This window comes from Elaeis guineensis, chromosome 12, assembly GCF_000442705.2.
Source record: "Elaeis guineensis isolate ETL-2024a chromosome 12, EG11, whole genome shotgun sequence".
Classification (NCBI taxonomy): Eukaryota; Viridiplantae; Streptophyta; class Magnoliopsida; order Arecales; family Arecaceae; genus Elaeis; species Elaeis guineensis.
In genome coordinates, this window is record NC_026004.2 from 7,303,749 (window position 1) to 7,558,860 (window position 255,112).

At 39.5% G+C, this 255,112-nt stretch overlaps 16 protein-coding genes, 3 long non-coding RNA genes and 1 other non-coding gene across 43 annotated transcripts; 13 read left to right on the forward strand and 7 right to left on the reverse strand.

The window, feature by feature from the left end:
• The first annotated feature begins 8,217 nt into the window (after positions 1-8,217).
• Positions 8,218-9,968, forward strand: LOC105055500 (CBS domain-containing protein CBSX5). The gene is made up of 2 exons (XM_010937342.4): positions 8,218-8,653; positions 8,959-9,968. Exons 1-2 carry the CDS (start codon positions 8,325-8,327, stop codon positions 9,809-9,811), a joined length of 1,182 nt encoding a protein of 393 aa, XP_010935644.1. The 5' UTR covers positions 8,218-8,324; the 3' UTR covers positions 9,812-9,968.
• An 11,831-nt stretch (positions 9,969-21,799) lies between these two features.
• LOC105055498 (splicing factor U2af large subunit B) lies at positions 21,800-38,264 on the forward strand. 5 transcript variants are annotated; one of them, XM_010937341.4, is made up of 18 exons: positions 21,800-22,043; positions 23,745-24,010; positions 24,645-24,716; positions 26,596-26,663; positions 27,280-27,350; positions 27,448-27,492; positions 27,575-27,634; positions 29,752-29,812; positions 32,558-32,670; positions 33,197-33,312; positions 33,567-33,665; positions 33,940-34,015; positions 34,104-34,192; positions 34,315-34,381; positions 34,466-34,567; positions 35,028-35,109; positions 35,284-35,351; positions 37,902-38,264. In XM_010937341.4, the coding sequence occupies exons 1-18, from the start codon at positions 21,915-21,917 to the stop codon at positions 38,049-38,051; spliced, it is 1,734 nt and encodes a 577-aa protein (XP_010935643.1). In that variant the 5' UTR covers positions 21,800-21,914; the 3' UTR covers positions 38,052-38,264. The 5 variants fall into 5 exon arrangements, with proteins under 5 accessions (XP_010935643.1, XP_019709734.1, XP_073102842.1 ...); XM_019854175.3 differs by lacking the exons at positions 21,800-22,043; positions 23,745-24,010; positions 24,645-24,716; positions 26,596-26,663 and adding an exon at positions 26,943-27,082; XM_073246741.1 differs by lacking the exons at positions 21,800-22,043; positions 23,745-24,010; positions 24,645-24,716; positions 26,596-26,663 and adding an exon at positions 27,003-27,064.
• A 1,511-nt stretch (positions 38,265-39,775) lies between these two features.
• On the reverse strand, positions 39,776-41,152 carry LOC140852883 (uncharacterized). Its single transcript, XR_012135859.1, has 2 exons — positions 40,802-41,152; positions 39,776-40,142 (listed from the first exon to the last, which is right to left on the reverse strand). It is a non-coding gene; the product is annotated as an uncharacterized lncRNA (long non-coding RNA).
• A 487-nt stretch (positions 41,153-41,639) lies between these two features.
• On the forward strand, positions 41,640-43,466 carry LOC105055497 (stem-specific protein TSJT1). Its single transcript, XM_010937340.4, has 4 exons — positions 41,640-41,932; positions 42,054-42,294; positions 42,425-42,545; positions 43,010-43,466. Exons 1-4 carry the CDS (start codon positions 41,727-41,729, stop codon positions 43,204-43,206), a joined length of 765 nt encoding a protein of 254 aa, XP_010935642.1. The 5' UTR covers positions 41,640-41,726; the 3' UTR covers positions 43,207-43,466.
• A 2,646-nt stretch (positions 43,467-46,112) lies between these two features.
• Positions 46,113-60,342, forward strand: LOC105055496 (microtubule-associated protein RP/EB family member 1C). The gene is made up of 6 exons (XM_010937339.4): positions 46,113-46,482; positions 46,623-46,778; positions 47,323-47,429; positions 59,353-59,572; positions 59,645-59,764; positions 59,987-60,342. The coding sequence occupies exons 1-6, from the start codon at positions 46,375-46,377 to the stop codon at positions 60,104-60,106; spliced, it is 831 nt and encodes a 276-aa protein (XP_010935641.1). The 5' UTR covers positions 46,113-46,374; the 3' UTR covers positions 60,107-60,342.
• A 2,488-nt stretch (positions 60,343-62,830) lies between these two features.
• Positions 62,831-75,433, forward strand: LOC105055495 (putative serine/threonine-protein kinase). 4 transcript variants are annotated; one of them, XM_010937335.4, is made up of 7 exons: positions 62,831-63,249; positions 66,166-66,311; positions 69,214-69,329; positions 71,385-71,595; positions 71,695-71,932; positions 73,220-73,370; positions 74,801-75,433. In XM_010937335.4, exons 2-7 carry the CDS (start codon positions 66,227-66,229, stop codon positions 75,146-75,148), a joined length of 1,149 nt encoding a protein of 382 aa, XP_010935637.1. In that variant the 5' UTR covers positions 62,831-63,249; positions 66,166-66,226; the 3' UTR covers positions 75,149-75,433. The 4 variants fall into 4 exon arrangements, with proteins under 4 accessions (XP_010935637.1, XP_010935639.1, XP_029123524.1 ...); XM_010937337.4 differs by having other exon boundaries at positions 62,835-63,249; positions 66,233-66,311; XM_029267691.2 differs by lacking the exon at positions 62,831-63,249 and adding an exon at positions 63,322-63,341.
• A 147-nt stretch (positions 75,434-75,580) lies between these two features.
• Positions 75,581-81,578, reverse strand: LOC105055494 (clathrin light chain 2). Its single transcript, XM_010937334.4, has 3 exons — positions 81,030-81,578; positions 76,365-76,518; positions 75,581-76,263 (listed from the first exon to the last, which is right to left on the reverse strand). Exons 1-3 carry the CDS (start codon positions 81,512-81,514, stop codon positions 75,862-75,864), a joined length of 1,041 nt encoding a protein of 346 aa, XP_010935636.1. The 5' UTR covers positions 81,515-81,578; the 3' UTR covers positions 75,581-75,861.
• A 4,541-nt stretch (positions 81,579-86,119) lies between these two features.
• Positions 86,120-89,772, reverse strand: LOC105055493 (protein ABCI7, chloroplastic). Its single transcript, XM_010937332.4, has 3 exons — positions 88,857-89,772; positions 87,405-87,664; positions 86,120-86,603 (listed from the first exon to the last, which is right to left on the reverse strand). The coding sequence occupies exons 1-3, from the start codon at positions 89,739-89,741 to the stop codon at positions 86,300-86,302; spliced, it is 1,449 nt and encodes a 482-aa protein (XP_010935634.1). The 5' UTR covers positions 89,742-89,772; the 3' UTR covers positions 86,120-86,299.
• Positions 89,773-108,603: 18,831 nt separating this feature from the next.
• On the forward strand, positions 108,604-110,410 carry LOC105055492 (uncharacterized). Of its 2 annotated transcripts, XM_010937331.4 has the most exons (2): positions 108,604-109,108; positions 109,268-110,410. In XM_010937331.4, the coding sequence occupies exons 1-2, from the start codon at positions 108,825-108,827 to the stop codon at positions 110,067-110,069; spliced, it is 1,086 nt and encodes a 361-aa protein (XP_010935633.1). In that variant the 5' UTR covers positions 108,604-108,824; the 3' UTR covers positions 110,070-110,410. The 2 variants fall into 2 exon arrangements, with proteins under 2 accessions (XP_010935633.1, XP_010935632.1); XM_010937330.4 differs by having other exon boundaries at positions 108,605-110,409.
• A 3,269-nt stretch (positions 110,411-113,679) lies between these two features.
• LOC105055491 (probable prolyl 4-hydroxylase 3) lies at positions 113,680-119,799 on the forward strand. Its single transcript, XM_010937329.4, has 8 exons — positions 113,680-114,098; positions 114,254-114,341; positions 115,091-115,188; positions 115,277-115,374; positions 116,843-116,972; positions 117,163-117,350; positions 117,581-117,669; positions 119,380-119,799. The coding sequence occupies exons 1-7, from the start codon at positions 113,881-113,883 to the stop codon at positions 117,652-117,654; spliced, it is 894 nt and encodes a 297-aa protein (XP_010935631.1). The 5' UTR covers positions 113,680-113,880; the 3' UTR covers positions 117,655-117,669; positions 119,380-119,799.
• A 2,538-nt stretch (positions 119,800-122,337) lies between these two features.
• Positions 122,338-126,223, reverse strand: LOC105055490 (probable polyol transporter 4). The gene is made up of 2 exons (XM_010937328.4): positions 125,811-126,223; positions 122,338-124,150 (listed from the first exon to the last, which is right to left on the reverse strand). The coding sequence occupies exons 1-2, from the start codon at positions 126,037-126,039 to the stop codon at positions 122,775-122,777; spliced, it is 1,605 nt and encodes a 534-aa protein (XP_010935630.1). The 5' UTR covers positions 126,040-126,223; the 3' UTR covers positions 122,338-122,774.
• A 3,811-nt stretch (positions 126,224-130,034) lies between these two features.
• On the forward strand, positions 130,035-146,936 carry LOC105055489 (sucrose transport protein SUT4). Of its 5 annotated transcripts, none has more exons than XM_073246341.1 (14): positions 130,035-130,694; positions 134,117-134,182; positions 137,295-137,393; positions 137,480-137,544; positions 137,621-137,705; positions 137,873-137,906; positions 138,022-138,121; positions 140,268-140,343; positions 142,771-143,121; positions 143,291-143,434; positions 143,963-144,196; positions 144,277-144,340; positions 144,428-144,471; positions 145,271-146,422. In XM_073246341.1, the coding sequence occupies exons 1-14, from the start codon at positions 130,410-130,412 to the stop codon at positions 145,277-145,279; spliced, it is 1,656 nt and encodes a 551-aa protein (XP_073102442.1). In that variant the 5' UTR covers positions 130,035-130,409; the 3' UTR covers positions 145,280-146,422. The 5 variants fall into 5 exon arrangements, with proteins under 5 accessions (XP_073102442.1, XP_010935628.1, XP_010935627.1 ...); XM_010937325.4 differs by lacking the exon at positions 145,271-146,422 and adding an exon at positions 146,438-146,936 and having other exon boundaries at positions 130,041-130,694; XM_010937327.4 differs by lacking the exon at positions 145,271-146,422 and adding an exon at positions 146,438-146,936 and having other exon boundaries at positions 130,588-130,694; positions 137,505-137,544.
• A 2,163-nt stretch (positions 146,937-149,099) lies between these two features.
• LOC105055488 (uncharacterized) lies at positions 149,100-159,772 on the forward strand. Its single transcript, XM_010937323.4, has 18 exons — positions 149,100-149,398; positions 149,723-149,845; positions 149,933-150,061; positions 150,135-150,197; positions 151,517-151,624; positions 152,198-152,275; positions 152,548-152,640; positions 153,379-153,465; positions 157,689-157,790; positions 157,873-157,992; positions 158,098-158,160; positions 158,396-158,529; positions 158,610-158,691; positions 158,791-158,849; positions 158,960-158,999; positions 159,172-159,263; positions 159,346-159,415; positions 159,517-159,772. Exons 1-18 carry the CDS (start codon positions 149,138-149,140, stop codon positions 159,586-159,588), a joined length of 1,776 nt encoding a protein of 591 aa, XP_010935625.1. The 5' UTR covers positions 149,100-149,137; the 3' UTR covers positions 159,589-159,772.
• A 1,220-nt stretch (positions 159,773-160,992) lies between these two features.
• LOC105055487 (uncharacterized) lies at positions 160,993-179,419 on the reverse strand. Of its 9 annotated transcripts, none has more exons than XR_012135737.1 (6): positions 179,063-179,415; positions 178,903-178,953; positions 164,756-165,870; positions 164,493-164,650; positions 161,550-162,558; positions 160,993-161,400 (listed from the first exon to the last, which is right to left on the reverse strand). It is a non-coding gene; the product is annotated as an uncharacterized lncRNA (long non-coding RNA). The 9 variants fall into 9 exon arrangements; XR_012135738.1 differs by having other exon boundaries at positions 164,493-164,631; positions 179,063-179,414; XR_012135736.1 differs by lacking the exon at positions 164,493-164,650 and adding an exon at positions 166,231-166,347 and having other exon boundaries at positions 179,063-179,408.
• Positions 179,420-182,630: 3,211 nt separating this feature from the next.
• LOC105055484 (uncharacterized) lies at positions 182,631-184,154 on the forward strand. The gene is made up of 2 exons (XM_010937322.4): positions 182,631-183,248; positions 183,325-184,154. Exons 1-2 carry the CDS (start codon positions 183,189-183,191, stop codon positions 184,051-184,053), a joined length of 789 nt encoding a protein of 262 aa, XP_010935624.1. The 5' UTR covers positions 182,631-183,188; the 3' UTR covers positions 184,054-184,154.
• A 286-nt stretch (positions 184,155-184,440) lies between these two features.
• LOC140852794 (uncharacterized) lies at positions 184,441-186,298 on the forward strand. The gene is made up of 2 exons (XR_012135741.1): positions 184,441-184,784; positions 185,408-186,298. It is a non-coding gene; the product is annotated as an uncharacterized lncRNA (long non-coding RNA).
• On the reverse strand, positions 185,297-195,256 carry LOC105055483 (uncharacterized). Its single transcript, XM_010937321.4, has 7 exons — positions 193,544-195,256; positions 190,348-190,438; positions 190,076-190,233; positions 189,894-189,945; positions 189,551-189,633; positions 189,302-189,395; positions 185,297-186,223 (listed from the first exon to the last, which is right to left on the reverse strand). The coding sequence occupies exons 1-7, from the start codon at positions 195,059-195,061 to the stop codon at positions 185,646-185,648; spliced, it is 2,574 nt and encodes an 857-aa protein (XP_010935623.1). The 5' UTR covers positions 195,062-195,256; the 3' UTR covers positions 185,297-185,645.
• Positions 195,257-210,367: 15,111 nt separating this feature from the next.
• Positions 210,368-212,708, reverse strand: LOC105055482 (uncharacterized). Of its 3 annotated transcripts, none has more exons than XM_010937319.4 (4): positions 212,554-212,708; positions 212,301-212,440; positions 211,991-212,196; positions 210,368-210,925 (listed from the first exon to the last, which is right to left on the reverse strand). In XM_010937319.4, the coding sequence occupies exons 2-4, from the start codon at positions 212,388-212,390 to the stop codon at positions 210,664-210,666; spliced, it is 558 nt and encodes a 185-aa protein (XP_010935621.1). In that variant the 5' UTR covers positions 212,391-212,440; positions 212,554-212,708; the 3' UTR covers positions 210,368-210,663. The 3 variants fall into 3 exon arrangements, with proteins under 3 accessions (XP_010935621.1, XP_010935622.1, XP_029123521.1); XM_010937320.4 differs by having other exon boundaries at positions 212,301-212,426; positions 212,554-212,700; XM_029267688.2 differs by having other exon boundaries at positions 212,301-212,656.
• A 4,079-nt stretch (positions 212,709-216,787) lies between these two features.
• On the forward strand, positions 216,788-238,043 carry LOC105055481 (uncharacterized). 2 transcript variants are annotated; one of them, XM_010937317.4, is made up of 12 exons: positions 216,788-216,972; positions 217,757-217,833; positions 219,871-220,026; positions 220,179-220,391; positions 221,200-221,277; positions 221,744-222,066; positions 222,186-222,296; positions 222,624-223,114; positions 223,984-224,152; positions 236,716-236,955; positions 237,034-237,168; positions 237,340-238,043. In XM_010937317.4, exons 1-12 carry the CDS (start codon positions 216,965-216,967, stop codon positions 237,469-237,471), a joined length of 2,133 nt encoding a protein of 710 aa, XP_010935619.1. In that variant the 5' UTR covers positions 216,788-216,964; the 3' UTR covers positions 237,472-238,043. The 2 variants fall into 2 exon arrangements, with proteins under 2 accessions (XP_010935619.1, XP_019709511.1); XM_019853952.3 differs by lacking the exons at positions 219,871-220,026; positions 220,179-220,391.
• On the forward strand, positions 231,988-232,093 carry LOC140853037 (small nucleolar RNA R71). The gene has a single exon (XR_012136115.1). It is a non-coding gene; the product is annotated as a small nucleolar RNA R71 (small nucleolar RNA).
• Positions 238,044-255,112: the final 17,069 nt, after the last annotated feature.

The window sequence follows — 255,112 nt, forward strand, 5'->3', positions numbered from 1 at the left end:
TTATTAAATCAGTCATGTCATGACACTTGAAAGGAGTATAGTTGGTCGCCTGTCATTCACGTATAACACTATATACATGGATAGTTTACAACGGGGGCAGTGTTTGAATATCTAAATTTTATTTTTAAAATAAAAATATAAATTTAAAAAAAATAATTATTTATTTTTATTATTTTAAACTTTTATTTGATTGAAAATTTCATATTATATTTTTATTTTAATATAATTAATACAATGTTATTTCAATTGGTGTTCAATATGATATAAAATTATCGATTTTATGGTTTACTATGAAATTGGTATTCTAGAATTAGGGAGGATTGATCGAAATTACTTAATGTGATGTAAAAGAAAAGGAATCGTTAGTCCCACATTGGTTGGAGTCAAAAAAAATTTAATTAATACAGAAAAAAATTATCTTTCTCACGTGAGGTATTTTTTAAGAGACAAAACTGTGAGGCCCAAAACAGCCGATACAGCTCTCAAATTATGATCTGTAGGTCAAAATGGACAATACCTTATATATCGAGCTATAAACTCTGGACTGTAATATTGCTAAATCAGGATGATTCATCATCATTTTTTCATTTATTTGAGAGAATAAGATGAAATAAATTTTTATTTTATCCAAAATTATCCAACCAAATATTAATGGAAAAAATTATTTAGACAAGAATGGTTATTTGTCCAGGAAAACTGCCTCGGTAACTATACAAGCAAAATTACCGGTGCAAGAAGCCATCTAAAAAATGGTAGCTATTATTGGAAAATAACTAACAAACTATATTATAAGTGGGAAAAAAAGTGTCATTCAAGGTCTCTCCCACTTTCGGTAGGACAAATAACGCCGTACCTAGCCATGAAGCTCGACTATCACAGTAATATATATAAAGATTAGGATTAAGCCTCTAGCGCGGATTATATACCTACTCTACATAATTTTTTGATATTATTTGGTTACATTTGGTGCATCATCAAATAATTTTAAAAAATAATATAAATTATTTTTAAAATAAATTATCATTATTAAATTATTAATTATATTAATTATTATATTTGATATATATAGATAACGTTGCAGTAAAATTACTGAAAATTTTTATTAACATATTTAGTATGATAATCATATTATTGATAATATGAAATTAAAATTTTAAAATATTTCTAATAATTTTATCTTGATGCTTTTCTTTTTTCTGGTGAGAAATAATAGGAGTAGTATAGGTGTGATGGTAGCATGGAGAAGTGGCAGGCTGAAGCGTATGGAGAACCGCGAGAAATGAGGGGGTGAGGAGAGAACGGGCGCATGTGGAGCTATGAAGGTGCTGGGGATGGACATGGAAGAGCCATGAGGGGGTGGTAGGAGATAAAAACAGAGGAGCCGCAGGCAAACAAAAGAAGATGGAGGAGTCATGAGCTGGGGTAGCATGTAGAGGGAGGTGGGAGAGTTGGATAATGGATTTTATATGATTTTTTTGAGAAATAATATTGTCCAAAATTTTTATTGCAACATTATCAAAGAAGTGATAATCTGGATGGCCATCTCTTTCCAGAGCTATCAGATTGTCTCCGATGAAGTAATCTGGATGATCCAAACAATCTGAATTACTATTCAAAAAGCATATCAAATGCAGCAATCTATATTATCATATTAAATTATCAGTAATCTGGATAGATTGCTAGCTACCAAATATAATCTTAAATATTTGATTTGGTATCTCAATTATTTTTTATTATAATTATTTTGTATTTTTTTTATAATAATTATGAATATAATGATAATTGTGTTTATGATCTGGATGATGACTATTGTTATTTGAGTTGTGGTTCCTCTTATTGGACCAATTATCGTGGTATGTGAATAATAACTATGTACAAGTTGTGAAAATTGATGGAAAAACTATCTCAATGTATCTCCCATGCTGTAAATCTATCTCCAAATTTGCACAATAAATTACAAGTCCTCTTCAAGGCATAGAAACGGAACTTCCTTCTGATCAATCATGGTATGGTCGGCATCTACCAGGTTGAGTTTTTTTTCAGTATGAATATAATTCCTATGCACGTATTATTTTTGGTACAATCTAAGCAGATATTGTTAAATTCTTCTTTCCATTTGCAGAATCACTATAATAAAAATAATCTTTGACAATAAATTACTTGTGATATTTTTTGTTATATATCACTAAATTTTTTTATCATATTTTGATAAAAATATCACTATCTTTCAATAATTTTTTTATTAACGATATTTTATTATAAATACTACTATAAATTTTTATTTATGCATATAACTTGAAGTACAAACTATTATTATGACATTTAACTAATATATATATCGATAAATAATATTATAATTTATAAATTTTTAAAAAATTATGTTAAATTTTAAATTATTAATTTTTATATAGAACTTGATTTGATAATATCGATCTTATAAAATATGTTATTATATGTATATATTCTTAGTATTACTTTAATGATATGAATAAATATTAATAAGTTAAATAAATTATTTTTATATTTTAATAATATAAATTGTAGCTCGGTGGTTAAGAGTATTGACATTATAATTTTAAGGATACTTATATATATCATTAAAATAAAAGTTTTTATCAATATTTTTTTTAAAAAATATCGATAATTAATTATCGATATCATCTTAAGATGATTTAAGAGAAAATATTATTAAAATATTAATAAAAATATTTATAATATTTTTTATGATCTTGAATGATGCCTAAAAATATTATTAATGTGCATTTTTATTGTAATGAATATACATCCATTCCATGCTAGGTGCTGCAGAGAGCGATGCAACGTGGATGATACTGATCCATACGACATGTAGCATACGTTATTGACTTGTCCGCGCAACAGGCTTTGTCACGAAGCGATGGGTACGAACGGTGTTCGCTTGGCGGTAGAATGTTCCCTCGTTCTAGATAGTTTATAGCAATTGGCGGCTGGTAGTCAGAAGCTTATCATGCCAACTGGAGTTCTATATGTATTTTGATTAATCTAATATTGAAACCTAGTAGCTTGGTTAAATATTGATAATTATTTTCCATAGGATTACTTTTGCTCGCCCCTAAATTTGACTTTTAAACATACTACAAAGACATAGAAAAAAAGAAAATAGGCATGCACGATGTGGACAATCTTTTAATTCAATCAACAGATTAATCTGGGAGCAATTATAATTACATGATTCTGACAGCTTATGTTGTAGGCCTACGCACTTTACCCTGAATTAAACTAATTCTTAGCTGACAGTTATCTAGACTCGTGAATAATTTCTTAAATAATTATAGGCATATAGATACACACACTCCTGGATCATATTATATTTACAAATAAAGGTACATAAGCATTGAAATAGACACTCATCATTTATCTGATTAATATTTATCAGTATCTCTTTATCGACTAATAGGCATGCACGATGTAGACAATTTGATGAATTGAGTCAATTTAGATTAGACTGATGAAATAAAATAAGTCGAAATTTTACCGACTATGTTTGACATACGGTTAATATTTGACTGACGACTTTCTCGATATTTTATGGACTATCTTAATCTCAAAATATTAGAGATCGAGCGACAGTTATTCGGTACAGATATTAATTATTCACGATTGTGGGACGTAATAATCGTCTATAAATAATCCGTTACTCGATTTTAATAATAATTAATGAGATAATCGTTTAGTAAATGTCATGATCTCTACGTTCCGAATTCTACGAACGGAAGTTACATAGTAACAATACTCTCTATTTTATATAAAATAATAAATAAAAAAATTAAATAAATTTTTAATAATAAATTTTTAATTTTTATATTTTAATTTTTTAAATATTTTTTTTTGACTAATTTAAATATCAAAAGACCTCTCGTTAGATGACTTTCGATAAGTGAATTATATCTTGCAAGTTTTCTGCCATCAAATAGTCAGGTACAATACTTTGGCTCGCAGCCGATCAATTTGTCAGAGATCAGCGGCAACAGTACATAATATAGATTACCTACAAGGATTGTATTTGAGGAGAGTATGGCCTTTGAGGATGGTTATGGTCGTGGATTTAAATGAAGTGCGATAAAGCCTTACAATGTACTGCAATCACGGGATGGAAAATAAGAATCTTTATGCCATGGTTGAGATTATCAACACGAATTCAAACATGATCAGGGGAGTGTTTACTTTTCACGCACTAAAGAAAGATAAAGCGCAATAACTGACTTTAATCATTAACTTTTTGATATTTATTCATTTATAAACAACTTTAGTGCTAATGAACTCTCATTCTATGGACTTGTCTTTGTCATAACTTTATCTTGTTTATTTCTACAAATGGAATTATATTATTCTCGAAGTAGTCTCACCTCCATTAACTACAACCACATCATCGATTGAACCAATAAATTTGAATTCTTTTTTCTTCTTTTGAAAAAGAAAAAACTCTCCCCCTCTCTCTCAGAGTAGTCGATGGTAGCATATCTTTTTAATAGTGCTAGACATAATTCCTCATCTACGTTACTGACTCTAACGACCTCTCTTTAAATGCACGTACGTCTCCCTTTTCACTATATATATCTTCTTGAATGAGATTTTGCTCCGTAAAGAGAAAAAAATAACATTAGGAATGTAAATGGATCGCATTAGATTAAATTATTTTTAAATTTAACTTCAATTTGAAATATTTTAGATTTGAAAATTTTGTTGCAAAATCAAACCGAATACTCTACTAGTCCAATCTAATCCAGTCCAAAAAATTTAGATTAGATTAGACTGGATTTATGGACTTTTATATACACTAGACTACAATTTGGATCATAATTCAAAAGCAAGTTATATGAATTTGATTGGAATCAGAATCCTACGATTGTTGAAGTTTATAGAATCTTACGATTCTACAATCCGATCCTACGATTCGATCCTGATTTCTGAGAATCTTTCATCGATCCTAAGCAAGATTCCGATCTTGATAACATTGTATGTTAGTACTACTACTAATAATTTCATATTACACTACCTTTTCTATATCAAGAATATTATTAGTAGTATGTTTATTTACTGTTTAAAATAATCTAGCTGAATGATAATGATATATGTTTGTTATGCATTATATATGTTCCTTTCTTCTATCCCTTCCTATTAATCAATAACTATTTGTGGCTACTAGCTTGACACCAAAGAAGAATTCGATTCAATAGTTTTTGTTACTTTTATTATTAAATTTTTATTTAATTTTTATTTTTTTATTATTCTTAATTATTACTATATTGTTAAATTAAATACATCATTATTTATTAATTTTTTTTATAAACATTAGTGTTACATTTTATATTATATTTAGTTTATAGTATATTTATTCTATTGTATATTTGAAAAAAAATTATTATATATTGATATATGATACCTTTTCTATGTTCATATCATATTAATACAACTAAATTATATATATTATTATATTAAACTATATTATATATATTAAATTATATTGTATATATTATTATATAAGTATTATATTATAATATTAAATTATTATATATACATATATATATATTAAATTATATATATTATTATATTAGTATTATTTTATAATATTAATTTATTATATATATACATATATGTATATATAAAATCTAAAAGTTCAAACTAGAAGAATGGATTAGATTTGGTTTGGACTAATAGTTTGAACTTTGGATTGGATTTGAGTTTTGTAATATTAAATTCAATCCAAGTCTAAAATTCAAAATTTTTAAAAATTGACTCCAAATCTAAAATTAAAGTTCAAAAATCCGATCCAATCCTCTAGTTCGGTTTTGATCGATTTGGATTTTGAATTTTTTTCAATCCACTTACACCCCTAAATAACACAAGTGCACAGGCAAAGTTGAGAAAAAACCAAGTTACATAAATAATTAGAAAACTTTTATTAGCTTACGGTTCAAATTCAATCATGTTTTTCCTATATGTATGTGTGTGTATAATATGTATACATTTATATATGCACATATATATATGTATGTATGTATACATATATTATCTAACATTGGCAATGAGTTAGTGACCTAAGTCTTAGCAAATGAAGTCTAACATGTGTATTGTCATATAGATGGACATCATCTCTCAACATGCTTATATGTCTATATTTCTTTTAATTTGATAAATACACTCTTAAGACAATGGAAAAAATATAGTTTGAACCCTTCAAATTTTCGTGAGAAATACTTAATTAGTACCGATGCTTTAAAAATTTTTAACTAGACCCTAGAAGTTAATTTATCATGTTTTTGGTCCTGTCGTCCAATCTCTGTTACGCAATAGTAAGCATCATATATTAACTAATAGATACTATTCTTCTCAAAATATCCCTCCTCTGATACATAAAAGATTCTTTAATTAACTCCCCCACTCCTTTACCCGATTGTCACCAACCACCGAAGGTTGAAATGGAGGATCCTTGAGTCAATTGTCTTCAACCCCTGTAGCTCCATCATCAACTGCAGTACAATGTTGCATGCTTCTTTTCCTTCAGCAATGTTATCTTGGCATGACAATCCATTTGGGCAAAATACGGCTTCATCACTGGTGATGTATCAGAACTCAGTCCTCGTTGAGTGTAGGCAGCTTTCGTTCGTTTAATTCTTCTTTAGCATTGTGTAGACCTTCGTAGATTTGAGATAGGGCTGCGACCGATGGCACTGGGCTCAATCGAGTTTAGGCCTAAGGCAATCAAGAACCGACAATACTATAGGTGATTAGGGGCAGGCTGAAATGAAGGAGGCTAAAGGAGAATGTGGGGAGTGGGAAGGGGCCCTTGGATTGTCTTACGGATGCAGAGCTCTCCTCCATTGTCTTTTTACTGTTTGAGGTAGAGAGCATGTGTAACAACTTATGACTTCATCTAAAAAGATTAATTGGAAGATATTATTTAAGTTTTTTGATCATGTATAAATTTTTTGGTCTTGTATGAACATCTGAGGTCTTCTTAACAAATAACCGATGTGAGACTAAATCAACTATCTACAAGTTCTCACAATACGTATAATAAAATCACCAACTCTACCATCATTGTTGGTAGCATAGGCAATAATTTAATATGAGAAAAGGGAACCTAAAGAAGAAAATAACAATAATATAGAGGAGTGTCAAAGGTATAAAGAGGGATTGGAGTACTTGATGTTGACTCAGAGAGAGTAGCATATCCATGTTTAATCTCCTCATCATCCCCACTTTTACTCCCCCCACTCCTCGAATTGAAGAACTAAGGATCGAGGGAATAAATTGAAGCTCCAGAACTCAAACTCAAACCCTAATTGGTTTTTGCTCAAATTTGAGAAAACCAATGTATAAAAGATATCACTCTCCGTTGATTCTTTAACTCTTCAAATGTATCATCAATCCGATAGGTTCTCCCCAACCACCTAGTCTGAAGGATGATGTTGGATAGTGTATGGAGCATGGCATCTCTTTTTTGTACTTCACAAGCAAGATGAAGGCCTAATCACAAAAGATGATTGTAATGCACTCAATATGCTCCTTGGTGGATAAGTTTTCTTCATCCTTTTCAATCTCTAAAGATAATTGGTACTTCAGTAGAGAATTGATGGAACTCATAAAAAATATGATGAAGAGGAGGAAGAGGATCTAAAGAGTAGATGGGAAAGATGATGAATAAAAAAAAAAGAAAAAGGAGGAACCATGAGTGAGTAAGAAAGCAATGCGGAGAATAAAAGGTATCACTGAAGATGGTGAGGATATGCTGAAATTTTTTTTTTTTATTAATTTTTTTTATAAATTTTTATAGGATGGCAAAGTATTTAAGTTCTTTATGTATATCCATTAATGACATCAAAGGGCCAATATTGGACTGTGCATATGGCAAATTAGTTTCCCAATCGAGAGTTTGAATGTGGGGCAAAGTATAATCTCTCAGCTCAAAGTCCACCTGGCAATAAATCGTTAGACGTGTTAGGTCTTTGTTTTTCCTGCCTAACCTGCTGATATTTGTTGGATTTCCGAAAACAGAGATGGTGGTTTTCCAGCTCGAACGTTTCCCTTCCCAACCCTCGCCCGCCGAGTTACCTCCTATTCCCCTTCCACGTCTCCTTTCTCCACTCACACTTCACCGGCTGGCGGTAGCCTCGTACCCCTCCCACTGGCCACTCCCGGTTAACCCCCCGCTAATTCTATAAATGCCTCCTCTTTCCCTCTTCCCCAGAGAATAAAAAAAAGGCCCCCTTCTTCTCGTGTCCTTCGGCCAGCTTCTTCTAGGGTTCCGGCGAGTTTTTGTTCTAGGGTTTGGTCGCGAGTGCATGGCAGTGAGCCTGCTGCAGTTTCATGAGGTGTCGGACCTCTGCATCGGGAAGCCGGCGGTGAAATCTCTGCCGCCGTCCGCCACAATCAGAGAGGCCCTCCTCGCCCTCAAGAGAGGCGAAGAGAGTTTTGTCAGCGTGTGGGTCGCTGACCGGGCGTCGCCGGAGAAGAAGGCGTGCGCCGGCAAGGTCTGCATGGTGGATGTCCTCTGCTACCTCTGCTCCGAGGAGAACATCTCCTCCCCCGCAGCCGCCCTCGGCGCCCCTGTCTCTGCCCTCCTCCCCACCAAGGACTCCTCCCTCGTCCGCCGCGTCGAGCCGCATTCCAGGTAAAATATGAACCAATCCGCCACCCGATGTCTCCCTTTCCGATCTTTTCTGCGTTCTTGATCTCCCCGATCTTGGTTTCTTTGGTGTCTTTCTTCCCTAAAGTTTCCTCTTTTTTTGAAAAAAAAAAAGGTTCCTTTCGGGCAAGTTTATTTCTTTTTTTTTTTTGATAGCTCTGGATGGTTTGGTTTTCCCTCTCTTTTCGAAATTGTCAGACTTTTGGACCAGTTTCTGGTTCGATTTAGTTGATTTCTTCACATGCTGTTGTTTTGGTTGTTTAATTCGATCTTTTTTTTGGGATCGGCAGCGTATTGGAAGCCCTAGACGTGGTCTTAGACGGAGCGCAGAACCTGGTGGTCCCCATCCGCTCCGGCGCCGGACGGAAGAAGCTCCCCGGCGGCGGCGGAGTGGCGGACTTCTGCTGGCTGACGCAGGAGGACTTCGTCCGCTTCTTCCTCAACTCGATCGCCCTCTTCTCCCCAGTGCCGGCACTCTCCGTCTCAGATCTCGACATCGTCCGCCCTGCCGCACTCGCCATCCGCCCCCACGACCCCGCCCTCACTGCGCTTCCCGTCATCCGCCGCGCCCTCGCCGACCAGACCTCCGTCGCCGTCGTCACCGACGACGGCAAGCTCATAGGCGAGATCTCCCCCTCCACACTTGCCCACTGCGACGAAGGCGCTGCCGCCGCGCTCGCCGCCCTCTCTGCCGTTGACCTCATGTCCTGGATCGACTGGTCCGGCGCCCCGCCGGAGTCCGCCGTCCGGGCCGTCAAGGCCCAGCTGAGGGAGAAGGGCATGGCGGGGATGATCGAGCTCCTCGAGGCCGACCTCTCGCCGCCCTTCTCATCCTCCTCCTCCTCCTCCACCTCTTCGTCCTCGTCATCCTCCGACGAGGAGTCCAGCCTGGCGGCGGAGCGGCGGCCGCGGAGGCTTCGGTCGGCGGGGAGCTACTCGGCGAGGATGGGTCGGCGGTCGGAGGAGGCGATCGTGTGCCACCCGGGGAGCTCGCTGATGGCGGTCATGATCCAGGCGCTGGCCCACCGTGTCAGCTACGTCTGGGTGGTCGACGACGACTACGGCCTCGTTGGCATCGTCGCGCTACCGGACATACTCAGTGTCTTTTGGGAACTGTTGCAACAGCCTTTTGAGAGAGAGTAGCTGGTCGTGGAGAGAGAGAGAGAGGAGAGGAGCGTCTTGTACCGCGTTTGTGTACACTTGTGAATATTCCACCTGACTCGTCCGTGTCTTTTATTTTCTCCTTCACGTGGAGGGAACGAGGAGCCAAAAAAGCAGCATCATATGTTTTGTCTGTCAAGTCCTTGTTGTTAATGTTGTTGCCATGGATATATGGTTGCTAAAATGTTCGAAGCTACGTGTTGTGATGTTGGGGGGTCGGTTGTGTGAGAGTGGGTGTGTGTTGGCACTTGGCAGAGCGACGGATATTTGTTCGACTTGGATGGATGGCTAAGATGAGTAAAGATGGGTTGACACAGCTGGTGTCACTACCAAAGCTGCTCTGGCCAGCCTGGGGGAAAGGAGTGGAGAGATCTGTCCGTGTGCCTCGGAAGGAGTCGTCTTTGAGGTTGGAACAGTACGTTGGCAAGAATGCCCGGGCGTTTGAGATATCTGATCATCGGAACTGAAGAACCGGAAGACATACAGGTGGGTTCGAGCGGCTTGGGAAATGCTGTTCGAGAGGCAGAGTGGCAGGGGTGAATGCAGACTGGGCATTTACAGCTCCCTTGCCTCTTTATAGGATGGTAACTTGCTTAGATTTTTCTTCCACGTGCCAACTTTAAACGTGTGGCAGTTGTATATAAGATGAAATTCTCAGAACTTCCGAGCTTTGTGAAACCAGCTCGGCCCTCTTGACATTTTGATCTCAAAATTGCCTGACAAGCTGCCATGTTAGATTTCAGTTCCGCCTTCGCTTAACCATAGTTCATATTGTTCTAGCTCTCTGGGAAAAAGCTTTCAGAACGGACGTGGTCAAGACTGCTGGTAGCTGCAGCATGTCTTACGATTGGTGAGTACAAACTAATAGCTTTCATCATTTATGATGTGTCCGGCGCCACAATTAGTGGAGGCCATTGAATCGCTGGACCGGCAGATCCAACCGTGGCCCAGCTTTCATTCTTTCACATTGTATTGAGATGAGTTGGAGCATCAGAATTGTAGGTATCCAAAGCTAGCGAACTACGAGACCATGTGCACTCGAGTTGGGCAAATCTTTCTGAATGCAAGCAACTGAGAATTACTGAAAAGCCTTCTCTGTTTAGATTACTCTAGCAGAATCTCCTGTTAATGTCTATTGAGACATCAGCTAACCAGGAGATGTCAGTATTCCTTCAAGCACCTCTCTTTCGCTGAAAACAATTACAGTTTTTATGTCACGCTAGAAGTGCTTATCTAGGAATTGACTTGAAATAATTAATGGACTCGCTTTAGTTTATCCTGGTTAAATTCTCGCAGGAAAATTCATTCATCTCTAGAAATTTTGTGGATTCATAAGCCAACTCCCAGAGCATTTATATAATCATGTCAGCATGGAGAGCAAGGTTCAATCAAGATCAGACTGGATTTGCCACTCAATTGCTAGACCAAGTGTGGAAAATCGATGTTTCACTATCTGCATGCTAAAAGCCTAAATCAATGCAATTTTCTTTATTAAGCATACGATTGTTGTGGATGCTTTGGCTTGTTTGAATGCAATAATGTGCATTACCTTGTGTCTCAGCTAATTTGATCGCGATGTTGCTTGATGGAACATGGCTATCTCCTAGTATAATTGAAAGAATTCATTTGGTCCTCTCCTGTAATTTAAATAAATGGTACAAATATTGCCTCTGATCTATCTATGTTATTATTTCTTTTTTAATTAATGGTAGTAAAGATTAGAGAAACATTATGTTCATGCATCATGTGGATACTACGTTGTGCACATAATATACAGCTAAAGACCGGCATGCACAATGCATCCACTCCCACCCCAAAGTACCTTAAGGTTGGGATCTCATTTGTCCACATAACCACCATAACGAAACCCATATTGTTTGGGATCTTATCAACATGTAATTTCTTTGAAATTTTTATATTTGTGATTTATCAATACACTCACTTCAGGTTTATCTTTCCTAAACTTTTCTTATTCCTAAACTTTTCTTAGGAAAGAACAATTACATTAAAGCTAGTGCATCGAACCAATGTTCTATTTTTGGACAATTATCACTGACAAGGCCTTGAGCTATGATGGCTAGTGTCACAGGACTGATTTTCGTCCAGAATTTTTGCAAGAATACAAGCCTTGTGCGGTACTAGATCCACGTCTAGTTCAGCCTCTCAGTACTCTCCTCCCACAAGGGACATGATATCAAGGCACATAAGGAAAATATCACAGATTTCCTTTATTTCAATTCCCACAATACACTGGATAACAGAGACCCGCCCACAGTCTCTCCAAATATCCCAACGTACCCACTCCTGCCTCCACTAGTCAGCAAGCAGGGTATACATAGGCGGTGGACAACTTCTCCCAACCACTGGGAACCAACTCAGAACCGTTCCCATTTATTTGGAAGGCAACTGCTCCAAGGAGTTGGGAGCCAACTTCTATCAACTCCCCCAAACTGCTGTTGGACAGCAACTGACCAAGGCAACCAAAGGCAACTGTCGGGCCAACTCAGAATTTCGTCCAACTGCATGCCAAGGCCCGGGCTGCATGCGCCCAATGCCAGGCTCGGGTGCCACCCTGCGCACCCTTGCGAATTCATGCGCGCACGCGTCCGGCCGTGCGTGCCCATGCGCGGGCTGATGCCACGCGCTCTGCTGTGCCGTTGGCTTGCGCGTCCTGCTGCCGCGCGCGCCTTGTGCCGCACGCCTCCGGCACCATGCGCATCCCTCTACGCATCCTGCTGCCGCGCACGCCCTGTGTTGCGCGCGTCCTGTGCCGCACGCCTCCGGCACCATGCGCATCCCTCTGCGCATCCTGCTGTCGCGCGCGTCCTGTGCTGCGCGCGCCCTGTGCCGCACGCCTCCGGCACTGTGCGCATCCCCTTGCGCATCCACCTGCCGCGTGCGCCCAGTACTTGCCGCGCACACCCTGCTGAGCGGCGCGCTTGAACATGGCGCCAGTGCGCTGCCCATGCGCACCCCAGCGCGCGCCCGTCCATGGTGCCGCGCGCTGCTGCATCTTGGCACCTGTCCGCTAGTGCCAATACTCGGCCTGGCCATACGGGCACCAGGCCATGCCTTATCCTTGCAGAGCTCCGCCAAGCCTCTGCGCACTTGGGATTGGCACGATAAAGGCATCAACCCGTGCCATCCCAGAAAGTCGGCTAATGGGACCGTGACAAACCTCCGCCACCCGAAGATCCCGACGTCTTCGGAGGGAGGTGTGACAAGTAAGTTTAGATCGCCTCTCCAAACTGCCACAAAGAAGTCTCCTTCTCCCAACTAGCCTCGCTCTCTGGTTCCCCTTTCCATTGGACCAAATATTCGGTCCTTCTGTTCTTCTTGCTGTGTCCCAAGGTCCGATGGTCAAGAACTTTCTCCACCTCCTTATCAAATTGTTGTCTTATTGTCGGTGGGGCTCGTTGCATCTGAATCTTTGAAGGATCTTCATCCTCATGAAAGGGTCTTAAATAACTCACATGAAAGGTTGGATGTACCTTTAGCCTTTCCGGCAGATGTAATCGATAGGCGACATTTTCCACCTTCTTCACCACTTCAAAGGGCCCATCATACCTTGGAATAAGACCTCGATGTACCTTCTTACTGTTGATCTTTTTTCAGATTTGAGGAGTCAGTTTCAGCAGAACTTTATCCCCCACATTAAATTCCAAAGGCCTGCGCCCTTTATCTGCATATTTCTTCATCCTCCTCGCTGCCTTATGGAGACTGTCCTGTGCCTCCTCCAACATTTCCTGCTGATTGCGAGCAAATCGATAGGCTGCCGGGCAGATTCCCCCAGATTTTTGCAAAGCAATTTCTTGAGGGGTAAGAGGTTGGCGTCCCGTCGCCAACTCAAAAGGACTGAATCCTGTTGCAGAAGATCGATGAAGATTATAGCAAAATTGAGCAGTGTCTAACAGCTTCAACCAATTCCTTTGGCTGGCTGTCACATAGTGTCTGAGATACTCCTCCAACAATGCATTCACCCTCTCCGTCTGACCATCAGTTTGAGGATGATTTGCTGTGGAGAACTTGAGTTTAGAACCCATCAATTGAAAGAGATAGGTCCAAAACCTTCCCGTGAACCGAGCATCTCTATCACTGATGATATCTGAAGGCAACCCGAAATGTTTCACCACATTCCGATAGAATAAGTCCGTAGCAGTCTCCGCTGGACATGCTTCCGGGACTGGGATAAACACAGCATATTTGGAGAAGCGATCAACAACCACCATGATAGAAATCATACCTTCCATTTTCGGGAAGCCACTGATGAAATCCATGGATACTAAAACCCATGGCCTTTCTGCAATCGGCAAAGGTTGTAGGAGACCCGCCTCCTTGCGCCTCTCCACTTTGTCTTGTTGGCACACCAAGCAAGACCAGACATAAGCCTCAATGTCCTCTTCCATCTTCGTCCATACAAATGTACGGGACAAGAGAGCCATCATGCGCTCCCTTCCCGGGTATCCTGCCCATTGGGAATCATGGGACTCCTTCATGAGTTGTCTTCTCAAGCCTCCGCCATCAGGGACATATAGTCTATTGCTTTTGCCCACCAATAGACCATCTTCAACCCAATATCTTCGGGTCACACCATCCCGAACCTGTTGAAGCAGCTTTTGGTAGCCTTTATCCGACTGCGCCATCACCCGAATCCTATCGGTGAAGTCTGCTTCCACAGAAGAAATGGCAGCAGCCATTTCCACAATGCCTTTCCTACTCAAGGCATCAGCAACCTGGTTATGCCTCCCAGGTTTATGCTCCCATTCCATGTCATATTCAGCCAAGAATTCCTGCCACCGAGCGTGTCTAGGAGACAGCTTTTTCTGCGTCAAGAAAAATGTGTTAGCCACATTATCTGTTTTCACCACAAACCTGGTACCCAACAGGTAGACCCGCCATGTCCTCAAGCAATGCACCACAGCCAGCATCTCCTTCTCATGGGCAGAATATCGCTGTTCTGCCTCCTTGAGTTTCCAACTTTCAAAGGCAACTGGATGTCCCTCTTGCACCAGCACACCTCCAACAGCTTTATCGGAGGCATCGGTATGCACTTCGAAAGGCTTCACAAAATCGGGCAACTTCAGCACTGGTTCCGACGAAACAGCCACCTTCAATTCCTCAAAGGCCTCTTGGCACCTTTCGGTCCAAACCTATGGTTGATCCTTCCTCAACAACTCTGTCAATGGGGTAGCCTTCTTTGAATATCCAGCCACAAATTTGCGATAATAGTTTGCCAAACCAAGAAAACTTCTCAACTCGGCAACTTTGGTAGGTGCTGCCCAATCCAGAATGGCCTGCACCTTCTTTCGATCCATTTTCACCGTGTCATTGCCCACTACATGTCCAAGGAAATGGATTTCTCTGCAGCAGAATTCACACTTTTCCTTCTTGACATATAGCTTGTGTTCCCTTAGTCGATTGAACACCAGCTTTAAGTGCTTTTGATGTTCTTCCAAAGAACCACTATATATGACTATATCATCCAGATAAATAACCACAAACTGATCGATATAATCATAAAAAACATCATTCATTAAGTTGCAAAAAGTTGCAGGTACATTTGTCAAACCAAATGGAATGACAAGGAACTCATAGGATCCATACCTCGTAACCATAGTGGTTTTAGGTTCATCCCCCTCGGCAATCCTCACTTGCCAATATCCCAATCGTAGATCCAACTTAGTGAAGTATGCAGCCTTGGATAAACGATCGAATAAATCTGATATCAGGGGCACTGGGTACTTATTCTTAATGGTGACTTTGTTCAGGCCTCTGTAGTCCACACAGAGCCTAAGAGAACCATCTTTCTTTTCCTGGAACAACACAGGGGTACCGAAAGGAGCTTTAGATGGTTGTACCTTTTTCGCATCCAGCAGTTCGCCCAACTGCTTCTTCAATTCAGCCAACTCCTTAGGCGACATTCTGTAGGGAGCTTTGGCAGGAGGTCTTGTGCCGGGCACAAGATCTATCTTGTGGTCCACAGCACGTCGAGGCGGCAACCCTTTTGGCAATTCCGAAGGCATCACATCATCGAATTCCTGTAGGAGTCCAGCCACCTTTTTTGGCACCATTGCTGTCTCATCAGGGCCCACATCAACGAGAGCAGCAAGGTAAGTTACTTGGCCCCGCTTCCATCTGAAGCGAAAATTTAGTGCAGGGGCAAAATGATAATTTTAAAATTTTTTCAAAATTACTATTTTACAGTGAAATTATTAATTAATCTCATTAATTAATACTAATTAACCCTACACTAAGATCTAAATATGATACAACAGCATGCATTTAAATTTGAAATTCAAATTTGAATCAGTAAATGTTTTACAGTACTGTGTTCAGAACACATCACCTTTTGCGGATAGTCGATCACTGCAATCTGATCACCGTCGGGGGGCTCTGATCGTCACGTCACAGCCACACAAATATCTAATCTCTGCGGATCATCCACACGAAGCTTCCGTCTGATCAACTCCTCACGAATGCTAGTTCGTGATTTCACTCTTTTGATGGCAGATGTTGATCGAACTCCTTCGATCGATGTGTGCTGACTTCTCGGATGCTCCAGATCGTCTGCACAGTTGCTTGAGAGGCTGATGGATCTCTCTCTGAAATTTAGTGGACTCGCGACACTCGTGGCACACCAATCTCACTTCCCGAACCCTAGGTAGAAACCCTAGGGTACACACCAAAAACCCTGCGCCCAATTTTCTCTCTTTTCTTTCTTTTTCTCTCGGAAGGTTTTGGACCTTCACCTTATGCAGAAGCCTTCCTCACGCCTCAAAGTTTCTCTCCTAAAATTTTTTCGCACGTCCCACCTTTCTCCTCTTTTTAAAACAACGTCGAACGTGTCTTATCCGCGTGAGAGGATAAAGACAAGAGGTTACACATTTGATTTCAAATCAAATTTGAATTCAAACGAAAACCAACTTATCCCTATCCTTTTGGGCGTGAGAAGAGAAGGGGCGTGGCTCTTTGTGCGTAGACAATATTTCACGAGAAACCTTTTCTCGTGTAAGTAATGTGGCGCACAAAATGGATAAGGATGAAAGGGCAAGTGATAAGTTATCCATTCAAATTCAAACATGCTTTGAATTTGAATGGCTAACTAATTATTTTATCCATCCATATGGCACACAAATGAGGGCGTGGGGAAGGGTTTTGCGTGAGAAAAATTTCACGAGAAGTTTCTTCTCGTGAATTCAAATGGGTGCAAGGAAGTTGGGTGTCGCAGGGAATTTAAAACAAGGTGGTTTGATTCAAATTGAGCCAACCTAGTTTAAAATAGGTTAAGCACAATTAGACCAGATTAAACCCAACATAATTAGGCTTAATTAGGCTCAATAAAATCCTAATCAAATCAGGAATTAACTAAACCTAACCCCTGATCAAATCAGGGACTAAACCACCTTAGCGATTGGTCAACATTTAACCTAATCGGGTCAATCCAAACTGAATCCAATTCAATTGGACTTGATCCAAAAATAATTACTCAATCAAATTGAGTTAATTAGTGATTAAATCACTAATTAAATCTCTCATAAATATTGAGTCCAAATCCGATGGGCAATCAGGCATCAGAGACCATCGATATGAAATCCTGATCAAAAAGTTCAAATTTCAAATTCAAAATTTGAAATTCAAAATTTTGACTCCGGTACCCAAAATATGTGGAACTCATGATTAGAGAATCCTAATTCTCAATCATAGAGTCCCAGATAGATAAGACTCATAATCAGCCATCAGATCAGAAAGGAAGCTCTAATGTGTGTGACCCCGCAGGTTCGAACCTAAACCGGTAGCACAGGAACCAATTCCTGTACTAATCGAAGTGACCATCTAGCAATGGTACCCGACGACCGGATAGGTCAAATAATCGCAATCGCAACATTCAGAACCTACGTGAATATGGTTACCGTATAATTCATCCCTTTTGACCCCTGTGTTTAGGACGACTCAGGGTTAAACTGTCAACCCTGATGATATCATCCGAATCGTGCTCAACTCAATTAGTCCTGTGACTCCTCACTAGGACTACCCTGGCCAAGGTTTTGCTAAATTGAAACACGACTGTACACAGCTCCTAAACTGGAGTGGTCAATCCCATCTTGACACACGCACCGACAAGTCAAGTACTTGACTACACCCAGCAACCTTCCGTCACTGAATTAGAAATTCAGGTAGTCCAGTGCCTAAGTGCAGTGAGTTGCTTGCAAGTCACCGTGGCGGTCTCAGGTCGGAGGGACATTTATACTCATATCCCATCGGAGCAAATCTTGACAGCAGAAATAGCTCCGGAGTTGGTCACGTTCAGTGTAGATGTACCATTATATCTCACCTGTATGCCATACCAGTGTCTCCACACTCTTTGGTTATGAGGACAACCAACCCATATGGCACACAACGATCTATGCTCGATAAACGTTGTCGTCCTTGGTAACAACGTATCATTTGGTCGCGAACATGTTTAAGGACTAAGCGACAAATCCTCCTTTGTCGAGTCTAAATAGTCCTAAAGACTTCACCACAACACAAGAGTTCATTAGAAGATGAAATATTTGTGATGAAAAAATATCAAAATAACTTTTATTTATTTATAATTCATGTACTAATACAAAAAGGAGCACAACCGTCAACAGGCTGACGATTGGCTTTGGGACACTATTCCCAACACCATCCAAGGGCCAATTGCATGGCGGAGACCATCTCCACCTTTGGTTCGCGAACACCAGCATCCGAAAGCATGCTGCACCCTGTAACAAAACAAGGTCTCTTCTCATCATGGATCATCAGTCCATTCAAGTGTGGCAATATCGCCACTTTGGCAGCGACAAAAAAGTCATTGCCAAGGATCAAGTTGTAGTCGTCCAGCGGAACCACCATCAGGTTCATGCGACCATTCCATCCGCCAATGGTCACTTGGACGTCAAAGGCCATGCCCCTCACGGCCTGGGCTTGGGAATTGACTGCCTTGATACGGCTCGAGTGTTTCGCCATACTCAAGCCTAGAGTGGGTACTATCCTTTCAGCCACAAAACTGTGCGTGGCACCACTGTCCACCATGGCTGAAAGCTGATGTCCATTGACTTCCATGCGCACGAACATCAGTTTGGGGCGTTCCTTGGCTCTCTCTGCTTGCATTGCACCAAGCAATTGCAGTGGTGCAACTTGGTGTGTAGCCTCTGAATCAGAATCATCACAGGCATCTTTAGCGATAATGGCACTTATCTTGCTCTTGTTGGGACAATTGCGAGCAAGATGAGGACCATTGCAGATGAAGCAACCGGGATGAGGATTGGCTTGATCCCTCCTTTGGTGGGAACCTTCCACCTTAGCCTTTCCTTTATCAGCAGCATCCTTGGTCCGCTTCTCGCCAACATCCTTTGGCCTCTTCCTGTGGTTCTTCTCAGCAAACTTAGGTTTGTTCGTGACAAACCCATTGCTGGGCTTACTGATTCGCAAATCCACCAAGGCATCAGCAGCAGCCAATGCGGCGGGCAAGTCATTGATGCCTTGCCGTCGCAACTCCAATTGCGCCCACGGTTGAAGGCCAGACAGGAAATTGAATAGCCTGTCTGCCTCGGACATATCCCTTATGTCCAACATAAGAGAGCTGTACTCCTTCACATACTCTCTTACTGATCCGGTCTGCCTCAACTTCTTTAGAGAGTCCCTTGCAACCCATGCCGTATTGCAAGGGAGGAATTACTCCTTCAATTCCTGTTTCAGCACCTCCCAAGTGTCAATCTGTGGCCTGACAATATCTTCCGTTCTGGTTCGCCACCAGAGTTTGGCATCCCCCACCAAGTACATACTGGTGATGGAGACTTTCTCCTCTTCAGGAGCATGCGCAGCCTTAAAGTATTGCTCCATGTCCCACAAGAAATTCTCTAGATCTTTGGCACTCCGCATGCCATTGAAAGGCTTTGGATCAGGGACCTTCATCTTGACGGTCGCATCCCCCCGCGAAGGGTTTTGCAGCACCGTCTTGAGGAGTCGGACATCAAATTTCATCTTCTCCAATTGTTGCTGCGCCATTGCCAAGGCTTCCTACAGCGGAACCAACGTGGCCAGCGAGTTCTCCACTTGCGACCACAAAGGTTCAGCGGCTTCACTTTGGGGCACACCGAGCATCGCTTCCAACCGGGACAATCTCTCACGGATAGCTTCTATGTTACCACCCGTTCGCATGAGCGCCACCCCCACGCTCAAGGTTTTGGCTCACAGATGGCCAAAAATCCCTTCACTCGAGCAAACCTGCTCTGATACCAACTGTCACAGGGCTGATTCTCGCCCAGAATTTTTGCAAGAATGCAAGCCTTGTGCGGCACTAGATCCACGTCTAGTTCAGCCTCTCAGTACTCTCCTCCCACAAGGAACATGATATCAAGGCACATAAGGGAAATATCACAGATTTTCTTTATTTCAATTCCCACAATACACTGGATAACAGAGACCCGCCCACAGTCTCTCCAAATATCCCAACGTACCCACTCCTGCCTCCACTAGTCAGCAAGCAGGGTATACATAGGCGGTGGACAACTTCCTCCAACCGCTGGGAACCAACTCAGAACCGTTCCCATTTATTTGGAAGGCAACTACTCCGAGGAGTTGGGAGCCAACTTCTGTCAACTCCCCCAAACTGCTATTGGACAGCAACTGACCAAGGCAACCGAAGGCAACTGTCGGGCCAACTCAGAATTCCGTCCAACTGCATGCCAAGGCCCGGGCTGCATGCGCCCAATGCCAGGCTCGGGTGCCACCCTGCGCACCCTTGCGAATTCATGCGCACACGCGTCCAGCCGTGCGCGCCCATGCGCGGGCTGATGCCATGCGCTCTGCTGTGCCGTTGGCTTGCGCGTCCTGCTGCCGCGCGCGCCTTGTGCCGCACGCCTCCGGCACCATGCGCATCCCTCTGCGCATCCTGCTGCCGCGCGCGCCCTGTGCTGCGCGCGCCCTGTGCCGCACGCCTCCGGCACCATACGCATCCCTCTGCGCATCCTGCTGTCGCGCGTGCCCTGTGCTGCGCGCGCCCTGTGCCGCACGTCTCCGGCACTGTGCGCATCCCCTTGCGCATCCACCTGCCGCGTGCGCCCAGTACTTGCCACGCACACCCTGCTGCGCGGCGCGCTTGAACATGGCGCTAGTGCGCTGCCCATGCGCACCCCAGCGCGCGCCCATCCATGGTGCCACGCGCTGCTGCATCTTGGCACCTATCCGCTAGTGCCAATACTCGGTCTGGCCATACGGGCACCTGGCCATGCCTTATCCTTGCAGAGCTCCGCCAAGCCTCTGCGCACTTGGGATTGGCACAATAAAGGCATCAACCCGTGCCATCCCAGAAAGTCGGCTAATGGGACCGTGACAGCTAGCATATCCTTTTTATTTTATATATTAAAACTAGTACATTAATTATCCATTTATCTTGCCCATCATTTTGTATCTTCATACATTAGGGAGCATTCAAAGATGAATTTTTGTATTATTTTTTATAATTTTTTTTGACAAAAATATAATATTTTATTATTTTTTATTTATTTTGTTTATATATATTTTTTTTATATTCTATTAATCATATACTATTAAATTTTAGTAATTATTATTTTAATTTCAATATATAATTTTTAAAATTATAATTAAATAATTAAATCATCTTTTATTTCTTTCTTTAAATTTATTTTTTAATTAATTATTTATATAATATTAATTAATTATTTAAATTAAATTATAAATTAATTAGTTATTTATATATTTAATTTATAAAATTATATATATTAAATTAAATAAATGAATAATTTGGTAGAGACACGTTTTCATAATCTGATGTGTCTCTAATATTATATAGATAGACGTAAATATAGATAGATTATCATTATTATTATTATTATCATGGATGCACTCTATCACTCTAGATTTGTGCGGACAGCACGTATTAGCCAATAAAAAAAATAAAAAATAAAAAATAAAACGAATCAGCCTCCGTCCGTTCCATTTTGCTCCGATTTGGTAATCAACCCCCCGACTTTCGTCAACGGAAAGACAGGCTCGCAGGAACGAGCGTAGGGTTAGGTTTTTGGGGAGAGGCGAAGAGATGTCGGGCTCCGGCAGCCGCCGGGAAGGCAACGGCGAGGGCTCCAGCATTCGCAGCCGCTCTTCTCGTAGCAAAAGGGAAGGAGGACGAGGCGATCACCGCGTCGAGGAGAGAGACTCTCATCGTCAGGTCGATCCCTCCTCCTCTCTCTCTTTCTCTCTCTTCCTTCCATTGGAAAATGTTTTCTTTGATCTGATGCTTCTTTAACCCTGAGATCGATGACGCGTAATCTTTAAACAAATTATCAATTGATATGGATATATTGAAGTTAATTGATCGCAAGAACATCAAGAAAGGGACAGATATGGATGTATTTTTGGGTCAAGATGAGTTATATAAGGCTTGTTAGGAACATAAACAACGTGGATGCATATAGTTTTATTGGTTTCTTTGTTAAGGTTTTTAGAATCATTCGTGGAATCTCGGAAGTTCTTGGCTGTTTGGTTCAGAAAACCTGGACCGTTTTAGGTTTTTACCCCTTTGTTATTGTGGTCATGCACCTCCTTGAACCTAATTTGCTGCCTTATGTATAATTTTGCGGTTTTAGTGTCTTTTCCATGCATCATCACACGCTTTCCTAATCATGTTTTCTTGGTGCAGAAAACCACTAAATTATTTTTTTCATTAAAAAAGAATCAAAAGTCAGTTCATTCCATATAAACCCCCAAGAAATCTTAACATTAGCCCTAATTTTGACAGAATTAAGGTTGTGTCTTTTTGCTTTTCTTTCACTTTAGCATCACAGACTGAACATGAAGAATAAATCAGCAGATATGAGCCCCTAGATGCATCGATTGGATTATCATGTTTTGTTGCTTGACCTGGATGGTTGTGTAATAAAAATAAACTTAAACTACTTAATATCCCATATTTTACATTATCATATTCAGTGACGCAAGTTTGCTCCACTTTGAATAGCTAATAATACTATACCTGGTGCGCTGTTATATGTTCAGGTGGGTATAAATTTATATATGAATATGATAGAGATATCATCATACTTCCGTTTTTTTTTTTTGGCTACCAAAATATCACTTCATGTTGTAGTCCAGGTTCAGCTTGACCAAACTGTGACATATAAAGGTTTGGCATGAGATAGACCCAAACCCACCTTTTATTATTATTATTATTTTGGGAATGACTGAATGAGTTTAGTGTTATGTTTGGAATTGATGGAAATTGTATGATATAAACTAGTATCTTAAACTAATTTTTCTAGACCCATGCACGTTGCAACTGGCATGAACAGTGAATTGAGATTTTGGACCCCAAATTGACCTAGAAATCTGGGTTTCATGCCCATGTTGGTTCCAATTAGGCAGGGCTTAGGTTGGGCACAGGTTCACTTGATTGTGGTGCACCCCTCAACTTGCTCTAAAGTCATCATTTCGCAATGGTAGAATTAGAAAAAGGAAACACCAAACAAATGTCTAATAGCTGCTTCTTCTTCTTTTCTTCTTTCTTTCTTTCGTTTTTTTCAGGGGAAAAAACCAAGAAGACACTTGTTCAAGATCCTAGTGGATATTTCAATTTCTTTCATAAGCAAAAACTTTGATCAGCTATGGAAATGTACACTTGGACATAATTGATGCCTTCAAGATTTGGTTGTCTAACATGTGTTGCTTACCCTATCATGGACATCTTTTTTCAGTCCAAAGATATCAGATATGTAACAACTATTAGGTCAAGCTAATACTATCGTACAAGTAGATATTTTATGCAAAGAATGCGTTCAATTTAAACAGCCCTATGCACATATTGTATTGACTTCATGTATGAATTTTGGTTATTTGAGTTTCTCACTGGAAAATGAATGACTACTGGTTTCAGCACAATTCTCGTGATTTTATGCAAGGGAAGATAAGGATGAGGGTGAGAGATCGAGATAGACAAAGAGATCGGTATCATGATGATGGAAGAGATCAGGATGGAGACCAGGAAAGGGATCAATATAGGGAAAGAGAACGAGATCATGGCAGGGAAAGAAATCAGGATTATTATCTCCGAGACCATCACAGAAATAGGAACACAAAGGATGACAGGGGAAAGGACAGACCAGATGAATCTGATCGCCATTGCAATCATGATAATGACTGGTAAACTTGAATAAAGTTAGTGGAAGTATGATGCATGACACAATTTTACTAGCTAGTTATCATCCAATATTTAGAATCATGCTGCTCTACTTTTGCTATTTCATTTTTCAATTTCATGCATTCAGTTGTCACACTTAGTTCTTTTATCTTCATCATGCTCATAAAATTTGCTAATATGAACCATATGATGGGACATGTAAATTTGCAACACTCACTTATTTTAATGCATGTCAAGATAAACACTACATTTTCATTTTTTTTTTCAAATTTTAAGAAAATTGGCTTTTCTATTTGTTTTGTTATTGGTTACCACCAAATTGGCCAAAGCATTCCTTTCCTCTGTCTGGATATTAACACCTTTTGAAGTATGTTACAGTTCACTGGATGCTTTCCTCTTGTTTTCATCGTGCTCGTATTAAACTACTACTAATAGAAAAATTGTAATATATGCTGAAATTTTAAGGCAAATCTTTCTTCTGCACTCCAGAGAAGTGAAATATGTCAAAGAACAAAATGAAACAAAGTTTTCCTATATACATGCTTTAGTGAAAGCATTCATGATTACATCGTTGTTGCTTCACAGTATTGTATGACCATACTGCTTTTTTATTTTTATTTTTTTTTTCTGTTTAAGGCACCGAGAATATGACCAAGATGGGAGTAGGAGAAATAGACATGTATCACGCTCTCGTTCTCCGTCTAAAAGGTACATGGAATTTTCTTTATTTTTTATATGTTTTAAGTCTTGCATGTTTATTCAGAATGACATTCTTGGCCTGTACTGTGTGACAACACGTAAATCTTGGAATTTGACTCCAAACTTGTTTATCAAAAGTCTAACCATCCAATCTTCTATAATGTGCATGGTGTAGGACTTAATTTTGTCAGATTTCCAACTTATTTATCAACAATCAAAACGTCGTATTATTTCAAAGGATGTAATGTCAGGAATAATAAAGGATGTATTGTCAGGAATAATTTAGCACATCAGCATATACCTGGTAAAAGAATGCTTGCTTGTGGATGTTCCAGGTTCTTCTCCCCATGATGGAAATTTTGGAAACTAGTTGTGCTGATTTGCCTTGTCTAAGTGGCTCATGCGGCATGGTGATCCAAGGAGGTCTATGCACCTGTTGTGTAGTCCGTTAAATTAAAGGCTATGCATTGTAAACTACTTTAAACGTAGTGGTTAAGAATCGGAGGAGGATACAATGAGCTAGAATCAGTTAAGATGGTTTGAAAATATGAAGCATGTGTAAGATATAAGTCCAGTGTGCTGGGGTTCTGGAGCATGTTTTGAAGTGTTAAAAAATGAGGTGACATGAAGTTGGTGTAAATGAGGGTGTAAATGATAGCAATGAGAAATGGTGCAAAGAAATCTTCATTTCCTTTTTATAGAGCCAATTATAATTTGATTCTTATGGCTGATCTACTTTGTTGGATTTTTTTTTTTAAAATTTGTTTTTTCTTCCCTCTTTGAGCTTTAACCTCCTCTAACCATCCTGCGTACTGAGATGTCAAAAATAACTTGGTTAGGTTTATTAGATGCTAACTGGTGATTCATAATATATTTTATGAATGCCTTGAGACCGTCGGTTAGCTTGAGAAACTGTATTTTAAGACTTTACAGTGGATATGGGCATGGTACGCTGCATCAATACTGTGTGGAAGCTTCCCTTCCATATTCCATCCTCTGTGTTCATTTCTCCTGTGGTATGTACAGTCAAGTTACATATACATGGTATTTTGTATACAAAGTTTGACCAGAAAATCTTTACATCTATTGACCTGTGTGCACTTTCAAACAATATTACATACCAAGGCTCTAGTTTGTTGAATATTCATAGTGATGCATTTGTTTTACTATACGCTATGTAGTCTTGCTGGGTTGTGCATTGGCACTATATTTTATGCTAATATATGGGTGGGGTTCATGGTCTCCTGCTTTTTTTGGTCAATTGAAAGCAACAGTAAACTAGACTTAATTCAATATTGTGATGAGCTATTTTAGCACAGTAATTACTTGTTTTCAGTTTAAACATCTTCCTATGAAACGTTTTATCAAAATTCATGTGTTATTTGAAATGTGGGATGCTTTGGAGGCACTTCTAGTTCATAGCTCTTGCTTATGAACTATAGCTTGTTGTTAGGGATATCATTGTTTCCCACCCACTGATATTTTACATGACATGCTGAGTTCAAATGATCACTGTTCTTTCAAATTTTATTAAGTAACTGGGAGCTAGTAATTTTATTGGCATATTACATGTGGTGTTGAACGCCATTTGTTCTGTTTTCCTTTTTCTGTTGGAAAATTTTTGCATCTACCTCTTTTTGTTTCCTTTCTAAATCTTCTAGATATCTTTAAAATTCATCTTGACATTGGAAATGTTATATTGCATATTAGATTTTATCGAGTCCATTGTTAAGGATTGCTTGAGGCTCATCTTGCATGGTGCCTTAAGATTGGATTCCTAATTAACATGTTGAAGCTCATTGGTGAGGTTATACAAAGTGACATGTGTGCATCAAATAAAGAGGCATATGTCATTATGTTGTTTCTTACAGTATCATTTCTTGTGCAGCAAGCGTGTAAGTGGTTTTGACATGGCTCCTCCTGGCGCCCCTCCGCTGCCTGTTGCTGCTGGTGCAGGTTAGGATGTACTCTTTGTTGTTACTTCTAGTTTTCTTTACCTCCACAAGAGTAGTGTTAATGTGTTATTTTATCATATGTACTATCTCAAAATGTTTGCTTACACATCTGTAAACCAGTATGCTTTTCCCATTTTGTCTCTTATCAAATATTTTATTTACTTGATGGTTTCATATGGAAACTGAGGATCATTGTTGTGTTGTTGGCTGTTGTGTGTGGTTTTCTGTTTGTGATTGTGTTTTCGATTGGTTAAGAAGGCAATGTTGGGCTTCATGTGCCATGGTGCTACCCAATGGTGTGGCCAGTGTAGATATTATGTTCAACAAGGAACCAATGCACTGTTTTGCTGGATCATGTTCGCCTTCAGCCGGAAACTATTGCCTTTTGGTAGACTTACAGATGTATCTTCAGCAACAACAGTAATGGATTTGTTTCTTATTTATATTTTGCTGCTGTTTATGCAAGTCATATCAAGCAGGAAGGCACAACATCCTCTACCCTCCACCTTAAAACAAGAATTCAATAGTTTCACCGGTGTTGCTCACGTCCTCATAGCAACACATCATGGCTGTTGCTTGCTTTCATATTTACTGTTTCTTGTCTGTTCCTTGTACAGGGCAGCTGCCTGGCATTCCTCAACCTCTGACAGGAATACTCCCAACCATGTTTCCTCTTCCAACCCCACAGGTACTTTAGAAAATTTCTCTGCAGTTTGCAGATGCATTTTGTTAATCTATAATTTTGTTATGCTTGACTTACCCGACCATCCTGTATTCTCTCTCAGCTAGGATCAATGTCAGTGATGCCAGCTCCAGCAATGACTCAACAGGTATGTCTCGATGCATTTGTTTTGGTTGACTTCTTTATATGGCATGCACGAATAGTAAAATTTTCTTTCCTCCATCAATCAGGCGACAAGGCATGCACGCCGTGTGTATGTTGGAGGCCTTCCTCCCATGGCAAATGAACAGGTGTATTCTGGTTACAGTTATTTTGCATGTTTACTCATCTTCTGTCCTAATCTTGTGCAAAATGTCATGCACCTTCATTTTTTATCCATGGAGCAGAAGTTGTTGTTAGTTAGTGCATTGGAAATATTTCTATAAAAAATAATTGCTTGAAAATATTATTGGCGAAAATGGCAAGAAGAGTATCTTGTGTGTCTTGGACCACATATTTAGACATTACTCACGTCTCTGATCCAGTAAATGAGATTACATTATGTTTTTTGCTGAACTGGATGATTGGGTTTAGCATCTGCTAGTTTTACTTGTATCTTCTTTTTACTCCTGGAATTATAGATGAATTTCTGCAAAATATAAAACATAAGCCTTGAATCTATGGAACTTTCTTAATTATTGAGCAGTATCATGATTAATTTTATAGAGTTATCTTAATCATATCCTGTATCTTGAGTAATCATACATTGTGTGTTGGAAGGCAAATACACCTATCTCTGCTAATTCCATCGTAGACTTATTTGTTACTTCATGATATCTATCCATTTGTGCATCGATAAAATCCTAATTACATACATCGAAACAATGTAGATATAGTTATGCAAATTCCGTATTTCTACTATAGATAACCCTTTTTTTTTTGGTGCTATGGTAACTTGTTATTCAACATATGCACCATTCTGTTGGCACTTCATGTGCAAACCTCTTCATTGAAGCCTGTCTAAACGAACTTTTTCATACTTCTTGGACAAACCATCAGATCAGGAATGGGACCTTTTAAGATGTCCTTGAATGGAAATAGATAGAATTAATTTTTCCCCCTAACTTCTGTATGTAGGGCTGCTAATAGACTAGCCCATGCACCTGATTTTTAATAATCTTTTGAACTCAGCCAAATAAGCTTGGGTTGTCCCATCATACTAGCAGCCCCTCTAGGAACCCTAACTTCTTTTCTGTACTCTGCTTTTTCTTGATGAGCCCTGGACTTTGCTACTAAATATTTGAACCATGACAAGTTCTTATCTACTCTATGAGAATTGCATCTGTGGTTTTAGTTTCCTTCTTGTTTAGAAGTTGATATAGTTCATATGTGGATATCTAAAACATATTTGATTTTCTGCCTTTAATTGCTTTCTAGGTACCTCATCAACGCATACAATAATTGCTTTCTGGTTCCCCTTGCATCTGTTTAGTTAATAACATTTCCAGCCGTGGAATTTAAATATATCTATACATGTATTATTATTATTTATATGCATAAAAACCCTTTAGAAAGCAAATTTCAGCCTCTTTTTTTTTTTTAATTAATAAATTTTTTTAAACAGAGTTCAAAGAAGGTTTTATCAAAGGAGTAGAGTATAAGCAAGCCAATTTTCCTTGCATGTGGTTGCCAGTATCTATAAAATGTTTTTTCCCCATTAGAACCTTAAGGGAGCATATAAAATTATTTATCAAGTTCTTTATTTATTTATTCATTTACTTTATAACTTGAGGCATTTCAGTTAAAAGTTCCTCATGATTTTGCCCTGAATGCTCTGGCATATCATTATCTGTCAAGCTGCACTCATTTGTTACTTTTTTTTTTTTTTTTTTCAAGTCCAAATAGGAGCCGGTCTGAGTTGAAATCTCCATAACTGAAAACCTGAATGCTAGTCGTCTACCCCTTTTTGATCCATTCCAATCTGTTTCAGCATGTGCAAAGTTGAGTTTATTGACAGCAAGCAATTTACTGATGAACCATGCACTTCTAGGAACATCTTTTCTCAGCTATGCTACTTTCCTCTTTCTTCTTTGAGGGCATTCTTTTCTTTCCAATAGAGCCAAACGATCTTGTCCGGAACTGTATCCTCTGATTCCTTCCCTTCTTGAAGAAAATGATACCAAGTTGTGACTTGTAAGTTCTCTATGCTTATCAAAGTGGGTGTAGTTCAACATTTAAATTGAAGTCAGCAGACGAATGGAATGGGCAACAGTATGCTCCAGAGTTTCATAATCAAATCTTTTTGCTTTATTATCTATTGTAAACTATGTTTGCAAATAAGTGATAAGGGGCATGATATAAACATTTTCTATTACCTATGATATCAATGCAAGTGCTAACTCTGTATTTCTCGGCCTTCTGAAAACAGACCATTGCTACATTTTTTAGCCATGTCATGACTGCCATAGGAGGAAATGCTGCTGGTCCAGGTGAATTTTTAAGTTCTTTTTTTCCTTTTTTGATTTCATCATAATCTTCTCTAGTGAATAAGTGAGGTAGCTTCTTTTTAGTTGTCTGTAGGCACATTTGCTTTTCTGGCTTTGGCTATTGTAAATGCAATGGGCAGTACATGTGAGTGTAACAAGAAAAGAAGCTAAAAAGGTAGCATTATTTGGTATAAGCTTTGCACAAAGAATATGTAAAAAGAGATAAGAAAAATTCATGTGCAACAAGTGTATCAATGGAGGAGAACAAAGAAAACATGGAATAAAAGTTGTGAAATGCATTGAAAGAGCAAAGTCTTGTGGCATTTACTTGCTTTTGAGTTTGCTGGTGTTTTCGCATGTAATCACACTCTCAGTAAACATAGCCAAAAATCCTTTTTGGTTCATTGGTCACCGGTGCTTTATCCAAAAAGCTCTTGACTTATTTAAGTTATTCCTCACAATATATTTTGGTAGGATCAAGGCTAAACCCTAACACAATGAGCCTCCATGTAGCTTATTTTACCGCTCCACTTTAGTTTTGGTATGTGTTCCTCCTTAAATAATTTCTATTAAATTTCAATCTTAGGTTCAAATTCCATCTTCCTTTGGTTGCAAGAACCATTTTAATTAAAGATTGATTACAAAATCTGTCTTTTCTCCTATTTAGCAACCAAATCTACATATCTTTCTGTCAACCCATAAAATATATTAGGTTGCGTTTGGTGCATTGTCAGGCAATCTTGGAAGGTAATGTGGATTGTCTTCAGGATAGATTGCCACCATTAAATTGCCAGTAATATTGATTACTGTGTTTGGTATATATAGGTAATGTTGCAGTAAAATTACTGAAAATCTTGATTGACATGTTTGGTATGACAATCAGATTACCGGTAATATAAAATCAAATTTTCAAAATACTCCTTATAATTTTGTTCAGGTGCTCTTTTTTTCTCTAAAGAGAAGTGGTGGGAGTGATGTAGGTGTGGTGGTAGTGTGACGTGGCGGGCCAGGGGGTGTGGGGAACCGCGGGCACTGAGGGGGTGGGGAGGGGTTGAGCGCGTGTAGAGCCATGGGGGTGGTAGGGACAGGCATGGAAGAGCCACGAGGGGTGGTGGGGGACAAGGGCGGAGGAGCCGCAGGCAGGTAAAGGGAGATGGAGGAGCCACGGGCCCAGGGCGCACATGGAGTGGGGTGGGGGGGAGGGTTAGGCAATGGGTTTTATGTGATTTTTTTGAGGAATAGTTTTATCCAAAATTTTTATTGTAACATTGTCAAAGAAGTGATAATCTGGATAGCCACCTTTCTCTAAGGTAATCCAGATTGCCTCATGGGAGGCAATCTAGATTACCACCCAAAAAGCATACCAAACGTAGTAATTTAGATTACCACATTAAATTACCAGCAATCTGGATAGATTGCCAGCTACCAAACACAACCTTATAATTTTTTTTTTCTTGTAGGTTGTATTTGTGATTCGATTGTTGCCAGGCAGAACCAAGAATATGAGTGGCATGGGCTTGAGCATGAGTGTGATAAGTAGGGCTACAACCTGAGTGGGTTGGGCCACAACCTGAGTGGGTTGGGCCATTTGAGGGCTAACCTAACCTAACCCAACCTCTATATCTCCCAACCCTAAGGTCGCTTACCCGACTCAATTGGCCCGAGGTTAGGATTTATCTAACCCAACCCAATCCATTCTCATCTCAAGCTAAATTCGGGTTAGCGTCAGGTTGGGTCTTGTTGACCCATGTTTGTTGGGTTATATTGGGTTGAATGGAAATTCTAAGATAAGGAAAAATTTTGGTATTTTTTCGTTAGATGTGTATTTGTTGGATTGAGACCTCAACCATCAATCCATTTTTATGGTGTCCTTAATTTTATAACTTAGAATGACTAAAGACATAATTGTCTGAAACATCCGTGGTTTCTAATCTTTGAAAAGTTCTTGCGGACCTATAAGCACATGTCACACCCATACATTTTTCTAAGTTTTGTTTGTGTGCACTTTAGGGTAAACAGAAGGGTCTAGGGGTAACATTAGCTTGTGATTTGTAGTATTAGATTGGGACAAGGGCCTCAGTCTCTGAGAGACAATCTTTTAAAGTTGGCATAACAGTTTTGTTCTTGGTGAAAATCCTGTTTCACTATATGGGGAGTGTGAGGATGCTCTTGGCTTGGGGACAGTATGAGTCTATGAGGCAAGAATAACGTCCTTAGCCTTGGTCATGAAGAATGAGAAAAATCATATGTAATAGTGTGAAGTGGGAAGATTGCTGCTCCATTGCTCTGTGAATGTGTGTTTTCATTGCTCTATGGTGGTATCTAATTCTATGAATATTTAGACAGACTCAATTTTAGTAGTGGCCATGTACACAAGGTGGATGGGAGATTGAGCCAGTTGAGTGGAGGCTGGCTGAAACAAAAATTAGTGGGGTCCATAGGAGGTTCCTCTATCCAACCCCCTTTCCCCACCCACCCCCCCTCTTTCGGTTGTGGCAGATTCTTTTTCTTTCTTTTTTTCTTTCTGTGGGGGGTGGGGTGGGGGGCATTGCATAGTGTGCTGAAGTTTTGTATTTACTTCCAAATGGATCCGGCCTAAGTATTTCTCCTTATCTTTATCTAACTGTTTTGAAGGTGCGTAATCTCTAATTAGTTTTGATTTTTTTTCAAACTCCATGCCTTTGCTTTCTTTGTTATTTTTTTTTTAAATAAAAAGGAAGATAAATTTACTGTTTCTTGGTTACTTAGGTGATGCTGTTGTCAATGTGTACATAAACCATGAAAAGAAATTTGCTTTTGTTGAGATGCGATCAGTTGAAGAAGCAAGTAATGCAATGGCATTAGATGGTATCATATTTGAGGTATCACCTATCTTCTTGCCAATGTTGTCCTTTCTCCTAGAATGGGCAGTATATTGGTATACTCATTTTCCCTCCTATTTGACTTGGTGTGCTAGCTGGTCCTGCACATAATTTGGGCTTATAATCAGGTTAAAGATAATCATCTGCTCCAAAGTACATCTCTAGCAGATATATGAAAAATTATCATGCTGTACTTTAGTGTCTAATATGTCATATACTGGTTTAAGTGTCATTTGGAATGGAAACCAGTCATTGTCATGTTGCCTAAAGATCACATCCTTGGTACAAGTTAACTTTTCTCATGTAACCGTTGCCTACCGACCCCTGTTTTTCCCCTCTTCTTTTTAGTTACTAATCCATTCTGAACTTGCAGAAAGTGAGCAACCCAGAGGAGGTGGTTTTCTTTTTTTTCTTTTTTTTTTTTGGGGGGGGGGGGGTGTGAATATATTTTGGTAGATCTTTACTAATTTCAACTGTAACACATTGGTTCATATCTCATATGTGATGCTTCTTGAAAACTTGATAGGGAGTTTCAGTGAGAGTTCGAAGACCTACAGACTATAATCCTTCATTGGCTGCAGCACTTGGACCTAGCCACCCGCATCCTCATCTTAACCTAGCTGCAGTCGGTCTCACTCCTGGGTATGTGAGCATAACTTAAAAGTTGACATTTTATGTTCAATGTTTCACCATCATGAGTTTTAGAAAAGTTGCATGTTATTGATTTGATGGTTATGGTATTATAACTATGGTTTCAGTGTCATAAATAGGGTCACTTGTATATTTCTTTGTTCTCAGGTACTGGACATATCATGTGATTACATAATCAAATAAATAATTTTACTGTTTCCAAGCAAATTACCTGATATTAAGCTTATTATGTCTTTTGTTGACAGCACAATTGGTGGAGCTGAGGGACCTGACCGTATCTTTGTAGGTGGCCTCCCCTACTACTTCACGGATGCACAAATAAAGGAGCTACTAGAGTCCTTTGGGTATGCATATTCAACACAAACATTTACTTTGACCTATTCATTTTTGTATTTGCTCTTTATTGAATTTTTTAAAATGTATCTGGATTTAGTTGAAAGCAAACTTTCTTTCTTGTGTTCTTTTGATTATGTTGTACATGAACTTTATAATTTTTGGAGAAAAGCGTTCTTCGATAATTCTCAAAAATACCTGAGAGTGCAGTTCGATTTTGTCATAATACTGTTTCATCTTTATCCAGTATAATAATTACTATTGGTGAATAATTATTGTTACCAGACCTCTGCGTGGATTTGATGTTGTTAAAGATAAGGACACGGGAAACTCAAAAGGTTATGGTTTTTGTGCCTATCAGGTATAATGTATCTAAATGACTGATGATGGTTGTCTTCTCCCTGTCATTATCCAGCTTGATTGTTTCCTGAGCCTACTTGGTGTTTCAGGATCCATCAGTCACGGATGTGGCTTGTGCTGCACTTAATGGTCTGAAAATGGGTGACAAGACACTAACCGTACGCCGTGCTTCTGCCAGGTTTGCATTCTATGCTTAATGAGTAGTGGTGCATTTTCAATTTGCTTTTGTCTCCTTTTTTTAATGTATTTAGAGACTGATATCTTCCAAATGTTGACGAATCATGCAATTTGCATGTATAGTACTGGGCAAATTAAACCAGAGCAGGAGTTGATCTTACAGCAAGCACAACAACATATAGCTATGCAGGTAATATGAATTACCAAATGTCAAATATATCCATTACTCTCTTTTCTTATGTTTCATCTACTAATTAACAATTGCTGGATGTAGAAAATGGCTCTACAGGCTGGAAATGCCCTGCCTTTTCCTGGAGTTGGGTTGGCACTTGCTGCTCCTGCAGCATTTCCAACTAAAATTCTATGCTTGACTGAGGTATCCTCAACCCATGCAGCATTCTACTGATATTGTCAATCCTGTTCAGTTTGAGAAATATAGAGACAGCTAGTAATGTAGTGTACATGGCATATCGAGTCATTTTCAAATTATTATTCTTATTTTTGGGTTGGACATGATTTAGATGCACATTTTATCTCAATTTATAGAAGGATTATAAGTGAGATAAATAAAGTGATGTTACAATGAGCAGAAAGCAGTTTCATCAGTCTGTCATTATTAAGGAATTACATGGATGTTATCACCTGCAACTCATTAATGCATAAATGTCCAGATTGATTTTAATGAACTTAACAAGTACATGTATGTGATATAAACATTCCAATTTTTGTAATCTTGATTCTGTTGTCTGCAGCATATTGCTTGAACTGTTGTTAATAAATATTTAGAGAATTTGTCGCTATGCATTTTATATCTTCATTAAAATTGGTGTTTTAAGGTGGTGTCCATCGATGAGCTGAGGGATGATGAGGAATATTCAGAAATATTACAGGATATGAGAGAAGAAAGTGGAAAATTTGGTAAGCACATGTTGAGCTATATGCATATAAATACTCTATTACTGTTGAAATCAAAGTGTAATTTTCACTTGGTTTGCTGACATGGATATGTAAAAGTTCTGGGACTAATTCTAGTGCCTGAAACATGTCATTTTTTTAATGGACTCTTTTTTGTTTCTTTGTTGAAATTTTCAGGTTCGTTGGTAAATGTGATCATACCACGCCCAATTCCAAATGGGGAATTGATTCCCGGAGTTGGAAAGGTAAGCTTGATTTCTCCCACTGTCTTATTTAATGTGCAGTGGTACCTTGACATTCATTTGGTGCTCAACTTTCCCCTCTCTAAATGTGCCGTCGTCTTTTCCATATCCTGAGCTCTCAAGTTGTGGTCAGAGCAACTTACAATGTTCTAAACATAACCAGGAAACTTTTTGTCCTTTTAATTTTAGGTATTAAGTTGATACACATGATATCTATACATGGAGGTTATATATAATTGCATTAACATTAGACACATAAGCACAACAGCTTAACAGTATTTTTGATTAGTGATACCAATTGCTGCTTGATTCACCTGTCTTGTGCGGTGGTCAGTGGATTGGTACAATACCACCATTTTTTGGGGTGTGGGGGCAGTTTTTTTTTGGGCCGGGGGGTGGTCAGGGTGGAGGTGCACGGGGAAGGGTTGGTGGTGGTGTCAGGTGGGTCCAGGTGTGGTTTTGCCATCAGAGCAGTGAATGGGGTGATGAGCTTCAGCATTTTTCAATTCTTTTTGAAGCTTGTTAGATGCAAAGACAGTTTATGCTAACAGATGCAATTGGGATGCCATAGATTTGCAAAAATTTGAATGGGGCATTAGTGCTAGGATGGATTTGTGTGGTGCAAGTTATATAGAAGTGTCTAGTTCTCACCCTTGTTCTTTATTGGAAGGCTTAGATGGTCTGGTCTTCATTGACCCTTTTTATTTGAACTGATCATAATTCTTGCCCCAGTCAGTTTGGCCTCTTGGAGCTGTTAAAACTTCTAAGACATCAGACAGCAATCTCCGTCAAAGCCAAATGATGATAAGAATGTCCTTTGTAAAACATCTAAAACAATAGTGAGAATATTCATTTTTAAGAGAATCGAGTCCCAGCCACGGGAGCTGGCTGTTTAGCTCTGCTCCTGCTGCATGTAGTGTTAACCTTGTTAACGAGGAATTAATGGCTATTTGGTATTGAGTTTGTTGGAGGTTGTATAGTCTCTTGGAACCTTAGAAGTTTTGGGGTGGCCCTCTGATAGTTTAAATGCCATTAGAAGCATGGGTTTGGACTTACGAGTTATCATATATCTACTTCATGTCAACGGCCCAGGATGGTATACTTGGATTTTGTGTTTCATTTGAAGTTGAAATGGTAGTTGGAACATGTTTTATTATATCAGTTAAACTGGTTCATGATAGTGTAGTCCATGTTGTACTTAGATCCTGTTCACTTTTTCCATTGACAGACCAAAAGATTGAGCTGATGCCAATCATCAGAGTCATACTGATTTTCATCATTTATATGACCAGTGGTCTTCACTTTTTGAATTTCAAAAGGAAAGATGAGGCTCTTTTGTTTTACAATGATACATTACCTCGTAGCAGCAAACTTCCTAGCTCCAGCGGCATCAACCCTCATGATGCTGAACTGGTTATCTGTGTCTGTGTTTCTTTGCTCTAAATTTTATATATTTCTTGGAATTATTCATTTCTTTTTCTAATCAAAGCAGAACAAAATAAGTCATCATTAAATTTTGTTCCCTTCCCCTTCACCTTCACTGAAGATCCAAATGCTATTTGTGCAGATGCAACAAATTTGTTTTTTGTAATATGTGGATGATTCCACCTTATCGCCATCTGAAATCCAAACTGTTAGGACATGACAACCTTTTTTCAGAAGCTTTAGTTTTTCAATTTATTAATCTTTTTTTATTTAGTGTTTCTTGTATTTAGAATTTCTAAAACTATGGTACTCCATTACTCTCTAGTGTCTCATGTGTTTATAATGTCAACTAGGTATTATGATAAATTATAAATTAAGCTTGGAGTTATTGAGGCAATCAAGGCCCGGTGCAATAGTAAGGTTCCTAAACCAGAGGTTACCGATTCGATTATAAATTAAGCTTGGAGTTATTGAGGCAATCAAGGCCCGGTGCAATAGTAAGGTTCCTGAACGAGAGGTTACCGATTCAAAACATGGAAACAATCTTTTCACATACAAGGATAAGGCTATGTACATCTAACCCTTCCCAAATCCTGCAATTGCGGGAGTCTCATGCACTAAGCAGCCCACTTCTTGCTATGTTTAAAATACAATTTTGCATTCACTAGTAATGCTGTGGACGATGAGTTTATAGAAAATCCATGTAGGAATTTAGATTTTATTTATTACATAGTATTATCAAAAGCATGATGATTCTCGTATATTCAATTTTGGCTCTCTGTTCTTAGTATCAGATTCTCCAATTGAGAAAATTTGTTCGGTTTGCTGTTTCAGTACTGGATCCGGTACTGATATCATTCTATTATAATGTCAATATATGGTACGATACGGTATGAGATTGCGTACCAATTTGGTACTAGTATGGTATGGTACAGTACAGGCCGATTGGTGCAACAAACCTTGCTTTCTAACCTAGAATTTTAATTTGAGATCAGAATATTCAGCTGTTAACAGAATATGTTATATAAATTTTTCTTATGAAGGGGCATCGTGCATCTTTCTGTTTACAAGGATACCTTATATTTATTCTACATGACTGATAAGGGTACATGATTATTACATATTCAGGTGTTTTTGGAGTACACAGATGTCACAGGCTCAACTAGGGCAAAGGCTGCTCTCCATGGAAGAAAATTTGCAGGGAACATTGTCACTGCTGCATATTACCCTGAGGACAAATTTAGTATGGGAGACTATGGGGCAGAAGCAATGGTTTGAGCAGGATCCTATACGCATTGCTATCACGTTTCCCAGTATACAGGTAGCCATATTTTCTTGAGCTCTAGATGTCAGGCTTTGATTTGCATCAGGATGTAGAGGGTGGCCTGATCTTTTGTATACGAATCTTGTTGAGTAGGGATGCTGTTGGTACATGACTTTAGTCATGCTTGATGATTTTATATCGATCTATCAGTTACTCATTGAACTGGATGACAAGATCTATCTACACTAATAAACTGTGAGATGAGCATCTCGTAAAGGGACCTTGATCCCAACTGTTGAGGTATATGGTCTGGTTCATTGAATACCGATATCATACAAACATTGTATATTTTTGCTGCAACAATCTGGACGATGCTGAAGACTATTGTGATTAAAAATGCTCATTATTATACAGGATCTCTAAGCATGCTTCTAGCTTATTGATGTTGGAGTGAAGGTCTATCAATTTGACTTGGTTTTAATTTTCTTGACAAACTAGTTATGACCTTGATCAACTCCTAAAGGACATCCTTGGTTTGCAAGAATCGCCCCGATTGTTTGGTTTGGGGTGGGGAGGAATCAGAATGCCGGACTCCCCCAAAATCTAATCCTGGCTCTTCCTCCAATATTCTGATTTTGCTCCGCTGATTCTGATTTCTCGATTCTGGTTAGCATTAGGAATATTGGGCATTTGGATTCTCATGGCAATTGATTTGATCTCAAACCTAATACATCTCGAATTCACGACCTCGCAAGTGTTTGAATGAGATGGCTGGTTTTGGAATGTGTTTGCCGCAGATGGTGCGGTACTTTTGGCTGTGATATGACTTCGATCCCAGGTGTAACCTCCAGAGGCATGAAATGTGTTTAAGTTGAACATTCAATATGATTCAAGCTTCATTGTGCCACATTCAGGTGTTGGAAGTATCACTGGGGATCCAGAAGTGCTTGCCTCTGTGAATAGCACTCATTCGTCTTGTGCCTCTTGGTAAGGTTGTAATATGCGTCGGGACTTTTTTTTTAGTTTTTACAGGAATGCTAGTTAGGTCAGGATGATCCTATCTTTCGATTATCTCTACAATATTAGAATTCAATGGAATGCTAGTTAGGTCAGGATGATCCTATCTTTCGATTATCTCTACAATATTAGAATTCAATCTTTGGTCATTTAAAGTAATCTCTCTTTGGTTGTAAGCTCAGAAAATATGTTGTATGCTCTTTTACATGTGGTTGATTCTGGCAAAGTAGCTATTCTTGGTGTATAATATTGTGGTCAGGTACCGAGTACCTGATAGAGTGGATACATGATAGAAAAGGGAGAGGATCAATAAATTACCAAGTGATTTATACCTTCCATTTACGTCAAAAAAGAAGAAAAAGGAAAGGATTCGCCATCCTCTTCTAGTCTCAATATTAATCGATATTTTAGCATACGATATTAATTGTGCACACCCTATCCCTACATCGAGAAGCAACCATGATATAACTGTGCTCCCGAAAGGTCAGTTTTAGATTTCTTTTTACCCTCTTCTCTTCTAACATGACCGGACCCTCGAATTTCCTCAAGCCGTTGCCGAAGATCTAGTGGGTGTAACGATTCGGGCAAGGTAGGCTTTGGCCCTCCCCCACTTCCCCTTAGGGTAAAAAAGGAAAAAAATCATGCAAAAGCCAGTTTTGCTCTTATGATTATGGAGGAAATCATTACGTACTCAGCACTCGTGCGAGTGCTTTCGAAGATGCACTCATCGTTCTTACCAAAAAAAAAAAAAAAATGATGCACTCATCGTGAGGTACTATTACTAATAGGTGTTCTTCATGTCGAGGCTTGTTTTGGATAAGAAATGATGAGGAGAGTGACCAGCCCGAACAGATTAAATTAGTCCAACAAATAGAAAATGACTTTTCTCTCATTTCTTTCTTTATTTTGTTTTTGGTGGGATTTTCCTCTATCCGTGTTTCTTTCCCCCATTTCACTTTTCTCATTCACCTTCATCCCAAATATTCACTCTAATCTCCGGGTCTCGCTGCGTCCTACCATCATCGCTGGTTTCCATCAAAAACTGTATCTTCAGCGTCCACACCGTCACATGGTAATGGAGATGTCACCTGATAATTGTAAAAGATACATCGGTTTCAGAAAGTTTTGGAGCCTCTTTATCAAGCATCGAGATATCTGAATAGACTGGTGGTGGTCTTAAAAATTTTGATCGAGATGCAATCGATTTGCTAAAAACATATGTACACGATTAAGTAGGAAAAATGAGATGGATGAAATTAATTCATCAAGACAGACTATGTATCGGACTTGAATTAGATCTACAGGAACCCATGCCATGCCCTTGAAAGAAGTTTAGATATTTTTGGCCCAATTAGGTTGGAGGAGGAGAATGTGTGTTTTGAATCTCCCGATTTATTCTGTTTGTCTATGATTTGGGGAATATAAATATATCATTTGATTAGAATTTATGACTTCTGTTTCCCATTTTATTCGTTTGTAGGGGCATCCCCTACAAACGAATAAAATGGCCACCACAAGGGTCAGCTATGAACAGTAGCGAGAGATGGACCCGACTCTGGATTGGGGAAGCTGCGTGCCAAGGTTTGCCAAATTAGATATCCTTCAAACGAGAAAAGACGATGTTCGTACTTCTAGTCATCCATTGTCGATGCATTTTGATGGACTTAGAAATCAGAAAGTTTTTATTTCATAGGGTTGTAATGGAGAATGGAAAATTTTTATTCCATATATTATAGGGTTATTCTACCTCTTCCGTCGTGCATACAGTCACAGCGAGTGCGTAGGGTTAGGCACCTGGCGCCTCTGAGATCCACGCTGATTTACTAACCGTGTGAATCCCAGTGTTCTCTTTGTTACTCTAATGAACTGGTGCATCTTGCTGCTGTCGTGGCAACTGGCAAAAATATTAGGAACCGGTCCACACAAAAAAAAGCTAGAAATCGAAGGAGGAGAAGGCGCCTCAGCCATTTATCGTAGTTATCCTCGGAACAAGATGAAGATGACAACAACGAGAAGGGATGGACCAGAGCGGACGTCGCCAACGAACGACGCCACCCGCGCGCCCACCACCCCCGAGGCATGCTGACGTGTATAAGACAAAGCAGCCTATCCATCCTTACAGTGGGACCCACGTAGATGGCGAGTTTGATCTCTTGGTTTTACGGCCTTTCCACATACGGCCCGTCAGATATCTGACGTGGCACCTCGCACACAGAAATACCTGCTCCTTTGAAAAACCTGCGGGCTGGGACGTGATCTCCGTCGTCGGATGACGTGTCAACGTCGCGCTCCCCTCGTTACCATTCGGGGAAAACACAGGACACGGCGCCATTTACACGCACCACCGGTGAGAATAATTTAATCGGCCGATGTCAGTTGACATTAAATGACGACCAACCAGGTGAACGGTAACGATACCATGTAGTGATCAGATCTCGATAGTCGGAGTCACTGCCAGTTTGGCCGGATCCTTATCGTTCACGTCCATATCCATTCTCCTTTCCCAATTATTTTATCCATATTAACAAATATGAAAAATTTGCGGTGCTGTAGCATGAGACAACTATATATACACCATCCCGTCCCCGTCTAAAGCTTCATTCCAATCCATTTCCCCTTTCTTCCACATACGTTTCGTCTCCTCAACTTCGAAACGAGAGAGAGAAAAAGAGATGTTGGCCATATATCACAAGTCGTTGGCTCACCCGCCTCAGGAGCTCAACAGCCCGGGCGGCGGCCGGCGTGCCCCCAAGAACCCAGAGCAGATTCTCCAGGAGTTCCACTCCCTCCACCCCGACAACTCCTTCTCCGCCACCTTCAGCGTCGGCGCCGCCCTCGCCTGCGTCCCCTCCCACTCCCACTACTCCCCCAAGCAAAGGCACGACTTTGATCCAGTCCCATAAACTCTTAACTACATATCGAGCTAGCGTCACAATCATAGGATTCCCTAATCTAATCTTAGGACTCAAATCTATCTATCTCCTTTGGGATCCATGCAGGTTGTTCTGTAGCCTTGATGACATACACTGTATGTTCTTTGGGGGCCTCGACAACTTGTGCTCTTTGATCAGGCAGTATGGACTGAGCAAGAACACGAACGAGGCGCTGCTGGTGATCGAGGCCTACCGGACGCTGCGCGACCGCGGGCCCTACCCGGCCGACCAGGTCCTCAAGGACCTTGGTGGCTCCTTCGCCTTCGTGCTCTATGATAACAAGGCCGGCACCGTCTTCGCGGCTCTGGTACGAGTTTATAATATATTTATTCCTTGGCTTATATATTCCAGTTTTTCTTATCTTCGTGCTTGGTTGGTACTTGGTTCGTTGATGAGAAGTTGTTATTCTTGTTGTTTGGAATTGGTTCCGCGTGCAGAGCGCCGATGGGAAGATACCGCTGTACTGGGGCATAGCGTCGGATGGATCGGTCGTGATTTGCGATGATGTGGGGGTAATAAAAGGGGGTTGCGGCAAATCATACGCTCCTTTCCCTACTGGTATGTTCTCTTAATCTTTTCTTAAGCTTTTGCATGTGTTTGTCCTCCAATTAATTAATTTAAGGTGGTTTTTATATGCAAGTATGGTTCAATATAGAGCCTACGCAGGGAAGGAAGAAGAAATTAAAGCCAAACCAACCTTGAATCGTTACCATATACATCGAATATGTTATTACTAGATAGAGATTTATGCTCTGTCTGTTTGCAGCATAGTTTTGTTTGATTAATTTGAATGGGAGGAATAAGTTTGCGTCCAAAACAGAGGAATAAAGCTGAGTACGTAAGTCTGAATAGTTTTATTCGGATTGAAGAGGGTAAAGTATTTACAATGTACTCTCAAAAGAATTTAACAAACTGGGTTGCACAAATTGGTAATGTGGCTTAGATTTTATTATTTTATTATTTTTTGGTGATCAAAGGCAATTCTATGAGAGTTTCCTTGAATTTGCTCGTATTGCATACAGGGTGCATGTTCCATAGCGAGGGAGGTCTGAAGAGCTTCGAGTATCCGATGAACAAGCTGAGGCCAATGCCGAGGGTGGACAGCGAGGGGGTGATGTGCGGTGCCAACTTCAAGGTCGACATCTACTCCAGGATTAACAGCATGCCGCGAGTCGGCAGCTCCACCAACTGGACCTTCTGGGATGAATCAGTTCTATAGCTCCCTGCTCTTTCTTGGCCACATCCTAGTCTCCCTCTCTATCATGTGCTTTGCTTTCAGTCTCATCTCCTCGTCTTCTTCTTCGTTCAAATGGGTTTCGAGTTGCTTTAGGCGATGTACCATGCTGGTGGTGGGCTGTTGCCCATGAATGAATAAAGGTGTTTAGATGTCTCACTGTATACGTAGCGTCCATCTTTGTACATAAACGTACTGAAAGGCCTCGTTGTCTAACTGTATACGTAGTGTCCGCTTATTCTTGATGTGATTGATGGCTTTGCGTGTTAATGTGGCTACGCTTGATCGACGGCATTAACGCATGTGGGCACGTATGCCTCATAAAATTCCGGGTTTTTGTGCTTTGCGGTGATTCATGAAAAGCTTTTTTTTTTTTGGATACATAATTCGTGAAAGATTTTATTATCCAATTTATTTTTAGTGGTCCGTAAAGAACCAGGTTGCTAAGGATATAGAAAGTATTTTGCATTATTTTTCAAATAAAAAGATAAAGATACGAAGATCCGCGTGGATATATGTTTATTTTTACATTACCAATTTATTGAACAAATTTTAAATATTTATATAAAATTAAAAAATTTAAATAATACGTTTAGATTGGTTTTTGTAGATGAGGTCCTAAATTATTATATTTTTTTTTATAGGAGAAACTGGTGCAATTAATTTGACCAAAAAGTTGGCATATGATACTGAAGAAGAAAGGAAAACTTTAGTTGGGCAAATCTTTTTGGACTGAACTGGATGAGGATAACTAAGAGGTTGTTTCCTATCTATCTTAGAGCTTAGAAGCCCAGTATCGACCAAACAAAAGCTCCATCTCTCTAGAAAGCAGCATGACATATATGTGGGCTCTTCTTTCTGATTCATTATTCACGTCTTATTCTCTTCTGTTGTTCTTCAAAAGACATTTGTTCTGTTCTTCCTTTGTGTGCGGATTAGTACTTTTCAAACCTTCACATCGTGTTTTGGCAACAAAAGCTGCTATCAATGTTCCCCACAAGCACTTGATGCTGGTGGGCTGGCGTTCGAAGAGTTCTGCTACATCACACCAAATATGGTTACCCACACCATCCTAATCCAGCATGCCAAGGATAGGTGAGGTCTGTAGGAATTGCTGGCTCTTTTGGGGGATAAATTTCCTATTTTCCTTCTACACACACACATATATATATATAGAACAGAGATCTTGGGTTGACTTCGTTCTTCGTGCATAGATTCCTGTCGATGATATTTCTAATAAATAACAAAAAATTCATTCGATTTATGAGTGATGCTTCTTTTCATAAATAACAATTAGAAATGGTCATTCAACAATACGTACTGAAGGATTTTTTTGTTAATTTTAATTCCTTTGCAAGTGAGTATATTTTTGGACTACAAGTGAAGTGATGATCCATGGCAAACATTAGATATCAGAAAGAAAGAAGTTGAAGTGGACTTGGATCTGAATCAAACTTGAGCCAATGCCACTTGTCCACGGATTGATACAGATGCTGACCCTGGATCCATGTTCTAACACAATAGGGCTGGATTGGGTCAAATAGAAATAGCACTGATGGATCTTTAGAAAAATATCTCAAAATTTGACCTCTAGCCCACTAAACTTGGGACACGAACCTTATTTAACAAAGATTTATCCAACTTGCCTAAATCATAAACTTGGAATAATTTAGATTACAGATGAATCAATCTAAAAGAAATGCCCTCGACTCTCCACAGCTATGTACGTCAAGTCTGGTACGAAAAGGGCATGGATTTGATAAAGTTGATAGCTATACGGAGGCCAGCACCTGCTATCGTTTTTACTATAACCTGTCACTAATTTTCCTTTTTTGTTGCTTTTGTATTCACAGACTGAATTGTTACTGGATGAAAAGTTTCGTTCTTGTCCATATGGATTGCAGAGTTGTTGCCTCATTGTTATTATATTACAAATGATCATATAACTGTTTCGATAGCAGGTAACAAATATGATAACAATGCTAGAACTGTCCCAAAAGTGTGTTAAGTGCAAACATGTCTATTATGTAGTTTGCTAAGTATTCACCATCAGGTTCGTACAGAGACAATTCTTGGATGCATTCTAGGATATTGTAATCGGTTCTTTTGAACAATATTACCTGATATTTGAACAATAATTTTGATACATTTACCATAATAATGCAAGAAAGTTAAAAATTGAAATGCTAGTTCCACGAATGCATAAATAGAATGACAAAATGTCATCCTGAGACTGTGTTGCTTTGCAACAGAATGTTGTTTCTTTCTGGCCAATGCTATCCATGCAATGGTTGGCACTCAAGTGGAAAGTGATTGTTGTGGACAGGCCGTAGGAGGACTCTTTTAATAGTCCCACATCGGATAACTCTAGTGTGTACATGTGCTTAAGTGGGATACGAGTATGCATTCTCTCACGAGGTGCCTTTTGCCTTCCGGACGAAAGATAAAATCGTGACTTCGGATGCACGTGGATGCACGTGCGCCATGATGGCGACGTCTCTGACGAGAGCGGACAATACTTCGTGAGATCCGAAGTGGAGCCTCCGACGATCCTTAACACGTGCCCACAATAGGGATCATGAATCACGTGTGCTCCCATGCACACTTAGGACATGGATAGATTGCACTACTGCCATACGTGTGATGCACCGTGGGGAATTCACGCTTCACAAAATGCCATTTTTTATGGTCAGAATAAATATATTCAAAAACAGCTATTAATTTTGATAATTAAAATTATCAGAAGATGGATGGCCATCAAACAGTATGCATGATGCATGACATGGCACACGTTCGTGGGTTGTCTTATTAGATGGCCGCATGGCACTGAAATCATACTATAAACGTGTGAGGAGCCGTTGGACAATTACACGTTTAGAAACCACGACCGTTATTCAAAACAACGGTGCAAACTCCAAAAAAAAAGTTTTGAAAGAAAACTTGCAGCGATGGCGACAACGCCGTTCCTTGCCCAACGCACTCACCCGTTTTCAAACCGAAGCCAACTAATTATATAATCCCGCCTTCTCCCTCCTCTCCATCCCTTCACAGCAATGCGAAGAAAAGCTCCATTTATAAATTAGAATACCTTTAAGGCCCTTTCGATCTCCCTCTCGTACCCATCGACCAAAGAGAAAGGAGGAGGAGGAGGAAATGGCGGCGAACATCGGAATGATGGACTCAGCCTACTTCGTCGGCCGGAATGAAATTGTCTTGTGGATCAATTCCACCCTCCAACTCAATCTCGCTAAAGTCGAAGAGGTTTTTGGATTGAATTCTTTCTTTTTCTTCTTCTTCTTTTTCTTCCCCTTTATTTATTATATGTTGATTTTGGTTGTCATCTTCTTGTGATAAAATTGTTCTGATTTTCTGTTACTGGTTGTTGGATTGATGGATTAAAGGCGGCACTGGGGGCGGTGCAATGCCAACTGATGGATGCCGTGCACCCGGGGATCGTGCCGATGCACAAGGTGAACTTTGATGCCAGGAACGAGTATGAGATGATCCAGAACTACAAGGTCCTTCAGGACGTCTTCAACAAGCTTAACATCACCAAGGTCTCTCCACTTCTCCTTTATGATTTTTATTTTCTTTATTTCAATTCAGTCATGGTGTTTATGTTTAAACATTAAACTGGGAATTGGATGGATAAAATAAGGATGGTTATTGATGTGCATTATGATTTGGTATGAATGTTTACATTGGCTCCATTGAATGAGAATTTCTTCTAGAGTTTTGCTTCTTGGATCCTGCATGCATAGCGCTCATTGGGTTGGTTTTGTTTCATGTAGATGTAGTTCATTTACTTCTAGTATTTTTTTTTATACTTGTGAAATGTGAACCTACAAAAACTAGGGCTATTTTCCCTGTTTGTGGACCATTACATGCATGCAGAGTTCTTATAGCCAATCAAAACATAGCATTTTATTTTAATTATGGGAACACCCTGTCCCACAATATTGTAATGCATGAAGACTTATTTCACTTAATTTGATTGTTAAGGTCTGCAAAAAATAAAGGAGAGGGGGTTATAGAGTGTCAAAAGTTTGAATTCTCAGTGACAGCAGTGCTCATTTCTTTTTAAATCGTTCCTATTTCTAGCATATTGAAGTGAACAAGCTTGTGAAAGGACGGCCACTTGATAATTTGGAATTCATGCAGTGGATGAAGCGATATTGTGATTCTATTAATGGTGGCATCATCAACAAGTAATTCCTGCCCTGTTCTCTGTTTTTCTTCAGTCTATTCATTTCCATGTCTATTAATGTCCATCCTTGGTGGGTTACAAGATGTGCTTGTGCATAAAGCTGCTAAAATGTTAATAATTTATTTTTTTCGACCTATTATAACGACCAAATGTTTAGTTTTTCTAATGAAAATTTTAGAACATCCTCTCCAATATTTCATACAGAAAATGCCACAATAAAATTTGAATCTTTGTCGACCAAATTGCTGCTGGAGATTGCTTGCTGAAAACTATAAACTTTTACTTCCAAGCTATTTTCTGTTGAAAACTAATGTTTGCAGGAAGCATATGTTGGCCAACTTGTAAGAGACAGGGAGTTAAAAACGATTGACATTTTTTATCTTCATTTCCCACATTGAAAAAGCCATGTCACGTGGACACAATTCTTTTTTTTGGAATTTTGGGGTGCCAAGCTTTCTCAGACGCTTGAGATGTTGGGCATGTCTCTGCATGGCACCACAACAAATGGTATTCCATTTGTATTGTCTTGATTATTTTAGCTGGAAATTTCCATAATTTGGCAGCACATTTTGATATGTCAGGTCAAAGAACATCTCATCCAGAGCCGGTCCCGAAATTTTTTAGACCCGAGGTCAAATAAAAAAAATGAGACATTCTATTAAAATTTAACATACTTTAAACATTAATTATCACTGAAAAATTAATTTATGTACAGTAATTTTCTATAGATATATTCATTAAGCAGTATGTAAAATTTATCATTAACTTATTTAATTATTTTTTTTGTTATAATATTATAGAAAATTATTTTTGCATCCCATTGGAACATCAATACAGGACTTGGGGCCTGAGACGGTCGTCCAGTTCGACCTGCTCCAGGGCCGGCCGTGATCTCATTATAATGGATAATACTTAAGTTCTCAGATTTGATGGCTGTTTCTTCTTTTTCTTTAATGTTATTGTAAAATAGGTTTGTAATTTTTTCGATAGGATTGTAATTTGGTCAAGTCAATCTAATCATTGGCATATCTTCACAAGTGTTGGGGGATACCCACCGACCGACCGTCTGTCGGAGGGCCCGACCGTCTCGCAGCCCGACCGACCGACTATCGGAGGGCCCGACCTGGCAGCCCGGCCGACTAACCGACGACCCGACGGACGGCTCTGCCTGGCCGATCATAAGTCGGGCGACAGGCCGACGGACGCCATCAGCGGCTAACTGCGGCCATTCCACGGTCCATTCCCGACCGACTAAACCCAGAGGTCCGTTAGCCGACCCACATGAAGCTCGCCGACCGACGGAGGAGTCCGACGCCACTCTGCTGGCCACCGACCCTGGGTCGGCCGACTCCACCAACCGCCGTACGGCCGCCAGACGTTGTCAGCTCTGACACGGACATGCGGCACGGTCACCTAGGGGCGTTGTCCCGCCGAGAACCGGGTCAACCCTGGTGATTAGACGGCTACACGGCGACGTGACATTTTCACGGCGGCTCTGACAGCCTACAGTGAGTTGACGGTTCCTCACTTGTCCGCGCCATTAATGATGGCGCCATACCGTGCTCCACTATATATACCGGGGAAGGCAACAGTGCAAGGGATCGATCCGCCCGTCTCTCCCACATACGCAGGCTCCCCCCTCTCTCTCTCTCTCTCTCTCCCTCTCAGAGCTCTCTGTCTGCATTTCACTGTTGCCCAGTCACCTCTCTGACTTGACCGTCGGAGGGTCCCCACCGGGGCCGCCTCCGGTCAGTGCGGACTTCCTTTTGCAGGTGCACGCTTCCCGGCGATCGGGCGACGAGGCGATTGGCCGCAACAGATTGGCGCGCCAGGTAGGGGACAGCATGACAAAGACAAGAGCTCAACGATCGAGAATCACTGGGTCGGCAAGGCGTTCTTCCCGCCGGGAAGAAGCCTCCCCGCCCCCACCGGCGGCGGAGCTTAGCTCTCCGCACCCCGCAGTAACCACGGAGGCCCAGATTGCGGCCATCGTGCGGCAGATGACCGTGCTGACCGACGCAGTCAAAAGCCTCCAGCAACAACCGGCGGCCCGACCTATGCCTTCCAGGAGCAGCCGCCGACGGTCGCGCCGACCCCTGCCGCCTCCAGGCGAGCACTCCCAACAGCGCTCCCACGGGGAGGAGGAGGGTCGACCTCGGTGCGACGACCGACGGTCCCAGCGGCCCTCTCCTTCCCCGTTGGAACGGACGAGGAAGGAAAAGCGGCCGCGCACACCGTCGGCCTCTCCTTCAGAGTCTTCCGGAGGCTCCACTCCTGGGGTCTCCCAGCATCGACGAGCGGACGACTACGAGCGACGGTTCGAGGAGATCGACCGCCGACTCGCCCAATTGCAGATGGACGGCCAGAAGTCTTCGAATGACGTCGACTTCCAGACCGCCCAACCTCTCTCCCGACTGGTCCTCGACGAGCCGATTCCCAGTCGGTTCAAGATGCCGCACGTAGAGCCCTACGACGGCTCCACCGACCCGGTCGACCACCTCGAGAGCTATAAAGCTCTCATGACAATTCAAGGGGCAACCGACGCTCTTTTTTGCATCGGTTTCCCCGCCACACTTCGCAAGGCTGCCAGGGCTTGGTACTCCGGTCTTCGATCGAGCAGTATCCATTCCTTCGCGCAGCTCGAGCACTCGTTCGTGGCCCATTTCAGCACCAGCCGAAAGCCGCCGCAAACGTCGGATAGCCTTTTCTCCCTCAAGCAGGGGGAAAACGAGACGCTCCGACACTTCGTGGCGCGATTCAACGCTGCCACGCTCGAGGTCCGGGACCTCAACGAAGACATGGCGGTTTCAGCCATGAAGAGGGGCCTGAGGTCGTCCCGATTTACCTATTCTCTGGACAAGACCCTCCCCCGAACATACGCCGAGCTATTGGAGCGCGCATACAAGTATATGCGCGCGGACGAAGGAGCGTCCGACCGACGCTTGGTCGAGCCCAGGGGTCCGAAGGAGAAACGAAGAAAAGGTCGGGAGCCCGCCGAACCAAGCCGGCCCCCGACCGGTAGTCGGGTTTCTCCACTCCGACAGATCCAAAAATCACCCCGCCGACAGACTCCAAGGTCGGTGCGTCCCAGGTATGACTCCTACACTCCTCTCTCCGCTCCCCGTGCGCAGATCTTGATGGAGATCGAGGGGAAGGAATACCTGCGACGGCCTCCGCCTCTGAAGGCAAAGGGCCTCGACCATCGGAAGTACTGCCGGTTCCATCGGAGCCACGGCCACGACACCGAGCGATGCATCCAGTTGAAGGACGAGATCGAAAATCTCATCCGCCGAGGGTATCTCGGCAAGTTTCGAAAGGGTCCGCCGACCCGACCGACTGCCGATCGATGCCCCCAGCCGACTGAAGAGGCACCGACTAACCAGCCGACGGCCGGAGTCATCAACATGATTTCCAAGCGGCTGGGATCGGGGACGTCTACAGGGGGGGAGCCGACCAAAAAGCCACGACCGAACGACGTAATTACCTTCGCGGAAGACGACGTTCGGGGCATCCAGACTCCCCACGACGATGCTGTTGTTGTGTCGGCGACAATAGCCAATTACGATGTAAAACGAATTTTTGTTGATAATGGAAGTTCGACAAATGTTTTGTTTTACTCGACCTTCTCCCGAATGCGACTACCGACGGATCGACTTAGTGGGGTCTCCACGCCCTTGATCGGCTTTGCCGGAGACACCGTCACGACAGAAGGAGAAATCACCCTGCCCGTGACGGTCGGTACCGAACCACGGCAAAGCACGGTCTCCCTCATCTTCGCGGTCGTCCAAGTCCCTTCGGCCTACAATGCCATACTCGGGCGACCCGGACTGAACGCTCTCAGGGCGATCGTCTCGACGTACCATCTCCTTGTTCGATTCCCGACCAGAAACGGAGTCGGGGAGATGCGCGGAGATCAACAGCTCGCCCGACGATGCTTTCAAATCTCCGCCCAAAGCAACGAGACAAAGGATCCCCTGACAATCGACAAACTGGATCAACGGGAGGAGGAAGAGCGGGGTTCGCCGGCCGAGCAGCTCGAGGCGATCCCGATAGGAGAAAATCCCGACAGAAAAGTTTGGGTCGGGTCTCAATTGCCCGACGCCGAACGCCACCGACTGGCGGAGCTCCTGACGGCCAACGCCGACATATTCGCATGGTCGGCAGCTGACATGTCGGGCATCCCTCCGGAAACAATGACTCACCGACTCAACATCGATCCGACGATGAAACCGGTGAGGCAGAAGAAAAGGTCCTTCGCCCCAGAAAGGCAGAAGGCCATCGACGAGGAAGTGGACAAGCTGCTCGAAGCGGGCTTCATTCGCGAATCCACGTATCCCGATTGGCTCGCCAATGTCGTCATGGTCAAGAAAGCCAACGGGAAGTGGAGGATCTGTATCGACTACACCGACCTCAACCGAGCATGCCCGAAGGATAGCTTTCCACTCCCAAAGATCGACCAGCTGGTGGATGCGACGTCCGGATTTCGACTGCTCAGCTTCATGGACGCCTTCGCCGGGTACAATCAGATCCGGATGGCGCCTGAAGACGAGGAGCACACCGCGTTCGTGACCCCCAAGGGCCTCTACTGCTACAGGGTGATGCCCTTCGGATTGAAGAACGCCGGTGCCACCTACCAGCGACTCGTCAATAAGGTCTTCAAAGACCAGATCGGCCGCAACATGGAAGTGTATGTGGACGACATGCTGGTGAAGAGCACGCAGATCCCGGACCATGTTCAGGATCTCGAGGAGACCTTCCGCACCCTTCGACGACACCGAATGAAGCTCAATCCGACCAAATGCGCCTTCGGGGTAACCTCGGGGAAGTTCCTCGGATTCCTCGTTTCTCGGAGAGGGATCGAGGCCAACCCTGAGAAGATAGAGGCGATCCTCGCCATGCGTCATCCAAACACCAAGAAGGAGGTCCAACAACTGAACGGGAGAATCGTCGCTCTTAGCCGATTCATTTCCCGATCAGCTGAAAGGTGCCTCCCGTTCTTCAAAACCTTGCGCCAGACGAATGGTTTTTCTTGGTCGGATGAGTGCGAACAGGCCTTTGAAGACCTGAAGAGGTACTTGGCTTCCCCGCCGCTGCTCGTAAAGCCGCAGATCGGGGAGACCTTGTATCTCTACTTGGCTACATCTTCTGAGGCGATCAGTTCGGTGCTCGTTCGGGAAAACGAATGCCGAACCCATCAGCCCATCTACTACATCAGCAAAGTGCTCCACGGCGCCGAAGCCAGATACTCGGAGACGGAAAAGATGGTCTTCGCCCTGACCGTCTCCGCGCAACGGCTCCGCCCATACTTCCAGGCCCACGCCATCGTGGTACTCACCAACCAGCCCCTGAGGGCCGTACTGCGCCGACCCGACACATCCGGACGACTCGCTAAGTGGGCAATGAAGCTCAGCGAGTTCGACATTCAGTACCGACCGAGGCCTGCCTTGAAGGCTCAGGTCTTGGCCGACTTCATCGCCGAATGCCCAACGACCGACAAAAGGTCGGGAGCGGAAGGCCCGGGACGAGATTCGGTCTCTGAGCGGGACCCGATCTCCACCTGGGTACTTCACATCGACGGAGCCTCCAACGCTCAGGGAAGCGGGGCCGGGCTCCTGCTCACGAACTCGGACGGGGTAGTCACCGAATACGCCCTCCGGTTCGACTTCAAGGCCTCCAACAATCAAGCCGAATACGAGGCACTCCTCGCGGGCTTGAGGATGGCGAAGGAATTGGGCGTCGACAGCCTCCGGGCATTCTCCGACTCTCAGCTGATCGTGGGGCAGGTCAAGGGCGACTTCGAGGCGCGAGATCCGACCATGATCCAGTATCTTCAGAAGGTAAAGGATCTCGTGGCCCGCCTCGGGTATTTCGAGATCTCCCACATCCCCAGGACGGAGAACGCTCGTGCCGATGCTCTCTCCAGATTGGCAACGTCGGCCTATGATTCTTTGGGTCGGACGTTTGTCGAAAACCTCCAACAGCCGAGCATTGATCGGGTCGAAGAAGTGCAGCAGCTAACGTCCGAACCAAGTTGGATGGACCCGATCGTCCGGTACTTGTCCGACGGGACCAGTCCCAAAGATCCCGCGGAGGCCAAGCGACTCCGATGGTCGGCGTCACAATATGTGATCATGGACGGCCGACTCTACAAGAGGTCGTTCTCCCTCCCTCTGCTCAGGTGTTTGGGACCGACCGACGCCGACTACGCTCTCCGAGAGGTTCACGAAGGAATTTGTGGGAATCACTTGGGGGGCAAGTCCTTAGCGTTCAAGGTCTTGCGACGGGGCTACTACTGGCCGACCATGCGAAAGGATGCGGCAGAGTTGGTCCGAAGGTGCGAGCCATGCCAGAAGTATGCCAATATTCAGCGCCAACCGGCCAGCCAAATCGCTCCCCTTGTCGCTCCGTGGCCCTTCGCTCAGTGGGGAGTCGATATTCTCGGCCCCTTCCCACCGGCGTCGGGCCAAAGGAAGTTCATCGTTGTCGCCATCGACTACTTCACGAAGTGGGTCGAGGCTGAGCCCTTGGCGCAGATCACCGAGCGGAAGATGGAGGACTTCGTCCAAAAGTCCATCATCTTCAGGTTCGGATTGCCGCACACCATCATCACCGACAACGGGCGGCAATTCGACAACCAAGACTTCAAGGACTTCTGCGCCAGGTTCCACATCCGTCATCGACTAACTTCAGTCGGGCACCCACAGTCCAATGGCGAGGTCGAGGTGACGAACCGAACCTTGCTCCATGGACTCAAGACCCGACTGAACGAAGCCAAAGGTCTCTGGGTCGACGAGCTGGGCTCCGTCCTATGGGCTTACCGAACGACCCCCCGTATCCCGACCGGGGAGTCGCCATTCAGTTTGGCCTACGGGACAGAAGCTATGATCCCGCTCGAGATTGGCCTGCCATCTTCAAGGGTCGAGCAGTACCGCGAGCCGGACAACTCCGAAAGCCGGAGGGCCGACCTAGACCTCCTCCCCGAACTGCGAGATGAAGCTCAAATCCGAATGGCCTCATACCGACAGAGGGTCGCCCGGTACTACAACGCCAAGGTCAGACCAAAGCTCTTTAAACCTGGCGACCTAGTCTTGAGGAAGGCGGAGGTGTCGAAGCCCTTGGATCAAGGGAAGATGGCTCCCAACTGGGAAGGACCCTACAAGGTTGCTGACACCTTCGGGCCGAGAGCCTATCGACTGGAAACCCTTGAGGGAAAAACCATTCCCCGGACTTGGAACGCCGACAACTTGAAGCTGTATTACCAGTGAATTCTGTAATTCAATCATCGGAATACAAGTTCAGTTTGAAAAATCGGAGTTCTAACTCTTCGACTACTGATCGGCGCTCAGCCCCGACGCATCGACGCGGACCTGGAACCGACGACACATCGGCCCCTTACTCGGACCGATGCATCTACGATGACGGGAGTTTGTACTCCTTCTACGGTCGAATTTTCGGGCAGAATCCATCGGCCGACTGATCGATCGGGCCCCGACCGAAGAAAGGCTAAAAGCCCACGCGGCTGTTGCCGTGACATTCCGACCGGGCTACGGCCGGTCGAGGGATATTCGGCTTACCACCGTCTATCACATGACACGACCTGCGGCCGGCTGAACGACACTCGGTTCGCCACCGTCTGTCGAAGGACATGAGAACCCGACGCAAGTGCTTGGGGATCCGACACTGCGCCGGTCGATGTTCGAGTGAACGCATCTACGGAAGTCCGACTACCGAACCTTACCAGGTTCGATCGGATCCCGACTTAACAGATGCGCCCGAATAGCGACTACAATTATTGAAAACCGACCTAAAGTCGGGACACAAGCTACTTCGGAGCTGTGCAAGCCGGTTGAGTCCTACCGACTTACCCGAGTTGGCGACTTCTCTAAGTTGGCGACTAGGGTTCGACATTACAGCGATAAGAAACATTACAAACAAGAAGCAAAAGAGAATACAATTTCATTCATTGATCAAAAGAAATTACAAAGTCGGGCCGAAGCCGATTACATGTGTTTTCAAAAAGAAACAAAAGGAAGACAGTCGGCTGGACCGATCATTCGTCCTGGATAATCTCTTCGACCGACGGAGGATCGGGAAGAATCGGCGTCTCGACCATAAGCGGCGCTGGGTCGGCGGCGGAAGGATGTCCTTCAGTCGGCAAGGGACCTCCGGTCGGCTCCTGCTCCGGGACGGCTTCCTCCGTTGGGATGATGTCTCCCGACTGATGGTCGGCCTCCTCTTCGGTTCCGTCCTCTTCGGCGAGTAGCGGCGCGACTCGGCTGACGTCCACCTCCGGGTACAAGGCATGGACGGCATCCCGACCATCTTCGAACCCGACCCGGTAGGAGGCGAAGCCCGATTCGAGCATCTCCTCCTTGAACCGGTCGGAGGCCCGGAAGTCCTCAACCGCACGATCGGCCGACTCCCTCGCCGACCGTGCCTCGTCCTCAACGTGGGCCAGCTCCTCCTTCGCCAACTCCGCCTCGGCCCTGGCAATTTCGGCGTCGATTTGGGCGATGGACAAGTCCTCTTCGGTTTCCGCGAGCTTCCCCAGGCTGACCCGAAGTTGCTCGCGTTCCCCTTGGAGTTCGGAGGTGGCACTGTCCCGTTCGCGTCGAAGACGACGCCCGACCCGGCCTTTGTGCTTGGCCTCCTTCTTGGCCGACTTCAGTTCGGCCATAAGCCGGGAGACCTCGTCCGTCAACTTGGCCTCCCGGTCGACCGACTCCTGTAGCTGGTCGACTAGCATCGTTCTTTCGGCCTCGGCCGCCGCCGACCTTTCCTTGAAGGCTGCCCGAACGTCGCCGAACCTTCGGTATCCGGCCTCCAACTCGGACATGGTGAAGATCAGCTGCCGACGGAAAAAAGCTCTGTCAGAATTATGTGGCAAGCAAAAATTTTTAAGGGAAAAGGGGACGCGAAGCTTACCTCCACCATCGACGGGTAGAACCGCGACAGCATCTCGGTCACCTGCCGAGATCGCAACGACTGAACGTCGGTAGGGAGGAGGATCCCCTGGCACAACCTCCTCGCAAGGTTGTGATCGGCCAAGGCCGATGCACCCTCGGGGTAGTATGCGCTTTGGGGCATTGATCTCTCCTCCTCCGAGGGCTCCATCGGGGCTTTCCCCCGATCAGCTGCCCCGACCGACGGGGCTGGCAGCGATGGGACGCTGGAGTTCGACCCGGCGCCCCCCGTTGCGCCAGCGGACGCCTCCGGACGATGTTCGGCTTCCCGAACGACATCCGGCTCCACCCGCGGCGGCGAAACCGCCGACACTCCTTCGGCCACTTCCTCGGTCGGCCTCTCCTCGGCTCGGACGGTCGGAGCCGCGAGGGCTATAATCGGCTCCGACCTCTCGGTCGCCGACGCTTCCACGGTTGGCGGGACTGGGGCTGGTCTCTTGGAAGGGCGCGAAGGGCCTGCCCCCGACGCTGGCCTCTTCCTCGCGGCGGCAAACTGACGAATTTCGGCGTCGGTCGGCCTCATCCTCGGCGGTGTCCCTGCAAAACCGACCACTGTTAAAGGCCGGACCGGAACTACCCTAAAGCCGAACAAAAAAAAAAAGCTGAGGAATCGGGCGATACCTATTCGGGGGACCAGACTCAGGCCGGCATCATAGAGAGCTTGTTCGGTAACAAGCTCCCTCTGCTTCGGGACCAACATGTCTTTGAGTCGGTGGAAGTCCTCCCGGTCGTCCACGTCGACCCGACTGTTGTCGTTGGCCTCAGTTCGGGGTACACCCCAGCGAGAAGGAAAGCCCCAAGAGGAGGAAGAGGAAACAAAGAAAAACTGGTTCTTCCATCCATGAATGGACGATGGAAGACCGGTTATGAAGGCAAGACCCTTCCGGGGGTTGAAGAGCCACCACCCTCGGGCCTTAGGGTGGGGTCGGAGCACGAAGAAGGCCCGGAAGAGGGAAACGCGGGGGTTGGTCGGCAAGAGCTGACACAACAGCGCGAAAGAAATGATTAGCCGGACAGAGTTCGGCGCCAGTTGCGCCGGACAGAGTCCGTAGTAATCGAGCAGATTCCGGATGAACTCCGGAATCGGAAGTCGAAGACCCGCACGAAGGTCCTCAACGTACAGCCCCAGGTCGCCGGGTGGAGGGTTGTTGACCCGACCGCCGGCCCCTGGAGCATAGAGCCGAAACTGCTCCGGGATGCGATAGTGCTCCCGAAGCTGATCGACGTTCGGCCCCGAAAGCGAGGAGGCCTCATCTTCCGGAGCCGATCGGGTGTCGTCGGTCGGGTTCCCCGACCGAGCTCCCTGAGTCGGTTTCCTGGTCATTGTGCAGGAACCGAAAGAAAGGAAAGGAGGGAAGAAAGCAAGAAGGGGAAGGAGGACCACGAACCCGATGGACCCTCCGGAAGTAGAGAAGAGCTCTGCCCGCGACGACCGAAAAATCGCCCGGACAGAGTTTCCCCAGCAAATGGCAAATGTGGGTCAGGGTCCGGGAGGCCCTATATATATAGGGCCGACCGACGGCCGAGATGCTCCCGCGCCGACCAAGGTCCCCCAGATGCGCGACGCGTGGCGCCCGCCGGTTGGCTAAGGATTCGGCGCGCTTCGCCCCGGGACGCCCGCACCGCCTGCATTAAATGCCGGAGCGGGCGCCGGCCAACCACCTTGACACGCGGCGCGCGGGGGTTGGCTCCGCCGTCGGCCGCCCGCGTCGGTCCGCGTTCCCGATGGGACGCCTCATCCACGATCGGCGCCGAATATCCGATCGACTGATGCGGTATCGTCCGGCACCCGATCTTCTGGCACCGACGTGACGGCTGACAACGACAAGACGTGGCGTCTGACACCTGACGCCGGCGCGACTTCCGGCATCGACTAGACGTTCGGATCACTGGGATTCGTGAGATGTCTGACAACGGATCAGCCGGTGGTACGGTCGGATCTGCACATGCGACAAATCCACTCCCAGTCGTCCGGCCTTGCTACCCGAATGAAGGCATCGACCAGCTCTCCACCCGACTTGGGAGTGGAGGGGGGCAACTATTGGGGGATACCCACCGACCGACCGACCGTCTGTCTGTCGGAGGGCCCGACCGTCTCGCAGCCCGACCGACCGACTATCGGAGGGCCCGACCTGGCAGCCCGGCCGACTAACCGACGACCCGACGGACGGCTCTGCCTGGCCGATCATAAGTCGGGCGACAGGCCGACGGACGCCATCAGCGGCTAACTGCGGCCATTCCACGGTCCATTCCCGACCGACTAAACCCAGAGGTCCGTTAGCCGACCCACATGAAGCTCGCCGACCGACGGAGGAGTCCGACGCCACTCTGCTGGCCACCGACCCTGGGTCGGCCGACTCCACCAACCGCCGTACGGCCGCCAGACGTTGTCAGCTCTGACACGGACATGCGGCACGGTCACCTAGGGGCGTTGTCCCGCCGAGAACCGGGTCAACCCTGGTGATTAGACGGCTACACGGCGACGTGACATTTTCACGGCGGCTCTGACAGCCTACAGTGAGTTGACGGTTCCTCACTTGTCCGCGCCATTAATGATGGCGCCATACCGTGCTCCACTATATATACCGGGGAAGGCAACAGTGCAAGGGATCGATCCGCCCGTCTCTCCCACATACGCAGGCTCCCCCCTCTCTCTCTCTCTCTCTCCCTCTCAGAGCTCTCTGTCTGCATTTCACTGTTGCCCAGTCACCTCTCTGACTTGACCGTCGGAGGGTCCCCACCGGGGCCGCCTCCGGTCAGTGCGGACTTCCTTTTGCAGGTGCACGCTTTCCGACGATCGGGCGACGAGGCGATTGGCCGCAACAACAAGCATGTGCGCATGGTTTTCCTCTCTCTCTCTTTTGTGTGTGTGTGTGTGTTTGTAGTCATGTGAGCTTTCTTTTGTTATTACTTGCTGATGTTTTCAAGACTTTGCTTGCTCAACTTTTTTTTTCCTTCTAGTTATAATCCCTTGGAGAGAAGAGAGGCTTGTAAAGGAGGAAGAGAAGCTAACAGAAGAGCAGCATTTGTGCATGCTTCATCCAAGTCTTCTTCTACTGTTTCCAAAACACAATCCCAATCTCCTCAAAACACTCGGAAGAATGACACTGTTGCTGGAAATGCTTCACCGAAGATCACAAAACCTGCTTCCTCCAGAGGAAGACAAGCTTATGATGAGCAGGTAACTTCAAAGCAACGCTACAAATTTATTTTTCCATGATAGGGTAATTAAAGCCTAACAAATCTGTAGCAGATGCAGATGACTGAGTTGAAGCTTTTGGTTGATAGCCTCGAGAAGGAAAGGGACTTCTACTTTGCCAAATTGAGAGAGATTGAGATTTTGTGCCGGGGTCCTGAAATGGAGCGTCTACAAGTATGGAGCAACATCCTCTCCAAGTTTTGTACCATGCATTTCTTTCTCAGTTTTCAGTAATCATTAGACTAAAGAAGTAATCAATTATATTGCAAGACAGAAAGTCCTTAAGAAGATGCTTGCGTGGTTCTGTGCATACCTTCATTGCTGCATAAGCTTGCAGGGCATTTTCCAAAAGCTTGACTTATCGTTAACTTGCATTATTCACTGTAATTTTTGCAGATTGTTGGTGCAATTCAGAAGATACTATATGCCACAGATGATGATCCTTGTGTGGTGGAAGATGCACACAGGCTATCACAACAGGTGCCACTGAGTCCTGTTGACAAGGCATCACAGTAGAGACCAATGAAACAAAGGAAAAGGACATCTTGACTTGTGAGGTTGAAGTGGCATCCAATTCGGCATTGCCTTTCAGAAATCTCAGATGTTCATCAAAGTGGTTCCCCATACCACCTGGTGCTAACCGGTTCATCTTTCTCATTGTACTGTTCTTTAGCCTTAGGAGCTCACAATACGATGTTAATTAGTATCTTTTTTCTTTTTTTTTTAAACTTCTTTTAATCTTTGACAAGTCTGTCGTGCAATGAGATTTTATACAAATGAAATTCCATTTGGGGGGCTTATACCATCTGACTTTGCTTTGTCCTGATGATATCCATGTTACCAAGCATAAGTTTCTGTGCTTTTTGAGTATCAAACTGACATATTTGGTAATTGCAACTTCAAGACCACTTGATTCTCGTAATAAATTGGGCAGGCTGTTAGCCTGTCTTCTTGCTCAAGAAAAGAGGGAGGCAAAAGAACTTCAAACCAGCTGATATTTGTTCTGAACTGGATGTATGAGTTCTATCTTCCTAAATTTTTCATATTTTTTCTAAGTGTTGGTTTTAGTGTCCTTTACATGATATGATCTGTTCAACATTGAAAGGAGGCAAAAGATGTGCAGTACCTGGAAGTGAATTATCTCAATCCTCATTGTTAATTGCAAAAGCTGCAACCAAACAAGTGAGCTTTGCATATATATATATAGCTACTGGATTTCATCTCCTGACTTCCCTCTTTTATTCAATTTTTCATATAACTCTTAAGCTCCTAGGTCTCCCATTCGACCGATTGAATTGAAAATGCCTAAAGTGATAGGCTAAGGGACAATGAAGTATCAATCTGTTAATTAAACATTTTAAGTTGATAGTTTGAAACCTGCATGTGATTTTAGATCACATAGGATTGTGATGTTAACAAGTATGTATGATAAGGAAACGGAATATATGTAACAAAGAAAAGGTAAACAAGCATTGCGAATAGTGAAATCTCTCCTCAAGATTTATGACCTGGTAGTGTTTTTCCTTGAGGCTGTATTTGATGGAAGGGATAATTTTTGGAGGGTTATCCTCCTTAATGTAGATGAAATGGTCCATTCCATGGAATAAGATTTTTTGGTGTTTGATTCGAGGGATATGTGGAGGAATAAGTGAGTGCATAGATCTTCATGATTATTTGGATTTTATCACAGAAACCAAGATTGTCCTCTTATTTTTTGGTATGGTCAAGGAGTAGATAGGCTTAAATTGTAATTAGAAGAGATGAGTTCACCCTATTCTATGGAATAGAATTGTCTGAATAAGTGGCTTTATTTGAGTAAGGCTATTTTGTGGTGTGTTGGAGTGTTTGATGGAATAAATCCCTATTTATTCTGTCTATCAAACACACCTTAAATCATTGATTTACTTCTGTATGATCTCCTTGCTATAAGAATAAATGTTTAAGATTTACTAATTTCTAGTTTCCAATAAAGAATTATGCAATTTTTTAAAATGCTATGTGATTCTATCCCCAAACTAGGTTCGCAACAATCCTAGCAATCTCCTATACATGATTTGCAATATGCAAACTAAAGTTGGCAGTAGTCTTTGATTTTGATGAGATTATGATAACACCAAGAAAATATTTGATACATGTGGTATTTGAGTATGAACATGAAATCTACTTGTAAAATGCACATCGTGGTCATTTATGATGCAAATCATATCTTACATTAGAAAAAATCAAACCAGTATTCTTGATCACCGCACTCAACATACTTCTAACTTAAATATGTTTGTTTGTAGAAATACAATAACATATACACAACAATCATGACATGTATAATCACGGCCGTAATGGTCGTAGTCGTCAATAGATCTTTGCAAGGATCTATAAAAAGATGATCGAAAATTCAACCTACAAAAGGGCTACCACATGAGCAGATGATCCATTGGCAGTGGAGTTTTGTTTCACTTTAGGTTGGTAAAAATTCAATAGCCCATGCCATTGTCCCTACAATAATTCCAAAGCCAGACCACCCCACCATTAATCTTAGCACAAACATTGCATGGGAAAAGGAAAAAAAATGTCAATAAGCTGATGTTGTACAACTTTTTCTTTCTTTCTTTTTTTTAATTTGGTCATTTGTGATGTGCAAGGTCCACAAGAAGCAAGAACTTCAATTGTAAAACAATAAATAATTCTCATGCCCTTGATGTCAACCCTTGCGTAACCAAGCTAGCCATTGAAAATTTCTAGCGTCTACCAATTCGGGGCCTGCCATCCAGAAACATGGACCATCATCACCATCACCCACAACTCCAGTCATGAGGCACTAACCCTGTTTCATATGGGTTATTAGTCATCACATCATCATGATTTTTATCTTCCCCTGGTGAAAAAGCCAATGGTAATGATGATTAATCTGGCATGGTTCCATGACTTTGTTGTCATTATAATCTCAGTCAAAGCACTGACGTTGTGAAGCCAAGTCTTTTGCCGGCCTTTGTACCTCCGAAGCCAAGTCCAGTCCAAAAATATTCCTCTTTGGTGGGCAGAAGTTCGACTAAAAGAGTACTAAAACATTAGAAATTAGAAATCTAGGGCGCAACATTAGTAACCGAGCAACATTTTTACAAGGTCAACCAAAGCAAATAACCCCAACGGTTAAAAATTTTCACCGCCATCAGGCCCGGAGGCCAGCGGGAAGCCTGGGAAGTCGGGGGGGCGTCGCTATCGACGGGTCCGGGGCCACACGGGTCAGACGGTGATCGGTTCGGACATCCGTAGATCGGACGATGGATAGAGACCCGTCGGGTCGCTCCGTTTCCGTTCCCATCACAAGCTGGCTTCCGCCCGTCTCCTGGGGACGGGTGTGAACGTGGGAAAAAAAGACCTGGCACAGCGTGCGATGACTCGCGAGGGCGGGATTTGCTTTTTACTTGGACGAGACGACGGACAGAAAGAAAGAAGTGGAGGCCGGAGAGGAGACTGGTTCATTTAATGTTTGGTGGTCGAGTTTTTTTTTTTTTTTTTATTGTTATTTTTTTTTTGTAAGTGGAGTTTGGTATTGGATCCCTCTCTTCTTGGTAGCTGTGGAATTAAAGAATTGGGGAGAAGTTTGGAGGGAATCTAATTTGGCTGCGGTTCTGATCGGTTCCTGAAGCAGAGACGACCTGGTAGGTTTGGTCTCTGATCTATTTATTTGGGTCTCCCGCTTCTTGAGTTGCCCTAATTGTTAATTTCTTGGTGGAAATTTTTGAATCGGAAGGTATAGATGGTTTTCTTGAATCTTGTCTGTGATTGTGTTGATTTTGTCATGTTATTATCTTTCTTATATCCTAGTTTAGGTTTCTTGTTTTATTCTGTTCTTTGCTTTAGATGTTCTGTTCTGTTCTGTTCTGTTCTTTGCTTTAGATGTTACGTGGTATGGATCGTATCTTTTTATTGGAATGATCAGCTAATGTTTCATGGCTTCATGCACTGATGATTGTTAGACGCTGAGGAGGGAGAGAGAGAGAGAGGAAATTAATCAAGCATTCCTTTTGTGCTGTAAAATTTATCTCATCTCTAGGGTTTTCTTTTTCTTTTTTTTTTTTTTGGGTGTGGGGGGGGGGGGGGGGATAATATGCAGGTAAAGAGAAAATGAGAGCTAATTATATTAGGTTAGTCAACTTTGTGAGAACTATTGAAACGTCTTTCATTCTTAGCACCAGAATTTGACGCTTATTAGAATGTTTTGGATAGGAAGAAAGTGAGAATGAGATGATAGGTCCAAGAAAAAAGAAGTTTGTGGTACATTGTCCAGGAGGCTGCAAGATGGAGCTTGGGGAGGGTTTGTAGGTTGCATGTGTACAGCGTAAGAGAGATTCTTAGAAGTCAACACATATAGTTGACGTTGGTTGAGCAAATTATGGAGTGGTGTGCAATAGAGGTTCTAAGGGATTGAAAAAGAATATGTCTGCAACTTCAAAGGAGGTGATGGTCATTTTCTTATTTGAATGGAAGTGTAAATTTTTTATCTTCCACAACATTCTTGAAGTATAGAATTTTGTACGAGTGGTATTGACATGTGTTTCTGGGGAACATTCAGTCGAGTGAGGTGCCACTTAGGGGGTATGTGGAGCTTGAAACTAGAACTAAGGTGTAGCAAAAAGGGTTTGTTGATGGAAAACTGAAATATGTCAAACAAAACCTTAAGGTGTTGGAAAAATAGGGGCTTTTAGGAAGATGCACCAAAGTTGCAATAATTTTCTAAACAATGGAAATAAGGATGATAGGGTGCTCATTGAGGAGAACAGAGAGAAAAGAAATTAAGTGGAGTACTAATATTGCTCAAAAGGTTAAAATTGATTAGCAGAAATATATCTGGACTTCTTTAGTTCAGAATGATCGATTTAGGATATTGATACTAAGTGCTTCATGAAATAGCATAATAAAGAATGTCCAAGTTTGTTAAGTGAATAGAGGTTGAAATAATGAAAAGTCATGAAAAGGAGAATGTTTGTGGTAAAACTATAGACTTTAGTAATTGGCTTTTGCAAAACAAAGGAAGTGTCAACTTAAGCTAGAAATCAAAGAAAGCAAATAGAGTGTGGAGAGGGGAACTTCAAATTGGGTTTGATGAAGAGAGGTGAAATAGGCAATGGTCGATACAGGAAATGAGAGGGAATTGAGTTTGGAACTTTGGATGGGTTTTGTGCTGTTTATTAAAATTTTAATTTATGCTTAAAGGGGTAGTGGGAGTCTTCATAATGTCTATATTACATTAACAAAACTTAGGTTCCCCTCATTGTAATAAAAGGGAAGGCCATGGAACTTAAGGATCATATATTAATTAGGTAGATGGGATATATAGCTTTTTGAGTACAGCAGTATGTCATAAAGGTTGACAAAGAACTGACTTAACAGGTTTCCTTAAATTATATTGTATTATACATGTTTGTGCATGTATATATTGATAGAGAGAGAGGTAGACTAGAATCTGGTGAACCAGATTTCAGGTTAAGTCCAGTCAGTCTTGACCAACGATAGGGGCCTGACATTGATGATTTGAATAGTTGAGTGTGATCAAGTACCTTTAAACTACTCATATATCAAAAATCAAATGATTTGGAGACGTCTAGCCGATGCATCCAGTAGTAAAAATGGATACTTTATATAGCATGAAATGATATATGTTTTTTGACAAATCAGTGCATTGGCTAATGGTCTCAAAAACACATGATTTTTAATGCATGAGCATTTTAAAAATAGTAGATCACATCCAAAAGATTGGATCAGTATCAGGTCCCCATCATCTGGTCAGGACTCATCGGATCTCATCTGAAATTCAGTGAATCAGATTCTAGTCCACCTCGATATACAAACTAAAACATTTTCTCTCTACATGGCTTCCATAGTATTTCTTCAATCACACTTGCTCGTAACCTCCATTGAATGCCAGTCGATTCATACATGAGAATAGGTGAAGGATATATGTTCTAAGAAGCAGACAGGCCTTGTGGTAGGTTGTCTGTAATTAAAGATGTTGATTTTATCATTAAAAAATAGAGATGTTTCTGTTTTCCCATAAACGTTTGCCAACAGATATACATTTGATAGGCATTGATTTTTTTTTAATTTCTCATAATAGAAAGCAAAAGAGACATGATTGAAGGGGTAGAGGAAAACCAGGGAACCAAAAAAAAAAAGAAAAAAAAGAAAAAAGAACAACTCTTTTACTTGTTTGTGAAAACGATCTTTTGGTAATCTCTCATGCTTTTCTTGTTAAAAGTCTATTAAAATGTGATATTTTATTAATGTCATTTTTACAATCTGTCTTGTTATATTGTGAAGCATTAAAATGAAAGTGTTTCGATGCTATCTGTTATCATTCTCGATCATCTCCCAAGAGGGTAGCACTTAGACATTTGATTAAGGCTTCGCACACTTGAAAATAGCTAGTGGATATGACTGTTAATTTCAATAAGACATGATACTACATGGATGGACTTTATATTTTACACTTTGTAGTGTACCAATTTTAGCATCATTTATTTTTGAGTAAGTTTTCAACTTAGTTTTGAATTTTTGATGAACTTATATTTCTGCAGATTGAAATTTATTGTAGCTTAAAGGCAGCATATGTGAAATATCAGAGGACTGTGGTATATAATGCAGGTGAATATGAGTTGTGGCTGCTTTGGATCTTTACTGTCCAAGAAAAAGCATCCTCCCCAATCTCAACTAGATATGGGCGGTAAGGAATTTACAGATTTACAGAGAAGTCACGTTTAGTTTCTTCACTTGTTATCAGTAACAGAAGTTGAGGGGATTTTACAGTGGCAGTATGTGAACTACTTGATAAAGCTTCCACTAATTAAATAGGAAATTGGCCCTCTCCCCTCCTTTTCATGATAGTACTGACCATGACTGGGTTAAAAGTAGTTTAATATAATAACATTTCAAGAAGTTTATTTCTTAGCATTGAAGTGTTATGCTTTCATCATTTCATGACCATGCAATATGGTATGTCATTATAATCCATGGTTTGCAAATCATTTTAAAATATTTGAACTTAAGATTAATGTTTTCCTGAATATTTTGGATCTGATATAAGCCATCATCGCTTTCATGGCGTGCTGAGGGTCCTCCTCAGTGCTTCGTTCCCTAGGTCGCCAACCCATGCTGTAAAGTTCGAAGCAACCCACTGCCGTCTTGTACTCAAATGAACCAGGAGGCATGAGCAGCTGTGTACCTCTCCTGGTGGTGTCCCTAACCAACACATTTTGGGGCAAAAAACATTTCCCTCGCAAAGAAAAACATGGTTGGGGACAACTTTGCCCTCTATGTGTTAAGCAAACACCGTATGAATCATCTGTCACTCCCCAGATAAGATGCGCTTATCCTCGTGCTGGCTAGTGTTGGGTTTTAAGTGCAGTAGCAATCATAACATTCGTAGTGTTCAGTGGTCACAATACGATAAAAAAGTCAATGATCCGATTGCTAATGCTTGTGATATGTATGATCTATCATGATAAGATCCTTTCAAGGATAATCTGTTTTCCATAAACTTTTTCTTCTTTCATCACTCTACAGTTGTTGCAGTTGTATTACATTATCAGTTAATGTACTTTTGTGTTTAGTAATCATTCTCATACTTGTCGATTATTATCGAAATTATCTCTTGCATGTCTAGTTCCACTAGAATAGTTGGGTTCCCCATATGAAGTATGTTGGTGCTCAATGGTACTAAATTGGACTAGCGGGTGGAACCACTGATTGGATAATCCCATGTCAACTAATACTAATGATATTAGTATTGTTTTCACGTTTTTAAGGTGAAAGTATGAATCAATACATATATATCATCACTGGAGAGAGAAAAGCCTAAAGGGACTTTTTTGACTGCAAACTTTCACCTATGGGAAATTTTTGTGGGAGTACTTATGATCATCCCACCACATCCTTAAAGGCAACTTTGGGAGAGTGATAAATTGATGTTGGACATATCACTTGTAAGTTGAGTCAATGAAAAAATTGAATTGTTTTAGTTTATCATATTTCAATCGTTTTAGTTTATCATATTTCTGGTGGTTGAAAAGTTAACTCATGCCCCTGTAACTTGTTTTGTCTTGTGTCATTTTATGTATTGAGAAATAGGGATTAACAAAATATATACAGCAGATAGTATGGAAGGACTTCAAGTGCTATCAGTATTTTAATGGTTTATTTTGTATATCTTTTCTACCTAGTGGATGCCAAATACCCATTTGGGCATATGAGAAGCTCATTGGGACTAATAAGTAATGACCACATACAATATCATCATATTATCCGAAAGCAACTTTCACATCTGATCCATCTTGATTGACCCCTTGGCTGTGAATGTTCACATGATTTGTGGTGTAGAGAAATAAGAATGAGTTTACCTTGGTGTTTTATTACAGAAGTGCTCAGCTTCATTTCATGGTGATCTCGCCTTTTCATTTGACAATGACGTTTGCAACCCATTGTCACCCCTTCATCTTCCATAATAAGAAGATATGATTTGTAATGTGTCACTGGATAGCACTAATATATGTTAATGGAGTCAAATTCTGGTCAGAGCACTAGAAGTGAACTTCTAGAGAACAAGTTTGAGACTTTGAAGCTAACAAAGGACGAAGAGCAAAAGCCAGTTGCATGACCAAGAATCCTAGTTCTGCCAAACATAAGCTAAGACAGTGTTTGCTTGTTTTTGTTTTTTCAATAAAACTCTATTGGAAAGTCTGATTCCTATCATAGGTCAGCCCATGCATCCTGGCCAAGATATAAAAACAGTCAACAACTGAAATATGAAATTATCGAATGGTAAAGTTCTTCAGGAATAGCCAATAAATTTTTTTTCTTCCACATCTTTTAGCCCTGCAAACTTTACTATAATCCCAAATTATAGCACCATCTGCACCATGCAATATGGTACCTATCTTAGCTGGTTGATATTATTTCGCCAAAGAACTATCTGCTTGGAAAACTGGTATGTCTATTCGAAGTAATGAATTCAGCAACTACATGATCTCTGGTATGAGAATACTCCTATGTTAGGAAAAATCATAGTCTTTGGTGAACTCTTTCTTGAGCAGCTTTCCTTGTATCTGCACAAGCACTGTGTGCTGCATCCATGTTACTCATGCCTTATGAAAAATCTGAAATATGCTGCAAATTTCCACCACAGAGGCCATGATCTTGCATTTTTTACCTATCCAGTTCTATATATTTGTTCTCATTAACAATCAAAAACATACAGGTAATCTATTCATTACTCCAACCATGTATAGGGCAATGGAAGCAGAATAATTGCTCTATAATTTCCAATTAAAAGTCTTGATCTTAGGTGAGAACTTGTTTTCATAGAGCATATGAGAGACAGTTACTTGTGAAAATCAGTGGAAAGTAATGTGATGGCATATCATAAAATGAATGAAATACATGAATAGTTATTTTATCTTCTTTGTTGTAATGTTTATTTGCATGAATTCTGTTACTGATCAACTTCAGGTTAATAAAACACTTCTGGCAACTTTATTGTGTGTGAAATGCCAACAGGAAAGTCTTTCTGATACACTATCATGGCCAGTATATGATGTTTTTCTGATTTTTTTTCCTTTTCCTCTTTCCAGGGCTTCCATCTAATAAGAAAATAAAGCTTTTCTCTTATATTGAGCTGAAATCAGCTACAGATAGCTTTCGGCCAAGAAATAAGATTGGTCGGGGTGGTTTTGGAACAGTTTACAAGGTACAGTATAACTGTATTATAGCTCTCAATTGTGGTCATCATGTCACTAAATGGACATTCTTGTTCAGAGGAATTAGCACTTTCTAAGCTTTCTATTGTTAATTGATGTTAGTATCCTAACTAGGCCTACATGGTTCATTTCATTAAAAAAATAGAAGAAAGGAAATAGAACTTGGTACTTGTCTCCTTGTAAGATCACTTGGTAGATCTGATCTATCCTGAACAAATGGGAATCAGATACTGCATATTTTAGAACACCCATTTAGAGCCTATTTGGATAATCCTGGTGGATCCTCAAGATGGGAAAACAGGATTTCTAGTATTACATAATATATAGCCTGGTGCAGCCCATGTTAACTGGACCTTTCCTAGCTCATTCCTGCAGGGAGAAAAAAATGACCTGCTGAGGTCTTTCCTTTTTTTTTTTTTTTTTTGCCATGGGATTTGGGCCACAGCCCACCCAGAACTATTCTTGGGAGTTCTATGAACATATAGGCCTGGTCCGTTCTGTGATCCTGCTGGATTGCATAGAATTATCCAAACAGGCTCTTAATTGAACTGTTACCATTCATTTACCCATGTAGCGATACTCAAAACCACACCATGCTGACCTAACATATTTTGAAACCCTTCACGAACAGTTCAGGGCTAATGACTCCTTGAACCAACTTGTTGATGCATTTGAATATGAAATCTCTCTTCTGTTAATATATCCAAAAAATTTGTTACAGGCAACGCCTTAAATGGAAACTGCGTAGGCACTTGCTTAGTGTTTTGCATCATATTTTGAGTATGAGATGAAATTGTGAATAAAAATTGAATATTGCCTTGTGGATGCTTCCCATTGACTTGCTACATCTTATTTGATATAATACATTTCATGTTTTGGATTCCTCCTTATGTTTCTTGGCCTTTCGATTTTGTTATTTTCGGCCTGCCTTAGCCTCTGGGTTCCACCTGGAACCTGTCTGGCCCCAGAAGCATGAGGCAGCCCCTTGGTTGATCGTCTACGATGTACAGTCTTTTAAAGAATTGACTCCAACAGGAAACCTGCTTCTGGGGTTAAAACATCAGTCTATTATAGCATGCATGTGCACTCTATGGATCCTGTATTTTCATCATTTCTATTAAAAGTCACACCCTCCTGAAAGGTAATATTTTCCCAGTTCTTTCCCAAAACTTCCCTCTAGATTTCTTTTCATTCCTCTTGCTGGATCCTTCTCGATAATATTATGTCTTTTCAGGATTTTTTGACACATGATTTTGCTATGTTTACATCTCGATGATTCTTGTATGCATTACAATCTTGAAAACTAGTTTGGATGTTTAGTTTCTTATTTTACCAATACATCTACCTTTTTGTAATAATCTATCCTGTGGTGATTGGAGCACTTTCACCAACCACCACCCCCCCCCCCGCAACAAAAAAAAAAGTATGTTTCTATTTTTTTCTTGGTTTTTGTCAGAGCTTCCACAGGCTGTAATGTCCATCCAATTTTCATGATTTTCAACGTGCTGACTCCTTATCTATAACAAGTGAAAATGTGGCATATGGGCGTGTCACCCTCTTTGCTCCATCTTTTAATTTATTTAGCTTACGGCATGTCACCCTCTTTGCTCCATCTTTTAATTTATTTGTTCTGTGTGCGTGCGTGTGCGCACAAACGTGAGAGAGAGAGAGAGAGAGAGAGAGAGAGAGATGATGTAGCTTATGGGCATGTCACCCTCTTTGCTCCATCTTTTGAGAGGCTAAAGAAATTAGCACTGTATAATTCTCATACAAAGTCAAGGACCTGCCCCAAATATTTTTCTCACTTTCGGTAATGTGATTTTCTGTATCTGCTCTTTCTCTTTCCTGACTGGAATGAAACTATTGCACAAGGACAGGCATGTCGAATAAAAAAGAAAGTTAAGTATGATAAAAAGTTCTTTGGGGCATTTAATGTGAATGACTGTTGTTATACTACGAACTCGATAATTTAATTAATGTATCTCATTCAAAATTATATGCAGAACTCCTTGTTTATTATCTCTTTTGTGAATTATATATGCCAGGGGACCCTTACAAATGGAGAAGCAGTTGCGGTAAAGGTACTTTCTGCAGAATCGAGGCAAGGGCTTAAGGAATTTTTAACCGAGATTGATACCATTACAAATGTTCGGCATCCAAACCTTGTTGAGCTAATTGGTTGCTGTGTTGAAGGCAGTAACCGCATCTTGGTCTACGAGTATGTTGAAAATAATAGTCTAGACCGTGCATTACTAGGTAAGATCCATAACGAAATGTTGAAAATAACAGTACTCTGATGATCTAACCGAGGTATTCCAGAATCATGTTGTACTGACCATACTTTTTAACTTTTAGGTCCTAACAGTGACACAACAAAGATGAATTGGGCCACGAGATCTGCAATTTGTCTGGGCACTGCCAGGGGGCTTGCATATCTTCATGAAGAACTTGAACCACCTATCGTGCATCGAGACATTAAAGCTAGCAATGTTCTCCTTGACCGAGATTATGTCCCAAAAATTGGAGACTTTGGGTTGGCCAAGCTTTTTCCTGATAATGTTACTCATATCAGCACACGTGTTGCAGGAACAACGTATGTGGAGAACAGTAAATCGGTGGTTGAATAAGTTTTCTAATGCTTGACATTAAAGATGAGGATTGAATGAATCATTTCCTATGAGCATGAACCTAGTTTATTATCATATGTAAAATTTATCAGATGATGATAATTCTTTTTGCATCATCACATTGACCATGGAACTTATATATAGGATCATCAAAATTAATATGTAAGCTTCTTGTTTCCAGGTATGTTTGGAACTAAATTATCCTTAGGTACATAAAACAAAAGGTATAGCAAAATGCAATCAGCAAGTAGCCGGTCAATTTTTGAACTTACTAACTTGGAATTTTAGGTTGACTGTCTGGAAAAGAATACATTTTATTGTTGTTGTTATATGTCTGAAGATTATCTTTTAACAATTTTCGGCCATTTATACATTACAAGTGTATTTGCAGGATGGCACTAAGAAGGTAGTGGTCTAAAATAAAGGATATGAATACAGAGCATAGGATGGCTTGCCCTACTGTTGACAGGAATAAAACACAGAGTAGATATTGACATTGCGGATTCTGAACTGCCATGCTAGTGGATATTTCAAGTTCAAGAAAATATGTAAGAACACAATTCATGTAGAATCATGAATTGACCTGGCATCAACAAATTTTACAATGAGATAATTTAATACAAAACTCCAATTTCACACTAGACATCTAGCCTTTTTTCCTTTGCTTCCTCTGTCTCAAATTCTCTAAGCAATTCATGTGAAGGAAAAATTATTCTCATGTAAAGTGTTAGCCAAATATGCATTATTGTTTGAGAAACTTTTATAGAAATTTGGATATACATGATTCTTTGATGATTTTCTTCTTACTGGAAGTCTGAAACTATGCATCGATATTTTTCTGAATATTTATTCTTTCTAACAATATGAACTTCAGAAATACGTATTGTAATGAATGCAAAATGCAAACTACAAACTACAAAATGATTTAGCCTTCTATGAAAGATTTAAGATAAATAAGCTGGTTAATATCTTTACATGTGATTGTGACTGAATTAGTCAGCCTTTTGAGTTTTGGCTGTGTGTCACTGGTCATTGCTGCATTCGAAAAAATTGTGTGATTTTCCATATTAAGCCATGTTAACAAATGCTCTTGTTTTGCTGCTACCTCTTAAGTTTTTAAATCTTAATAACATCAAACAAGTCCGTGGTACTATAAATTAAAAAATGTGTTTGTAATATTCCAATTATATGTTCCATCTTCTTAATGTATTAGGATTCTTTACTGGTACTTAGATTGGTATTGCTGCATGCAGTGGTTATTTGGCGCCTGAGTATGCATTGCATGGTCAATTAACAAAGAAGGCTGATGTGTATAGCTTTGGGGTCCTTGTACTTGAAATAATTAGTGGCAGAAGTAGTTCAAAGACTGTCTGGTCAGAAATGGGAAAGTATATCCTGGAATGGGTAAGATTTTGCATTCATTATCATGATTTCCTTAAGTGTTATTTGATAGGGATGTGATGTACTTTTACATGAATGGGTAAGATTTTGCATTCATTATCAGGATTTGCTTGATTGTTATTTGATAGGGATGCGGTGTACCTTTACATAATCTTCTCAAGTCTCAACCTTGTTTTTCTAGCATTTGTATAATATTTTTCTATGTTATGATGACTTTGCCTTGATGACGCACGACTCGGTACTTCTACATAACCTCCACAGCAAAGATTCACTTGAAACGTACTTGTAACTTTTAAACATTACCCCATGGATAATTTGAGCTATAGTCCAACTAATATGAGGGGTTCCATTCAGATCCAAATTTGGTTAGTTAGCAGTTATTTTCGGAATCAGATTGTATTGGCCGGCCATCATGTCAATGGCTAGCAAGGAAGTGACCTTTATTAATAGCACTTGTGGTTGAAGAAAGAAGCTCATCTTTGGTCAGAAATAGAACTTCAGCAAGCTATTTCTAGCTTTTTTGTCTTCTTTGCCTCCATACTTTTTCCCACTTAATTAGTTATCATGTGATGCAGTTATTAAAGTACAACATTCAAAATTTCATAGTTTTGTTGGCATATAAATACTATCATGGTCCTTAGCACTCTCATTCGAAATATTGACAAGCAATTAGCTTTCCTTGCATCAACAGTTGAATGTGTATTGACACACACATGCTCCTGGTTTTGCTTTAAAGGTAAATGTTCAACAAAGAAAATTTGGTGAAAATTCATAGAAGACATAGGGGAACTGTGAAGTAAATATCATTAGAATAAATTTTTGGAAGGAAAATTGTGGAAGGTGTAGGAATGTCCTTGATAATTGAAAACATTGGTTGAGAAAAAATATATGAGATTTTACTTTTTGGAAATGTTAAACTATATGTGACATGGGAAGGAGAAAAATTTGTTCCGAATTTAAGTTCAAATGGTTTTGGACTGAAGATGAGTAGAGAAAAGGTTGTGGGCAGCTATGAGGAATTTTTCTTTGCAAACTGTTATTAATAGAAGATTTAGTCGGAATTCTATAGTTGCGGAGGCAAAAAAAATATCAGTTTCAGAATTCATTTGGAAAGAAGAATCAAAGACAATATTTAACCTTTGAGTTTAATTCATCTTATATTAGTCGGTTTTGGTTGTTCTCTATGTAGCATTGTGGGCTGAGCTTGTAAATATTTTGGGGTGGGCAGGGCTCTTCCAGATGATACATCCTTAAGGTTATGCTTACAGTACCAGTTGTTTAGTTTTCAAGTAAGCATAACTATTTTCTTTTAAAAAATATAAGGTGAAATTAAGCTATGCTTTTACGTCCTCTGTATGCAGCCTGTTTGAGTGTGTCTTTGTCCTCTGCACCATTCTTCTAATCATTACAAATCTATGTTCGCATATTCACAGACATGGCACCTTTATGAGCAAGGGAGACTCAAGGAACTTGTGGATCCAGCGCTTGAAGAATATCCAGAAGATGAAGTAGTAAGATACATGAAAGTAGCCCTTTTCTGCACCCAAGCAGCAAGTGTTCGGAGGCCATCCGCGTCTCAGGTTGTAGAGATGCTGTCTAGGCCCATACGACTCAATGAGAAGGAATTGACACCACCAGGTTACATGGAAGACTCTACGAGGATGAGTATGGGCTCGAAAGCTACGAACTCAAGCAATTTGGCGTTCAAGGATTCATCTCGCATCGACTCCACTCTATTCACCTCGAATCCTGTTTCCTATTCTGAAATAGTTCCAAGGTGACGTCTCTCTGCCCATGTGGAAGAATGTCATGAACACAGCTGGTGGGGAATGTCGTTAACCACAGCCGGTAGCACTTAGTCTGATAGGAGCATTGGTGAGAGTCCACCCCCCCCCCCCCCCAACATTTTTCCCTTCAATTTTAATCGTGATCCATTTGTTTCTATCATCCTCAAACAGTGCGTGCTGAAACATGTATTAGGTGTAGATATTCATCTGTATGTCTTTCAGTATATAATAAAATGACAGCTTTCTTAGGAGCATGGCAAAGCATGCTTTTCTCTCAAACATGCCTGATTTTGTTGTTAACCATCAGCTGGAAATGCACCCGTACCGAGCCAAGTCGTGCACTTTAAGTGGAACTGTTTATGCTCAACATCTCGAATATATTTCTGGAGCGAGCTGAACTTGTGATGGATGGCAGAAACAAAATGATATGGGAAGATAGTTATCAAATTCATATCATCCAACTGAGATATCCGATAAAAGGCACCAGCAAATCACACATCCAAATCCTGATTGACAAAGATCTAAGGGAATATAGCCTCGGCTAACAACAGATCTCTACATGATAAAACAATAAAAAGGATTATAAGTTGGAAGCAAATATGAAAGGAGCTGCCAAATAGACCAAGGCTTCCTACAATATTTTATCTCAGAACACAAGCAGAACGTTATATCATATATCTTCCCCAAGCGGGCTTTCAGGGTCGTATTCAGGTGGTGGGAGATGGCTCTTCCACCATGCCTGCCTGGCCTTCTGTTGTTGTTGCCGCAGGAGGTTCGTCCTTTGTTGGCTTGGTGCCATTAGCTTTGGCCTCTTTAGTGGGTGTTGCCTGCTTGGTTGCTTCTTTAGCTGTGGCTGGTGGAGGGGAGGATTTCATATGTGGTGGGGGATTATGTTTGAGTTTGACCAATATCTGGCGCATCCTCGAGAGATCAGTGAGCTTGCCTGGCTTTGGCCCTTGCACAATAGTGATGGACGGCTTTTTCTCTTGCTCTTTCTTTCCCCGCTTCTTCTCAATACTCGGTAACTCGTGCGGTATCAGCTCCCCAATTGCTTTCCAATAGTGCTTGTCTGCATTGGCGTGGAACTTCTCTTGATTGGCCAGGAATAGCTGGGTCACATACAGAGTAAGCAGCAAAAAATGCGACTTTGAAAAAACAATCCAGCAGCGGGACAAAGAACGCATTGAAACAGCATGATGCTACTTCATACCTTCTCTCTTTCTCTATTGTTGGTCTTGTTGGTCTCACAGTTTAGTTTCCTTTTCTCATAGAAAGCCCGCTTGTATTCATCAGCTTCAGTAATAATTTGGTTCCGGAACTCCTTTTCCCTCCTTTCTTTCTCCTCAAGAAGGATTGCATTTTGGCTGCTTGTCGTGGTTCGAATTTAAAAAACTGTGTTTAATCTTTTTGAACTCCAATATATTAAAATGGAATGCAGTAGGAAAAGAATTGGAAGAAAAGCAACAAATCTCAGGAATTATATGGATCTGGGTTCAACCTTTCTGATCCAGAAAATTCCTCCACATATTGACAAAATCTCAGTCAACAATAGCAGGCTAGAATACATTCAACACAACTCTTAAGTCACTAAAAAATAAACACCTAGAAGCCTTTATCAACTACAAGTGATTAAAACAATAATAATTGCAAGTCATCGGGAAAGTCAGGTTCATACTATATAACAGATCAAGCAGCTACAATCTCATCTTTGTTCACTGCGCATGAAATCCATACAGACAACAGAACCACCACAAACTGCATATGCATCCACAGAAAAACCACCACAACTTTCATGCTCATCCACCACTAACCTACTTCCCTTTCCATCTACTTGCTTCCCTCCCCTTCAAGCGTATGTGGACAAAAATCAATAAAAAAGCATGCAATACCAGTTACAGCGATTCATGGAAACATTTAATTTTTAAAAAGAAAAATCTCCAGGTAAGATGCAATTTTGCTGTCTAATAAATGGACTTAAGAGTATATTCAATATCATCCATTTTTCAAGACAATACCAATAGCATGTTCACGATCCTGACCTTGCAATACATTGGCATAGTTCGATTGCTTCACTATTCTTCCAATGGAGGCAAATTTACCATATATCTGTTTAGTTAGAAAAGTTTCCATTGCTATGACTGTTCACAAATTATGAATACTGTAAAAGACATTAGACGTTCTCTAGAATAGTGGCCTACAAGCTCAAGAAGGGTCCTAAAGTCAATTTGCCATCATCAAACACTACAATATCTTTTCATTCTTAATCAATTTAGAGCTGGATATATCCAATACTTAAAATTCTTTAAGATAAGGTTAAATATTCCTCATGACTCATCTTTCTACTAAAGCCTTAATTAATACGAAACTCTATTGACTATCCAATAGTATTTATTCCAAGGCACAGACCATGGTTGCACGATATGTAAGACCATAATAAATTTCTGCATAATTTGGTACCAGAAAACTTAATCCCTGAAACATTTTCTCAGAAAACCATCAAGAAGACTACAAAAGTAGTCTCCCTCCCTAAAGTCAAATGATTAGGCTCTCCCTTAATATGATTTTAGGTAACACATTTTTTTTTAAAAACAAACTATAAATATGAACAGGAAAATGCCCAAAAGGATGTATCTCTTTCAGTAACAAATTAGATCTTACAAATTTTGATCTTTCATTGATTCCTACCTAGCTTAGCATCCATCTCACAAATCATCCTCAAATTATTTGAAGTTCTTGAGTCTCCACATACCTTTCAAATGTATGTGGATTTCTGGATTTTAATGGGATGATAATGATATGCTGATGTTTTGAGGCATACAGTACAAGACTACATGTCACTTCACCATTTGGGATTGCAAGGCAGATGGCGATTATCGACAAGTAATATATCCTTGGTTTTGTATCTTCTCAAGGATATGGGAATTTCCAAACAATATGTATTCACCCATGCTATAGCTTATAAAGCTCCAGACCAAATCAACGATTTCTGCTTGTAGCACTACCCCAAGTATCTCCACCACCACCTTAACACTGCCTCCAAAGTAACATTTTCCAGTGATAAAAAATCTAAAGTTAGACATCAGCTACACTTGTTTGGATAATGTGTTTTCAAATTTAGTTCTTTGGCTTATACTTTAGAACCTCAAAGCGGGTCTATGTAGCATGTGATGCCTTCGCTCCTCTTCACCTACACTATACAAAATCTGGAGGAATGCTAAATACTTGCACTCTGTCCACAAGCTCAAAGTATATAGCTAATACAACGGGCCTCATACGTTCTAGCTAGCTTTTTTTAAGATTCATGACATACCATTCTGTTGACTACAGTGGCCTTGCCCAAAGACCTAGCCCTGAATAAAGGGTTGTAATCAAGTTGAGTTGGTTATAAGCACCAACAAATTGTACTGAAGCATACTTTAACCCATAAAACTAACCCCATATAGATTAGATAAGGCTTATCAACCATCATCATTGTCAGGCTAGGTAGGATGCCATTCAGGCCTTTTGAATTCAAAGTATTAAAGGAAAGTAATAGCCAGATAACTTAGTGAAAAGAATGAATCTTTTATAAACATAAATAAAAGATGTTATTATACCATCACAACTAGTACATCTACTAGTAAACCTCATAAGCTAAGCACAGTACAGCTTGGAGGATATAGCCAACCTATGTTTCGGAAGTGATGGAAGGAAACTTGGAAAAAGAAAACTGTTTTAAAAAATTACAGTTAGATAAAAAATGATTCAGAAAACAGCTGTCTCACCATCTGAGGATTATTAATAAACATGCTTGGTGATTTATATATATATCGCAGACACACTCATTCAAACAAATTGACCTTCAGAGATATCAAATGATTTCTTTTGAGTATGTAATCTTCATTTTCCAAATACTTTAATCCTACAAGATTGTCTTCATCAAGTGGCTTGAATGGAACAAAATTCCTCACTTCAATCATCACTTGTCTTCATCACTTACTTCCATTCAAACAAATTGACCTTCAGAGATATCAAATGATTTCTTTTGAGTATGTAATCTTCATTTTCCAAATACTTTAATCCTACAAGATTGTCTTCATCAAGTGGCTTGAATGGAACAAAATTCCTCACTTCAATCATCACTTACTTGCATCCATTATCTATTGAAGGCATCATTCATATCTCTTGTATAGACCCAATCCACGATCGAAATACTAAACTAACATGCTCAAGATGGAAATATTTTGACTGCTGCAGCAGAGTTTAAATTGCTCACACTTCAATTCATACACTAGTCAATTTTATAATCTTTCTATCGAGTGGATGCATCAAAGGAGCCAATTAAACTAAAACAAAAGAAGCAGATTCCACAGAACATCCATCTCTCCATTTTGACACATTACAGATGACTGCTAACTGATTTTTGTAAAACTCACTATGACCTAAAGGTCAGACAATGATCCTTGAAGGACCACTACATTTTTAAGGAATAAAAATCAATGCTTCTCACAATAAAAATGATAAAACTTTTCAATCCTACCATTCAACAAACGTATTTTGTCTCATGACTCCAATACTAGTTTGACTCTGCAGAAACAGATTCAACTTCTCACCACCTTAAAATCCTTAACAGGCAATATTTCATGTACTTTCATTACCACCTCCCCATGCAATTTTCTTGCAAACCTGTAGATTCCAAAGTGAACACAATTACAGTATTAAATATCAAATCTTAAAGGAGATACAGAAGAGAGGCTTTCTTATTTACCTGCAAGGTCAAGCAATCTGGTCATCCTCCACAGCCTACAAAATGCTATCCTATCTATTTGGCACCAACTCTGGCTAGATAATCAAACAATCATTCCCCATATTGGAAGGCCTTGTATCAAGGAGCTAACATCATGGTTGGATCTCTAAAAATCAGAATTGCCAATACCAACCCCAGACAGCCATAACTTGTTAAAAACTTGATCTAGAATTATGGCTAGCTTCAATCCTAGTAATAAAAGGTTCTTCTTTTTTTTTTAAAAAAAAAAAAAAGAAGCCACCTTGCTCTAGTGATTAAACATGAAAGGCTAAAATAAAAGGTTTAGCACTAGGCTTAGGTTTCAAGATCAAAGGCACTACATAAGTTTATATATGGGCATGATCAACACTCTCCCTCAGCCACCATTCAGTCAATTACAAACACCCAATCTCCAAACTAAACCTTCAAGTGCACCACGAGGCACCAAGAAATGCCTACTGCATAATTTGTTTACGTCTTGTCCCAAAAAAAATACTATATCCTTTCACATGATGACATATACCTTGACAACATTCCCGGAGGAAACCCATCAACCAACTGGTAACGTGACCCTTCTCTTCCTACATGCAGATTACTTAGCTCTAACTCATGAGACTGCGAGTACTCATGTCATTACTTATAAAAGTGGACGTAGTCAGTGCAAAGAGAAAGCTAGGTTTATTAATAAATCATGAAACCGCAAAAGCTCATGATATCCTCTATGCTATGAAGCTAAGTTTATTAATAAATCGTGGAACAGTAAAAGCTCGTGTCATCCTCTATGCTACGTGTGCTATGTGCATCAAGCAACAAGACTATCAATTAATGTAAATATAGAAAAACCCTGATCCAAGAAAAACAAAACCCAACATCTTGAAAGAAAATCAGCTGTAAAACCTCAGATCACAAAAATATCAATTTCTTGGGTTTCTTACCGTAAAGGAAGAACAGAAAACAACAGATCTAAGTCATATCAACTCAAACGTCAGACCCGATCATGGAGACATATATCACCAAGAACTATATTGTTCAAAGAAATCAACACGAGTCCAGGAAAGTATGAATGAAAGATAGAATCATAAAAGCAGATCCATTAAACAGAGGCCTCACCGACGCCACTCCCGCAGGATAAACCCCTCCTCTGGCTGCATCTCGTCCGGGGACGGAAGGATCGGGCCGTCAGTAGTAAATACCCCACCGTGATCCGCCACTTCGTAGGCCTTCCCGTTTGATTCCGGCATCGAGAACGGGGAAGGCGTGGAGGCGAAGTCCGGGTGCGGATCCGGGGGACGGTAGCCGAAGCCCTCGGGGGAGGGAGGGAAGCTGCCATCGCCGAAGGCGTGGCGGACGGGGACATCATCATCGCCGCCGCCAAAGGCCTCGGCGCCGACTCCACCGCCGTGGAATCCGGCGGCGGGGGAGTCGTCGGCGGCGTCCTTGGAGTCGTCGTCGGCGACGAAGGAGGAGTAGGCGTCGAAGCGCTGGGAGGGGAGGCGGGGATCGTATCCGATGTAGCCATCGTCGTCGAAAGGGCGGGTGGATCCCCTCACCACCTCCTCCCCGTCGTTGCCAATGGTGTCGAAAGAGGAAGCCATCTCTCGCCCTCTTTCTTTCTTCTTTCTCGCTCGCTCGGAGGTCGGTGGTGGAAACGGGGCAAGGGACGGCCTGGTGCTATTTATATGTGCGGGCTGAGTGACTAAACTGCCCTTCGGATATTTAGTCTACTGGTGAGGAGGAAAATAAAAATTTCCATTAAAACAATTAATTATAAAAAGGATGATGAAAAATAATCAATTTCCAAGATTCAGCTGCTCGACGAGGTCACAACCAGACGCCAATAATTTTGATTTACACAGGCGCCTAACTTTAACTTTTATTTTTAATTATATAAAAAATTTTAAATTCTTTTAAAATTTCTAATTTTATTTTAATTTTTTTAATATAATTTAACCATCTAGCATTCAAATTTTTTCAATTCAAATCATGATTGTAATTTCTATCGATCTGTCATGATAGAGTTATAACATAATTTATCTATATAACAAAAATTTATCTATGTGGCAAGATTGATGATGAAGTAGAATGATAGCTTTCGTTCCTCAAACTAGCCCCTCTTCAATTAAAATTTTGACTCATTCTAATCCAAAGCCCATCTCATCTTTTAGTGTTTGAACACCAACGATAGTCTTGAGAAAGATGATTTTTGCCTTCGACGATGAGCATTGATGATTGATCCTCGATTTCAATGATGAAAATAATATTTTTAGCTTGTATTAAATTGTACTTATAAATATACTATGATTTTTGATATTTTTTTCCATGATCCTTAATCCTTACATCATAGATTTTTTGATTAATCTGAAAAATAATATAAGATTGCTTTAGCATCAAATATTGATAGTGATTTTGAATAGAAAATAATCTAAACTATTGATGAGAAATAAGTGGAATGGTGAAGTTGGAGTAAAAATAAAATCTCTTCTTTCTATTTTAAGGAGGTAGAAAAAAGAGAGGATGGAGGTTCAAATGGAGAAGAATTTTTTCGTTTTTCCATTAATAGAAACTCTAGACGAAAGAAGTAAGAAAAAAGAGAGAGAATGACTTCTAGAATTTTTTTTTTTGGATCATGAAAAGAAGACTATATAAGTGGGTCACATGTCACATGACAATCCAGTCACCTCAAACAAATGAAATTTAGAATCAAGATTTGAATTAAAAGAATTTAAAAGTTCAATAATTTGATTATATTAAATAAAAATTAAAATAAAATTAAAAATTTTTAAAAAAATTTGAATTTTTCACATAAGCCTTTTTCGTTTATAGGAACTTCGATTTAATACCCAAGTAGATGACCTGAGTATAGATTCTTGCCGTCTTAAATTTAATATTATTTTTATTATATTCTCCAATGCAATCTTGTTATAAACGCATGCTTCAGTAGGGTAGGTTTACTAGCTAGAAACCACCTCTAAAACTCCCATAGCATTTCAAAGACCATATACTCGCATGAGCCAGGAATGCATCAAATCTAAGAAGTCCGCATAAGAAGGAAACGAGGTGAACTCTTGAACATAGAACTTAATACACGTGTTCTTCTTTTTAATGTAGTGAGTGAAGTAGCTGAACATCATGGATTTTTTTATCAGTTTGAGGAAAAAGAAGAATATGACTTAATTGGTTGGAAGAGAAAGCTGATCTTGAAAAGCAAAACCGAGATCGAAACACACTTAAATTAGACCAATCACATGTCAGTATGCAGCAATTTCTTGAATAAAAATGACAAATACATCTTTCTTGTTCATTAAGAGAAGCAATAGAAGCTGATGGAATCTCATGGGCAGGTGCCTAGTCTGTCGTTCACTAGCAACTAAAATGAGGAGGTATTTGGTTCACAATTGAAATCAGAATTAGAATCGAAATGAAAATAGATTAGAATCGAAATCGAAATGATTAAATAATCCGAAATATTTGATTTGTGATCGAAATCGAAATTGGAGTAGATGATTCCCATTGTTATTGTTTGGTTTATATAAAGATAAGAATCGAAGTCAATTCAAATTTTTATTTTTATTTTTAATTAAAATTTTTAAAAATTAATTATTTTAAAAATTAATATTAAATAAAAATTAAATATAATAATAATATCTTTAATTTTTTTAAAAAATATCATTAAAAAATATAGATAACAAATATTATTTTATCATAAAAATATTATTTTATAAAAATTAAAAAAAATAGCCCCAAACTGCAATCCGTTCAAAAAAGTTTCCCAATCAAAACTGCTTTTTTATTTTTGCTTCATTTATTATCTACTTTTCGGCTCCCTCTTAACATCAAGAGATCAAAACAAATCTCCTCCTCCTCCTCTCTCTCTCTCATCCAAACCACATACCTTGAGGTCCTTTCACGGTGGTCTCAAACCCTAAACTCCCCCCAAACCAACCATTTCTCCCCCTAAACCCTATCATGTTTCGAGAAACCCTCACTCCCTCTTCATCCTAATCCTCCCCTGATTCGGACCTGACTATCTCTCTTTCTCTTTCCAATCGCTAGCGTGGAAGTCAATGCTCGGTGTGATCTTCTTCCCTTCCCTCTACCATTGCTGCTACTCTAGCCTCCAAATTCGATCGAAGTTGCTTGATCTGTGAGAATGGATGTACGGGGGCCGTCAGCGTCGCCGGTCTTGCCGGTGGTTGGAGGCAAGGATGGGCTTGCGAACGAGGAGGGACTGCTCTTAGTCACTATCTCACAGGCTCAGATCGGCCCCCCCACCACATACTTCTTCAACATCTCCACCTCCGGCCTCCACCTCAAGCTTCGTGCCATCCTGATGCTGCCTCCCCTCCATCATCGAACGGCCCTCCCCTCCGTCGACGGCATCGTCGTTGTTGGATGCCTCAAGCGAGAAAAATTTTTGGATCGAATGGGAAGATGCGGAGCAACGCCAGTGCTATGACGGCACTCGGAATGAGATTTTTTTTTTTTAATCTCATTCCACTTGAATGAGATTTGACTCTCATTGGATGAGTCCAGATTCGATTACAGGCGGAATAGATCATTCCCATTCTTCTCTGGAATAGGAATCAGAATAGAACTCCCTCCAATTAAATAGTTAGAATAGAAGTCATCTATTTCAATTTTCATTCCAGATCTTAATTATCCCAATCAAATACCCACTAAGATGTGTAGTGACGGCAATCGCCCATGCAGTTTCCATGCATTGCATGCACCAAGATATTATGGGTATTTATGATTGGTGATCTATCAGTTGTTTCAGAATAAAACAGTGTGTACAACCGCACACATGATTTTACATAAATCAAGGGCATATGATACCTTTTAGACAGCAATATATCCATCATTTGCTGGTGTCCTAACATTGATTGCACAAATTATAATATGGCCACCACGCCAACTGTGGATTTTCAAGTGCTAGTGAATGCCAGATAGGCAGAGACACATGAAATATCTCGTGCATTGCTACACTATGGACAATTTTTTTCACATTATGGGAATAAAAGTATAGAAATGAACTAGTTTTACAGAAGGAATTCAATATCTTCTAATTTGTTGCAAATTGCAAGGCCAATCCAAGAGGGCCAACCATTCAAAAGTTCGCCATGCCTGCATAACCCAATCCAACCTGTTTGATTTCTAATTTTAATATAACTTGGGTTGAGACGAGTCAGGTCATGTTGAATTTGCCTTAGCTCAATCAGGTCAATCTAAGCCAGCTTAGGTTATGTCAGCTTGCTTAGAAAGGGCTTGATCCAAGTTGAATATTATATAGCCCTAATTTTGGTTGGATTGTGCTTAGAGAAGCAACTTATAGGGTGGGATTAACTAACCGAACCCACTTGAGCAATATATAGGACCACCCATACTCAACATACAACATGGATTGAGACAGATCAGACTCTAGTGGGACAACATGAGCTGACAAGGAAAATGCTAAAACTGCACATAGTTCCCATGTCAAACATAACGCTAGCATTTTTACCAAAAAAAAGAAGAAAAACATAACGCTAGCATGGAAGATAAAAACAGGACATATTACCAAAAAATAGAAAACCTACCAAACTTTATGAGCTGATCAGCTGCCATGAATCCCATCACATCCTCCAGTCATGCATGTCAAACCAGAGCTAAGCAAGGATTAGTCTAGCATGCAATAGCGTTGCTCATCCTATGAAGAATGTTAGGAATGAATTCAGTTCTGTCATTACCAATTTTTAGTATATTTCCTAAAGAAAATAATGATTTTGAAATGGAGAAAACCTTGATGGCATGTAGCACATTCAATACAAGCAATGCGATATTTGGACCAATCAAATTTTTAGTAGCCAAAAAAAAAATTGCCACCGTATCTTTATGCTGCAGCAATTCTCTGACCAATATATGTCAGAATTTACAGAGTTGTAAATTCAGTGTCTGAAAAGGTATAACAGAAGAACAAATTAAAAGAAGTTGATAACATCTGGTTACTGAAGCATGAAAAGCAGTAGCATGTAACGAACTCATATGGAAGCTTCTGATGTTTGTAAGTTCCTTGATATCTTGTCCAAATAGCCAAAAATAAATCATAAGATCATTCTGTCACTAAGGAAAAATTTAAAGTTTGCTAGAAGCTGGCAGGTTAAGTTTTGACCCTTCATTTGATCCACAATGCTTCATTGCATTATATACTACCTCATCTTAAATTTGGATGTTTGGACTTGGTAAAACTAAATTAAAGCATTCTTTATCCTTTTTCAACACTTTTCTTTCAACTCACCACCTTTTTCCCACCGGGATATAGAGAGTAACATGAAGCTCTCATTATAGATAATAAAAAATAGGATTACAAACAAATCAGAAGAATTGCTCATTCAATATTTCATTCATATATTCGCTATTAACTCTTTAACTTGACTGGTTACACTTTTCCGAATGGCCTCAAATGGAATGCGTGCCATGACCTCAGCTCCGAATGAGAAAACTAGAGCATCTCTTGCTGTTTGCAAATCCACACCCCTTGCCCGAAAATAGAAGAGCTGGTCTTCTTCAAGGTCACTAATAGCAGCTCCATGAGAACATTTGACATCATCAGCAATGATTTGTAGGTTAGGTTTTACATTTGCAGTTGCTCGAGGTGCCAAGAGAAGGGTTCTAGTCAGCTGCCCAGCATCAGTTTGCTGTGCAAATCTATAAAATGCAAAAGTTAAGATATGAAAATGAAGCTTCCAAAAATAAATTTACACATTTGGGTAGGAAAAGAAAATATGTTTTGAATGGTTGATGACTACCCCATAAGATGTATCTTAGCATGGTGATAATAAATAAAAAATAAAAAGGAGCTATAAATTTCTCGGTCAAACAACATATGGAACAAATTCAAAAATTAATAAACAGGATGCCCAAAGGCATATCAGATTTACTATCATTTATAAGTGAAGGGGTTAGGTTCAAGTTACACCTAGAGTCACTCTTATAGAGTCGCACCTTTTTTAGAATTGGACAATGGAAGTCCCATATCAATTATCTAAGCTGTTGAGTACGATCTATTACCTCTAAACAACATACCAAAAGCTATATGGTTTGGAGACCCCTACCTATACATCAAGTGGTAAGAAATAGAACAGTTTAAATAACAAGAAATAATACATGTTTCTTTGACCACATGACACATAAGCTAAAGGTCTCCAATCATATGATGTTTGGTGTGTAAGAAATTTAGAGGTGGCAGATCACATGTGATGGCTCGGTTCATCAATATGAGACCTCTATCATCCAATTCAAAAAAATGAGCAATTCCATACGAGTTACACCAAAAGTTGCACCTGGTGTCACTTGATCATGCCCCTAAGCACAAATACATAGTCACATTTTACAGCTTCCTAAGTGGCATTTTTTTCATAAAATAGAGTTCTTGAGAAACTCTCCGTTCTCTAAGTTCAATGGAAGCTTCAATTGGAACACGAACAGATTCAGAAAGTAGTAAGGTACCTGTTGACCTTAATGTTTCCATCAAATACAGCCTGCCCCGAGGAATGGGATACAATGCACTTGTGAAGTTGCCGAGAATATCCTCTAGGATGATCCAGGATTAACCTGCTATGCAGATCTTGCGTCTGATTGCTTTGAGATACATGAAATGCTGCCAGTTCTGTAACAGTGTCAGGGCCTAATTGCTGAATATGGAGATTATGCCTGCTTAGCCTTCCACCAGTACTTATCTCAATGAGCTCATAGGAACTAGATAATTCCTGCAAATATCAATACACAGTTAATCCTTGACCGTTATGGTATCCTACAAAAATCTGAAGCTCTTCAATTCTGATGCCATCGAAAAACGGACAGGAAGGTGTGGTTCACCAACTCTCCTTGTTCCCTTGATATGCAATAGGTGCAATAACAACCTTAATCACTATTTTGATTCTTCAAATGTTCAAGTTTACTATTTTTATCCTATTAAACATCACTTTCTAAAGGCTACATGCAGACAAACCCAATGAACACCAATGAAAGCTGGAGGACGAATGACTGAGTGAGGCCCATTTCACAGTCAGAGCTCATACTTTTACAGCATTCCACCAGCCAAACATCAATAATTCACCATTTATTTCAGGCTATCAACGTAGTTTCGCTGACCCCCCATGTTGAAAATTTCAATGTCCATACAATATTCACAGGATAAGTCTTACATATCTCCGAAAAGAAAATCAGAATGTTATCATGCATCACAAAAATAAAAAACATCCAGCATGACACAACACAAAAGGATATAATTAAGGCAAAACACAGAATTAGGCTTTTCCCCCTTTTGAGTTTTATCTTAGTCTTGCTAAAATAATTATATAACTGGAAGAGCAAAGCTCATCTCAGCAAAAAGCCCTTATACAAGGCCCCAAACTTTTTTCCAGATAAACAACATTTAGATAATCAGCATCTCTTTTTTCTTTTGTAGGGTTGTGCCCCCCAATAAAGAGCACCAAAAGAAAGAAAGAAACCGAGTGAACACAATACAGACAGCTAACAAGATCTAACGTGATTCTCATAAGTAGATTTCCTGCAGAAACCAACCCATGAAGGTTCTCAAGAAACCAAGTTGCAAGCCAAGAAAAGATCATCAAATTTAGGACATGAACATGATTCCAAATTGATAGTGACTCGCATTTTTCAACCTTTAAATTTAACATCCTTTTACTTAACATCGAATCTTTTGCAAATTTACGATCAAAGTTTGCAACTTATAATGGCCTGCCCCATATAATGTCACTTGATATTCTTCCAGAGACTCCACTACTTCCCTCCAAAGCGAGATTAATCAATAACTAAAGAAATACAAATCTAAACATACATCATTAAACTTAAAGATCACAGAGCATTATCTTTCATCTATAAAACCATTTGAATCCTAAAGAATAAATTTAAGCATAACGGCGTGCAAGAAGTCACCTGCCGAGCAAAAGTCCACTTGATATGAGCTGCATTCACCGACTGCCTCTGCACATAAGAATGCGACACCTTGGCACCCTCCTCGATCACAATCTCCATCACCGAGTTAGCCCAATAGCTCCTCTCCTCGCTCCCCCCGACCCCCGAGTGCTCCTCCACGATCGCAAGCTCCGCCCCCTTCTCCACCACAACCAAAACCCGCGGATTCGACACCGGCAACCGCTGCGACCCGATTTCATCCCCCTCGGAGTAGCAGAACCGAACATGAATTGGCTCGTCAACGACCCGCGCCCCGGCCGGGATGTAAATCACGGCGATATCCGGGGCACCGACGCCGTTCAAGTCCCAGAACAGGTCTCGATCTTGGAATTCCTCGGCGGAGGCGAGGGCGGCGAGGAGGCGGTCGTAGAGGGGACCCGGGGGGACGGCAGAGACACTGCCGGCAAAGGCGCCGGCAGGGAGGGAGGATAGGCGGGAGAGGGAGGGGGCGAAGTGGCCGTCGACGAGGGAGATGAGATTGGGGGAAGGGGAATCGAGGGACAAAGAGGGGAGGGAGGGGGTGGGGGCGGGGAGGATGGAAGAGTTCTTGAGGAAGGAGGTGTCGGTGAAGCGAAAGGGCTCGTCTTTGGAGGAGGGCCAGGAGCGGGAGAGGAGGGAATGGGAAGAGGAGTCGCGAAGGCGCTGGAGGGGGAGGGATTGGATCGAGGGGGAGGAGGAGGAGAGGGAATCCTCGAGCTTCTCGGCGATCTCGAGGACGAAGGGGTCGGAGAGGGAGGAGCGAGGGGTTATGGTTAGGGTTTTAGGGGGACTGGGGAGAGGAGACCGGTGGCGGAGGCGGCGGAGAGGGAGGGGAAGGGGGGACGACGACGAACAACAGTAGGACATGGTTGGTAGTTGAACAAGAGGAGTGGGGTTGAACCTCAGATTGGATTGTACGGTTATATCGAGTTCGGGTCCCGGGCATCGCTCCGAGAAATTATTGCATGGATCAGGTTCGAACGGAGCAAGGCAAATCTTAGGGCGCAAGACACCATCGGATAGAATCATACTCACTTCTTGCATCATCTAATAAAAAAAATAATCATATTATTTATTATTAAAAAATTATTATTATCTAAATTTGATTTAAAAATTTTGAAGAAAAAAAAAATTATTGGACGACACAAAATGCATATTGTAGAGTGATCCTAACCATTAATTTTTTTAGAGCATATGTATGGTGGATAATGTGCAATCAGGAATTGATGAAATACAAAGAGTAACATGGCATGTTATCCATTGTAGGATTCGGCATGATTCATTGGACCTGCTCCAAGTAACAGTTAGACTATCATTTTTTCGTTGGGCTAATCCATCGTACGCTATGAGAAGAGAGGGAGGGGCTATACATAGATCTAATGGTGCCGGTAACAACCAACTCCATATGCATCAACCAGCAAAATTTGAAGTAGATCAGCATGAAGAACATCATCCATCCTCAAGAGAAAAAACTTCATAAAGTGCTTGGTGAGCCAACCAATCTACTACCTTGCTAACTTTCTTGCGAGTGTGAGACACCACCATTGCTGATTTATTCTCCAAATTTTGATATCTTGTCGCAAAGAAAGAATAATATTTTGAACAATCTATTGAGTAATCTATTATGGTGTAGAGAGAGCATCTTTAGTCCGATATCAATTATGAATCAAGAGAGAGTATGAATTATATAGATTTTCTCTCCCACGTGAGGCATCTTTTAAAGGATAAAATCGTGAGGCTCTAAATGATCAAAATCCACTGAAACCTAAAGATAGTCATGAGACAAAACGGACAATACCCCATATATGCGGACGTGAAGTCAATCCAATCATCCGAACCATTCGACCCCTTGACCCTTGACGGCATTCCTACCCACACATACTCCCTCTTAATTGAGGGGCTGTGTTGTAGTGTAGAGAGGATATCTTTAGTCCTGGCATTCCTATCCACACATATTTTCTCTTAATTGAGGGGCTGTGTTGTGGTGTAGAGAGGACATCTTTAGTCCCACATCAGTTATGAGTCAAAAGGGAGTATGACTTATATAAATTGAAACCTTCTCTCTTATGTGAGACGTCAAATAGATAATAGCTTACGTATGCGGATGTAGAGTCAAGTCAATCATTCGATCTCTTCACCCTTGACCGCAACATAATCCAATGTATAGCTGTAAGAGAATCATCTTGCAACTAAATTGTACTATCTTAGAAAAGGTTAATAACATAAAATGAACCAAGCCAAGCACTCACTAATTCAATACAAGGGGAAGAGAACCATCTTGCAACTAAATTGTACTATCTTAAAAAAGATTAACAACATAAACGAACCAAGCCAAGCACTCACTGCTTCAATACAAGGGGTAGAAGATAGATGCAAAACTTTTCCCCCTGCCAGTAGAAGAGATCAATCCCATTTTCTATTAAAAGGAAAGAAAGCATCGTATCCCAACTCGATGGCTGGAGCCGAGTGCATAACAGGTGCCCGCACATCCAAGGATTTAACTTCATTCGACATGCAAGGCTTTTTTTTTTCATTCATACATATTCAAATCATTTCAAACTCAAACAGTGATAGAAATAAATAGTTTAATATATTTACTTAAAATAAATAATCAATAATTACTAATAATAATAAATGAGGGTATGTTCAAATCAAATTTTATTCAAGAAAAACCTAAACAAATGTATTTAAATCCTAAGCCACTGCTCGCTTCCAAAACCCATCTATTCCGCTGCATTCACAAAAATTAGAAGAAGATAACAAGCTTTACGGCCCAATGAATTTCTATAATATTTAGTGGGATCAAATATAAAATAATTTTTTTTAAATATAGATAATTTAATAATATTAAGATATATTCATCAACATAATTTTTTCACAAAATATGCCATGGCAATAAATCATAAACTCTCTCAGTCTTTGATGATTATGATCACGATCAATTTCATGGCAAGGCTTGAAGAGATTAGTTTCGAAATATATAATATATAATTTATCAGTATATTCAAATGATCAGCTCCAACTGATTAAGCTCAAGATAAAACTAATTCTGAATTGTACATCCATGATTGCTTGTGATATGATAAAAAGACTAGTCTTGAGAATAAAATATGCATAGCATCATGCCAGCAATCAGCTCTAACTAGATAGGTTCAGAAAAATTAATTTTTTATATGTGACCAATGATTAGTCTCATTAGCTAAAGTCGAATCATAGTCAAACCAAAGAGTTTCCATAATATCCACAACCAGCTTCTCATACATAACATAAACCTACTTATTTTCAACAACATAAGCAATGTCATCTAGGATTTCATATCTTATTTCTAAAAATAAAAAAAAAATATTTTCTTTCAAAAATTCTTGCAAAATTAAAACAAGACTAACAAAGTCAAAACAAGAATTTATACTGGATCCATAGTTTTGATTTCTTTTTTTATGTAGGCATGCATAATTTTCAAAAATTTTTATTTTCATATATTTAAATATTGTCCTTCTCAATCATTTATTCAAAGTTAAACAATAAAATTTTTGAATTTTAAAACATATTGCATGCACCATAAAATCATTAAAGATAAAGAAAACTTATAGTCTTAAGTAGATCAAATCCAAAATTTCTTCTGGTACAGCTAAACATAACCTTCAATACATAGTCCGATCCTTAGATCGGACATTACTTTGGAGTTGGTGGTTCTAATCAAAGTAACAAACACCATTGGCCTTCAATCAAGATAGAAAAGAGAATAAAGTGAAGAGAAAAAAGTTTGGTTTGGGTCTAATCAAGGGCCTAGTCTATTTGTTCCAAGTCGGCCGTCAAGGAACAGGTTTAGACCTAATCAGATTGTAGATCTGATCTAAAGAGTTGAGATCACATTAGGGGTTGGGTCTCTTTCTTCTCTCCTCTTTTTTTCTATGGCAAAATAAGGATGCAAAATTGGTGTTCTTGTGGCATTCAAAAGGAAGGAAGAATGCAGAAAAGGGGACAAGAGGGTGGTGGTCCAATTGTGGTGCAACCTATGATGAGATGGCTGTAGTCTGTTTTGTGCAACAGTGGTTCAACCACACACATATAAGAAACAAGGGAAGGAAGAGAAAAGGGGAACGTCCTTAGCTACATTTGTGGTAGCCTTCTTAGATAAAGAGCGGCAGCAAGAGGGTAAAGGACTCACCGACAAGCAGCAGTAGATTTCAGTGGAAGAAAGGGTTACCGTATTTAGAATAAGAAAAATAAGGCATGAAGGGTTTTGAGGGCGAAAAATAAGATTTTCGGCGATGGCACTCGACTATAGCAGTACAACAGACACCAGAGATGAGAATGAAGAGAGAAGGCTTGGAGGTAATCAATCATAGTAGATGAGGAAGATTTAAAGAAATATTTTTTGAAAGAATAAACTCGACTTGACAGATGATTACATTGGTCATTCATCGGTTGCAACGGTCCCAATGGCTAACAATCATTCATACCAGCCCCATGGCATCTACACTAGCCACAACTATGCGTCCTTATCCCCATAGCAAGAGATCTGATAGGGGATCATAGTTCCTTTATTCTGATCCATTTTTAAAATTTTTAATTGAAGTCAATTGGATCTATCGACTTTCGTCCAAAACATGTCCAATTTGGGCTGGTTTTCAGGAAAAATCTTGTTATAGTTGTTTATTTTTTGGAAGAGGGGAGAGAGCGAGCCATAGATGGTGGATTTCTGCAAAGTTTTACTCTCGACGTCCGTCTTCGCACAATCAACTCCAAGAACTCCTATTATATGTAGATATATATTTTTTTATGAGACGACATTATATGGTAAATTGAACGAGAATACTTATGAAAAATATTGAGTGAGGCATAGACTAAAACTTCCTCCAAACATAAATTTCTCTAGATCTGGACCAAGAGCCCTGATGCCAATCATGATATATTATCTTCAAATACAAACACAAGATCTCAGGGTGGGAGAAAGGATGGGCTATTTTAAGAACTTTGATCTTTTTAATTAGGGCCCTCAAACGAAAATCCTACTCGATGTTATAATTTATCATTCATTTGTTTGCACCCGAACACAATTTCCTATGATTCGGTGATGCCACTCTTCCTTTAAAAAACGAAGGCAGGTGTAGGTAGGCTAGTGAGGGTCTAATGGCTTCCATAGGCAAAAGAGCGCACTTAAATTTGGCCCACTGCACGGTAGAAGCAATAAAGTTCCACTGAAGCAAAAGGTCATGGAAATGTTATTGCTCTACATTTAACAACTTGCAATCATCATTTGAATGAAGATTTTTAAAGTCCAATACTGTGTATAACATCTACTACCATATGAATTTGACATCCATTAAAATCATGCTTGCCAGCTCGACCAACCAATGACTGAATGATACGTGGCATGCAAAATCAATAGCTGAATGAACCTGTAAGCAAATAGTAGAGCTATAGCTCCGTACACCAAAAAAAATTACACCTGGAAGAAGAAGAAGAAGAAAACCATCTAGAGCGGCAAATAAGTAAAGAGCATGATAGTTCATTTCAAAATCACATGATCAAATCATGATAGATCCTTGTTGCAGCCAATCTCCGATGAGGTAGTTAGCCGGGAACCGAGTAATGCGTCTGGATGGTGAATGACAGGAAATCTGCAAAAATCTTTTTATCGAAAGTTATCTGATGGAAGATTCTCCGATGCTTAAGTCAGCCAGAAAAAAGAAACAGCCAAAAAGCTAAAATGAGAGCTCAAAATAGCAAAGTATAGTCTAGTTTGATTTCACACATACCTAGTCCCCCATTATTTATCGGTATTTATAAGGCTAGGAAAGTCGTTACTATGCAACCCCCGTTTCTGAATACTCGGAATGTGAGAATTATGGCATTTAGTGGGTGGTTATCTCATTAACTGTCGTTAAGATCGAGTAATGGACCACTCGTGGACGACTATTGCACTCCACGTTCATATGTAGTTAATGCTCATATCGAATAATCGTCGTCGATTCAAGTCGGCTGCTAATCGGAGTAAAATGAAGGAGATCGAAAGCAAACCGAGGTGAGCATTCCGCTTACTAGTAGTTTTGGACAGTCGATTAACAGATAATACTGGAGAGATGGGTCGGTCATAGGCTGATGTAACTAGAGAAGCAGGTCGGTCATGGGTCGATGTAATATTTAACCCAGATAATAATAATCTATTGCCACGTCTAAGCGATGATGAGGTCAGACTTATGATAAGATCGATCTTCGACGATCTCAGCTGTCAGTCTTCTAATGAGATTAGCTTTTTGATGATCTCGACCTTCTGATGAGGTCGGCTTCCTGATGAGATCGGCTTAACGATGAGGATCTATCCTAAGAATCCTTACGCTTTGTTTGGATTGGGGGTATATGAGAGTTCATAAAAGGAGGGGAGAGGAGGGTAATGGAGGGGAAGGGAGGGGAGGGTAAGAGAATTAACGAACCCTTGTTTGGAAAGGGAGGGGAAGGGTAAAGAAGAGTATATACTTTATCTTTGTTTGGATAGAGGGGTTAAGGGATGGATAAAATAATATATATATATATTTTAATAAATATGTTCTTTCTCATTAATAGATTAATAGATGTACTATTTAATATTTACGATATTTTGACAAAGATCGTGAATTTTTATCACTGAAAACTGCCTTCCAAAGATCGTCATATCCGGATTTGCGTGAGGAGTGGCCTGTGGGCGAAGGGACGGCTATAGAATTTTTGAGTTGTATAAAGAGCAAAGGGGTGGTTGGGAAGATAGTGTATATAATGGTCTAGTTATAATTTTAAAATTTTATTAAGGATAAGTTAGGAAAATGAAAATTAAATGTGAACTTTGCCTTCCATTACACCTCAAATCGGAGGTACAGAAAATTGAGTAAGGGGTACGGAGGGGTTGAGAGAACCCTCCTCTACCCTCTTTTATCTTTCAAAAAATCTTACCAAACAGGAATTTATTCTTTACCCTCCCCTCCCTTCCTCTTATGAACCACGATGTATCTCCAATCCAAACAATATATTAATCTCCTCTCTGTATAAATCAAGTCAGGAGATCTCAAGTAGGAAGACTTTTCGTCTCTTTTTCATCTTATTGTTCATTCTAAAAACTCTCTTTATCGGAGGATCTCCAACTAAATACGACTATCGCTTATCGTTTCTTTTTAGTCGAGGGTTAGTTTTCATACCGTACAGCCCGGCTCCAGCAGAGCCAAGCATATCAATCTGTTGGGGAATCCCCACCGACCGACTTACGGTCGAAGGGGCTGACTGGCCGACCGACCGACTGGCCGACCCCGACGGCCGACCCTGACTGGCCGACCGACCGACTGGCCGACCCCGACGGACGACTGGCCGACCCCGACGGCCGACCCTGACTGGCCGACCGACCGACTGGCCGACCCCGACGGACGACTCCGACTGGCCGACTCTGACTGGCCGACCGACCGACTGGCCGACCGACCGACTGGCCGACCCCGACGGACGACCCCGACGGCCGACTGGCCGACCCCGACGGACGACTGGCCGACTCCGACTGGCCGACCCTGACTGGCCGACTGGCCGATCCCGACGGACGACTGGCCGACTCCGACTGGCCGACTCCGGCCAGGAAGTCTGATGGCCGACTCTCGCAACATGATGCTCGCCGACCAATGGAGGGGCCCGACACCACTCAGCTGGCTACCGACTTTGGGTCGGTCGGCTCCTCCAACCACCGTACAGCCGCCAGACGTTGTCAGCTCTGACACGGACATGCGGCGCAGTTACCTAGGGACATGGTCCCGCCGAGAGCCGGGTCAACCCTGGTGATTGGACGGCCACACGGCGACATGACGTTTTTACGGCGGCTCTGACAGTCCACAGTGAGTTGACAGTTCCTCACTTGTCCGCGCCATTAATGACGGCGCCATACCTAGCTCCACTATATATACCGGGGAAGGCAACAGTGCAAAGGGTCGATCCGCTCGTCTCTCCCACATACGCAGGCTTGCTCCCCTCTCTCTCCCCCTCTCTCTTTTCCAGAGCTCTCTGTCTGCATTTCACTGTTGCCCAGTCACCTCTCTGACTTGACCGTCGGAGGGTCCCCGCCGGAGCCGCCTCCGGTCAGTGCGGACTTCCTTTTGCAGGTGCACGTTTCCCGGCGATCGGGCGACGAGGCGATTGGCCGCAACAGATTGGCGCGCCAGGTAGGGGGCAGCATGACAAAGACAAGAGCTCAACGATCGAGAATCACTGGGTCGGCAAGGCGCTCTTCCCGCCGGGAAGAAGCCTCCCCGCCCCCACCGGCGGCGGAGCCTAGCTCTCCGCGCCCTGCAGTGACCACGGAGGCCCAGATTGCGGCCATCGTACGGCAGATGACCGTACCGACCGATGCAGTCAAAAGCCTCCAGCAACAACCGGCGGCCCGGCCTATGCCTTCCAGGAGCAGCCGCCGACGGCCGCGCCGATCCCTGTCGCCTCCATGCGAGCGCCCCCAAAAGCGCTCCCACGGAGAAGAGGAGGGACGACCATGGCGCGACGACCGACGGTCCCAGCGGCCCTCCCCTTCCCCGTTGGAACGGGCAAGGAAGGAGAAACGGCCGCGCACGCCGTCGGCCTCTCTCTCAGAATCTTCCGGAGGCTCCACCCCTGGGGTCTCCCAGCATCGACGAGCGGACGACTACGAGCGTCGGTTCGAGGAAATCGACCGCCGACTCGCTCAGTTGCAGATGGACGGCCAGAAGTCTTCAAACGACGTCGACTTCCAAACCGCCCAACCTCTCTCCCGACTCATCCTCGACGAACCGATCCCCAGTCGGTTCAAGATGCCGCACGCGGAGTCTTACGACGGCTCCACCGACCCAATCGACCATCTGGAAAGCTACAAAGCTCTCATGACAATTCAAGGGGCAACCGACGCTCTCTTTTGCATCGGCTTCCCCGCCACACTCCGCAAGGCTGCCAGGGCCTGGTACTCCGGCCTCCGATCGAAAAGTATCCACTCCTTCGGACAGCTCGAGCACTCGTTCGTGGCCCATTTCAGCACCAGCCGAAAGCCGCCGCGAACGTCGGACAGCCTTTTCTCCCTCAAGCAGGGGGAAAATGAGACGCTCCGATACTTCGTGGCGCGATTCAACGCGGCCACGCTCGAGGTCCGGGACCTCAACGAAGACATGGCAATCTCAGCCATGAAGCGGGGGCTGAGGGCATCCCGATTCACCTACTCCCTGGACAAAACCCTCCCCCGAACATACGCCGAACTGCTGGAGCGCGCATATAAGTATATGCGCGCGGATGAAGGGGCATCCGACCGACGTTTGGCCGAACCCAGAGGCCCGAAGGAGAAGCGGAGGAAAGGTCGGGAACCCGCCGAACCAAGCAGGCTCCCGACAGATAGTCGGGTCTCGCCACCCCGACGAATCCAAAAGTCACCCTGACGATGGAGTCCGAGACTGACGCATCGCAGGTATGACTCCTACACCCCTCTCCCCGCTCCTCGTGCGCAGATCCTGATAGAGATCGAAGGAGCGGAGAATCTACGACGGCCTCGACCTATGAAGGCAAAAGGCTCCGACCAACATGGCCGATCGTCGATCACCGAATCAACGGCTCGATCATCGATCGCCGAAACCGACGGCCTCGGCCTCTGAAGGCAAAAGGCTCCGACCAACATGGCCGATCGTCGATCGCCGAATCAACGGCTCGATCACCGATCGCCGAACCGACGGCCTCGGCCTCTGAAGGCAAAAGGCTCCGACCAACATGGCCGATCGTCGATCGCCGAATCAACGGCTCGATCATCGATCGCCGAAATCGACGGCCTCGGCCTCTGAAGGCAAAAGGCTCCGACCAACATGGCCGATCGTCGATCGCCGAATCAACGGCTCGATCATCGATCGCCAAAATCGACGGCCTCGGCCTCTGAAGGCAAAAGGCTCCGACCAACATGACCGATCGTCGATCGCCGAATCAACGGCTCGATCATCGATCGCCGAAACCGACGGCCTCGACCTCTGAAGGCAAAAGGCTCCGACCAACATGGCCGATCGTCGATCGCTGAATCAACGGCTCGATCATCGATCGCCGAAACCGACGGCCTTAGCCTCTGAAGGCAAAAGGTCCCGACCAACATGACTCGATCATCGATCGTCGAACCGACGGCCTCGGCCTCTGAAGGCAAAGGGCTTCGACTAATGCGGCTGGCTAACTTGCCGACTTAGCTTCGACTAAGAAAGGCAAAACGCCAAGACGACCGCAGTCGTATTCGCGACATACCGATCTGGTCACGACCGATCGAAGGATATTCGGCTTGCCACCGTTTATCATACATCCCGACGCATACGTCCGGCCAAGGGCTGGACAATGGATATTCGATTTGCCATCGTTATCCTATCCGAATACGTCGGATGCTACTCGACTATCAGATTCTGCGGAATGATCGTGTCGACGAGCAACGTTCGGAGGTTGGCCGACCTCCGATCCGACGTGCATGCTCGACCTACAGTCGGGACGACCGATATTGGATCGTTCGTTGATGTGATCGCCAGAGTCGGGGCAGGAAAAGACGGAACACCACTCCTTTCGTCCGAAGCCGTCGCCCACGTGTTCACGAGAGCCAACACGACATCGGGCTCAGGAGTGGAGGGGGGCAACTGTTGGGGAATCCCCACCGACCGACTTACGGTCGAAGGGGCTGACTGGCCGACCGACCGACTGGCCGACCCCGACGGCCGACCCTGACTGGCCGACCGACCGACTGGCCGACCCCGACGGACGACTGGCCGACCCCGACGGCCGACCCTGACTGGCCGACCGACCGACTGGCCGACCCCGACGGACGACTGGCCGACCCCGACGGCCGACCCTGACTGGCCGACCGACCGACTGGCCGACCCCGACGGACGACTCCGACTGGCCGACTCTGACTGGCCGACCGACCGACTGGCCGACCCCGACGGACGACCCCGACGGACGACTGGCCGACCCCGACGGACGACTGGCCGACTCCGACTGGCCGACCCTGACTGGCCGACCGACCGACTGGCCGACCCCGACGGACGACTGGCCGACTCCGACTGGCCGACTCCGGCCAGGAAGTCTGATGGCCGACCCCGACGGCCGACCCCGACTGGCCGACCCCGACGGCCGACCCTGACTGGCCGACCGACCGACTGGCCGACCCCGACGGACGACTGGCTGACTCCGACCGACCGACTGGCCGACCCCGACGGACGACCCCGACGGACGACTGGCCGACCCCGACGGCCGACCCTGACTGGCCGACCGACCGACCCCGACTGGCCGACTGGCCGACTCCGACTGGCCGACTCTGATTGGCCGACCGACCGACTGGCCGACCGACCGACTGGCCGACCCCGACGGACGACCCCGACGGACGACTGGCCGACCCCGACGACCAACCCTGACTGGCCGACCGACCGACTGGCCGACCCCGACAGACGACTCCGACCGACCGACTGGCCGACTCCGGCCAGGAAGTCTGATGGCCGACCCCGACGGCCGACCCCGACTGGCCGACTCTGACTGGCCGACCGACCGACTGGCCGACTCCGACCGACCGACTGGCCGACTCCGACCGACCGACTGGCCGACTCCGGCCAGGAAGTCTGATGGCCGACTCTCGCAACATGATGCTCGCCGACCAATGGAGGGGCCCGACACCACTCAGCTGGCTACCGACTTTGGGTCGGTCGGCTCCTCCAACCACCGTACAGCCGCCAGACGTTGTCAGCTCTGACACGGACATGCGGCGCAGTTACCTAGGGACATGGTCCCGCCGAGAGCCGGGTCAACCCTGGTGATTGGACGGCCACACGGCGACATGACGTTTTTACGGCGGCTCTGACAGTCCACAGTGAGTTGACAGTTCCTCACTTGTCCGCGCCATTAATGACGGCGCCATACCTAGCTCCACTATATATACCGGGGAAGGCAACAGTGCAAAGGGTCGATCCGCTCGTCTCTCCCACATACGCAGGCTTGCTCCCCTCTCTCTCCCCCTCTCTCTTTCCCAGAGTTCTCTGTCTGCATTTCACTGTTGCCCAGTCACCTCTCTGACTTGACCGTCGGAGGGTTCCCGCCGGAGTCGCCTTCGGTCAGTGCGGACTTCCTTTTGCAGGTGCATGTTTCCCGGCGATCGGGCGACGAGACGATTGGCCGCAACACAATCCATCAGCTAGATCGCCGATACCATCCGATCAAATTTTGGACGGTAGCAGCACCCAAGTATTCCGGCGGAAAATTTTTCATCTAGGCTGGTTGAATCCGAGCGTGCCGGTTATCTCGTTACGCCCTACGGGAACACCCGTATTTTTTTATCCGCACAAAGCACTAAACCGCAACACAGGAAGGAAAGAAGGAATACGAGCGACAAAAGAACTCTCAACAGCTACTGTCCATGCCAGCAAGGGGAAACGTTAACCACGCTCTTGGTTCGATGGTCCTGCTCCCCGTGAACCACTCAGGTGGACCAACACCTTTTACCGAAAAAAGAAAAAAGAAGTGGGCCAACACCGTTCGGTGGCTTCTATCTATTAGTTTAATCCACCTTCCTTGACAGCCGGGCCGAGCAAACAAGTACTTCCGCGCGGGCATCCACAGGAAAAAAAGAGCCTTCCATGCTTGCCGCCGGACGGGACTTTTGAAAAAGAGCACGATTTTGCGTGCATGATGAGATGTTGCCATCCATGAATTCTTTTTTTAGGGCCTTCGGTGCATAACGTGTTACAATCCGCGTTACATGTACGACATTTGCCTGCGTCTCAGGGGTCGAACGCTGCGCCACATCAGAGTGGTCATCGATCTGTGACCGTTGGGCCGTTGGAGAGGGTAACACCACCATGTGCACAGTGAGACAGTACGTTAGGGATGTACAGGATGTGCATGCCCTGAAAGCCTGCGCTTGGCACAGAACTCTCTTCAAAGAATTGCAGCTGTCACCACTCCACTTTGGTTCTTATACACCAGGGGCCTCATCTTTCATCAGATGTCTCTCTCTTCCGGAATATACTGCTACCGATCCCCATTCCATTCGCTAGCCATGTGGTGATTGGAGATTGGTGCAGTACATAATGGATGGTAGATCTTGGTGCGGTTTAACCATCCAATTATTATCACGCCAGCTAGCATCTAATCAAGTGCATTATCTTGAGAATTTTACTTGTGAAAATATGGGGAAAATGGGGTCCTTGTCATTCATTCAAGATGTTCTTCATGCCCATACAATGCTAACATGATAGCTCAATAAAGAACCACCATCAGTGTATGGCATCGATCCATCAGAGTGACATATGAACTCATCTTATTTGAAGATATATTCTCCATGTACATCCACATCACACAATACTAAAAATATATGTAACTTGGAATTAGAAAACATATTCCTATCTTCTTCTTCTTCTTTTTTTTATTTGAAATGAGGCTGTAACAACAACGATCTGGCATTTATTCAGAAAGAAGATATTTACAAGAGTTGCAAAGGGGGGAGATTAAGGAGGGATCTCACCTTCCAGTCAACAAGAAACAACAGAAAAGCTTAAAAACAAAAACAGAAATGGGTTTCATCCACAAGATGACAACTAACAACCAAGAGAACTAAAAACAGAGGTGGGCAACAGAACTTGTTTGGCACTCTCGAAGACCTTGGATCACAGGATCGCCATGGTGCTGTTTTTGACCTGATTATATTAATATTAAATATATTCATATCATAACTTATCTTGATCGATAGGACCAGAGTTTAGGGTTACAAGTATCTCTGTCAATGTTGATCGAATAAATTAATTATTTTACCAAGATCACCAATCAAATCAGTACTAAGTTCATTGACATAATATGGCAGTTGAGGATTAGTTGATGGTGTTAGCTAGGACGCATCCATCGCCAAGCTCATCACCTACTTCCATATTACGTGGAGAGGCAACGATCCCATGGGCAATCTGCGAGCTCTCTCCCGAATCAGGTGTCAAACACCAGCCGACACACAGTAACTTGTAACACAAGGCAGAGAAGCACCACGCATAGCGAAACCGTATGGCGTATGGCTACCAGCCGGAACGAAAGGACTGGCCCCACCTTGCTCTTCTACAAAACGTGGGTCGTAGACCTCCAGTGAACAGGGACAGGATTATATTCTCGTGATTGCTGTTGTGGACGCCACCTAGACAAGACAAAATAAGGAGCCCATCACGAGGTGCCGGCGGAGGCTAGCACTGAAATGGTGGACAAAAGTCCCGGAAAATTATACTACAAATAGATGAACGCTGCAATAGTAAAATCACAACCATTCATTTAATTTTACCTTCCCAACTCTACGTGACGGCTCTGGTTGATACATCGTTTTCATGCACGTACATGGTGTCAGTACGTGGCTTGTGTTGATACAGAGTAATACCTGAGTTGAAGTGAAATATGTTAAATTTTAGCCAATTTTTGTGGCTCTAAGTTGTGATTGCTGCTTTTTCTTGGACCGCAAACTGATAGGTATGTTATAGATTACAAGCTGAGTCAGGTAAAGTTTTAGATATGATGCATCACATAAAGGTCTATGGATAACTAAAAATTAATTGAATAATTATCTCCTACAAAGTAGAAGAGAGGTTTGTTGAAAGCTCTTGAAAAATGTATGATATGATGGCGTATTGTACGGGTTAAGATGATATAGAGAAGAAAACATTCATACCGTGTCACCAATCTCTTTCGTCTCGGAATGCAATGTCTCTTTCTCCGTGCTTAGTACTCTTGTAGCCCTCACAGAGTCTGTACCATGATGGGGCTCACCTGATGAAGAGCTATTCACACCATGTGATCTTGTGCTCGTCTTCACATGTGTGGCTCCAGCGATGTGGGTTAGTCGGGCATGCATGCAGTAGAAAGGAGATCACGCCACATGGGCATAAAGCAGTCACAAGTACTCCTTTACGTGTATTAGCTTTTGCCTTTAATTTTGCCGCCTCAGTTCGATCTCGTAGTCATGGGTGGGCCTTCTTCCGTGAACCTGATATTATTGGTGCTCTGGTTGAGAAAGGTCCGAGAATAATTAGCTACACAAGGTAATAATTAAATCAAATGATGGATGGATCCAGACAGACATCAATTTCTTGTGCTCGAGTCAATTAAGCAAGGCAGAAATGTTAACATAATCAAGCAGATACCATGGAAAAAGCTCATTGTTTATGAAGCATGAGTTAGTTGTCATGGGAGGTTGAGGTCAAGGATCTTGTCGGAGAGCTGGTTACTCTAGAGATAGAGTGAGCCGAGATGGGTGAGGTTGTTGAACACAAATGAGATCTTACTGTAGAAATCACTGCGGCTAAGATTGAGATGCACCAATAACTGTTGAGGGAGAACAAGCTTGCAGGGATCTGAGGGTCCATCTCTATAGTATGCTAGCGTGAAGCAAGGTGGTAATTGCACTCAAACTCCATTGACGAGTAGTCCTCTTGGATTAGAAGTCGTTCGATGCATTGTTCAGGTTAACTTGACTATCAGATATGATCATCGAAAAGCTGACATGGTGTCGGATTTGTTCTACTGGTGCAAGAAGCCTAGATCATGTGGAAGACGGTGGGTGTTGGAGGGCCTTGAAGTTCTAGGACTCAAGGAGGAAGCACTTGAATTCATGTTTGAAGATGTGCTCCAGGAGCCTCATCAGTGAGATTCAAGCAAGAATTATCAGGCTAATTCAATCTATAGCAAAACAAACTTAAAAGTGGAAAGCATTTTGCTATTTGCTTTGTCCTCGGACCAGAGTATATATGAAATTAGCTGGTCCTGTTTTAAACAACAGTTGACTCGATAATCATATGCGATGAGGGTAACTGATGCTAATCCAGCACCGATAGGAATTGTATCTTTCATACGAAAGAAGAACTCACCCTCCTCCGCACGAATTTATTGTTGGATCGTATAATGATCGTTTTGAGATCTATACAAATAGAAGAATGAAAAAGTTTGTGTAGGATATAATCCATTGGTGCAAAAGAAGATCGATCATTCTTTGTCACGAAAGAAACAACCCAAACTCATTTACATGGGAGAGAGAGAAGGAAGTGAGCCGATAGGCTCAACTCTAAATCAGAAAAAGATGGCCGGATCTAAAGCTAACGGTAATCCTATTGCTTCTTGCCTCTTCTTTTGGATGTCCATTTTGGCTTATGTGGCACAAAATAGGAAGCCCATTAATACGATACCATATAGAGTGACACTAATAGTAATGGCTTAATTTGAATTTCCTGATGGAACCATAACTCAAGAGCCATCATGTGAATACAATTAAATTTATTTTGATTGATTTCTGAATAGAGATCGGAGCAGGTCTTGTATGTAATATTAACAAATTTTTGAATGTGTTATTCCCAAAAAAAAAAAAAAAAAAATCAGTTCCTTTTTATTAAAAAATTTTGGCTAATTTATTTAGCCTCACTTCACCTCCTTCCAATCAGGGAAGCAATGGACCAAGGCTAATATCAATTTTTTTACGTTGCTTAAAAATTCTGGTAAGTAAACATAATAAATTGGAGACCAGAGGGGGGCAGTCATGGTCAGGGCATGATAAAATTGTGCTGGAATGGAAGCACACCAAATTCCAAATCAACAATAAATATATTAAAGATGTAAATGTTAGTTTTTTTTTTAAATTTAAGATGTAAATGTCAGTTAAGGGGAAAAAAAATTACATGTTAGCAACCCAGACAAAAACCATAGTTGATGGGTGTGGTAGCAGCCCAATGAACCAGACTGTGGTCCAATGGTTGTCTCCCTCCTCCGTGAAGGGTCTGAGAATGAATCCTAATAGTGTTATTTTTTTAAAGTAAGGTAGTTTTTAAGTCGGAAAAATCATAAAGCAAATAAAATAGTTCCTATGAGAAAATTATTGTTATTCATATTATTATTTAATTTCTTGAAATAATATTTTGAATTTCACAAGACCATCATAAGTAACTCTCCTTCTTACCCGTTATGACTATTACAAAAAGAGCACTATGGCGTTTGCATTGACTTATCATACATGCATTCATTACAATGATGGCCTGGGCATGAGGCCATGACCATATGAATCCACAAATATTCATGGAGCTGCTTTTTTTTTTTTTTTTTAGAATGACCCCATGCTATATTACGTCTAGAGAGAGAGGTGTTTTTCTTTTTTTGGTGGGGGATAGAGATGTCTTTTTATTTAAAAATATTTGGAGGAGGTGGGAGAGATTATTATATCCCAAGGAAAAAAAAAAAAAGAAAAGATAATTATTGTACAATGAACCCTTAGTTGCCTTCGGATATGATATGATGGTAGAAGTTCCATTTACTACAATACCACATAAAGTCAAAAGTATCATAATTTTATGCATGGAATAAATGATACCCTTCATTTCAATTGCATAGCTTTAAAATTTCTTTCTCCTTGTGTCACTGTTGCTCAGAAAGGAAAATAAAAGAAGGGTTAAAAATTAAAAGAGAAGGGTTTTATTGTGAAATTGATTTATATAGGTGCATTAATTATGCATCACCCATTAATACTACCAAATCTGTTTCACCAACCATGCATTCTTGTCTCCTATTTTAAAGAAAACAAATAATAACATATATATATTTTTTATGTTAAAGGAAATAAATAATTGCATACAAAGAAAGAAATCATGGTATGTATCTCCTTGTAGTAAAGGAAACAAATAATGGCATACAATAAAATAAATCATGGTATATATTTTTATATCACAGCTCACCAATCTTTGTAATTATAGCATATCTTCATCGTATTACTAAAGTTATATAACCGGTTTCTTATAAAACTTTTATATAAATTACATATCTCATTGCATAGAGTACGAGAACAAAAATCCTCTGGTGTACGAGATCATATACAGTGATTTTTTTTTCCTTTTTTTTGTTACATATTCTGTCATATCTATTTAAAATGAAAACTAAAAAGTCAAAGTGGATTATGACTCCTATTAATAAAGTTCATCTGTCTCATAACTTTATATATATATATATAAAGTATTATTCATGAGGACATATCTCTCTCTTCTATCAAGTCAAGCTATCCTTCCCTCTTTATCTATCCAAAAGACTTCTCCTTCTTAAGTCCCTTTCTCCTCTAAAATATGAAGTCCTTTCCTCTCCACGACCATGAATTGTATTCATCAATATATAATATATATTCAAATAATATATATATATATATATATATATATATATATATATATATATACATTCGATGATTTTTGTTATATACTTTAAAGTTATTTAATTCATACTCAGGAATAATCTTATACATACCTTCAGATAAATCTATACATACTCAGATAATTGATACATAGTTTTTATAACATCGTATTTATCTGTATATATTACATGCTCGTATGATACACACTTAACAGATTTTTGGTATATACTATAAATTTTTTTAGTATATATCCAACAAAAATCTAATACATACCTCCAAATAAATCAAAGCATATCCAAAAAATCAATATATAATTTTTAAAATATTATATTCACCAATATACAATGTATATTTAAATGATACATACTCGATGGATTTCTAATATATATTTTGAACTTCTTTGGTATATGCTTAGGAGTGATCCAACACATACTTTCAAGCAAATCAATATACAGATTTCAAAATATGGTGTTTACTTGTATGTAATATATAATTTTTAAAATATTATATTCATCAATATACAATGTATATTTAAATGATACATACTCGATGGATTTCTAATATATATTTTGAACTTCTTTGGTATATGCTTAGGAGTGATCCAACACATACTTTCAAGCAAATCAATATACAGATTTCAAAATATGGTGTTTATTTGTATGTAGTTTATTGCCGTGTGATACGCAATTGGGATGGATGCCTTATGAGGAAGAAGATTTGAAGAGAGAGAAAGGGATTTAGGGAAGAGGAGGGAGCTCTGGTGAACGGACGAGCAAAAAAAGGATGAGTTAATATAGAAGAAGAGAGGGATACGGGGGAGCAAACTTATGAATAATTCATCATATATTTTCTTTTTTTTTTTTTTATTTGAGAGTTTCATATGATCTCCTCCCATAGAATTTTGTTCCCGAGTGTGGTCCCTCGCTGTATCATCAACAAATGCACATCTAAACAGTTAAACAAATCACACAACAAGTGATTTTTTATTTGTTGGTTGGCATCTTATCTCTTTGATATTTATTATGTCCAAAGATGCGGTTAATTGACTCCAAAATATTTTTGCTCTGAAATTTACTTTCAAAAAAATAAATCATATAAATCACATGATGATCTCTAGTGATGTATATTATTTGTAAACACAAGCAAATAAATATAATCAGCAAAATTTTTTCTCTACATGATACATTATTGTTTGGCTCCATTATTTGCTAGCATATTTTCACTGTGCTATAAACTCACTGTACGTCCATTAAGATGATGAATGCTACCGAAGCTATGCTATGGAGAGTGTGGTAAATGTGATGGTGATTTTTCCGCTCATCACCCTCTCTGCAAGGCGTATGTCCACCAAAGGGAATTCACCAATTGCATCCCTTTTCATCTCTGCCATGAGCTACTCGGAGACCGAAGCGAAGGATGTGGCCACGCCCCACCAGTTAATAGTAAATTAGCACTCGCACTCTATTGATCCTTGACTTCTTTGGATTCTCTTCACTGTGTCTTCCCTGTCCACTGCTCGGTACTCACCAGTGCTCAATCTTTTTACATAGTAAAAAACTCTATTCTCCCACTTTTTATCTCTCTCTCCCTCCTTCCCCCCTCCAGTGTTGGTAATGCTTAGGACCAAAATAAACACTACGGTAAATAACTAAATGTCCCTCCTTTCTGTCCACCACCCTCCCTCGTCCCCTTTATAGGAATTCTTTTCTCATTAAGTTTGCCGCCGCCGCCACTGGGAAGAGGGAAGGAGATGATAGAAGAGCTCGCCTTCCGTGGCCACGGCTAGCATTTCTCCCCTGATGCCGAGGCAAAGGCGGCGCCTTTCCCTTCTGCTCTTCTTCATCCCCACCTCCTTGTTCGCCCTCGCCCTCCTCCACCTCTCCGGCGACGGCGCTGCCGCCTTCTCCCGCGCCGCTACCCCCATCCAGGAGGCGAACCCCGCCGCTATGCTCGCGCTGAGGGAAGAAGTATCCCTTCCCAAGCCCAAATCCCACCACGAGTTGAGACTTCTGGAGAATGCGAGCGATGGGTTGGAACCCAGCTCCGTTTCGGTTCCTAAGGGCACAAATTGGTCCGAGGCCAGGTCTCTACTTCGCCGCCTTCATTCTAATGCCCGTTCGAGGCGGTTCTCCGCCAGAGCTTACGAGTTCTTCCATGGATATCCCCCCGTTCGTTCCAATCCCTCTTGCAAAGTTCGCTTTTTTATGACTTGGATCTCTTCGTTGGATGCATTTGGCCGCAGGGAGCTGCTATCAATGGAGAGCCTGTTCAAATTCCACCCGGGTGCTTGCTTGCTTATAGTCTCCAGCACCATGGACTCCCCCAGGGGTGCTAGGCTGCTGAAGCCCTTCAAACAGATGGGCTTCAGGGTGGCGGCAATGTCGCCGGACTTCGACCTTCTCTTCAAGAGCACACCTGCCAGGGCCTGGTTCAAGCTTCTCCGGAAAGGTGAGATTGATCCCGGGGAGGTGGCACTCGGGCAGAACCTCTCTAACCTGCTCCGGCTTGCAGTCCTCTACAAATTTGGAGGAATTTACATTGACACTGATGTTCTAGTGATGAAGAGCTTCTTGGGTCTTAAGAATGTCATCGGAGCTCAGGCGGTGGATGCCGAGACAGGGAATTGGAGCCGGTTGAACAATGCTGTGATGATATTTGACAGGAGGCATCCTCTTCTGTATAAATTCATCGAGGAGTTTGTGCTGACCTTCGATGGGAACAAGTGGGGGCACAATGGACCGTACCTTGTTTCGAGGGTGGTCTCGAGGGTGATCGGAAGGCCTGGTTTCATGTTCACGGTGCTGCCGCCGGTGGCATTCTATCCAGTGGATTGGAATAGGATAGAAGGGCTGTTTCAGGGGCCACAGGGTGGGAACCACTCAAAGTGGGTGATGGCCAAACTTGATACAATTTGGGAGGAGAGCTTTGCTGTGCACCTACGGAACAAGCAGAGTAGAGGGATGAAGGTTGAGGAGAAGAGTGCCATTGCAAGAATAATGTTGGATTGCTGCGTTTTCTGCAATTTTGCAGTGTCTGCGCTGTAAATAGTAAGGAGCAGGAAGAAGTTGTTCAGATGTGCCAACATCGAATGCCAATATTTACCACAGCTTGTTGTCATGGAACATCTAAGTCCATTCCATGGCTGCAGTGTCTAAAGGAGAGATATGGTTGTAAGAAAAATATTCTATCTTTTCCTTTTCTCCTTCCTTTTCCTTTCCTTTTATTATGTCAATCACCTTCTGTTAATGGTGACATTATCACAACCTCCTTGGTATAATGGGTATGTTTGTGCAATAACAGTATAAGGTTGTGGTTTGTACTCTTGTGCTGTCGAAACATTGTTTGTGTATGGGCCTGATTCTGCTTAACAAGTTTGCATTGCAATTCAGGATTTTTAATTGCTGCCTGTTTATGATGTGTGCATGTTCTTCAATGAACTTAGAATCTGATTGTCTATGGCAGAATATGGATTTCTACCACCCATGTCATTCAGAACTTAACATATCAGAATACCATTTAATTGTTGGAAAGTCAGAATAAAATGTTTCGATCGAATGTTGTTTCTCAAAAGTTTTATCTGATTGTTTGATCATACTTGGTTTCATGTTCTAGACTACCTCCTGGTCTGTTCAATGAAAATAACCTCCCTAATTATATCAATGATTTCTGAACCTTTGAAAAATGTCCTTCCTTTGTTAGCTGACATAGTTTTTTCTCATGAAAGAAGATCTGAAAGAAGATGCTATAGTCCATTGTTGACATTTGATCAATCATTTGTGTTCTCTCACTTTTTATTCATCTAAAATCATGTCCTTTGCGGACAAAAATAACCCAAAAAAAATTGTGTTTGTCTGGTCATGATTATCTTATCTTGACTGGTTTATCTTTCCTTTGGGTAAAAGTTTGTGAAATAACACTTGAAACTGTGATGCTTCTTGTGATTTCAATACATTTCAGTCTGCATGAAACTGGACAATCACCCTTTGTCAGTGTTGGCTACCTTCGGAATAGCTATAAAATCAGCCTATCATATTATTATGGTTTTATTTTGCTTTTATGATTAAGATTTTTTCGCTATAAAAAGCAATTCATCAAAAGTTCTTCACCTTGAGTTCATGGCTGTTTCTGCATTTCTTTATGTTCCTGCTCTACACTTTTGATAATCCTTTTAAGACGGGCATTAAGAATTCTCATCTCAATACTCTGAATTAATATTGCGAATCAACTTGCTTGTCTATTAGTTTTATCCCCACATATTTCTGGTGATTCTATATGAACTAACGCACTGTAATCCAAGATTTTGACTGATTGGTTGAAAAGCCATTTAGGCAATTGTTGTCCTGTCCACACTTCGTATCTTTAACCACAATAAACATCTCATGTTAAAATCCAATAGCAATTATTCTTCAGATCATTCAAACCAATGAGACCATTACTGAGTCTATTTTATCCCCTTATTTGCGGAATACAATTTTCTCATCATGGGTCACTATACCATTCTAAACATGGACAGTGCAATGTTTCTGCGGAGTTACTAATCCTAAATCTCTTAAACTTCAACTGTTCTTCAGATTATCATGACCTTAATGTCTGGTTCTATTTTGTATATCTACCTGCAGCACATCTTATGACATAAATCTTTTTCCTAATTGCTGAAGCATTCCCCTTTGCAGGAAAAACATTAAGTAATCGATGATAACATAAATCTAACAGCCTCCTGACTGTACTGTTTTTTGAGGGGAAAAAAAAAGAGAACATGTGTTACTCTTCTTTATGCATCAAGTCCTGACTCTACTGTTGCATGACTCAATGTGTTACTCTTCTTTATGCATCAAGTACCACATTCTCTTCTTGGAACTGGATATGCCTGCAATACTTGACCACTGCACAGTGGTGGCACTCTGTTTGGAAGAGGTTTGAGGATGAGTTGGCTGGGAGCTTTCCCAAGTGCTTGACCTGGATAATTTTTATATTAATTTTTTTTCATTATATTGGTAATGCCCTCACTATTACCGTTGAAAGCGAAAAAAACCTGCCACATTAAGATCCAGATAGGAACATCCTACAATTTTTTTCACCACAAATACACATCCCATGTGCCATAGGTTGAAACTGTGCTGTCATCGCATTGTTCTTCTGGTTTTCTATCTACTTCAGGGAGTGAGGACCATCCTACCAAAAAAAAAAAAAAAAAGGAGAAAAGGAGAGCGAGGACCATCAATCATGCCTGCGGCTTTAGCGTCTCTGAACTGCTTTGTTCTTTATGATATTGCCAAAACATCTAGAACATGAAGAAAGTGAATTCAGAATTGCTTGCTTGATGAATTAACCAGGAAACTTTGGTTCCATTTTTGAATCGAACTTATATCTGAATGTCAAGAGCATATTATGGCTATTCAGGATGCGAGACTAAGATGAGAGACATATCGGCCGAAAAATTAATGCAATGAAAGGCAAGACAAAATGCAACATGGAATTTGTATTGTGTTATCATCTGATTATTATCATCGACGGAGTTTGAGCAGCATTCTGTGCAGTCAATACGGCTTCCTTTTCAATGGGGAAGATGGCTACTTGCAACACCTTTTCAGGGTGCCCAAAGTTATGCCAGATTACTTAATCAAATTGAGTAGGACATGGTTTAAGCTTGATGATGTTCCAAATGCTGTCGGGGAATTATTGGGATCCAGTTCCTCTGAGTGGTTGAAAAGAGTCAAAAGACACACTGATGACAGAAACTGTAAAATAGTCGCATTCCTAACATGTAATCCTAGAGTGGCTCCCCTGTCCCAATAACAATGTCTCCTATTTTAATGGAATCCAATCAAGCAACGGACTAAATGGCAAACAAAAGAAAGAATCTAATCTTTCTAGTACATATTGTTAACCTAAGATAGACTCTCGCTAGTACATGCCATGGGCCTTGAAAAACAAATTGCTCAGCCAAGTGGTAACTTTAGGTTACAACAGGGCTACCCTCATTTGAGACCATGCTAAAAAAGGCCATGCTGTTGATTGTAGGATGGTTACAATAATAGATTTTTGCAATCACATTTTTGCATAATCCATTCCTAGGTTCATGAAGCAGTGCAATCTATTTTGCATAATTCCTAAGAACAGACAAAGATTATATTGGTCCCTTCTGTTACTGTTAGTGAGAAAGTGAATTTTTATCCAATTGTCGCCACATAAATCCTACAGTGAAACCTTCCTTTTGGCAATTAAAAAAGAAAGTCATATGATTTGATGCATCCCATGACATGAACCACGTTTAACACATCATAGTAATCTACAATTTTAAAAAGAAGACCACATTCCTGAGTTGCAAATCCTTCTATGACCACAATTCTTAATGCAGACATGCCAAATTATTTCGCCAGCTATGGGTTTTCAAATGATCAAATCAAACTTATCTGGAAGCACATTTCTACGCCATTCTAAGCCCAAGCCCTGAATGATCCTGGGGCCCATCTCTGCTCTTTAATAGTGGAGCCCATCACATTTATCTGGATGCCGATTGAAATGAAATCCAGCGAGCGCCGCCGTTTCGCGGGCCTGCGGGATTCCGAGACGCGGCCAGACGAAGACCTTTTTTCGGCACCGTTGACACCGACTCCAGTTTCCCCCCCGAACCTGGGGCGCCCGCCGCTGAAATCCCGATCCAACGGAACTCTTCCTCCCCGTAACAAAGAAAGACCAAGGAATAAAGACCAACAGAGGGAAAGAAATAAACCAGAGAATGCTGTGGTGTTCCTTGCTAAATATACATGTAGTTAATGTCCACCATTTATTTCGGAAGGCATCGTCGTCGAAAGCTCGTTGTTTTGTCCCCTCTGAGCTCGCTCGGCCAACGCCATGGCGTTCTCGCGGCCATCGTTGATGGCGAGGGGCGTGCGGCACTCCCGGCTGTTCTCGAACCGGCCTTCGTCGCTGTACACGCTCGCGTTCACGGTGCTCCTGATGCTGTCTGTGGTCCTCCTCATTCTCCTCGCCCTCGGCGTCTTCTCCCTTCCCGAAGGCGACGACATCCACCATGATAGATCCGTTTACGAGACCACAGCGACGTATCTCAGGTTCTTGCTATGCTCTTTTCCTTTCCAGTGTTGTCGCTTCCTTTGCTCTGTATTGTGTCCGATTTGATTTGATGCGATGGGCGCTGGATTTGGTGTTGTTGCTTTAATCTCTGAAAATGTCAAAAAAAATGGGTTTTGGGTTGTGGTTGCTGCAGCGATGGGAATGGACTGGGGAAGAGAGGGCCGCAGTGGACGGAGGTCGTCTCGTGGGAGCCCAGAGCGTTCATCTACCACAATTTCTTGGTCAGTCTTTGCAAAGCTCATTCTTTTCGCGCCTGAATCTTTCTCTTTTTTCTTATTTTATGACTTTGACGCACTTACACTTGGCTTCACTTTTAGATTTTCTGGGATTATATGTTGGCGATTTTAAGAAAGATCTAATTTTTAGATTAAGCAACGTAATCCATTTGAGAAAGGAGAGAGTTCTTGGGAAGTTGATAAGTAATTCGTTTCACCATTCTAGCTTAATCTTTCTGATTTTTGACTGGCTTGTTTATCTGAAATAGTGAAACGTGTATCAATTTTGCGCTGATGAAACCCTAAGATTTCTCAGTGGTGGTCTCACAGGGATATGTATCATGTTCAGTAATTTGACATGGTTACTCATGTCTTAATGTATCGAAGCATTGGAGCCCACTATCTCATGTTTGCTCTATGTTTTGAAATTCCTTCAAAGGGTTTAGTGCATGTCCTCAACGTGCACAAATTAGTATCCTTGCACGCATAACTAGTTAGTTTTTAACTATTGTAGTTTCTATTTACTTCTCTCCTTATTGGCTTTCCTTCTTTTCTTCCTTATCCTTATGGCTGCTTGAAGTTAAAAGGCTTCTTATTATTGTCAGAGAGTACTTATTATTTGAATTTGAATGCTGCTTTGTAAATCTGATTACTGGCTAATGGTAATAGATTCTAGATTTTGTGCATCTCCTGCCTTTTAGCATGCAACTAAATTGAAGGTGTTACACATACTGATTTTGATGTACATTTGTCAGTCTAAGGAGGAGTGTGAATTCCTAATTGAACTGGCAAAGCCTCATATGAGAAAGTCGACAGTAGTTGATAGCACTACTGGTAAAAGCATAGACAGCAGGTTTGCATGCTTTAGATCTCCCCTATATTCTGAAAGTTTTTAAACTAGCTGATGGATTCTCAGCATTATATATCCACAAAACATGCAGGGTTCGTACAAGCTCAGGCATGTTTTTCGGACGAGGACAAAACAAAATCATTCAAGACATTGAAAAAAGGATAGCAGATTATACCTTTATACCTGTAGGTATGTATGAAAAACCTTGGTTTTTAGTGGCCGATCTTTTTCTTTTTTCTGACAAATGCTTCCTCACATTACATGGCTCATGGACAAAAAGGCCTTCTTATAACCCATTATGTTCTTCTTTTTTTTTAAAATAAATAGGTGAAGATTTAATATGTTTTGGATTATGCATCATTTCTTCGTGCTTTATTGAGAACTTGCCAATAGTGTCATTATTGTTGTAGTGTTAATAGTTTTTTGGTGACGTAACACAGTATTGACTGATTAATATCTTCCAACAGCCGATGCAAAAGAAAAAAAGATTAGAAAAAAAACATAAAGGAGAGAAAATCAGATAGAGACCCATACGACAGTAAGAACACTGGTTGAAATTTGTATATAGGCCTTCTTTGCAGATCTGATTTATAAGCAAAGTATCTGGGTCTTGTTTCCGGTCCTAGGCTTTAACTGGTCTTCTTTTAAGCCCCATGGGTCTAAAAAAACTAGTTTCTATACCTATTTGATATTAACAACTATTTATTATACAGGAAATATGCAGCCATTTTAGAACAAGGGAGAAATTTTGGAGGGCATAGCAACTGCTTGTATGAAAAATGCATAGTATTTGATTTGTTCATCATGCTGCATCACTGAGAGGGGATATACAAAAGGTGCTATGTTTTTTCATACTTTCTGTCAGGTGGACCTACTGAAAGATTATGAGTCTTTCTGCATTAGACACTTGTGGAAGGGTTTATGGGTTACAACAGCAATGGATCTTTTAACTCACTTCTTATGTCAGTGGAATAGATAAATGAAGCTCACAAGGAGTTGAAAAAGCTGCCTCAAGTTATGGCATTAATGTCCTAAAACTGAAAAAAATGTCTTGAGGTCATCGTCACAGACTCCTTTTTTTTTTTTTTTTCTTTTTTCCCAGAAAAAACATAAAGGGAAGCATAAAGTGGGAACAACGACGTCGAGTTCATACTGAATTTCATTTATGTTCTGTGTTGAATTTGGACCTCGCTATGAATCTACTGAGCAAGTTGTATGTTCTGGACTCTTACACAGTAAGGCTATAAAAGCTAATATCTCGTAAAGGTCTTCAGTCTGCTGTTTTGCTGTTAAAATAATTTATTGTCTAGAGTCATAATGGAAACTTATAATCTTATATGTGGGGAAGCATAGGAATAATATTTAAAGATATGACTTATTGGAAAATATTCATATTATACAACATATTGGCTTGAAAATTTCTTTTATTTGAGGATCTTTTTTCCTTGCATAAACAGAATGGCACTTTGTTAATTTTTTCTAGTTTGAAACAATTTAGATTTCATGCATACATCAGGCAAGTGACAAAACATTATCAAGATACTATTTTTAATTGGTTTGATTATAGTTTCATTTCTGCTTTACTGGTAGCTTGTCTATGCACTGCACCTTTTTTACCATTATGCAAGGAGCCTTAAACTGACTTTATGTTTCACAGAGCATGGGGAGGGGCTCCAAGTTCTGCATTATGGAGTTGGACAGAAATATGAACCACACTTTGACTACTTTCTTGATGAATTCAACACTAAGAATGGGGGTCAGCGTATGGCAACCCTTCTAATGTATCTGTATGTATATTCGCATCTTATATGCTTTCATTTTTTTCTCTTGTTCTTTTTTTTTTTAAGGGGAATATATCCCTTCATAATTTTCTAGTCATATTAAGCTGCTTGGACACAGCTCTGATGTTTGCTCTCTCTCTCTCTCTCTCTCTCTCTCTCTCTCTCTCTCTCTCTCTCATATATTACATATGTACAGTTCAGATGTTGAAGAAGGAGGTGAGACAGTATTCCCTTCTGTCAAGGTCAACAGTAGTTCTTTACCATCGTACAATGAGCTATCTGAGTGTGGGAAGAAAGGTCTTTCTGTTAAACCAAAGATGGGAGATGCATTACTCTTTTGGAGCATGAAGCCTGATGCTGTTGTAGACCCATTAAGTTTGCATGGTTAGTCAGTATAGTTGCCTTGCCCATAAAATGTTCTAGTTCACGAGCATGCCTTTTAATCCTCAATGTATTATATGTAGCATGGTGATTGGTTTCTTGAATGAGTTGTTTCATTCTGTAAAATTCATCTTATTGTCTAGAAACTCCCGTTTTTGTGAAAAAGTTTTGGGTTTTCTTGTCAAAATATTGCACAATTCTTGAAAATGACATAATTCTTGATTTCTTTTCAGGTGCATGTCCTGTGATTAAAGGAAATAAGTGGTCATGTACGAAATGGATGCATATCCATAAGTATGAAGCTTAATGTATCTCATTATAGGTATTTTCCTGCTTCCAGCAACTGGAACTTTAATTATACAGAGTTATTCAGAGAAGTGGTTCAGCTTCCTTAGGGGCACCTTATGACATGATATTTGACCAAGATATCTGCACAAGCATCAATGATCCAGATATATCACAATCAGAAATTTAATTCCTTTTATTAAAGTGTATTTTACATATATGCCCATGCAAATATTGCTGGTTACATATTTACCCTCCAAAAATCACTATTTGCATATGTACCACTAACAATAACACCATTTTTGCATGTCTACCACTCCCGTTAAATTTTTGGCTAAAGGTGTTAATAAATAGCTTTTTTATGTGCAAAATAACTTTATTTCCCCTTTGCAATAATATTGCTGAAAAAATTATATAAAAAGAGCAATACAAACTAAATGATAACTTTTTTTCAGTGGTATTCATGTAAAAGGGTAACAATGTCAAATGATCCTCGAGATACTTATTTATTAATGTGGTTGACAAAAATTCTAATGGAAGGGGCATTCATGCAAAACCAGGATGATTTGAAGGCTCCATATGCAAGTAGTGATTTCCAAAGGATAAATGTGCAATAATCTATATTTGCAAGGACCATGTGCATAGAAAAGACAAATATATTCTTAAATTTTAGCTTTATTTATGCATAGCACAGAAATTCAGTTCTTAGATGTGTATACACTCCTAGAGAAGAAGGCATTCAAGATGAACTGTCCAGATCAATGTCCAAAAATCAAGTTTCCAATCAATACATTGATTTTGTGGAATATTCTGGAAATCACATATTCTATAATATAGAATTTGTTTCTATGACTTATCTGAAGAGGAGCCAATTGTGCTAAACTAGAGATCAACAGAATGCTTGATTAATAATCTTTGACCTGGTTGTTATGAAGATTTTAAAGTTTTGTGGTTTTTGTATGGTAAGTGAGAGAAGAGACAGTATTTTGCATTACATTGCAGCATTAAGTGCTCTGTTTTTTATCCCATACACAAGCAATACACAAGCAAGAAACATACGAACTACGTAGGCACAGGCGAAAGATTAATTTCTTTATCCATGCCTATTCCATGATTGATTTGACCACTTCAATAAAAAAACTAAGAAAAACCCATCCCTCTTAATTCATACATTGCAAGTATAATGTGTATTGCCAATTTTTACCTCTTCTACATGAAAGGGATCCTGGTATGGTTGCCTGGATCAAATTAGGTTGCTTGTTTTCTCCATATCATGTAATCTTAATGCATTCACCAATTGCTGTCTTATCAATTCCCTGATATTGTAGTTTGATTCTTGGGAGTGCATGCTTTATTCTATACATTTCGAGCTGAAGATCGTGGATCACCTATAAAAGATTAAGACTGAAAAGCAATGAATAAAGGATATGCAAAACTGAAGAATTTTTAGATATTCCGCAAATAAAATGCACCGATGTGTTAAGGAGTCGCCTTTCCTATATTTAGAGCATGTGCATAGAAAACACTCGCGCATTCCTTCGAATAAAGTAGGCAACTATCGCAGTCGAAAAATAACTCAACATGACAGCTCAGCATTTAAATAGCTAAGGTGAAAGAAATAAGTTATTGTTAAATCTTTTTCTTCCTTTAATCATTTTCCGGTGTGGAAGTGAATGAAGCACCCATTTGTAATATCTAGGACTTATATTTTTCACTTACTGTTTGTTATTTTATGCTGTCTTGCCAGGTTTATCTCCTGGATCATTTGGCTTGCAAGCTGTATCTTTTGGCTGAAGTTTCCATTCATCTCACTGCCTAACTGCTTATGCTTTCCCCTCTCTCTGCACTTCATCTTTTCCATCATATAGAATAAACATGGTTCTTTTCAACCTATGGTTAAGCTCATGTGAGACAGTCGTAAATTTATTGCTGATATTTTAATTGTGGTCTCATATACCCAGCCATAAAAAGAATTGATTTGGGACTGAGAGATATAGGAGTGATAGTTGAGTTGGCTTTTCTTTTTCTTTCTTTCCTTCTTTTTCTTTTTTAACAAAAGGGATTTTGACTAATTTTATGCTGGATGTTATACTGTTTTGTATTATAGTGACTGAATTCATTTGCTAGTCAACAAATGTGATGGGAGTAGCGCTTATATTATTCTGTATGATGATCCATCATTACATTGCATTATACCTAGTTTCTGCATCAAGTAATGCTTGAAAGCTTTATATCAAGGATTTAGATGGGTTGGAAAATATTTGTGCATCTCTAGGAAATCTTGGACAGTTTTACTTGGAAATATTCAATCCCACAGAATATAATTGTATGGACCTTTCACCTGTAATCACCAATCCCACCTCGGACCCATAGGGAATGCAATCTTAGGCATGCATTCTGAATAATAGGGTTTTCTAATTGTAAAGGTTTCTCAAAAGTTTGGAAGCCAACTTAGCTATTATAAGAGATTTAAAAAATTCTTTGTGCACCGCCCACGGTGGAGAAAATCTGACGTGGAGAGCACCGCTTCGTCTTATTGGACCATGTAGCTATCGCTTTTCAATGCGCATTTAATATCCGTAGTTCTACTTTTTCGTTTGAAATTTTGAATGACGAAAATGTCCCTTTTCTTTCGAAAAAATTATGACATCCTGTGCTGATATTATAGTATCTTGCATTGAAATTATGACTTTTTGTATAGAACGTCATAATTTTTTCACAGAATGTCATGAAGAAGGGCATTTTCATCATTGATGATAATTTTTCGATGACAAAAATATCATTTCTTTTTTATGACATCCTGTGAAAAAATTATGACATCCTGTGCAGAAGATCATAATTTCAACACAGGATGCCATAGTATCAGTAAAGGATGTCATAATTTTTTTGGAAAGGAAGAGATATTTTCGTCATTCAAAATTTCAAACGAAAATGTAAAACTGTGGGCATTAAATGGATATTAAATGCGCTTTGAAAAATGATGATCATGTAGTTCAATAGGATGAAACGGTGCGCTCCATATCAGATTTTTTGCATCATGGGCGGTGCACAAAGAATTTCACTAAGAGAGTTTAAACCATGAAACAAGTAGAGAGAGTCTAATTTGTCTTTAACGGGCAGAGAAATGATAGAGAAGTCATACGTCAAAGTTGAGGAAAAAAATCCAAACACTAATCTAACACTTCATTGACCATTATTCATAAGCTCCAAGATGAGTCCGCAGTTAGTAGATATGCTAATATTTTCTAATCCATGTTAGCGGGTTTATGGTAACCCAAGAATCCTCTATCGAGTAACAATAATCCACACAAGTTCATATTTGCTGAGAGAGACTTCTGGAGAAGCCAATAGAACTCTCAGTTTTCAGCAGAGACTTTGCCATAAAGGCTGCATACTTAACCTCATGAAGCCAGTCTTTGGGTCTTGTCCACAATACAAGTGGTATACTAATCGTAACCCTAAGCAAAAGCCCTCACATGATTCAAGAAATTGTTCATATGAATCTTCTTTAATCTTACAAATGGTTGAGAGTGATTATGGGAGTCTTCACCGAAATAAATATTAAAAAAACTGGGTCTGAGGGACAATCCTGTTGGATACTACTCTCCTAGTGTAGTGCCTGGAAATTCAAAAGACTGGCAAAAGATCAGACTGGTGTTTCTTTCCCTTTTTATTTCTTTCTTATTGAAAATCCAATTTCTAGTTTGATGTACTGCAAAAAATACTTGCAAAATTAATTTCGTGAAGGTGTCTAAGTATATAACCAGAGGTAAAAGAGATGGTTATAGCTTCAACCCATGATTACTAAGCTGGGGACCAGTGTATATAACCATTTTATGAGGAGGTGTCTAATGATGTAACCATTGAATAAAGCAAATTGAAGGTTTCCAGAGAGACTTTCTGGTGGGGTCATAGAGGATGCTAAAGATATGGGGGGTATATGATCATCCGTTGAAACCCTGTGGTGCCACCTGATGATCAGGTGTTGAATGTTATCTAGAAGAAAGACAATCAAATGTAACAAATTCCATCCAGATATCCATATTGAGCATTATTTGTATTTCTGCTTAACTGTTGTAAGATCCAAAAGCAGAACACTATTCTGAAGTATGGAAACTGCCCTGCTTGGAAGAGATTTCATCATCCAGGTGTTTATGTTTTAACAGAATTCATATTCTACAGGGACACTGCTGAGTGTATTTGATCTCCTATTGCTGAAGGAACCTAGTTTTTCGATTACCAAATACATGACGCACTTAGTATAAGTAAAGTCAGGATTTTTTCCTTTTGCTTCCAGGACATGGCAAAGGGGAGATGCCAATCACTTATCAGTTTCTACACTCAATTCCTTCACAAGTAGAGTATGAAATAAAAAGTTCAAACCACAAGACATGAAATTGATGTCAAATAATTAGAAGCATGATCTAGGATGGTAAGTGCTTTTAGAGCAGCACATATGCCTCAAGAGTATGGACTAGGATTGTAAGTGTTTTGTGGGTGAGCCTTCACAGTTGGCACAATGATAAAATTACTCCATTGTAACCTAGGTGTAATGAGTTTGAAATATAAAAACAACCTCTATATGCAGGGAGAAGTACGCATATTTGGCTCTCTCTATATCCCATAGTGGCACCCTTTTATATATGCTCAAGAGAATAATATTCGAACCGCCCAACATGTCAACTTACTCGAATACAACACAAAATGATAGCATTGGTCCCTAACCAATGTAAAAAGGATTGAAACAAAGGTGGAGATTTCAACAGTTGGGAGGCATCTTGCCTATCAGTTTCTAATAATTGCAAATGTGGAAATAAGAATAACTCAATAAAGAACATTCCTTAACATGTATACATTGAATCTTTTGAACGTGTCAGGTTTGTTCACGAAGCAAATTACATCAATTGTAATTTGACTTATACTGTATTCTCATTCTTGGCAGCAGAAATATATAAGCAGCATGATCTCTCCACCAGTTCTTCCGTATAGTCTTGTAAGCCGCAAATCTGGTAGTAATCCTAGAGGGATTCACAAGTCAGAAGCAATTAAAAAATGATAACATCATAAAGAATGACATTTTGCAGCAGTCTAGCTCTGCTTGCAATGAGATACTGTCACCCAGCTGCAAAACTAGTGGATGAGTTAATTCCTCTGCACCAGATGCTCCACATCACCAAGCTCTACTTCACTTCTCTCCCATTCTACACCATTTTGGAATAACACCTCAATCTGTTCCAGAGTCTTTCCTTTGGTTTCAGGAACACGCTTGTATACAAAGACAACAGACACCGCTGAAATAAGTGAAAAGATCAAAAAGGTTCCTCCCACTGAGAGGATGCGGCATACAGACAGGAAGGACATAGCAATCAGTCCACTGCTAACTCTATTTCCAACTGCTCCTAGTGCAGTTGCCTGTGCTCGCAGCCTTAATGGGAATATTTCAGTACTCAACACCCAGCAAACTGGGCCCATCCCAACTGAGAAGAATGCAACGTTCCCACAGACTGCCAACATAGCAGCCCCAATCCCAAGTTTTGTTGAAACGAGTTCATGTTTAAGCAGTGAAAGAGCAAGGCCCAATCCAAATAAACAAATAGTCATCCCAATCGTGCTGACAAACAGCAATGGTTTTCTACCCACTCTGTCAATTAGAAAGGTTGCAACTAAGATGAAGATAGTCTTTGTAAAACCAACAGCAACAGTGGCAGCAAGAAGTTTGCTGTCCGACTTGATTCCTGCATCCCTGAATATTGTTGGGCTATAATACACAGTTGCATCAATACCTGTGACTTGCTGGAAGCATTGGATTCCAAATCCAGTGATCATCATCCGACGTACAGCAGGAGAAGGCCTCAGGAGTTCACGCCAGACAGCCTTATCCCTGTATCCCTCAGCACCTGTAACACTAGCAGCTTTCTCTATCTCGGCCAATCTCTGTTCCGCATCTCCCTCGCTCTCACTAACCTTCGTCAGCACTGATCTTGCTTCATCGACCCTCTTCTGCATGACCAACCACCTAGGAGACTCCGGGATCACAAACAGTGCAAAACCAATAAAGACAGATGGGAGGATCCCAACACCAAGCATTATTCTCCAGTTAATATGTTCTGAAAGGCCAGAGAAAGCATAGTTGGAGATGTAACCAAGAAGGATTCCTACATTTATAAATATCTCAGGGAAAGAGGTAAGAGATCCTCGGGCAACAGCAGGGGATATCTCTGCTATGTATACTGGTGCAATCATGACACCAAAGCCAATCCCAACTCCAGCCAACAGCCTGCCTATCATCAGTACTCGGAAAGAAGGAGCAAAAGCCATTATAGCAGCACCAATTTGGAAAACAATGGCAGCCAATCCCATAGTCCATTTTCGGCCAACAGCATCTGAGGTTCTTCCACCTGCTAAGCTACCCAAAAGTGAAACAATGCTCAAGCACCCAACTAGAACTTCTTGCTGCACCTCTGTTATGTGCAGATCCTTTTGAATGAATAGGATACATCCACTCATAACACCCACATCTGCAAAACACCAGCGACAATTCAAAGCCTGAACTTGAGCTGAATGTTTATATTCTGTTCAGTCTAAATAATTGTGTGTGAGAGAGAGTTTAGATAGAAAGAGCGATAGACGAGGTTCTATGTAATTATGAGAGATAACAAGGTTCTTATGTTGTTATACTTTGGTTCCCAATTTCCTCATATTGTCTAAATACTTGACTTTCTAAAAAATTGATAATTTATGACTGCTTCTCAGAAAATTATTCCATAACACAATAAGCCAAAAAAATTTGTCCCTGTGAACCAGAATTGAAATTAGTATAGGTCTTTTGACAAGAAAGTCCTCCTTTTACAACCACAATCCTACACAAATCACCTTTTCTTCTAGAAAGCCATCTAATACCTGATTTTTGGTAATGGGGATGGAATAGGCTCTATTGCTCATCTAATGACTCATTTGACGGATCACCTTATGTTGATGATCCTGCCATTTATTTTTCCATCATCAAAGCACCACCTCTTTGAAGAAAAGGAGAGAGAAAAGCAAATTGTTCGTCTAAGCAGTTTGTGGGTTGATTCTGGAAAATTTGAAGCATGCTAGTCACTAAATACATGGTATCAACCAGATCAGTCATTAGTTGAACAATAGGGACTGTTTTGTCCCAGTCACCAAATCAGGTGCCACGTCTCATTAGACTGTTTGGGGGTCGGGTTGCAAAAATGGGACTAATATGTCAAGATCCCACAAGTATAAACCGAAAATTAGTTCAACCTTCCAACATTATAGAATGCCATTTTAGTAGCACCACTTTTACAAATTCCCATCGCCACATAAAATAGGCAACGAGAAAAAGAGATGCATGACATTACTCAAATATCCAAACTACAAGCAATACATATAACTTCATGCGGCACACAGTATAATCCATCTAGTTTTTTTTTTTTTTTTTTGGTATTTTCAGACATGCAGAAATGAAGTGTCATCATTTTCTCCGATTAGCAGCCATAATAGTAAGCTCTAATCCAATAACAAGGCATCTAATTTGACTAGTAAAGCCATAGCATCCCCATGTGAATATCTTTAACATCTAATTACGGGAAAAAAAAAATCTTTATCATCTAACATACAGCAACAGAAGAGATTCTTTTGAAAAAAAAAAAAAACACAATGGTAAAAACTATGCTGGACATGCAACACGTAGTATGAATAAGATTTAAAGTAGATACTATTGAAAGCGAAATCTGTTCTCCCGAACAAATGATAAAATAGCATATATACCAATTTTCCAGTATACTGGCCTAATGGCAAACGTTAGTTAGTAAAACCCCATCAAAGATCGCCAGGATCCTGCATTGCCATCCTCGATGCAAGTGTTAAATAAGTGATCATTAGTTAAAATCATTAGCAACATATCAGCCAAGATTCGGATTCTCCACGATTAACACGAAAAAAGAGATCTTCACCAGCACTAAAGAACCAATCAAACAAGTATTCATACAAGTATTCATACGTTCATATATCCAACAATAATAGACCTCTTGATCAAGAAAAAAAAAAAAAATCAGGCTAGAGAAAACAGATCCAATCCATCTAAAACAGATCTAATGGATCATTCAAAACACGACACCATAAAAAATTAGAAATTTAATAGTTCAAAACAACAGGGAGGCATATTCTCACCATAACCAAGAAGAACGTTGTTCAGCGACGCAAAGACGGCACAAGCAAAGACATATCTCCTGCTCTCGCTTCCCCGGCTCCGCCCCGTCTCCAGGACCTCTCCTTCCATCTCCTCTTCGTTCACCCCGGCGTCCATCCTCATGTACTTCCCCTTGCCCCCCATCCTCGGGAGCCTCGGCAGCCCGTTCCCGTTCCCATTGCCGACCTCCTCCAAATCCATCGACCCCATCTCTCTCTCCCGCCACTTTCCCACCTGCTTGAAGTCCCTCTCTTCTTCTCTATTGGGAGGCGAAGAAGAGAGAGAGAAGGAGAGCAAGGATTCTCCGGCTCCCGAGCGAGAGAGTATTCGATCGGACCGGAGACTTGGGCATTTCTCGGAAGTAGAGCTCCTGCCGTGAGGGAGCAGACCTGGCGACTTTTATTTCCTATTAGATTGGATTTTTTTTTTCTTTTTATATATATTTTTACCCAACCATTCGGGGGAGGGTGGCGAGCCACCAGGCCAGACTACGTGTCGAACCATGATTGGGTGAAGGATGGGGCCTGAGTACTTTCCGAGATTGGGTTAGCTGGGGCAGTGGTAGGGTACATAGTTCATCCACTAAAATATTGACACGTCATCGTAGTGGTACAAAAAGAAGAACGGTCGATTTGGTCTAGAAACGGACGTTGCCAAACACTCAGTTGACGAATCATCCTGACGTATTCTTGTGAGATAAATTTACCAGTGGGGTCCACCGTAGGGAGCGCATGTACACGGGGATTCTTCGAGCTGTTTGTGGCTGTAGAGTATCGATTTTGGTGAGGCGTGTCCAGAGATTAGGTGGGGTGAAGGGAACGATCAACCGACGGCTGGAGTCCCCACGACAATGCGAAGGTGCGCATACGGATGACTTATGCGTGATGCTGAGGGGAAGTAGGAATCTTGTTTCGCGTGGGGACCCTTGACCGTTGACCGCGTGGGGATTAGATCTACTAACCCTTAACAGCGTTAATCTCGCCGGCTTCTCGGCTGTCTTAGTTGTCTCTTTCTCTCTTCCTTTCTTCTCTCTTTCTTCTTCTTTTCTTTTATTATTATTATTCTTTTTTTCAGACGAGAAAGCTGATGCTTAAGGCCGGGCCAGGCTGTTCCGGGACCATGCCTGAAGGTCCACAACGATGTCATTATACACGTGGTATGGCTGACTAAATATTTATTTGTATACTTGAACTCGTTTGGTTCTTGGGAAGGGAAGGGGAGCAAGCAGCGAAAAAAGTTTCATATCTGGTGGTGGAAGATTCCAGAAAAGATGGATGGAAAAGTAGTTTTCTTATGTTAATAAGCTTCTCACAGTTATGAAAAAAAAAAACATATGGCAGATAGAAAAGCCACATTTTCATGAATTGGAAATTATGGCAATTTATTTTACTAAAAAATAATGTTAAGCCATCATGATCTTTTTAATAACTATTTTTAATAGTTAATTTTAAACTATTAAAAATTATCATAATACAAAGAAGTTATAGTAATTTTGATATAAAGATATATATATAATTATTAAAAAATATAATAATATAAAAAATTATCTAACTATTAAAAATTGTTAGAACTCTAAAAGCTCACTCTAACAAAATATCTTTAATACCTATTTTTAAATATTCTAAAGAATATTTTTTTATATTTTTATTTTTTAAAAATAACTACTAAAAATTATGCATGTGATGTTTTATAGGTATTTTACACATTTTTATTGAGAGCATAAATTTTATACAATCTTCCATAAAAAAATAGATGTTTAATCAAATATAAATCATTCTAAAAAATATATTTTTTATATCACTTTCACATGGTTAATCAAAAATACAAAAATCACTTTCCTATATATATATATATATATATATATATCTGAGCATTAGCTTCTAGAAAAAATTACTCTGGTAAAATAAATTTCTTCCTACCAACCAAAAGAAAAAATTACTCTGATAAAATAAATTTCTTCCTACCAACCAAATGAATTTTTGATATTACATCACCTTGTAATATAATAAAACTTATGAAAGCAAAGTGAAGACAAAGTGAAGCCTATCACTTCAGGCTTTTTTTTTTCTTTTGGTGAGGTTTGTCCATTCACCTTGTTATACACTGATTGGTTATCCCATTTGAACAAAATTTGCCCGGTCCTCTGCTGCCCACCATTTTTGACCTTTTCTCCTCTTCAAAATTGTAAAAGTCTACATTTGACTTTTCTATTTAAAGCTAAATAAATATTGTATATAATTACAAATTAGCAATATACTTATTCTATTGATTACATAGAAGAATTGACAAGACCTTGCTATAAGTTAACGATACCCTCCCCACATACTTTTAAGGCGTTTTATGAAAAGATGAAAAGAAACCTACTTTTAGAAATAAAGTAGACTTAAAAGACACAGTCATTAATTTTGGAAATGCCTCGTATATGCTACAAACAAATCAAGCAAGCAAGCATCATGTAGCTCCGCGTACCCATAGGTAGGCTATTAATATGAGAATGACCGTGGAGGGATGGTCCTCTAAAAAGGCATGAGTTTGCATTAAAACTCAACTCTTTTAAAAAAAATGATTGAGTTGTAAAAAAGAGGGGCAAAAAACAATGCTTGCACTATAAATTTTTTTTTAATATTTATATCGATGTAATGGAATTTAAAAAATATATAATAAAAAATTTTTAAAAAAATTAATAAAAAAAAATTCAATCTATCTTTTTAGAATCTATTTGGATGGTTAGATTCAAAATCCTATAAATTCATGATCCAAATATCAAAATTATAAAATTATACATTAGATTAGACTTATTTTATAACCACGTAGGGTCACCTTTTGAGTGAATTGGCCTCAATCCCAAAGAGGAAAAAAAAAAAAAAAAAAAGACCTCAATGGATAATTTTTTCTATACAAGATTTGGGCCAGCCTACTTAATAAGTCTTTGGAATTTTATTTACACAAGCCTAGCCCAAACCAATTCTTTTAGTTGTGTTAGCCTAATCTGGTGAATCCTATAGGATTTTTGATCCAAACAATCAAACATGCCCTTGTAGAAAATTTTGATCAATCATTTAAGAGCTGTTTGAATATAGGCACAAATTAGCCACAAAATTTCTTTATATACTGTACTGCCATTAAGATAATAATAGTAGAAATGAGGTAGGTGGAGACAATCTTTATGATATGGGAAACTTAGAGACAATAGAGCATATTTAGTTTACGACTATAGTCAAAGTTGGAATGAAAATTAGAATAGTCGTATCTTTTAATATATTTTGTTTATGATTATAATTGAAATCAGAATCGAAATAAGATTTAAATACTAGATGAGAATAGAGACTATATTTTGGGAATCGAGGTATTTCCATTCTCTATTAAAATTGAAATGAGAATAGGATTCCTTTCAACCAAATACTTGTTGAGTGAAGATCATGTCTTTGGTTTTCACTTCTACCTCATCAGATTAAAAAAAAAAAAAAAAAAGGAGGAGGATGAATTTGGGCTATCCTATTGAGATCGAGAGATCCATTTTTTGAAAAAAGAGTAAAAAGAAATGAGAGAGCAAACTCCTTGAGAACAAAGGATGAAAATTACTCATTCTTATTTTTATGTTTTGAGTCTAACTCTCTTCAACTAAATATACTTTAAGATGATCAATCAAGAAAATATATGGAGAATAACTTGTGAATTGAACTGGATGTCCTTATGTTTGTGGGGATGGACGAAAGCCCTCACTAAAGCGGCAAAAAGATGTCTAAATCTCCTATTTTTCTTTATATTCAAAAAAAAATAAATTAATCAAGAATAGATTTATGTCGAAACAGACACCTTCATCACCATAACACGCTGTTGTGACCACCTCGCTAAAAGCAAAAATCACGTACCGGCTCAATTGATACGGCAAAGGCCCCAAGCCTGGACTTCTCCAATCCAACCATCTTCCCGGAAGACCACCATACCCCATCGAGTAATTTTAAAATTACATGCTTTAAGTATTTGGACTAACTTAAAATTCAACTAGCTACTTTCTGCACCCCAACCCCACTCCCCAATTTCTTTAAAAAAAAAATCATTTAGTATCAAATTGGCCCACCATGCGCTGCATCCCGTACACCTGTGACAGACCTCAAAAGACGAAAAGAGCAAAAGATACGAAATAGCCATCATCCACCAAATGTTTGGGGTCCCGTTGAACCCGGAACCTAAGCAATCCAAAAGCTGTGGTGTCGCAAACCATCGAGCGTCCGGAGAGTGTCTTGGTACCAGCTGTGCCAGGAACAACCGTGGCATCTCGGCCGACACGTTACGCCGCTCGAAATCTCCCTCCTAGCCACCGCCCCCTAACACCACCCCCACCCCCCCCCCCAACAAACTCCTCCCCTCAAAATCCCCCACTCGTCGGTCGAAAAATCTATTGTGGTTTTCTCCCTCGCTCCCTCCCCACCACCTCTTCCCTCGATCTCCGATCTCAATTATCTTGCGATAGAAGAACCCTGGACCAAGAATCCAAGATCCGGAGGTCGTCCATGGAGATCTCGCTCCCGATCGCCTGATCTGGCTGCTGGATCTCGCGGGGGAAGCGGTCGGGGGAGATGGACGCGGTGTCGATCCGGGTGCCGTACCGGCACCTGAACGACGCGGAATTGGAGCTCGTCAGGTTGGGAGATCCCAACGGCGAGATCAATGAAGCCAGGGATGGCGTGAGCCGCCGCCCCGTCTCTTCCTCCATTCCTTCTTCTTCTTCTCCTCATTCGGATGATTCTTCTCGTTCGGTTCAGCGGAGTAGTCTCAAGACGCTGATTTTTAGTTGCATGGTTGGCGCTGGTGTGCAGTTCGGATGGGCGCTGCAGCTCTCGCTCTTGACTCCTTATATCCAGGTTCGGTTGCAGTTCCTTTCTTTCTTTTGATATCTTTCTTGGATGATCCACTAAGATTGACGATGGTGGCTTAAAATTACAACTAGTTAAAAAGATTCAAATATTTTCAGCTTTATTTTTTTCCTCCGCCGTTTTCTTGTAAAGATTTGAATTTTTACTCTTAATCAATTTGTCTTGGATTCACTATATACAATTAGTTTTCTGGTTCTGTGCGTTAGCTTAGGATTGGCCATACGTAACTATGAAATGCAAAACAAAGACTAGAAGACTAAGTTGTTTTCCGAGTTTCCTGCTTGTGCAAATTTTTGACCTCATATCTATATGTGTTTTATCGTTTATTTATTTTGGGGTTGGGACAACTGTTTGAGTCTTAGGATTGTTAGATGTGGTTTAGCTTTAATTATTGGATACTGTGGTTCAAGTGCACAAATTCTTGCTTCATATGTAACATCAAGCACCAAGTCGTCATGTCGCTCGAAATTCGTTTAAAGTCCAGAAAAATTGTTGTCCGAGTGTTTTATGTTATATGAGGACACATTTTGATGTTTCTTTTTATATTTGCTTAAATGATGGATAGAGAAGAGGTGAAATCTGTAGATTCCACTTTTAAAACACTCGGGGAAGATGAACTATGATCCAGGTCTTGTTTTGAGTTACTAAAGCACAATAGATCATGGGAAGACATAGATGATTACTAGAGTCCTAGTTGAACAAATGAGAGTCTGAAGGAAGAAGCATTGGAGTAGCCAGATCATATGGAACTCTGTGGTTGTACATCTCCATTAAAATTCTTGAAGATCCAATCTTCAAGCAACTATTGTAGAATTTACAATTGATGAAGAAACCAGATCGATGCTCATGATTGTCTTCTAACAATATGATGAGTTCCTTATCTTGCTTCATCCAACTATTAATCAGGAGTGGCATAGTGGATGCTGTGATAAGGCATTTCTATGATCCAAGACGTGGGCTGCAGGAAATTGTATAATGACTCCTGACTCTTCACCAGCAACTATTGGAGATCTGATAGTGGCTAATTAGAGTTCAAGGTTGATTGTATCACAAAGTGAAGTCAATGTGCTGGAGGTGAATTGGTATGATCAAATATATTTGGCCAAGTTATTAGATGATGAATCCTTTTATTGGCTGCAGGAGTTTTCAATCTTGAGAAAGCTGTCTTGGGTTTTTAATGTTCAGGCCTTCAGGGTGAAATGACTTGGTTGTGTTCTTTGTTAATTGTCTCATTATAATTTGTTATAACCCAAAATCTAACAACGAGATTGAGATTAGAGCTTGGATCGTATTAGGGTAGAATATTTATGTATGTGTGTGTGCAAAAAAGGAGGAGAAGAGGGCAGAGGGAGAGGGCGACATAATATTCAGCATTCTCAAATCTTAATAATGCCAATTGTATTCTCAATTAACATAACAATAGATTTATATAGAAAACCAAAAACCCTAACAAGAGTCCACATAAAAATAATTTTTTTAATTTATATTTTTGTATCTAACAGAAGTGCTCCTAGATTTCTTATTAGACGGTTCCCCATCATCGAGCTTCTAATTATGGACCAACGGCTTGGATTTAGTGATTTAGCGGCTTTAGGGATATTAATGCAGTACTCGTATCTGAAAAAGAAAAAAGAAATTAATGCAGTAGACAACTTAAGTTTTACCTTGCAGTTCGAAATAATGGTAATTTTTAGACTTGAAGGGATGTGGGAGGTTTTATAAGTAAGACTCCATTGTCCTTGAAATTTCTGATTGATATTGGTCCTTTGGCTTTTTAGTTCTCATTTTTTGTCGAGAAAACTCATCAGTTTGATAATAAATTTCAGGAACAAGTTCTTTGGATATTGTTACATGATTGGCTAGTGACTTCAGCTGTTTTCTGTATAAGATTCAATTTTATAATCTTGTATTTCATAGTGTGTGGATGATTCCAGCTTTCTGAGAAAGTATGGCTGCAAGGGTAACCTTTTAGTTTGCCACGTGATTATTCTATTTCCTGTAGGAAGAGAAGACATAATGGTTATGATAGGAGTGGACTCTGGAATTAAAATTTTTTGAAGAGGGGAAGGACGGTAGTAATTCTAAAAAGCAAGATCCTTTGGGTAGAAAAATAGAAGCCATTTACTTGCTTTAAGTCAAGAAATAAGAGGGATAGTATTCTGCCCCATTTTCTTCATATTAGCGAGGAAAGGATCAGATTTTTTTTTTTTTTTTTAAAGGAGTATTAAGAGTCTTCACAGGAAGTTAGAGATGTATGAGGTAAATTATTATCCTATTAAATGCTTGCTTGAAATGAAATTATGGAAAGAAGGCATCAAGAGATTTATTAAAGCATAAAGTGATTGTCACTTGCTATGTAGTGAAAACTGAAGCTTGGAAGAAATCCATTAAGTATTGGACATTTTAGGAGGCAAGGCAGCTGGCAGTAGTTGTAGTAAAGCATTGGTATTAGGAATGTTCATGCGCTTGGTCTGAGTCAAACATATCCAAAATTTTGAGTAGGCCTCACAAGGTGGTGGAAAATAATATAAAAGCAAGCTTATGGTACCATGGCTCATTTTTACATTCCTAGTTGCTATTAGGCAACTGCCATGTAATGTTTGCTACAGTGCACTGGATGGCAGCGGCCAAATTTTTGAGAACAAGAATGAGAAGCAGTGTCTTGATTTGTGGGCTGTGGACTATAAGCTAGACTATTTCATGGACATAAGCATAGGAAATTAGACCAAGAAGAGAAGGAAAATATAGGTAGAAAGAAGGGAATTCATATTTTTAATGTCGAGAAAATTGAAATGAGAAAATTATGATCTTTTTGGGGGTAATAAACAGAAAAAAACATTTAAATACCAAAGCGATAGTAACATAATTATTTTGTAATTGATGATTCTCCCTATAGCACAGAGTATTCTTCAGAAGATGAAAGAATATGCAAAGTTTGGATTCTTGAGAACTATGACAGTTTTAATGTTCATAACATTTAAGAAGAAAAAAGGTTTTGAGCATGCAAGGAACATGGAAGATTGTGTCAGATCTGACTTTGACTGTAGGCATCCTTCAATGAATTCTGTTGGTCATATGATGAACTGCTTTATTTGCATTTCTAGATATTCATAATCCTTGTTTGTTTATGAATAATATGTGAGGCTTAATGCAAATGTGCTTTATTTGAACCATTTAAACCTTTTAATTTTAGGAGTGAAAATTCAAAGTTTTTATGGATGTAATTATCACCATCTTTTGAGGCTTCTTTTATAGCTTCCGTTATTATTTTCAACTCCTACTTTTACAGTGGTTAAACTATCCATTTTGAGTTTTTGTAAAAATATTACGTCAATGTTCTTTGATTAATGTGGACTTTATTATCATTCCAACAAAAAGGATTAATGATGACTTTATTCTTACTGATGCAGACTCTAGGAATAGGGCATGCCTTTTCTTCATTCATTTGGCTTTGTGGGCCTATTACTGGCTTTGTAGTAAGTATTAACAACTTTTTTACTCCATAAGGATCGATAAGGTCTTGCTCTGTTGATTCTTTTTGTGCCACTATGAATGGCCAATGCATGTTCATTGTTGTATTCTTCGACATGCATTCATTGTCTCAGCACCTGGGATTTCTGTGCACATGGCTCTTCTCAATCATCCCTTTATGGCATGTTGTGTTTTCATATCTTGGGTCTTGAATTTAATGTTCTCAATAAAAACTGTGGTTCAGTTGTCTGTTTCTTGCTTGATCTGAACTTTTCTGTTAATTTATACTCATTTTTTTTTCAATAATTTTAAGGACTTTATATATCTTCTGTAATTTTGGCATTGCATTGTTCTTTCCTTGATCCATGCTCTTATCTATAGTTATGAGAATTGTTTTATGTAGGGCTATTGTTCTTGAACCTTATAAAATCAAAAGTTTTTTGCCCTAAAACATTTGCTACAGTGTGCAGCTTTTTGTGCATTATCTACATAACCTTCTCATTGTCACCATAGATACCTCCTCAATCATTGGATTTTTGTGGAAAATGCAGCAATGATTCATGAAGCCATTTATTTGGTGGTGCCCTTGCTTCCATTGTTTGATTGGTGATGCTGATATTTGCAATTGACATGGAGATGACGTGAGATTATGATAATTGTTGTTTCTAGCCTAAACAATGCAAATATGACATCTTTTGAGCTGCAGCCACTTTTGATAGGTAATTTGCAATACTGGTTGCAACTAACTAGATGAGAAGATCTGGTCCAGTCCATTCTTAAGACCCAGTTTTCACTCTTCTATCTATTCCTAGACCTTATATGATTTTTTCTTGTATGTCAAGATTCTTAAGTCTTTTGTCTGTCGCTTCCATTAAGATTTCTCTGAGGCCTTCCATCTCCTAAAACTCTTTAAGATCTTTTGTTACTACTTGCCTCCACTGAATGCAATCAGATTTGAATCTTTCTTCCTACTGATAGTCTCTTTGAAGCCGTGTACTTAATTCTTGAAACTTATAGGAGGATGCTACTGTATTCCGAGGCTCTTTCGGATATCTAAAATTTACATTGAACAGGAAATGAATTCATACCTAATGACCTTTTCTATTTATTCATAACTTAGTTCACTTTCATGCTTTTCCTGATCTTATTTGGTGTATTAGTTACTAATTTGTGATCCGAGGGATGTTGCCTACCTTCCTGAACAAATTTATCTTTATTCTTCTATACCATGAGATGAAATGCTATTCTAAACTTTGTTGATTTCCTATCTCTTTCATTTTTTTGGGATCACTAGCTTGGCCTTAGTTCGTGAGGGTGAACCAAGTGGAAAAGGGTATGGGGATGATGTGGTTGACTTCGCTGGTGGCAGCAATGGCTACGGCATTTATGAATTGGGGGAGGAGGGTTGGTGTGGAGAGGCAGGGGGCGTCATAGGGGAAGCGGCAATAGAAGCCTGGGCTTGGGCTGGAGGGTTTGGGCTTTTTCTTTTCTTTTTTTTTTTGTACAACTGCCTGGGGATAGGGCTTGAAGATGAGGGCGATGGGATCGGATGAGAGGGGGTTGGCAGGGGATCGGGTTGGGTTGGATGGGGAGGGGGTATGGAGGTCAAGGGGGAAGGCGGGCTTGGGATGGGAGGGGTCAGAGAATTGGAGTGGGGAAGGGGGCTGTGGTGGGACTCAAGGGAGGAGGAGGAAAAGGAGAGGCAGGTGGGGGGAGGAGGGGATGAGGTGGCGGTCGTCGTCACTCGTCAGCATTGTCGAGGTCATCAGCATCAAAGCCTTCAAAGTCGGCGGCTGCAAGGGTGGATGGGTGCGAGAGCTCATGGGTGGAACTAGGGTTTTCTACCCTTTCGTGGGAGAGGATAGAGAGGAGGTTGAGGAGGAGGAAGAGGGTGTTGCTGTGCGGTGAGAGGGAGGCGGTCAGCCCCCGCAGCCACTAGATCGGGCTTGCATTGGCCATTATAGTTTCGGAGGAATTCTGAGAGAGAGGAAGAGGGATAGGCCATAGGCGAAAAGTCGAAGACAATGAGGAAGAAGATGAGTAAAAGGGTATTTTATACTATATTTTTATATAATAAAATATAATATATAATATGTATTATATATTATATAAAAATCAGGCTCGGGTCTGGTTAATGTAAACCTGAGCCTGGCCTGTTTATGGGCAGGCTGAAATTTCAGGCTTGACCCAACCCTCCAAGCTTAAAAGCCAGGCCCAGGACCATCCAAGATGGGTGGGCCACCCAGTATTTAAGCAGGTTAACTAGCGTCATAGTTGAATTTTCTTTGGGGATACAAAGAGCTTAACATCATATGCATTTTTTTGGTGTTAGATATTGAGACCATGATATGTAACATTAGGTTTAATATGTATTCTTTCTTCTATCCTTTAATATTCAAAAGTCTCAGTCATAATATGATGCTTCTGCAGTTAGTTTCATAACATGATCTTTTCTTGTTTTCGTATTTTGGCTGCATTAGGGTTGGCGTTAAGTCAGAAGGAAGGCCCCCATACCCATTGTTTTATCTTATTCATTCAAACAATCACCTGAGCACTCTTGTTTTCAAGAGCAAAATGGCATGTTTGAAAAATGGTGAATAGTTGCACCACTTTCTCTCCTCTTAACCTGCTTACCTCACTTGAACCAGGATTACCTTACCCCACTGGAAAGGTGGGATACTTTGACCCTCCATATCTTTCCTTAAGTTACTTTGCTCAACACATATTTTTCCCCTCCCAAACCAAACACAATCTAAATGTATTTCATGCTTTGACTAATCTAAGGATCAACCGTGTCATGTCTTTTATATGATCATATTGAGAATATAAAGAACCTGTTTGCTTAGTTCTTGGTATGTATGTATGCATGCATATATTTTAGTACAGTATACTTTGTTGTACGTAATCAATTCACAAACTGTATGATCTTTTGGAATGTTCTTTCTTATGTTTTTGGTTGGTGGACCTCTAGTTGATTTATTTTCTATTGCATGACATTGATTTATATTGCTGTTTGGAGCATATCATTTTTTCAGAAATAAAACTGTCTAAAACCATTTTGTACTTAAGACTGACATAAATTTTAAGCATTTCATATGGACCTTTTTTGATTTCCAGGTTCAGCCATGTGTTGGTATATGGAGTGATAGATGCCATTCAAAATATGGAAGGAGGCGACCATTTATTTTAGCTGGATGTCTCATGATATCTCTCGCTGTGAGTGTTGAGGAATTCTGATAGGAGGTTTCTCACTAATTCTTCTTTTTTCTTTCTAAGTAATTATAATCTTTTCTGTAATCTAGGTAACTTTAATAGGGTTTTCTGCAGACGTTGGATACTTTTTAGGTGACACTAAGGACCATTGCCGGTAATTTTATTTCTTTTCATTGTCTTTTCTGTATAAGCTGAAGGCCAAATTTCTAACCCAAATCATCACAAAACAGTACTTATAAAGGTCCTCGATATCGAGCTGCTACTGTATTTATTTTTGGCTTTTGGATGCTGGATCTTGCTAACAACACAGTGCAGGTAAACAAACTCCAAGCCTTCATATTCTTTTTTTTTTGCTAAGCTTATATAACTGAGCTACAATGGTGCCTACATTATTCATGTGGCACCAAAAATTATATATACTCAACCTGTGTTTTAAGCTGCATGCAACAACATCAGCATTTTCTGATATTTTTCAATTACAGGGTCCAGCCCGAGCTCTTTTGGCTGATCTTGCAGGTGAATTTATGTTCCTTTCCAGGACTTTTGCAGGATATTAAACAATGTTTTTAGAAAATCTTGCATGAATCTAACCTTTCAATAAATTGAATGTCATTTATATATATTGGGATAGGTCCTGACCAGCGTAATTCTGCAAATGCAATATTTTGCTCATGGATGGCTTTTGGAAATATTCTTGGGTTTTCATCTGGTGCAAGTGGAAATTGGCACAGGTACTACATATATGTATATGGTAGTTTTAATTTCGATGGTTCACATGTTTTTTGGGTGAATCATTTTATCAAAGTAAAGAGTTTTTTCTTTCTTTTTCTTTGGAAGTAATAAACTTCGTAAATTAACATCATCATTAGAAGTACAAAGGATGATTAAAGGATATGATGCAGAAACCTCTATCCCATTATCAAGGTGATCATACTGCCTGACAAACCCAACGAAAGCAAACCAAATATATATAAGACATGGCAAAATAAGAATGATACCTAAAGTAACTGCACAATTGATAGGACCTAATGAACTCGGTCCTTGTTGCAAATCAACATGTAATTGCAAAAACCTAAACACCACATCAGTTTATGTACTCTTAAGACACCTTTATAGTGTATAGGCTTTAAGTTCTTCACCAAAATGACATGCTAGATCATCATTATCATCCTACAGGTCCCATCATCAAGAAGGGGTGCTTTTTGGCCGTAATAAATCCTTAATATTCTCATTAATGGTGATGTAAGTTTCAGCTTGACTTGGCATCAATGTTAGTTCATCCAGGTGGTGATCACGAAGTTGTGAGACTTGTCCTCCACCTCATCAAGCGGACATAATAGGCATTTGAGCACCCGTTTACTGTAAATATGACCAATTAAAATCCATCTCAGAACAAACAATTGTGTAGCACTCAGACTTCAAGTTCCACATTATTTTCTCCTCTGGGTCTCTGAAAAGTTGTTCATCAGTTCACTCAACTACCAAGCCCCCATCATGCATCTAAAATCCAACCAAAACAGTTATTCTAGTTTTTTGGGAGTTGGTAAATTTGCAGGCCCAGCATACCGTTGTCAACCTTGACCTGTATTTATTCTTTACTCTCTCCTTTTAAGACAATTGAAGTGCAGCCAGGTCATCCATTGCAAATTGACAACAGTTTGATTTACCCACTTTCATCTAAGCCTCCACAGTAGACACAAGAGATCTGTCTATTGGAAATGAGAAATGGGGCTCAACTCATGCCATGCAAGAAAAATGCATTTGTCCGGAGCCGCGCCGGGGGGGGGGTGGTGTGGCTTTCCTCCCGAAATTAGTTTCTTTTTCAAAAGATCAATTTTTTTGAAAATTGTGACCTACTCTTTCAGAAGTTCAATATTTTGTAACCAGCACTACTGCAACATTTTCAAATGTTTACCTGTCCTTTGTTGCCTCAATCAAATTGGGCTGTTCTTTTAAATAAGAGGGTGGATGGTGCTGGAGGTTGGCAGGCAAGCCCTTAAATTTAACAAAGGGTATATGAACAACATTAGAAAAAAAATAATTGTCAATCACATACTCACCAACAAAATAAGATGTCAATTTTACTTTAAACAAATAGGTGCAATAAGCAAGCACAGCATTGGGCATGTACAATGCAATGTTGGTAAAGCGTTGATGGCTGTAATTTCTGATATTCTCATCTAACGTGTGCCATGCTGACCCATACCGATCGTACTATATCGTTAAGATACCAATACAGTACCGAGGTTTGGTTCGATGTATGAGCCGAGTCAGTCTATACTGGTCCGAACTGTGTGAAACTGCCTCATATTGCCCAGTGCTGCCCGAAACCAGCGGGCAGTATTGTGATACAAAGTGAGAAAAAAAAGGCGGAACTAAGGGGATGAGTACTGTACCATTACCAAATTGGAAACCAACTTGTAAGGTACCTGGTACCAAGATTACGAACCTTGTTCTCATTTGATTGAATCTTTGCCATTATTTACATAACATGATGAATACAATCCTATATTTTAAACAAAAAAGATTTACTTAATTGTAGATGGGAAGAGATTGTTTTAAGTATCCCAATCCTGTGCACAGCAGTGACCGGGAAGCTTGAAGCCCATGATCACTGCATTGAAGTCCCGGGGGGGTGGGGGGGTGGGGTGCTCGATGGGAATAGAGACAGCAAACTATCTTATTTCTAGAACTTGCATCTAATGAAAATATTTTCTTTCTGCTGTTATGATTTGCAACATGCTGGAATGGTCCATGGTCTCCATGTCTCCACACCCTTATGTTCATTTCTGCCAATTATGTTTTCCAAAGGGGGGAAAATATGCTCATCCTATGTATGCAGGATTTGTGAATCTCTTAAGAAATTGTATCATGCAGGTGGTTTCCCTTTCTGACAACAAAAGCCTGCTGTGAAGTTTGTGGAGATTTAAAGGCAGCCTTCTTAGTTGCTGTGGTGAGTTCTCATATATTACCATGAAACATGAGTATTTCATCACTTGTTGCCCTATGTGTCTTTACTGTTGTATGTCATGTATGTGCTTTTGGCCTTATCTGCACAACTATTGTGGTGAACATATCAAAAAACTATTGAAAGTAGAGATTTTCTTTTTCTTTTTTTTGGATAAAAATCCAAATAACTATTGTCTACCTTCATGATTTGGAATGTACATACATTGAGACATAGAGACATACATGCATATTATGTACGTTCCTACACATGATGAATCAAGAAAGCAAGCAACCAAGCATGCATAAATACATACACATGCATGCCTGCATATGTACATGCATGCATACATTTCTTTTAAATACATATATAGATATAAAGACACACAGCTATGAGGGGTCATATCATGCCAAGCAGAATAATAACTGCAACATATCTACTTTTACAGATATTCAGAATCATCAAATGGTAACCAGGGCTTTGGTTTTTGGTTATCCCATGTTTAGCTCGTTGCAACAAAGTTGTAGCCAGGAGAGTGTGTGCATGCATGTGTTGCATGAAATGGAATATATAATACTAACATCAGAGCACCAGAATGCCTATCACTATTCTTACATCATTGATGGATCTTATCACAAGCTAACAGATGCCTGTAATATCTTTGAGCTTTGTGTAAATACATGCTAATGTTCGCTCTAGTTTGCAGTATGATAGTTAGTTACTGGCGACAGCATCCATAGTTAAAGCCGCTTTCATACTTGTGGGCTTGATAGCATCATGTCTAATACAATTTCTTAACTAATGAGTTGATTGAGTGAGAATATATAATTGCTAGATTTTCTTTCCCTGTTCAAGGGGTCAGCAAGAAGTAATTGTAGATATTTGACTGCAGCAAGTGCACCTATTTCACTTACTTCACTATGATTGTTGGAGACTTCTAATAGCAGTGATTGCAAGTTTAGAAGGGAAGTGTTGATTTTTAACTTATCATACATTGAAATTGAAGATTCATCTCTTTTTAGCACACCAATAACACTGATATTTTGTGACAATAATATTGGTGAAACTGGTACTACCAATTTCATTTAATTTTGCTTTATGTGAATTGGAAAGTTTTAGACTAGCTAGGGTGTCAAGATGTTTGGCTGCAACTATAAAGACACACTAACATGAATTGGGCACTGTTTATAGGGCTTAATAAAGCTAGAACATATACTTGGGATCTGATTCTAGAGTTTGGAATGTATCTTATTGTGTGGAAAGGGAAGATCCTTTCCAATCATACGTTTGGCCTACAGATTTCTCATTAAATTTTCTATGGTAGGGTAGACAACTTTTTGAAGATTATTGTTTGTCAAGTTTCATGCCATCTTTAGCTTTTAAGTTGATGCATACATACATATACATATGTATGTATGTATGTATGTACACACACACACACACACACACACAGATATAGATATACATATATATATATGTACATATATATATATATATGTATATGTATATCTATATGTATGTATGTATGTATGTATGTATATATATATATATATCTATATATATATATATATATATATATATATATATATATATATATATATATATATATATGTATATGTATATGTATATCTATATGTATATGTATATATATATGTATGTATATCTATATGTATATGTATGTGTATCTGTATGTGTGTGTGTGTGTGTGTGTGTATATATATATATGTATGTATGTATGTATGTATATGTATATGTATATCTATATGTATATGTATATATATATGTATGTATATCTATATGTATATGTATGTGTATCTGTATGTGTATATATGTATATATCTATATATATATATATATATATATATATATATATATATATATATATATATATATATATAGATATATATCATTTCCTATGACTTTATAAGGTCATGACATTGTGAGCACAAATCTTGTTGCACATCAATGGCCGAAAAGTTTTCTACTTCATGTATCAGTAACATATTTGCCTTTGGCCTGTTCTATATGTTCTGTTTGATGCCACCACTTAAATCCTTAGTTGTGAAAGTGACAAGAATTGATCTGCTGGCTTTTTATTGCTGAAATGGTGGTTTTCGTGTAGTTGATTTTCTTTTCATTTTAATTTTGTAACTGCATGGCATTCATTTTTCTTTTCACGTTGCAAAATTTTGGCTATAATAAACTAACTGATAAGATGAATTTAGATTTCTTTTCTACCTTTTCCTTGGCTTTTCTTTCACCAATCTTGGTAATTATCTGATACGGCTTCTTTATGTACCTTAAGTAATCAAGCCCCTAACAGAACATTTTGATGCTGAAGCTGCTAGGCATCATAACTATTTTCAGATCTCTGGCAGTATAAATTTTCATATTCATGTGATTTCACTTTGAAATAATTTCTTATCTGTACAGGCCTTCCTGATGTTCTGTATGCTTGTGACTCTATATTTTGCTAAAGAAGTCCCACTGGAAGCAAGACCTGATCGGCACTTTTCAGATTCTTTTCCTCTACTTAATAATTCCCAGCAACGTGACCATGTATTATCGCAGGCAAATTTGGCGCAGAATGATAGTGGTCGAGGTTCTGAAATCTTGGGCAGAGCTAATTCTGATGGTCATTTGGATTTTAATTCCAATGTTAACAGGGACCAAATTGAAGCCTTTAGTAATGGACCTGGGGCAGTTTTGGTTAATATCCTAACAAGTTTAAGGCATCTACCCCCTGGAATGCATTCAGTGCTTCTTGTCATGGCTCTTACCTGGGTATGTTGTTAAAAATTAACCTTCATGCAACTATATAATTTTGATCTCATTTCAACCTCAGATGTTCGTCCTGTCCACTCACCGATGAATGTACCCTATGGTTCATGTAAAATGAGTTTCGTTATTTGATCACAGTCATTTTGATACACTTTTGTTTCAACATATGCAGGTATCATGGTTTCCATTTTTCCTTTTTGACACTGATTGGATGGGACGTGAAGTCTACCATGGGAATCCTAATGGAGAGCTATCTGAAAGTGCCGCTTATCAAAATGGTGTCAGAGAAGGTGCATTTGGTTTGCTATTGAATTCAGTAAGGGCTCGTGAGCAATTAGTTTGGGTTTGCCACTTTCTAAATTTTACATATAAAATATGCTTGGGACTGGCCTTAATGTTTCCAAGGCATAACTAATATGCTTACACTTGATGTAAAAATGCATCATATGAATTCAAGTTTATAATCCATAGCATCCATGGTGATCTATATGATCCAAGAAGTGCTTTAAAACTGACAATATTAAGAAGCCTTTGTGCATACACGTCACCAAGTGGTCATGAGATGCATATCCTTTTCAACAATAAGACAAATGTTTAGGTTCTATGAACAATCACAAAGCATCTGAAGTTCTGAACTACTTGAGTTTGGTCAACAGATTTTTCAAGTACATTTTGATGAACAATGTGCACCAGCCATATGGATGGTCCACCATGCATTTTCACAAGAGGATAATTATGATAGTTATGTGTGTCCTAGGAACATCAGATAACGCACACAAAGAGTTCTTAAAACAGGATATCTAAGCTTTTTTTTTTTTTTTTTTAATTTTAAACTTTTGACTAGGTTGTCCTTGGGGTTAGCTCTTTCCTCATTGACCCGATGTGTCGAAGAATGGGTGCAAGATTAGTTTGGGCTATCAGCAACTTTACTGTGTTTTTCTGCATGGCGGCGACAACAATCATAAGTTTGTTGTCCATCAGCGAATACTCTAGTGGAATTCAGCATGTTATTGGAGAGAATAAAGCAATTAAAATTGCAGCTTTGGTTATATTTTCAGTTCTTGGCTTTCCTCTCTCTGTAAGCATGAACCTGGATTGTGTATTCTGTCCATTGTTGCCTGCTTAATAGTTATGTGACAGATTCCTTGCACGTCGCAGATTACATATAGTGTGCCATTCTCTGTGACTGCAGAGCTGACTGCTGATACAGGAGGTGGACAAGGTTTGTATCTTATTGATCATTCTGTCAATATATGTTTACTGTTTATCCACCATTCTTGTTCTGAACATAGCTTATGTGAATATTCAGGTTTGGCTACTGGAGTTTTAAACCTTGCAATTGTTATACCGCAGGTTTGTGATATGTAGTTCTGTTTTCTTTTCGTTTTTCATTTTTTATGTGCGTGCGTGTGTGTGTGTGTGTATATATTATATATATATATATATAATATAATCTAATTTTATCTTCTGCTAAAGTAGGTGAACTTGATCCTTCCAAATAAGATAAAACCTGGTTCGATGTCTAGAAAAACAGTTTAATAAATCCAGACACATGCCATAGAATTGATCTGAGCTTCTGCACCACTTTTTCTTGTCCCTTTTCCAGGTGAACCCTAAAAAGTCACTTTTTCCTTTGAATATTAATTTTATGTTAACATCTCCACTGCATGGCAATATTTTTTTCCGAGTGTGCTCTGAAGAATAAATTTTATATCAAGCCGCAGCCGAGCGCTTGACAGACTATCTCCCCTCCGACCACCAGAAGAAGAAGCCCACTTTGATCCTTTATGTGGAATTCATGGAGCAAGATTTTTCAGTTTATTGTCTATGAGTACGTGGACTTTCTGAATAAGGTTTCTTTTTTGATGCTTCGAAACGGATGGTTTACCTATCATGGTTTCACCTTTAATGATAGCAAAAGTTTCAAAGGAGAAAAAGATAAACATAAAATCCATCGTTAAAACAAGATTATTGGTCCGGCACTCTTCTTTAAAAAAGAAGGAAAATGGCATCAAATAGATGTTAAAACATTAAGCAATGAAGAAGATACTAGGTACAGTCAGAACCAGTCTTTTCTAATTATTAACCTATTGAGTATTAAAGTGTCTCTCTGACTTACCTTTTTCTTCATTCTCTTAAATTGACATATTAGACTACTTAGAACAGAACACAGAAGAATCTTCCTGGGAAAACTGGGCAAGTTGAAAAAAGAAGAGCAGATTATGTAAGATCCCTGAATTACTTTGTTTCTAATCTGCTTATGTACCTGTACATGATCTGAGAACATTTATAACTGGAAGGCTCAACTATCTATGAAAATATGGATTGTCAAACCTGGCCTTGCTACCTTGCTATCCTGTTGCAAGAAATGCACAATAAATCTTTTGGCAATCTAAAAGAAAACCAGATGAACTGTTAAAATTTGGTAGGTTGGGTAGTTTCTTCTGTTGCCTTTTTAGTGGGGTTTATCAGTTAAGTGGTATGGATTAAATGTTTTATTAACAAGATATAGAATTGTCAACAAAAAATAGAGACTAAATTTGAATGGCGGACATGAAGGATTGCTCTGTTTCTTCCTCACCAGAAGTTATTCTCAATAACTTCTTTCATGTTCACCGAAAGAGAAAGGGACCAAGTAGCGCATATGTGTTATGGAGGCCACACATGCGAGGCACATATATGGTTAGTATTTTAAACATTTAAATAGAAATAAAATATATATTAAACACATTAATAATAGCAATATTTTTATAAATAATATCGATATTAATAATAATAATGTCTAGAAATTAGTGCTTACTGCTTACTACTCACAATTAGATTCTTAAAAGCATTAATTATAGTATAATTTAGATATTTACGTTATTGATATGCACGTGGCTCGTCTGATATGCACATCTAAGCCAACCATCTAAAACGTGCATTGGCTTGTGTAAGAGTGATCTTTATATGATTACACTGCTGAAAGGGCCTCGTGCTGTTAGAAAATGATAGGTTGCATATGCAATCATGATGCTAACTCTGCTACATATATATGTCCACATAGTGCTAAATGATCTATTTTTTGGCCCCTACATGGTCCGATCTCATTTAGTAGCCATATATAGGGAATGCGGTACAGTCAGGGGACTGCATGTGCATATACAATCTCATGCACCATATTTTAAAACACTGGTTATTTCTAAGAATACAATAAAGTGATAGATTTATCAGATTTTTCCCCCTTTAGCCAACTTAAGAAGAGGGTAGGATTCTGTGGGCATATTTCTTCTGAATGATACTGTCTATTAGTTGCTAATCATATGTGATCTGCATGCAGATGATCGTATCCCTTGGGGCTGGCCCCTGGGATGCTCTCTTTGGAGGAGGGAACATTCCTGCCTTTGCTTTAGCTTCTATTTTTGCCCTCGCAGCAGGCATTCTTGCAGTACTAAAGCTGCCTGGGCTTTCAAATTCATACAGTTCAGCTGGCTTCCATGGATTTGGTTGATTTCCTACTCAACACAAAATTACTTCTTTCTGGTGGTTGTAAATCAGTCTCCACATCTCATTCATATTCATTTAGATCAATTCTTTTATGTAGTTCCTTAAATTTATAGCTATAGGTATATAAATATTTTTCGGCCAGTAAAATGTCGCTGTGAGAGTATGATTCATGTGAACACTGACAAGCAGTGTTCGAGTTGGAACCGTCACCACCATGACCAGGGTTTACATATAGATCTTGGACCATATTATTTGGCCCTCCCTGACCTACGAAACACTTCTTGTACGATGATTTTTTTGAAAAAAAGCAATTTCTGATGGTTATCACCGAAGCTGCTTCTAGCCTAAAGGGGCCAGACTTCATCCACTTGTCCCACGGTTGGTGAAGGCAATAGTCAGAGTGGTGTGCGGCACTGAGGACCCAATCCCCTCGGCAAGGGCTTGTGTGCTGATCATGTCTTGCATTGGTTTTTCTGTTAGCGCTTTGGAACAGCCCCGTGCTGCCTTCTCCATTCCTAACGTTAATTTCTTGAAAATTCTGGTTTTCTTTGCTTGATATCCCGAAAAACTTTTACCTTCGTGGCATGTGATTGGAATAAGCTTGAGACTGGATTGAAGTTAGTTTAAGCCATTTCCATCCAAAAAAAGATGTTAGTTTAAGCCATGTGGACTGTGTAAGCCATATCAAGAATAAGTTAGTTTAAGCCATGTGGACTGTGTGTAAGCCATATCAATATGAAATTATAACTCTCATATTTTAAAGGACAGTACCTAATTATCCAAGAAATGTTCTAAGAAGATTCCATTGCCATTTTTGAGTGAACAGCATTCAGCCGAACTTAATTGCTGCTTAATTTTAAGTTCCTTGTCACGAACGCTCGGAACCTAGGTATGTCATTGTAGAATTCTTGTTAGACAAATTGGGAACCGTATATTAGAAATCTACAGGATGGGAGCAAAATGTAATAGCTTTGGAAGTCTGCTCGTGCACGGCATTAAACATTGTAAATTCGTGGCTGCATAAGCTGGGGCCAGTTGGCTATCCAGGTTAAATTCGTGGCATGTCGAGGTTAAGTATCCACCTCAGGTTGTTAGCATGTATCTACTTGGTTTTGATGTTCCAAGTTTTGACGGTTGTTCGATCACTTGTAAATTGTGGTACCTCGATCTTCACTCATTTGATTGGGTTGATTGGAAATGCTATGATTTTGCTGAACAATGTCCTTTATGTGACCAACTCGTCTCAGGCGTGCATCTTATTTAAGTGGTTGTAGTATTGTAGTTCATGATTGAATGTTTTGGATGGATTAACTGCGTTACCTCATCCATTATGATAAAGCAAGCACTCAGGCATGCGTACTGTAGTTAATGGTTGAATGTTTTGGATGGATTAACTGCGTAGAACTTTAATGGAGCTGTAATTTGAAACCCTGCAAATCCTAAGCAAAACACCTCTCTAACTAAACAAGTTTTAAGGGCACACTCACCTAAGCATTAGCTTGACCTGACACACATGGTGCGGTGTAGCACGGGCCCATGGATTTGCATGGAGGTATATTCCAAGTATGATCCTGACATCTTTTTTTCTGAAAGGAAGTATGATCATAACATCAAAAGCAATGTTTAGCACACACAAGTGGATCCAAGGACCCAAGCTGGATCAGACCATCAACTGGTATCATGGGCAATCCTGCCAAATGCTGGTTACATATAAGTGCCTTTTGTTTTAGTAGTTCCAGTAAATCGATGGCTTATAAAATTTAAATCATTCTTGTTATGCCAAAGATAACGTCATGCATCCTCGACTCTCGAGAATTTCATCATCTGTTTTTTTTTTGGTAAGAAAAAGGAGCATAAGCTGTCTTAATAAGAAAGTAAGAAAGCTTTTACAACACAAGCTATAGAGACCCCTAAAAGAAAATGGGCAAAGCACCACCCCGATGGGCCCATCATCTGTTTTACTAACCATCGGCAAAGGCTAACTTTTAGTAAACTTATTTTTTCAGCTAAACAAAATCCTCTTTCTTCCTCCAATAAATTTGGTAAGCAACTATATGCAGAAGTCACAAATTAAAAGAAAGAGAAACACATCTATTAAATCTCCAAACCTAGAAATATCTCATGAGCAAATAAAAAATAACCACCAAATCATCATCTTCGAACTGATGAAATATCTCAAGTCACCCCTTGGATTCGTTAACAAAAATCATGATAGTTCATCAAATCCTCTCTCCTCTTTACCCACCCACTCACATGCACGTGCTGAGTCCCGATTGGCAGCATGGAAGAAGCACCACTTTATTCACGCGGGCGAAGCGCGCCTTTCAAAGCGGCACAGCCCCGGCTTTGGTTTACGATGTCCGACTCCGTCTCAAATCAAGCTTCACCGACTTAGAAGAGGATATTTTAGTCAATTACTTGCCAAATTGAGGGTATTTTAGTAAGATGAAAAACAAACGATTCTGCTTCTGAGATAAAAGGGAACGACGCTCCTGGCTTCCTTTCTTCGTCTTGCTCCCTGCCCTCTGCGACCATGACTGCCGCCGAAACGGCCGTGGAGATCCCCTACCCCAACGGCGGCCCTAAGGCGGAGCCCCTCCGCGACGGAGGATCCGCCGCCTCCGCCGCGGCCGAGAAGAAGAAAGCCCGCGAGAGCGAGCGGCGCCGGCGACGGAGGAAGCAGAAGAAGAACAGCAAGGCTTCGTCCCTTTCCGCCGACGCCGGCGGCGACGATAGCGAAGGCGGTGAAGGATCCCAGGAAGAGGCCAAGGAGAATACCGATCCTTATCCCGAGGTACCTCTCTACTCTTTCTCTCGTGGTTTATCCAATCCCGACGATTAGGGTTAGGGTATCTCTCTTCCAGTCCTTCCGTCAGTTCCACTTATCTTAATTGGAGTAATTCTCGATCCATGCGTTGTTCTGTTGTGGCATTTGCTCAATTATTAGGATTTTTTGTTTTATTTCTAGTGGGTTCTTTCAGAATTCTAGATCTGGTTTCTGATCTCGGTCCAACGGTCATTGACCTAGTTTAATTGCTGTGGAGGATTGTTTTTATATTTGCTCATGTTATTTTATGATATTTATTTTTCATGCCCAAATATCTGTTGTGCATATTAGGTTGAGGTATCAGTTGAGGTAGAGTATGTTCCTGAGAAGGCTGATATAGAAGAGGATTTTCTGGAAGACTTCAAGAACGTTTTTGAGAAGTTCAGCTTCAAAGATAGTGCTGCTAATGCGGAGGTACGGGTGGGGATGTGATTAGACTGAAAATTGTGTCTTACTTTGAGCAAGAAGTTACTTTAACTCTTTTTCTTTGTTATGTTGTAGGATGATGCCAAAAAGGATGAGTCTGATGCAACCGCAGCATCCAAAAAGAAAGGGGATTCTGACTCGGAGGAGGAAGAGCAGGATGCTCAGCAAAAGGAGAAAGGAGGGTTATCTAATAAAAAGAAAAAGGTCAGTTTTGCTCAAGTTTTTGCATTGTTGCTTTCTCAGTTTCATAAATCTTAACTTGTTGCGCCCTTTGCAGTTGCAAAGGAGAATGAAAATTGCTGACCTAAAACAGATATGCTCAAGGCCAGATGTTGTTGAGGTACGTTTGTAGATTGCTCTCTCCTCTCTCATATGTATTATGACAATTGCATTAAAAAATTTGCTTATTAAGTATTCAGATTAGTCATCTGTTTTAGTTCCTTAAATTATATTTGTAACATGAAGATTTTTTTTTACTTATTAAAATTGGGAGAATAAGCTTTATGATTATGTAATGTCTGCTGGACCTTGATTTGTATATGTAAAGTAAGAAAAAAAAACCTTCTGCAAAAAGACATGAATTGACAAAACCTGTGCTAGCATAATTGTTTGGTTGGTGTAGATTTGCTGTCTTTTCTTGTTTTAGAATTTGTATTATTTATGTAATATTTTTCAGACTTTTTGGCGCAGCTTTTAAAATAGAACAGCTGGCTTTCAAGATAATTTTTAAAATTCCTCACTTCCAGCCATCATACAACTTATTTTCATTAGTAAGCAGTTTATTTGGTTCAAAAGTTACTGCAGATGTTTCTTTTTCAAAACTCCTTAATCACTCAGGATAAGTCCATTAACTGTGCATCCTGGTATGTGATAACTGTTGTTACTTGTTATTGTGCCTGAAGGAAAATTAATCTAATTACGTAGCTGAAATGGTACTTTATATTAACTTATGCTGGTTTTCGATTAATTGAGTAATCAAGAGGAATTCCATCAATATTACTTGGAAGGCAGGAGGTTGTAGATGACCATGGATTTATCAAGATTACTTGAGATGCATTATCGTTCATTATGTATCCATAGTTTACTAGGTGATTTGGCTGGCAGAGTGGCTAGGTTTAGTTAAGAAGGGCATTTTTGCATGTTGATTGTTTTCCATAGACTTCCTGTATGCATGCTTTAATGTACCTTGATAAACAATAATAATTTTCAGTAAGCATTCTCCCTACATAAGAATGCGAGGAAGATGAAGGTCCATGAAGCCAATCAAATTATTGTGATTATAGCACTTCAGATAAAGCATGCTAGATGCTTGTCTTTGTGATTTGCATTTACTAGGTCCCTTTTGTAAGGATCCTTTTTACAATTTGGAAATGTCTCTTTGTTTTTTACTGGTCATGGTCAACTTTCCGCAACGGCAGATATACCTTATCCATTGTCTTTTTTGATTTAACATTCTTTCGACAGAGTAACATGGTATTAATTCGTACTGTACCATCCATGTTATCATCTCAGCGGGACTGAAAGTTTCAGTCCTGAGTTCGGTAATTTGTATGCTCAAGTCAAAGTTCAGTTTCTTTGGTGATGGCATTAGATTGTGTCACTGAATATTTGTAAGATTTTACTTCGGATTAATCTTTTGTTATTTGTTTGTTTTTGAAGGTATGGGATGCCACAGCAGCGGATCCAAAGCTGCTAGTTTTTCTGAAAGCATATCGGAATACAGTACCTGTTCCAAGGCACTGGTGTCAGAAGCGGAAATTCTTACAGGTGAGTCTTGCCCTCAGACATGAATGTTATGGAGATCCTAATGTACATTATTATATGAGGGGTGTATATTACTTTTAGAGTGGTCGTATAAGGGGGTGAGGGAAGATAAAGTCGATAAGGTTTCGCCCCTCTTATACATATATGTAATTCTTGCAGGGAACCAGCTGTAACAAACAAGGAGCCAGGACATGGTGGTGTTTGCCCAGGGGACCTTTGAGGGGTCTCTCTTTTAATATATTGATAGGGTGGTGGGGTATAGTTAGATGCATATGATGCCACTTCTGCGAAATTAAATAAGGTCTAGACTAGATTCTGCATCTGTCTAAATTAAGGGAATACTAAATTTTCGACATCCTGATATCAGTTAAAATTATGCACCTGGATTTTAAAAGTCAGTAATTATGCATCACACAAACTGAAACATCTTCTTTTTGATATTGCAGATGTTTTGAGATCTTACGCCGCGTTCACATTTTTCAATTTCATATTGGCCTCATTAGAATAAACTACAGTATTAACTGAAATATATTGTTTGCTTGTCTAGTTTTTATGTGCTCTACTGATTGTTTGCAGGGAAAGCGAGGTATCGAGAAGCAGCCTTTTCAACTTCCTGACTTCATTGCTGCAACGGGAATAGAAAAAATAAGACAGGTGATTTAAAAAAAAAAAAGAAATCATTTCACTAAAGTATCATGTTTTAGTTGCATGGGCAGAAATCAAAATCTAGTGCTGTTTAACCTTTCAAGATGTTCCAAATTTTGCAGAGGGTTAATCTATCACTATTTCCTTATGGCCTTTCAAAATTTTATTAAAAAGTACCATAGATTTGACACTTGTTTTCTTAATGTTGATGCAGATTTCTTTCCTTGAATTGTTTGTTTTTGTGAATTGTTTCCTAATTCCTTTTCATGCTCATTTTTCAGGCATACATTGAAAAAGAGGACAGCAAGAAGCTGAAACAGAAGCAGCGTGAGCGCATGCAACCAAAGATGGGAAAGATGGATATAGATTATCAGGTTTCTTTATCTTTCTAGTTACTTATTCAATGAGTGTCGAACCCCTCCGTGGTGCCGTGGTGCATGATAAATGTTGTTATCAGACATTTTTTCGCCCCTATGATTCATCTCTCTCTCTCTCTCTCTCTCTCTCTATATATATATATATATATATATATATACACACACACACACACATATATACATACACACACACACACACACACACACATTCATATATATATATATAATATATATATATATATATATACACACACACACATTCATACATACATATACATATACACATACATACATATATACATTCATACATACATATACACATACATACATACATACATACATATACATACACACATATACATATACACATACATACATACATACATACATACATACATATACACATATACATATACACATACATACATACATGCATATACACATACATATGTATAGATATGTATATATATATATACACATATATACATATGTATGAATGCGCGCGCGCGCGCACACACACAATATATGCATATGCATATATGCATATATACGTATATATGCATATATGCATATGCATATGCATCTATATGCATATGCATATATTGTGTGTGTGTGTGTGTGTGTGTGGTAGAAATTTAGTTGTGTCTTACAGTTTGGCTCCAGAACAGCTTTTGCTCGATTACTTAATTGATCTGGGAAAACAATTCATGCCTAAAATGTTGTTTTTTGCTGCAGGTTCTGCATGATGCCTTTTTCAAATATCAGACAAAACCAAAGCTGACTACACATGGTGATTTATACCATGAAGGCAAAGAATTTGAGGTATTTATTATAAACTTCAGATCATTAAATTGTTAGAGTACGAGGAATTGAGTCATGCAGCTTCTGTTTAATTGCTTGCCTTTACCCATAATGTTTACTTACATATACTTTCTGCTAATTCTTTCTACAAATTCTCAATGAACTTTAATTTCTGAAGTAATTATTTTGAGGCATTCATTTGTGTAGCTCTATTTTATTAAAAATATATCGCTTGCTATGGCAAATGCAAATAATTGTTTCTTTTCCCATGAACTAAAATAATTGCTTGCCTTTCTACTTGTTAGTTTTCATTTTCTCCTTTCTTTTTTTTTTTTTTTTTTTGCTGTGCGAGTAGTGTTGGTAGATAGATTTTAAACAAGGTTATGCCAATGAGAAACTGGAATTTTTTAAACATTCCTAAGATTTGCTTTAGAAAATACATAATGCTCTCTACCATTTTTTGGATACTTTGTGATAACTTAATTTCTGATCAATATCATATTTATTGCCACCTATCACACAAACTGAAACCAAATCTGTGATAGAAGTTTCTAGTTAAGTGGATGACAGACCTACTAATTTATGTTTGTATGACTTTCATAAACTGGCAGTAGTAGAAACCCTTAGAAATGCTACCATACTCTCTTCCCTTCCTTTTGTTCTCTGGTAATTAACAAAACAGCATAACAATTCTGGTAGGGGATATGCAGTAAACCAGTTGTTATTCATCTAAATCCGTACAGCCACTGTTACTTAAATCTCGCCCCATCATATCTTCCACTCTTCATCACATTAAACCTCACCCTGTCATATCATCCACTCTCCATCACATTTATCTCATACTATCATGCTAGTGTCTTCATAATGGAAGCCTTGATTACTCCAAAATGTTTCTGGATGGGAGGGAATAGGCATCAATATAGGATTCAGATGCTTTTTCAGATGATATTTTCTTTCTTTTAGGAGAACTTTTGATTTCTTCCATTGCTCGATCAATTTATTGTGATAATATATGTCGATATCAAAATAGGAGGATTAGATCAATGTGATTCACTCCAAAACACCTTCAGATACTAGTGTGGATTATCCTGTGGTATGTGATTCAACTCATAATTTGATATTGTAGGCCCTTGAATGGTTAAGGGGATACATGCCACAGCATCATATTGGCAGCAATGAAGGATATGAAGAGTAGATGAGAAAAATTATGATTTTAAAGGGGAATATGTGGATGAGATTCTGAAAATTCCCAACCTTTGGATAATTTTCTCTTAACCAGCATGTTTGCCAAAATTATGACTAAACTTGTTTCTTTTGAACATTTCAAGCCTGAAGAACAAATTTCCTATTGCCATTTGTAATCTCATTGTGCTGGGATTGATGTATAAATGTAGTCTTGAGAGGAAAAGAATTTGGTGTACCCGAGCGCCTAGTATATCATAAATAGCTTTTTATATTGTTGGAGTAATATTTTTTAAGAGTTCAACCAACTCTAGTGCAGATGCCAGATCTCAAGCCCGACCATGTCAAAATCTTGGCTTGCTGAAATCTAAGAGTTGATTTAGATGCTAAAACTCTGCCCCCCCAAAATTCAATCTAAAGTCAATATCAGTAAAAGGAAACTTGACATTTTTTATTTTTCTTCCTTTTTTTTTTATAACTACATTTGACTAGGTTGCTGTGAATATGTGGTAACTCAGATGATTTCATCTTTATGTTATAAAACTAGCTGTTCTTCAAATTCCTGTAAGGGATGGTAAGTTTTATCAAATACAATTTAATATTTACTGCAATGCTCTGTCTTCCTCCTGTCCCTTCAGTTGAGTTGCTGGCATCATCTATCTAGCCTGTAAGCACCATCATATAAAATTCACTTATCATATGAAATGCATGTCAGACAAGGGGAATGATCTCCTTTTTCAAATTATATTTCTTAACTCCTATTTTCTGTTTTTTCTGTGCAAATCTAGTTGAGGTACTGGGTTCTGCTTCTGGCCTTCGAACATCGTCATAACATATGCATACTTATTATAAGGCTTTTAAATGTTTTTCTTACCAATTGAGTGATGGACACGGAAACATCATTTTGTTTAGTTCTTTATACGTTGTTCTGGATACCTGATATTTTTTTTTTTGTGTGACATGGGCAATTTAACTGCGTATAGACCAGTGTCTACAATTTTATTTCATTTTATCATCACCCTTGGTGATTCATTGATCATCATTTTTTATTATGAAGCTAGGCCTTTATGGGCCTGCGCAACTGAAAATCTGACTGGTAATTATGTGGGTTTATGGTTGCTTGAAAGTAGATCGAGAAGTCATGTAAGTTTTTGAGTGTTTGGGCATGTATTCTTGTATTTCATGTTACTGTTACATATTTGCCTTTAAACTTCAGAAAATGACCTTTAAAAAAAAAAAAAAATTCAAAGAAGCTGTTTTAGAAAAGTTGAAACTTGGATTGGCAGATGCATATATCACTGCATTATAAGGTTTGACGTTTTCATGTATTGCACTCAAATTTTCCCTCTCACTCTTGTTTGTTGTGCCATGCTAGGCTGTGAAGACTGTCAAATCTACTGTTCCTTAATAAAATGTCACTCCACTCTCATTCGCATTCGAACTTTATGCTTCTTCATTTAAGATCCCCATGTATTTACTTACTGTCTGGTCATTTTTCACCAAGTCTGATCACTGCTAGATGGGTTCTATGACTAATAACCTATATTTTGATCAATGAAGGATGGATACGATGCGATACAAATAGCCAATATGGCAATACGGCTAGAATACATCAGGGAATATTATTATATATGCACACACATGCATTTTAATATACTTATATGTTTATCTGTATGTATGTTTGCATGCATCTTATATATACATCCATGCTTGCATGCATACATACAAAATATGCATATGCATGAAAGAAGCATCCTTAAAATATAGTAGGTTATCGAGATAACTTAGTCCATACTTTATACGATAGCGTTAAAGGAAAAGAAAAAAAAGAAAAAAAAAAAAGAAAAAAAGAAAAAAAAAGTGTTTTTCGATGTATCCAGAAAGTGTCTAAAGTGTATCTTACGAGCATCAGTAGTGTTTTCTGAATTTTGAGCAAAAGGTTATTTGACGTCAGGATTGGATACACATCCTAGGAGTATCTGATGAGTATTGATATCCAGGACATGGCATGTGATTCGGAGTCTGCCCTTTGTAGATTTTGATGTATTCATGTAACATGTAGAAGCCCACTTTTATTGTGCTTTCTGCTTAGGGCCACGAAATTCCTTCTGAGGAACCACCATCTGTACCTTAATGGTTTCTCATGTGAGCTTATCATGAGAGAATTCGCCAAAGGTCATTTCACCTTCCCTTTCTTGGGGTGTTGTGTGAGTTATGTGTTTTACCTTTGAGTGTTGAGTATGCTGCAAGGAGAATCTTGAATCTAGTTAATTAGCAAAATACTTTAGGCCTTATGATTGCTTTGACAAGATCAACCAGAATGTTTTGCATGGACTAGTAAGAAAGTGACCAGTTAGATCACTTTGAGCTTGTTTGGTACATCAATTATGTTATATGTGATGATTGAGCTCATTTATTTGAGTTTTCTGATCAAGTTGCAGAGGTGACCCTTATCCATGCTTGACTAATATGGTTGCTATTGGTGGTTGGTGTTACTATTGTTATGTAGACAGGCGATTTGGAGTTTCGGAACTTCAGTTTATGGGGGTTGTTGTGGTCATTGCTATGCAGACTCCAAGACCTTATGAGATGCTTGAAAGAAACACTTTGAACTTTCATCAAACCTACATAGATGTCAAAATAGTTTCATGTTTTTACCTTGTTCAGGCATGTCTTAAAAGAAACAGATTTGGTTTTGTTTGAGATGTTTTGCATGGGACCACCTTAATCATGTTTGAAAACAAATTGAGTTGCTTCTAGCTTTCATCCATAATTCTATATTTTGCACTAGTAGTTCTCGAGGTTAAGTTTTGCAGGAAATGTTGATGCATATGAGCTTATTTGCACCTATTATCAATTTGTGATACGGAATTATTAAAAAAAGGTCATAAAATATCTTCTGTCATATGTAATGTTATTTCTGTGAAATTCCTTTCTGTGTTGAAACCTTTTGTCTTTATTGTTCTTCACAACATGGATTTGTTGTTTCAAATATTCTGCACGTATTTCTGTTCTGATTGGAAACTTTTAATGATTTCATGGTTTTCTTTGCAACTTGACAGGTCAAGCTGAGGGAAATGAAACCAGGCATGTTGTCACAAGAACTCAAAGAAGCGCTGGGTATGCCTGAAGGTGCTCCACCCCCATGGCTTATTAACATGCAGGTCAGTTGTTAAATCTCCTATTGGTTTGATTTGTTTTCCATGTGTACTTTTACATGAACTGATAGCCACTAATCTTGCCCAGAGATATGGCCCTCCGCCTTCTTATCCACATCTCAAAATACCTGGTTTAAATGCTCCTATCCCTCCTGGTGCCAGCTTTGGTTATCATCCTGGTGGTTGGGGTAAACCTCCTGTTGATGAAGTAAGTTCACAAAGTTGCTCTTGATTGACATTTTCCTGGTCATAAATACCACGCACTATTGCTTATCTTTTCCTTTGTGATACCACTTTGCTGTTTGTTTGACAGACTGGACGTCCTTTGTATGGTGATGTTTTTGGGCTTCAACAACCGGAACAAATTAATTATGAGGTAACTCTGCATGTTTGCATTACCTCTGCATGTTTGCGTTTGGTAATTCAAACTAAGTAGTCTACTAAGTTTCAAAGAAGAAATTGCTCGTAGTAGCTTCCACATTTCATCATACATATTCTGCTAGGGTTCTGCAGCCATGCTATGATATTGCAGAATATTCATCTGTGGTAGAGTTTGTAGAACTTGTTAACCATATGGGATGGACTTGTTTACTCGTTGAGTTCAATTGTAGGAAGAGCCTGTTGATCGGACCAAACACTGGGGTGACTTGGAGGAGGAGGAAGAAGAGGAAGAAGAGGAAGAGGAAGAAGAGATGGAAGAAGAGGAATTGGAGGCAGGCATTCAATCTGTTGACAGCCTTTCAAGGTTTCTCCTCTTCTCTTATGTCCTTTCTTTCATTGACTGGATCAATTTTACATGTTGTCTGATGTTTCTTTTGTATGTAGCACTCCAACTGGTGTGGAGACACCTGATGTCATTGATCTTCGAAAGCAACAGAGAAAGGAGCCCGAGAAGCCACTATATCAGGTAATATTTTACTTAAGCTTGGGTGTTTCTGGTCTTCATCTGATCTTTGTTTTATAGCTGATTGACTCATCAATTTTTCCCCCCTGCTTTCATGTGAAGGTCCTTGAGGAGAAAGAAGAAAGGATTGCTCCTGGGACTTTGCTTGGAACAACACACACGTATGGTTTTTTGTTCTTTTACGACTATTAGAAGCATACGTTGGTTTTAATATTTTAACTACCTGAAATGTACATGAGTTCCTGATCTTGTTTTTCTTTTCCTGAAACAGGTACGTCCTTGGTACACAAGATAAAACGGCTGCCAAAAGGGTGAGATGCCTGTGATATTTTATTGATTTTTGTATGAATTAGCAAGGGCAAAGAAGATTTGCCGTTGCTTTAAATAGAGAATCGATTAATTGAAGATATTTGTTTGTATAAGCATTCTTTACTGTGTGGATTGTAAGCAAGGTTAATTCGTTACCTGACTTCTGTTTGTCAGGTTGATCTTCTGCGGGGTCAAAAGTCAGACAAAGTGGATGTCACCATACAACCAGAGGAGCTGGAAGTTATGGATGATGTTTTGGCAGCCAAGTAAGAGTCTGACGAATGCTTGTTAGAGCAAGTGTGTGGCTGATAATATGTTATCTAATTCCATTTTAATTTTGTGTCACAGGTATGAGGAGGCACGCGAAGAGGAGAAGCTGCGGAACCAGAAGGAAGATTTTAGTGACATGGTTGCCGAGGTTTGTTTCGGCTTTTTTTTTTTTTTTGAATAAAAATAATGGTCCTCTGAATTTGCCTGAGTATTCTGGTGTGACTTCAAAATGCGTTTCAATCACTGCAGGCAGAGAAGAAAAGGAAGCGCAAGATGCAGGAGAAGGAAGGGAAATCGAAGAAAAGAGAATTTAAATTCTAGGTCTGTTTACTGTGGTCGTAATATGTGCTGTCCTCGTGTACAAACATATGTTTGCACTTATTAAGGAAGTCATTTAGCTTGACATTTGCTGAATCTGGATCCGTGACTCCACAAAATCCTTTTTTGATGTAAACATGACGACCTTCTAAGATAACTCTTTATCTTTTCTGCCTTCCAAACTCAATTGAATTCTCCTCTGGCGTGTAACTGTCTGGTGGCATGATCGTTGTAACTTGCATTTTTTCGGTGATTAGACTGGGTTCCATTTGCAAGCTTAACAGGTGGCATTTGATAAAATGCGAAAATCGTTCACATTTCAGCAAACCTCGCTAGTCGGTTTGGGTAAGCCACTTGCTTTTTTTTTTTTTTTGGTAAGAAGTGCAGATGCTATATGAATACATAGAAAAGAAGAAATGTTTACATAAAGGTAGATTTAGAAAAGATAAGGCAAAGGAAAAACAGAGGTCACAAAAGAGCCCAAAATTGTCAAGAAAAAGCTAACAAAATCTGCCCATTGAAGCCCACCAATAAGTGTATGAAATGGCGTTTGGTTGAAGGGAAACCTCATTTGCTTGCAAGAAGATGCAACAGCTTGTAAGGAGAACCATTTGCTCAGCCAAGACATGTAGAATAGGTATCTTCCGAGCAAAACAAAGTAAGCTATTGTAGTAAAGTAGCTCGGTGAAGTAGCAGATTGAAATAAAAAAACTCTGTAGGTTGATAAAGACCAGCAACAATGCAATAGCAGAGATGGATGCCTGTAAAAACTGATGATATGTAGTAATAAAAAGAGAGGCCATACATCCGTGGTAAATGAGGTGAGAGAAACATAGGAGTAAAGGCTGCTTGAAGTACAAGAGCCGGATGAAGTATCCAGATGATGCCAAAAAAATCAAGCAGTAATGAAGGAAACAGTTGAAGCTTCATAAATTGCAAGAAAGTAAACCGCTTGCTTGCGTACGAAGAGGACCCAGGTTTTCCACTTCTTTACCAGGCGAGGCCTGAGGTTTGATCCTTTACGCGCTTCTTTTGGCACAGGCAAATTGTGCCACTCACGCTGGCAAATTCACCAGTCTTATGTTTTTGCTGAGCATCCCCCTCCTTTAACCTTGTGAAAGCAACTCAGAGCCAGCAACCCAACAAGCCACGAGGGTTTCTACATTATTTAATGAACCGCTTCCTCCCGAATGACATTTAGTTTCCCTTGCAAAGAGTAGTGTGAAACAGCATGCACTTTAGAAAATAGTTTACCAACTCCCATTGTGAGGTGGAACAATGATGTAATCCTGGACCATCAGTCTTGGAATATTTTAAAAATATAAGCATGAATAGTGTTGGTAAGATATTAAAATGAGTACGATCCGAAGTAGAAGGGAAAAGAATCCAACCAGAAGAGTCATAGACTCCAGATAATAAGGCCTAGATTTCACACGTTTATTCGTGAGATTATTACATAAAGCCATCAAAAATTGCTAACCACAGACCTCCAATTTTGGCAGGATTATAAGCAATACATTATAATCTCCACCATGTACGTGTTACAACGGGCTGCCAATCTTTCAATCTGGTACTCTTATCTTGTATCACTATCATGACAAACGCTTGAGCTCCATGGATGATTGCCTTTTCTGACAAGCCCGAGACACCGTGAGGGAACTTGCTACATGAGAGAAGTTGTTCCATGGTAAAGATCAAATCGATGTATGAAATGAAGGTCGCCAATTTATTCATTCAAGAAATGCCAGAGATTGATTTTTTTGAAGCGTGTTCATGTTCGTGTAACTAGAGAACAGCAGAAACAACCTCCCAAACCTGCAGAACCACAACCAAGCCTAAAGAAACAGTAGAAAAAAATTCAAATGGACGAATATTAGGACATATCTACAATAAAGACCATCAGTGCTTGACTAATTAATTTATACAATATATTTTATATTCTTTTTTTCTTTAGCATAACCTACCTCCAAGATTTCTTTTTTTCCTGTGCTGCTACATTGCTGTGCTGAGGCTGGCACTGCATGATGTGCTGTGCAGGTCAAACACTATTTCTCAAAATAATTGTGATCCAAAGCTCCAGTAAAGGAGGCATATATTTAAAAATGAACATTGATAAAATAAGACGTACATGATATATAAGGTGGAGCATGGATTATTCAAGAATGTGGGAGTTGAATTATATAATCAACACACTAAAATTCCAATCAACCCTTTTTTAGATACTAGAAGAAAGAGGTTGAGTGTGTCCAGAGTATAGAAGTACTAATTCAACAAGTTCTGCTGATCATCTTGTTAACCTAAAGTGTCCAAGATCTACTTGCTGAAAGAAGGAATTAAGAGGCTGAAAAATCATTCAAAAGATACTGCAGGAGGAACTTATTTTATTACATAATAATACAAGAGTTCTTTTCCTCCAAATAGCAAAAGAAAGAACAACAAAGCGTACAGGAAATTTTTTTCCTCTTTAGAAAGATCCTTTCCTGCAAGTATCGTCAGCGTATGAAGTTCTTGAAAAGATGATTCTCTCTCTTCTTTTTCTTTTTTTTTTTTTAATTTTCTGAAATACATCCTTTTTAGTGTTTTGATTACAAGCTATGCTTCTTTTACACCGATGATAAATAAAATAGGTCTGTCATAAAGAAAGAAAAGGTCTACCCTAATTCCTTATTTGAACAATACAAATGAAGTTAATTTTCTTGAACGGCCATCATTCACCAAAGGGAAGCCTTAAAGATGCATACCAAACCCATTGGATCTCATGTTCAGCCATTGCTCAGATAGTTTTTGGGTGGAAGGCTGTTGGATAAGCAATACATATGTCTTCTTGGATTAGATAGAGAGCATAAGATAGACAACCAGATGTCCACAGGGCCAGTATGCTTGCGAAGAGTACTTGTACTGATCTGGAAATTTAATAGCGAGAAAAAAATCACAGTAGTTGCTGTTTTTCTAGTCAAAGTATGCGTCCACAACCTGAAAGTTACCATAGGAAAGAGTTGTTGACATTGCAATAAGAATGAAGCAAAAAATTTCAGCCATCAAATTTTATATTAGAAACCGACATAATCCATACAGCTGAGTAGCTGACTTATCTAAATAATTTGTCATTGCACATATAAATTCTAAGAAAACATAGAAATCTTAACATCCAACTTAAGAACCAGGGATCCAAGTACGCAGCAACCCAATGAATCCAAGTTCCAATGCATAAAAATAAAAGAAGGAACAGTCAGTCGGTCATGAAATAATGATATATGATCTGTAGGCAATGCATAATACTAGCAAACGGTTCCAAATTGTTGACTCGCTTGTTTACATCAGCAACAATCTTGGCAGTCAAGCATTTTCCTAAGCAATTTTTTTTCTTTCATTCAGCTTTTGTTTAATGACTTGCTTTCCAGTACCCGAACCAACATTTGCTCCCACATCCACATCAGCTTCAAATACTGAGGCGTACACACAGAAAGATGAGGTAACTGATTTGAACCAAGGTTTGCAATCTTGGTACTTGAACCTTAATGGTACACAACCAGTACACCCCATACCATGTGATGGTATGGTACAGACCTTAGTACTAATATTTGGTACAGGGGGCACACCAAATCTCGTTACCTTGCTCCTATGGTAGGGTATACCCTGTACCAGGCAGTAAAGTTTGGTAAAACAAACCAACATTATGGGCTGCAGAAATTGAAGGTGATGCCATTAATCATGATCTACTCATCTACAACATCTTAGATATCTAGACTATAATCAGCACTGCGTTGTAATTAATGGCCAAAGTTGGGTTGAGCCCATGTGAGTCCACTTACGGGGCCAACTGGAACTTTTGACTTTGGGTCTACATCTCCATCCAGATGGGTTGCAGTCTTAGCTTGGGTCCATTGTCCAATCAAAGCTCAGTCCTAACCCAACCCTGCCCATTTTTCCTCCTTTAATTAAAGAAGAGGATTATGTCCAGGTCTTAAGAATAAAAAGGGGGCTAAACATAGGCTAAGAAAAGGGGATTGGTCAAAGAATAAAGCAAGGGTGTCTAAGTGGATGGCGATGGGCTGGAGGTGAGGGAGAGTTGGCAAGTGCAAAGCAACCACCAAGGGCAATGCTGAGGCTGAAGAAGGGGTCGGGGGAACTTGTACAAAATAGAACCAGGGAGACAGCTACAAGAGATGGGGAATTCATATTGAGATAACCTAAAATGCAATTGAGGCTGTCAAAGTGGCTGCCTAGAAGAGTCATGATGGGGTCAATGGCACAAGGCAATAAATGAGGCTGTTAGAGCTAGCGCGTAGATCATGAAGGACAGCATTGAATTGGTTGTAGGGGTCAAGGGAGATCAGTAGGTTGTTCTCTCTTTTTTCTTTGTTTTTTCTTTTCTTTATTTCTTTTGTCCAGGAGTGTGGGGATGTGAGGAGTTTGGGACTAAGGAAGAAGTTCTCGAGGAACGAGAACAGAAGAAATGTAGAAGGGGAAGCCAGCAAGCTGAGGAGATGGAGGCAGTAAATGGAGAAGAGAGAGCAAAAAGAGCATTCCAAGGAGATGGGCTTTCCATTATGTAAGACACATGGTTTGAAAAAAAAAAAAAAGAACATATATTGAACAATTGAACTCAGGTAGGACCCATGCAAGTTATGAACAAATTACTATCAAACCCTAATTCATTGGTTTAGTTGTGGCTTCTTGAATATGGTACATGGTTCATGCTTAGTTTCCTCTAGCTAGGGTTGATTGGACTCAAGCCAAATGTCAATTTGATATTATCTGGAAAGATAGTTACAAATCGAGACTTGTCTGGTTATTTTGGATCAGCTATAACATCTAAAATGCTTATAAACCACAAGCCATTTTTTCATTTTTAAGTTCTCTAAAACATCACATAATAATTTAAAAAAAAAAAAAAACTACATTACCTAGTTATGTTCTCGGTACCCCAGGTCCCAGGAGGGGCAAATCGGGGACTAACCTAACACTTGACATTTCTTTGCGCAAAGTGGCTGCCCTTGGACTCAAACCCATGCCATTGCGCTTGCTAGACCAAGCCTTTTACCGCTGTACCAAGCAATGGCCCCTTTTACATTATGCAATAATACATAAGTGAATTTTACCATCACACAACTTACTCTTCATAATAAAATGAGTCATTATAAAATTTAGCAGAACGAAACATATTTACCTTGGCCAAGGGTGATTGTCCAAAAACACTACACTAGAAGACCGCTATTCTCCTCCTCCAGGAATTTGCATGCAACTACATTGGCCTTCTGAAAAGTGGTGTTGCGATGTTCTGTTGGTTTTTCTTTGTAGCCTGAATTATCAGACTTGGCAATGGTCGACACATCAGATTTTGGCCTGGCTTCCTTTGGGAACTTAAATTCAACGAAGTTCCCCTTGTACTCAGACAGTCCCCTTTCCGCCATCTCCAGAAACCTTGAGGTCTCCGTACTAACTTTTTTATGGTACCAGTTGAACAACATACTGAAAAGAGCACTCTAACCTTCTCTATATGGTGCTTAACACGATTGACTTGGAAAGCCAAAGCCAGAATCACTTTTCTTGGAAATGATCCCTAATGGCAAATTTTCAGTCAACTCCTACAAGCATCTACATTCTGAGAGGCATTCCTATTCTTGGGCACAACAGATTTGGAAATTATATTTGCCACAAAAAGTCACTGTCATTGCGTGATTTGCAATTTATGAGAAACTTTTGACAGCATAGTGAGGAGGATATTGCTGTGTGCGCTGCCATAGTGAAGAAGAAACACATTTGCATATCTTACTCACATGCCCCTTCTCCTCTCAAATATGGCAGTTATAAATCGATGTCTTAGCATTTACTTCAATCCACTAGATATTGAATCTATCATCACTCCATCTTTTGATGGAAATAGAGACACAAAGCAAAAATAGAACTCTCTCCCTTCATCATACTATGGATGATGTGAAATGAGAGGAAACAAATTTTTGCACAAGCTATTAGAGATGTCACCACCTTCATCTCTTCAACCATGGCTAGTTTTCACACATGACCATGTACTCCACTGGCAACACCTCCTTCACCGAATGTTTCTCTTCTTCCATTCAATATCCTTACCTCTCTTTCATTGTTCCTTCTAGTTTCTTCTTCTATCAGTGTAATTTTACTCCTTCATCCTCACCTGTACTCTTTTGATTTCATCCACTTAATGAAATCCATGGATGGGCCTTACCCTCCCGTGCCTTAAAAAGGATACATCTTATATGTACTACATTTTTTCATCATTCAAGATATCTTGAAACACCAATGAACCTGCATAATCATCAGCAGACAGCCATTTGTATCAGTTAATCCTAAAAGCTAGATAAAATACGAAAACATTTGAAAATTTTTATAAAAATGTATTTCAGAGTACATTAAAAAAATTGCAGCAATTAAATACTTTTAGTGGTTATTATTGGCAAAAGAATAAATTTGTTGAGTTTCAGTCATAGGGTATAAGATGGAATTAGTTAAAATAATTGAGCAATCTTCAACTCAGAAAAAGGATGCATAAAGCATTTGTGGTCAACCTTCCATTCTGCTAGATCACGATCTAGCATCCCATTCTATACATGTTATAAGCTAAGTTAGACAAACAGATTAAGATAATGAATTGCACTGGCATCCTACAAATTAGATAACATGACTTTGAAACAGAACTCCCAATGCTAGCGTGCACGTCATTCTGAATAGTTAGATTCATGCATAATACCAATTGACATGCAAAGTGTGAAGATTACGCCCCTCCTGACGTCAAAAAAGAATAGTTGGGGTCAAAAACCTCCATGAAAGCCAGCAACAATGATTTCAATATTTTCTTTTATTGTCTATACTAACACACAAGACCAGATAAATTGTAAATTATTAAGCACCACTACTAGAAGGACATTGAATTAAAAGAATCATAAGTATTGCATCAACATAGAAACAGATGTCCACTGCCATGTCTGACATGTGACAACTTTAAAACTTAGAAGTAAATGAGAAGCTTGATCATTTTATGTCCATATTCATATTTAATATATTCTCTGCATGAATAGTCAAAACAGTTGTCTTCTGATGGATGGGAGTAGGAAAGTAAGAAAAAGACCTATATCACATAGCTCTAAGTGAAATCTCCTAAAAGCAAGGAAGAGGAAAGCAGATGACCAATGAACTATGTTGAATCATGCAAAAACAAATCTCTTTTAATTATTTTATCCAATACATCGCTTTCCAATGATACTTATTAGTTATATGGATCTGACAAATTACAAAGTTGCCACACAAACTAACTGTTAAGGAAAACGTCTCGAGATTCGATCCACAATAAGTCTGAAACGAGATCCAGGACGACGAACAGAATCCAACGAATCCAAGAACAGTCCAAACGGAGCCCAGACGGAGGAGATACGTACGATAAAAGGCCAGCATTGAGGTTGGTATGGCCCACGGGCCGTCGGAGGGGGCCCATGGGTCGCCGGTAGCAGAGCGGGCCAGGCCAAGTCGGTGGAGCAGACACGCGGCCCAGCATGGATGCGGGCCGGCCCAATGGACGTGCGGACGTTGCCCTCTTCATGCGGTCCACGTGCGGTGCGTGGACCGACAGTCCATGGGAGGGCGTGTGGACCGAGCACTCATTTTTCCTGGGTTTTGCACATTCCATGGTGGACCGACACCGTTTCCCCCGAGGATGCACGATCCGATGACTCGTATGATTTTCGATTTTGATTTGTGGCTCTGATACGTTGTTTGACACGATCAAAAGTCTCTTTCCGATATTTTTTAGGTTTTGGGGCCTATAAGAAGATCTGTGGACAACCGAGGAGAAGTATCTAGTGATGGTTCGGCAGAGAGTTGGTGCAGTCGAGAGATCTCAAGTGGAGCAGACAGCGGCAGACCCTGAGATGCAGATCCTTGAAGAGGCACCGACAGAGAGCAGAAGTAGGTGCTTCAGACAGACTGTCAGGGGTCTCCTTAGGTTCTAGTGAGAGCTTTGTAAGGGTAGCTTCTAGTTGAAAGAGATTGTGTATAAGGATTGAGAGTACGAAAATCTCCTCTTGTACTTATTCTTTTTCATAGTGAAGCTTTGTATGCCCCATGGAGATAAACCTTGAGCTAATCCACGTACTTATTGCTTTTTCTTGTTTCGTATTTCTTTCTCTTCTCTTGCGATATCTACACATAATCGAGTGCAACGCAAGTAGTATCGAAAAGGTCTCATGGTGGTGGTGTCCTAGCCAGATATCCCCAACACTAACTTATTAAAAGAAATCTTGAAAGCAAAATGGAGGCATGATGAGCCTTAATAATCATAAAGCATTGTGTTACATTACTTTAACCAAAACATGAGTATCAAAATGTGAACTGTAAATCAAACATATGCAGGAGCTTAATCACCACTAATCTACAATAAACACTCAGAAGCCTACTTATCAGATTGAGCATCTTCAAAATATAAATTACAGTGGACAGAGGTCTTTGAAACTGGTTTTTGAGAATTTCTCTATTTCTGTGGAATTTGAAGTATTAGATGCTAGGTGAGAGTTGATAAAAAATTGGAGGTAAAAGAACATGTGAAAAGACTTGATCAAATCACAATGTATTCAAATAACTATATTAGATGATAAAACATAGTGAATCTTGGAGAAGACTGCTGAGAGGAGGTCTGCGGATGAATAGGTTGCCAAAGGAGCATCAGGCAACAAGTAACTAAATGATCCTGCGAAGACTAATGTGTTGAGAATTTCTTTCATACTCTGGCATTTAATGACATAATGATAGGATCGATGGGTCATAACTTTGGTTGCTGGATCTTCCACCTTTTGTGACACACATTACGATCTTGCTCATATTTCATCTCCCATTTCCTAAGCCCTTCTCACAAAAATCCATTTCCACAATTTAAACTACTCATCAAAACTTATCTTAGTTAACTATGATAATCATAGTTCTATTTGCTTCTTGAAAATCTATATAATGTATTTCAATATTATTTAATCTAGGAAAATGGTAAGATAGGTAGATTTTTATTATTCTTCAGTACCTAATATTATTTTACACTTATATTTCTTAAGTAATTATGTAGCCAAAATTATAAGAACCCCACATCTCCACTCTTGAACTATTCAAAATTCAAGAAACTAAGTCTAATACAGCTGTTATGGAGCAAATACACCAAGTTCTAGCATGATAGTCTAGCAGGATTTAGACAAATCTCTTTTCTTCTCCTTTTTTTTTCTTTGATAAGCAGATTCAAACAAATTTATCATGAGATGGTAACATCTATGGTAAATTCGATGTTAATGCTCAATAAATAATATGGGAGGTGGACATGGAACAAGCCATTTTTCTCTCGAGAATGAACAAAAAAATCACAAATGCTAATAGTTCAAGTCCTAGTTACTTATAACTACACAACGGGCTAACCTATACAAATCATATAGCTGAGATCATGATTCATCATATCGAGCCATATTGCTGGTATTGGGAATACCATACCAGTGAGATAATGGTAGAGTACCGATACGTGATTTGGCTCACGGGTCAAACCAGCCTTTATCAGGTGGAACCAATAGGTTTTGCCCTGTTACATATTGTACTGATCCATATTGCTTGATTTTGCACGGCCCTATCGCTAGGTGTGAGAAAAGTGCCTCTGATCCCGTATTGACACAGGGGATGTACCATAGGGTACTAGGTGTACGAAAACACATCCGTAAGGTAACAATACAGTACTCGGTATTGGTACAATAAATATTGAGTTTTTTCTAATTAATATAAAAACAATTTATTTAACTAAATAATCTAATTTTTAACTTATTTATTAAAATAATGTAAATTCGATAAAACATCATTTTGAATGACATTTTACCATGACCACGTCACCCCATATTTTCCACATAGACCACTTAAAAAAAAATTAAAAAATAAAAACATCAAAAAATATTACATTTTTAAAAATGTCATTTGAAATGGCATTTTTAAAAATGCCATTCCAAATGGCGCTTTTAAATTTTTTTGGTATTTTTTTTCTCCGTAAAAAAAAAATGAAAAAAAATAAAAAAAATAAAAAAATTTAAATTTATAAAAATATAAAAATTTTAATTTTGATAAAAATAAAAATTATCATTTAAAATTAGTATCTCCATTTCAAATTATCTTTTTAAAAAAATATCTGAAAAAAATGTGCAAAAAAATTAAAAGTACTATTAAAAAATCAAAAAAATAGAAATTATAATTTTAAAATTATTTAAAAATTAAATACTAAAAAAATATCTCAAAAAAGATCTTAAAAAATAGCATAAAATAAAAAAAACTATAAAATTATTTTTTTTCAAATTAATTTTTTTTTAAAAATATCATTAAAGAAGAAAAAAATGAGGATAAATTTAGAAAAAAATAAAAATTATAAATTTGAATGAATTTTAAAAAATAAAAATTCTAATTCTAATTCAAATAAAAAAGATAATTTTAAATTATTTTGTCCATTTAAAATTAATTTTTTTAAAAAAATATCTAAAAAAATTTAAAAAATAAAGAATACCATAAAAAAAGAAAAAATGAGAAAGAAATAAAAAAAATTAAAATTAAAATTTTGAATTTTAAAAAATTAAAATTAAAATTTTAAATTTTAAAAAAATAAAATTTTAATTTTAATTCAAATAAAAACCATCATTTCAAATTAGTTTCCCCATTTCAAATTAATTTTTTAAAAAAAAGATATTTAAAAAAATAAAAAAATTCAAAAAATAAAAGTGCCATAAAGAAGTTAAAAATTTAAAAAAATAAAAAAAATAAAAATTATAATTTTAAATTTAAAAAGAAGAAAATTTTTAATTTTAATTAAAATAAAAGACATCATTTCAAATTACTTTCCCTATTTCAAATTAATTTTTTTAAAAAAATTCCAAACAAATAAAAAGAATCTCAAAAATTTTTTATAAAAATAGAAAAAAATAGTAAAAATAAGAAAAAAATAAAAATTATAATTTTAAGTTATAAAAAATTAAAATTTTAATTTGAATTCAAAAAAATAAAAGGAAAAAATGCCATACGAAAAGTGAAAAAAAAAGAAAAAATGTGAAAAAAAAAATTATAAATTAAAATTTTAAAAAAATAAAAATTTTAACTTTAATGAAAATAAAAAATATCATTTCAAATTACTTTTCCCATTTCAAATTATTTTTTTTATAAAATATCTGAAAAAAAGAAAAAAATTGGTGTAAAAAATAAAAAATACCATAAAAAAAGAAAAAAAGAAAAAAAATTGAATTGAAAAAAAATAAAATTTCTAATCCTAATTTAAAAATAAAAATTATATATTTAAATTTAAAAAATTAAAAATTCTAATTATAATTCAAATAAAAAATGATAAAAAAAATAAAATTTTATTTATTAAAAAATCATTTCAAATAAAAATTTTATTTATTCAAATAAAAATTCATTTCAAATTACTATGCCTATTTTAAATTAATTTTATTTATTAAAAAATCACATAAAAAAGTAAAGAAAAATTAAAAAAATCATAAAAAAACCATAAAAAAAGAAAAAAAGAAAAAAAATTGGAGAAAAAATGCCAAAGGGAATGGCGTTTTTGAAAACGCCATTCCCTTTGGCATTTTTCAAGGTTAAATTCCAAAAAAAAAAAAAAACCCCACTCTCCTTCTTCTCCCTCTTCTCCGGCTATCTCCAGCGTTTTCTCCTCTCCGACGGCACGACGGCGACCTCCCGACGGCGGTGAGCTCCCTCCTTTCTCTTTCCTCTTGCTCTCTCTCTCTCTCCCTCTTCCTCTCTCTCTCTCCCTCTTTTTCCTTGGCCGCCGGCGACAGAGGGCCCGGCGTGCCCCTACGGCGGCCCCGACGGCAGGCTCCGGCCCCCCCTCCCCTGGCCGGCCCCCTCATCTCCCTCTTCCTCTCTCTCTCCCTCTTTTTCCTTGGCTGCCGGCGACAGAGGGCCGGCGGCGGGCCGGCGCGCCCCGGCCCTCCCCTTCCCTTGGCCGGCCCCCTTCTCTCCCTCTTCCTCTCTCTCTCCCTCTTCCTCTCTCTTTTTCCTTAGCCGCCGGCGATAGAGGGCCGGTGGCGGACCGACGTGCCCCGGCCCTCCCTTTCCCTTAGTTTGGGACTCCTCGATGATTGAATTTTGTAAAGATTTAATGTTTGAGAGTAAAGATTATGTAAGGAGAGCTGTTGATCTTTATCATATTATGAAGCATCGGACATATAATATAGTTCAATCACATTTGAAATTATGGTCCGTACGATGTGCATCATCAGATAATGCTCAAAATTGTAAATGAAGGCTTCGTGCTGTATTGTTGAAAAAATATGGATATTTTCAAATCACAAAATATGAGGGTCCTCACACTTGTTTGTTTACGGAGTTGAGTCGAGACCACAAATATGTCAGTGGAAAGATGATTGGCACACTAGTCTAACATATTGTTAAGAAAGATCCCGATGTCAAAGTTGAAGCTATTGTGACAGCTGTTAATGATCAATTTCAATATACAGTGTCATACAGGAAAGCATGGTGTGGAAAACAGAAGACATTGATTGATATTTATGGAGAATGGGAGCCGTCTTATGCTAAATTATCTTATTATATGGCTGCACTTCATCATGCAAATCTCGGTATAGTTGTTTCATGGAATTTTTTTCAAACTGTGAATTCCAATGTCTGAGTTTCAAATTATATTTTCTGAGCTTTCAAACCATCTATCCAGGATTTTACGCACTACCATCCTGTAATCAGTATTGATGGAACGTACTTATATGGAAAGTTTAAAGGTAAGATGTTAATTGCAACAGAAATTGATGCAGAGAATGGGATATTTCCATTAGCATATGCAATTGTGGATGAGGAGCTGACTGCAAGTTGGAGTTGGTTTCTTTTCCAGCTCAGAACACATATCATCAAAGATAAAAATAGAATATGCTTAATTTCTGACAGACATCCAGGTATATTAAATGCCATCGCAGATGAGTCTATTAGATGGAGTCCACCATGTGCCTATCATCGATACTGCTTAAGACATATCTGCAGTAATTTCAACACTCATTTTAAAAATGTGCAGCTAAAAAGAGCAGTATGGCAAGCAGAAAGTGCTCATCAAGTTCGCAAGTTCAACTTTATTATGGATAGGATCAGAATAGTGAATGAAGAGGCTTGGAGCTGATTGTCCGAGATAGAAAAGGAGAAGTGGACATTGGCACATGATGATGACTTGCGCTATGATGTCTTAACTACAAATTTGTCGGAGATTTTTAACAGTGTTTTATGAGGAGCTAGAAATGTGTCAATTACAGCTTGTGTTCAAATGACATTTTATCGTCTTGTGAAATACTTCAATACGAGGCATGTCCAAGCTTTGAGATATGTAGAGAAGAATCCAAATAATCTTTTTACTCCTCATGTTGTAATTAAGATTGCTGAAGATCAAGTTAAAGCTAACCAGCATCAAGTAACAGCATTCAACCTTTAAAGAGGTATATATGAAGTGCTTACGAGGAGAGCAAGCGTAGGGTTACGAGATAGAGAAAATTCTCATACTATTACTTTAGCCGAAAAAAAATGATCTTGTGGAAAGTGGAGCATGTACAAATATCCATGTTCACACGTTTTGTCTGTGTCAAGAAATTGCTATACATTTTAATGATTTTGTGGATGATGCATATACAATTACAGCATATATGAATGCTTAGAGCGGTGGCTTTAATCCATTACCACATGAAGATTATTGGATGCATACACGTATGTTCAAATGTATTCCTGAACATCATCATTTGAGACCCAAGCAGAAAGGTAGACCAAAGTCAACAAGACTACGAAATGAGATGGATGATAGGCAAATAAGAAATAAGAACCACTGTGGCATTTGTAAGGAACAGGGTCATGACCGCTGCCGCTGTCCTAGGATACTTCAACACACTTCAACTTCAAGCAGTGGAAGAAATTAAAGGCTCCGAAGATGTATTTTCGTCATTGTTTTATGTATTTCTGTGAGATGAACTGAATTTTGTATTTAAGTTGTATTGTGTGACAATATTGTGTTTAAAATATATTTCTCATAAAATGAATGGCTATCATATCATATTTCTTATTTTTTAATACACTTGTGATAATATCATTATTTTAGATTCATTAGCGTATTATGACTTACGATCTGTAGTATCCCGATCCTCGAGACAGTAGTATTCTTACATTGCAGGAGCACCATCGATCACAGACTATTTTAGATGACGGCGTAAGCATTCCAATCCTATTTACTATTTAAATTTTTTTTTTGAAAAATCATATACATTATCTAATTATTATATTTTATTGCAGGAGCCCGACACCTTCGTCTACGACGATCTGATGCTGACTTCTGGAGGACAGAGGACATCCCACATAGAGTAGTGCTAGATTATTTACGATATCTTGAATTCTATGGAGTATATCGGATCGGTCGTATACAGATGGACGTTAGTCTTATTACTGCTTTGCTTGAGAGATGGTGTCCAGAGACACACATTTTATCTTCTATTTGGTGAAGCGACCATTACTTTACAGGATGTCAGCATCCTTACTGGACTACAGTTGATGGCGATCCAGTTACCGGAGTTGATCCCACGCTTACCATTCCGGAGTGGCAGGCTTTGTGCTTGCGATTGCTAGGGTTTGAGCCCGACGCACACTTTTTCGATCATTCACGACTCAAGATTGAGTGTTTGGATGATCGTTACCGATATTTTCATATTGCGGATGATGCACCAGAGGAGATGGTGCAGCAGTATGTTAGAGGTCAGGTGCTGCATTGTTAGGTGGTGTTCTGTTACCCGATACTTCATCGAATAAGATGAAGTTGATGTTTTTGCCATTATTAGAGGATTTAGACTTCGCTCGTAGACTCAGTTGAGGCAATGCAGTACTAGCTTGCCTGTACAGAGCTATGTATCGGGATTCTTATGCTGATCAGAGCGAGATTGATGGTTATCTTATATTATTACAGGTATGTGAATTAAAAATTTTTATTTTTAATATTTAATTATATTTCAAACATTGGATATATCATGTATGATTTTTTTGAAATTTGCAGATTTGGGTATGGGAACGTATGCCGACTATTAGTCCATTACGACGATATTTGCTCGAGATGCCATCAGAGCAGCATGATCCTGATATTCCATTCAGACTGGACGGACCATTGGGATATGGGCATAAAAATATTATTTTTTTTATTTGAAACTTACTGTTTTAAATTCGATAAAATTTATTTAACATGAGTAGATTGTGAAACAGATGGAACGTTGTATTCAACGTTCATCACGTATCGACGAGAGTGACACGGATTTATAAGTGCTAGTTGGATATATTAGTTGATACATATAGACGGGTAAATTCTGAATTTTTTACAAATATCATTTTACAGTATTCATAATCTATTAAAATTTTAGCTTACTAATTTTTTTTATTTTAACTCTATCAATTTTTGTGGGAGCCATATACAGATGAGATATTGGCTATATTGCTGCAGATGTGTACAGTTGGACATGATATATGGACTGCTAGGATACCACTTATTTATTTTGATGTGGTAGAGTGACATCTTTCCGATCGTGTCCTGCGGCAGTTTGGTCAGATTTAGGGTATCCCAGAGCAATTTGATACCAGCTAGGGACTTCATCGTATTGATCGACGAGGGAGAGCTCGTATTGACTGGCGTATCAGACATGCAAAGTACATCGATATTTGGGATGCACGTCGAGATTATATTGTTCATTGTGATCCCATTTTGAGAGATCGTTCATATACCGATGACTACATGACTTGATTTTTTAGCATTACAGTGCGAGTCATTGGACAGCCTCGGTATGCAGTTTTCGGATACGAGGGCGAGAGTTCTGCTGTGCGTCTTTTGGTAAGACTACGAAAATTAGCTTATGTTGTTTGTGTTATATTTTTGTTTTATATTTTACAGTATATTGACTGTTTTTTTTTATTTTGTAGACTGATTCTATGTCAGGTCTTGTGTTAGACGTTCGTCGTGCTTTATCTACGACTGATGAGGATGAACGGATTTGGATACTGCGTGAGATAGAGAGAACAAGTTTCGAAATATTGGTGGCGATTGGTGTTGATCTATATAGCTGTGCGCTTTGGTATGGAGCAGCCGATGCACCAGATATGAGATATACGCCGTCATCATATGTTCCACATATGTCATCACCGCATATTCCGTAGATGTCATCACTAGATGCTGCACAGATGCCACCGCCTTTTGATCCACAGATGGCAGCGCCTTCTTCTTCCTACATCCCCTAGATGACATCACCGGATACTAGTTGGCCACATGGGTATGATACTTTCTTTTCAGGCCCATACGTGTATCCAGATAAAAGGGTTGAGCGGGTCGCTCAGTTCGTAGATGATCCGACAGCATCCGTTATTCCTGAGCAACATGACCAGCAAACCTCCTCCACTGATATAGGAGAGGAGCCATCACAGCAGGAGTAGGAGCAGTCGTTGAGGACCTTCCTGAGAAGGTCCAAGCGACCACGGGCACCACGACGTCCTTGTGGGATTTAGTCTTTTTTAGATTTGTACTTAGTATTTTTAAAACTTTTATTGTACTATTTTTTATACGCTTAACATTTTTATTCTATTTAATATTATTAATTATTGATTTTATTTTATATTATTTAATTTCAAATGATCGGATATTATGCTTTATGGATATGGTTACACATACTCTAATATGTCTCAGAACATTAGGAGAGAAAAAATTATGCTAAAAGGACTATAAAAATTATAATATAAATAATAATAGTATATCGGATAATTTAATTATGAGATGAATCGGACCGCACTGGTACATCTCAATCCGGTATGGACACAAACAGCTACGTACGGTGCGGTATTAAAAAAAATTTTGAATTAAAATTTATATTTTTTTAAATTCAAAATTATAATTTTTATTTTTTTCTCATTTTTTTGATATTTTTCTTTTTTATGATATTTTTTATTTTTTTAACCCCCATAAATTTTTTTGGGATATTTTTAAAAAAAAATTAATTTTAAATGAAAAAAATAATTTGAATTTATGTTTTTTATTTGAGTTAACATTTAAATTTTTATTTTTTTCTCATTTTTTACTTCTTTGTTTGGAATATTTTTTAAAAAAATAATTTGAAATGAGAAAAGTAATTTGAAATGGTATTTTTTATTTTAATTGAAATTAAAAATTTTATTTTTTAAATTAAAAATTATAATTTTTATTTTTTCATAATTTTTAAATATTTTGCTCTTTTATGGCACTTTTTTATTTTTTATTTTTTTGACATTTTTTTTAAAAAAAAATTAATTTGAAATGGAGAAAATAATTTGAAATGATAGTTTTTATTTAAATTAAAATTAAAAAAATTTATTTTTTAAAATTTAAAATTATAATTTTTATTTGGCTCTCATTTTTTCTTTTTTTATGGTAATTTTTTTTAATTTTTTAAGATTTTTTTGAAATATTTTTTTAAAAAAATAAATTTTAAATGGATAAAATAATTTAAAATTATTTTTTAATTGAATTAAAATTAAAATTTTTATTCTTTAAAATTCATTCAAAATTATAATTTTTATTTTTTCTATTTTTTTATGATATTATTTTAAAAAAATTAATTTGGAAAGGAAATTGTAATTTGAAATGAAGATTTTTATTTGAATTAAAATTAAAATTTTTATTTTTTTAAATTTTAGAATTATAATTTTTATTTCTTAAAATTTTTAATGGTATTTTTAATTTTTTTTTACATAAATTTTTTTCAGATATTTTTTTAAAAAGATAAATTGAAATGGAGATACTAATTTTAAGTGATAATTTTTATTTTTGTTAAAATTAATATTTTTATTTTTTTTATAAATTTAATTTTTTTTATTTTTTATCATTTTTTTAAAAAAAAATATCAAAAAATATGGCATTTTTAAAAACGCCATTCCAAATGATGTTTTTAAAAATGTCATATTTTTTAATATTTTTATTTTTAAAATTTTTTTTATGTGATCTATGTGAAAAATAGAGGGTGACGTGGTCATGATAAAATGCCATTCAAAATGGTATTTTACCGATTTTGCATCATCCTGATAAATAAATTAAAAACTAAATTATTTAGATAAATAAAATTTTTTTATATTAATTAAGAAAAGAACTCAATGAATATTGTTGAGATGAAATAGGCATACAAATGTCCAAAAGGACTACCACAAGGTGTAAAGAAATGCTACCAGGGAAATATACATTTTTGGAAGAAATATTCTACTCACTTAAGAGCTAAAATGATAGAAAAGATGTTGAAGTACGATTGGTACAAAATATATGCAAATAGAATCACAACAAATAAAACAATACATTTTCGTACAATAAGTACAGCATCCATACTTATTTGCATCGATATGTGGGATCCCCTGTATGCCACATAATTGGCAAAACTATTTCCAAATATCAATTTAATACATACTCTCCCATTCTCGAGATGCCATATACCTTTAACTCATGCCCATGGAATAGGGTTTAATTTTGTTCATTCATTCTTCTTGCAGTACCCTCCATATCACAAGCAGATGACGGCAGATGTTGACCAGGCTCAGATATGAAGTAAATGGACATCCATTAATTGTTACTGATCATGAATTGAGAGTTGAATTCTAGAAATATAAGAAAAACCATTGATGATGAATGACCACACACACATTAAGAAGAAAGAGGAGAGTTCTTTACCAAATTAAGACAACAACTAAGAATTCAACCATGTAGAAAACCAACTCGACAGCACAAGCTTAGGGAAAAGATAAGCGAAATGACTAAAACTGTCATGTGTGCAAAGATGTCATAAGCAAGTCCAACGTTGCTGCATAGGCCATTTTGTTAAACCTAGCAACAGGGAGGAAAGGGAAATATAAAGACCACAGAACCAAGAATGCAAAACGGTGTGCCCGCAGATTTTTGACTCATGAACAACTGAAAAGAGTCATCCTTTGGGACCTTTAATTCAGCAAAGAAACATAAATGTATTCCCAAATTAATGTTATCAAAACCTTCCACCAAAATCCTGTATCTATATGTTAACCATTTAAAAGCATCAAGTCTTCTACAGATTATTCATTAGAACACAGATCAAAAATTAAACTACTGCATATTCAATTCAGAAATTTCTAGAAAAGAAGGAAAACTAGACCAATAGCATCCAAATCAAGATCCCAACATCCTATCAGCTCGAATACCAAAAGTTCAATCCAAAATCAGGAATTGGATAAAAGAAACGTTAGAACCAGAAATCAAGAATGAGGCCTTACATGGACTCGTCATCGGGATGCGCCACCGGCAATAACACATTTCTTTTCTTGCTGGATGAAACAAGAACCAGAAGGATTTGAAAAACATCCATAACGATGCTAGGGTTATAATCAATAGAATCGAGAAAGAAGCGGGGCGATCGATCGAGATGCAACTCACCACAAGAAAAGACTGCTGGTTTCGACGTCACCCAAGAAGGAGAGGACAAAACCCTCCACACTAGACAGAGAGATCGCCCAGAGAGAGATCATGGCGATCGAGATCCACGCCATCTCCAAACTCCAAGAACAATGCTGAGAGGAGGAAGAAGGATTCGTGTATCAAGAACTCGAGAGAGAAAGATGGGTTTGGGATCGGAAAGGTAGAAGAGACCTATCTCGATTCTATGCGGGAGCAGGATCTACCGTCCGATGGTCCACGCAGGAAATAATCGACGGCAACGACTTAGGTCCGCGTAGAAATGTTATGGGTTGTGGGCCAGTCCCGATCGAGACCGGGTTGCTTGGCCGAGAGACTCGTATTCCGAGGCGTTGGGTTTGTGGGGTCCACTTTAAGATTTGATTCCGGGAATCAGAAAATAATGGGGACCGGTGGTGATAAGATAGGCCACTTGCGTCGTGTGCATTCGTCGTCACTTCGACGCGTTGAGGGTATCATGAGATTTGACGTGCAACTTTTATTTTTTTTTTTTAAACTTTTGGGTGCCGGCTTAAAATTCTCTCCGGTGCATGCTGTTAAAGTTGGCATAGGTTCTAGCTATTCAAGTTAAAAGACAAAACTTCTTGATTCATGGCTCCCACAGCTTGGATAGCCAGGTTGTGGACTTGCTTTGTTTTTGGGACTGATTTACTTTTATGAGTAACATGATGTTGATTTGGTGATTTGTCTTGATACAGTTCAAAAATGATTTAGGATTAGTTTGCATTAAAATATTTTTAAAAAATTTAAAAAAAAAAATTATATTTTTATTTCATAATATTAAATATATTTAAATATTATGTACACCAGTAAATAGTCCTATAAAAATAACAATGATACATATTGATACAAAATTATATTAATTAAAAAAATATTATAAATTGATATAGATTATTTATAATCTCTATGATAATCCAAAATTCAAGATTTAACATACGAAATATTATCTATTTTGATTCTATTTAACTCATAATTAATGTGAAATTAATGATATTTTTTTATATCATAATAATTTTTAAAATTATATTAATAATTTATATTATTTATAATTAATTTATATAATTTAAAAAAAATATATGTACTGTATGGCTATTTATTTCCAAATTTATTAAATATTAATCTAATAAAAATAAAGTGTTTGTTAGAGGCATATTGGCTTAATGCATCGCTCGTACATAATTTATGTAATGATTTGCATTAACAGTAGATTCGCAATGATTTCATCGGTTTCAGTCATTTGGATTGGTGCCTTAGCTGGAGCTCTGATATTCTTGCTCTGACGCAAGTATACCAGTTATAAGCTGCTAGAATTCTCCACCTACTTCGCTGGAAAGTTGAGGGGGCATGATAAGATTATTCTAAATACACTTATGCTGAATCACTTTATGCTGAATGAACCCAACTTCATAATTTTTTATTCCTAAAGAGACTTCAAATCAACTGATTGCTACTCGTCTCAGCAATTGCACAAGAGAAAGATTCCAACTTTGACTCAGCAACAGTAGCTTGTGACTGATGACTCATTAAAGAGAGTAGTAAGTTGATATCAGATTTGACGTAGCCTTTGTAAATGTTGTGGCCATTTCTGACATAATTATGTAAATTATTGAAACCAAATGCGTCTGGTAGTGAGTCATCGTAGGCTTGTGACCCCTATATCCAACTTATATCATCACTGAGGTCCACATGGGCTCAAAATATGAAATATGAATGGCATTATCTCTGAAGTCACACTATCACAAAATCCTCCCAATATTTTTCTCACTCATAGGTGGAATCAACTGTCACGCCATCAGACCATAAGCAGGAAAGTGTGGAGAAAGAATCATAGTTATAAAAATGCTAATTGGACCCATAGATGGGACAGAATCTCGAGAACTTGTACAAAATATATTTCTCGTCAATTTCAAAATAGTCAAGATGTTATTATTGGGGTGCCTCGTGGCAAAGTATTTGTCCAACAACATTATATTAAATCATTATATCGTATCCATCAGACCTAAATCTAGATAGTTAGGTCAAGCCAAGACATAGTATTAACAGGGATGAGCATGTACAAGTTACACATCAAACAATTTGTCTGCTAACCTTATCTGCTGGATATGATACTATTTCTTGTGCCCCACCCACAATATGCAAATCATTACTCATGCTATTACAAATGACATAACGAGAGCACTACGAACAACAGAGCATCATTGCATGTTCTGCTTCTGAAATTTTCTTTTGGTTTATAGATGTGTTAAATGTTATATTATAATTTTTTGATTCTAAATGAAAGGAGGGATCAGGAGAAAGCTAAGGGAGGACCGGGCTCCCTGGAATTCAGTTCACCATCAATTGAGATTATTGCTAAAGAGACGATTGAAGTTTTAGCGAACTCATTAATCAAAATCTACACATCAGCTGCCCGAGAGATTCTCGTTGCAAATCAAGTTATGTTGCATCTAATTTTTCACCAAGGCATACTTTCAGCCGGTAAGCTAAGAGCTTTGTTCCCTCCAAAATGCTTCTCATTTCGAAGAGTCACCTATGTGGTTAATCTTCTAATCAATTCATGAGTTTATATTCAAACAACAGTGTGCAACCAGTATAGCTAAGCTACATGCCTTACAGCTATATGATCTACCGATTTGTCGATTACCTAATGAACATCTGGTCTTTATCTGATGATATTGATGACCAATATTCCACAAGTGCTATGAGTGCACTGGAGGATGCGCAGCATGTGAAAGACACACACAAGGTGGGAGCGGCTTTTGCTCCAGCATGCAGACGGCGCTGCTTATTTTGGAAGGCATAATGTGTGGTCCATGCTTCACTGGATAATTATATAGTCCACAAACCATGACTACTCCTAGCTAGTTGCCTAACATTGTTCAGTATCATGAATTCATACAAAGCAACAAAAATGATAATTTCTTTTGTTGACTCGTTTTACTTCAACAACAAACATACTTCACACACACACGCACCGTCCAATGACCTCCAATGTGCGTGTACATGTATAACAATGAAATACTAGTTTCTTGCATGGCCAACTCACATGATTAATTAACGAGGAAATAAGAAAGAATAGTTTGGAAGTGGAACCCATCAAGAATAGAGAGCTTCTCTATTTGCAGCACCAGAGGATGGATAGAGACGCGATAGGATGATCCAATTAACGTGCCACTCTTGGACCGAAGGTGACGATAGGTGGACGGGTCTGTCTCTTTCCGGTGGGTCCCAAGCGGCACCGACGCATCTCGCTATCCGTCATATCTGTCGCCCACTCACCTTGGCGTCGGATCGGACAGCGGTCACGCCGTCCCGCGGAAAAAACCACCCAGGCTTCCACCGACCACCGTACCCATCGCCATCCCCCCTCTCTCTCTCTCTCCCCGCGCCGTCCCTTTCCTGGACCCCATTCTCCCATTTGCTCCGCTGCCTAACTGAGTGGTTGGCTCAAACTCTCCTAGAATCTCTTTCTCAGCACACCATAAACACCACACCAACCATCCACCATCTATTAGCATATAATACAAACCTAATTGATGTCCAACATCTAACTCGCACGTGTTTCCACTTCCTTTCTGGTCCCCTTGCTCGCCTTAAGGACTAAGCAATGCTTCTCTCTCTCTCTCTCGCCCGCTACCATACCCCACGCTCAAAGCCTCTACTTCCAGCTTAATATATAAATTGGTGCTTGGAGGGACAAACCATCGATATGCGGCTTGAAAGAAAGAAGAGACTACTGGTGCCTCCATTAATTCCGGTGCTTTATTCCTTTTGTCGTCATTACTTTGGGATCAATCAATCAATCCTGTGGAACTCTTGTCGTACCAAAATCAGCGGCGAAGACAGTAGTGGAGAGCTAATAACCATCGTTCCACGTCTGATCTGCCCACCAGGCTCCATCCCGCTCCGACATGCCCTCTTCTTCTCCTCGCCCACTCGTCCGTGCTGTTCCCCCTTTGCATTCCCCAGCCGCATCACAAGCTCTCCGGCCTCTCAATAGACTCCTCCCCCTCCTCCTCTTCCCAAAACGCTAGTGCGATTCTCTTCACAGTTTTCTTTGTTTCTTTCTTTCTTTCTTCTACCACCAATGGCAACCATGGACCTCAGCTCTAAGCTGGTCGCTGGCGATAGCCTCGACTGGTCGCAGGTGATCATTGCTTTGTTTTTGGGTTTACCATCTTATGCTTCGAGTTATGTGTTCTTAATTTGGATGTTGATTTAAGGATGGAGGTTTGGAGATGCGGAAGCCAGGAAGTGAAGGTAAAGCCCTGGAGCAGCAGCAGCAGTGGCAAAAGGCGGCGCCGTTGAGGTGCCCGAGGTGCGAGTCCGCCAACACCAAGTTCTGCTACTACAACAACTACAGCAAGTCGCAGCCGCGGCACTTCTGCCGGGCCTGCCGCAGGCACTGGACCGAGGGCGGCACCCTTCGCAACGTCCCCGTCGGCGGCGGCCGCAAGAACAAGCGTGTCAAGACCGCGCACGACGCGTCCCCCTCGATGGATAACAACGGTTTGGCTCACGGCCAGCAACGGAAGCAAATGGCACCGTTTGATGATGGGGACGGCCAAGGCGGCATCTTTCCCGGGATTCTTCGCCCGGTGCTGCTCCACCCGCCACCGCCACTGCCGCTGGACTATGGCATGGATGGCGGCGGCGGCTTTGCCGGGCCGGTGCTGTCGTCTATACCGCCGTTCCTGCCGGAAGCCGCCACGGGAGAAGCGGACTTTTTGAGCTCTTCTGCCAACGCCACCAATCCTTTATCTTCCATCTCTTCTTCTTCCTGCTCGTCCCCCTACGACTACACGAGATTGGATCCCATTGTTGGTGAAGATGGCTTCGCCGCATGGCAGGCTCCAACGAGCCATTTGAGTTGTTGGGACGACATAACGGACCTTGTCAACGCCGAGGATTCTTTTCTGAGTACGTACCCAACCATGAAGGGAGAGGTATGAACGAGGAGCATGTCAGTGTTATCAAATTAACTCGTAGACCTGTCAATTTACTACTGGGCTTCTCGAGATTGCTGGTATGCATCAACTTGCTATCTTGCCTATCCTCTTGCCTTTGTGTTTGGGGCTGTACTTTTTACTCGCAGCTTCGGCCATATATATATATATATATATATATATATATATATATATATATATATATATATATATATATATATGTTGGATTTACGTCTCTTGCTTCTTCCAACTCCAATATAAGGAGTGATTTGTTTTAGCTGTTGAATGTAATGGTTTCAAAGGTCAGGAAACAAGGGTAAAGAGAGAAGGGAGAGAAAGGGAAAAGAACATGGTATTCTCCTTCTGCTCCGAATTGTCTTTGAATTTGTGAGTTTATCTTCGCCTATATAATGGACTGCTTTGAGCTTATAAATCATAGATTATTTCCGTCTCTTGGAATTTATTGAGCGAAAATGCTTAACTTTGTTCTGTTCTCCTTTCTTCTTGCCGTAGAATTAAGCACCAACATCATTGCTGTTGTTAGTTTGTAACAGTGCAAATTACCTTCGACCCTTTGTCCATGGTCCTGCTTGTTCCACTCACCACCGCTCACCGCTCACCGCTCACCGCTAAGCTCACCGGGAATATGGAAGTCGGTGACTAGCTGACCCGGCTTAACACCTAGCACCACCGACCCCCCACTGTGTACGGCATTAATCTCCACCTGCCGCATTCGGGTAAACTGAGCAGTGATCATTAGTAGGCGATCTGTAGCAATGCTCTTTCAGTTAATATGCATCTCAATTTGCAGTCAATACTCTTCCCTTTATGTGCACTCTATGTATTGGGTGGTAATATTTAGAGATCAAGTCTGTGCCAAAATGTTACTCCAAGTAGATTACAGAGAGCAAAGACTTAAGTACCACATGCATTACCGACCCTACTTTTTTGACAATCGAACATATCAGTGCAGGGAGACTATTCCTTCCCATCATGCTAAACTCCCCTATGATATTCCCCAATCCCCATGAATTGACTGTTAAAGATCTTGATGCTTAGGTTTTTGCTTCCTGCAACACAATAACTCTGAAAACAAAGTGAGCAGTCCCAGAAAAAGGAGGTGATCCCTAAATTTTGAGATTGATCTATGTTGTTCCGGTTCCTTTGATATTCCTCTCTACTCTTGCACAAAATTAACCTCCAATTCCAAAATCAAGTGAGTTACAAACATAAGACCATAGACAATATCTCCAGCAGAATTCTGATTTTGTTGTTGGATTGAATTTTTCTATTTTACATCAATGTAAAAAGAAAACAAATGATGAACAATGCCTGACGTGTTTTAACTCCTACATTTCAGTTATACAAAGCCTGACAAATATGAATCAACGTGCGGTTCTTGGGCTGGACTCCAGCTCTCACAAATACGTTGAGCAAATGGAGCAACTAAATAAACCTCACGGAATATTACAATCCTCAAACCATATATCCATCTATACACAAAACTACTGCAGCTGTCGAATTAACTTTGCAACCACAGCACAGGTCTCTGATATCATTGCAAGGTGTGCAGCAATTTCTTATAGAAAACTTTGCCTTCAAACCCAAAGTGGAAACCCAAAATTTTGAAATGTTCTAATTTCGCCTCCACCTCCAGCAGTGACAATGACCATTCCCCAGGCTGACCTGCTCGGCATCCGCATAACCTCATTGAAAAATTCGCCGTTGCTTTGAGGGCTATTGTTGGTCAGCTTCTCTTCAGGCCAAGTTGCAGAAGCCCTATCACTAAAGTTGTTACTGTTCGCATCAAGGGTGATACTGTTCAGGGAGCTACCATTGCACTCATACACAGGCAGGAATGGGCTCCCGTATTCATTGGTCCCAGCTAGCACCCCTGGGCCAGCCTTCGACACTCCATCCGGACCATTTTGGTTGTGGCTATTAACTCGAGACAGCCGTCCTGTGCTGGTGCCTGGCCATGTCACCGCCACCGTCACATCCTGACAGTTGAAGTGTTCATATGATTGTGTGACACCAACAACACCTTTGCTTCTACTTGGCTGGGTATCAGCATCATATCTCCAAACATAAACGTGGGAGTCCTCGCTAGCACAGACCACATACTTCCCATTTGCAGCTAAGGAGGCTGAGATCTGGCTACTTGTGTTGCGGAAGCCTGAAAGAGAAGCACCAATATCACATCAAACCAGTTTATCATGCAATAATATCAGCCTATGTAGAAATCAGTTTATCCAGTGACCCCAGAAATTGAGCTGACATACCTGGCTTGCAAAAACAAATTCACACACAATAATTAACTATCAAGATGAGCAAAGTCACAAAATCAAAAGATTCAAGTTCAATTTAATGGATGTACAAACTAAAAATATCAATGCCGTTGATGGTGGCATAATTCCTAAAACCAAGTGGCTTGTCAGTTGTCATTGCTTCCATCATAGCATGTTCCACAAAAACAGAGTTCTTTTAATAAGATTTGGTACTTATAAAATCAATATATTTTTAAAGACAGGTTACTATCTTGACTTGCTGAACAAAAGAAAGTTCCTTTCCAAGCCGTCACTTTTTGAAAATTTTTCCCCCTCAGAAATGAATTATACCAACTAGAGTTGGGCTTGCCCAAATCTCTTACTCGATTTTCTTTTAAAAAAAAAGAACTATACTGAAACATTATTGACATTTTTTTAAAATTTCTTGACAATAAAGTGAGAAGAGGCTTTGACAAGAACATAATGAAAAGAAGCATTTCGATTTTTGACCATGTTATCATGAGCAACAAAAAAGATTCATCAAGCCAATTATACATAAATGTGATGAATGATGATTTAAACCGGTCACCCTGCCGTCATGATTTAAGAAGCAGAGTGGGCATATGTTATCTGGCCACATATAAGAGAATTGCAGGGTAACAAGTCAAAGGAACAAAATTATCCTAAAGAAATGAAAGAAAAATCATCTCCTCAGTTAAGTTCATCAAACTATGTTGTTTCTGTAAAGAGGATAATAAAAATCTCAGATTTTAATCAAAAAATCTGAACCACTTTACAGGTAGGCAAATTTCATTAATTACTTGTTGGTTAAGACATCTTTTTCATTATTCTTTTAGCACATTCATGCCAATTTCATCTTTGTTCTTGGCCTTGAACTAACAAATAAGAAGGCCGACAGCACTAGTATTTAGGTTTCTTCATTAGATCATCCACAATAATCGTGGGCTTTATGGTTCATGGGCATTTGAAGTTGAATGAATACCAAACTCTTCTATCATATTGAACCTCCAACCATACAACAACGGGCCACAGCAAAGGATACACATAAGATGTCCCATCAACTGAATCCTCGTATTTCCCAGTTTGCACCCAAGTAAAAATCCATTATCAAAATTCAGATGTTGTTGGCCCTTGCAATCTTGTATGGATGTGAGCGCTTTTCTTTTCTATCAGGATGCCTAACTTTACCAACCATCTAATATGAGCCCTTTATCATCAAGCATGAGAAATTGACACCTCAGCCTTGTTTCAATGCGTAATACATAAAACAGAACATTTATGCAGAGGTAATGATCTTCTGATTCTTCGAAACTATGAAAATCAAGTTGTGCTCAAATTCACCTACTTCAAATATTACCTGATTAATCATGTGCTTCCTTATCCATAAGACTATCATATCTATAACTTTATTCTTGCCTGAAGAGACCATGGAGGTTATTAAGGAAAATTGTCAGACAACTGGACAGGTGCTTGATTATGCACTTGATGGTTGATGGGCTGATGGTGTGAAATAATCTGAGCATGGAGCACCATGTTGCAGATGGTTACATTTATTGTGTCAATCGTCACACTAACAGGATCCTTGATGGTCTTACTTACAGGTGATCATGTTACTTCACTTTGAGTCTTTGAGTACCAAACATTTGACTCAATCATTCATACTATTGATATCTTGAAAAATCAACATGAAAATTTAACCACACTGTGATTTCTGGAATAAAGATGATAACAAAGCCTTGACTCTATTACCAAAAGTTGATGCAGAGAAGGGTTCAAGATTGTAAGTTCGAGTCTTTAGGAGCAGTAGAAAGATGTTAGATAATTAATAAGTTCATAAAGTCTTAGTGGATTTACAAAATTTAAAAGTTGATCTGTTGGTTGCAAAAAAATTCTAGAAGACCTACATTCTGGTCTTTCTAAATTATAATCATACAAACTGGCACCAAGTCAACACCCCCCCCCCCAACAAAAAAACCCCCACCCCCCAAAAAAAAGGATGGCATCACAAGGAAAAGATTGGGGTTTCCTTTTGGGCACAAGGGATACTTTTGTGTTATAAGGTTGGAGAAGTGATTAATGAAAGGATAAAAGTCATCAAAGGTACATGGGAAAAATATCATCGCCTGTGTCAAACCTTGAGAATGGTCACCCAAAGTCTCTTATGCAGTCATGATCAACAGAAGAATGTTACTTTACCTTCTCAAAAGGAATTAAACCTGAATGTAGCAACTACAGGGCTTAACCCACATTGCATAGGCCAGTACAGGAAAAGCTTGCAGAAAATCCTAAGTGGGAGTTATCATTTTAAACAAAAGAGAGCTTGGCCGTGTAACGGGGCATTTCTCAATCCTTCATCATAAAGAAGTTCTAATCTAGATAGGACTCTCAGGCTTACATAAAAAGGAAGAAATTGTAATCAAAATGGAATTTGATAACAAGTTCAGAACCCTGTAGAGACACACAAATGAAGATTTGTAAACCACACTAAAGCTCAACCTCATTACTATTGACTTCCTCAGCTTAAGCTCTAGCTAAGTTTGGATCCTTGAATATTATGCTCGTTAAGAAGACTCCAAAACATTGTTTAAATAGTCTCCAAACACATTATATAACAATGTGCCGCCTAAAAGTGGGCCTCTTAGTCAAATTGATACGGAAAGATATGTAAATGAGGTATCCTATCAAGAAGTCCCATGCTTGTTAAGCACTATAAAATTGTTACGTTATGCCTTGTTTTGGAAGCAAAGCCTTTTCAGTCTTTCTGCTCATATTCCCTTGCTCTTGATTTCTATTTCTTTCCCTCCGAGATTGGAAGAATTTGCATCAAGCTAGTATTATTCCGATCAATCCATCTTGTTATGTATTAGTGAAATTTATATCAACATGGAAATTAACTGACCAAAGTGAACAGAAGATTCACAAATGATTGATAAAGAGAGAGCTATAAAATCCTACGTAAAATTTACCTTTAAACTTGTGAACTAGCTCGACCCCATTAACGACACGAATTCTTGAATCTGCAGATGTAACAAGAACTTCCGAAGAACTTCCTGGGGCAAACTGTTTAATGAAACTAATCATTAAAGAGGTCGTAAAACAAGCTCAGTTCCATAAAAAACTGAAATCATGAATCTTAAAATGTGCAACAATGAAAGCCAATTAAGATGTATATGTCATCAAATAAAAGCATAAGTTCATCTTGAAAATTGGATTACCTGAAAACCAGTGATTTTCTTGGGGCTGGATTTCTTTTTCTTGATTTGTAAATCTATCTGACTTTTGTAATGCAGCTTATTCTCTGGAAGAAGAAATTATTATCAAGTTAAGAACCAAAATATCTAAGGTCATTCAATAGCAGAGAATAGAACACCCAATAGAAATGGTAGGTAGATGAAACTCTAGAAATTAATGGATGGCAATTCTAATGTTGTCCAATGTTCTTAGTTTTGCATAACCATTTTGTACGACCACAGATAAATGTTTGTATTTAAGTTTCTAAATAATTTTAAGTATATTATTGGCATATTTAGGTAGTGGTCAGAGAGAGAGGGTTCATACCGGACGTGTCAAACAAGTAGCAGCTCCCTTTATGTGATCCTACCAGTGCACCCTTTAAAAGTCAAGATACATACCATAGAGAAACATTAAAAAAGCATCCTGCAAACAACTTTATAATAACTAGGATATTTTAAAGTTACTCAAAAAACAGAGACTGAAAGCACAATGTCAATCCTTGCAACCTGCCCATCAGGAGTGAAGCAAGCAGCAGTAACCATTTCATGAAGATCATTCCAATCAACAACTTGACGATCTGGAATACTCCATATGCGAACTTTCTCATCTAATGATCCACTGATGAAGTATCTGTCATCTACAGGATTGAACTGGATGCAGGTCACTGCATCAAAGCAAGTGCTAAAAGTTGCCATTGGCTAATAAACCAGGACAAACAACAGAGAAAGGTAAAAGAGAATTTAAGCACCATAGACAAACCAGCACACAATTAACTCACCATAGTCACTGTGCGAGAATGTTTTCAAACAAGAATTGCTAGAAATGTGCCACAGCCTTACTGTCTTATCCATTGAAGATGAAAGCAAATGCTGTATGCAGAACAAGAAAAACAGGTCAAAATCCTTTATATGATATGTTACCTGACAAACTTAAACTGGTATAAAAGGCCATTCTGAATTTGACACCAAGATTTCCATAATGTCGAACTGAATATTACAAAATGCAAAAAGAAAAAGAAGAAGAAGAAGAAGAAGAGAGAGAGAGAGAGATGATTTAAATATAATATTAATAGCAGAAAATGCACATTTAATCGACTGACAAACATGGTAACACCAAATATCAAATGGCTTGAAGGCCTGCTTGGATAGCTGTATCCACTATTCCCAGACAAAGCAGAAATTGTTGCAATCAGGAGATCCCAAGACGCACACAATCCTGGAAAAATCAGGATTATGTTAACCACCTCTCAGGACGAACAGATAATCCTTACTTTTCCAGGATTTTTTGCTCCTGGAATACTAACCAATCACACAATTAAAGATTCAGTTGACCACTTCACTATGCCAATAATGCATGATGCTGCATGCACCCTTAGGATCTTTCTTAAAGGTACAACTAAGAATATTTTTTCCTTGGGAACCAGGAGAAACTAAGGCTATAACCCCTTTCTTCTTAGTTTCCAAGCAGTTTCTAGCTTCTATAAACTTCTAATTGCATGTAAGCGAGCAGATTCCATATAAATTTTTCATTGCCACATGTAATAAGATGAGGAAAAAATAACAAGAGGCAGATTGTGCGAGCAAAAAGCACAGGTGTAACTAACATGGTTTATTTTGGAAGCTGAACCTTGAAAATTTACCATTGCTTTCAACCATGAAAATGGAAACAAGTTATCGATGAAGATGGAGTTGTCTTTCATCGAAATTGCACTTGGAATTTAGTTTTGTATCAAATTAATATTTACAACAAATAGTTTAATTGCTCAGCATCATCTTGCCATAAGAGACCATCAACATGCATTGATTATGACGAGATTTTAAGTCCTGCAAAAGTTCACACTATTCAGACTACCAAATGGTCCAGACCACCACAAATTCTTGTTCTTAAACTATATAAAGAGATTATATTCTATAGAGTATAGTTAGTTCATGGTTCACACCTTGCAGTTCCATTCTTTAGTACAATTTTCAATCTAGTAAAATTCTAGTTACGACAATCAAGCATGTTATCATTGTAAATAGGTTTCTTCTCAGATGAGCTCAAAGTCATCAATTTTGTCAAGATCTAGATCATGAAACTATCTCGTAGATACTTTAACAAAAAGAACTCTCAAGTTGCATATGGACCTTGCAAGGTCTTGTAACTTCCACAAATGGATGGAACTAAGCACGGAGTGCTTGCAAAAACATGGTGCACGCATGGGCATGTGCAAACACATCATGCGCACAAGCAAGTACAAGAAATAAATTCAGTAATTCTTAATATTATATTATATGCTGATTATATTACTGGAAAGAGAGGCATTCCTACCCAAGGCCTTTATCAACTATCACATGCTTTTGGCTAGATAGATCTAACAAATGAAGGGCTAAACAATAACTTTCCGCAACTTCTTATAAGCAACTAACTCCTCTCTACCAACTTTATACTACAGCATTGATAGCACCACCTCTCTTTCCCAGTATTTTTCTAAATCATGAAAACTAATCTAGTCACATACCCACACCACTCACCTTTAATCCTGTTATACATATTTAGCTCCATGTCTTCATTATCCATATACCATGCTCCTTTATCCAACAAGAACTTATCCATATCCTCTGAATAATATATTCCTTGGTCCTTAAACAAGCATAGGTCACTATATAAGACCAATAGGACTGAAACTGCAACTTTGCCATCATTAAAGCTAGGAATTTTAGTGCAAAAGCAAGATGCATAGTAAAGTGGATAACAATGCTTGCATATAGGTGACTCAGTCGAAAAAAAGCAATAAATACTATACTACCCCACCAGCATCCCATCACCAGGTCGACATCATACACTGCAGCCTGATCAAAGTGCCAAGTGGATTCCTAGATTCTTTTGAAGGAAACATATCAACTTAACACCTACCAGCACACATTCTCATTCTTATGCCAATTGTGAACTCTAATAAAGACTCAACCTGAAACCTAACACCCAATCAAAAAATGCAAATTACATCTTTGGTACTGAAAAAAGTCATACATCAATCCCTGTCATCTTATTTTGAAGTACCATCTTTCAAACATTGCTCATGCTTTTAGTAACTGATACAACTTGATCATTCATTTAGGGTTGGAGTGAAATGCATACCTGGAACAATGCCACAAACCTCGAGAAAACACAAGCCATAACTCCTACATTAGCCTTCCTCTCCATAAAATAAAGTGCTATTTCTATGCTTCTATAGTAAAGACAGGTTTGTTCTATATCTAAATATATAAAAGAAGGTTTGAATCTAGTCATTGCTTCATGAAGTTCATTAAACCTTTCCATATAAATGACATTTAGCAGCCAGAGGCACTTTGATTTATCAAAACATCCACAGCATTTATCCATGCTCAAATCTTTCTTTTTTAATATCCAGTTTGAGATTAACTTAAGCCCCATCTTGAGAGGATTATTTATATATTAACTTAAGCCCCATCATGAGAGGATTATTTATATGCATATGCCTTGTCCCATATATGCTGTCTGCTATGTGGTGCGAAACTCAGTAAAACTTCATCATCTGAATTCATTCCATCAATATAAAGTAGCTTCGTAATGAGACAGGGTACTGTCCTGCAGGATGCTGAGACAGGGTACCATCCCAAGTGACAGGATGACACGATCCCACCATCATTTCAACATCCCAATTAGCACATCCTGGGACATCTCCCATCTCAATTTTTCGGACAGGCAGGACAGCAGTGTGCCCCGTTTCAACAAAAGAAAACTAGGACAACCCCATCCATAGGATTTAAAATCTTGGTTGATAGTTTTCTGATGATCTCAATTATACCTATCAATTACTTCCTAAAATTTAAACTGTTACATTCCTACGTTATTCTAGCATCCATGAGTAACAAAAAACTCGTGCTTTTAATATGGTCTGGAATGCTCAAGATCAAGACTGCATAAGCGCCATAGAACTACTTAAAATTATAGTCAAAGAAAGTGAGAAGCACCTGTGATTTGGACCATGAGAGATCCAGGACATCGTCAAGGTGGCCACGGAAAGAACAGACAGGCTTCTCCGAGAGTGTGAAGATGCGTTCTGGCACCATCAAGTGGTCCATGCTCACAGACTTCCTATTACTAGGGACCTTTGCTCTTCTCTTCTTCTCCCAATAGTTGCCTTCAACACAAGCCAACGCCAATGCCGGCTCCGGTGACCCGTTACTAATAGCAGTGAAAAAGGGATAACAATTCCCATTCTCTCCTGGCACCCCCCCTGTTAGCAATTCCACCTTCCTCTCGGACTCCGAGACTTCCCACACATGGATGACACAGTCCACCCCAGCACTGGCCAGATACCGGCCATCCAAGCTGAATTTGATACTCCAAATAGATCCATTATGGGCATGTATCTCCTGGCTCATATAAAGACCCGTGAGCTCCTTGAAGGACTTCCCATACTGCCGAACCCTAATCCTCTCAGGGCAATGGTAGGAAGAATGCGACGCATCCAAGCTATCATCAGTGGCCGAGCTCGATCTCCTGCCACCCCTCTCCGATGATGAGTCCTTCTCGTCGCTGTTCCGCCTTTCCCGTTGGTAATACCCTCCGGCGACCACCGTGCCGGCCATGTTCTTGATGGTCTTCAGCCAGCCACCCCTCTTTTTAGACTTCGTTGCTGGGGCAGCCCCGGAGGTGGTCATCGGCACACCTCCAGGGTCTCCGGAGCCACCGACGTCCCTCTTTCCACCACTCTCCAACTCCTCCACGTTCTGCCGCCTCATGAGTTCCTGTACGATTGGAGATCGGCCGACGCACATCTCAAACTCCTCCATCGTGAGCTGCCGCCCCGTCCCCACCTCTCTCAGCTTGTTCCACATCCCGTCCTCCCGGAACTCCTTCACCACAAACTCCCTTCCGTCGTCCAGGTTCTTGATCGTGCACCGCCGTTCACCATCATCAGCGCCGCCGCCGTCGTCTTTGCCGCCGGATTCCCCACGCTCTCCCGCAGTCGGCCAAGGTCTCCGGCCGAGGGGTGGCTTATTGGGGATCGCGGTCCCAAACGAGAGCGGGGTCCGGAATGGTTGCTGTCTATGTGCAGGGCTGGGATCCACGGAGCCGTCGGATCTGGATCGGGTGAAGACGGCCGTGACCGCGGCAGGGAGATTGGGCCGGGGGCAAAGGCCGTCGGCCAAGACGGACCTTCCTACGTCCGCGATCCCGCCATCACCGCCGTCTGGGGCGGCAGGTAGAGAGCGGGAGAGGGCGGGATCGGCGGCGAGGCCCATCTGATGGAGGAGCCGGCGGCGCCGCTCCTCAATGGATGAAGGCTCGGAGATCCACAGATCATAGGAGGCGGCGATGGGCAGGGGGAACCGGGGGACTCGACGGTGGTGGTGGTGGTCGGCGTCGTCGTCGGAGGCGGAGGTGGAGGAGCACGACGATGATAGGATCCGATCCAAAGACTCGTAGAACTCCTCCTCCTCCTCCGCCGCCGCCACAGGCGTCGCCGCCCCCGAGGTCCTCATCTCCGGAGCGGCATTCCGATCCGAAGGCGGCGCGGTTTATATCGGCAGGCCGACACGTGGGAGCCCGACACGACGACCCGATACCAGGTCCGGATCGCACGTAGCGGCTGAGAGATAGGGAGAGAGAGAGAGAGGAGGGATCGAAGCCCAAGGCGAGAGACGATGGTGTTGGAGGGGAAGCGGGGCGCCGTTATAAGGGGTCTCGCACTCTTATCGTCACCTCCGGTGCCGTTTAAGGTAACGTGCGGTAACTATGGACGAGAGGTTGGATCGTGGAGTAAATCGAACAGTGATGATTGGGGTGCCATCACTCGTCGGGGGGGACTTACCGCGGATCTTCTGAGGTAAATGGTGGAGTTGGAAGCGTTTTACTCTACCGTTACCAGGACTAATGATGTGTTAAGACTTGAGATAAGTGAGGATTAGAGGAGGATAAAAGGCTGGCTGGTACCTACTAATAATAAGTGTGGTACAGAGAAAAAGCTGAAAAGGTTATAAAAAATTAAAGGTCTATAATGCTGGCAAAAAACTATTATATGAGACTTCGGCACGTTTGTTTGGGTGAGCTGTGTTTTTGGTGGCTAAACGTTTCAGTGTGTGCACCTCTAATTTGACAGCATTTTTTAGAGGTGTCCAAGACCAGCGGCAGTACTATATTGTTTTGGAGAAGAAATATGTGATAGACCTAATGGATATGGTCATTAGCCATGATTTTTTAATCTAAAATACAACTTTTTTTGAAAAAAAAAGGACCAACACTCTGTGGTTAAATCTAAATTTTTAAGAATATATCATCCAGAAATAAAAACAAAATATCTAGTTGCTCAGCAAGAGGCGTGAACATCTGCCAAGCCTCAATTCACACGTAACTCCAAATATAATTTGTTCAACTGGAGAGATGGTACAGATTTTATGATCTGAAGCTTCAATTCTCAATTTATCGCAATTAGAGTTGTTTGGCTAGTGAAAACTATTGTGCCCGCTATGGAGCTGAGGATGACCTGAGAAGATATTGTCTATACAAAAATGATTCTTGAAGTCGATTAGTTGATTATGGAGGGGGACTTACTAACGATAATAGTTTGATTATAGGAGATTTGGGATGGGGTGGCTACTTATCATTTTCTTGTGCGTGATATTTTTTGGTGCAGGGACATTATTCTCATGAGATTCAGCACACCTATTGCAAGGCGAATAGTGTGACGGACTGAGTATCCTCATTTATTACTCAGCATTTCATAGAATTTGAAACGATGTCTTTTAATTGCCAATGTTCTTTTAGAATATTTTTTTTCTTGATTTTTGGAGTTGTACTCCACTACCACCCCCCTCCCCCCCCCAAAAAAAAAAGCATTATAAGAATGGCCTTCGCTCTTAATAACCCCTTGGATTATTTTGGCACAAAGCCAGCTGCTAGAGTGGTGCTTTGCTACCTCATTGCAGAGTGGGCCTCATCCTCAATAAAAATTCTAGAAGACCAAAGTATTATGGTGCCTACAGTCCTTTAAACCTAATAATATCCGAGGGACCTCAACATGGATGATCATGGCATTTGAGTTGTCTATGCATAGAAGTGAATGTGAAGATGCTAGAACAATCAAAATTTTGTCTCAAAGACATTGTACACGATTATCTGATAGCCTTAATCACACACCACACACACAAGAAAAAAAAAAAAGGTGGCATACAATGTAGCCATATGATTACTAGCTTGTTGTTTCTTATGTGTCTGCATATTATTCCTTGCATTAGTAGAGGGATGGGTACGTTGTCTGCGTCACCAAGGGACCATGATCCAGCTTGCTTCCCACAAGGAATTAATCCTTTCAGTTTTCTTAGGCCCACCACCACCATCACTCCATCACAAGCAACATTACCCTTTCCAACCGTTAAAGCTTGCAACTGCCATTCTTTTTAGAAAGGAAACTCTGGGAAGTATGACAAAAAGAAAAGAATGGAGGAAGAATGCGTGGGCCAAAGCACAAGTAAAGGATCATGAGAGATTTTATACAGCGAGTATGGTCCCTCAAACGTTATGGGAATGCTTCTATCAGTGGATGCATGCTCTTCTGCATGTGCCGAACCAGAAGTCATAAGGTGGTATACGATTTCTACCAGATAGTAATTGAAAAGAGTAATAGTTTCTAATCATAGCAGCATGCACTCTGTTCGAGTGAATGCAGGCAACCAGAGAAAATTTGACACCCAGTTTTTCCTTCCTTTTTTTCTTTTTGTTGGTGATTTTCCTCTTTGTTCTGACAAAGATAATGTCTGTAAAGTAGTTGGGAGGGGAAAATCTAGAAATCCCTGCTTGTAATCTTTACGACTGTTATGATTCTCCACCATTCCAGGATGGCCTCTGAGCACATTGGTGGCCAAAAGAAAAGCAGTCTGAGAAGGACACATCACCAATGCTTTAGTCACCTTTAAGATTGAATGCATAGTTTCTATAAAAAAAAAATAACAATAAAATTTTAAAAAAATTGGATGGAATGCATAATGCTCTTTTTTTTTTTTGGGTAACCTTTTCATTTTTTTTTTTTTTCCAGAGAGAGAGAGAGAGAGAGAGAGAGAGAGAGGCCATTTGGGGTGACTGGCATGAAGTCCTTGGATAGAGATTCTTCTTTTCAATGTTTTCATAAAAGATAAATAGGTTCTCATTTTTCATTGATATTTTTTTTTTTTATGTCTCTCTAGGACCTAATTGGAAAATTAATTTTGCAGAAACGTGAGTTTGAAAAACGGTGTCACCAACTTGCACCCTTACAAGACTCGAGACTTTTGAGTATTATCTACCTAACATGTGATATATTGTGCAATAAGCTGAATATACTGGCCCCAGCTTAGGAATCATTATTAAGTTCGATCATATCGAAACACCACCCCTAGTTGGGTCAAATCTTTCGTAATTTATGTACGTTCTGGCAAGCTTATGTATGCTAGATCACACCAACAACTTCAGTAATCCATGTTGAAGTTCACAAAAGACCTCCTTGTCTGGCCATATAATTTTGATTGTGATTTTTCTAGCAAAAAATATAATTAGAAATTTCAAAAGACTATGCTTCTACAAATGCAAGCAATAAATAGGACACATTGCGCAAAAGTTTGAATTTATGAGCATTACCACTCTGTTAGCTCATTTCTACGATCACTAACTACATACATATCCTTCTCTCTTAAATAAATACATAAATTTACACAGCCTTTTCGTTATCAAGCACTGATTTTTTTTTTTTTGGTACAGAAAACAAAAAAAAAAAAAAAACCATCAACTTATCGAACCCTTCCCAAACTCCCATTGCTTAGTAGGTTAGACCTCCTTTTCCTTAAACTATTCCATCAATCTTGTGGAGCTATGTAATTTTTCTGTGCTGTGACAACTCGGGAGGTGACTTTAACTTTTATTCTGTGAATGGGGGACCATTGCCCACGCACAGTGCTATTTACTAATTTCTATACAAGCTTAAATGCCAAGTCATAACGGTCTTGTCACGGAAGGTATGGCGCATCTGCATCCCCTCTTGCCATGTGGACCACCCAACCACACAGGAAAAGTTTTTGGTATATTATAGGGGAGGTCCACTCTTTTTTAAAAATTTTTGGAAACCAACTTCATTTCATAGCCTCGGAGTACAAACAATGAGCATTCAAATTATGAGGTTATTTGGATAGCTCTGAATATGACTTCTTTGTTACACTGTCATTGTTCGACCACGTAGGATGTCATATAATGAGTTATGCCGTTGTCTTTTTTTTTTTTTCTTTCTTTAATTTTTTTTGGATACGAATGGATTACCATACCATTTTAGTATGAATGTAATTTAAAAAATTAAAATATAAAATATCTCACAGGATTCGAAGACAATCACCATCTAGACATTCAGTCCAATCTTCAGTATACTCAGTAACAAAAGAAGCAATCCAATCTACAATGCTGTTCACCTTTCAGAATATATGCCACACAGATGATATAGTGGCTTAACGAAGGAATCTCCAGATATTGTGAAATGACGGATGAATATTCAGATGCTTTGTCTTATCTTAGATCCAGTCAATGACTGTGGTCAAGTCATCCTCAATGAAAATTTTTTTCGTTCGCACCTCATATCTAATGTAGATGATGCCCGATGCCGTTGCCTTTCGAGTATGTTTGATAAGTATAGTTGGCAATAAGTCTCTGAATATCAATCTATAAAGAGAGATGGATGTTAGGATGCTTTGCCCTAATACTAAACCATGATATCACTGTCTTGGAGTCATCTTCCAAAATTAGGTTATCGACCCATCAACACAGGTGGTATGTAAGAGACCTTCGCATATGGCCCTCAGCTCATCTAAGATGTAGTCACGTCAAGAGTAAAACTCTACCCGCCGCCATCAGGAACATTACTTGTTTTACATCTCCATCATTTTCCTTTTTCCTCTCTAATGAATATTTATGGTGAAACATTGTCGAGTTTATTTCTAGCTAGCTAGATGTCCCTTTCTTGGATGACCTGCAATATGGCCATCAAATCAATTATAAAGTCTGGATACTTTGTGATAGGGTGCATGGTTTATGATTTCTATTTGCCTACTTCACATGTTGATCTGGTGTTGACCATCAGGGAGGAAGCTGTGGAAGCCTAAGCATTTGTTTTCTTGGTTTCAACAGGATCCTACAGATCGGTTCATCTCAAGTGTTGATTGGGTCCTGTGTAATTTGTCCTTTTAGTGTAAGATGCTTACGCTAACAGATATTTTGATTTCTCAAAGATTTGTCTAAATTTTCTTGTAAAAAGAAGGAGAACAATTTCCTAGTTACTTTGAATAAGAAATATTCGTTGGTGATAGCCATACCTAGTAAGGGCAACATTAACATGCTAGTAAAGCTTTTGGTGGCTATGATGGACTCTGGATTTAATTAAGGTGGTGACAACTTAAGATTTATCCAAGACATGAGCGGATGATTTCTTTGCTCTAGAGGCTCGAAAGATCATTACTTCAATGTACTTTTATAAATAGAAGAATAGCTTTGATTAGAAATTGAATCAAATGAACACAATATTTAGAGCATGCCTTTATTGTATTTTTATTTTCCAAACAAAAAATATGTTAAATCTTCGAAAACCATTCATACAGGAGTGCTACATCTTTTCAATGATCAAGCAGTGCAAGATGAATTTTTCATCACTTTTCGAAGAAGACAACAAACATAAATTCATTGTAAGTAGGTCACATTACATCTATATATCGACACAAGTCATCATCATTCGATATCCATGGCCCACATGATACACAAAAGCAGATGGGAAGAAGGGCAAGATAAATAGTGTCTATGATACACAAAAGCCATATTTTTATTTCCAACATTGCTCTTGGATGCTTATGAAATCAATGATTGCTTATATGCATTCAAGAGAGAGGTTGGGTGATGAATGATTAATATTTTGAGTTAGACAAAGGAAGGCCAAAGGGCACATGCAGAAGATTGGAGTAGCACAGATATGGGGGGAAACCCACACCACCAAATATATCCACCATTCCATCTGCCACCCCAATAAGGCATCACCAACTTCCTGCTTCTCTCCTCAACTTCTTGATGCATGATACCCTGGCGGTTGGCATCTGCCGGTTGCCGGTTGCCGGTTGCCAATCACGTGAGCTTTCCCTTTCGGCTCGTGATTGGTTAGTTGGGTGTGACCCATCCGAAGAAAAGGATGGCTCCTATGAACAGGATCAGCTGGTTTATGGCGTCAGATTGTTAAATTTTTTTCCCAATTTTTTTTACCAATAACTACTTTCTAGAGCCACATGTCCAATATTTGATGTTGATGTGAGTTGTCACGACATATACCCTTATGCTTGTATTATTAACAAGAATTTAGTTAAGTATTATCGTTATTCATCTAGTTTTTTTCTTTATAACTGCTATTATATGCAGAGACAATGATTGTTAACTATTATGTATTGATAAATAAATTTTTATATTCAAATATCTATAATATTAATTAAAAAAATTATTTTTGATGAATAATAATTGATAATTACAGTATGATTTTTCATATTGTCCTTCGCTACTTCTCGCCGTAACGGCAAATAGGTATGATCCACTAGAATAGTTATTATTTTATGTGCAGATGGATATAAGACCGAATTACGTCGAATATAATTGTTATTTTCCAATGTAGGTATGGATACGTCCCATTATTTGGGGATGATATCATCCTTATTGAAACTTTAGATGATCGGTTTAATTAATTCAAAATTAATTGAGGATATTGTTATTGTGCAACTTGTTAATTTTTTTTTTTTTTTTCAAGAAGGGATCTGATATTATAATAAGAAGGGATTAGACTCCACATAGACTTTAGGGAGTAGCATTAGTTATTTTAGAGCTTTGACCCTCTGCAAACAATTGGTTGTGAAGCTTTCTGCATAAACTTTAGCCTGACTCCTCAGGTGCCATCTGGGTCATCCAACTAACCCAGAGGGGGATGATTCTAATGGGAAGACAAGGAAGTCGAAGTTGACATCACATAAATTGATACTATTAGGACATAATCTTGACCAAGCTGTAGCGTGCTTGACCTGTAGCATACTTAGTGGCATGGTAATGTTAAACTAATTTTATATTAAGCATATAAGTTACTTATACACTTTAATTTTCTTGCTGCAAGGAAATCTTGGACATGATACTCTAAAGTGGGTGGATGTATCCACGCCGCTCATTTTGAATTTAATATCTCACTATTGTTTGGAAAAGCATCAGTTGGTCAGAAACGGCATAAATCATTTAGGTAGGTTTGGTAGGATTTACAACAAAAATGAGAATATAGAAAGTTAGGCCGGGTGGCATAAATATACTACATGTTTATCCTGTTTGGTTATCAATTTTTTTCTGTAAACTGGAATGCACCATCTAACTTTTTTGAAATAACAAAACTATCCTTTACATATTATAGTGTATTCATACAATAATATTAAGGGTTTTGCTAGCACTCCAAAACCTCTTAAGTCATTTTACTATTAGCTTTTTTCTAACCATCCATTTCAAAATGGATGATATTGATCTACTAATCATATGCATGATTGGTGCAGTAGATAACTCAAATTTAAATATAATTCGTAAATCAAAATTTTAGTACGGCATTTTAGAAGTCATGCCCCGACACCCCCTCTCCTCCTTCCTCCTTCCTCCTTCTTCCTTCCTTCTTTTTGATAGAGCACCACTTCTTTCCGCCAAAAGTTGGCATGTGGCGGTGAGAAGACGAGCAGGCCTAAGCGACAGAAGAGGAGGGAGAAGAGGGCGACATATGGATGCATGAAGGTAAGCGATAGAAAAGGAGGGGAAAGAGAGCTATGGGCCTCGAGCAGCGAAAAAGAAAGGGGACGAGAAAGTGAGCATCAACGGTGCGGAGATGAGCGGCGATGCGGAGGCAAACATCAACTATGATTAGCGGAGAGGTGAGTGGAAGAGAAGGAGGAAAGAGAGTGACTGCGGCGGAGATGAGATGGGCAGAGGAGGTGGAGAATGAGGGTTGGAATGCGGTAGCGAACCTAAGTGCCAGACAAGTGAGCGGAGGAGGAGGGAAGGGATGGGCTGCAACAGCGAACCCGAGCGGCGGATAGGTGGGCGGAGGATGGAGAGCCACATGCAGCAACGAGGATAAGCTACAAAAGAGAATTTAAAAAATAATAAAATATTATTTTAAAAAAATAATAAAATATAAAAAATGATAGTACAATAATGTCTTAAATATCTTTTACAATAAAATACTATTAAAAGATACAACAGCAAACACTTAATATTGTTATTAAACAATAGTATTATAACATATTTTGTATGATCGATATTATTATTTTAATATAAATAATCTATTCTATGTTAACTGCTATTTAGTAAATAGAATTTTCATGATCGTATGCTCCAATTAAGCACCTTAGACTCTTTAAAAAAATTTTACCATTTGGATGCTGAGAAAAAAGCCAACTAATTCTTGCTGATGATATTTTGATCATTTTAGTGGAAACTTTTATTTTATATATATATATATATATAGGAGAAATGGTTTTGAAAGTGCCAGCATCCAGTTCACACTGAAAAGCTATGTTGAATGCAAGCACCAAGGGGGTGTGGCCCAGGAGTGCTAAACAAAACCAAGCATTAATCTATACTTAAAAAAGTAGTTATTTACGTGCACACAGGGCGAGAAAAGTAGAGAGAATCGGCTGCCTCAACCCTCGTTGAGGGGATGAGCCGTTGGAGAAAAGATAACAAGGAAGGAATCAAAGCAAAATGATTGCATTAAATAAGGAAAAAAAGATATGGCTAACAAAACCATATGGACACTTGTACGGTGACACATGGATGGATTCCATTTGTCCATTCCCTTCCCACTCCGTTATTTGACTTCACTATTAATTAAGAGATAACAATACAAAGTCCATGCAATTAATGGAGACCCCCATTCCGGCCAGCCATGTTCCCCCCACCCAATAACAGCTAAATTCCTAAGATTGCCGAAGAGATCGTGGAATAATTAAAAAAAAAAAAAAAGAAAGAGAGAGAATTTCTCCCCACTTGCCAAGCCATTGTGCACCATAACAATTTATTAAAGCAAAAGGTGATTGTTTTAAATTAATGTCAACAACTTTGTTTGGCAAATAAGCTGGCCTAGGCTTTGCCTATCGCCTATACTCTCTCTCTCTTCCCCTAGAAATTTTTTTCTTTCATTGCTTAATCTTTAATATTTTATTTGTCTAATTGTTTTAATAATTTTGAAATGCTTTAGCATTTGTTGAGTAGAACTACGGTCTGTTGTTTGTTACTTCTCTCCCCCCTGATGCTTAAGCTGAGATCAAAAGAGTAGAGGTTCAATCACTAATTATTTTCCTTTTCCATGATAATAAATATTAAAGTGCATAAATCTTCATGATTGTTGAGCAAAGAAAACAAGTGAAGAATTTGATAGGTGGTTATTGCTGAAAAGAAAAAAGACAATGCACAAGCTCTAACATTTATGCGAGCTTCGCACTTGCATTGTCTCTTATGAACCTCCTCTATCCATCCATGCGTATATGGTGCCTTTCATCTATGCCATTCATATTTTTTCATCATCATATATGAAAAATGAAGGGGAAAAAAAACTATATGGCATCTCATTTGCAAAGCTGCTAGCAAAATTTTCATGGTGATTTCAAGAAAGTAGCATCATCGAAAAGGACATTCCAATGAGAGCATGAAGCATGTTGCATGCATGCATATGCTCGCTTGCAAAGCTTATTAATGTAGTGGATGGCTTAATGGTCTTTACACTTTAGACTAGAAAAGAAGATAATCATTTACAAAGCTTGTAAATGTAGTGGATGGCTTGATGTCCTTTGCTCTTTATGCTGGCAAAGAAAATAAAGTATGCTCATGGGAACTTACTTGAATCAGGGCTAGTGTGAGGCTTTTGCCTTACCAGAGGGATTTCAGTGGGCCTTGTCAGGGAAAACTCTCAAGTAAGAACTTTAGTAAGCCCCTGTTCACATAGCCTGAAAGAAGATAAAGACATGGCCCACAGGTGAGAAATTAGGCTTTGAACAAGCTTCAAGGCATCCGATGTGGAACCCTGGCTTCCCTACACATAGCGTGAGATGAGAAATTATTGATTAAAATAAATCTAATATGTACTTTGCACCATCCAATAACAAACCAGCATACCATACAAAAAAGTAAACTTTTTCCCGTTCAAAACAGTAAAAATAAACTTTTTTTCATATAGAATCTTTAAACAAGCATGGATAACAGTATACTTTTTTACTTTTTTAGATGATACATTGTTTTATTATTGGATGGTGCAAGATACATATGGTAGACTTATTCTAACCAATAATTTCTCGCCTAAGAGGCATGGATTGCTAGATTCCATCTGGAAGTAACACATCTCATCATGTTCTAAACTGGCAACCATTTCAAGAAACAATCCGTGCAAAAGCTTTAATCCGCTTCAAGATCATGAAGAAACTACAACCACCGGAACTTTCTCTCACAAGCTAGCTACAACATATGTAACTAGATCATTTTTGGACTGATATAAGAAATATATATATATATATATTATAACTTCCAAAGCATAGAGCGAAAAAGAAAGAAAACACTTCTAAATTATGACTCGATTAAAGTGTTTATGGCTATTATGCCAACCCAAACTATTCATGGATCGACAAAATCAAAGCATCTTGTGCCTTTGTAATTATGTAATAGCTTATTCGTGCAATTCCCAGATTTAATCGCACAATTCAGGTACACAAACCTGAACACCAGCAAGAAGAATAATAACTCGGCTGTGATTGCCGAATTCCATAATTCTCCGGGAGTAGATTTATAAGTAGATATTCGAATTCAGATCCGCTTATGGGCAAATTTGTAAGTAGAAATCCAAATTCGTATCAGAATTCAGTGAGCCATCAGACTTTCTATCCGAAACGAATCCAATAAGATACCAGACTTTTTATCCAAACCTGATTTGAACCGGATGTCAAACCGAATATGCTTGAATTTTGTCTAACCCGTTTTTAGCCCTATTGTAAATATAGGAACTCGTTCGAAGTTTGGATGAAGGATATTTTTTATTGGGTTTTATGTGCCCATTTTCTCCGGTTCAAACTATTCCCGGCAAATAGCTTGCAGGGACTGGTTCACGTTTGCCTGGGGGGAATTTTATGTATACCCGCTATCCACAAGGTTCAATATGTAAATATTTATTTTCGCAGATTGATCTATTCTCAGCATGCTGTTTTTTGAAATTAATTATGTTGTGATGTAGAGAGGATATTTTTAATCCCACATCGATTATTAGTTAAGAGATAATATAGTTCATATAGATTGGAATCTTCTCTCCCAACGTGAGACGTTTTTTAAAAGACAAAATCGTGAGGCTTTAAATGATCAAGGTCTATTGAAGCCTAAAAGCTCACTAAAGCTTAAAGATGATCAAGAGTTAAAACGAACAATATCTCACGATTTCTTGACCCATAAGCCAACCATCTGAGCCATTCGATCTCTTGACCCATGACCATAATATTGATGCCTCCTATCCACACATACTTCTTCTTGACTGGGAGGCTATGTTGTGGTGTAGAGAAGGCTTCTTTAATTCCACATCCATTATGAGTTAAAAGAGAATATGGCTTATATGGATTGGAATCTTTTCTCCCAACGTGAGCCATTCGACCTCATGATCATGACCACAACAAGTCCATATTTGAAAGTTGAAAGAAGCAACTTTTATGAACAAGTATTTTAGGGAACATCATGGTTTGACCCTTCCACCTTTGCCCGAGTTGCGAAGTGACATCCTTGATTTTTTTTTTTTTTTTGATACAGACATTCTTGATTTTAAAATTTATAATTGGGTCCCTGAAGTTGCTCTTCAAATGCATTGTAGTCCTTCTGTCCATCTCTATTATTTGGATGTTAAGGAGTTGGGTCCCTGAAGTTACCCTTACACTGCCACTGATGCTCCCAAAAGTTCGAAGAATTGCAAATCTTTCCATGCATTAATGAGAGCATCTGGTACAGTCTCATTCAGCCTGTTGATCGAGAGATTCATGGAAATAAAGGACTGACAGCTAAGAATCAAATCAAGAATGATCCCCTCGAGCCCATTGTCATTGAATTCAAGAAATCTCCAGCTTGACAATGAGCCCTATGGAGATCACAAATGAGCTTTTGAGGAAGATAAAGGCTTTCCAATTCCCCAAAGCCCAAGATTTTTTCTAGAAGAACCCCCTTAATTTGGTTGGAATAATGACTGGGACTCACTTCTCCTAAAATATGCATTCCAAAAGTATTGTGGGTCTAAACTTCAATAATTCCAACTTTGAGCAATTCATTGTCTATCACATCCGGTGGAGAAAAAAATGCATCATGTAGCGTAATAAATAAGAGATTAGACATTTAATATAGCTCAATTTTTTTAAAAAAAAATTCTCTGACCAAAATATCCTTTCTTATTGAATGCTATGATACTTCAGATAATATTATATGACATCCTATATTACTTTTTTATGAGATGCAACAAAATGTTATATCATCGTTATGATGTCGTGTTATTTTTTATAATATCTTGATAATTATTTATAGTATGCAACAGGATATCATATCACTATTATGATAATCTGTTATTTTTTATGACATCTTGATAATTATTTATTGAATATCATATGATGCAATGGAATATTATACTATTATTATAACGTTCTATTATTTTTTATAACATTCTGTCCAAGCACGAGCAAAATAAAGTAAAAGAAGAGAAAGGGCATTTTAATCAGAAAAAATTTAAGAAAAAAAATTGAGCTATATTAAATATGTATTTTCTTATTAATTGTGCTACGTAGCCTAATCTAATGAATCAGTGCATTTTTTCTCTCTACCTAGAGCGGTGGACAAAGAATTTCTCTTCCAACTTTTCAATTGGACTTGCTCACAGGCGGAAAGCCCTATCCTGTTTGCTCGAGTCCAAGGCCTCTGGGCAGGCTAAAACCCAAGGACTTGGACCCATTGGGTCGGGCTGGGCCTAAAAGATAGACCGGTTTAACGAATGGACTAGGCTTGGGCTTAAGGATTAAAGAGCGGCCCGTGATCCAAGATGAAGCTGTTACTCTTGGTGGTGGTGCAAAATTGAATGCAAAATGTCTACCTCTCTTAAGTCTCTGAGGTCTAACTTAATATCCTTGTACTCACAAATCCAAATAGTGTGAAAACCATGGCATTTTTCACCTTACACATATTCCTTCCGTACCGTGAAAAATAAGTACAAGTGTTGCTGTCAGTCTTGCAGGTGTGAAATATAACCCTGGTGTTGTTGATTCCAAACAAGAAAGCAGAAACCAGTCCAATGGAGTAACGATGTGGCGTTTGCAATGCTATCAGAGAGAATATGCCATAATCTTTGCTTCGTTTCTCCATCTTCTCCCCTCCAACCCACCAACAAAACCAAGAATACTTAATTTTCTAAAGATCCCTCCTTAGCCTTTTCCCATCTCCCCAAGCATCACGCAATACGTTGGGATGGTGAATACGGTGAATCTAGGACAAAGAACGAGAATATGCCGCGACAGATATTATAACTAGTCTTGTCTAATTATGATGCAGCAACGGCATTCTTTTTAGTTAATGCGTCAAGATATCGCTTCGATTTCTTTTCCAGAGCGCGGATTCTGTGCTCGGTTCCAGGAAGGCATCTAATGGACGAAGGAAAGCCATGGATAAGTTCACCAATTGCCGGCACACTGAATCTCCTGAAAGAACCTGATGCTCCACCCAATCATGGGCAGCATCATTGCTCGACCGATCATCCGATGATTGCTTCGCGCCGATTCTTCCACCCAGGAACAGCTATCCTTTTCTTCGTCAGGTTCAAATCGATCTACTATTCCCGTGTAGTTGGTCAGGAATTGCACAAGCAAGAGTCTTAGGTGTGGCCTGAGATTACGGCTTAGGATCTGTTGTGGTTCTAATAATATGAAGGACACTAGTAATCCCACATCGATCATGAGTTAAGGAGGATTCATACTTATCAGGTGAAAAAAATCTTTCCCACGTGAGGTATTTTTTAAAAGATAAAATCGTGAGGTCTATAGGTCAGAGCAGACAATACCTCACGTGAGGACTCTGTTGTGGTTTTAATAATATGGACAATACCTCGTATAACAGACCGAGCTCTTTTCCGCAACAGGGTCCATAATACTATCCATCTCTGGACCCATAGAATTATGTGCACCATTATCATGAGCACAAGCTTGATGATATTGTGTCTCGCCTTTGAAGTGAGAGGCCGATGATTTGATCTCGAGTGGTTGTTGTCTCTCGCTTCTATCCCTGATTAGCAAAGATCTGGTTTCCATGAGTTTACAAGGTGGAGTTGAGCTTCTTATATTGTTTATAGTTCAGCGCAAGATTACGAGTCTGCTTAATCAAGTTGTGAAAATCAATTTATTTTAAAATCATTTTTTTTTCAAATGGAGGTTTAAAAGAAATGCAACGAGAGAGAAAAAGCTTGTGTTTCACAAAATCATTTGATAAGTATTTTTATCAGTATTTAAGAAATAGTTTGTGTTTGACAAATCTTTCAAAAAAAAATATTTTTGACTATCAAATTATGAAAAAAAATATATATTTATAGTAAATAATGAGAGAATTAAGTGAAAATAAATAGAGACAGTTATGGTAAATAATGATTTTGAGTAAGCATATTTTTATCTTAAAAAAATTAATTTTTTGCTTCTGTTTTTATTTCCAAGAAGAAGCTCCAATTTTCTGCTTCCTCCCTGCAGCGTAAAATTGCTTTCGCCGTCATTCAGAAACAGATTATTTTTTAAAATAAATTTAATTAAATATTTTATTTTTTTAAAATAAATATTTTTTTAAAAAATAAGCTTCTTCTGCCTCCTTAAAAATTTGATCACACAGACCTCATCTATACTATATTGGAGAAGTAAGATAAGTAAGATGCTAAAGAGAGCATGAAGCCTCTACGATATCATAGAGTGCTGTGCAGCCATAAATGGCCACCATTAAGGAGTGGATGTCATCAAATAATTAGATGGTCCACAAGCTTGTGTGCATATTATTTGATGATTATCCATTTTCTAATAGAGGCCATCGAACTATGGGTAGTACTCTATGATATGTGACCAAAAATCCTGGTTATGCTAAAGAAATTAGGCTAGGCTATTTTAATGCACTAGCTATCTTTTATATGAATCTCATCCGCCAATGACAAATGGTAGTTGGGTAGATGTTCAAAGAGATCTGGCGTCCAATCACATACCAAGGCTTCTTTGTTAAAACTGCACCCATTTGGAGGCTATTCTGGATAGAGATGCTCTGATTCATGTGAGAGCTGGAGATAAAGAAAGAAGGGCTGTCCAACAGGGTACCATGGTCTTGCACGACTCGGGAACCCCCTCCCCATTCCCTGCTTGAGATGAAGTTGCGAATTTACATTGTTTATCTCTTGGTTTAATATCTGCTATAACTTCTATAATGTGCAAATAAAATATATTATAAATATCTGAAGAAGGCGTAAAAATTATACATGTTCTTAAAATTTATTATATGACTCAAGAAAAAAAAATGTTTAATGATTGATATGATTCCCCCACCCGAAGAAAAGAAAAAAAAGACATTATCTTTTTGAATGGAGAAAAAAGATATGATCAAAGCATCCTTGATGACAGTTTAATAGGTAAGCTGCATTTCTAAGCATCTAACACGTGCAACAAAAGAATACATGTATCATACAAAAATATATAAAACCGGACACAAAGTTTAGGAGATAAAGACATGTAGCCCCAACTCTGGTAGTTTGCGTCACAATACATGTAGAGAAATATATACAGATAAAGAGATGCATGCCGCACACATAATTCATATCTTATAACCAAAAAAAAAAAAAACAAAATGTCCGTAATTAAGAGTATACTGCAATGCTACCCTGTACCCAATACCCACGACCAATGTCACAATCAAAAAGAACACAGCCAACGCACAACACCTACAGATAACAAGACACAAGTACAACCATGGGGTTCCAAGAGACAAGCGGTAACGGTAAACATAGGATCTAACTGTACGGACTCATGCCAATGGAGGATTCCTTGCTGTAGGGCGCAGTGCCGGTGTTCTGGGCCTTGGAAAAAGACACGTAGTAGAACTCGGTAAGGATGGCGGTAAAGAAAACGAAGGCGGCGCCGGCGCCAAACACGCCCTTCCTCAGCATCTCGCACGACGGCTGGCCGTCACGAAACAGAGTCCTGTATCGGGTGTGGTACGCGTTTCGGACCGATCCGGCCAGCAAGCACACCTCCGCTATTATAAACGTCAACCTGGTCTCGAAATAAAATCTCTGTTTACAACTACAACCAAATAACTACCACAAAAAATAAAATAATATTAATACACAGGATAATGATTAGGAAAAAAATCCAGTTTAGGTCCCGAGATCAAGTGCACTTGGCGTTACGGCTTGGGAGTAAGGAGAGGGACAGCTGTCCCACTGCGCGTTGAATAATGGACACAACACCGCTCTCCAATTTGCTTTTGGAACTGCTTAAGCCCGTCGGTTTATGTGGATGTGGTCGGCGTCGATCTGGGCACCGATGGACATGGGTTGTATCTTTCTCACGAAAGAAGAATTCACCTTTCTTCGCGCGAATCCGCCGTTGGATCATACGTGCTGCTTTGATATATGTGCAGACTGATCAATTGTGTACTGGGTAATCCAACGGTCGATTCGCGCGAAAGAAAAATTCCGCCGTTGGATCATACGTGCTGCTTTGATATCTGTGCAGACTGATCAATTGTGTACTGGGTAATCCAACGGTCGAATCGCGCGAAAGAAAAAGGTGAATTTTTCTTTCGCGCGGACGATATAACCCGCTCCCAACCTGTTATAAGAGCCGTCATGACGGTATCTACAAGAGCCGTTATGTAACAGCCGTTTTCCACAGTATAACTGATCATGTTACAAAATATTTCTATTTAGATTTGTACTCTGTAATAATATGATGCTACAAGAAAGGAAATTTTACAGAAAACTTCTACTTTGTTAGGTTAAAAACAGATTATTTATTGCGCCTTTTAAGAGTCCATCTTACTGCATTTAATATGACAAGATCTAAGACTCCCATCTCAAAATAAATATATACATGATGCATTATTTTTTTATTCATATGAAAAATAACTTTATAAAAATGCATAGTAAAATAATTAATTACTAAAAAAAGGTCCAAAATAGATCTACATCTACATGGTAATGTCAAGACAATTGGAACTGAAGCATCGAAAGCCTCAAATTTTCGACCAATTACCTGTAGATCTGAAGGTTTTCATCAAGAGAAAAGAAGTTTAAAGCAATATTAAAAAAAGTAGAGGCAGAGAGGGATCGATACCAGGAGAGGAGGAAGAGGATAATGGCACAGGCACGAGCACCGCCGGGGCGGAGCGATCGGCCGCAGCAGAAGCACTTGCTGGCGGCCATGATCACCACCTGGCTCGCCAGCAGCAGGATCAGCGCCCCGACCCCGTACCCCGTCGCGATGTCCGAATCGTACGCGCAGTACGTGTACTGCTTCTTCGGGTCAATCATCACCGTCGCCTGAACCGAATGATCCAACCATCCATAAATTATTCGCCGATTAATTAGAATATTTCCCCCGATGGAAGGGATTATCCATAGTTTTGGATGATTAGAGGGCTTACCGTGCTGCGGCGCTGCTCGGCGGCGATGGCGAGGGCGAAGGCGATGAGGTCGAAGATGAAGACGACGACGATGATGAGGGTTGAGGCCATGGGAGGCGGAGGAGAGCTTAGATCGGAGATGGCTCTCTGGCGGGCTTAGGCTAGTGAGCAAGGAGAAACGGATGGACGGGGGAGTGAAATAAAAAAAGAAACGGATTTGGACGGGTTAAATACTGGTTGCCGGCAGGCAGTAGAAACGAAGTAAAGGGTGTACCTTCTTTTCTTCTTCTTCTTCTTCTTCTTCTTCTTTTCGGAGTTCTGATCCCTCTGGACGCTTTTCTGTCTCTTTCTCTTCTACCAAAGCTGGACCTTTGTGCTTTTATTTATTGGTTTTCTATTTTTTTTTTGGGTACATATTGGTTTGCGGTCGAAGGAAAGAGAAATTGACCTGTGGATGCCGAATTCCATCCAACAAAAAGAGGCGTGCTGAGTTTAATATGATTTCTAAAGGATGTCCCCACTCGCTTAACGAGTTTGATCTTTCACCCACTCTGCTTTTTTTGGTGGGTTCGGTTTAATGACGGCCGAGCTAAAACATGGAATGTGGTGGGTGTCATTGTGTGTTTGGTGGGTTTTGATAACCAGGTGGGTCATTAGTTAATTATTTGATTTTTTTGATAATAGTTTGTGTTGGTGTAAAAATTTATCGACGTCGGAGAAACTGGAGTCGAAGGAGTCACGGTCACCGTTGGAACCTGCAAAGAAAGTCTAAATCAAAAGTAGGAGTACTCCGACAAGACCCTCCGACGCTCAAGTCAGTTCTCTACCTCAACAAGAATGGAGTGCTCGAACGAAAATTTTAGCAGAATTTTTAGATAAAGATTAAAGCTTAGAGAATAACATATCTGGGGGTCCCTTTTTATAGGCCGAGGGTGTAACAGATTAACAGCGACGTCTGTAACCGCCCGGTAGTGGGCCGTTCGGGGCCATGAGGAGTTTGTTACGGAGAGTAGTGGAGTGGAGTCGTGGCCATCGCCATGGCCTGCCACATGGAGCCTGCTGTGGAGAGTGGAGTGATGTCCGTTGTCGTGACTTGCCAGAGCATGATGGAGCCGCGCGGGATCCGTTACAGGAAGTGGAGCAGAGTCGCGGCCATTACTGTGGCCTGCCAGGGAGTCCAGGCCTGTCGGCCGAAGCTCGGTTGGGGTGTTTGGTGGAGAGGGGTAGCCCTCCGCCTGAGAGGAGCTCGGATGTTGCTGGCGAGCTTTCTACCGTTGGGTGCCTAGGGTGCTAGTACCGCAGGCGAAGGTCATCTGCTAGGGGGGTTCAGCTGCTGGGGCCCGTGCGTTGTAGGAGTTCGTCCGGAATCTGCCCGCTACAGAAGTTCGATCGAAGTCTGGTTCCCGTGGAAGTCCGGATGGGGATCATTTGTTGAGGAAGCTAGGCCGAAGCCTGCCTACAATAGAAGTCCGGAGGGAATTCGTTCACAAGGAAAGCTCGTGTGGAGGCTTACAGTAGAAATCCAGTGCGGACCGCTCGTAGTAGAAATTTGAAGTAGACCGCTTGTAGTAGTAGCTCGAAGTAGATCGCTTGTAGCAGAAGCTCGGTGTAGATCGCTTGTGGTGGGGGCACGGAGTCCGGCCCTTGTAAGAATTCGGATGAGGTCTACCTGCAATGGGAGTTCAGGGCTGAAGTCCAACTCTCATAGGAGCTCGGACGAAGTCTACCTGCAGTAGGAATTCGAGGAAGAAGTCCGGCTCCCGTAGGAGCCTGGATGAAACCCAGAAGGCGGTCGACCGCCGTAGAAACTTGGATGGAGCCCGTCCGTCGTGGAGATCTGCTGTTGGGAAAGTTCGGCCACTGGCGAACTGACGTAGTTCTGGAAGAAATTCGGATTGGAGTCGATCGAATCTTGTCGGAAAAGATCCGAAAGGGGTTCGGAGAACGGTTGACCCTTGTAGGAGATCGGCCGATGGTAGAATCCAGAGAGCACTTGGAGCAGTCTGATGGACAACCGAAGAAGCTTATCGCTGGGGGAAGTCCGGGAGATGCGGCAGGAGTTCATCCGTCGGGAGAATTTGGGAATATTGCGGAAGCTCGGTCGTCGGAGAGGTTCGAAAAGATGTCGCCCAAGGTCCGACGCCGGCAGAGTTCCGAGAAGATCACTCCTGATACGAACTTCGACTGGAGGGTATTTTATACCCAACAGTTCGTTACCTGATTTCAAGTGGTATAACAGAAAAATTATTATCTGAATCACGCTCAGATAAATTGCCCAAATGCCATGGTGGATAACACCCTACGATCATAAATTTCTGATTGCACGTTATCCACCGTATATATACTTCAAGATTTGCATTGGTCTACCTAAGTATAGTCCAGACAATAATTTTTCGATATCCTAAGTTCTGATCACATTTGAGCTTGAGATTTCGACATTCACCGGTAAAAGTAAATAAGGGGTGGACGGTGATTCTAATTTACTAAATTGTCAGTTGAATCAATTAGAATCGAGAAGGATCACAGTTGACTTGATATAATATCAAGAATCCAAGTACAAACAAAACAGTTTTTATTTTAGAGCTGAATTGAAATAGAGGCTGGGCTCTCGAATTGTTGCTCCAAGCTCGATCCCCATGTGCAGGTCAACTCATGTTCTTCTGGCCTGAGCACGACCAGATCCGGTAATAAAGTCCAGTCCTCTCCGAATCGTACTCGCTATTGTAGTCGTAAAAGGCGTCGGACATGATTGTGACTTTTTGTGAATTTAGTGGCGTGTTTTCTGAGTCATTTGCTTGGCTAGAAGTGGAAAATTACCTGGCACAGCTTTTGTTTGAGCATAGTTTCTGAATTTAAAAAGAATCTTGCCGTGAATTATGGGTTACAACATGGAGGCTGAGTTGAATGCCTCCTCAAATAGAATATCATTGATGTAAACAAAAATGATGCCGCCTAGCCTTTCAATTTTCTAAACAATAGTAAAAGTGCATAGAGCATAAGGACAACGTGCACCATATCCACCAACCTCGTATCAGAGCATGTACGATCAACTCTCCTTACGATCAAATAAGGCTTAGGTTGAGCATTTGGTATATATTCTTACTTAGACTTGTGTGGTTGATTGATCTCGAAATTCTATGAGATTTAGAGATTAAATTGGTACAAGTAGCAAAATTAGATAGAATTATGTTTATATTTATAAATAAAAAAATTTATCTATAGATCTTTAAATAAATTTAAAATTATTTTTAAGTCTTTAAAATTTTTAAAAAAATTAAAAAATTTTTGAAATGCTAAAAAATTATTTTTAGATCCCTGCCGTTCACACAGAATGATTACACAGATTTGTGTTTTGGTTACACAGTTTTACAGATTGGTTATACATGTTCATGTTCAGATTATACAAGTTATGTAGATAATCTGAACATGGATTTGTGTAATCAGAACATTGACTTATGTAACCAGAATATGGACCTGTGTAATCAGAATATAAACTTATGTAATCAATCTGTGTGGACGGTAGGGATTTAGAAATAACTTAGCATTTCAAAGACTTTGTGGTTCTTTTGGAAAGTTCAAAGACTTAAAAATAATTATGAATTCATTTAGGGACTTATAAATAATTTTTGCTTATAAATATCAAAAATATATTTAAATTGGATCGGCTCAAATCTTATTGAAAGAAAAAAAATTCTAGATATTTATGAACATAGATCTAATCAAATTTGATTTTACCAATTGTACTAGTTTAATCCATAAATATTATACGATTTTAGGCTCAATTGTCTGAATAAACTTTAAAATATCCTACATTTTGAATGCTAAGATAATACAAAATTTTGAGTCATATCACATTGGTGCTACTCAGGAGCTAATTCGTACAAGATGGAGATTTGTAAAGTTGATTGCAAACCTTTATGCCTACGTAGACTTAAGTTCTCTTGCACCTAACCTCTAAGCTTTAACTTGGAAACGAAATTATTTTGAGAAAAGAAAAAAAGAAAAAGATAAACAAGCCTTTTTATCTGTCGGAGTAGTAATCTTTTGTAAAAAAAAAAAAAAAAACTTTCGCTGGTCTGTGGCAACATAAGAGTGTATCCAATATTTTTGGGAAACTAAATTATAACATTATAACGAATAATTCACGAAGCAAACATTTATTCTTTCTGATATATATTTATCTGGTTTACTTCTTGACATTATATCTTGGCCGACATAATAAGAAGTTGAGAACGGTTAACAACAAACTAATGAGTTTATGACCTATGGAAATAAATGTTAAAATATTGTATTCCACGAAATGACAACATTATAAACACATCATATAACAAGTATCAAAATAGGGAGAAAAACCTATTAAACTCGCCAATCTCCAAACTGTCAATGCTAAACAGCAATATTTTGTGGTAACCGCACATACAAACATAAGCACAGACACCAAAATTTGTCTTAGCGGCTGAAACAATGCTTTAATATCCATCAATTTAAAGCCGCGAAGGAACGGTACAAGAACCCAACCAGTCGTGCCTCCGTGCCGGGTCCGTCAAACGGTATTCCTTTCGACACTCTAAACTTTGTCAGTTATCGACCGGTCCGAAGGCTGGTGCGAGGTCGTTTCAGTTGGCGAAAGAATCAAAAGCTGGACGAGGCCACGGTTCTGGATTCATCCGTGATCTCGTTGCGCCATGACTAGGTTAGGGCGGGATGCTTCTCGATCCCTTGTTCTTCTTCACTTGCCCCATCATTTTTTTGTTCTATATTTTTCTCTCTATTGTCAACTTTGTCAGAAATCATCTAGGGTTTCCAAGATTCAGCTCCTTAATATGGGCAAAGGAGCTTAAATAAACCAGCTCTTGGTTTCGGTATTTTGGTCCGTAATCCGGTCGCTGGATTGCTTCGATTCGTTCTTTTTAAGCTTATCCTTTTTGAAATCATAAAAATTCTTTCAGAACTAAATGCAAAAAAAAAAAAAAAAAAAAAAGAAGAATAAGAAATTCGATGAGTTTAGTTCAACGACAATTCGGTGCTTATGAAGCAGTAAGGCGAAGAAACATTCGGTAAAACTTGCAAACTATGGATTGCTAAATTGGTTTCTTAAGTTTGTACGACTTTTACAAATCATTGAACTGATCAAGCGCGACAACAGGAGAAGAAAATGTGGAAGATACGAAAACCACTCTATATTGTAATGGTGACCCCGCGAGGAAACATATTTATGTTCTTCACTTTTTATCATTTTTATTGTGTTTTATTTTCTCCATCTGCTCATGCTTCTCCCTCACCACCTTGGTAATGGGTTGAAGAGCTCTTCCTCCTATGTGTTCTGTTTTTTTCCCCACTCTTCCTTCTCAGAAATAGATATTGTGTTGCTTATTTCGATTATTCTCGTTGCAATATCGATCATTCATCTATTGATAATTACTCTCCATCACATGTTAATAATCTGATCTATTTTTTCCCCTTGTTTTATTTGTCAGGGATGTGCTTCGAAAACTAAATTATGAACTTGACTATGACATCTATGATGAATATGACGATGGTAATGATATAGAAGGTAATGGTAGTGACCTAGTCTAAGAATTACTTATTTTCTTATTCTGTTTATTTAGATAAAACTTATGAAATAGGTTAATCTTGTAAGTCATAACATGCTGTTGCCATTTTTCTCCTATGTACTGCTGCTTGATTCTTTTTCCTATTCCTCATGCTGGACTTAGCTAGGTTTTCAAAATGCCTTCAGGAATGCAGGGTAGTCTATGTTTTCTGCCCTTTTGCAAGGAGACAATTGTGATGACTAAACATGCTTGGCAATGTTGTTAAGATTGGGATCCAGTTGTAAGATTATAGGGGGCTAGATTGGATTGGATCATGGATCACATCGCAGATTGTAATTTTTTTCTGATTTCTTTTAGAATTTTTTAGACATCAAAAAAAAAAAGGGGTGAAAATGGAAATATGAGTTAACCATATAAAAGGCCATACATACAACAGCTCTAGTTTTAACAATATAGGCCTATATAGAGCATGCCTCATGAAACAAATAATTTTTTGGTTATTTAGGAAACTTATATATATTATTTATCAATTTAGAGTTAGTCTACTCTCCTTTTGGTAGGACTAAAGCCTCAATCCTACACCAACTCAATTGATAACCAATATACTGAATTGAGAATCCATAGCATTAATAGTGATGTACATCATAAGAACTATCAAAAAACCAAAAATCATGTTTTTGGAATCTTTCAACCCATACATCAAATTGGCACCATCATCAATGGTTGTAATAGTGTTAGTGTGGCATACTATATTATAGGATATGTAAATTAAAAATTGACATTGTTGATCATGATCTACATATCATAAAACATGTACGAACTAGAATTTGATAGATTTGAATGCATTGAAATTATAAATTAGACAAAAAAATATTCATATCGAGCCTTTTTTTTGGCCACTTGATGCATAGGCTAATGACCTTTAAAGGACATTATTTTTTATTTCAATGTAGTTTTTGTAATGTAGATCATAATCAATGGTGTGGATCCTTCATCAAGAGGCTCCATCATTGTGTGATTGAGGCCTCAATCCTTCCAGATGGAGAGTAGATGAACTTATCAATTTAATTATTTTTTAGGTGTAATGTTTTTTGTAAAAAACTGGATAAGCCTATAACATATGGTGGTAAAATACAAATATTTGCATCTTGTGTTAAAGACAATGAACTCTAATAACAGACTTGCTAATTTTACTACTCAACACTTATTGGTGATAATTAATTTAAAAGAATATAGTCATATAAATTATGGAAAATGGACCTGCCCATGATTTAACATATAATAGCATAATCAAGCTGGATATATGATCCAAGGGAATGTATAGCCCTACATTGATCCTGATCCAAGGAGGGGATCATAGGCATTTAGGGTGATTTTTATCCGGATTATGAATCACAAGATTTTAACAACAATTTTGTTCCAAAACATGAAGCATGTATGTCAGAGGTGCTGCTGATGCTGTGGAGAAGATGTCGTGTGGTTTATAGAAGCCACAAACTTTGGATTTGCTTGCAATGTGAGAAAATAACTTGATCCTCTATTTGATTAGTTCTTTTGTAGTTGCTCATGGTTAACCTAGGCAACCTATCTTCAAGCATGTTTGAAACATCGTGCTTACTTCTTATTCTTCTTTTTCTTTTTTGATGATGAAGATAATAGGATTTCTAAGGTATGCTGGTTTATTGCATGTGCAATGTGAAGTCCACCAGTAGCCTATTAGCATTGTTTTACATCTCAACTATGTATTATCTCATAATTCTCATTTAGTTGCTATAAGTCAACCTAGTTATTTCACCTTGAGCTTTTATGACACTTATCCTCTCATATGAAGGCTATTAAAAACTCAGTATTTTCCCCTTTTAAGTAGATCCTTTGTCATCACAGGACAGAAAATTTTGTCCAATTCTATTTTATTTTATCTTCACTTGATTAATTACACGTATCACGACTTTCTTAAAAGAGTGTAATCAGGAACTTTTTCATGAAAGAAAATTTGTCTCCTTAATCTCATTTTCTTTTGTTTACTGCCTCCATAGGAAAGCTACTCCTTTTAGACAAACCAACTAGCAAGCCTGGGCTTTGGCGTTGCTCCATTTGTACAAATGATAATGATCAAAGCCTATTGTCCTGTGACACTTGTGGAGTTTTTTGGGATTCCACTGCCATTTTTGACAATAATAGTGGAGAAACAGGTATTTTCTTTTCCTATGTTATAGAGGTCATAATAATGAAATCATATTACTCTTAGTTCGTTGGGCATAGAAAAGCTTACCTTTATGATGTTTTATTACTCTTTAATCTATCATTTTGTATCCAACTGAGAGAATGGCTATGTTTCCTTCAGCTTACAGCAAGTCCGGAAATTCCAGAGCTTCCATAATGGCAAGGTCTCTGTTTGCTCTATCACCTCATCAGATGCGCAAACCGGCTATCATCCCTGATATTTTTCTTGCCAAAGAAGCCGCTAAATCTTGTGAGAAAGGATGCATTGAAGCACGTTTTAGTGATCTCCAGAAAACATTTACATCTCCACATCGCAAGCACTTGATTAATATAGGTTTGTTATGATATCTAGAGATTGATCACAGAACCTTAGATCCTTCTCTTCGATTGAAATCATTTTCGTCTTATGTGATATGAAATACAATATAACTACACTCTATTATAAGGTTCTTGAAACTATAAATTATAGTTCTATAGGGATGGAATTAGTTCCACCTCTCCTTCCTCTATCAGCTCCTTTTTAAGCCTTTATTCCCGCAATGCAGATTCTCTGCCTGATCCAAGACCAGCTGTAATTCCCTGCTGAAAGGGAGGCCTGGCTAGGACGGGCTGTGGGTTGGTTGAGGTGGATCATGTGCTTAGTTACTAGAAGCAGGTGAGGATCTGGGTGCTAGGAAGTGGGCTTTTTAAATTTTTTAGATAAGGAAGCACATTGGTGGATGAGTTTCTAGGGAGATTTTGAAGTCAGTACAGCACCCTGAGCAGAAGATTCCTGCCACTAATTCATGTGGTGTGAGGGTGAAGCAGGGCTTTCGTAGGTAAAGGTGAAGGTGTATGGTGGTTGTGGATCAAGGACATGCCTTTTCTAGATAGAAGTGGCAACAATAATTGGATAGGGCCTGGATAGAGGAGGGGGAGAGAGATTAGGAGAAGGGTATATAAAATTACTAGGCTGCACAATGGATCATATTATACTATAATGTGCCATTAGGGATATGAGGTGATAAAGTAATGAAACCTAGCCGTATTGTGCGCATTTATTGCCATCACGAGGTTGTGCATTTGCTTTGCTTTTTGATGTTTCAATGTATTAGATGCTTGTATGTCACATGAGAACTGATAAACTTATGTTGATTTGGCAGCCCCTTTCAAATTTGATACACCATCACCAGATGATATGGTCTCTGCTGGCAAGAATGCTGCAAGAAATTTCCCAAAAGGTATATCATTTAGAAAATCATTTGCTGAGGATTTGCTAGATTGTCTGTTTAATTGGTCCTCATATATTACTAAATTTCCATCAATATACTTGAATTTTTAGTGGTCAGCCAAGATCCAGGGGGATTTTATTCTATCGGGCTAACTTGGGGAGTGTGCTTTTTGATGCAAAGTTGCTTGTCACTAGATTTTAGTATATTTAAGTCTGGTGGACTAGGTAGTACAATGTGTTTCTGTAATTTTTTTTCTAGTTCTGTGGACATTGGTTAATGAATAATGTATCTTAAGATCGTGCACAGTTCTCTTCCATCCTGCTGCTTTATGCTGCACAATATATGCCAAATGGTCAATTACTTAGATACAAAATGCTGCTCGTCACTATGATACATTGAGATTATACATTTTATTGATCTGTCCATCTATGCTTTACTTACTGATTCTCTTTTACTGTGATTCTATTTGACTCAGTACCATTAGGATCTACAAAGGCTTCATCCAACATCACTGGGAAGAAGGAGATAGTCAATCTTTTACCAGATAATGAAGTATCAAACAGTTCATCAGCCTCATCATCTAAAGACAATCATATTGACGCGAGTGAGAGTAGCAATTCCATAGATTATGAAGATGCACCACAAATCATTGCTGATGATCTGCACCGATTGAAATTGGATAAGAAATCCAAAGATAGTAGAAGTAAAAAGGCTAATAAAAATGCCCAGTACAAGCCAGAAAAATGGATGTTATCTGACCAAGAAGAAGGAATAATAAGTCAATTAAATCTTGCAATTGTAAGCCATCTATTGGTTATTCATGGTGATTTTAACGTTTTTGCATCTTCCACTTTGCTCATCTGACTGCCCCTGCCAATTTTTCATGCACTAAATTGATCATCTTAAAATCCTATTAGGTTGGTCATGTTGATTCTGGGAAATCCACATTATGCGGAAGATTACTTCAGCTTTTGGGGCGAATATCCAAGAAACAAATGCATAAATATGAGAAGGAGGCTAAGGAAAAGGTATGCTCATTTTTTGACAGGCTTAATCTGGTGGGCACCAGTTTTACGATGTCTTATGGAGAAATATCCGTAGCACTTAATTGAGTGGTTCACACTGGTTGTGGACACATACATGTGGTAGCTGATAGGTCAAAGCTTGCTGTTAATTAGTGTAATTGGCTTTTGTGAGCCCCAAGCAATGTGGAACATTCCTGCAGTTTTTCAAGAGTTTCTTTATGATGTTGGTGATCTTTCTTTCTTCTTCTTCTTCGTTTCCATCGTGACTTTTGCTTCTAGTCAATTGTTTTGCCTGACTGTTTACATACCACACAACTGTTCTGATTGCAGGGAAAAGGATCCTTTGCTTATGCATGGGCAATGGATGAGAGTGCTGAGGAGAGGGAAAGGGGTATTACAATGACAGTGGCTGTCGCCTATTTTGACTCAAAAATATTTCGTGTTGTTTTACTTGATTCCCCAGGCCACAAAGATTTTGTCCCAAATATGATATCCGGTGCTACACAAGCAGATGCTGCTGTTCTTGTTGTTGATGCTTCTGTTGGTTCCTTTGAGGCAGGTATGGGTGGTCATAGTGTTGGACAGACAAAAGAGCATGCACAACTCATTCGGAGCTTTGGTGTTGAGCAAATTATTGTTGCTGTTAATAAGATGGATTTAGTAGAGTTCTCCAAGGAACGGTTTGATTTCATAAAACTGCAACTTGGCCTTTTCCTACGTTCTTGTGGATTCAAGGAATCATCTGTGTCATGGATCCCTCTGAGTGCCATGGTAAATCAAAATTTGGTAACGGCTGCTTCAGATGTTCGCTTGTCTTCTTGGTATGTTAGCTATATATAATTCTTGTTCTCTTATTTCTGCTTTTCTTGTAATTTGTGCTAGATGCATGCGCATATGTGCTTATTAGTTGTAATGTCATCATGTGCTTGGAGAATTTAATGTTGGTAAATGGAAGGCCAGCTTCCCTTTCTTTTTTTTTTTCTTTTTGTTTGTTTGTTTTGAGTTTTAGGCTGTTATGACTCTGAACCCCTTTTTGTTTTGCTGCTTCAATTCTTTAATTCTGATTGTTTACATCATCCACTAACTTATTAATGTAAACTTCGAAGCAAAGATATGATGTGTATTTGATTTTCTTAGAGGATGCTGACTAGCAGGAATTCTTTGAATCAAAACACAGACAGCAAGGAATGTAGTTGAGTTAAAATGATGCACGAGTGTGATACATGTTGTCTTGTTTTCAGATTAGAAGTAGTACAAATGTTCTTCTGGTCATCAAACATTCATATCAGTGTGATCTTTTTGGATTTTCTTTCTTATTCAATTAAAATTGGCATGGTTCCGGTACTTAAGTGAAAGTTGTCAATGTTATCAGAGTGGGTTGGCTCATTATTTATGGATATGGTGGAGACAGAAGCAAATTGTCTTCTGGGTGTTTAATTTAGAGTTGTTGTTAGCTTATTGCATTGTTTTATATTTATTTTTGTCTTTCTATTGTTGTGGCGTTTATTAAGTTTTCCTTTTATGAGCTACTCAGAAATCTTTTAATTGCAACTAAAGTCTCCATTGGTTATTTGTAGATTTCATAGAGCATGAACATTACACCTTATTCTATTTAGCCTCTTTAAATTATGATGAAGTATATCTTGTTATATTTGTTTTCTCTTATATACTGAAAAATGGTACTCTGCAGGTATCAAGGATGTTGTCTGTTGGATGCCATAGATTCTTTAAAGCCTTCACATCGGGATGTTTCAAAGCCACTTCTTCTGCCTATATGTGATGTTGTTGCATCACATTCTTTGGGGCAAGTGGCGGTTTGTGGTAAATTGGAGTTCGGAGCTCTTCGAGCTAGTTCAAAGGTGTGTGATCCTTTTTTATCATGTTATAGATGTGTCTCCCTGCCTTTCTCTTTTGTAGGTAACAAAACCTTATTATTGTAGCTTATCAGGACCAGTAACCATACTGATTGACCAGAAAACAATCTAGTTAGGATATGCAAAGTAAAAGCACCTTTGGGACTATCATAAAGACCATTTAAAATATTCTTTCATGTAAAGAACTACATAGCATGCCATATTTTGGACTTATTGTGAAGGAACTCTTAGGTATTAGATTTAGGAATTTGGTGGATATGCATGTTCATAGCATAAATGCACTCTATCAGGTAACATATGGTCACTGAACTTAAAGTGTATTGTTTCTTACTTTTAGACATGTTTGTTGAAGAAAACCTTCTACTTTCTACTGGTGCTTTTTACCATGCACACCTTATCATCTAATTTTTCTATTCCATTTTTTTGGTCATATGGCTCTCCACATTTATAATCTCCCAGAGAAAAAACTACTAATAACTTTACTCTTTCTACTCGGTACAAAATCAAGAATTGACTCTCATTCTCAATGTTGTTTCCATGGTTTGCCGTAACAGGCCAAACCGTCCGGTACGGGGCGTACCAAGCCAGACCGGTCCCTTACCGGTCCGGTTCGGGCCTGTTTTCTGAAAAATGATCCCGAACCGCACCGAACCGTCCGGTTCGGTGTGGTTCGGGCCCATACCGCCCGGAACCGGGCGGTATATCTCGGTTCGCCGTCGGTTCGGGGTGAACCGAACCATACCGCCCAGGGGTTCTGATGCGTAGTCGTTGATAGCACCAAAAATAACTCTACTCACTACGTAGGTAGGATGAGTCGAGATCGTATCCTCAGGGACCTTGGACTAAGTTGAAATTGCAAGGTAAAAGAAAGAAGCGTTGTTTTTGATTTAGAAAATAAATTATCGTAAAATTTAGGTAATTAAAAAAATAAAGAGCTCGGGAGTTTTGAATTAATTTGCACTAGCAGAGTTGTATCTCTTTTTTAACTAAATAGATGTGATTAATCTTAGGAAAAATACCTGTCTTTCCTCGGCACGCTCCGTATCCGTAGATCACGGCGCGTCTCCGGAAAGACTAGGTACACAACTCTTCTTTCCTCGGCACGCCCCGTATCCGTAGATCACGACGCATCTCCGGAAAGTAAAAGTTGTTCCTAATATTAATCTAACAAGAAAGCATAAATAAAAGCATATGATAGGGAGCAAATAAAGAACTCATGACAATTTAAATAAAAAGCATAATCTTTATTGCATATAAAGAAATACAGGAAAGTTTAGAACAATAAACCATCTCTGTGTCGTTACAAAATTTCTTCTCCACTCCCGAGACTGCTAGCCTAGCTGCTCATGAAGTAGTCCCTTTCTATTCCTCTATGCAAGGCTCTAGAAGAATTTCTGGGCTCCCCCTCTAATGGGAGTACAAAAGCCTTTTTATAGATATTAGGAGGGAGGAGTTTTACATGGTTTTCCGATGTGGGACTAAAAAAAATACAAATCTTTCACTTGAAATATTTCCAAATAAAAATTTTTTCTTTAATTTGCTCGTCACTGTGTCTGCGGTGCGCGCCTGCCCGCGTCCGTGCCAGCATCCGCGCGTTCACGCGCGCCCACGAGCTCGTGTTGCCAACCTTCACGCGCGCGTCCCACAATTTCTTCTTTTGGATTCACATCACGCGCGCCAGACTTCATGCGCCCAGCATTATTCACGTGAACCTTTTTTTTGTATATTCCAAAAGGATACAAAAGTTCATTAATAATGACTTCTATATCCTTTTTAGATTCCTTGCATAGTATCTTCATTTTCTATAATACCAGATGTGTCTTTCTTTTATTTTAATTTTATTTTAAGTCCAATTTTCTTCAAACTTGAATCTTTTTGATCTATGAATCGGACTCTTTGTATCAGCGATCACCTTTCCTGTAAAACATCGAAAGAAACATCAAATTCTTAATAAATAAGATAAATTAAATATAATTTTTTAATTTAAAATACTTAAATTAAGTGTTTATCACACCCCCCAACTTGAATTTTGCTCGTCCTCGAGTAAAATATATATATCAACATTGTATACCGACTTGATTTTGAATAAAAAGTAGATTAGGCATCCCAAAAGGTAGATGTTACTTGGTCAGACCATTAAAGAGATATTTCATTGGATTATCAATTTGACCCAATTAGTGGCTGAGTTTTAACTAAAAAAATTTCAGAGCTTTTCTTTCATCAACTCCCCACTTTACTCTTTAAATCCTCTAACTTAATGGAAAAGAGGTTTATTATCTTCTTGCAATTTAGTCCCCCTTTTTTTTTTTTTTTTTTTTATATATATATATAACATTGCCTACTTTTTTACGCGAACCACAACGCTTACTTAGGCGAAAGGGCCCGGTTACTCAGTAGGAGACCAATGTTGTTTTTCTCTCTCTCTTTTTTTTTTTTTTTTTTTTTTTTTTTAAGGAGAAGTTTTGCATACCTCGATCTTTCCACCCAATTTTTCATGAAGCAGATTCTTTATTGAGATCAGTAAGAAGAGGGTTGTAGAATCACTCCTAAAATTTGGTCTAGTTCAAACCCTACCATTCATTGGGTTTTCTTAATAATTTATTCCTCAGTATCTCTAAAATTATCTTGACCGTTAATCATTCATTTATTAGGATGCCTAATTGACTCTTAATCAAAATAAAATTTGAATACACAAAACTAATTATTTCTGACCATACTCGAGGATTTGATTAATCCCCCCCCAACTTAATCTACATTGTCCTCAATGGAGTAAGAAAGCAAAGAAAATAAAAGGAGAGAGTGCACCTGGGATAATTTTACTTCGGCAGTTGAAGATAGCTTCATTGATTAATAGGCTCTTGTTCTAAATTCCTGCAGCTGCGGTAAAGTAAAAAAAAAATATGAAATCGTTGGGTTGCCTCCCAACAAGCGCTAAGTTTTACGTCTTCAGCCAGACTGAATTGAGTATTAAGGCAGTTTTGGATCCACTAAATCAACAGATTCAATTAATTCTCCATCACTAATTCCATCTATGTAAGGTTTCAATCGCTGACCATTCACTTTAAAAGTGTTCCCCTGTTTAGGATTTTTGAGTTCGATAGCTCCATGAGGAAATACCTGAGTTACAATGAAAGGTCCGTCCCAACGTGAGCGAAGTTTTCCAGGAAACAGACGCAACCTAGAATTGAAGAGCCAAACTTTTTGATTAGGCTCGAACGTTTTTCGTGCAATAAATTTATCATGATATGCTTTAGTTCGAGCCTTATAAATTTTGACACTCTCATATGCTTCATTGCGTAGCTCTTCAAGTTCATTTAATTGGAGTCTCCTATTGGAACCTGCATTTTTCATATCAAAGTTAAATTGCCGTATGGCCCAAAATGCACGATGTTCCAATTCCACCGGCAAATGACAAGCTTTTCCGAATACAAGTCGATAGGGAGACATTCCTATGGGTGTTTTAAAAGCAGTACGGTAAGCCCATAATGCATCGTCTAAGCGAAGAGACCAATCCTTTCTATCGGGCCTAACCGTCTTTTCTAGGATATGTTTAATCTCCCTATTTGACACCTCTACCTGACCATTAGTTTGAGGGTGATATGGTGTGGCCACTTTGTGTGAAATATTATATTTTTTCATAAGTGCTTCAAAATGTTTATTCGTAAAATGAGTCCCCCCATCACTAATGATCACCCTTGGGAAGCCAAATCGACTAATGATGTTTCGTTGGATAAAATTAATTACAATTTTATTATCATTAGTCCGTGTAGCTATTGCCTCCACCCATTTTGATACGTAATCCACTGCCACTAGAATATATTCAAATCCAAATGAGGCTGGAAAAGGTCCCATGAAATCAATCCCCCAAACATCGAAGATTTCTACTACTAAAATGGGGGTCAGCGGCATCATATCCTTCTTGGATAAATTTCCTGTTTGCTGACATCGCAGACAACTTCGGCCAAATTCATGTGCATCCTTGAAAAGCGTTGGCTAATAAAACCCACTCTGCAGTACTTTTGCTGCAGTTTTTCTTCCACTAAAATGTCCCCCACATGCCGAAGAATGGCAAAAAGTGAGAATGCTTTGGAATTCACTCTCAGGGACACAACGGCGAATAACTTGGTCAGGACAGTATTTGAATAGTTCAGGGTCTTCCCAGAAATAATGTTTAATTTGCGAGAAAAATCGATCCTTTTCTTGTTTTGTCCAGTGAGAAGGTACTTGTCCTGTTGATAAGTAATTGACAATATGGGCAAACCATGGAGGACGGCTAGAAGAGATTGCGAAAAGTTGTTCGTCAGGAAATTTTTCTTTAACCTCATCTATGCCTATCGTGTGTTCAACTAAGATCCTGGAGATGTGATCAGCTACCACATTCTCATAACCCTTCTTATCTCGGATTTCCAGATCAAATTCTTGTAAAAGAAGGATCCATCTGATTAAACGCGGTTTAGTATCTTTCTTTGAGAGGAGATGTTTCAGAGCCGCATGATCAGAGTAAACTAGAACCTTAGACCCTAACAGATATGAACGAAATTTTTCAAGGGCAAACACTACTGCTAGTAGCTTTTTTTCTGTTGTGGTGTAGTTTAATTGGGCATCGGAAAGAGTCTTGCTAGCATAATAGATCACATGTGGCTCTTTATTGATTTTTTGGCCTAAGACGGCACCTATTGCAAAGTCAGAGGCATCACACATAATCTCAAATGGAATGGACCAGTCAGGGGGTTTTATTATGGGTGCTGTTGTCAGGGCTGTTCGTAATATGTTGAACGCTTTCAAACAGTCTTCATCAAAGACAAATGGTGTATCCTTGGCCAATAGATTGCACAAAGGTCTTGAAATCTTACTAAAGTCTTTGATGAAGCGTCTATAAAATCCGGCATGACCTAAGAAGGATCGTATTTGTCGGACCGAAGTAGGTGGTGGTAGTTTTGAAATGACCTCAACTTTGGCTTTATCTACCTCGATCCCTTTTTCAGAAATAATATGTCCTAATACAATTCCTTTCCGCACCATGAAATGGCTCTTTTCCCAACTTAGGACAAGATTTGTCTCCATACACCGTTTAAGAACTTTTGAAAGATTATGGAGACAATCCTCAAAGGTGGTTCCAAACACAGAAAAATCATCCATAAAAACTTCAAGACATTTGTCCACCATATTCGAAAAAATGGCCAGTATGCACCGTTGAAATGTAGCAGGTGCATTGCAAAGCCCAAATGGCATACGCTGAAAAGCGAAGGTGCCATAGGGGCAAGTGAAGGTCGTCTTTTCTTGATCATCCGGAAATACAGGTACTTGATTGTACCCTGAATAACCATCAAGAAAACAGTAGAAACTTTGTCCTGCTAACCGTTCTAGGATTTGATCGATGAAGGGCAATGGAAAATGATCCTTCCTAGTAACGGCATTCAGTTTTCTATAATCTATGCATACTCGCCGTCCAGATGATATGCGAGTTGGAAGTAGTTCACCTTCTTCGTTCTCCACCACAGTAATACCAGATTTCTTAGGTACTACTTGAGTGGGACTGACCCATTTACTATCGGATATGGGGTAGATGATTCCAGCATCTAACCACTTTACCACCTCTTTCTTTACTACTTCACGCATGTTTGGGTTCAATCTCCTCTGCATATCTCGATGGGGTTTGGCATTTTCCTCAAAATGAATATGATGCATGCAAATGGAGGGGTCAATTCCTTTTAAATCGGCAATGGACCAACCGATAGCCTCTTTATGTTCCTTCAGAATACCAACCAATTGTGCTTCCTGATTAGGGGTCAAGTCTGATGCAATGATTGCCGGGAGGGTGTCATTGAGTCCTAGAAATACATACTTAAGCGTGGCAGGAAGAGGTTTCAATTCTAACGTAGGTGGTGATTCTAAAGATGGGACTATTGGTGTACTGGCTAATGTGGGCAATGGCTCATACTTGATTGTCCATGGAGGAGTGGTTTTATCATGTGGTGTATCTAACAAGATGTTAACTTCTTTCCTATATTCCTCAAAGTCACACACTCCAAAGTGAGCCAAACAAGTATCTAAGGGGTCTGGTGCTAGAATTTTGGGTGTTGCATCTTCTATAATATCTTCTAGTGTATCTACTTCGAAGCAACTATCCATTGATGGTCCTTGGGAAGCACCAAACACATTCAGTCTTAGTTTCTTATTCCCAAACGATACGTCCATGACTCCTGTCCTACAATTAATGCATGCATTTGCCGTAGCTAGGAAAGGTCGTCCTAAGATAATGGGAATTTGTCTGGGGTTGCCACTTAATTCCATATCGAGAACCAGAAAATCAACTGGAAAGTAAAACTCATCTACCTTGACCAAGACATCCTCAAGCATTCCACGTGGTTCCTTAATTGATCTGTCGGCTAACTGCAGTGTGACTGATGTGGGTTTCAGTTCTCCAAATCCAAAAAGTTCATACACCGAACTAGGTAAAAGATTCACACTTGCCCCTAAATCCAGAAGAGCTTTTTCAATATGATAATCTCCTATAACACAGGAAATGATGGGGGCTCCTGGGTCCTTAAGCTTTGGAGGAGTGGCATGCTGAAAGACAGAACTAGCCTGTTCAGTGAGACGTACTTTCTTTGGAATTTGTGATCTAGATTTACGTTTTTGGATGCACAAATCCTTCAAAAATTTGGCATAAGCAGGGACCTGTTTGATTGCGTCTAGAAGGGGAAGATTAATTTGGACTTGCTTAAACAATTCCAACATCTCATCGAGTTTTCCTCCCTTCTTATCTGCAGGAATAGGGGCTTTCAGGGCATCCGAAAATGGGGCTTTAGGCAAGTAAGATGATTCCGGTGCAGTTGGTTCCTTCTCTATTTTCAGGTCCTCCTTGTTCTTGGGTGATTTGGATTCGGTTAGAGATTTAGGGTCGGTCTCATTGGTTTTACTAGTGTGTTCAATGACCTTCCCACTTCTCAGAGTCATGATTGATTTGGCATGTTCAGAAAAAGCTTCTGGGGTATTAGAACTCTCAATCACAAATTGCCCTCTTGGGTTGCTCTCTGATTGGCTAGGTAATTTTCCTCCTTCCCTCCTACTGAATGCAGTTGCTAGTTGACCTATTTGGGTCTCTAGCTTAGCAATGGATTGTGTGTGGGAGTTAAGGGTCTGAGTGTTGACTTCTAATCTTTCTAGTGCTTTCAGGACTTTTTCCTCAAAAGTTGAGCTGTAACCAGTAGTAGACGGTTGAGGAACATTTTGAAATTGATGGTATGGTCCATGCCTATATGTTGAGTCTTGATATTGAGGTCGAGGTGTGGCAGGACCAACCACTGGTTGTGGTCTCCAAGAAAAATTTGGATGGTTTCTCCAGCCGGGGTTATAAGTGTTCGAATATGGATCGTTTCCTGGTCTGCGAGCTTGTTGGACTTGCTGAACCTGTTCGTGCACAAACTCAGGAAATTGGGGTGCGGCTGGGCATTCACTAACTAAATGATTTGGACTTGCACACAATGCACAAACTTCTTGGATTGGATTAGGTGGAATCGGGGATTGTCCAGTGTTTAGAAGACGATCTAATTTTTGGGACAGTTCATCTACCTTTTGATGGATATCTATGGCATTTCCTACTTCATATATTCCACCTCTTTTTGAGTTTAACATGGGTTTATCTCTAATGGAGGCAGACATATGATGTAATGAATTTTCACTTAAAATTTCAAACAGTTGCCATGTCTCATCCTCACTTTTCAGCATAAATGTCCCACCGCATGATGCATCGACCATTTGTCGATGTCTTTCAGAGAGCCCATCATAAAAACATTGGATTAACTGCCACTTGGGTACAGCATGGTGGGGACATTTTCTAATAAGATCCTTTAATCTTTCCCATGTTTCATGAAACATTTCTCCATCTAATTGGGAAAAACTAGTTATGGCTTTCCTTATTTGATTCGTTTTTCCTATGGGAAAATATTTCTTGAGAAACTCTCCTTGCAGCTGGTCCCAGGTTGATATAGTCATGGAATCCAAAGTATGTAGCCAGTATTTGGCTTTGTCCTTAAGTGAAAAAGGGAATAATTTCAACCTAAGAGCATCATCGGAGAAGTTGTGAATTTTGACAGTTGAGCATATCTCAAGAAATTCTTCAAGATGTTTATAAGGGTCTTCATTACTAAGTCCATAAAATGAAGGTAACATTTGGATTATACTGGACTTAATTTCATATTGAGTGGCCTCCACAGGGGGTACTTGAATACAAGGAGAGTAGGTATATGTGGAAGGAGTAAAGTACTCCTTCAATTGCTTGGGTGGATCATTCTCCTGATTTCGGTCCATCTTTTTATGTCTGTTGGCTCTAAAGGTTCTTTCTATTTCTGGATCAAAAGGTTGGATTTCTGATCGTAACGATCTACGGCCAAACATACACCTTACAATTATACTGTAGAGCACACACAGAATTTTTTTTTTATTTTTTATTTTTATAATATATATTTTTATAATAAAGTGAGAAAAGAATGAAGAAAATCTAAAGAGAAGAATCTAAGAATCTTAAATCTATGAAAAGGGAGAAATTAATTAATGTTTAGATGTTAATTGCAATCAACTTAAACAATCATAGACTCTCTATCCTAAGGTTAACTTAGATCTAGACAGCTCCTAACTTTCAAGATTGCTTTTGAGCACTCCAAGCTCAAGACTGACTAACTGACTCGGCCAGGTAAGCGTAAGATGTGGGAGGTTCCCTGCTCGTTGCTTTCCTTAGACACCAACTAAGTTGGCCAGGTCAGTCAACGGAACCAATTGAAAACCACTTTCTTTACACTTGCCTTAGACACCGAGCAATTAACCAATCCGCACTCGGTTCAACTCTAGAGCTTTCTTATCCTATTGAGCTCGAAATTCCTAAGGCTGACGTCTAGTTGATTTTAAATTAAGGTCTAGGTTATGCAAATGCAAGGGAGTGATTTATGGGCGAAGGAAGGGTGATCAAATCCCCACCTTATCTGGTTAATGGGTTATTGCCCTTAAGATCAATTATGGAGATGCAATGCAAAGAAACAAGGTGTCCAATCAGGTTAGAAATTTTTATATTTGAGGTTACGCTATTTTAGTTAAGTGTTATGAAATGTCAGTGGTTTTTTTTTTTTTATATAATTTTATCTTTTTATATATATTTTTTTTAATTTTTTTTTTTAGTTTTGCAAGAAAATAAATTTAAGTGATTAAGTCTAAAAAGCAATAAATTACTGGGCTATGAAAAGTAGCAAATTATTCTAAGCAGCAAAATTCTAATTAGTAAATTAGTTATGCAAGGTAATTCTGTAATTATGCAAATAAGATTATTTAGCTAGAAAGCACTGAAAAAAAAATTTAAAATGAGAAATAAAAACTGAAAAGTATTTTTTTTTTTTTTAAAAAAAATTTTAAATTTTTTTTTTTTTCATTTTTAAAAAAAAAAATTTTTTTTTTAAATTTTTTAATTCAACCGTGCCAAGATCCCCGGCAACGGCGCCAAAATTTGATGCGTAGTCGTTGATAGCACCAAAAATAACTCTACTCACTACGTAGGTAGGATGAGTCGAGATCGTATCCTCAGGGACCTTGGGCTAAGTTGAAATTGCAAGGTAAAAGAAAGAAGCGTTGTTTTTGATTTAGAAAATAAATTATCGTAAAATTTAGGTAATTAAAAAAATAAAGAGCTCGGGAGTTTTGAATTAATTTGCACTAGCAGAGTTGTATCTCTTTTTTAACTAAATAGATGTGATTAATCTTAGGAAAAATACCTGTCTTTCCTCGGCACGCTCCGTATCCGTAGATCACGGCGCGTCTCCGGAAAGACTAGGTACACAACTCTTCTTTCCTCGGCACGCCCCGTATCCGTAGATCACGACGCGTCTCCGGAAAGTAAAAGTTGTTCCTAATATTAATCTAACAAGAAAGCATAAATAAAAGCATATGATAGGGAGCAAATAAAGAACTCATGACAATTTAAATAAAAAGCATAATCTTTATTGCATATAAAGAAATACAGGAAAGTTTAGAACAATAAACCATCTCTGTGTCGTTACAAAATTTCTTCTCCACTCCCGAGACTGCTAGCCTAGCTGCTCATGAAGTAGTCCCTTTCTATTCCTCTATGCAAGGCTCTAGAAGAATTTCTGGGCTCCCCCTCTAATGGGAGTACAAAAGCCTTTTTATAGATATTAGGAGGGAGGAGTTTTACATGGTTTTCCGATGTGGGACTAAAAAAAATACAAATCTTTCACTTGAAATATTTCCAAATAAAAATTTTTTCTTTAATTTGCTCGTCACTGTGTCTGCGGTGCGCGCCTGCCCGCGTCCGTGCCAGCATCCGCGCGTTCACGCGCGCCCACGAGCTCGTGTTGCCAACCTTCACGCGTGCGTCCCACAATTTCTTCTTTTGGATTCACATCACGCGCGCCAGACTTCATGCGCCCAGCATTATTCACGTGAACCTTTTTTTTGTATATTCCAAAAGGATACAAAAGTTCATTAATAATGACTTCTATATCCTTTTTAGATTCCTTGCATAGTATCTTCATTTTCTATAATACCAGATGTGTCTTTCTTTTATTTTAATTTTATTTTAAGTCCAATTTTCTTCAAACTTGAATCTTTTTGATCTATGAATCGGACTCTTTGTATCAGCGATCACCTTTCCTGTAAAACATCGAAAGAAACATCAAATTTTTAATAAATAAGATAAATTAAATATAATTTTTTAATTTAAAATACTTAAATTAAGTGTTTATCAGGTTCACATGGGGGAGGGGGGGAGGGGGAAGGTGAGGGCCTTTTCACGTGGTTGGGGGGAGGGGGGAGAGAAATGGGCGTGGCCCACTTCACATGGGGGGAGGGCCTGGTGCTTATTCGGTGTTCTTTGAGAGTTCTCAGAGAACACCCATGGTCGTGGGCAACTTAATCGTTGAGACCTCCAAAAAATTAGAAAAGAAGGCAAAATTTCGTGAAATTGGAGTGATTTGAGAAGAGGCTGATCTTTGGCCGGAGGTAAGATAATCTGTTATTTTGTTAGTAAATATTTTTTTTTATTTTTGTTGTTAGAAATAGGACAAAAATGAGGTAAAATAAAAATAAGAGAAAATAAATAAATATATGTTTGAAATTTTGGATCAAAAGTCTTTGTACCGCAACCTAACTCCAAATTGAATCCAAATATGTCAATAATATGCAATATAATGCCATATTGAGGTTGTATTTATCAATTATTAACTTCAAAAATCTAAAAAAAAAAATAAAAAATCGAAAAAAATATTGTGTACCGGTACCGGACCGGTACGTCTAGGCGTATCGTGTATCGGTACGGTACAGTACCGTACCGTACTGGTCCGGCACCGGCACGCCGTCCGGTACCGGTATAGCGAACCTTGGTTGTGTCTATGAGGTCATTTTTTCTCTACTATGGAAGGACTCGTAGTCTAAGTGGGGACAATATTTTCCTATCCCATTGAGCTAGCATTTACATTGTCATCTTTCTACTTGGTGGGAGAACCAATGTTCTTTGTTGATGCTGATGGGCATCATCTTCTCATGTTGCTCTATAGATGCCCTAGCCAAAACATGCCCAATTCATAGCACAGTTATTAAGTTGGTTACTTTCTTAGAAATAATATGAAAAGACCAAATCAAGATCCATTTCATTATTTACTTCAGCTTCAATGATGCGGATGCTTTTCCACCTGTCAAATCAAACTCGGGATGAGTGTCTTTGATCTCTTTTAAAAGTTCCAGATTGTGATTACTGATTGTGTTTTCATGGGGTTGAGAGTGGATAATGTTAAATTGAAGAGGTCGGACCTAGCTTATTTGGTTTATGCTTGTATCTTGAGTAGCCAAAATAAAGAGACATCTGTGGATAAATGCGATAAAGAAGAGTCAGCTTGACCTCATTACAGGGTAAAGGATATGAATGGCTTTTAGTTCTAGTGATATTTTATCGATAGATTGAAGGTAATGAGATCCATCTTATCTTGCATTTTGCGATATTTTATTATCTAAGTTTCACGTATGCAACCTTATTGCCTCAAAATGTGCATTTTAGATAGCTTTTCTTGGGGAAGGGATCATTGCATTGCAACTTCCTTGACCCACTCGGAGATTTGAAAACAGTTGGTGAGGTTTGTTAGTAATTTATAAATGTAATTTCACCTTTATAAGTCTGGGCTAAGAACACATACACAATGGCAAAATGCATGGTCATAATTTTACTTTGTTCTCTTTCTTCCCCCTCATTTGATATGCTCCATCCAAATCCTTCATTTTCTACTTTTCACCTGAAAGGACTCAATTCAACGTTTTGAACCTTTCCTGAAATGACTCAGGTTTATAGGGACTCAAAGCCATACTTGTGGTATTAGATATTTCATGCTGCCACAAATTAAAGTATCTTTTGTTTTATTTTGTTGTAAAAGGGATGGTATTCATGAAACAAGAAAGGCTCAATTCTTATGAATATGTTCTAGTAAAATCATTCCAAATAATGATAAACCTTTGAGTCCTGCCTCTGCTGATGTAATGCGGTTTGGTTTCAGGTTCTAGTTATGCCTTCAGGAGATATAGCTACAGTACGAACTATTGAGCGAGATCATTGTTCTTGCAGTATAGCAAAAGCTGGAGATAATGTGGCTGTCAGTTTGCAAGGCATTGATGCAGGCCATGTGATGCCTGGTGGGGTGCTGTGCCACCCAGATTTCCCTGCGACTGTTTCATCTAGTTTAGAGCTGAAGGTTCTTGTTCTGGACATTGTGACACCAATTTTGGTTGGCTCACAGGTTGGCAACCCAACCTAGCTTATTTGCTTTTAATGTAGTTATTTTTTTTCCATATTTTGAGGACAAGGTAAATCACAGGTGGAGATTCACATACATCATGCCAAGGAGGCTGCAAGGGTCACGAAAATCTTGTCTTTATTAGACCAGAAAACTGGCAAGGTCTCTAGAAATGCACCGCGGATCCTCACAGCTAGACAAAGTGCTATAATAGAGGTAAGATGATGTTACATGTGTTTAACTTTGTTGGTAAAACCGGTGACAATCCATGTCATATATGTGATTATCTGATGTTGGGCTAGGCCATTTTCAGATGCAGTACCTTTTTTAGCATTCACCATTAAATGACAACTGAAGCCATATATTGATCGTCTTTCTTAATTTCAGGTGGCACTGGATGGAGCAGTTTGTGTGGAAGAATTCTCGGTCTGTCGTGCTCTTGGAAGGGCATTTCTAAGAGCCTCAGGTAGTACCATTGCTGTGGGCATTGTGACTCGTGTCCTCGAGCTGGAGTCTTAGGTCTTTGACAAGTACCTTGGAATGAAGTTGGCATGACTTGATGCAGCCCCTGAGACTATGGACACATACATATATCATTCTAGACCGGATATAGAGCTGTGTGAAGATAGCAGCTAGTGGTACTGCAGTTTCATCCATTTCATTTAGAAGGCTTCTACCCGCTCGCTGCTCCATTCACCTGTCCTACATGGCAATCACGAGAGGTAGAGGGGACCTGGGTGCGATCTGGCCATCCTGTGAGTGCCCCTTCAGCACTCAATATGAAGCAGTGAGCGTCCGCATTTTTCTTCTTTTAATTAAATTATCTGCTTCTTCTACTTGATGTTTGAGAGAGAGAGAGAGAGAGAGGTGGGAAAGCAACGGAAGCATGCAAAGGCTCCAGCTGTTTTTTTGTTGTACATTGTGTGCATGTATACCATTGTATCATGTGTATGCTTTATCTAGAAACGGTGATTGTTGCTTGCCCTGTATTTTTCTGTTCAGGGGTTGGCAACATTGTTTTGTTAATGTATTCTTCCGTGTACCAGAATGATGCTAGATATGCACAGTAGTAAAGATGAGATGTGCATGCACGACCTACATGATATATGACCTGCTGCTAATGGGTATAGACGTTAGCAAGGAAATGATTAAAGGTATCCAAAAACCAATCGGAGGCCTCAATATCAAAGCTGATGGAAAAACAAGCTGGAGAATTTTGCCCATCTCTGCCAAAGTAAATAGATCTAAGGGCCTCAATCTGCATATTTTGTTTTCACATGTCATGTATTTTCCTCACTCTTGTATCACAAATGGATCAGCAGGATTTTTTTTTTTTTTTTCCTTTTTTCCCTTTTCTGATATGAGAACATTATGTTCACAGTAATGTAATTAGGACTAAAGAATCTTTATCATATGAAGTTATTATTGCTGGAATGCTATTAATGTGTCATATGATTGGATGCATCCTTTTCATTAATACTGGTGAATAAGAGGAAGTCTAATGCTTGTGACCCGAAGCCTAAACAACTGGCCCATCTCTCCTACATGTATTCTTATTATTGACCAAGCAAGCAGCCAATTACTACAACTTGAGCAATGAATCAATAAGTCAAATAGAAGCTCTAAAAAAAGAGAGTAAAAAGGCATCTCTTGCTCTGGATCTGCTTGAAGAGAGGGCTGGATTCTTTGATCACAAGAATATGATCCTTCATTGAAAAAACCATGCTGTGGAATCATAAAAATTTTATCTGAATGATGTAACCTCATAGAAAAAAGACTTGACAAAAAATGGTTGGCAAAAGTAAGATTCATAAGCAATCCAACCAGTAAGAGCAGCTATTCATGAATACTAATCAACAGAGCACTTCCCACAGCTCATCTGTAGCCTGGAAGTTACTAAGCTTTATCTTCATGTCTCACAGTAGGAGCTTCCTTACCAACTCCAGTATGCAATACCAGCATACTCAGCTGGCTGCCAGCAATGAGCATGGGCAACCTGCCTATCCCGGGTGGGATGGGCCGTACCACAATGTAGCACAAGCTTTCAGCACCAGCTTACTAGGATGGCCTTCTATCCCAAGTGGCTGCAAAGTCCCTCTTAAGTGTTTATTTGATAGGAGAATAATGTCTATCAAGATGAAATCATCCCTCCAAGCCTTTTGAATTAGTGAACAAGTATCATGAACTTGAATTTTTTGCGGAGTCATTAAGTTTTATGTGGCAGCTCTGGAATACAAAATTGCTTTAAATTGATGTATAATTCTATCATGACAAATAATATGACAAGAAATCAAGTGCTGGTGATCATCCCATGCTAGAAGCTCTGAATGCTTATTTTTGTTCTTTTTTTTTTTAAAAAAAGAAAATTTAACAATTTCATTATTATATGCATTTCTCTTTAGATAATGTTCTCTCTTTAATTGGCTTCATGCAACCCGAAAGATCAAGAAGTAACAGAAAAGTTACAAATTAATGAATGAGAACTCTCTATTTTTGTAGCGTTATCAAATTTTTCAAACATTTCCCGCTTCTCTCATTGTCACACACACACAAAGGTAGCAAATGTCACCTTGTGATTACTTCGATCGAGCCTGCTGCAACAAATTATCTAATGCTAGAGCAGTTGTAGTGTTCCAAAGACAATAATATCGATGTGGGGATATTGGTAAGATACAATTTGGCTCAATCCATGTGGGGTTCATTGAACCACGTTAATGCCACTTCATGACAAAGAATTTCTTGTGTGACTAACCAGCACGGATAGGTACTCGACAAAATAGAGTTGTTACTACGTACCATGCAGCGAGCATGACTCTAAAACAAGCTAAGTTTCCCACCATCATCAATCTTTTCATGCCAAAGGCAAAACCTTGGCTTTCACTCCAAACTCCAAACCAAACCTTCCCTTCTCTTCACCTACACTGCATCTCAGCGTCGCGGAATGCAAGGTAGGAGTGAGGCCACCCCGAGGACCAGACTCTATTTCCCCACCCCACCACACGTGGAAGACACGAACACCGGCTTTAATCACAAAAAATCCTCGACAGGCCCCGCCACCACACCTCTCCAACTCACCGCACGCACCTTCCCATGCTCGCATTTGATGCCAACCCCAGGTCTCCTACGTGACCACTCCAGCGGTGTTAAAATTAGACGTCTTCCTCCTCGTGATAGAAGAGGTGCCCAAAAGTGCCGGAAAGGACGTCACGAGTATTTTGGTACGTGAGAACATTTGTCTAAAAACAGAAGCGGTCACTCACCTTCTTGTCTGGCATGTGACAATGTGAGCTATTTGCTATGTGGATCCATAATAAATACAAATTGACATTGATCCATTGTGAGTAGAGGTGGCTATCCAATTGGATTGGATTGGATTAGATAAGAATGCAAGATAGATAAAAAAAAATCTATCCAATGTCTTTATTAAATAGGTTAAAAATCTAAATTCAAATCACACCATTTTATTAAACAATTAATTAAGTTGATTTATAATGGTTTGAATCAAATAAAACTAGTTAAATGGTTAAGCATTGTTGTACCGCTGATTATGAGGATGAATTTTGGTGTGATACAAAGATTACTTCACCATTGCTTGCATATCAAAAATTCGAAATATGAAAACAATTTCTCTGTATGCGAGAATAAAACTATATACATCTGATGATCCTTCCCAATCTCATAGCAACTAGGGCCTCTTGCATGGAGCTATATCCTTTTGGTCATTAAAGAGTGACGGGCACCTATAATCTTGACCGACAAAGCTTTTGGTAAGGCAAGGCAGGGATGCAAAACTTATATTACATGTCCATTGACATGTTTTCAATGCCTTTTTTACTGGTTGCAGTATGCGACAAGGATTCTGATGCACAGCGAACCATTTCATGGTCCAATGCAAGGTTCTGCAATGTGATTTGTGCAAAATAGTTTTGATATTTTGATCATGTGCGTTGAGCGTGCAATGTCCATGAAACGCATATCATCTAACCTCGTAAGTGAATTAAACATTAAAAAGTGTATTTTGTTCACTTCTCAGCATGGATTTGAGGACCTGCGCTGCAGTAGACCATCTAATTGTCCCACGACATCAGGCCAAGCCCGTTTCCTCCAAAAGATAAATGCTCTTATGCGTTTGCATCCAATATTGCATACCTGCTTGTTCCACCTATTTGCTGCTTTGTACCCCTTCAAGGCCACCATCAGTCCACCACATTCATAAAAATAATCACTTCAAAAGAAAAAAAAAAAAAAAAAAAACTTTTGCTATAATACTGAGAATTACTTTCTGGATTGGCCGGAAAAAACTTAAAGAGATTTTTGGTTCGTGGCTGCAACTATAATAGAATAGAATAAAATATTAGTAACGTAAAAATTCATCGCTACTAATAGATTTTCGTCGGTAATAATTATTAGTGATAAAGTTATAAATAATGATGTCATTGATAATTTTTTATGACGAAAAAAATTTTCAACGTCAATAATGAATATTACCGATGAAAATTTTTCATCGTTAAAATTTTTTTTTTTCAAAAATTATTTATAACGAAAAATTTTAGTCGTAAAAAAGAATAATTTATGATAAAATATTACGTCGCTAATAAAAAATAATTATTTATGATGAAATACTTTCATCATAATTAATTTAATTAAAATTTTTTACGAAATTCAAATTTTAAAAAATATTAATGATGTAAATTTTTCATCGCAAATATGGTAATTTTCGATGTAAATTTTTATCGCTAATAAATTATCGATTATTTATGACGAAAGTATTTTCATCGCTATTCATTTAATATGAAATTTTAATATTTTTAAATTTATTAAAAAAATTATTTACGATCAATTTTTTCATCGCTAATATTTTTTTGGCAATCAATATTTCATCAAAAATAATTCCATCACTAAAAATTTACACATATATTTTTTAAAAATAATTTATGAATATATATTTTTAATTTATATTTATAATATTTTTTATAAATTAAAAATAAAAATAAAAAATAAAAAATTTACATAATAAATTCATAAATAAATTTCATCATTTTATTATATTAAATTAAAATTACAAGAGGTCTGAAATAAAAATAAAAAGCTATATAAAGAAGCCGTCAAGTGTCGGCATCTATAGAAGGGGAACGGGCTGGAGAAGGAGAATGCTCGGAAGAGCTCGGACCAACCTACTGCTACCTCATCAGCTGCATCATCCGTTCCATCTGCGTTATCTACTTCATCATCTGGGTCTGAAGCAGCTGGTACTCGTCGACGCGTGCAGCCAACTCATCAGCTCACTGCTCAGCCTACTGTCGATCCTCAGTAGCCTATCTCTACACCTTTGCTAGCCGAGCATCGCATGTGGCATGGATATCAGCCCTGGACGAATATGAGGATGAGGGAGCACTGATCCCATGCTCTAGACTCCTAACATAATAGAATCTCGTACCAAACATCTGATCATAGATCTCATCATCTGTAGGCGCAGTCGAGCCCTCAGAGGTAGGCTGGGATCTAATGCCTATCATACGGTCCTGAAAATTCAAGTTATAGCTATTTTAATTTTATATTGAAAATCAAACTGTGAATGAAAAAATAATTGAAAAAACTTATAAAAAGCTCCTGGCTCCCCGTCGTCTACTCTCCTGACTATCGCTGGTGGGTCCGCTGGTAGATATTGATCTTATCAAAAAGCTCGCTACTCTCTGCATCTCTCTGTAATTTGAAAATAATTAATTAAATTTTTTTTAAATAGTTAGAGAGTTAAAATATACTAATTAGAAATTACTTATCATCTGCTCCATATGACAAGCAAACGACCTTGAACCCTCACAATGCGATACGGTCTGTCTCGCCCGAGTCACGACGTTCTGGGCACATCGTCTCTGTACAGTTCGCAGTCAAATTAGTAGGTAACGACCTAAATTTAAGAATAAATGATTCAATCATTAAACTCTAAAAAAAAAAGTTTGGATGTGTAACCAGATATGCCGGATCCTCATAATACCGACATGTGAGAGTCAATCATCCATAGTAATGCCGTCATAGGGCTGCTGCCACGCTGCTTCTGTTGGATGGATGTTTAGTCAGGACACCACCTCCCAAGATCTTTTCAGTACCACGCGATGCAGCAGGAAGAAAGAAGAAATAAAACAGTAACAATCAAAATACGTGGATCAGCCACAAAAGGGCTCGCCTCCACGGGATATGCAAACTAAAGTACGAAAAAAAAAATTTATAAAAGGAGATCTCACCCTCAACCCTCGTGCACCTAATTTCTCTCTCATAGAAAGTTTTTCTCATAAAAACTCTCTCTCTTGGAAGACCTCCCTGAACCTTTGTAGCTACCGCTGTCCGCTGTCCAGAAGCCTCCTGCTCCTTCTCTCAGCGTGATGCGGCTCTCTCTCTTTCTTAGGTTGTATGCTGAAGCCTTTGCACTCACCAATGAATCAAACGGATCGCCCGGGTCTTTTCCCGTGAGAAAACCAAAACCACCACACCTCTGTTCATAGTATCAGGCCTTTTATAGGCTAAAAAACCCAATTAGGATGTGTCAAGGACTCCTAATGACAACCAAATAAGCTTTTCAGCCATTGGATCGAGATCCAGATCAACCCACGCCCTCCAATCACGCGTCGGTCCACGGAATAGTATCGTGGACCGCACGAAATGCGTGGGAAACGACCACGCGGCCAACAGACACAGCCGTGGACCGCCCGATCCACCGTGGATCGAGTAATTGGCCTGCTGAAACTACGCGGGCATGCGCATGGGCTTGGGCCAGCCCGTGCCCGCATGCCTAGGCCCGGGCTGCGCCCCGCACACCTGCACATGGGCTTGGGCCGGGCCCTTGTGTCCGTGCGCTCGGGCTTGGGCCGGGCCCGCCCACTGGGCCGCGCCCTGCGCGTGCCCAGCCCGCACACTGGCCGGGCCTGGGCCACGCACGGGCCGCGCACCGCTGCCTACGGCCACGCTACCGCCGGCCATTGGTGGTCCTTCATCGCTCTAGACTTCGTGCTGACTTCTCTCACGCGTATCTTAGCCATCCAAACTCCGTTTGAGGTGATCTTGGTCTCGTTGGACTTCATTTTTTATCGCAAACCTCGCTGTGGGCTCAATATAGATCGAATCTCAAGATATCAAATTCTAACAATCTCTACTTTGACTCGATATTCGGCCTCCTCCTAACTCCGAGAGCTTCTGAATCTCCTCACCCCCATGCCTTAGGACAATCACCTACTGATCATGGATGGGCAAACATAGGAGTCGAGCCAGGCTGATCGATCCCATCTCCGTTGTATGCTGTGCTCCTCCTGACCTGAGATCTGCTCGGGGCATCATCCCGCGGTAATAGAAATCTCACCTTGCGACGTCGCCTCTCGTCCTTCTAAGTCTTGTGTCTCGTGCCCGATCCACTTCCACCTGGAGCTCCACCTCATTCTGGACTCCATCTGACTCCCGAAGCTCCACCTCGTATTGAACTTCCTGTTAGGTAATAATATCCTCTGCTCCCCTTCTTCCCCTCCAACACAATCCTATCATCGTGTAGCACCCTCAGGATTCCTCCACCAGCTACCATCCTGTAGCCTCTCGAATCTAATCTGTTAAGTGAGATAAGATTCTATTTGAAATCAGATATGTATCAGATCTTCCTCAATCTTCTCACTACACCATCATGTGTCCTCCAGCTGACCGTCCCAATATCTCTGATCGCACAACTCAATCTATCCGACAGATATATAGTACCCTCACTGTTCTCCAGAGAGTCAAACTGCTCCTCTCTGCAACATACATGATGGGTGCATGCAGAATTTAATATCCACTGCTGGAAAGAAGTAGATACCTCATCAGATATCTCCAGGACATCTCCATCTGAATCACTGCCGGCCGTCGCCACAGCAGCCATCATCCAATTTTTGAGTTAAGGACAATCTTTGGCTAGATGCCCCAACTCCTCACACCGATAACACCTAATTTTGCTCAAGTCCCTTCTGGACTTGGACTGCCCTCGTCGCGATCTTCTGTCACTCCGTCTACCGTCTCCTGCTCCTCCAAAAGCCATCAAAGCTGAGCTACCATCACCTGAGCTTGAAGTCGAGTTCTCCCTCCTGAGAACCTCGTTCTGGAGTATCGCCGCGGTGACCTCGTCCATCTTGATGGTGCTCTTCCCCATTAGAAGAATAGTTACCAAAGATTTGTACGAAAGAGGAAGTGATGCCAGCAAAACCAACGTCCTGATCTTCTCCTCAACATTCTCACTAATGCTGGGGAGGTTGGTGAGGATCTTTTGGAAGTGGCTTAGATGCTCCTGCATGCTTTGTCTTTCAGTCATCCGCAGCTGGTAGAACTGCCTCCAGAGGAAAAGAGTGTTGGTGAGAGACTTCGCCATTTACAACTCCTCGAGTTTCGACCACAGCACCATCGAAGAAGTCTCGCTAAGCACATGGATCACCACCACATCCATAAGATACATGCGGATGGTACTTACCGCCTACATCTATAATCGTTTCTAATCCCGTACCTCCATGGTGGTCGGCTTCTCATCGCACAAGAGAGCATCGATCAACCCTTGTTAGATGAGCACGTCCTTCATCCTTGCCTACCACAAGAAGAAATTGCTCTTATCATCAAATTTGTTGATCTCTATCTTGATTGTTCCGATCTTCTCCATCTTCAGTCTTGCTCACCACCACTGCAATCTGCGTCCTTATACCACCTTGCTCTAATACCACTTATTGGATGAATGTTTGGTCAGGACACCACCTCCGAGGATCTTTTCAGTACCACACGATGCAGCAGAAAGAAAGAAGAAATAAAACAGTAACAATCAAAATACATGGATCAGCCACAAAAGGACTCGCCTCCATGGGGCATGCAAACTACACTATGAAAAAAAAAATTTATAAGAGGAGATCTCACCTTCAATCCTCGTACACCCAATTTTTCTCTTACAGAAAGTTTTCCTCACAAAAACTCTCTCTCTTAGAAGACCTCCAAAACCCCTGAAGCGACCGCTATCCAAAAGCCTCCTGCTCCTTCTCTCACAACATGACATGCTCTCTCTCTTCCTCGGGTTGTATTCTGAAGCCTGTGCACTCACCAATGCATCAAATGGGCCGCCTGGGTCTTTCCCATGAGAAAACCAAAACCACCACACCTCTGTTCACAGTATCATGCTTTTTATAGGCTAAAAAACCCAATTAGGATGTGTCAAAGACTCCTAATGACCACCAAATAAGCTTTCCAGTTGTTGGATCGAGATCCAGATCAACCCATGCCCTCCGATTATATGTCAGTCTACAAAATAGTGCCGTGGACCCTGCGAAACGCTTAGAAAATGTCCACGCGGTCCACAAACCCGACCGTAGACCGCCCGATCCACCGTGGACTAGGTAATCGGCCTGTTGAGCCCACGTGGGCATGCGCGTGGGCCTGGGCAGGCCTACGCCCATGCGCCTGGCCCCAGGCCGTGCCCCGCGTGCCGGCACCTGGGCCGGCCCACGCGCCCCACGTGCCTGGGCCCGGGCTGGGCCCACCTGCTGAGCCGTGCCCTGTGCACGTCCAGCCCGCACACTGGCCGTGCCTAGGCCACACACCGCCCCTTACGGCCGCACCACCACCGCTCCGCCAGCCCACCACCGGCCGCCGGCAGTCCTCCGTTGCTCCGAATTTTGTGCCGACTTCTCTCGCGTGTAGCTTGGCCATCCGAACTCTATTTGAGTTGATCTTGATCTCGTTGGACTTCATTTTTCATTGCGAACTTCGTTGTGGGCTCAATGTAGATCGAATCTCGAGGTATCAAATCCTAACATGCCTCCACTCCATGATCCTGCATCACATGGTATCAATGCTGATGGATGCAGTGGCGATACTCCTTGAAATACAAACATAAATAAGCGTCTACAGCTCGCCACATGCGATTCTCCTCAAAATCAATAATATCAAATACACCCTGCCAATAACAAACATTAGAAGAATACTTTGCTAATTAAATATTCACAGTATAATTTATTTTACCTGTAACTGGGTGTAGAAATCTCTCTCTGAGCTCGTACAACATGATGCCAATCGAAAAGCGTCACGAGAGCATAGCTGCGGCATATGATGCTCAGCTCGATCTGTCACATCCCGCACCATCCTCTAATGGACCTGGTGTAGTTGGGTGGTATCTCAATATGGAGATGCTGTCCCGAATGCTCGCGTCTCCTACGCTCTAGAGTGAGGATCTTCGATGGACCTCGCCCTCACTTTATCACCGGTGGAGACTGGCCTGAAATAATAATAAATAAATCATTAATATGATAGCTATCCAAATAAAAAAAAATTAAAGTTTATTATATAAAAAATATAATAATACCATTCAGAGCTACCTCACTCAGACCGACCTCACTCGAACCTGTCTCACTAGGATCTGCTAGTGCAGGATCCTCTGACGACGGAGCTGGTGCGACAGTGGAAATAGGTGAAGGCACCTCAGCCTCAAGGGTAGACTGCGAATGCGAACGTCGTCGTTTGTCTCTTGATGCCATACTTATAATTCTTGATATATAAATAAATATAATATTGAACAATAATAGCAAAAAATAAATTATATTCTAATGAATAAAATTATATCACATATCATTATTGCAAGAGAAGATTGAATAAAGAATATAGATATACTCATCAATATTCATATATTCCTCGATATGCAGGTCCTCCTTCGAATATTAATAATCGATTAATGTATCGTCTTCTATCTCATCGTCATTTATGAACTGATCGTCGCCCTTTGATTCATCAAGATTAAATACAAAATCAGCTTCAACTTCGTTGGACGGTAGATCAGTCCTATTCAAAAGAGCTGTTACAAGTTTTTCATCAACAAGAAGCTCAGCTAATGTTTGTTCTTCTTCTTAAACAGCTTCCTCTTCATGTAAATCTGAATTTTCATCCATCTCTAGTCGGGTTGGTATATCATATATGCCTCTAGGTATTATTTTTTGTACAACATGCCAATTACCTTGATACTTTGGATCCTTCAAATATATTACTTATTTCGCTTGAGTTGCTAATATATACGGCTTATTCTAGTACTATATTCGTACAAAGTTTGCACTGATAAAGTGTGGATTGATATGAATACCAATCTTTTTATTGCTAATATCCCATCATTCACACTGAAATAAGAATACAGAATTACTGAACCCATATTTCAGTTCTATGATATCTATCAGTACACCATAATATTCAATCTCTTCTTCTCCTTCATATTCTATCGTAGTAATCCCACTATTCTAAGTCCGTCATTGCATCTCAAGCTTCCTTGTGTGAAATCTCATTCCTCCAATGATACAGGATGCGTAGTGGTTAACCCTTTAATCAGAGCCACATGCTAAATCATATAACTCATCGGTCGCACCCTCTACTTTATTGAAATATTTATATTTCATCTACACCATAACATAAAAAATTATGTTGGTTAAAATAATTATTTTTATAATTATTAAAAATAATATATTACTAGTGTAACTTACAAGATCACCAAACTATTTTGTAAATTTTTTTCTATGTTGATCATCAGCATCCGTATTATTCTCTCTGTATAGTATATTCTTATGCTCACTGCAATAAATCATGATTTTTAATTTTATATCGACATAAAAAATTTACTTAGAATATTAAACAGTATGCTGAGATAGTACTTACTTAATGAAATCTTCAATTTCTTCATAATTATTTAGAACATAGAAGTGTACCTTGGATAGCTCATTCACATCCATAAATTCATATCTTTTTTCTTCAATAGGTTGAATCGTTTGTTTAAATATAGATAGTGTCGGTTCATTATCACCCCATTAATGGTCTGTGTTATGATCTGTACGATTAAATCTTATTTTGATATCGTCAAGATACATCGAGCAGAATGTGACACACTCCGTAGCTACGTGTACTTCTGCTATAGATCTTTCAGGTCGTGCTTTATTGCACACATATTTTTTTAAGATACATAAAAATCTATAAATAAAAATAAATTTAAATTTTAGAAATATATTTACATCTTATAACTGATAAGATAAAGTGTGTATAATTTTTTTACCTTTCAATAGGATACATCCACCGATAATATACTGATTCGGCCAAAAGAGCTTCCTTTGGAAGATGAATAGCCAGGTGTACCATAACATCAAAAAATAATGGTGGAAAATTTTTTTCTAACTTATAAAGAATGAGCACGATATCCTTTTCAAACTTCTCAAATAAGTTAATCTTCAATTTTTAATAACACAGTTCTCGAAAAAATACTTCCAACTCAATCATTGTAGTTTGAACATTACCACCAAATAGCCACGCATGAACATCGAAAGCAAGCATTGCATCATCATATGGGAGTTATGACTTTTTATGTCAGAGATATTGCCATCGTTGTTGCCAACATATCGCAATACGTTTGAAGCATATGCGTCAGGAAACTTTATTATTTTGAACCATCTACAGAAACTCTTCTTTTCTTTGTCAAACAGCGAATAACATGCAGGTGGCATAAAAAATCTATCATTTCGACAAACTAAATGCAACTCCCGCCCTCGTGTCACCCCCGACCGCCCACCCCCACCCCTACAACCCCCTCTGCTGGCCAACCCCCTCCCCGGCCCCGTGTCGCCCATGGCCCCCTCCTCGCCCCCATGTCACCCTCGGCCGCCCCCCGACCCTATCTCCGCTCCTGTGTCGGCTAATCCTGGTTAAAATATTAAATCATAATCATAATATTTTATATGCATTAAATTATAAAAAAAATATGTATTAAATTATAACAAGTAAAAAAAATATACATTAAATTATAATAAAAAATATTTTATTATTAATCAAATAATAAAATATTTGATTAATATTTTTTTTTATTTTTTTTCTTCATTTCTCCATTTCCTTCCTTCCTTCCCGTCCCTATCGATCTTCCTCCACTAGCAGCCGACCCACACCCACCCCCTCCGGTGTGCCACCCACGATCTCGCCTCGCTCATCGTGCCACCCCCTTTGCCCTTCGGCCCACGGCTCCCATGTCACCCATCGCCACCTCACAAAAGCCCCTCCGCCCTCCGGCCCCTCAGCCCCCCACAACCCCCTCCACCCTCGGGCCACCATGCCCCAGGGCCCCCCACGCCACCATCCCCCCAATCCCATGGCACCCAAACCTCCTCCGAGCCACCGCCATCCCCCCAACCCCCGGCTCCTGCACCCACACCCCATTGTCACCTAACGGAACCCAGTGACCCACCCCCTCCCTTCTCCCCGCCCGACGAACCCCGTGGCCCCCCCACCCCCAATGATGTCGCTCCTTCACACCCCACGGCCCCCCCTTCCCCACGATTGAACCCCCTCCCCGCCCCCTCCCCCCTCCATCGGCTACTTCGTGCTATGGCACCGGACATCGCTCGTCGGTGGCCTGATCAACCAAAAAAAGAAAGATGATGGCAGATCATACCTGAGGGGGAAGCGACGGCGAGCGATGGCGGAGCCAGAGAGGCATGATTCGTGACAGCCAGTGGAAGCGACGGTGGAGCCCAGAAAGCGACGATGGAGCTGGAAAGAGAGAGGGAGAGGGGGAGGGGGGAGAGCTCGGAGGGAATGGGAGGAGAGGAGGGTTTCGCGGGAAAAAAGGGGGGGAGAGCTCATAGAAAGAGGGAGAGGAGGGTTTTGCGGTTGCTGACAGTGGAAGCGACGTCAACTTGACATGTATTGAATGAAAAACTATTAGTGATAAAAATTTTCATCGCTAATACTCTTATTAGCGATGGAAATTCATTTTCATCGTTAATAATTTTTGCCAAAAATATTCTCACTAAAAAAATTTTTTCTCTAAAAAATTTTCATCCCAAAAATTTATGAAATAAATTATTGACGACCAAAATCAAAATATTCGTCATTAATAAGGGTATTAGCGATGGAAAAGAGGTTTTCGTCACTAATAAATACCACCAAAAAATTTTTTTCTCTAACAATTTTTCTTCAAAAAAATAAAAAACATATTTTTAAAATGGTTTTATCGATGAAATTTTTTTAGTTGCTAATAATTTTTTTTATTAACAAATTTTTTATTCATAAAAATTAATTAAAATAATATTTTTAAAATATTGTTGTCAATAAAAAATAAATTTATGTCATAAATAAACTTTTTTTTAAAAAAATTTAAAAAAATTAAAGACTATTTATAATAAAAATTCAGTTTACGTCACTAATAATTAAAAAAAAATTTCAAATTTTTTCAATCTAAAAAAATCTTCCCAATAATAATTTTATAAAAAAATTAATTTTAAATTTTTTTCACTAGAAAAATTTTTCATCCAAAAAATTTAACAAAAAAAGTTTAATTTACGTCGCTAATAATTATTATAAGAACAGCTCTTCGGCTTCCGTAATGAAATAGATACTATGGGAGATCGATAGCTTTAAGATCTTCGATCTCCAAAGAGCTCATCTTCTTCTTGGAGTCCTCATTTCGGAAGTTGGAGTATGAGAATATCGCGATGATTCTGAGATTGTGAGAGAAATCCATCAAGATTGAGATTTGGAAGATAGAATAAGGACAGAAAATTAGAGGTCCAAAAGCTCGTATATTGCATGCATGTGAGGATCGAGCTTGAGAAATTTAAGAGGAATTGTGTGAGCATCAAAGATCTAGCAATTAACCAAAATCAAAGCAGATCTACAGGTAGTATAAGTTGTGTTATAAAGCACAAGTTCATATTTATGCTTTGTATTACTAGGAAGATGAATGCTTGTATTGTTTGTCTTCTCATGATTGAAACTTATATAGAGATACATTTGAGCGTCGATCGATGCAAAAAGCACGGTATCTTTCGAGATTGTGAAAGCCATACTAAAATATGCTGCTTAACTATATGGTTTCTGAATGAAAGGAGGCTCCTTTTATGCAGCTTAAGGCAGATACTCTATCAGAAAGATTTATTGATATCACTAGTAACAATGACAGCAATGAACAGATGAATTCTATGTCACAAATAAACGTATAGTTTATTTCATTCAAAAGGATCTATTCATTCTAATCTGCGAATATCACCCACTTTCATATAATTTTTTTATACAAAAAGTTCGGTCTAAATCATAACTCATATTTATTTCTTTACCATATAAAAAGATAAAAGATGTATATAACTGCTATAAAAAATAGATGTAGTTGCCTTACATAAAATTAAAATTTTAAACTTTATGATTTTTTTAAATTTTTTATTTTTTTACATAGGGGTGATGAAAATATTTTCATCATAAATAAAAGTATTTATAAAGAAAATAAATTTTTTATCATAAATACTCAATTTTTACGATAAATTTTTTTCACAAATAATAAGTAATTTTTAATTTTTTTAAATTATTAATTTTTTAAATATTGATGATGAAAATATTTTCATCGTAAATAATCGAGTATTTACAATGAATATTTTTTTTCATCGTAAAAAATTTTTATTTACGATGAAAAATTTTTATCGCAAATAATGAGTAATTTTTAATTTTTTTAAAATTTTTAATTTTTTAACTATTTACGATGAAAATATTTTCGTTGTAAATAATCAAGTATTTACGACACAAATTTTTTTATCTCAAATATTCAATTATTTACGATGAAATATTTTCATCATAAATAATCTATAATTTTTAAATTTTTTTATTTTTTTTCAAATATTTGCAACGATAATATTTACGTTGGAAATAATATTATTTTCGATGAAAAAATATTTTTCATTATAAATAGTTAAATTATTTAAGATGAAAATATTTTTCTCATGAATATTTAAAAATTTAAAATTAAAATAAATGATGTATTATTTACAACAAAAAAATTCATCATAAATAATATATATTTACGACGGAATAATTTTTTCATCGCTGATAGGCAACTATTTGTGATGAAAAATTATTTTTGTCATAAATATTTTATTATTTATGATCAATTTTTTTGTTATAAATACAATTAGTGGCAATGAAAATATTTATGTCACAAATAATTTCATCATAAAAATGCTCTTTTCTTTTAGTGCTGGATTCGAAATCGGAATAAATTGGAATAGGAATGAAATGGCCACATCTTTCGAAGCATTTGATTCATGACCGGAATCATAATAGAGATTTGAATTTTTAGAAAAGAGTTGAAATTAATTTTTAGAAGGATTAGACCATTCTCATTCCATTCTAAAATCAAAATCAAAATAGAACTCTCCTCAACCAAACTGTTGAAACGGGACTCACCCATTTTTATTTCCATTCCATACCCCAGCTTTTCTCAACCAAAGATCCCCTAATTTATTCTGTTTAGGGTCGGTCATATCTAGGAATTATCAATTAATACCAAACTTAACATTGTGCCTGATAATAAATGACAGTGATTATTTCTCTTTACTAAAAGAAATGACCATAACTATAGTTGAAGCTGAATTGATCTCCAAACTCCTTCAACCTCATAATGCTAGTTCAGTCTAATTATAACATGAAAATACATATTATAAGTTCCTCTTTCCCCACCAATACTGTTGTTTTGCAAGACATTTATAATTGATAGGCTCATATACTGTATATTTACGTGCTATCCAATAATTCCTTCGTCTCATTGACTGGGTTTCCATACTCCATATGGACCATACCACATGCTTGGACCACCCCTGCAATGCCTTTATTTTTCTGTCATTTAAAATACTAACAACCGCAATGAGTAGTATTCCATTAGACTCAGCCTCCCACCAACGCAAGAAAACGCTTCCATTTTTTTTTTCCCCATCTTGTCTTAGTTTCTCCTTTTATGAAGGAAACACGAAGTAGTTGATACGTCACTTCGAGAATATCAAACATGACAATCTCTAATTTTCTAATATTTATTTTATGTAACGACTTTGGTAGTATTTTGATTAGCTCACCGACACGGCTTCTATAATTAAAGCATGTATTTTTTGAAGTACTGAACTAAGGTGGATAGAGCCTCTCCCATCCTACTGCCTCCTTGGAACTCAGAAACAGGTCTTATTACTTGGATACTAAAGTATAATTTACCATACCAAACACCTAATCATTGTTGAAAAGGAAAAGAAAGAGAAAAGCTGTAGCGATCCAGATAAAGAAATTGGCAAGACATTAGCAGGACCTTCAAAATTACAAAAATGACGTGTGGATAGACTAAAAGTTCTACTCCATCTATCAGATTCTTGTTAGATAATAATCCTGCACTCCTTCATTGTCAGTCATAACTAACTAGAAATAATATAACAACTTATCATAGTCTATATTCATACCATCATCATATGACAGCAATTTACAGTTGCTGAGTTCCTTGTTGTTGCACATACAATTACAAATATATACGCAGTCAAAGAAACATATATAGTGAATGGAGCATTATTGACTGATAGTATTGTTTGCTGGAATCACTACAACAATGATCATTATCTCCAACATTGTAATAGAAACCCTCAAATGTGTGGCTTCCCTCTGTGTTCTCTACTTTTAATATGAAATGAATAGGAAGAAAGATCTGGGAAAAAAAAAAAAGTATATCAAACCTCGGCAATAAAAAAAGGAAAAAGAGGAAGACTGGATTTGGAGGAATGGAAATGAAATGTCTTGTTTGTGAAACTATCCTTGCTCATGTAGTTTGAAAAGTGGACATTTTTCCCACTTAACCGCTTTTACTAGTGGATGTTTATTCTTATTTTTTGAGTGAAGAAAAAGGAAGTTAATTATTTCCCCCAGTTTTTTTTTTTTCAAATAAAATTACACAAGTTTGAGTAGATATTTATTTTGTCAAGCTTGTTTGAAGATTCCCACCAAAAAAAAAAAAAAAAAAACATTTGACAGGTGCACCACATATTTACATGAATTTGATTGGTGTTGGAGACAGCATAGGGCATGAAACTGATAGGGACTAAGGAATTCGAAACTAAACACAGAAGTAGGATTTGAAAGCAAGTCCAAACCCAATCTGGGCCCCAAATAAGTAGGAGGACTAATCTGTGTATTCTAATTCAATGACTTATATATATATATATTTTTTTCTTTCAAAAACAGATTTCATATGTTAAATATGACATGATAATGATTAAGGAAGGTTAATTGTTTAGGTTTGTGTCTCACTATCTATCGTCCTCTGCGACCACACTCCGTACCTGGTTAGTAGTTACCCACTAACCAT

What these genes read in the sequence shown, in the direction of transcription:
- LOC105055495 (XM_010937335.4), top strand. Translation starts at nt 66,227, where the DNA reads ATGCAGGTGAATATGAGTTGTGGCTGCTTTGGATCTTTACTGTCCAAG. An exon ending in TCTAGACCGTGCATTACTAG is followed by an intron (nt 71,596 to 71,694) that starts GTAAGATCCATA and finishes TTTAACTTTTAG; the next exon opens with GTCCTAACAGTGACACAACA. An exon ending in GAAAGTATATCCTGGAATGG is followed by an intron (nt 73,371 to 74,800) that starts GTAAGATTTTGC and finishes GCATATTCACAG; the next exon opens with ACATGGCACCTTTATGAGCA.
- LOC105055481 (XM_010937317.4), top strand. An exon ending in CAAGCACTTGATTAATATAG is followed by an intron (nt 220,392 to 221,199) that starts GTTTGTTATGAT and finishes TTGATTTGGCAG; the next exon opens with CCCCTTTCAAATTTGATACA. An exon ending in GATGTTCGCTTGTCTTCTTG is followed by an intron (nt 223,115 to 223,983) that starts GTATGTTAGCTA and finishes GGTACTCTGCAG; the next exon opens with GTATCAAGGATGTTGTCTGT.
- LOC105055498 (XM_010937341.4), top strand. Translation starts at nt 21,915, where the DNA reads ATGTCGGGCTCCGGCAGCCGCCGGGAAGGCAACGGCGAGGGCTCCAGC. An exon ending in AGGAAATGCTGCTGGTCCAG is followed by an intron (nt 29,813 to 32,557) that starts GTGAATTTTTAA and finishes TTGGTTACTTAG; the next exon opens with GTGATGCTGTTGTCAATGTG. An exon ending in GTACGCCGTGCTTCTGCCAG is followed by an intron (nt 34,193 to 34,314) that starts GTTTGCATTCTA and finishes TTGCATGTATAG; the next exon opens with TACTGGGCAAATTAAACCAG.
- LOC105055496 (XM_010937339.4), top strand. Translation starts at nt 46,375, where the DNA reads ATGGCGGCGAACATCGGAATGATGGACTCAGCCTACTTCGTCGGCCGG. An exon ending in ACAAGCTTAACATCACCAAG is followed by an intron (nt 46,779 to 47,322) that starts GTCTCTCCACTT and finishes TCCTATTTCTAG; the next exon opens with CATATTGAAGTGAACAAGCT. An exon ending in GACAAGCTTATGATGAGCAG is followed by an intron (nt 59,573 to 59,644) that starts GTAACTTCAAAG and finishes AATCTGTAGCAG; the next exon opens with ATGCAGATGACTGAGTTGAA.
- LOC105055488 (XM_010937323.4), top strand. Translation starts at nt 149,138, where the DNA reads ATGACTGCCGCCGAAACGGCCGTGGAGATCCCCTACCCCAACGGCGGC. An exon ending in AGAAGCGGAAATTCTTACAG is followed by an intron (nt 151,625 to 152,197) that starts GTGAGTCTTGCC and finishes GATTGTTTGCAG; the next exon opens with GGAAAGCGAGGTATCGAGAA. An exon ending in GATGATGTTTTGGCAGCCAA is followed by an intron (nt 159,264 to 159,345) that starts GTAAGAGTCTGA and finishes TTTGTGTCACAG; the next exon opens with GTATGAGGAGGCACGCGAAG.
- LOC105055494 (XM_010937334.4), bottom strand. Translation starts at nt 81,514, where the DNA reads ATGGCTTCCTCTTTCGACACCATTGGCAACGACGGGGAGGAGGTGGTG. An exon ending in ATCCTGCGGGAGTGGCGTCG is followed by an intron (nt 76,519 to 81,029) that starts GTGAGGCCTCTG and finishes CACGACAAGCAG; the next exon opens with CCAAAATGCAATCCTTCTTG. An exon ending in ACAATAGAGAAAGAGAGAAG is followed by an intron (nt 76,264 to 76,364) that starts GTATGAAGTAGC and finishes TATGTGACCCAG; the next exon opens with CTATTCCTGGCCAATCAAGA.
- LOC105055491 (XM_010937329.4), top strand. Translation starts at nt 113,881, where the DNA reads ATGGCGTTCTCGCGGCCATCGTTGATGGCGAGGGGCGTGCGGCACTCC. An exon ending in GGTAAAAGCATAGACAGCAG is followed by an intron (nt 115,189 to 115,276) that starts GTTTGCATGCTT and finishes CAAAACATGCAG; the next exon opens with GGTTCGTACAAGCTCAGGCA. An exon ending in TTATACCTTTATACCTGTAG is followed by an intron (nt 115,375 to 116,842) that starts GTATGTATGAAA and finishes TATGTTTCACAG; the next exon opens with AGCATGGGGAGGGGCTCCAA.
- LOC105055500 (XM_010937342.4), top strand. Translation starts at nt 8,325, where the DNA reads ATGGCAGTGAGCCTGCTGCAGTTTCATGAGGTGTCGGACCTCTGCATC. An exon ending in CGCGTCGAGCCGCATTCCAG is followed by an intron (nt 8,654 to 8,958) that starts GTAAAATATGAA and finishes TGGGATCGGCAG; the next exon opens with CGTATTGGAAGCCCTAGACG.
- LOC105055489 (XM_010937325.4), top strand. Translation starts at nt 130,410, where the DNA reads ATGGACGCGGTGTCGATCCGGGTGCCGTACCGGCACCTGAACGACGCG. An exon ending in TCTTGACTCCTTATATCCAG is followed by an intron (nt 130,695 to 134,116) that starts GTTCGGTTGCAG and finishes TTACTGATGCAG; the next exon opens with ACTCTAGGAATAGGGCATGC. An exon ending in TTCTTGGCTTTCCTCTCTCT is followed by an intron (nt 144,197 to 144,276) that starts GTAAGCATGAAC and finishes TGCACGTCGCAG; the next exon opens with ATTACATATAGTGTGCCATT.
- LOC105055483 (XM_010937321.4), bottom strand. Translation starts at nt 195,061, where the DNA reads ATGAGGACCTCGGGGGCGGCGACGCCTGTGGCGGCGGCGGAGGAGGAG. An exon ending in TCTCATGGTCCAAATCACAG is followed by an intron (nt 190,439 to 193,543) that starts GTGCTTCTCACT and finishes TTCTGCATACAG; the next exon opens with CATTTGCTTTCATCTTCAAT. An exon ending in ATTCTCGCACAGTGACTATG is followed by an intron (nt 190,234 to 190,347) that starts GTGAGTTAATTG and finishes GCTTTGATGCAG; the next exon opens with TGACCTGCATCCAGTTCAAT.
- LOC105055482 (XM_010937319.4), bottom strand. Translation starts at nt 212,390, where the DNA reads ATGGCCTCAACCCTCATCATCGTCGTCGTCTTCATCTTCGACCTCATC. An exon ending in CCGAGCAGCGCCGCAGCACG is followed by an intron (nt 212,197 to 212,300) that starts GTAAGCCCTCTA and finishes CATTCGGTTCAG; the next exon opens with GCGACGGTGATGATTGACCC. An exon ending in ATCCTCTTCCTCCTCTCCTG is followed by an intron (nt 210,926 to 211,990) that starts GTATCGATCCCT and finishes TTTCGAGACCAG; the next exon opens with GTTGACGTTTATAATAGCGG.
- LOC105055493 (XM_010937332.4), bottom strand. Translation starts at nt 89,741, where the DNA reads ATGTCCTACTGTTGTTCGTCGTCGTCCCCCCTTCCCCTCCCTCTCCGC. An exon ending in AGTGGACTTTTGCTCGGCAG is followed by an intron (nt 87,665 to 88,856) that starts GTGACTTCTTGC and finishes TGATATTTGCAG; the next exon opens with GAATTATCTAGTTCCTATGA. An exon ending in GGAAACATTAAGGTCAACAG is followed by an intron (nt 86,604 to 87,404) that starts GTACCTTACTAC and finishes TGCATTTTATAG; the next exon opens with ATTTGCACAGCAAACTGATG.
- LOC105055484 (XM_010937322.4), top strand. Translation starts at nt 183,189, where the DNA reads ATGGCAACCATGGACCTCAGCTCTAAGCTGGTCGCTGGCGATAGCCTC. An exon ending in ATAGCCTCGACTGGTCGCAG is followed by an intron (nt 183,249 to 183,324) that starts GTGATCATTGCT and finishes TGTTGATTTAAG; the next exon opens with GATGGAGGTTTGGAGATGCG.
- LOC105055492 (XM_010937330.4), top strand. Translation starts at nt 108,825, where the DNA reads ATGCCGAGGCAAAGGCGGCGCCTTTCCCTTCTGCTCTTCTTCATCCCC.
- LOC105055497 (XM_010937340.4), top strand. Translation starts at nt 41,727, where the DNA reads ATGTTGGCCATATATCACAAGTCGTTGGCTCACCCGCCTCAGGAGCTC. An exon ending in CACTACTCCCCCAAGCAAAG is followed by an intron (nt 41,933 to 42,053) that starts GCACGACTTTGA and finishes GGATCCATGCAG; the next exon opens with GTTGTTCTGTAGCCTTGATG. An exon ending in ATACGCTCCTTTCCCTACTG is followed by an intron (nt 42,546 to 43,009) that starts GTATGTTCTCTT and finishes TATTGCATACAG; the next exon opens with GGTGCATGTTCCATAGCGAG.
- LOC105055490 (XM_010937328.4), bottom strand. Translation starts at nt 126,039, where the DNA reads ATGGGGTCGATGGATTTGGAGGAGGTCGGCAATGGGAACGGGAACGGG. An exon ending in CAACGTTCTTCTTGGTTATG is followed by an intron (nt 124,151 to 125,810) that starts GTGAGAATATGC and finishes GGTGTTTTGCAG; the next exon opens with ATGTGGGTGTTATGAGTGGA.